A 288358-nucleotide genomic window follows, 5' to 3' on the forward strand; every position below is an offset into this window, starting at 1 on the left:
ATGCTGAAAGCCCAAATGAAGACAGCAGGTTGCTAGGATAACATCACTTCCTTCGCCCCAGGAGCTAATAAAATAAGTAAAAACCACAGCTCTCAAGACAAAGACTGATACACGCTGAGCTTTTGAGAGCCTACAAAAATGAAATCCTTCCCAATTCCAGGTAGCAGAATATCTGTACTTCCAGGGACCTCACAAATTATTTATCTTAAAATAGCACTGTAAAACTAACTTCTGCACACCAACTAGGGAAGTCCAGGCAAGAGATGGAAGATTGCATAATTAACCCTGTTTTATTACTGGGACACGCAGGCACTCCGAGTCTAAGCAATCTGTTCAAAGTTACTTGAGAAGTCTGGAAGGGAAGAATTAGCTGAATCAGACAACCGCAGCCTGGAGTTCAGTGACCCAAAGCCAAGCCTCCTGCCCTCTAACTGAACACTTAACTCTTGCCAGAGAGAGCCCGAAGATGTAGACAAAAGTCTCCCGCAGGTCGATGAGCCAGCTGTTACCTCGCCTGCTGCTGCAGGAAGGAGTTACCATGCAGCTGGATTTGCATTCTCTGAACAAGATCTTGTTGTGGCACGAGGCCTTGCAGCATTTTAAAAAAATAAAATATTTTAGAAAGGACTTTAAATATTTTAGAAACCTGAAATAGGTTTCAGACTGCAAATATTTACACAGATTCTTAATTTTGTGCAAGGACTTTGACTAAGTTTAAAAGACCATTTTTATGTCTAACCTAACTATCTATATAAATATTTACAGGATTGTGACTTCGATTTTCCTCCTTTGTGCTCAGTATATCACCTAGTTCTTGAGTGGCTGGGGTCAAGGAAACGAGCTGCTTTCTCAGTTTCATGCATTATCCCCATCCTGCGATGCCTGGCTTGCTAACAGAGGAAGAGCAACAAAGAAATCCAAAACCTAAAACCAAAGCTGCTTTTAAGTGGTTTGTGTTCTGCAAAAACACTGTCAAAGAACTAGACTGAAACTTGAATATTCAACTATACATATTTTGAACCCTCATGCAGATGAATTTGAGCAGGGTACTAAATGGATGCTGTAAACCCATTTTGCTCTCTCCCTACAAAAAATTATACAGGAGTTACTTACATGGGAGTTAGCAACGAGGCAGCTCATGCCTCAGCAGTGTGCACACAGATCTCTACAGGTAGGGGTTTTTAAATAAAGTTCTAGGATTAAAAACAAAAAAACAAACAAACTTTCTACTAGTCTAATCCAGGTTTTATTAACAATTATTAACATTTGGAAAGATACAAAAAGCTTTGTTAGTGTGAACACCACCAGTTCCTTCTTGAACCCCCAGTATAGAGTACACCACTTGGCTCCTGGGAAGCAGGGCTTAGCCTCCCTTCAGCTTCCCCATCAACTCGAAGGATACAGACAAGAAGAGGCAAAACAACTCCATCCAACCAACCAACCAAAAACCCATGAAACGCCTCAGCTTCCAATAAACAGCATAGTCACCTCTTTCTTCTTTGGCATCAGCCACAAGAAACATTTAAAAAACATACGTTGATGATGTAACAATGAGGTTGTTTATGTGTTTGATAGCACTTGTGCTTCACTGCTTTTAACTATTTCCTCCCATAGACCAACTCATCTGCCTGTTTCCTCTGTTCGTGTAGAGCCTTTGATAGTGAAATGGGCCAGATAAAAATTTAAATGCTTTAAAGTGTGTGCATTCTCGCTTTAAAACCACAAAGCCCAGTAGAGTGATTCACTAACAGTCAAAATCCCTCAAACAATTTCCTCCTAAAACGAAAATCCAGTATTTATTTTGTACTTCAATATAAATAACATCTTCAATAACTTTTTATTAATTTGTAATACACTCAAGTCTCACCAATAATTTCTGAAATCTGTACAGTTCTTGCAGCTACCAGAATACAGCATTCCAACAAATTTGAGTCCAAATTTCCCTAAAGTGACATTAATGGATGCAAAAAGTCTCTTGATTCGGATAAGGTTAGAGAAGTAAAATCAAATGTCTGTATACAAACTGATTTCAATATTATGCTATGAGAGTTTAATATATTAATGAAAAGGATTTTAAACAATACAATTTCTCTAAATTCAATCAGTGCTGCTCAACAGATACCATTATGAAATATCACAATGAATATTAATGGCAGAGGCTTATGCTGTGTTACTCTTAATATCTTGACACACAGAAAGATTTCAGTATGGTAATTTGTTTGGAATATAATTAAAAGAACCTATCACAAAATGAAAACGCAAAACCCCTGTAAAAATGAATCTGTGCCCTTGATTTTTAGAAATACTCTATAAACTTGAAAAACTTCAAAGAATTTGGAGATGTTTGGAAATCTCATTTCATATTATTTGAAAACATAAAATTTTCAGAAATAGCATGCAGTGGAATAGGGGCCTGATTCAGGCATTTTCAAGAATCAGTTGCTTTATGAAAAAACATCATTTTTCATGAACTCAATTTTTAATAAAAACAAAATTTGGAGAGAAAATTAAGGTAAGGCACGAGGGTATTGACAGTTTCTGTTTTCAACAAAAAATTGTATTATTTTTTGCTGAGGTCTGAGAATAATTTTGATTTTTAAAAAATTAATCAAAAATGAATTGGAGCTATTAAAAGCCAATTTACAATAAAGGTTGGCAGTACAGAATATCTGTGTATGAAGCTATCAGTTGTACTCCAATTTGAACATGATTTTCGTCATCAAAATCTTTATGTTGTATGGCACCCTAAACAGCAAGACCTGTTCACAACATCAGGACAGTCTAGACCCAGTTCACCTGTATATGCATGTACTTGTTACCTTGAGGTATTACAAATGTTTCAGTACAATACTTCACTGAGATAGCTTAGACTGTCCACACTTAAGTGCACACAAATACTGTCCAGTTTAAGGTTCTCAATTGGTTTCATTCAGGGAAATTTTCTCCAAAACCTGAAGATGGTTTATGCATTTCTGTTCAACAGGGCTGTGGCACCTCATTCACATAAGGCACAAAGAGAGATGACATCCTTTAATAACTTACATGAGTAAAACAAACAGGGAGAACATTTAATTCCATAGGACCACAAGGCACCCCACAGATGTAACTCATCTACACCCACGAGCCAGCCAGAGAGACTTATTCTACCCTCCCAAGGGGATACGGCCACTCGCAGGCTGTTCTGTTCGTTCCAGCCCCTGCGCTCAGAGTAACGTAACACCACTAAAAATACAGAGCCAAGAAAAACAGCACACCACAGTCCTTAAGAAATATAACAGAAAACACTTCAAAATCACAACTAGCAGTTAGACAACATGCTTAGTTTGATGATAAGGGTTATATTTGTTATCATGGTGCCCAGGAGCCCCAGCCACCAACCAGGGCTACCATCGCACCAGGACTGCACAACACGCAAAAGGCACCCTTTTGGCACCACTTCTTCTGCGGTGCTTCAGACCCCAAACAAGGCTCCAAAGCTGCAAAAATTGAGCAGGGAGCAGGAGAGGCACAGAGCCAGGGGTTGCTGCCAGCTGGCCAAGGTGGAGGCCATGGCTCCCGGAAAGAATCCGCCTGTGCTGGACCGCCTGCCCTGTGCAGGCACCAACGAGAGGTCTCCCACCAGCCACTGGCTCCATACAGGAAGGGTGGGAAGAACAGATGCTAGCAGGAATACTTTAGTTCTGCAAACAGGAGCCTGGCTCCCCTTTCCAGGTTTTAGTTTTGGATCTTACTGCACACTTTGTGACAATACACTGCGGCTTCTTCCTCCAGCAATAGGTGTGCTAGAGGTATCCCCTAGCCATAGCAGCCACAGGGGAGGATGGGCTTCCAGCCCAGTGCTACCTCTTGCTTGACTGTTTAGCGTAAAGTTCCCATGACCTGGTTTGACAGAAAAGGAAGTAATCCATTTCAGTCGAAACAGTGTGTCCAAAAGAAAAAAAAGTGTCTTCTAAGATCCACAGTAGGGCTTCCAGTCTGTGGAAACCAGAGTCACCTCCTGCAAACACTTCTAAGAGCCTCAAACAGGGGGAGAGAAACTTTGTCCAAAATGGAAGAACTAACCAGCAGGATTTAGCACAGCTGGTTCCAGTGCCAGTTCATGCACTACCTCCCACCTTGCAGGACGTACCAGGGAGCTTTTAAAGGCTCAGGTTCTCCAGCAATCCCAAACTACCCATCCCAAACCTACAATACCACCAGGCGGCATAGGGAGGAACAAGGTTGCTGGGGGGCTACTTTCTGTGGTGCATAGCCCTGGCCCTGCCATGCTTCCCCAGTGCCCTCAACCACAGACCAGCAATACAGCTGGAGACTGAGCCCTTCCAGCATCACTTCACTTCTTCAGGTCATATCGTTGGAGATGGCAGAGGCCTCCAGCCTCCTAAGATAATACAGTTGATGAAGGGCTTTAGGCAGGAGCCAGCTGGAGTAATGCATGAGCACAGCCCTTCAGAGCTAAGCTCCCTTTGTTTGGTTCTTGTTTTCAGGACTCCTGACCAGTTCCAGAGGCTGTACTAACAGACAATGTAGGGAATTTAGGTTTTAATTTACTGAGAACCTACCTGCCCCCAGCAATAGATGCCCCGGTACTAACAGGAAAACAAGTTTATGCAAATCAAAATATTGTGGTTTTAATCACTTGATCCAATCTATTTACGAGCTGGGTTTATTATTTTCTGCTAATTGTGAGGCTGTGGATCCATCTGACTTTCCTAGACACAAGTGCCAGTTAAAGCACTCTTTCCTGCCTCCACCTGCCTGCCACACAGCTCTGAGTCCTCTGCTGCTGCCCATGTGGTGCTCACATGGTGACTGGTGCAGCCACACAGGGAAGCAGACTAGGGAACTGATCCAAGAGTCAGGGGGGAGAAGGAAGAATCTATACAGAAAAGGGGTTTTTGTTTTCATCTTCATCAGTTCACCGTCTGATTCATTGTGCACCTGCACAAATATTTATGCTACCACAGCATAAGGGTGGCAGTAAAATGAAGCAGGGAACAGAGAAGCTTAAGTAGTCCTGACAGCATAAAACCACAGGATGGAAACAGGGATTGTCCATCTTTCTCACACACCAGAATGTGCAGACTGGGCATTATGGTACAGCTCACTCAGTATTAATGGGATTGTGTATTCCTGACCTGGAGAAGTGAATGAGGAAAAACAAAAAAGATCCTGTCCCATACTAGAGACAGCCACCACAGTGCAGTGAAGGTCCCTTGCTTCCATGTCACCCTACCTTTCCTGATGCCCATCAACCCTGGGTTAGTGGCATGGTCAGCACCACCTCCAGGACACAAGTTCTCTCTTCCTTTGGAAGACAGTGAGAAGTGGCACAGCTGGGATGCAGCGTACCTACACACCTTCCCCTCTGTGGTTCCTGATGGCACTGGGGATGGGGCAGGGCATCACAGTCAAAGCCTTGTATTTGTGGCACCAAAGCTTCCACAGTTCCACATACTCCAACTTATTTTCTAAAAATCATGCCACCAGCCAATGGCACAACGGCCGATGCCACACGTCAGCAAGTTCAGTATTAAATCAAGTGAAGTTGGTAAGGGGTATTCAGTTCAACTGGACTTAGACAAAAAAATGCACAGGAACATGTGTCTGAACACATTATCTATGTTACATAAATATAAAAACTCAGAAAAATAATTTCTCTTATACACTTGTCAACATCAGAAGAATATTCTATAGAAGAAAAAAAGTGTTCCCAGAAAACCAGGCTGGTGCACTGTTCTGAGGTGTATGAAAATGCTCTTTGTCCTTTGGGGAAACTGCAAGGTGCCTGGAGACCCTGAGTAAAGTGTCACAGTGATGCCTGTTGAGCTGAGCCCAAAGGCAGGTGCTGGCCCTCCCACACAGCCTCCCAATGTTCCTTTCATTGATGTAGAGACCAGGCAGTCATGGACAGTGGTATCAATCGTAGCTAAAATCAGCTGAAAATGAACCTTAACAAGAAAACAAACAAACAAACAAAATCAGCCACACAATAGAAAACTAAAAACATCCCCAAAAAACCAAAAGCTTTTTCTCATTGCAGTGATCAAATCCTGCTGCCCAGTGGGTAAAGAGGGGGTAGGGTGTAAATTAGGATACAATTATCTCATATTTAAATTATTCTATTTAAAGCACCATTTTTTTTGAATGCTTTATTTGTATGATTTATGTAAACAGTTTAATGCACCAGAAGAAGAAGATAACTGCAATCTAACCATAAGCATAGCATAGCAAAACTGTAAGCATCATCTCAACTCCTTGCAGATACTCAAGTACAGCTTTCACAGTGGGGACAGGACACCACTGCTAGGCAGACTTCACTGCAATGACACCTGCAGCAGTACAAGTGGCAGTGCTTGTTGGCTCCTGGTAGATCCAAGCCTGCTGCATTCTGAAGCTGGGTGCTCCCCAAGGCAGGTGCAGTCTCACACCTCAGCCAGACACCACAGCTTGAGCTGGAGCTGCCCTGCCCACTCTGCAGCCCCAACCACCTCACACGTGCTGGCAACTTTTCTCCCATCACTGACAACAAACTGAGAGCTTATGAATTCAAACAGGTAGTCTTCCAAGACTGCATATTAAAGCTATGAATGTCTGCCAACTGCAGTGCCTTTCTGGAGTGGGGCATTGGTGTCACATTCACTTGTCTAAGAAAAGTGGCAGTAACTTCTAGTCGTCAAAACTTCTAAGCCCTTAATTTATCAAGATTAAAGTCTATTACCAAAAACCCAAGAGATTAAGGTTGAATTATATATAAAAAGAGACTTCAACATTTTAAAACATATTCTGACATGTTATGCTTTTAGCAATAATTACATTATAAGACGTGATTGACACTTATTTTTTAGTGTTCAAAAATATTTCAGTTGCTAGCTCTTTGCCATCTGTTTTCCATCATTATTTCATTAAAATAGTTTTCATGTCTCTTTGAGTAGAAGTGCAAGATTGCTTTCTGGGTGACTAGATTATCATCTCCCTTACTTAAACAGCATCATTCCAGCCTTTTTTTTTTTTTTCTCATTTATCTTTTAAAGAGGCATATGCACCTCCTCCCAACTCCACCCAGCAAGGGCTAACAAAGCAAGCTAGTTAAAACCAGCCAAACACATCCCCTTCTCTCCACCTGTCAAGAACACTTCTCCGAAGTCTCTGAGGAAACTAAATGAAGTAACTCATAAGCTGCAAAAAGCATGGAGAATTTTCCTCCCTGAAAGAGAAAATTCACACTTGAAACACCTTGGATGAAAACCAAGGTCCGGTGTACAATATGTAGCTTACACCACACAAAACACCATTCCCAGGCAAAATACCAGAGCTTGACAGCTTACACTGCTGTGAGCACCCGTGCAGGGGTGAAGTCGCCCACATACAAGGAAGAGGTGGTTTCTGAGCAGTTATCAGGAGCGAGTGCAATAATTCTTACCTGGAAAATGCTGTTTGCAGCTGCTCACCGATTTGTCAGCGCACACGCTGCTCTCGCCTCATGATTTATGATGCTCTCTCCAGCACTGAGACTTCTATTACTGTCCTCATTTATTGCCTGCAGCTGTCATTCTCACCAACAATTCTACAGTTGTTTGTAGGTGAGGTATCAAAGGTATTTAGTGTGCACCTAGAGACGTAATTTTAATCAAACCTACTCACAGGCAGTATTTAAATGTTAGAACAACTGCACAGAGTGCAGCAATTAATGTGAACTTGACCAACCAAAATTATGACAGCCAGAAACGTTTACTCATAAATGCCTCAAAAGGATGGATGTCCAACAGGCCTGTGAACACCTGCTGATTTGTAAATGAAGATAAAAATAGTACCCATAGATCACAAAGCCTTTAAACAGGTATTTGAATGCATAATAAATATTAAAACAAATTCAGTGATTTCATTTTCTATGGCCAAAATGTTGATAATGCAGTAAATGCAGCTACATCTTTCTCACCACATATTTTTCACAGCCAGCTATTTTCCCCTTAGACTAGTCAGGTTTTCCAGCATCTCCTCAAAAGCTGCTCAGTCTGCCCAATTTAGAATAACCACAGTGGAAGGGGAAGCAGACTTTACACCCAAAACTTCCATTCTTAAACATCTCAGTGTGTTTTCTGACATTAAAATTTTGCACATCAGAAGTTCTGACCCACTGCAGTCCTTACTTAATATTTTTGGGGAGCCACAAGTTGCTCAAAGATCTGAAAAGCAGGCAAGCAGTGTTAGTAAGCGTGACTACCAATTGCACCACTCTGCTTTGAGAAAGGGTGGCAAACAGCCTCCACAGGTGACTTGGACCAACCACCACCTAACATGGTGTGAAAGTATAACAGAAAGTAAAAAATTAGTCCTGGAGCTAAGCCTAATAGTACTTTCATGTACTTTCTAAAGCTCCAGCTCCATAAGTGAACCAATTATAACAGTATCTCTTTTCATTTAGTGAGTTCCTGGCACTCGAGATCCAGGATGAACCCTAAACAAGGTCCAAAAGACAGATTTTGCAGAGTGCCAGTTTATTATTATTTAAAATTATTCTGTAGGCCTGGATTCTGGTGGTTGAATATTTTAAGGCTGGCAATCTTAAATTAGTATCATCAGTACTCTAAGCACCAAAATACACGTTCTGTATTGGAAGCTCTTTTATTCAAGACTATCCACACTGCACAGCTTGAAAATGGCACTCAAGGCAAAAACAACAATTGTGAATTTACAACCACAAGGTAGCCTGAAGGCCATCACTGTCACAGTCAAGTCTGATTTATAGCTGAACAGATAGTGTCAAAATATAAACTACAAATTAAACACAAAACTCTTCAAGTGGAAAAAATGATGATTTTACTCTGTTGTGATAAAATACCAAAGAACCTCTAGTGTCTGTAAGTTGTTAATACTTGCAATATATACAGATATTGATTGATCCTTTTAGCTCTCCATGTTCCAGTCCCTTCAGCAGAGATGATGGAGTCACATTGAGAGGAGTGTGCAGTCACTAACTGTGAGTGCACATCAAACCATTAGTTGGTGTGCAACAGCCTGCTTTCAGGCTAAGAAACAAGATCTCCTTTTAAATAAAACACTAACTGAAGCACATTTCAGAGTTTAGGAATAAATGACCTTGAAACTATTCTGAAAATTCGTTTTAGTTATTTAAATCCACAATATACCATTTGTCTTCCCATAACATTTATTAGGAAAATAGGTCTGAGTTGTCATATATACTTGCATCCACCATGGAAAAGCTGACCTCATCTATATTTTTAAACTTTTCACTTTATTTCAGCTTTTACTCTACTCCTTGACCCCCTTCCTATATTTAATTGCAGAATGTGTGTATTTGGGTGGACATAACATATGTATAGAGTACATGCAGTATATGCATTACATATGTTAACACCGATCACTGAGAAAACATTTTAAATTTAACTAAGTCACTCCATCCTCTGCTGTCAAAGGTCCACCCAAATGGAAAAATTGCATCCAACTACCTGCCACTCACCTGATGTAACTGCAATGAATAGCTGTCTCTGAAAGTCAGAGGATCCTTACTGTTAAAAGCATCCCTGGGATTCCTCATTCCAGTCACTCAGAAATTGGGCAAACAAAAACAAACAGAAGACCCCAAACAAAACCAAACAAATCAACCCTCACAATCACCACACACAAAACCCCCCATACAACCAAAAACTAAATTTAAACTTCCTCCATGAATCATTATCCCCATTTTCTTAATACTGGACAAGAAAATGTTTTACTGGCAACGGGGAAGGGAGGAAGTGGAAGTTGGGGGGTTTTTCCCCAAACTTAACACAGCTGACAAATCTTTTAAACTGTAATTGTTCTTAGATTCAAACACAGATACACATCCTATCCTCAGATGATGTCTTTAGGATCTGATCACTGAAGCATCTATGTATGGCTCTTCTCCGACAAACCACCTGACTCCTCTACTTGTGCAACTTGCATTACTCACAAGAAATCCTTGGCAGAGGCAGACCAACATATGTTAATTACTGGGTTGCATTATAATAGGTCTGACATCTTGTTTCTCATCCAGGGTTTTAAACTAAATGGAAACAACAGTCTCTTTGGATATAAAAGTACGTATTTTTGCATCTCTGGCTAAAAATACTCTATGTTAAAAACACAAACAGATCAACTGCCAGAGAATTCCTGCCTCTTCAATGTTCCTTTTGGGGGTTTTGGCCTTATTAAACAATGACGACAGGCAAAGAGAGGTTGGTGTATGTGCATTCACCTTTCACTTCCTACCAACTACACTGGGTGGAACAGTGAAAATGGAAGCTTGACTCTCCAGTCTTTTGTTTCTTCTATAAACAGTTTTTCAGGTAAAGTTGGCTGCCAGATTCACAACAATATAAAGTATAAATTCATGAACACTGAGGGGCATGACTAGAACATATATATACTTGAAAATATATTTTTATTTTTCATGTGATGGGAGATATGTACCGTTTCTTCATTATATGATTTAATATGCTGAGATATTGCTAGGACAAGAAGCTGGTGGCATTACAAGTATTTTTTATTTACATTTCTCTTTACTGAGAAAGAGGCACTGGGGGTCATAGCTCCAATTTCAGAAAAAGGACCAAGACTCCACACTGATATGCTGTTTCCTTTTGGATGACCAAATTCAAAGTTTTGAATCTGAATTTCAAATCACATGACACCATAAAACTGCTAGAAACATTTGAAGTTCTGCTGAAATTTTCAAAATGCTAATATTCTAAAATTAGGCACTGGTACAAGACTTTCTTTCACCAAAGGTTTTCCAAAAAGTTCATGCATTGAATAAATAATTTGTACATGCATTTAGGATGCAAAACCTTTCAGAATACACCGAAAATGCTGTCTCAGAGGTTTTGGTGGGTTTTTTTAAGTGATTAAACAAATCTATCATGCACCTGTGACCAGAAACCTACTGGGCATCAATCCTTTGCTCTTTCCTTACCCAAGTCTCACTGCACTGGGTGCTGCATGGAGGCGGCACTGGTCCCTGCTCCAAAGGCAGAGTGCCAGCCAAGAAGCTCCAGCCAGGAGCAGACAGATGGTGACCAATAAGGAAACTATCACACTGTCTTAGTCACCATGGCAGAGCCTGGGTGCTGCACAATAGCAGCCCAACTATCATCTACTTTATTCCTCGTTTCAGCTTGTTAATATGTTTACCTGCATATGCCCAGTGCTCTCAACTATGGGCAAACAGACTAGAGCTGTATTTGGTGTACCAGTCCAGTGTCTCATAGGCCTTGCAAGGGCCCATCACAACTAAGAGCAGAGCTGAAGGCAGGTATCCAAAGGTTACTAAATACTGCCTTAAACGCAGCGTATCAACCACCATGCTGTGGGAGCAGCTAGGCTCTAGGTTGGCTAAGAGGAAACACGCCAAACTCTTAAAAATAGACGTTCAAAGTACCACTTAGTTAGCAAAAGAAACTTCAACAGATGAATCCTAAATGTAACTTATTTTTTGTATTTATTTGGACATAAAACAACCTTGTGCAAGGATAAGACAAGTAGCTCAGTCCTGAATTTAAGGTGCCTATCTGTTTCCCCTCAACCAGTTCTTCAGAGATGGGCTTTCGAACCCTCCAGCAGCAGCTGCCACCTCCTCCTCCTCCTCTTCCCTGCAGACCCTACACCTCTCAGGTGCTTCTCAATGGACTACTTTACACAGAACAATCTGCCACGAATAGAGGTAGAATAAAAATGATTGCAAGTATTTTCAGAACCCATCTTAATCAAAAAGGCCCTGAACCACTAACCATCCACAGCACTGCCCTCTGCAAAGCCTCTGCAGAAAGAACCACTGCTTTGGCCAAGTTTGTGCAGCACAAAGCATTATCTGTGCCTCAAGGGGCCTTTCCACTCTCCTAACCTGCACAGCTCCAGCCAGTGCCACTGGCAGTGGAGTCCAGCAGCTCTGCACTCCCTGATGCACAGACTTCGAGGACAGGGCAATTTCATGTGAGTGTTTTAAAATGTTTATCTTACGTCCTGTTACTCATTCCTTCTGAAGTACAAACAATCTCTGAATGGCCATCCCTTTATGTGCAATTTGTACCCAAGGATCACTAGGAATGCAACGACTGGTCTCCAAAGCAAGCGTTTACAATGCTTTGACAAGCCTAAGTATCGCATCTTTCATGTCTAAACTGTATCTTTGCTAAAAACCAGGATTAAGTATTTGTTCTTAACTAACATTTCAAAGGTTCCCCTGGATTCATTCTGCATTCTGTCTCTTGCTGGTCACCAACAGCTGCTGTTTCACTTGTCCTTTGGTAAAGAATAACAAGGCCAACTGAAACAGCGACTCCCGAGTTACACATAAACAAGCAGGTGCCCACTGCAAAGGTGGGACTTTGTTTTGTGGAGTTTGAAGTCCTTCTGGGTGTCCACCTTCCCACACAACTCCTGTCCCCCTGTTGCTTCAGAGCCCAGAGCAGCAGGATCACAGAGCCTCCTCAGTTTCTCCTTCCTTCCAGTCCCCCTCAAAGCAGCTAGGACTGGAGAGTGAAAGCCAGTGCTGAGCAAGCCCTTCCTCTCCGAGGGCTCCCCACAGCCACATGAATTGCTGTGGCAGAAGTAGGTTCGGAGCCAGTGACACAGCCTGAGTAAAGCTGAGGGCAGATGACTGGGAAAGGACACACCACCCACACACTTATATGCCCAGAAATCTGCAGGAAGAGGATGTGAGCCCAAGTGTTTCAGCTTGCAAGGCTAATTTAATGAAGTCTGAGACGGCTCTGCTAGTGACCCAAAATAACTTCTCCTTACATAATACTGTTATGATTTTAATGTGCGAGATGTCAGAGTTTTACAGTGCCAAAAGCCAAAGCTATGCATCCATTTGGAAAGCTATTGGGCTTCCATCTCTAATGGTATCAAACTCCAGCTGGACTGCAACAGAATACTTTTTAAAACACTGATGTAAATTTTTGGATTAATCTCACACTTGTGAGGACAACAAAGACTCAAGTACAGTTCCTGAAACAAACTTCTTTTAGAAGGACTGATAGTTGCTCGAAGCCTCACCAGGTGAGACATATCAGAGTGGGTATCTCTGAAGCAAGAAAGAAGAGACTTGTGAACAGGGTGAAGTTGAACACTAGTTTGTAGAAAAACAGCCTTGATAATGCAACACACGTTGAGTTCACCTTTTCAGTCACAGAACTGCTATCTACATTCACCCATATGGGCCCACTACAACTCAGCATTTTGATCTTCTGTGGAACAGAAAAGTAAGGTTTCATGGTTTTGTAAAACACCTAAAGGACAGCAAAGTGAGCAAGCAGATGGTCAGGATCCCAAGAGCATGTACGGGGCGACAGTTCACTGGCCTAGAGTCCTTTCCGAACAAGCATTCCAGTTTTAAAACTGTTTAATCAAATGTAAAGTGCATCAACCTGTGCTAAGTGGCAAAGAGAAGAAAAGCTTTATTTGAGAAGGCTTAGGGAAAGCCTTGGGTTCCTGTTAGGGAGACCAACATAAGCTGTATACCAGCTGTAAACAAGTTAACTTCTGTGACCCTACTGCTGGGAAAAGGGTTATAAGCATTAAACAAACAAAGAATTTACAAGGACACCAAGAGAATGGGAGACTGCCTGACAACCATATCGTTCTTCTTTCTCCCTGCAAACCCGCAGCATAATAAACCCTTCTCTCTTTCGTGTATGGATAGATATATAAACAAACTGGTCTTCTGAGAATACAATGTCAACAAACTCTCTAACATTGGATTTTAGAACTTTTTTCCTGTCTTTTTTTTTTTTTGAAGGGGGTGGGATAGCAGGACAGGGGGAAATAATCAAATAGGTTTTCCATTCACCTATGAATATATTACAGTTTAAAATTAAAAAGTGACAGAGCTTGTTGTCAAAATACTCTAGCTGCAGGAACATGCATTTTGAGCAAAAGCATTTTATAAGAAATTTTCATGATTGCAAGGGGTTTTTTTGTCATGTACAATAGCCAAAATCTTAGAGAGATGTGCAATACTAAGGAAAACCACAGTTTATGTGAAAGTAATAACATGTAAGGTATTTCTGATTTTCACACCATCTATGGCATCCCACCAGCTAGCTGCATGAACAGAAGCGCTGCTCAAAGTGGGCACAGAGGCAGCAGGACAGTGAGTCTCTCTCATTTCCTCAAGAAAGTGGCTGTAGCTGCAGAGGCAGGGGTCCTGCAACTGAAAGCTCAAGCCTTTCCTCCCTATCTCTCAAGCCTCTTGTGGTGAGATTTTTCCCCCATGTGTCACTTGTACACCTCTGAAATCACCAAAAGCAGATTGTAACCTTAAAGCTAGAAGATGCCATCTACCAGGTGGCTGTTGGAGAATCATGCCAACAGGGGAAGGGTCCGAATTTCAGTGATACACAAAAGCAAAGTTATAAAAGAACCATACAAGCTTATGATGATTTGTGTCTTTGGTGAGGAGGAAATCCCCCTTGTCAGCGTCAGACCAATTTCCAGTGAAGTCCAATTTCAGTTTTTCAAGTACCAGCTACCCAGCAGTGTCGGCACTGCCCTGCACTTCCCCCCCCCCCAACCCACAGTGCCCTTATTTACACAATAAGCCTGTATTCGATTAGTTCAACTGTTTTTGGAATGGGTGTTCAAGAACAAGAGGGGAAGAGAAACCTGCACTGCAGAATTTACTGATGGAGATACAGAGGTGTATATTTCACAGCAGCCTAAAGGACTCCACTGTTCTCAGAGGAATGTAGCCAAGGAACAAGCAGATACTCATCAAGGGAACTGTTTTTGCTACTAAATGGCCAACTGAAGCCCCTACTATTCTGTCATATATCTATGTCACTGCAGTCCCAATAAATAACGCTTTCTGATTAGTTATGAGACTATCTAGAAATCTCAGAGACAGATACCATTCACTTTCCCAGCCAGTCAGTCATTGGAGCCCTGAAGTCTCAAAGGAACAGAAAACTAGATAAATCCAAAAGATAACACAAACTTGTTGTCAAGGTATTGCTTTTTCTCTTACTCCTCAAACATATGTTTTTACCTAATCAGCAAAGATGGCAAATGGTATTTCACAGCGCAAAGAGCTGCAATATGAACAAGGCAGAGTTTCCCCACATTTGTGCATTAGATCAACCAGTCAGTATTCTCTAATTAATGCTATCCAGACCAAGTTGACTACTAAACTAAGTCACCAGAAGAGTTTGTCAGTTACCAGGCAAAGAGTTGGGAACATGAGACCAAGTAAGATTTGAAGAAAACCAAATAAAGACAACAAACAATTTCCATACTGGTTTCGTATGATGTTATCAGATGCACCAATTCTGTGGCTTTCATTCTCATGCTATCTTTGACAACACATATGTATTATCTATATGTTAGAGTTGTTCCCCTTTCCGAAGTCAGACCCACAGCACTGCTGCTTTTGCCTAGAAAAAAAAAAAAAAAGGCTTCAGCAAACACAGCCCCTCTGTGTTTGCAGCCAATACTGACTACCAAGAAACCAGAATATGACTCTGTAGGGAGAGGATAACACAACTGGCTATGGATCGGGCAGCTGGAGGATCTCCTAGGTAAGTTTCACAGGACTGAAGAAGGATATGTTAGCATGAAGACATGAGTTTTATAAATCAGGTCTCCAGCATCCACTGACATATAAATATTAAGCCAAGAAAAACAAACAATGAATAAGAAACTTCATATAGCCAAACAATGAGCAGTAGAGGTAATACAAATCCACACTTTTATGAAATTTCCACAGGTCTGTAGCACTGTGCATATTAATGGATTTTAATTAATTTCCATTTTCTCCCTCCCCCTGTCCAGGGTTGAGCCAAGAGCCTTCCCGCTTCACTTAGGGAATCAAGTCAAAGCTGGTCTGTAGAGTCAAAACAAACTGGATTACCAACTAAGGGATCTGCTTCCCACATTCATCTTAATGGAATGTTGATGTGATAGCTTGTATGTGACTACCTCAGTGTTAATACACTAGACAAAATACAAACCAGTTTGATCTACTGAATTATCTGTGCAAAGGACAACAGACACTTTTCAAGCTTAGATATTTCACTAGATCCTAAACTTTATTTAAAAAAGCATCAACCATCACCTGCTGGAAAGGACTGTTTGGCTGTTCTAGGATTCAATACAGGAGTACGAATTACTTCCTCTGTCTTCTGCTACAGATCTAAAAAGTATAAGCAACTGAAGGAAATTACAGATAACCCAGAACAAGTGATCACCTATGTGAGCCTTCAGAAGGGCAAGTTCTTTTAAGAATGAGTCATCCCCTGTGGAGTAACTTAATTTCTATTGACACTTACAGGCAAAATTAGATTCAAAGTGATTTTGTCTGTCTAACAATTTTGTTTTTTCTACTAGATACCCAGTACCCATAGAAATCTGTCCTGCTCCACTAAAGGGAAGGACAGAGGCACTGTACTGAAGCCAGCAAATATCATCTTTGCAGGCAATGTAGACCTCAGTGCATCTTAAACTATTAGAACCAAAAATAACACGTAACAAGTGTAAGACCATCTACTACTCTCATAATACACTACTGCCTCCAACAGTCTAACTGTGAAGATCCTTTACAACCATTACCTGGACATTTCACTTGCAGTCTATATTCCCTTTAAAATAGTTTAACATTAGCCAAGCTGAATGCTAATGATCATATGAAACCCAATGGAAATAAGGAAATTGAAAATTGCTACATTAGAATTTTCTGTTTCTACAATAAGAAGGAGGAAAGGGAAAAAACAATATGGCAAAACAACCTTTTGTTTTGAAGTCAAAGACACCATTTTAAAGCAGAAATTACTTCTAATACCGCTGACAGCCTCAACTTGGCTGACAGCAGGAAAACTTACACACATTTTGAGTGAAGACATGAACTGAGTGAAAGAAAGTGTACAGTATCTGAGCAGGAGGTATATCTGTCGTGGTCTGTATTGATGTGTTGTTTACTGTGCTTTTCCATAAAACAGACCTAACTGGATAAAGAGGGCTTGTGCTTCTTGTCCCACAACAAGCAGTTGACGAGAACAAGCACAACCCAACTCTACACTCTTCAGCAATATTCTCACCGCTTTGCTGTAATACAGGATAGGATTTCACAAAAATTGGTCTAACTAGGAGCGAACAAATCAGCCAATTGCATAGTGGTCAAATTTGTTACCACAGGCATTAACTGCAGTCCTACTTATTTATGAGAAACAGGCTTCCCAGGTAAAGCCCTAACAATCCAAGCTCACTCCTCCTGCAGCATTCGATCACCCACGTTGTTAGAGCAGCAAGGCAGACACGAGTTGCTGGTCAGCCACCACCTCCATTTCTCATAGCCATATTATCTTCTGTGTGACTGCAAAAAAGGCTGGATTCTGAAACCTATCAACAACATCATGGAAGGCAAAAGGAATGCCAGCTCCTTTTCCTTTCTCAGATCTACTTTTCTTCCTTTTCAGGAGAGAAACCAGGCTTTCCAAGCTGCTAGTACACACATCAAGTTGCTAAAAACCAGCCAACACTGTCACCAACTATAGTGATCGGTGATGTAACTGCCATCCATGATGGTTTGGGGTGTTGTTTTTGGTTTGTTGGTTTGTTTTTTTTCTCCAACAGAAAACCTTTGGAGCCCATAAAAGTAGAAGAGATGTAGGGCAAAGGCCAAGCAACTTCCAAGAAAAGTTATGAATGGAACTGTGCTACAAAGCCTCCTTTCCTTTCCACTCCTTGTACCTGCTAGTGATCAGGAAAAAATCTTTCAAATGTTGCAGAAACTGATCCATTATCTTTTGTGGGTTTCTTAAAATATTCTAAAAACAGAACTGAATGCCATACTAAGATTGTAGTTTTATTTCATCTCAGAGAGCACAAAACACTCTCTGTACATATACACAGCAACTCACTTCTTTCCTGAAACAAAGTTTTCATTGATCCATTGCCACAGACTCAATTATTGTTTCTAATCATGATCAACGTTTATTTAAGGTATTGTGGACTGTAAACAATGTAAACAATAAAAGCATCTGTCCATGTTGACATGAATGTCATTGGCAGGTTAGATACCTATACCAGCTGCTCCCAAGAGGTTCTTTTCAAATTCGGAAAGCCTAAAGTAAATTTAAATTACAATTTACAGAATAATCTTTAAATCATCCACCTTTTGAGGTAGTGTTGAGTAGATAAAAAACAAAATCTCTCAATTCAATCCCAGGAAATTCTTCATTGTTTTAAAACATAATCCTAAAGACACTTTTTTTTTTTTTTAAAGTTTCTTTCTTTTTTTAATGCAGTGGATTTGGTAAAATTCCTGGTTCTGCTTGCACCCATGGGAAAAAATAATCTTCCTCTTGTAGTGTGGCAGTTATAGATACACACGTAAAAAGAGCAGAAATCAAGACATTTTAAGACAACATTTAAAAAGATAAAAAGAAGAAAAGTCATATCCCTTGACTATGGGATACTTAGAGGATTTCAAGTCATGTTTTCCATAGCCTCACTTTAAAAATAAGCGACCTTTTCTTTCTCCTCCTCCCCACCCCAAACTATGAGGAAAACAGTCACCAAATGCACTCAGCTAGCCTCAAAGTCACACGTGCTCCATTGCAGATCTTGCTTTCAATGTCTCTTTTGTTTGATGGCTGGTGTTTCAACATCCTCAACTTGGAACAGAAAAAGGTCAGAGCAAGTCTTCTGGCATTCACAGACCTGCACCAGGCCCCGCCAAGAGAAGATTGATGCCATAGTACATTTCCCCCAGTCAAGAGAAGCGGAGCTCTGAATCTGAGACCAACTATGTTTGTCAGAGGGATCCTTCTCCCAAAGGTGTTTAGCTTTGCTGTATTCCTCTGTGAAACTTTTCTGCTAGTGCTGGTAACACTTGAGTTACCCCTGTGCCACATTACTGCTTCAGTATCACAACCTGAACAGGTTACCACCAGTAAGATGTTTTATCTCTATTCCAGCACAGAGCTTTTGTTTCTATTTCCCCTCCTGTTCTTGATTCACCTCTTGGCTACCTCCGGTGCCCTCAATGCCTGACTGCTGCCCTCGCTCCCCTGCCTGGGGAGGAGAGGTTGCACCATTAACCTTCCAGTGTGCAAGGCCAAGGTCCGTTCCACAGATAGAGAGAAGCTGTTGCTAAAGATTCCTTAAAAGCTCTGGCACTTCAAGGCAATTGGAACTACTCAACCAGACCTGGGAGCCAAAGCCTCACCACAGCATTAATGGGCTTTTGCCCTTTTAAATTTTATAAGCCTGTCTCCTTTCTGATGCGCACAGTTTTATTCAGAGCCCTAAATGGCCATTTCATATTTAAAAGAAAGCTTGCATAGGTAGCACCCTAAAACTACCCCAGGTCATTCATCTCCCCAGCACTCCTACTGTCTCTTAGGAAACCTTTGATAGAGCATTTGTTCAGGCTGCCAAGTTAAATCCTCTTCTCTCGTGTCAATGCATTGAAAAAAGCAGCCAGAACACCAGCTTCACTCAGGCCTGCTGAAGTAAATGGAGAAAACCAATTCCTCTGGCACTACAGAGCCATTAAGCCGTTTGCAGATTATTAACTGAAGCACGAAAATACACACGGCGCACGATCGGACGACAGCGCGTAGCTGTGCCTTAAGTTCGCTTCGGTCTCGATAAACTGACGATACGGCCGCGATTTGCACCAGCCCGTGCAGCTGCCGGGGCTGGTGAGCGGGACCCCGGCGATCCCAGACAAAAGCGGCTTGGCCGCGGTGCGGGGTCACGCTGCCACCGCCGGGCAGGTTCCACCTTTAGCACACACAGACAGGGGCTGCACTTGGAGGGGCACCCCCGAGGCGCCGCCCCGTGTCCCTCATCGCAGCCTCCGAGGCGGCACCGAAATTAAACTTTACACGTGCAAAACAAAGTTTACAGTCTAAAACCCCGATTATAGTAACAACTTCCCCCCCCCCGTCTCAGGCTGCCGTACTCCTTCCCCGCTACCGCGCCAGCCCAGAGTGCTATCCTGAGCGGCGGGGCGGGGGGGTGGGGGGGGGCAAGAGCGTGGCTGGATGGCTCCTATTTTTATGTTTACATTCCTGAAGTGTCTTTTAACTGGCTGCCATTCCCCCTCTCCCCGCGAGCAGCTCCGCCGGCCGGCCCTGGAAGCGGCTCCCCCGCTCCCCTCGCACAAAGGCGGGCGAGAAGCGGCCGGGTCGGGTCGGGCCGGGCACCCCCGGCCCTCTGCCCCCGCGCCCCCTCCCCTCCGCCCGGCGGCTTCCTGGACAGATGCACCGGGGGGAGGGAGGGACGGAGAGAGCGGGAGGGAGGGGGGCTGCTCCTTCCTCCTGCCTGGCGAGAGAGGCCCCGGTCCCAACTGGCTCTCAAAACCCAGACACAAGGAATTTACACCCAGGCAAGCTTCCCGGAGCCCGGAGAACAGACGAAAGCTTCCCCACGCGTCTCCCCGGCCCCGCACGGGCGGCCGGGCACGCACACACAGCCGGCCGGGCGCGCACGCCCCGAGCCGCAGCCCCGGCCCCGCCGCGGGGCTCCAGCCCGCCCCGACGGCGCTCGCCCCGGCCGGGGGCAGCCGCCGCCCCGGCCCCCGCAGCCCCCTTTGTGCTTGCGGCGGCTCCGACGCCCGCCCGCCTCACGCCGCGGCTGCTCCAAGTTCGCTCCAGGCCGGGTCCCCCCGCGACCGGCCCGGGAAGGGCACTGCCCGGGTAGTGCCGCTTCCCCGCCGCCGGGCCCGGCTCCGCGGCTCCCCGCCCGCCCTCGCCCCGCGCCCTCGGTGGGGACAGCCTGCCCCTTTAAGAAGTCTCCGCACATTTTCTCCCCTTGCAGAATAAATATGTATTATTTTTTTTTTTCCTCCCTGTACACCTATTTCCCCAGCGTGGCCGCTCCATTGTTTCTGCTCCACCGAGACGCAACCCCTGCCCGGCCGCGAACGGGGAGGTGCGAGCAGGGAGCGCAAATAGACGCGAAACTTACCTACGGATTGCAAAGCAGCCTTGCAGCAGCAAAATAATAAGGAAGAAGGCAGGCAAAATCCTCTCTCCCCAACTGATTTGCAGCTCTACTTGGGTATTTTCAAATATATAATTTTGTTTATTCCCTTCCTTTCTTTCTTCTCCCCCCGCTTTCTTTTTTCTTCCTTCCCCCCCCCCTTTTTTTTTCCCCTTGCCCACAGACAGTGAAAAGGAGCTCAATGTTAGTGGGTGAGTAAGTGAATCAACTAGCAGAGAGCACAGCAAGTTGAAGTGTCAAATTACATTGGCTATTCTATTACCAAAGGGCCATGCTTTGTGGCTGCTGGCAAAATCTGTCCCAGATTCCTATCTGAAAGGGAGCTGCCTCCTACAGGGATGTTCTTCCCTTCGCCCTCTCCCTTTCCCTCTCCCCCCGCATCACACACACACACTCCCCAAATCACACAAAGTTAAAAATCTTAGATGCGAGTTAAAATACAAATATTGTCTTACAGTGTATTTTAAGGCGGGGATTCTCGTTTTAGTCTTCCTGAATACCAGGCACTTGGAAACCCTTCCACTCTGGAAACTGAAAGCTGGAGAGTATCTACACTCCCTTCGGTGTTTTTGTATTATTAAATAGGGGAAAACCACCCTGGACCCAACACACTCTCTCAAGCATGAGGTGCCTCTGTCGTCTTCACGAGAGAATTTTTACGGGCATGGAAGGAACTACCGGGCGGGCAGGGGGATTACACGGGAACGCCGAAAGATCCCGCTGCTCCGTCTACTGAGCTGAGACATCCCACCACCACCCCCTCCATTTATTGCCACCACCACCGCCACCCTCGGGGCCGCTGTTATTTTCAGAGCCCGGAGCTCCCGCCACCCAGGTAGGAGCGGGGTTCTCCCGGGGGTCCCCGCTCCGCCGGGGAAGCCGGGTGGGCGGCGGTGCCTGGCGGGGCGGGCCGGGGAGGCGGCCCCGCCGGAGGGGGGGCGGTCAGGGGCCGGGGCCCCCCCGCCGCCCGGAGCGCGGCCCCCGGCGCTAACAATAGGGCGTGTTTTTCTGCTGTTTTTTCTTCTTCTCCTGTGCTCCTCAGGAAATCCAGCCCGATTTCCAGGGAGAAAATAAGAAGGAACCGTCCCTGTCTGACAAGCACCAATCTGCTAAAAAACATCTCCCTCGACTTCTCTTCCCCTTGATAAAACACTTCCAGGACAATCAATATTTTATGATGAGTTGTTAATAAGCCTAATATATTCATCCGTGCTCCAACGGGGCTTGTTAGATTATGCAATTAAGATAAGCAATTTAAACAGCACTGTGTAGCTCCTCGCTGGTCACATTCGTCTTGTTGTTGGAGGAGGAGAACGATCGGGACTGTAAAGGGATGTCGGATCGCCTGGGGAGGGGGGAGGATTGTCTTTTTTTTTTTTTCCTCCTCCCTTTTTTTTTTTTTTTGGCGTGCAGCCGGAACCGAGCGCTACCGGGGCTCTCCCCGCCCGTAACCCCGCGGGGCTGCCCCGCTCCGCCGCCCATGGACGCGCTGCTTTGCGCGGGGCCGGCGGCTGCGGGGCTGCACCGCCCGCCCACCGCCCGAGGGCAGTGCCCCCGGGGTGGCCCCCGCCCCGCTCATTTACGCCTCCGTGGCTTCCCCAGAAGAAAAAGAAACCCTCTTCCTGCCGCTCTCCCTGTGCCTCCAGCCGCCCCCCGCTCGCCTCGGGGCGCCGGGGGGGCTGTGCGGACGCTGCGCGGAGGCAGAGTGGCGGCTGCCCCTCCCCGGCACCGCCGCGGCTGCGGGGGGGGAGCTCCGGGCGGGCGGCGCGGCCCCCTCCCGGCCCCGGGCAGCCGGCGGCGCGGCACGTCCCGCCGCTCCGGCGCGGCTCCGGCTCCGCGTTTTGCGAGCGGCCGCGGTGTCAGCCGGGGAGCGCCGAATAACAAAGGCAAGTTTGAGAGCAGCCGCCGCCGCACAGGCTGCGGTGACGTCAGGGAACAATGCCGCTGCCAACCCGCCCGCCCGCCTCCCCTTAAAGGCGCACCGGGCGCTGCCGGGGGCCCCGCCGCCGGACAAGGGGATAGAGACAGGGGAGGGGGCGGCTGTGCTGGGCCCGCACCCGCCCGCGGGTCCCTCTGGCACTGCCCGCCTGCACGGGGAGCGGAGTCGATGCTCCGCGTCACGGCTCCTTCCCTCCCGCGGCCTCCGCCGCCCCGATCGCTGCCCTCAGCTGCCCGGAAGACGCGGCGGCCGCTGGGGCGGGAGCGCTCGGGCCGGGCCGGGCCCCCCGTCCCCGCCGCTGCGGGGCAGGGTGGGCCGGCGGCGCGGCCTAAGGGCCCGCTCCCCTGTCCGCACGGCGAGCCCTGTTATCCGTCAAAGGAGTGTTTTGCCAAAGGTCCGGGCCCTAAGAGGCCCAGGGGGCCAGGACCTGAGCGCTTCCAACGCGTTCGGCCCCTGCTCCAGCGGTGACCCCTCGCCTCTCCCTTACGCCCTCCTGCCAAGAGCCACAGCAACCCCCGTGATTCAAACCTGCAGTCCACTGACTTTAACAACACGTCCTGTCTAGTCAGTGAAACCCATTTCACTCCTGCACAGCATTTGATGTCCATTATTAAAAGAGGCGCAGACTAAAACCAGCCTTTTAGGTAACCAACAATGGCACTGTAGCAATATACTCATCTCATGATAATCATACAGGTGTCAGGCTATCATACCTTAATAGTAAATTAATTTGCAATTAATATATTTTTAAGGCATCAGCTTGGTAAGGCGTCCAAACTTTTGTCTTGGACACAGGCAAAGTCAAACAGTAGGTTTGATTGCTAGAACCTTCTTGCCGAAATAGAGAAATAAAAAATTAAACCTATCTTTGTGCAGAACAGCAGTTACAAGGTCATAGCCTGTCCACTGTATTTAAGCATAATTTCCACTGATACCATCCAGGCAGAAAGCAGACTGGTAAAAACACATTTACTTTTTCAGGATTTTTGTAGGTTTTTTGCAGACTACGTTCCACATCTGCACATCATGCAGGATTTACCAGCTGCATCACCCTGCCTTCTTTCAGAAACCAAGTCACCTGATCCGTACAGTACATGGCTAGGAAAATAAAGGTCTTGCAGGAAATAAGTGTAGTGATTTAGCAGATGCCATTGTGCCCTCTGAACCTGCCTCTTCTAAATCGGGGTTTGCCACACACTGTTCAGAGGCACCCAAGGGATTGGAGGTGATACCAGTTCACAGGGGATGCACAAACGCAGCCTTTGGCACTTGCAGCCGTTCAAGCTCAGACAGCATTGCAGTGACAGCATGTGTTAACTGGTGTCATGGCCAGATCCCAACTGCTACACCTGCCCACACAGAGCACTTCACCTTCTCAGTCCCTGGAGACATTCCCCATTTCCTGCATTAGTCACCCACAAGGTTTTGGCCCAAAAGTGGTTGCAGCAGTCAGTTTGTCTAGTGTATTTACCAGTTTGTTTGTAAATTAAATTCCGTGAAGATTGGGAGGGCCTTAGTTTTCTCTGACCTGTGCTGATATGATTCACCAATTTAGAAAGGTGCCACTAATGCGTGTTGATGTACTTTTTTTTTCAGCCAGAGGCTGGACTAATTCACTACAAAGAACTTTTATAGTTGCTCTAATTCACTGCCAATTGCCTGCTGTGGCATAAAGGGTGGACTGGCCACTTGGACTGAAAAAAAGAGCTGGGAGTTTACATGTATGGGTAGGACTGGCTTAGGGTATTCAATTTTGTCCCAAGAACAACCTTCCAAACAAAGCCCTCAATTAGGCCAATCAGCCTAATTTTCCAACACCGTTGCAATGTCAGAGCAAAGTAAAAACAGTATTTACAAAACGACCAAGGATTGGACCCTTTTTGTTTGTTCTAAGAGACCAGGCTGCTCTTTGTGCTCTTGACAATTCTGAGATGGAGAGTTCTTGGAACTGCTTTACAACAGAGGCTGCACAAGCCTCAGTGCCTGATCTCGAATCCTGGCTTAACAGTGTTCTGCTGCTGCAGTAGCAAAGCTGTCAGCAAGCAGGCAGACAGACAGTTATCCACATTATTCCACGCTCTGTGGTGGGCCTGTCCACAAGGGATTAGACCAAATCTGCTAACCTCATTTCTGTTATATAACCTAAGACAGATCTGAACTCTTTTCTCCAGAGGATTGTATGTTAAACCAGAATATCACCTCCCCCTAACCCTCTTCAGCTGTAGCTCAAATTAGGTTTTGCTGCTATCATAACTCATACTGTACCATAATGAAAATGGAATTGATTGAGATGGCATGTAGACATTGTGTCTAGACATACCCAGGTTACTTCTGTACTAGCTTTATCAGGTAACTGCTATCAGTGCAGCTTTTGCAGCGTAGGATTTAGTGCAGACCATGGAGGCCAAAGGGAGGGAGCAAGTGCTTAGACCACAAGTCCACACCTGGGTTCTACAGCCATTAGCAACTAAGCTGCCTAGTTTAAGGGCTAATTCAAGTAAACCCAATATGGTCTGCAGATGTACAATATGCACAGAAAATTGCCTGTGATCACTGCTGACTTCATAGCGGGGTCTGACATCAGTATTGCTTTCTGGTAGCTGTTTGCTACAGTCACACCCATGGCACCACACCACCTGATGCTCCCCAGGTACACACATTTAAGAATCTTTTGAGCCCTCGTGGAACTATTCATCCATCACCACAAATCTCTGATGTGCCCTTCTGTCATAACTCACAGGCTTAGCTCAAGCAAATGCTTACTCAGATCAATAGCTGTGCTGAAGTTTAGCTAATACTACCTCAAAATGGGGGAGAACAAGTCTTTTTCTGACATAACAGCAAAGGATGCCAGGAATAATACTAATGGATACAGTTAAATTACACCTGTGTGAAAATGAGATTAAGTTTCAGTGAGGCAGCAGCCAGGCTATATATATGTCACATTGCACACAGTGACAAACTGATACAGTTTATTCAGGACTGTGTCCATTTTTATCCTTTCCTTAATAGTATGGGAAAGAAAACAGGGTTTATTTGGATTCTTAAATTGGGGATGAAATTGCTATGCAAAGACATTAAGGAAATTTGCAGTCATGCAACTGGAGTCTTAGAGAAAAAAGTAAACAATTTTACTGAGAAAAACAAATGGAAAACAATTACAAGACATGAAGAGGGAAGTTGCTGGAGGTTTGGGCTTTTTCTTTTCCCTCTTCCCTTTTCCTTTTGAGGTCTGAAAACATCTGCATATTGTCTTAAATTTCATGCCTCTTTGGTCCTCCTCAACTTGTACTGCCTAAATCACAGTCATTTGTGACTAAAACGAGGGACTGGATTCCTCCAAAGGAGCTTCCATGTGACAGACAAGACGAGGAGCATCATTGAGACATTTTTTAGTCACTAAGGATACACATCTTGTCTTTTCTGGGAATTTACAGTGACACATCCTTTTTACAGTGATTCTTTCTGAACCAAGCTGCTACTTCTGCAAGTTGTTCTCTGTACTCAAAAGTCCAGAACTCTTCTTTGGGGTGCCACAGTAAGGCAACATAGACACTCAGCAAGCCTCTAGTGTTGCAAACACAAGACCTGAGTAACTCTGAATGTTGAGTAACTTTGCACCCGTGCCTCAGTTGTGCATGAGGTATCTGCTGAGAAGGATCAGAGCTATAGTTTACAACACTGTCCTCAGCCTTCATGTGCACACTATCCTGGATTAAACAAGGTGATTTGAGTACTTTGACAAAGAGAATAAAACCTTTTAAAATTATGTAAGAAGATAGCACTGAAATCCAGGATGTATGCCTTCAAAAGTCAAGGATACAGTTTAAGAACCAAAAAAGAGCTGAAAGGATAGGAAGAGAAAGCATAAGATACTGAAAAGGAATGTAACTATGCAAGCTGAGGAAATGCAACATTGTAAACATGCTATTTATATAGCTCCAAAAGGGTACTTTGATGGGGGCATAAACATTAGGTACTGCAGAGCACAGAATCTTGTCTTTTAATATAAAGACTGCCCTGTTAGAGACAAATTCAAGTCCAAATTCAAAAACCGAGCACATCTCAACTTTGAGAAATCTCAGATCCAAATTTGGTCTGGGATGACATCATTTGACTCATGTAAACCCTGCCCATAAAGCAAATAATTTCTAGGCATTGAAACTGAGATTGGTAAATAGGGACTGCAGTCACTTCTGTTGTTATTAAATGCTATTCAAGCTACAACATTACAATTTCAGGAGGAAAAGTGAAAAAGAAAACAAAACTTTATCCAAGTTTAAACTCAGGGAAACTATTGAGGCAGACTATAATTAGCAAAGCTGGAAGATGACCAGAGTGAAAGGTGCAACACCATCCTCTTACGAAAAAAATACCCAAGGATTTTGAGTGACCACAAACATCAGGACCTCATTTTTAATCCAGTCCAAATAATACAATTGAATAACCTTATGTAAAGTAAGCCCCTCCCCACCACAGACATGTCTATAGCTACCTTGAGAGCGCTTCACTTGGTATGTCAATGGGTGTTCGTGGCGTAGATTCCCATTTCATACATGGCAGAGAAAATACTACTCTGTTTTTCTGTCATTTGACTACCCGCTGCCAGATTTTGTCAGTAAGCAGATCTGCTTTTAGCCTCACTGAATTTGAATGGCAAAAGGTAGTGAGATTTAAAGAACAACAACTGTAACCATGTGTAGAGCATGAATGCTGCAGTCTAAGTCCTACTTCAGTTTCTTCCCTTGTCTTCAGTTTTTATCTGATGCAGCCAGGAGATGGAAATGACAAATGACACTAGAACCAAGTGGAAAACTCTTGGGTTGAACTCTGGTCTGAGTTTATGTGAGAGATTTTAGTCTAAACTAGCCAGCCTGGCAATGTGAAAGGAGAGCAAAAAAAACCACTAAAATGTTATTCTCAGGGCAGTGAGGACTGCTTCATATCAGACAGAGCTTGCCAGGACACTACAACACTAACACAGCTAATCACAGCAAATAAAATGTAGCCTTAAACACACTTAGGACTAGATTCTCAATGGGTCTTCCCATTTAGCATGCAGTATAATTTATTTTTTTCCTAACCAACTGTATTTAGTACCACAAGGGATGGTTAATACAATTTTGGAAAAAGGAAAAATAAATTCATAAAATATGAATAAATAGCCATAAGTTGCTTACACAAATAAGCATTCTGGGGCATGGGATTTTATTCAGTAATTGCCATATTGGTCATAAAACATGCCTGAGAGCTCAAAGTATTACTTTATTGCATTTAGCAGTAACAATTAGCCTCTCCATTTTTCACTGCTCTAACGAACAGTATGGTTTTCTACTCTCTGTGAAGAGGTAAAAAAAAAAAAAAAAAAAACCAAACAAAACCAAACCGAAACCCAGTCTCTTCTGTGTGGCTGTACTCTCCAGAGGCATATGTGCAAGTGGCACAAAAGACCATCAAGGCTTGATCTGTGAGCCATGAAGTGTAGGAAACAAAACAAACAAAAAAAAGAAAATAAAAAGGCAGCAGATTATTTTCCTTGCTATTCCAGGGGACTGCATAGGGCAGGAGGAGTAGTGAAGAATTTCATAATAAGGCTCTCTTGCAAAAGTACCACAGGCAACAAATTCCTTACAGCTGAATCGGAGAATAAGGGCAAAACAGAAGACAACGGGAAGAGGTGTGGTCCCTAATGCATCATTTGCTGTATTTTATTGTACGTGAGCCAAGAGAAGTAGAAGGCCACTGAAATTCCTAGAGTACAGAAAAGCCCAGAGAACTATGAAATTAACAGGCTTCCTAATGCTTGGGATATTTATGTGAAATACTTTCCAAAATAAAGGAAGCATATGTTTTGCAAGAAAAAGCTGAAAATCCCCTCATCTTAATTCAAAGATTAATTAGGATAAATAATATAATTAAGTAATTTGGAAATACTTTCTTCCCCAGTAGTAGACATTCAACTTGACATGGCAGCCAAGGGGTATGTCATGAGGGCTCCAATCATGCTGACACTTGTAACTGGAGGAAGAGTGCAGATGTGATAAAAATTTGGAAATTCTATTCAGGTGAACTACAGATGTGGTAGAGCATATATGAGATTGAGAATGTAGATACTGATGCAGCACAGCTACCTCACAATTTGGATAATTAACCCATAGGTAATCAAAAATTGTCAGCATTGTGCTAACTACAGAAGCTATGGCATCCTGGGAACATTGCTGGAAGTATGTCTTGTATTTTCATTTCGCTAGAACTCTAATTTGGACAGCTTATTGACCTACTTTCTGTATGTCACTGCTTTCAGCATGTTAACCCCCCCCTTACCCAAACACTCACGGCTATTTCAAATAAGTGCAAGAAAAAGAAAGATGATAGTGCAGATGTTGTTTGTGCATACAATCAATGCATCCTCCCCCACTAAAGTTTAATAAAGATTGTTAGTACATCATTGTAGCTGGTAATTGTGTAGGTACACATGGTAATTGCATGTATTTGCACTAATTATGTAAATGCACAATAATTAAAGCTCCAGGGTTTTCATGGTAAATTTTTAAGACACTCATGGATTTGTCATGGCAAAAGTGTCAGTCATGTAACCTATTGGGAAAGGAAAAGAGGAGGAAGCTCAGGAGAACATGCTTCTTAGGTAAAATACAGATATTTGTATATAAATAAGTGGATAGAGGGGACTACTTTGTCATCAAACACAGTTGTTATACCCAGGCACAGTTTCTTTCAGAGTCTTTTATAGACTTAAAAAAAAAAAATCCAGAAAAAAAACAGAACACGTGGAGATTTTCATAGTAGGTTAAAACTAAAGATCAAGTACTACCCCACTTTCTCCACATAACGTCCTAGCTTTTCCCATTTAGCCAGTGAAAGGCAGGAGAAGTGAATTTGTGCTCTCTTTTTACTATTGTGATCACTTGCTGATATTGCCAGTTTGCTCCATCTCCCAGAGGCCTTATCACACTCCACTGAACACGTCAGTGAAAATATCCTGACACTGCTTGGATTTGGATCGATCTCCCAGCACGGTGTGCTGCCTTAGTGCAGGACTCATACACTGGACATTCAAGTTGCTTTTGTTTTGGGGTTTTCCCACTTTTCTACCCTCTCCTAAGACTTCAGCCGTTCCTCTAACCCTCAAGTCTTCAGATGCAAACTTGCAGGTTTCCTCTGAGAAACACTGCAAGCACTTTGCTGGTGCACCAGGAAGGAGCTGCCCATCCCTAGTCACCACCCTATCCTGCAGCTCCTGGCTGAGCACAGTGCAGCTGCTCACCAGAGCCTTTGCTGCCGTGTCCCATGGACCTTTAGGGTCTGAGAAAATTAACTACACCATTAACAACTTCAGGCATATGAAGGAAATGCAGCTTTGGAAACACATGATATACATCTCCTCCCAAACCAACAAACAGGGACATGCATTGTCCAGCTGTTTAGGTGTTTTTAATCACCTCTAACAGCAAACCTGTGCAGCTCCCTAGAACAATCCCATTATCCTTATGCCAGGACCACAAGGGGCTGTTCAAGAAGCACAGCAAGGTAACCTAAGGTGCTATGAATTCAGAGCACTACTAAGCATTCTACACTAAAAAATCTTTCCTTTTAAACCACAGTGTTTGAGATCTTAATCACTTAAGCCAAGTGACTAATTTTTTTTAGCCATTGAAAGGTGTCTGCATTCACAAGACTTAGACCACTTAGAAAGCATCAACCTGATTCCACTTAATGCAGAAACACTCTGTACATCATTCCCCCCTTTGATTTTGAGTGTACCTGTTGGTCCCCACAGCACAGCAGCAGTCTTACTGGGTCATACACAGCTGCCCATTGTCACTCATGGACATCTCAGCAGAGAATCAACACAAGAGTCTTAAGCTACCAAGACCTAATAGCTTAAGCCAAGACACAAAAGAGAGCTTCCTCAGGATTTACAACAAAACTTTCAGATTTATAGGACTCACTTATTGCTACTTATTTAAATCTAACACATACACTTGGGTCAAAAAGTTCTATGTTCATAGCTCCTTACCTCTGCTGTACCCTAGCACAACACAAACTACACTCCTTACCTGTAGGACTGAGGACAGGCCACCGGGGTAACAGAAGATTCAGATCCATCTCCTACAACCTTGAGATTCCTGTAGAGCTGCACTACAAACCTGCAAACCTTCCCCTAAGGCTCCCTGGGGTGTACCCAGCTGCTAATTTCAGGCGGGTTTTTAGTACAGCTGTTTCAAATTGGCTCCTAGGCCACAGCTGAGGGCAATAATGAGTTCTCTCTTTAATACTTCCTGGTCTGGAGGAGTTGTCAGGAACTCAGTTGTTTTTTTAAAATCTTATTTCTCAATGTGCAATCTGCCAATTGTTCTCTGTCTTAGAAACAAAACAAACGACAACCTAAGGCAAACAACTCCTTCTCCCTGCAAATGTCCTAATCCCTATTTCTAAGAATAGGACTAATAAATATTTCAGCACTTACTCAAAACACAACAGAAACATAACAGAAAGAAATTACTAGAACTACACTTGAACCAAAAAGCATATTTTTCCCAATAACAAGTTCCATGTGATTCAGGTGCTTTTTTTTTTTTAATGTGGTTTTGAAGATACTCTTTTAAAGCTAAAATTAAAGCATAAATTTAGCTGTGTGATAAAAAATTGATCAAATCCAGGAAAAATTATTTTAAACACAGATTTTACTTGGTGGGGTTTAATTCCAAAAAGGAAGATGTTGGGGACAAAGTATTTTCAACTTTGATTCTAACAATAGACATTTTAAGAGTTTTTATTTCCTATGTTAATAAAAATTCCTATACTTATGCTTGTTAGGGATTAAAGAAGGTAAGGTGTCATTTTAAAATTTTCGATTTGCATTATTTTTTTTATTAATTGAGAATTTTGTAGGAGTACAGAGATTTAACACAAATGCAATCTTTCTGAGAAAAGAGAAGCATTGCTAAAACAGTGATCTGTTGTATTAATTTCCTTTAATTTTTCAGTAAATTCAGCTCTTCTTCAGATAATGGATGGTAGATGTCTAAAACCATGGAATATGGGGTTTGAGGGCATGAATGGAAAGCAGATGAGGTGGGTTACAGCTGGAGCACATTTTCTGTTTGTCTGTAGGGAATTTATTTCAGCTTGTCTTTGTTGTACAGCAGCACTGGGAGGCTAAGTTAGAGCTTTAACTTGTGCTAATGCAGGACCAAAGGTCTTTCGGATGTTTATGTCTAGCGGCAACTTGTATGATAAACACTTGCTTCCAGCAAAAGGACTACCCAAGCTGAGTGAGGCTGCAATCCAGTAAGGTCCCCCCTGGACCTGATGCTGCCCAAATACATTTGCATAGACAGGAAAAACTTAATACCTCTGTTTGAGGAAGATTTATGTGTCACAAGGAGACAAATTAATTTTCCTGGGCCCTAGGGATTTTTTAAAGACCTAGTGAAATGAAGGCATTTATGATATCTGCTAATATTATCCATAATATCCTTTTGTATATCTCATACTTCAGTTGTGAGCTGCAGCACTAGTGATGCCAGGCCTGGTGCAAACCCAGAGCTCTTCTCTTCACATTGCCTACATCTTTCCCAGTATGTTTCAAAAATCTTTTTACCAGTGAGATCAGTACCAGTGTCAGAATTTCACAGGTGGGAAAACCATATAATCAAAAAGTGAAACGACTCAAAAGGTGAAATAGCCACAGTCACTTAGAAGACTAACAGAAGAAGGCAACATAGATGTTTTAGTGCTAGTCCTGCTCAGCCTTTACTGCTCCAGTGCAAGTACCTTCTTTTGTGAAGTATCTCTTTGGTCTGTACCAGATTTATGAAAACAGTTTTCGTTAATCAGAATAGAAAAAGCAGTTTGATGGTACAGCTGGCATTCACATTCCTTAGCAAGAAGACTTGGACTCAACTTGTCTGAAAATCATGTCCACAGTTTCTTGAACTGATGGCTTGGACACAAAAGTATATATGGTTAGCAAAAATATATATTTTGAAACTATACATCTGTGCAATTCTTTTAGCCTGCATGAAAAATATGAATAAACGTTGTTAAATACAAGTAGATCTACTAAATACAAATACATGCATATCAACATACATCACAGGTGGTGGTTGTGAAATGAACTTGTTGCTCTGAGATCCTCACACAACAAATGCTGACACAGCAGTATTCAGCAGGGACTGTTGGAATATACAATAGAAACCATGGCTATTTCAAACCTGTCCACTGTGAAAGTGTTCTTTCCTGGACATTTGCAACCCAAACATCCCACAACAGAGGATATTCTTGCAAATCTGGGCATGATGATTTACTAAAAAATCAGTGGTAGATGCTTGACCAGAACCTCTACCTCAACCTGTTTCTGACAGGGAAACTGCATTGTCAAGTGCCTTGTTCCAACAAGTTGGCAACAGCATCTGCATATTTTAAATCCCTGTGTTGAGTCATCATCATTTAAATGGAACTTAAAGCACCTGAGCGTGTCATCCTTACTAACCTCCTAAGAACTCTCTGTGGAGTTTTCTCTTTGCAGGGCAGGTACAGCCCCATAAATTCATCCCCGGCGTGAGCCAAAGCTGGGCAGTTATTTCCTAGTTGCTGTACCACAATATATGGCTACAAAGGGAAGTGAAATACCAGTAGTTTGTTTGCTGTTCTTGTTCTTTTAAAGAAGAGTAATAACGCTATCGTTCCAAGCGAAATTACACTTGTTCCACTTTCCCTTGCCCTTGAAAATTTGAAAGCAGAAAAGTAATCATTTAAGCCATTTCTTTAGCTGTGGGGTTTTATTTTATTTAATCTCTCCATATACACATTTTTCCAGTATACACGCTGAAACAGCAGCCATTTGATTTCCTGTTATTGCTAATGATTCTACATTTTTTGTGTGTGTTTTGTTTTAAACGATGGCTCATGCAGCAAGTTTGACTTGAATTAATGGCTTTCTGACTTTTGATGAAATTCTTTTTGTGAATGCTACTTTTCTATATTTCTTTTCTGGATTTTTTTTTTCTTCTCTTTTGGGAACCGGCATGCAGCCCTTAGAGCCTATCTGCTGAGTAAGGGCCAAAATAGTCCCAAGATGTGGAAGTGACTTGAAGACCACTTCTTACTACATAGACTTCACCTTAAAAAAACCTGAAAAGTTCCCAAACCCACCTGGAAGCACACATAGTATAGGTTGTATGGCTGCTCTTATTGTGGCTGCTCTCTATATGGTTTTGTTTAACTACTGAATAAAACTTGTGGATGGAAGCTAGGAACAAAAATTACTTTGATTCAGACTCCATAACCTCATGTGATGGGTATTGCAGAGGTTACCAGTGACACCTTCAACATTATGTTCTACAATGGCTTAGTAGGACTTGAAGATTAGATCAGTGGAGTACAAGGTACCCTTATCAAAGTCCTGAAATCAAAAGGCATCTTTGCTAAAAGAAATCTTAGTGAGAAGAAAATATGAATTCTTATGCTACCTGTACTCCATCATTTCCACAGATGGGAGGAATCCCAGGTATGGGCAATCCTTGCTAATGCAGCCCATCTTATCTTCAGTGTTGCCTTCTTGTATGATATTTTAGAATCAGTCCTTGGGGACTGAAAGGAGACTTTGGCCCTACAGAGTGGGTAAGAGACAAGCAGAACAACCATCCACCTCTGTCAAAAATGATGGAGATGAAAAAATGCAAAAAAAAGGGATAAACCAATCCCTTATCCTGATATGGAACATCCATCCTCTCTTGTTTTAAATTGATCTGGAGGAAAGGGTAAAGAGAATTGACTGATCTTTTCAAATATATGAACAATCTTTTTGCTATTTTATTGGTATGTGGAAGACACATCTTGCCAGAGCTGAATTCATGTAATTCATGTAATATTTAGACACCTGTAGTGAGATTATTTTTCCTGTTTTAATTTGAAGAGCCTGTACTTCTCAATCTTTTTGCTGTTGAGACTACCAAAGAATGTAGCTATTTCTCTGGGGAAAATGTATGCCAGAAAACATTGGGCAGTCTGGCCCAACAGTACTTAAATTTGAAGTATTATAAAACATACATAACAAGAAGGCTGTTGCTTTCTTTTCAGGGGAGCTGAACAATGAATCCCACAGGGCATCAATGGGAGCAGAGTCAAACTTCTCTCCATTTCAGTGTTTTCATTCTGCTTTTGTGACACGAAGTTAAGGCCCAAGTTATACAAAATGCTCAACAGGGAAACTCATGCAGCCCAATGCCTTCTCTGAGGCACCATTTGCATACAATTTGTTGCAAGATTAGGATCAGAGGCTCTTTTCTCTCTGTCTTTCTCCCTCCTTCTGTCTTATTTTTCTGTTGTTATGTTTTTCTTGGTAGATTTTAAATCAGTGTCTACTCTGTTAGTTGTTGGGCTGCCGAAGATCAGCCATGGAGAATTTAACTTCAAAGCAAGATTCAGGCTTATAGAAAAAGTGGCAATATTTTACTAGATATGTAAGAACCCATTTCTGCAAGACTGAATTAATCCCTGAATGAGCTAAGAATACAGCAAAGCCATGAGACATTCCCAGTGAAAATGGGGTATCCAACTTCATCTGTCCTCCTTCTGCAGAAGTCAGAGCATTTATTAATATCAGTCAAGCAGGGTAAGATCTGCCCCTTTTAAATGGTCCATCCACACAGAGGATAACACAGAGGACATATTTCTGCTTGATAACACAGAGGACATATTTCTGCTCTCCTGGAACAATGCTGCAAGCAAAAGCTGCCTCTCTGAAGTCAGTGGAGCTGCTTGGAGTCTGGCTGCCAAATGGTATATGTCTAATCTAGCTATACATTTTAGTTTGATGGTAAGACTTCTAGTTCAGAATTTGTTTTCATTCAGAGCAAAAAGAAAAAACAGTTGGCACACTGAAGATTTCTTATGAATATTTGAAAAATCATGCTTGTCATAAAAATATTCAACAGTAATATCAATATTGAAATACTTAGTATATCATAACATTGGAATCAAAAGATTTTGAAATGAGTCAGCATAAAAATGTTTTCCTTTTAGCAAAATAAAGTATTGAAATAATGCATTTCTGCTCTCTGCCTTTGAAAATGTCATTGAAATCAACACATTCTCACAAAATATTTGGATTTCCCCTTCCAACTGAGAAGTGTATGGTATATGCTGTCCATCAGGTGAGATGGCTGACAGAGGTAGAAGGAAAGGAAAAATCGTGCCCTCTGGATTTACACGGGATTAAAAGAGAGCAGCAAGTGCTACATGGTATGTGCTAATAGGTGTTAATTCACATGTATCTGCTTAGAAAGATCCATGGGCAGCTCTGAACATTGTGATATGTCTGATTTCTTTCTGTATGAGTAAAGAAGAATATGAATACTTGAAAAACCAAAGCCTGCTCTGGAGTAGAAAAGCCAGCTCTACTACAAAGAAATTCTTGTACCTCTTTAATTACCCTTCTTCACCTATAGGTGGAATTTCCACTCCAACTGCTTTCGTAAGGAGCCTGTCAGCCTGGGAGGAGATTTCTGTTTGTCTTTGTACAGCAAACACTGGCTCTGTTGTGCAGCGCCAGTTTCTGATTCTAATGATTTCCTGAATTCATTCTCGTTTGTACCTCAGGGAAGGAAGAAGTGATCCTCTTGAAAATTCAGATAATTGCTTTTATTTGATTTTTATTAAACCTCATTCAAGAATAATATGATGGCTTTTTTTTTTTATTACGTTGTTCATCACTGTGGCATTTTTAAATTTGCTTTGCTAAAAGAAAAGTTTACCAAGTCAAAGATTTAATTCTAGGACTTTTGCTGAGAGAAAACTGGGAGTGCTTTTTGAGGTTTGTTTTGATTTCAAAGGGTTTCTTAATATTGATATCTATCTACTACTATCTTTACTTTCTCTCTTTAAAAACCTAGGCTCCTTCCCCAGCCCCAGCAGCCAGCCCGTGCTGTGGTTTGTTGTGTGTGTGTTTGGAGCTGGCAGGGCAGGCATCGCCCTGGCTGTGCCGGGCTGCTGCTGAGGGGAGGAGGAGCAAGGGATACTCTTTTCACCCCAGCTCTGGCTATCGCATCTCCCGGGCAAAGCTGATACTGGCAGTGGGGAAACAGCAGGCTTATCTCCATCGGGAGATAAGTGCAGGGTCAGGCACAGAGCTGCCATGGGGGTTATCCCTCCACGAAGCAGGGGGAAAGCCTCCCCCTCTGGTTTTGGCTGAGTCACGGGCTCTGGGGTCACCACTTGGTGTTTCTGCTGGAGATCAGGAATGTGTGGCAAGGCTCTGATCCATCCATCCATCCTCATAAGTCTCTTCTGTAGCTGATATTAGATGTATTATTCCCATTGTACACATGGTGTAACTGATGCGGAGAAGTAAAAGGTTTTGCACTTATGAGACGTAAAAGTAGCCAAGCAATTAAAATTCAGAACTGACAACTTTATGTTGCTAACAAACACTAAAGAATATGAGTTTGAGAAATTTAATCTATTTACCTCTTTGCTGCTAGTGTGACATCATCCACCATCCATTAATAAGTCACACACAGAGCTACTTGATGTGGGGTTTTACGAGAGCTATTATTTTAAGAGTTGGTCATTTAAAGATAAGTGTTTAGGAACATGAGATTTTCATATACTTTTAGAGCTAGTTTTCCCCCATTTTCCATTTTATCATAGGAAATAACATCTCAAAACACTGCAAAGATTTTGTAAAAGGCTCTTTTTAATCTCAAAGTTTTTAACAAGAATCCAGTCATTTTAGTTAATCCCTTTAAACCATGTCAATATTTACTTTTAAGTGGAGTTTCAAATACTCGATCAGCTACACTCTCAGTTTAATCAGGACAATTCCCATTGACTGGGAATTACAGCTGAATACTGCTGGGGTTTACCTTGAGTCCTCATAGTTACAACTTCTGAGGGCAGTAAGGATGATGGGATGTCTGTTGTTAGCATATACATCTGTCCATGAATGAATGGGTTCCCCCAGGACTACTTTTAGTCAGCTGCTGAGCTCCTGTCGCATCTGTGATGTTCTGTACCCCCCACAAGGTTTCCAGAAGGGCCCATGGTCATTAAAATAATCAGTGTGGGATTTAAAAAACAGCACGTTCACCCTTGTCTGTTCATCCATATCTTTTGGAAGAAATGTGGCAATTTGGCAACAGCTTGACCCCTGCTCAGAAGGGTGAGAGAGACGACCAGTAACAAACCTCATCACCCTGCAGAGGGTTACGTGTCCTGAATGAGAAGCTGGTCCCCATCCAGGGCACAGTTTTGTTACAGAAAGCCTGTAAATACAGACAGGACTTGAACAGCTCTTAGATGATAATGGGCAGCTACAGCTGGTTGAGCATAGGTGTCTTTGACAGATCTAAAGATTCTTACTAAGCACTACAGCCACTTCCTATGGTTATCTGCAACCTATAATTTGTGACAGAAACATATTTTTAATGCTACTGGTACCTAGACCTTTGTTTTCTAATTTTGATGGAGTAATGGCAATAGAGTTTGCACTGCAGGACAGAAGACAGGCACCATTTCATTATATAGTTACCCTATTGCACCTTCCCTTCCTTGAGGCAAGGGATAGGTTATTTCATACCATGTGAAATAGGTTGCTTTTGCTCTTCTCTCGTAGCAGACATATTTGGATCAGAGGAGATGTCGCTTGGTCCAAGACATGGCTGACATTACATTCCTTAAGTTTTCTGGTCAACATGTCCTAATTACATCCTCAGAATTAAACTGATCACTGGTTTTCTGGGCAATAAGATATTTTTCTTCCATTTAAAGCTGGCTTTTCCTTTGCTCTTTCTGTAACATGGAACACAGTTGCTCTCACAATTGCTGAGAAGTTTAATTCAGTAAGTCCTCTGTTACTGCAGTGACATATGGTATTCATGGTACCTCTGATTCTCTTCTTGTCTGTCTGTGATACATAATTTTTTTTTAACTATAGCTCTTATTTCTCCTGGGAAACACGAGGTTGAGGATGGGGAGTCATTATTCTGAGGAACCTTCTGCCACTGGATATCTCTGACACCATTGGAGGGATCACTTTGGATGACTTGGGTGTCTCTTTCCAGTCCCACATCCCCAGGTAAGGGAGATGTTTCCTGTCTGGTAATATGGTAATAAAGAAAGGCCTTGCCTCACTCTCATGATCCTTAGTGTGGGGCACCAGAGGGATATAGAGAAGGTGACTGAAATAATTCAAATCTTCCTGGGCTCCCTAGGATAACTCCTGGCCTAGGACACCATGTTCCTTGTCGTTTTCCTGACTCTGTCTTACTTGATCTCACACTGTTTGCACTTAATGTCAGCGAGGCAAACTGAAAATTATAAAGCTATGGCAAAGATCAGAAGGCAGAAAAAAGTGAGTAAATATAAACAGTGAAGTGAAAGAATGTGACTGGAGAGCAGCGAGTGTTAAATGCCGTATTTCACAAGAATTTGAGCATGTGCTTCCCTAGGAACCACACATGTCTCTGAAACACAGCTCTAACGTCTCCAGCTAGTCACCTTTTTCCTTCCAGACTAATGCTCATTTTAGAACACTAAGCTTTTGGCTACTACTGGCACTAAGCTATTTATTTTCTGGGACACTTTCACATCATGTAATAAATTGTTGGGATATATGGTGCATGCAGAGAATTGCTGGGTACATTTCAACTGAAAAACCAGAGTGGATCAATCTCCCTGCATAGATATATTTCTTTTTCAGGGGGGAGGGGGGAAGGGAAAAAAGCTATAGATGATTTTGTTGGGGGTTTTTCCCCATAGAAAGGAAAAACAAAGGGCTAAAACTCTCCTTTGCTTTTTGTTTCCTTTCTGGTAGATTTTTGCTTAAATGAAATCTTTTCAGCATTATTTTATGCTGAAATAATTTTAAAGTAGATCTGGAATTTAACTAAATCAGAAAAGAAAGAAACCTTTTCTCATTGCTTCCTCATGATGCTCAAGATTTTTCATATTATGGTGATGCAGTATTTTGAGTAGTTGAGTCACCCCGTAGAGTGACTCTGGAACCCCCATCCACTGTCACAGTTGCAGCAGTTTCTGCCATATTGAGAACTCTTCTATGTTCTAACTGCTTTGCAGTATAAATGGGCAATGGCACTGCTTCTTTGCAGTGATTCTCTCTGGAATCACTCAAAAATAAACCAGCACATATCAGATAAACCCTACATGTTTTGTCTCTCAGACTCTTTGCCATCTGGAACAGTTTCCTTAGAGCTCCAGAGTTTTTTCCTGAAGATTGCCACCCCCCATGCTGCTAAAGCATGCTTGTCTCTTCCTCTCCCCTCCCCAAAAACTTCCTTTTGAACATTATGAGTCAGTTACTCATTTCCTTATTATTGTCTGGTCTCATTGTCGGTCAGAAAACAGTCCCATGTTAAGGTCTGTTGCCCTTTAATAGTCCTTGAACAGATGACAATCCATTTCAGTGTACAGTGGATCCCCAGCCATGTTAACATGCAGTAGAGCAGAGCAGCTTTGCTGCAAATCTCTCCATCATTCTCCATCTTCTGCTGGTTTGATTTGCTCTTTTGGTGCACGTGAATTGTACTCCTTGTGAAGGAAAGTAAACCAGAACTTCTACTTCAGATGGACATCGGTGGTGCTTCAATCCTTTCAGGGACAAAAGAGATCTGTAGCATACATTTTAACCCCATGGATTTGGGATGTCCAGTCCAGTATATCAAACTAAATATAACCAGAAATAAAATGCCAAATCACATGCACTCTAAATGTAGAGCCCTCACCGGCAGCTGCACTGTCCTGCTGATCTGCTCTTACTGTGCCTAATGGCTCACTAATGTAGACAAAGTCAGAGGCACACAAAAGGTACAGCAGTTTTATATCATCAGCTTCCTAAAATCAATGAGTTCATAAGTTTCTGAGATCGTTTAAGCTCCTGACTTATGTCTTTAGGCAGCCAGCGATATACAGATAGTATAGTCTAAAATACCTGCAGAGCTAAATTTGTTAGATGGTGTTACGATAATTAATGGATTTGTATGTGATAGAAAGATGGGGTGAGCAGAGAGATCATCTATCAATATTTCACCTATTGGTAGCTATGATTAAGTCCTTGAAGCTTTGAGATGTGGTCAGGCTGTAGAGCAGCTTAGGATAACAAGTGAAGACTGCTATCAGGTCCAATTACTCTCAAAAGGAAATTAAGAGAGGCAGAATATAATTACTTGAACTGGAATGTAGCCAGGGTGTTGGGGTGATCATTTGCTATATGATCATTAATGACTGTGGTAGAAAACTGTGGATTTAATGCCATGAGGTAAATATTCACTCTCACCAAGGAGTCTGCTTGTTAAGTCATAAAAGAATGTTAATTGAATCCTGTGTGTGGGTGAGCATTCGTCTTCTAAAACCAAATATCAACACTAACCACTCAAAATACATAGAAATGTTGTTTAACATCTGTTGGGGATCGGGAATCGAAAGGACTCTCTATCTTTTTTTTTTGGTTCTGGTGATAAGGGATAAGATGAAATTTCCATAGTTAGCACAGACTGGCCTCTTTAGGATATATTTGCAAACGTATAGAGATGCAAGCAAAACTGCTAAACAGAATGGATTTAAGGAATGGCTTACCAGAAACTCTAGATATAAAAAGAAGATTTTGAGGTTGCATGGAAGCCAGTGTTTAACAAATGATATACTGCTGTGCCTTTTGTCCTTCTTCTGTTCTGAAAGTAATAGCAAGATTTTGTATGTCAGTAGTGTTTCATGCATTTAGATTACCCTTCAATTGAGCTTCATAGTACTCCAAAACAGAAGGATAAACACTATATGATAATTGCTTTACCTTTTACTGCAATGCAGCAGATATATAACCACATTATCAATAGAGGTGTGGAAAAAAATCATGCCTCAGGAATTTCAGAAGGTAAGAACCCAGTTTATACTTTTAACATTTGAGAATAAAGGCTTTAGTCCTATGACTATTTCTGTGCAATACTTAAGTCATCAGCTACCAAGATGGTTATACACATCTTTTGTACCCAACCTAGCAGTTCATACTCAGTTTCCATTAGGATGCTGAGCACTACAGCAGTTAACATATTTTGAGGACTTTTAAAATACTTTACTAGTGAGAGATAGTTTGCTTAATTAGTGCCCACAGTGGCCAGTGGCTCTGCTTCACAGCTCACTTGAAGGGCATATTTAGCTGCTCTGTGTCTCCACATAACGCACAGGATCAGTCAGAAAGATCCCTCTGCTGAAATAGGAGAGCTGAATCCACAGATGCTCCTACAATAAATAGCTTAGCTTACAAGGGGCATCTCTGAGTCTTTACCAGCTAGAGGAGCTACTATTGAGGAAGATCCTAAAATTATGTAATTCAGGTTGAAACTAAAACCTAACCTCCATTAATGTAGCTTATCGCAAATTTCTTTTCTTTAGTAGAACTGAAGTTCCTGAAGAGGCTCCTATGCTTGCCAATGTTTTGCAAGGAAGCCTTTATGACTATGAAAAACATTAAATACAGCTTGTGAAGCTCGTTGGTAAAGAACTAGCCACTTAAAAATGCATAAGACTTGATCCAAAACTTGCTGAATTCCATGGGATAGTCTTTTTCATATAGCAGGCGAGGCTTTTATTGAAACCTATGAGCTTGCAGGAAGGTTCATGCAAACCCACAGAAAATGGTAAAGACATTTGTGAATGAGACCAGGGGAGAGAGAGAAATAGCAGTCTCTCCTCTTATTGCTTTCCTGAAAGTCCCACAAGCCTTTTTGTGCTTGTGGAAGAGCCAGAGGTAAGAGACCTGTTTGATTTCAATCAAAAGAATCTTGTTAAAAATATTCAAGCCTCTGAGAGAGCTGCTTATGTTAGCATGATTATTTAGTCTGGAAAAAGGACTTCGTTGCAGTCGTCTCTGGGAGGCCAGGAGTGCCAGCTGCAACTCCTGAAAAAGGAAATTCCAGCCAGCACAGAGAGTGCTCCTGTTCCCATTGCCCAGAGTGGCCTGCGAATGGCCAAGGCTTCTAGAGGCTTCAAGATCTCCTCACTTACTGCTTTTCTACAGAGTCAAAAGGCAACTGTCAAAGAGACCTCAAGTTCAGCCCTATTTCAGCACATTGCATTTTGTAATGGAACATGAAAAATAAATCCCATCATGTCTTTAATAATTAAATAGTTTACATGCTGGGAGAGAAGAAAGCCTGTCGTGTACTGCATCAAGTTTTATGCCATTCTCTTACTTCTGAGCCTGTAAAGGCAGCTCGCAGCACTTAACCTAACACTGCTGCTATTGATAAACAGGAAAACATTCATTAAACTGCATAACTCTGAGAAGAAAACCCTTAATTCATCAAACCACGTACATCAAAGGGGGATCCTTTATAACATCATTACACAAAGGGTATGTTTTTTTCCTTTTTAACTGAAACTACGACAGGCACCTTGTAGTGGTGGTGGCCATCCCACAAGTTGTGAAGGATTTTATTGACCACTAGTATTTCATACCACTGCCTGGAATGAAGAGGAACTTTATTCTAGCAGAAATATACAGGATATGGTGAGCAAACATGGGAGCTGGAACATACTGCCTTGTGCAGAAAAAAACCCTCCTATGTATCCACTACAGTAAGGTAACTGCTCCATGGACCACATTTTGTGGTATTGGATGCTGTGCATGGGCAGCTGACACGCAGGCATGTGCCCTAGTATTTGTAGAATATTGAGTTTATGAGAAGTAGATGATGAAGTAAGACTTGGGCAGGTGGGTTGGCTAGAGGGGAAAATTTCAAATGTCACTGTAGTTACCAAATTTCCTGGGCAGAGCAGCTGAGATGATTAAGCAGAAAGAGGGAGGCATCTGACTTCATTTACAGCATAAGCTTATAGAAAATTGCTTCTTCCACATTATTCTCTGAGCTTCCAAAGGTGCTCTGTTTTATTCCTACTCTATTGCAGCCGAGTAGCCATCCTGAGCAAAGCCACGGTCTAGTCTTTATTTCTAGAATCATAGTATAGATCCACAGGTAAGGTAAACCCCCTTATGGCAGATTAATCTTAAAAATGCCTCAGCATGAATAAACTTTTATAGCAAAACTACAGCCCTTTCCTTGCAACTCAAATGAAGCTCATCTGATTTACCAGTGTCATTATGGACCGCAGTGAGAGTGACCAGGTTTCCCCATTTCCTAGCACATAAAACAACCAATGCACAAGAGAGAGTAAGAAGCAGTTCAGTGGCAGTGGCCCTGGCAGTGCACTGGCCAAAGCCCTCCCTGCACAGGCAAACTCTGCAGCTGCCTGGGCAAGGCACAGTCACGGCCGCTTGGGGTTTCTCTGCCACCTGTGAAAGCCTGTGGCAAAACAAAGGAAAAATCAAATAGGAAGTAACATTTAAGTTTGGTTTAAAATTAAGATGCAAATCTGCTACACAAATATCCTACAGCAGGCAAGTCCAAAGGGAGCATGTTTCATTTGGATCAGCTTAAATTTCTTAAACTAACTTCACTGACATTTGTCTTGTGCCGGTTAATTTACTTACGTCTGCTTTACATGCTCGCGCTAAGCATAGATAAAGTTCTCCACACAAAGGTTTTCGCTGGCATGACAAATCTTACGCCGTAACAGAAATGTTTTTGTATTACACTTGCCCTTGTGCCTCAGAACAGCCACCAGAACAGCGCACGGTTATTTGTTCTTGGCGGAACATTTGCTGTGTCACAGGCAGGCTGGGAGGAAAACGGGAATAAGCCTTTTGCCAAGGAAGACGCAGAGCGGACTTGGACAGCTGAAAAGAGGAATGGAGGCAGTTAGTGCCTTACAGGTAATTTTTAGCTGACCTTGGCTATCTGCTTTTTACCATAAGATACTAATTTAAAATATTTCATTAATATGGGTATTAAAAATATAGAGGGATTTCAATCACCTGTGAAACTCTTAGCGATTTTAGGAGTAAAAGGATAAAATTACTGTAGAAAATTAATCTAAGAAGTTGTGGGGTTTTTTTCCCAAGATTATCCTATTCTAATCAGTTTTAATTCTCTCTTTCTTTATAAAGCTGGAGGATGAATGGGTTTTGTAGAGTATTTTGAAAAAGGTGTCAGTTATCAGTCTTTCTTTCCCAATCCTCCACACCCCAAACAATGCCTTTACTTTGAGAGTTATACAGCTCACTTATTAAAAAAAAGAAGTTAGAGAGTGTCCATTTCTGATGCACCCTTTCATCCATAGTATCACAGTTCCTATCACTTTTTATGACTGTTTCTGCCTTCCACAACAGATAATGGATAAAAATCAACATGCTCTTCTAGCTCTGCTTTCTAAGCCAAAAGAAGTACACATAAACAGAACAATACCATCAATAGCTCAGCAATTTTTTCATTGCACTGTCATGATCCAGAGCCTGAGGGAAGCAGCAGTCACCAGCTCCCCATGTCAGTGACTGAGTGTGGTCTGTAAGGGAGGACAAGGGTCAGTCTCCCATCTTTGGAGGCAGAGGAGTAGAAATGCAGAAGAAAGCTCCTGCTGGCTTATGGGCAGGAAGGAGGGCAATTTGTTCTGTTCCAAAGCTGACTGCAATATCAGGTTTTCTCTCAATACCTTCCAAGTGCTGTAAAGCCTTTGGAGCTGTTGCTATTTACAAAGCAGAAAGTGCAACAAATGCAGACTATAAGAGCTCTTTTCTAGGAAGAAAGCAAGAGGTATGCACTCTTCTAGCATGTTAAATGCTAGGGTTAAAATTATGGTGATTGCACTTGTAGGCAGGCAAATAGTCATTTAGCATGCTATTTCACCTGTACAGTCACGGTGCCTGCAATGATTAATGGGTAGGTTAATTTTCTATATTTCATTTTGAAGCTTTGGGACTGTAGGGTTCTTTTGAATGTCTCGAAGTTTAAACATTTTCAGCTACCCAGTTGGCAGTGGAACCTCTTTTATATAAATAAATAAATAAATAGCCTTTCTGGTTAGTCCTCTGCATATTGCACTATATGTAAAGCCATCCTCATATATACTGTCCCTAGGCACTACAACATGTGAGTTTTCCAACTTTACTCCAATCTTGACCAAATGCATAATTTTTTCCTCTCTGGTTGTGTCCCCAATGTTTTCATTACCATTACTTTGCCTTTCAGCTGCTGAGCAAATAAGTTGCTGGCACTGTTCAGAATTACTTCTTCCTCTCTCAGTTTTCTTCCTGCAGGTACAATATTAATTTTTCTGAAAATATTTACTATCAGAATCCTTAATTTTTAGTATTTCAATGCATTTGGGCCAAATTCAGAAAGGAAACAAATAGGTATGGATCTAACTTAATGATTATAATTTAACCTCAAATAATATCTGAATAAGCTGCATATATATATATATATATATATATATATATGAACTATGAAACTAGAGAATTAATCTACTGTGCTCTCTAAGTCCACTATATCCATGATTTATTTTAATTGACTTTGGGTAGGGTCACCTTCTTTTAGCATGGCACTATACATGACCATTTGTGCATGCAGAAGTTGATGATATCTGAAAGAGCTGTGGGTGCAGTCATGAACCTGTTGAATTCTCCTAAGGTGCACCTTTAGATTGTCTTCACACCAAGGTTAGTACCTACATGAAATGGAGGCTGCATAAGAAAAACCTCCAGAATAAAGCAGCAAAACTGGCAAAAACTTCATGTTCACTGCGATCTGGTACTTTTCCAATACAAGAAAGAAATCTGGTTGTCCCTGTCCGTATTGCTCAGGATGTTCTGCCATGCAAGTTCGTGTATTTCACCTGTAACATTTTTACGATGGTTTACTCAGCTCTGTTCTGTCATTGCAGAAGGATTAGAGGATTGCTAACTTCTGACATGTCCCTTCCTCTAGAGTGCAGACTACTTTAAATGACTAATCAACTCACTCGGAGTTAGACACCAAAAGCATTTACTTCTTTAAACACTACCAGGCATTAAAGTCTCTCCAGTTACCTTTGTAATTTTGACCTAACTCTGCACTTATCACTCAGAAGATCTACAGTTGTGGAAACTGTCAGCAGTACAGTGGTATAAAACTCAGGCTCTGTGTGGTGGTGTCTGATAAGTTATTTTGTGATTTCAAGATAGTTTGTCTCCTCTGACAGCTTCCATGTCAGTGTTAAGGAGTTCTTGCACAGAATTTGTCTGCACTTTTAGGAAACAAAAGTAATTTAGGAAACAGTTTGCCCGATATTTTTAATATAATAAAACTAACAATACTGATTTTTAAATGAAATTAGGATTCCCAAGTAAAATATACTTAATATTCAAATATGTGCATTTTACTACTGCATTTCATCAGGTTTCACTCTATTTCATTGAAAAATATTTAATCAGAGAAGGAAAAAATTAGATGATACAGCTTTCACAGAAGGACTGTTATTTCTTTGGTTAGTTGAAATATTGAGAAATGGTAGTGAGGAAGAATATTTTAAAAATTTTAGGTTGCCTTCTTGGAGATCTAGTGTCTTTGGCATGATGCAGAAGAAAGTAAAATCCCCAAAATAAGACTTTCATTCTGCAGTTTCTTTCTGTCTGGGGCTCATGTAAGGACATAATTTCCCACTTGGGAAAAGGTTGTACCTTCTCTTTAACGGAGATGGTCCTGATCTCATTTTCTTTATTTTCTGTTTATTTTGGACTAGCATATCTAAGACTCCCATAGAGTGTTACAATCATGAGACTTCAGTACACGCATTACCTGCCGCAGGCAGTGCCCCTCGGTTTTACCGGTGTCTATTCTGGGATCAGAAGTCTTCCTCTAAGCAAGGTGAGTGCAGCATGACCTTGTAATTCCCTGTAAGACACTGTTGCAGAAGAAATCTCAGTTCATACTGTGGTAGTTTGCATTCTTCAATGTATTCTTCAGCATTCAGTCATGCATGAGGTCTCCTGGGTGTCTGTGTCATGAAGTGGAACCTCCCCGAGCTTTACTAAACGTGTTCTGGAGCACTCACCGTGTGTGCTGCCCTCTCTGTTCAGACAGCAGTGGTGGTCTCTGCTCTGCAGGGTTCTGCTCTTAAAAAATAAATCTCACTAGGAGTACGGGTGCAATGCGCAAGTAAGGATGTGAGGAGATGTTTGGCCTTGTTCTGATGAAATATTAATAACATCAATTGGAAATCGATGTCAGTTTTACTACTTGTGTCAGTGCTAGATTTAAGCTAATCTAGAACACTTGTGAAATACTCAAAAAGTAAAAGCTTTACCTGGTTGCAAGGGAAAACTCCACAGAAATTAATTGCCCCACACAAACCTACTGCTGAGGTCTATACGCTCTCTGACAACAGCATCCACTACCACAGTCTAATACTTATCCTGCTTTATGACCACTCCTAGCAGTTCCTTTCCTTCTACTGCAGCATAGAATTTTCCCCCACATCCCTGCTAGCTTTCCACCATTCCAGAAACCACGCAAATAAGCGTGTTAAAAGGCCTGTATTTCAGCATTATCCCATGGGACACAGATAGAACCACCCAGAGCTAATGCTGGCCCTAAGGTAGCTGCACTGCTCGGACCATGCTGCATGTAAGAGCTGGGATAGGTCTTTCCTTACTGCTGAAGTCCTGGCTGTCAGGCAGAGATGGAGGTATGGTATAGCTTTGAAGTCCTCCTGAAAATTATGGTTAAAAAGATTAAGAAATTTTCTGTAAGTCATGTCCCTTTCCAATTTTTGTCTGTTAAAGAGAAGACTTCTCTGGGTGTTTTTTTTCTGAACAGGACACAGCATTCTCTGTCCAGTGGTATATTTTGGAAAGTAGGTTTACAAACTTCTGCTGGCAGCTTAGAAAAATATAACAGTACATTTACATTTCCTCAGTATGGATCCTAACTTGGCTTTTGGGCAGGCAAGTTTTGGAAATTTCGGACAAAAGTATGGAGGGCTGTTGGAATCCATTTTAACAGCTACTGTGCTGAACTTCTAAGTAAGTGAGATTGTGTCAGTATATCTTTTCAAAAGATTGAACTATTTTTTATTATATTGAAGATTTGTTCTTTATCAGAATGAAGAACTGAAGAGGTTTAATAAATGCTCTTCTCCCCAGAGTCCTTTTCCTTTGAAATTTTTACCTGCACTGACATCTAAGGGTCCAATTCAGAGACCATGGACTTGGTGACAATGTTCTTGTTTAATATAAGGAGAGGTCTGACCCAGGCCCCTGGGAGAAGACCCAAAGCCATCATTACATGCAATGCTCATCAGCCTTAAGTACCACACAGCAGACCATTTGAACAGGTTTTGTGCGTGAGGTTTTTGTCTTCAGTGTTTCTGTGGTGTGTGACCGAATTGAACTTTCTAAATATCAAACAGGCCTGTGGTCAGACCGCTGTGGCTGCAGCATGTACAAGGGAAAAAGAGAAAGGAGTTCTTTGAAACTTATAATTTTCCTCACTTTGTTTTCTATGTATTGTACTTTTAACATTTAAATATCCGTGTCTATATTTAGAGACACCTGCCAGTCTCTGGTTGCAGCACTTCATAGATCACAGCCATAGTGTGCTACCTCCACTGCAGCTGGTTTTGTCCTCTGGTTTCTTTTGCCTCAGGTAACTTTTGCATGTAAATGTATTTTGCTTTCTTTTCTGTAGAACCGAAGAATGATGGACTAGTCAAAATAGGGGAAATAACCTGCCAATAATAAGTAGATCTTCCAGAAACATGATTTAAGAAGTCTTGACTGGAAATCAATTAAAGTCCATCACGGAGTATTTGAACTTCAAGACATTTTAGTATGAAGCTGAGGCAGGGGAAAACATCATGAGGGTCCTTTATAATGGAAAGATCCAGTGTTTTTATAAAGAGATAAAAGCAGACTTTCCAAGGACGGAATGCACTCCCTCAGACTTTTGCACAGGATTTAGACTAAACAACCTGAATTTAATCGAGATTTTTTTTTTTTCTCTTTTCACTAAAACCAGCAGTCATGCTGTGCAGATCTTTTGCTGCAAACAGCAAAGTCAAGGTGTTTTCTTACATTTCTAATAATAGTTTTAACCTCTATTCTGTGTATGTCCTGAGACTGGGGACATCAGTAGTACTGTAATCTGCTTGTTCCATCTATGTTATCTTTCCATATGCAATTGTGCTTTTGTTTTTTGATCAAAAATTCAGTCTGTTCATTACTCAAAAAGGTTTATGTTAAAGAACTAGTCATGTCAAGCACATTTGTGGCCTCCTGGCTCATCCTTATCCCACCCTTCACAGTATAAGGCTGTTCTGGCAGTCCAGCCCACTGGACATTCTAGTACAGTCATCAAGTGCAGTTTGTGACCATAATTAAAAGAAAGAGGATTTGCATATGACTGTACAATGGTTATTTTAAGTCATTTATTGTGTAATTACTTGAAACTCTTGGAGATTATTAAAGCATTTCAGAGTTTTTTTAAGCGAATTCCTTTAAAAATTAGTGGTTAGAAATTAATAAATGCAATGATTTAGGGACCTTTTCCCCATTTTATTAACAAAAACATAGAGCAATTAATTTTAGCATTTAATCACTGCCTTTTTTCTTTTTTAAAGAAAGGCCATAATATATTTTATATGGATGCTGAAACACAGTGCCTATGTCAGTCTTTCTGCTGTTACCTGCACATGGACAGATATAGTGAAAAATAAATCTTCCATTCTACGGCTCTCTCTTCCATCCTTTATGGACAAATATCTTTTCCCCGTGGCTTAATATCCTAATTGACTTAATGTTTACTCATGCTCAAGGTCCAAATCCTGGACCTTGTGGTTTGTAGCTTTGGTTTGTGGACCAAACTGGTTTGTAGGATATTGTTCAGTGATAATATAGAATACAGGGGACAATGTATCACATCCACTGAGAATGAGTACAAAACATACACAGGAATACTAGAGTTTGCAAAAGTGATATCAGGCTGCAATACAAAGCAAGAAGCAACATATACAGTTTTATAATGAAACTCTAAATTATCAATACTTATAGTACAGATTAAAAAAAAAATAAAAATAAGACCAGTTGGGAAACCAAACGTCTGGTAGAGGAAAAGTGCAGGAATGGGAAAGACAGTTCTCTAGGAGGTATCAGATTTCATCTGGAAAATAGAGTAGCTAAATTTAACCAGAAAAGAGAAGTTTGCAACAATACAGTTTGACGGTGTGGTTAAGCAATGTAAAAATACTGAAATCAGCCAGAGATTCTGATATTTAACGTCTCATATCCCAGGAGCTGACTCAACAATAGCACAGTAATATTTCAACATACATTTTACAACATATTTCCCTTGCCAATGTGCTTAGGCCAATCTATAATTAGATATAATAATTGGGAGGCAGGTAATATATTATTTAAGTTGAGTGAGTGTCTTGCAGTAAAGACATGCTTTTCTTGCTTGTTGAATTTTCCTTAAGCAATCTGTGTATTTCTTAGAGATTCCCAGTTCACCTACTTTGATTACTGCTTTTTCAGTTTTCTTGAATTGCCATGGTTCCTGTTTGTCTAGACTAATCTGAGCTACCTACACTTCTGCTGGAGCTATAGATAAAATAGAAGTTGAGAGTTTGAAATTTTGGTTTTGGTAGTCCCACTTTGTTATAGTTATTACACATGGGGTGTTTTTGAGATTACAGCTGTAAGAAAGTGAGGTCAGATCTTCCTGCCAGGGCTATCAGGAAGAAACTGTTCTCTTGGCATGTTTAATAGAGGCTACATCACCTTCAGATTTGTTATCTTCTGCTGGCCTCACCATGATCACAAACAGAGGAACTGCACTTGGATAGATGCAGGCCCATGCTGCCTTTGAGCTCCTTTTAAAATGCATCTGTGAAGCCCTTGGGAGGGATGATGGCAGGGATCTACCTGTGTTTAGCAAAAGGTACAATCAGCCATTTTAATCTAGAGTTTTGGCCACCATGCTTAGGACTTCCAGGTTTTCCAAGCTGCCATGGAAACACATAATAATATTTACCAGGAAAAAAAAAAGAACAGAAATCTAGGAAAGGCAGTAGTGTTCAGGGGACAAAGTTTAATCCTCATTGTGGTGTAATGCTGAACATGATTTGCTGTACTGCAGCTTTGTTAGTCAGCTAACAGCTTGATTTTACAACTGTGCTCACATATAGTTAACATTTTTATTTAAGAAATCCCAATAAAGGTAATATGCCTTGTGCTGTAGCTATGGCTTGAAAAATAACTGAGTTAAAGCTGAGTTTCTTTATATGGCATTTAAACTTTAATAGTGTTTTTTTTCTTTTATTGATCTTCTGAACACTTCATTTGATATAAAAAATAGAAGCAAGTTGAATCACCCATTCCAAAGCCTTAGGGCAGGACTGGGCAGTCCAAAATCTGAACTGAAATCTGAATGTTGAAAGATCACCTTTCACCTACGATGCACTAAAACAAAACCTCCATTTCCTCCTCATCTTTCTGAACTTTGGAGTGGTTCGATCTTGTCAGCCTGTGTCGAGCCTGTGGAAGAGAATACCTGAACTACAATGCCAACCTTGGCTACAAATTGCTGCCTCTTCTAGACAAGAGCATTTTCTTCTATATACTACATGCTCTCTGCTTTTACTGTGAAATAATTAAAATGATGCAGTAGAATTCAAATAGCAAAAATACCCTGTTATTGCCTCAATGCCTGCACCAGCCGTAGCTCTGATGGCAGTGGCACTGTCCTGTTGGGGGAACATTTGCTGTACGTGCAGCTGTTCTGCCAGGATGGGCTTCTGATTTCTCACCCTGGCTACACTATGCAATGCTATTAAATTAGATCTCTTACATTGTTCACTGACTTCTGGTAAATTGCACCTTTGATTTCTGGTCCAATGAAAAGGTGCTAATTATCTTTTTAAGTGCTCATTTAGTGTTCTGCAGTGACATAAAGCATGAGTGCAGCCGCCTGCATGCCCAAACCTTCCAGAGGTTTCTCCCTGGCTGCTCACTCTCATCAGCATTTTTCATTTTTTCTCTGCTCCTTCCCTCTGTCCCTCCAAGGTCTGCTGTGTGCTAGTTCTTCTGCAGCTGAATAAATCTACAGTGTTGTTTGCTGCAACTGGCTCCATTTTAACCCATTAAAAAAAAGAAAATCGACATCCTGTCTGGGTCTTATTGCCCAGCTTGCATTGTGATTTTTCTCTTAGATGGAGCTTAGCAGACCTCACTTGGCAAGTGACTGCCCCTACTCTTCCCTTGAGAAAAAGGTTTATCTGGGGAAGCATTTCACCCAGGCCTAAAGCAGCTTGGGCCTATTCATTCTGTGAATAGTTTATAAACTCACTCAGCTGTTGACTGTGCTTGTGTGACTAGCAGCACCTGGAGGCCAAGGTGCCCAAACCCACCCATCAGGACCTGTACACACACCTATCACTGGAGAGCAGCTGATGCCAGGGGCTGTTATCCCCTTGCAAGCAGCACACAGCCTGGGCTCCACATCTCCAAAGTGATGAGATGCTGGTGCAGCCCATGGATGTCCCTAGCTCTTGGATGGCTGGACTAGAGTCCTACCCTCAAGCTTCTCATTTGAATCCATGTCCCTAGACCTTGGCACTGGTAACTCTGACCTCAGCATCTCAGCTGAGTTGTGTCAAAGTTGTGGCTGCTCCCCGGCCTTGCACCGGTTCAGATGGGGACACTGGAGCAGCCCTGACGAGGGATTTTCACAGCTGCTCTGTGGCAGTTCCACCTCCCCTCCCCAGGGAGCAGCTCATCTCCACTGGTGGGTCAAGTCACCTTCTGTGCTGGTGCAAAGCTCAAGTTTTTGATGGTGTCCTATTGCAACGAAAGCAGAGGCTTAAAATCCAGTTGTCACTTTAGTGTGTGTAACTACATTCTGTAAAAAACCTGCCAGATTCTAACTGCTTGTATTTAGCTAGGGGGCAAACCCCAAACTGCTTTTTCCTTTGCTAACTGCCATCCCTACTGGTTCTCCCTGGGCATTCTCCCATAGCTGTGCAGGGTCTGCCCCAGGCTCAAGATTACCCTATCCCTGGTTGGTCCCAGGCTTGTGCCAAGCTGACAGCCAAAAATGTTTCAGTTTTCTTGAGTTCTATAAATGGTGACAATCTGGTGTGGAAAGAGGGCGGCACGAATGGCATCCAGTGCCCTGCCTGTGTGGGACACACCTCATGATGAACCCACACTTCTATTACTGAGGCTATTTTACGGAAGATTTTTCCGTTCCCAGTTTGAGTACTGTTAAGCCTTTTCCATGTCAGCTCTGCTACAACCTGTCGGCTGCGGCTCGGCAGGGGCTCTGCTCACAACTAACAGGCACAGCCGTGCTCCCAGCCACTCTCCCAGGACAAAATGCATTCACAGAGCACAGCAGTGGCCAGGATCAGCAGGGCTGGCCAGTGTGTGCTCATCTACTTCTATTAGATTTCTCTTTAAAAGCACACTGGCTTATTTTTCCTTGTTAGTTCCAAAGAAGATTAAATACGCCCTAGTTTGAACTTGAAGAATTATTTTGCTTTCACTCAAACACTCAGCTATGCTTTATGAAACCCAGGCTTGTGAGGATACTGCATGAGAACTGGGTTGGCCCCACCTCCCTCCTGCAGAATCCTGCTGCCAGAGGTTTTATTCCCTAATCATTACCAAGACAAATATTCCCAGGTACTGTAGTGAAGCTCAGCTATTAAAAGAATAAAAAAAAAGAAAAAAGCCACAAATCAGACTTCAAACAGCAGTTAACCTGCTTTACCTTCACTTGCTTGCTAGGTGCCAGAGGTTCTGTAGATATTTCTGGGAGGCAGCCCACCACAGTGAAGTTGCTCCCTCTGACTGTGTGTGGATCTGGGCCATGCACCTGCTTGACTCTGTTTTGTTTCTAGATCTGGTTTCTCCAGTCACCCCTGCCATGACACACCATTTACTACTGCACTCCTTCGTGGAGATGAAGCCCATACAGAGTGGACAGCTTCACTTCCAGGCACCACACCAGAAACAAAAGAACTTGGACTATATCAAAGTTTGTTCTCTACCCTGAGGCGGGACAAACAGTACCTCAGCGGACCTTGTGCCCTCAAGTGCCTCCAGAGCTCCTCATTCTGCACAACACTCCTCCACAGAAGCAGGCTGCATTTGTGCCATGCTGGGGGCTGCCAGTGCATCTTTCCATCACTGTGAGAACTTTGAACCCAAACACCTCTTTTACGTGCATGTGGTGAAGGCACTGGTGGTGTCAATGGACAGACCAGTGAGGCTGGTTATGTATTTTGACATGGCCAGTCCATTCCAAAGGACTGAAGTCCAGAGCACTTGTGGATATGATTCAGCACAATCCAGTTGACCTGTGGTCCTGGCTTCCCCTCTGTTGTGACCCCTTGGGATGGGGCAGCATGACAGCATTTTTCTGTTCATTGTGATCAATGTTTCCAACTTATAACTCCATAAGCCCTTTCCTGCACTCAGCCCTTGCACACTGAAATAGTGTTTCCAGACATATTCTAATGAGGCCAGGAGGATGTAAGGACATCCAAGGACCAAAGTAAGAAGATTTTTTCTAGAGAAGCACGTCTCCTTTCCAATCTCTTTTAATATGAGTCTGCATTGAATACTAACCAATGTTGACCTAACCACAGTAGTCTTCAGAATTTAGTCTCTACCAAAACTTTATGCAGTCCTTTATAGCTTGTGTCTCTTCACAGCTCTCAGATGTGCAAAACTGAGAATAAATAAGATTATGTCAAGTGGAGGGATCTACCCAGACAGTAAGAAATGTTATTCTATACAGAGAATTACAGAAGAGACTGATTTCTTTATTTAAATACAAACTGGAGAGAGCTGGCAGGTAGCAGTGATGTTTATGAGCTATTTATGGCCAATTTATTGGGTAAATTGTTGTTTGTTGTTTCATTTTAAAGAAGGTATACCTCAATGCATAAAAATATAGGAGTGTAGTTGAAATTGTTGGGGGCATAATTGTTCTTGCTTAAAATAAATTCTTACATTTCAATTAATGCAATTTGGTTGAAAGGAATACTGAGAAAGTAAGTCATTCTTTCAGAGTAGTAATTATTTTTGTCCTGAGAAGCTGTGAGGTTAAATTGTTAACACAATATTTTTGACGTATGTGTGTGATATATGAATGACCCAATCTGTGCCCCCAAGGAGCCATTTAGTTTTTAGCTTTTTAACTACTTTTTTTTTATTTATATTGAGGAAACAATCAAACTCTCATCTGGGACTTTTTTCATTGGCATCAGTACGATTGCTTTGGGCTTTTATAAAGGAGAATTAATTAAGGGCCCTGATTCATGATTGAATTGGGTTCAACTTTGGTGGCTTAAGAGGTTACTGCTGAGGTGATAACCTTAGCTCTTCTAAACCCGACAGGAGTCATGAACCAGAAATCCCTCCTGCTGCAGCTCACAGCGCAGCATGTTAACATAAATTGAAATCAATGGCTATTGGAATTAATACACCGTGCTGTGAACTGGGATGGCCCAAGAGCAGGGAAACTATCCCTTCTACCACCCCTGCTCCAGTAACTTCTGCCAGAAGGGTGGGATGGCCATCAGGAAGTGATAGATTTTTCCATGATGCAGAGCCTGCAAATCCCTTTCTGTGTCTTACCATCTAGCTACAGCATGAGAAGCTGAATATTAAATACCATATCGAGCTGGATTTTTGTTAGGCTCCTGCATCCACTTGGCTTGGCTAGCACAACTAGTCTGGTTGATTTCAGAAGGAGTTTTGTGAAGGTTTATGGCTCTGCAAAACAATAAGCTAAATTCTGTATAATTTTACTTTGAAATAAGCCAGACAAAAGATATTCTTCCCAGTTCACATCACCATTGCCTGCACAGTAAGTATTTTACACATGACTTTAACTCAAAGGTGGGTACAGAGCCAAGAATGAGTTCTCAAGGTATACAAAACCTTACTAAATTGGAGTGTAATACTATGAAAAAAGTCCACATGCAGATGTGAATTGAACTGATCTTCAAGGGGACCACGTTTGCCTTTGCAATCCTATTCCCATTTCTACAGCTGCTGGTGATTAAAGCCTAGACCATTGTAGCTACTGCCAGTAAAAGAAAAACTTAAATGTAAGTGGTGTCTCCAAGTGAGGAAAAATTGAAAACAAGGTGCTAGTGTCTGGCTGTTAACACCTTAGACAAAGAACAGAAATACATCTGGAGAATTTTTTCAGCTGAAGAAGACACTTTCATCACAGAGGAACATTAAAAAGCGCAGTTCAATGTCAGCCAAAGTTAATTGTCATTTTGTGCAAAGTTCAGTGAAGTAGGTTCTGCAGATTTTCTTGGAAGAAAACAACATGTGATTACATTCTTCAAATGCTTCTATTTTTGTCTAAAACTTGAGTTAAACATCTTAATAAGGAATAAGATATCACAAGTAAACTGGATGATTTAGGTACTTTTGGAGGACAGCAGACAGAGATAGGGACCTTTTTTTCAACTGCTTTTGTTTTTAGACCCGTGACTTATATGCATATAAAGTACCAAATTTCTGCAAGCTGTGCCCCTCTGACGTTCATCTCAATTTCTGACAGCTTTATATGTTAATACATAGCTATTTATCTTAACTGAATTTGGCCCAGAAACTTCTATAGATTTCACCTGATATCTGCAGACTGCATTTGAGCTCATGCCTGCCAAGTAGTCATTTCAGTAAGAATACGTGTGATGGCAAAAATGTACAACATTCTTACAATTAGACATCATAAAACATTTGTAACCATTACTGAGTTGTAACTTAGGAACTATATTGAAAAGAAGTGAAAGACTCACCCAGAAGAGCATCCTCTGTTGCTCTTCTTAGCTCAGGCCAGTTTCTGTCAGGGATTTGGGTCAGGTGTGGGACTGGCTTGTCATTATTTTATTACTACATGCAGCCCTCCCTCTGCTCACTTTCACTGGGAAGGGTGAGGTGCATGAAACACAATCTAGTCCTAACTGATGAATGACCAAACCACAAGTCTGTCTGGTTTTGCCAGCCTTCTCAAGACTGCAGTTAAGAACCATTCCCTAGGTAGTCTGGTATGAATCACCAAACTCAGTACCACTAAAGCCATGGGATTAACTTAATTTAAGAAATCCTTAAAGTTCTACTGTTTACAGAGGACTACCACACATAGTGATCATGTTTACCTCTGCAATGAGCGATGATGCAATTCTTACTGCTTTCCTGGCAGATGGGGAGCAGTATAAGGAGTGGCACTTCATTTCTCATTTTGGTTATGAGTCACCAGCTCTCACCTTAAATACTAAGGCGAGGTCTCCCCATCGAAATAAAAACTTCTCTGATCATGAAAGAAAAGTGGCCAAGCCATGAGAAACGGTTTAAACTCATAGTTGTGAGCAGTTTAAGTAACCCCCATGTTAATGAAGCCAAAACTCCTATAGCAGATGACACTTTGCTAAAAAAAGCAGAGATTCTACTGTCTTAGAAAAGCCATTGGAACCTGTGAGTGTGTGGCATCTCACAGGATCAGAAAACTACTAGTTTTAAGCTGTATTCTTTCTGAAAAATTAAGCCTTCTGTTTATCTGCCCCATCACCTAACTTACAGACAATTATAGCAGTACTGGAGTTGCTAATTCTCAGGCTTCTGGAAATAAACTACCACTATTCTGAAGCAGAGATCTGGTGCTTGTGCAGAGTTGCAGACCAGAGCCCCTGACCTAGCTCCTACATGGTGCAAACCCATGCTGAGCTGTGAAGAAGGCAGGAAGGAATGCTGATTTATACCATCTGAAGAGCTGACCCAGAAGCTGGAGTAAATGGGCTTGATCTAGCAATTCCCAACATCCTCACACTCCAGCAGTATTAACGATCAATTAGGAGGCACTTTGTTTCCATACCGCAGCAGCAATAGCTTTAGCCTTCCCTTGAAAGGGCACGAAAGGGCAGAGGGCAATAGTAGAGCAGAGAGATGACAAAATAAAGTGGGGAGAAACCAGGGACTCTTAGGAACCTAACTGCAAATCTTGTAACAAAATGCAATTGGACAGGAGGGACTTGGTTTCAGATGTAAAGTAAGCTAAATAGGTGAAAGAGTTCTCTTTAAACTGTCATCATTAATTTAAGCCAAACTTAATTAAAAAAATAAACTGAAACAGCTGGGTGTAGGAAGTGGCTGGCTGACCTCAGTGCTGGGGCTGTTTTCCTTTCTCCTTTTAAACCATTGTTTGTCAGCTTCCACTTAAGGCAAACCAGAAAAGTCAGACTAACCACAATCAAAACCATAGGGCTTGCTTGCATCTAATATTTCTCTCTGTGTCATGAGATCCAATAGAAGAAAGTAAGAAGTATCTTTGGAAAATCCCTTTTGCACATTTGTATGGTGCCATGCTATGTTACCTGAATGGGGGGGACCAGTGAAATATTTAAAGCTTCAAAAGAATAGAAGACCTTTGAATCTGCTTACGTGTTTATAACATTTGAAAAACCTGATTTCTACTTCTCATTTTATGTAAACTTCTGAATAAAAGCAAAACCACTGCTTTATCCCTGCCTCTTACCCTAGCCATTCTTTGTCAGGTTGAGATAAATAGTCAGCTCTTTGGGGTAGGTACCATCTTATAGTGTGTTTTTCCATAGCGTTTCCTACTACATTTCTATCTGGCTTATCCATGCAGAAATGCAGTACAAGTACATGCTAATGGCTGAAAGGCAGGCTACTTCAGCTCCAGGTGGAAAACAGTATATTGCTCCTCTGGAGAGTAATTAAAGAGCATCATACAAAGCATCTAATTTACCTGATTCCCAAATGGTGGGAATATGATAAGCCTACCAAGAAAACATTCTAGTCTTGATGTCACTGTGCTAGTCCAGCCCAATGGAGAGTTCATTCCTGTACAACTACCACAGTGGAGTCCACTCAGAGGGAAGGTCTACTTATAGCTCACCTACTATTGATTTCCTGTTGTGGGATGTCCAACAGAACATGTATTTGAAAATACTACAGTGTTATTGAAAATCATCAATTCTGCAGTAGGAGGAGATTACTACCATACAGCGTGCTCCTATACACTTCAAATACAGATCAAGTTATAGTTTCTCAGAGAAGTTATTCCACAAGTAATCAATTACCCTTGTGAAGGAAACAAGGTCTCTCAGCTTTTTTCTTAGCTGATAGTCATCAGTGCCCTAAAGCACATCCTTTTTACTCCAACAGGACTTACTAATGTGTCTGAAGTTAATAATATGCTTAAGACCCATATTTCAAGAGTCTGAAAGACTTACATAACGTAAATAATCATCCTACCTTTGCAGGGCTTGTTTTAGCTCAGTTGGAACTTAGGTATCAGAAAGTCATTTAGGAGCAGTTATGTTTTACCACACAGAGAATAGAACTTAAAAAAATGTATAACACTGCACACAAAATGCCAGGATAGAGTAATGTAAATTTCTGTAATAGTAAGAAACCTTAAACTCATTCATCGTGTTAACAAAATGGTGGTTACATCACAGCTCCTGCTGCAGAGGGTAACATTGGTGCATACACAGGTGCCATGTACAGACAACAGATTACAATATTTTTCAGTATTTCAGCACCATATTGCCACACTTTGGAATTTCTAAAGGCAATTCAAGCCAAATATCCCAATTTGCAAAACTTTGATTTTTAAGGCTTTTTTTTTTTTTGGTTAGTTATCATGTCCCAGTACCACCATAGCAAAGCAGGAGTTTCTGGTGGTTTTGTGTGAGTTCTCAATCCCTTTTAAATTAGTCTAGTTAATGCATTTTTATCTCAGTGACACTTGTCCTCCCAGCCCACAGTCTTGAGCTACCAGAGTTGTCTAATGGCTCTGATAAACCTACTGTCATCTTTGGATCATTTCACACATTTAAAAGGACCTCCTATCAATCCACTGCTGAAAAAAAACACATCGAACTCAAACCCATGATGGTTCTGTCTGTGGAAAGGAAATAGTGATCTGCCCATCCACAGGATTAAAGTTGCCTCATTTCTTTCTGTTCTGGTTGACTCCTAAAAACAAGCTATGATCATTGTGAATGCACTCAGAAATGTGCAAAACATAGCAGGAGCTCATACTGTAAAGGGCAAATTGTTCCTCGCTTTTGTGTTTGGGCACATCCCACTGTGGGTTGGGGGAGCTCTTACCTGGGGCATCTGCTGGGCTGGGTCACTGCTGAGCAAATCCCAGAGCTTCTTTCCCCCCAGTGATGGGGGCAGAAGCTGGGATTGAGGCACCTGAAAATGTTGGTTTTGCCTGGCTCTTGCTGCAAGAACCACGAGATGAGTGACATGAGCTGCCTTCCCAGGGCCTGCAGCACCTAGCGGTGTTGGAGCAGTGGCACAAAAAAACAACCAAGGGATTTTTCCCTGAGAAGCTTTGAAATTAATATTCCTCTAAATCATCAGATTCTGAAGAATAAACAGGTTGTCTCAGGAAGAAGCAATTAATTTGTTTTACTCTTTGACCTGCTAAAATGCAAAAATTGCTGTGGAATTTACTCTGGGGTGACATGTTCTAGCAACAGAGCAGTCTCCATTAGTGCTAGTGTTTTTCTAATTACAGCTATAAATAAAAGCTAACCTCCATCCTGATTCAAAATGGATTCCATGGACTGCCAGGTGCATAGGTGATGCAATGCAGAGAGATGAATGCAGGAGCATTTGCATCATCATATTGACTTACAGCTCGGGGGTTAATTATTGCATTCTTTTGCAATGTACCGGAGCAGCCATTTTTAGTCATTTCCGAAATGCTAAAAAGAAACCTGACAGCTTTTCATTAGATTAGAATAGACAAGATGCTTGAATCAACAGTGAAATTTTATTAGAGATGCTCAAGTATAAAAACAAGAGCTTTTCATTTTGATATTGTATACTTTATGCTGTATTGATTTGTTTTTATTGATTTTTAATAAAAAAGTGTAAGTGTTTCTCCAAATGGTGTAAATTAATTGTTATGATGCCACAGAAAACAGAAGACCGCACCATAGTAATTAACATTTCCTGGCAAGGAACCTAAGTAAGCTTGCTGCTGAAATGGGCTTTAAAGCGTATTTTGACAGTATCACAAATGCTAGCATATGCCTGTGAGGTGATGATGTGGCAGGCATGGCAATCACTTCAACGACTCAGATGGGAGCAGATGCCCTTGCAGATACACAAGGCCCCGTGTCCCTGAGCTCAGCTGGGAGATGAGCAGGCTACCAGCCCTCCTCTGATGTTCGTCACACAACAGTCTGAGGGCAGCTGTGTGGGTAAAAGATAGAGTGTACCACTCACATATCAGATATTTTGGAGACTTCTCATCAAACTACAGAGGTACAGCCATGATACCTTTCTGATACCTTCAGTTTTTGGCATCCACACATTATCTTTTGTCATATCTAAGATGATCTCTAGCCACAGGGGGCTTCCAGGATGTTTGGAACACAGAGAGGCCCTCAGGCCCAGCCAGAGCTGCCAGGCACTGTAATGGACTGAGGAGCTTGGACCTGCCAAACAACTGGAGATGAGATACCACGTACTGCAGGTATCTCCAGCACCAGCGGAAACATGGAAACTGAAGATAAATGCCTCTTCTCCTCCTTGAGGCATCTTTAGAGGACTTGAACAAACTTCAGTAGAATGAAGTCAATACACCCAATTCCTAAAAGATTACAGTTTAACTAAGAAGGAAAAAAAAGCACCTTCTTTCCACGTAATCAGTAAAACAGGTAGCTGAACAGATTAATTAGCAGCTGGGAGATGAATACTATTGTGTTAGCTACTGTAACTTAAACCGACTCAATCCTTTCTTTTGAGACCATCTACATTACAGAGTAATTATAACCTATGTGCTACAAGAGAGGAAGCTCTTCTTAAATAAGTTAAAGCACATCAAGTGACACTGATAAATCAATTAATAAAAAGGAAAGCTCTATATACCTTTTTCAAACAACCAACTTTTCTTCCTTTATACTAAGTTAAAAGAAAATCTTGATCATGGAAATAACATTTTATCTCAGCAAAATGGCTCCAAATCAACACATCAGCAAAAACCAGGAGCTGGCCTGCATGTACCCTCAGACAGAATGTAAAAACTGATGGTGAAGGTTAACCCTAAAGCTGGGAGTAGGAGGGCACATCTTTATTTAAAGGAAACTCAATATGAATAAAGAACTTTTGCAGGAAGGGAGAGCCCAGAACCACCCAGCACAAGTGTGGTCCAACTATCTGGAGCAGAATTTAGTTCTAGAGTGTGCTAGAGGCTTCTTTGTGAAGTTTCTATGAAATATGTTTCAATAATTTTGGACACTTGAACTAGATACTGCATCAAAATAAAATGCCCTGACAAGGTAGCATCTTGCTATATACTCTTCCTGTTGTCAAATGTTGATTTCTGCATATAAAAGGCAGTTACTGGTGTATACATATTCCCAAGTAGTTCCGACATCCATGCTTCTTGATTGTTTACAGATGGTCCTAAATCAAAGCCCGAGATTCCCAGACCTTGATATTTCAGACAGATTTAGAAATAAAAGAAAACTTTATTCCATCAAAGTTGTCATTTTACTCGTGAATTAGTATAATATAAAATTTATTCTTCAGGAGTACCCTTTTCTGTTGTCAGTCAATTTTCAAAAAGCTCTGATACTGGATGAATAACTCAGAAATCTTTAGACCTGACAAACATGGTGTATATGTGCAGCTGGTACAAGTTAAGGAGGTTGTGCTATATTACATCAGCTGAGAATCTGATGGTCAATTTTTTGACTCTGTTTTCATATAGCTATATTTGATATTAAGTATTAGCAAGCATATGAGCAAGATGAGACCTGTAAGGTAAGGGCACTGACCACAAGAGATGAGTGGTGCTAATTCCTTTTGGTACAGCACTGCATGATCAGAACTTGCTTTAAATTTTAGGAAATTTTATCCCAATGGGCTGGTACAAAGTGTATCTATACTGTTAGGTGGATTGAGACATTATGTTGTTAGTAATGCTGATAAGGTTTTGTTACCCTTATGGTGATCTGTAGGAGAAAGAATGTTTTCCTGCAGAGGAGATAAGATGGTAAAAGTGCTCTGCTCTTGAACTCCTGTGATTTGGCGGTCGGGAGCTATTTCCACTACTGAAAAGTTCAGGTCCAACAAATATCGTCTGGCAGTCTCAGCTAGTGACTTCACGATGGCTTCAGATAAAGCTTTTTGCTTGAGATAGGATATGAATTGAAACAATCTGTTGAAGAAGAACACTGAGTCTGTATTCAATAGAACTGCAAATTTAAAAGTCTCCCCCCATCAGCCATATTTTAATGAATGCATAGTAACAAAGTAACTATGTTATCTCACTTTTCTTGTGTCGTTAACTGAGAAGAGAGTTTAAAAAAAGTGTCCCCACAGAAATCTTATTCATATGTTTTATTATATGCTCCAGCACGGGCACCACTTTAGTTTAATGGTATGTTGGATGATGGTACAAATTTATAGCCAAAGGTTTACATCACAGACAGCTGGAATGAATAACAATAAATTAATTTAAAGTGCTACAAAAGTGCTCCCCATAGTATGCGGTGCTTATGTGCTCAAGACTAATAATTTATAAACGCATGTCTTTTATAATACTGATCTAAAGTCCTGAAAGCAGCTAGTTAAAAAGCAGTCACATGACATAAATTATTTTTATTAATATTTCAAATGCATGATTAGGGTGGGCACCATGGTCATTAGCATTAGATAGCTTTCATTTATGACCAAGTGCAATGAAGCAATAGCCAGACACAGAAACTAGCTAAGCAATGGCAAACAACTATTGGGAGACTGGGAGTAGGCATATGCTGCTGCATCTTCCATGGGCTTTTTATGTGCTAGTAGTCATCACAACTATGGTAGTTTCCTTTCCTTTTGCTGCTCTATTGTGTTTATCACATTAGCTACTCACAAGGCCTGAAGAATAAAAATATGTGTTACTGAGTGCAGTCAGAAGTAGCTGTGAAAGAGTATATTCAGTATTACTACTGTGGGTAAAGGAGCAACCATCTCAAATAAGTTGTGTAATGTTGCATCTTTTTCCCCAGTGCAGCTCTCTGGAATACCTCACTGCAGGGATGTCACTTGCATTAATACCACCCTTACTTTCTCCAGGCAAATTGGCTGCCTCTCCTTTTTTCTTGGTGAAAATCATGTACTGATTTTCAGAGTATGCAGAGTCATTAATCTGAGGTTATAGAAGGAGTCTTTCATGCTGAAAGAAGGATCGTAAATAATTTCTGTGTCTCTTGTTCTGGACCATTGCCATATATTAGACTACATATTTGAGTCTTGACAGGTTGAAAAAATATACACCACAACCAACACCATTCACTTTGGTGGTTCTTCTGGCAAAGGAAATAGAGTGAGACACAAAGTAGGCAGACCTATCATCATCTGGTCTCTCCACTCCCTCTTTAAAGAAAAAAAGCTGTTTGCGCTACACAGAATTCAAGCTTCTAAGTAACAATTCCTCATTAATTTCTTTTTAGTATCAAAAACCTCTGCAAACTCATACTCTCCTGTTCCTTTCTGGCTTTCTTTGAAAGTACTTTGTAATGTATCACATTTTTCCAGAAGTCAATGGGGACATACTTGCATTTTGATACACTTCAAATTTTTGCCTCCAGCATGCCACTCAAATGCTCTGTGCTAATCAGAAGCCAGTAATGATTTCCTACATACTTCAAGCGGGTGACTGGGCATATAAAAGCACCTCAAAATGCAAAATTTGTGAGAGAGCAATACACAGCAAAGATAAATAAACACAAAAAAGGGACGATGCTGGCAAAAGCAGTTTGGATTTGTGAGCTGAGGGTTCTGCCTGAAATAAGCAGCTAATATGTTTATGTGCACCACTGAAGTGACACGGGGATTCTGGGGACTCCTGCATCATCTGGCTGCACTGATGGACTGCAGGTCTCTCTGAGCAGATCGCTTGTACTTCAATACACCCAGAGGACGTATAGGCATTTCTGAGGGCTTTTTATATCGTCAGTGATGCCCTGTGTTCTGAACAACCCAAATCCAAGATTAGGCAGGATTGAGAAAAATGGGGCAGCCCCAAAGCATGGCTTTAATCTGTGTGGAGGTCTTTTATTTTTAGCACTAATGATAGGTTTACGCTGAAATTTGCCTGCCCCAAATAAGTGTGTGTGTGTGTGTGTGTGTGAAGCTGTATGGGAGAGAAAAAACCCCTATAACTCAAGTGACTATTTCATTTTAATTTTTTTTTTAAACATGAATATCTTTGACAGACAGAGTTGCAAGAAAACATGAGCTCTCCTTCAGTAACTAGTGCATGAGGAGAAAAACTCCTGATAAGCAGATGTTGCTTAGGCAGCAATCAGCCAGGCAGTGTGTGAGCATAGGGAGAGAGGGATGGAGATAGAGCCAGGCAGGCAGGTATTAAGGCACTGTGGTGAGTGTGTGTGTGGCTGCAAGGGATGGCAAATGTCAGTGTGAGAAAATGACACATGAGCAAAACCGAGCTGCTCCACCGAGTATTTTGCATGTATTTTTAAGAGAAGACAACCAGAAGAAGCCAGAGAAGAGAGACTGAAAAGTCAAGGCAGGAATGACCAGGCAATTGCGTGTCTGGGCTGACAGCAGTGCAAGACAAGAAATCCAGGAATTAAGGAAATAATTTAAAGCCATATTGATTCACTTTGGAGGTGAGAAAAAGCAGATGCACTCAGCTACTATGAAATGGCTCTGGCAGCAGCTACAGCTGCTTGATTTTACTTATTTTTTTAATGAGTTTCATTCACAGAAAGCTGGCATTGTAAACCCAATCCAGCCTGTAGCCCTTACTGCATCGCCTCTTCACCCAGCAACCAGAGCTGCCATCAAAGCCTGACCCAGCCAGGCATTGCCTTCAGCCATCCCAGTGAGCCCTCAGGCAATACCAGAGTGGAAGAGGGAGAACTAGAGCGACAGAGGAAAGGCAGGGGATCAGTGGCTGAAATGCAGCAGCTCTGCGCATTTCCAGTGAGCCGGGAGCATTTGGAGGCAGAGCAGGTTCAGAGTCCATCCATCGCAGTGATAGACAGCAGCCCTTCCTCGGGAACGCTGCCCAGCCTCTGTCCTCGGCGGCACACAAAGCAAGGCTGCAGAGGAGAGAAGGAGCCAGTGTTGTGTGGTGTTGGTCCTTGCATCTAGAAAATGAGAGGTAAATTGCACATGACGTGCATGAAAAAGAGTAGAATTTTTTTATTGCAAATGAAAAATGTTTTAGTGAAAAAAAAATCAAACATTGTCCTATCTGGCACTAATTCATATTTTATATTTGTTACACTGATGAGTGTAAATACAGAGTAATTCCCTTGTCCTAAGTTACTTTGACTTTTCCTGTTACAAATAGGATTGAAATCTTAGTCTGTTTGGTCGGCTCTTGTGATGAATATCTTTGCCTTCTAGGTACATACATACAGAAAGAAACAAACAAAAACCCTGAAACAAACCAAGAGACTTACTGGATTCTGGGTCAGGACTGTTGTGAATAGTTCCAATATGCTGTGGATTTGGTTTCAGTACTGCTGGTTGGAACATGTCAAAATGTGTGAATTTATAATTAAAAGTAAGATCATACAGCCAAGTATTTAAAGTACTTTACAACTATATTTTTATCAGCTATAATTTGAAAATGATCAGAGCTCAATTTTAAAGGGTAGGTACATCTTCCAGTAAATTAAACATATCGTAAAATACCTATAGATCTGATGACAGAGGAGTTTAACAGCATTTTACAGTACTGAATCATCTTTATAAGTCTTTAGGTTTGTTTGTAGACCAATACATTTTCTCTTTCACTTGCTAAAAAAAGTAGTCCTTTGCTTTAGATAAAGAAACAAAAGTTACAATGAGATAGGGTGAGCATCTTGCCTTCTGAAAGCCACAAACCATTCCCACAGAAGCCAAAGGCAGAGTGCAAAGTCTTCATATTACCAGAAGTGCTTCAGGAACTGGATTATGAGTCTGTGGTAGTTCCATGGATTCAAGTGGAGAAATTAGTTATTAATATGCAAATGCTACTTTTTATTTTTAATTCAGCTGGTTTGCAGCAGGCCAGATCATTTCATCCATAAGTATCCGTTGAAGTGATCATGAGTGTTGCATTGCTTTGGAGTGACAGGTATCAACTTGAGCAAGAACTCTTGTAATTGGCTTTTAATGCTTTTCCAAAGGAGTGCCAATTTTTTAGATCCGATAAATAACTAATTTGGGGTAATTCTGTTTTCCAAGTCAAATAAATAAAGTGAAGAAAATAGGATGAGGGCAAATTCATCCTTGGTGTAAACTCACTGACTTCAGTGGTATTGCACTAGAAATACTTGCAGAGTAGGGTTTCTTATGCAAAAACTGATGTGAATTGTGTTAAATAAGAAGGTACCTTAAATCATGCCTTGGGCAAAATAGCTCAGTTAATCCTGAAATGTTGTTGCAAGAAAATTCCTTCCCTTCCACAGTGTTCTAAGGGAGCTGTAAGGCATGTTATATAGTCAGGCTTTTCCAAGGAATTTAAATAATTTCTTTTCTTGATTCAGATCAGCACACTATTTTTGTGAAGCATTTTATTGGTTAATTTTTGTCTCTTCCCCCCTCCTAACCACAAAACCAAATAGATTTATAGGGTTACTTACTGCAAAACTTCATAGGTTTTTTCAATAAACTCTTGCATATGTTACAGAAAATGCCAATTCTGTTTCCTTGTATATAAGCCCCTAAAACAATCTGGGCCCCATTTTAAATCTGCTTGTATGAAGTCAGGGGACATTTTCCTAGAGTTACCTGAGCATTAGATAACACAATTCCCCAGAAATATTTTTTTTTAAAATTTCAACATATAATAAAACCAAACAAAAATGAAGTGAAAATGCCCAGTGCAATGAAATGTTGGCTCTCAGTAAGAGATCAGGTGCTGAGTTTTACTTTCACTTTTCTGCTCTACACTTTCTGAAGTACTATGAGAGAAGATAAACACTGAGGTGATAATATTGAAATAAACCCCAAAACATTTCAGAAAAATCTCTGCTGTGATTTTTTTCCCTACAAGTGACATACACATCGGTAAATTTTTTTGGACAAAATAGTGTCTACAGCTAAAAAAGATTCTGTCAAATAATTTTCAACCAACTTCCAAAAGCAATACTGATGTGAAAAAAAGTATTATTTTATGCTACCCAATGTGTCTGTGTGGTGTGACTGTGCCGATTCATGACTAATCCTGGAGTCCAATAGTTTTGGGTTTGCCCCAGTGTGTATTGCTCACTCTCTTTCCTAATGACTGATTTCACTTCTGAAAATGGCAGCTTTCACATAAGCAGAGCAACCTGCACCCTATTCCCTTCACAACACTTCCATGTACAAAACAGCAACCACAAAAATCCACTCTGCTTTGCTGATGAGGTACCACACACCGGACCCACTTGCAATGCTGGCAGTCTGAAATATTGCTGAGTAGGGGCAGCAGGAGCTGGATCTTAATGATTTGCCCCCTCCCAATCATTTGGGTTCATTGATTTCTCTAATTAAATATGCATTCCACTTCACCATTATTCCCAATGATAGTATTTAATCTCAATGACAGGACCAGAGATATGAGGGCCTTTGTTTACGAACTGCTTTTGCAAGCCCTGATATATATTCTGTAGGGGCTGCTGGATACCTCCAAGTATTAGTCCAGTGCTATTTGGCTACACTCTCCTTTCCTCATTGACCTGTGTCCCCCTATCTATTCAGGTCTCTCTTCCTTCTTCCTTTCAATTGAGCCTTCTAGTTTACCTCGGGAGGGCTGGAGCTACAGTTCTATCTGACAGTTGTGTATGTAAAGCTGATTTATTTGGCTGGTGTGGCACTGTGCCAGGTAAGAGGCCATTTGAATGGTGAAGCTGTTAAGAAACTAATTGCATGACGAACTGCAGCTACAGGAGAGTCTTTGCTGTTTGCTTCATCTAATCTCATTTGCTACCAAGGATTTTTCTTGTTTGCCCCTTTCCCATTGTTTGAATTGGAAGAATACCAGGTTTACACTGGGGATGGGCTTGACTGATTGGTTCCCAAGCCTTTATCACTAGCTTGTAGGTCTCTTCATTTGTGTTAAAAGACTCAAATACTGTCACTGCTGTGAGTGTTCCCTTGCTTTCTCATCTCAGATTGGAAGGCTTTGAACTTGCCAAGCTCTAAGTTCAGCACCCTATGTTTGTTCTTGTGCTCATGAAGTCACTAATCCCTAAATGAAGGGCAGGGAGCTGTTTGGGTTAGCAATTTCATCACCTTCAACAGAGAAAACAGAAACTCTTGCTATACAGGTGAGTTAACAAGAAAAGGATTTCCCTCTGCCTTGCTTTCAAATGTCTTACTGAACAATGGGTCTGAACTGAAACCTTCCCAGCCTGTGGGAAGAGCAAAATCATGGAAGACCTTCATGCCACCAGATCACTTTTACCTGGGCCACGGTCCATTCCTTTGCAAGCAAACGCACCTTGTTAGACACTTACCTAACAGAAAAACAGCCATACTGCTGCTTGTCTTTGCTTTTTCTGCCCACGGAAGGAGTGTTGGTAAAGTGTGGACCTAATGACAATTGAAATAACTCCCATCCTAAAACCACAACTCCCTTGGGGCCAGTGTCAACCACTCATCCCCAACCGGCGCCCAGTAGCATAAGGATCAACTCAGATAGTTTGTCTCTGCTTGTATCGCAGCACTGATGTTGTTTGCATATGGTTGGTGATCACATTTTTCACTTGAGAGGTATATCTTCAGCTTCCTTATAGATATCAGGTTGAAGTCAACATTGACTCATTCCAAACCAGAGAAACTCGAGGTGAAGTTTCCCCTGATTCCAGTGCAAAGCTTTCTCCACAGTCACTGCCTGCCTCCAAGGAGATGTGTGCTGAAGCCTGAGGCCAGGCCACATGCTGGCATGGGGGAATGCCTGCAAATGGCATTGTGGATATTTTCCAGACCCCTTATAAGAAATAGTTCAAGAACCTAGTCTTATTTAGGTCACTTTCAGGTAAACTTTACCTGTTACAAGTACATTTCAAATCGGACATGTAACATTCAGCTTTCGACTCTTAGCTGGTTTTACTCTACCTTTTCCCTCACATAAAACAGAATTACGCTGTTCATGTTGGTCCTTATGCCCTGTTCCTTACCTTTTGAGGCCAATAGAAAGTCTCCCAACGACTTCACCGAGCAGTGAACCAGAGGTGCTAAATTTCAACTGTCAGGGCAATTCCCTCCCCTCCTTCCTGGTCTCACTCAACAAAAGCATATGGCAAGGTGTGTACTTGCAGCAGTCTACCTGAACATGATGAGGTGCTCTGTCTCAAAAGCCAAGAGTTTCAAATGGGAGCAGCCTGCATCCAGCAGTACCATACAGCAGGCAAAGGAAAATGACAGCTGGAGCTTAATATAAAAAGTCAGTCTGAGAGCTTTGCTACACCCTCCCAAAGAACTCAGAGCAAAACTTTTGTCAGCTAAAATGTTATTTACAACCTCTGGTGTTTTTTCTGCAGAGATAGAGTAATTCTTAAAACAAGATAGACTGCTGTTTTCTCCATCTCCTAAGGTAGCCACTAGTAAGAGCCCTGCAAACTAAGCAATCTCAGGTTGTTGCAAATTTCTATTTAGTTTCCTCTGTCGTGGATTTCAGCCCAAGCTTGAGGAAGTTCAGCAAATACATCCTCTTAAATGTTCCCCATACAATTTCTCACACAGGAAGCTGGCAAACTTTGCCAAACCCCAGGCAGCTACCCTTCCTCTGCAGGGCTGCACTCTTCTCAGCAATGAGGTGCAGGATGACTCGGCCAACAGAAATACTTCAAAAACGAGATATAATTCCAGATAGTTTTTAGAACTTGGACTTCTGGGTAGGAAAGGTTTGGGGAGCTAGGATTTCTGGGGAAAGTGGAAGAACCAAAATAATTAAACTAGGATGATGAGTAGAGGTTTAACTTGACATACCAAATCATGAATTATAGTGGAGAAGCAGAGTTTGTTTGTCCTTGTGACACTGCACATCAATGAGCCAGAACTGCTCTGTGATGTTCTGCACAAACTAGACCTTGTGTGTCTCTCCTTGCCCTAACCATGAATTTTTCAACTCAAAGAGAGACTTCAGATGTGGTAGGTAGGAAAATTGTAAGAAAAAACTAGACCAGGAAGGAAACACACATGCTGCCTGGTGGAATCATGGTAATAGTACATGTAGGCTTTGTGGAGCCTGAGGACATTTAGAGTGTTGTAGAAACACTACAGAAAAGAGCCAGTGGCCATGCCCCTGCACTGGTGGCAGCTTTGAAGAAATCAGATCAGTGTAGTAAATTTCTTCTACACAGTGAGTACCAGCAGTACAGAATGTGTGGACATACAGAACCCCTTTTCTGTCACTGGTTGTTTGTATCTCCCCCTCCAAGCCCTCGCATAGTTTGAACTGCACGTCCTCCTCACATACCACACTCCCCCAAAAGATTAGCAGCTCTTATCTTGTGCGTGCTGGGCGGGCATGCGCCCGGCGCGCCTGGGCAGGGAGTTACTGTGCAACCCCCAGTCATTTTTCTGGGTCCTCCTTAAAAGCAATTAGCAGCTTCCCCCTTTAACTTCAGAGAACAAACTCAATTGTAGAATAACTTTCCTGCAATCAGTACAATTAGCAGGAATGCGTTTGACCCCGGGTTCACCTTTTCTGAAATGCAGTTCCTGGTACAAAGTGTTGCAGTGCTCTTGAGAGTGACATGTTATGAGTAACTGGATGTCAGGATCATTGTGTGAAAACAAACAAATCCCCAAATAGCTGGAAAGTCTTGAACCAGCAACTGGCATAAAAAAGGTAGCAATAATTCTTATCTTCACATTTTACTTCTCCTTTCTCATGATACAAAAACAGTGCAGTGCACCACAGACTTCACCTCAAACATGTTCCATTGCCTATAATGTCTTACAAAAGCACAGCCAAAGTCGAGGTTTGGTGGCTGCTGCAATGTGGAAATGTGAATTTCTATCTTCACAGAGAATGTCTGAAACACTTCTCATGGGTATCACAAGGAAAGTGAAAACCTTTTGTTTCATATATATTTTTCCTATGAAACAGGATATTTTTAATTTTTTTTTTCCTAAGGAAACAGCAACAACAAAAATCTGCCTAGGCTTACTCTGCTTCTCTATGTATATGTAGATAAGAACCATCTATCTTAGAGCTAGGATGCTGGGATTCCTAACCAAGAAGGAAAGTACTGCACGCCCAGCAGACCAGCAGTGCTTGCACGTGGCACCCAGTCTCATCTGTGGTTTACTTTGTGAACAATATCCTTATTTCTTGAGAAGGATATGGTGATTTTTGAGGCACTTTTCTTTAAAGGGATAAGTTAAAAAAAAAATCTAAGAGGGATCCAGCTTCTTGTCTGAAGGGGAGTTGAGTTCAAGATCACAAAGTATTTCTCTGAGATATCGTCATTCAATTATTGCTCAAAGTATGTGTATTCCTTTAAACTAATGAGTGGCACTGCACTCTGTTTTGTCTGAAAAATGTAGGTGCTTGGTTGTAGAATGGGCAAGTACTTCTTGACTTAGGAGTACAACCATTTCTTCGTTTACTTATTTTTGCTCATAAGAAACCTTGTCTTCCAGCCATATTCACAAAATTATAGTCCTCCTCTCTTTTTAATTTTCATTCTGACTTTTAAAGAATCCTTCCCAGCCTGTGCCACAGCACCCTGCTCCTTCTGTGGTGTCTGTACAAAGACTTCGCTTCTCTGTGTCATACACGGTTTAATCCTTTTCCTTGAGCATCGTTTGCACAGTAATCCTCTTCCTTCTGTGACACAAGCACAAAACTCCCTTTCCTCCACTGTCACTTGCAGAACAATCCCTTACTTCTAGTGGCACACAGGAAGAAACCCTTTATCTTCTGTACCAAACACAAAATGATCACCTCTAGCTTTTCTCCAGCATAAGCTTGACAATGCAATTCTTATATTAATTCTATGAACACACTACCATCCTTCTATTCCCAATTTATCCAAACACTAACATTCATCTGACCAGTGAGCAGTATGAAATATCACAGAGAAAAATGCGAAGTATACAGCCTAAATCTTTTTCTCTGCTTTAAAAAATCAACTTTTTCAAATGTTTAAAGAAAGAGACAAAACCAAAAATATGGCTATTCTAACATTTTTGCCATTATTTTTTCCCCTTTTGCTCCCCTCTTTTTCAATGACATGAGGAAATAATATCATGGGGTGAGGAATAGGAGGAAGGAATAGAAATCTGGAGGTGTCTCAGAACTTGAACCCAAACTTAATCTTTTAAATAGCTCTGGCTTGGGTACTTTATAGATGAAAGATCTCTTTTTTTTTAAAGTTGAAAAATGTTTTGGCTTAACACACACACTCCCACCACACCTGCATCAGACCAGTTAGCACAGCAAGTCAGAGTGAGAAGGCAAGAGACTGGTGACCAGGACTGCCAAGTGTCATCAACTGAACAAGTCATTTAGCCTGCTTTGCTTTAAGCCCTATCCAAACTCAAACAGATACCTGTTTAACCAGGGCTTTACAGGAGAGTCCTGTCTGTAGTTCATCCCCTGGGAAGCTACAGCAAGACAGGAAGCTGATGGGGGTTGGCAATGATCACCTTAATTTGATATCCCCTGTACACAGCAGCATTGCATTTAGTGATGATTTGGGCTTAAAGTGATCCTGTTTGATGCTTTGGGATGTCTATTTCCTCTCTGTTGCACAGCATGCTTTCAAAACAGGGCTAAATTAAATAAATACTAAGTTTGACCCTTTGCAAAAACCCCACATTTAGACCCATTGACTCTAAAAGGGTTTTGCCTGCTATTGGAGCGACATATGCCTGCCAGGATTGGTTTGGCACTGTATCTGTGCTTAACTGCACACAAATTCCTTGTACCAGGACTGGCTGATACCTGCTCCTGTATTTGCAATATGCTTTGACATCCTGTGTGGCCGGTGCATTTGAAGCATGAGATTTACTGTGTTTACTCCTGGAGTAGCTGCAGTCTGTGTCATTACCTCCTGACTGGTACCAGCCACAATGGCTGCTTGAATGAAATTCAGGGTGGAAAACCACCGCTGCATTTTTTGAACAAAATAGTAATTATGGTAATCATATCACTTTAGCATACTTCTTGCCTGTGTTTATGAACAAATTATGTGAGCCAACGAGAACAGCAGCTTCTTCCTTTCAAATTAATTCGTGCTTTGGAATAGCGGGATAGATATGATAAGACTTCCAGTTTGGTATGTTTTCTTCTGCATCTTTTCAGTGGTGCATTACACATTCACCACAATTCTTCACCTCGACTGTCACTTTTATGGCAGTGTTTTCCTTTTCCTCCTCTTCAGTCATGAGCATGCTAATCTTTTGTGTCAGAAGCAGCACAACCCCTCCTTTATATGGGTCCCCTCCTGCCTGTGCACAGTCCTGGATTATACAGTTAAAAGAAAAAATCATTTCACCTACAGAAGGTAAAACAATGTAATTTTTCCTGTTGCTGTTTTTATTCAGATTAGCCACTAAAACCGTCTTCAAGTGAATAATTAAGCAGCTATTTGTGTCATGGGTTTCAATGCTGAATGTAACCCATTAACCCCATAGGAGCAAGGTCCTTGAATTCTGAGTAATTCTGGGAGTAAACTGTGATGAATCAAGGCTGAGATAAGAGCCAGGCATCTTTAAAAAAATCTGGAGCATGTTCTTGGCACTCAAGGTTTGTTCTGTGTTGCATGCAGTTTCTACTCTTTCATTTTTTTTGTTTTCTCTCATTCAACTGACTCCCATGGGAAATGCAAAACGACTTTACTTAGAAAGAGTATTTGCTATAATTCATTCTATTATTTTCTGATTTTATTCCTTCTTCACTCCCCTCCCCCCAAAAAATATTTGTGCGTAAAGAGGACCTTACCATTCTTTGAGGCTCATCTGTTCATACTGCTTATTCTGTGCTTGAAATTGTCATAAATCTCACTCTGGTCTCATTTTTTCCCTCACATAGAGGCTTATTAGCTGTAACTGGTCTTGCACATGCTCCTCTGACATGGATGCAGCTGACATAACATGGTTTGGTAAGCACAATCAGCAGCAATATTCCTGGCACCAATCTGAGTGTGCTGGCCTGTCTTTACCTAGCAAGCTGTGTGGCCAAACTGGTCTGTAAACTAAGAGTGAGCAGCTCTCTCCTACTACATCAGCTGCAGCTGGGAGCAAAGCAATGAATGCTTTTTCACATGAAACAATACATTTTAAGATCTCTTCCAGAAGAGGTACTTGGGAGGCAGAATGACAGTTCCACTTGTAGATGCATAGCTCTGCAAAATAATAATTAGAAAAAGAGTTAGTATCCATTTACAGTCTCCCATCCATGCCTCTGGGCATGCATACCACCCCCTCAGGTAAAAATTCATAAAATCATAGAATACTTGGAAGAGACCCTCAGGGGTCATCAAAGTCCAACACCTGGCCCTGCACAGGACACCCCAAGAGTCACACCATGTGCCTGAGAGTGTCACCCAGATGCTTCTTGAACTCTGTCAGGTTTGGTGCTGTGACCACCTCCCTGGGGAGCCTGTTCCAGTACCAAATCACCCTCTGGGTGAAGAACCTTTTCCTAATACCCAAGCTAACACTTCCCTGACACAACTTCAGAGCTTCTTACATGAGTAATGGTGGTGAGAGCAAACCCTGCATTGGGCCTGTTGATTCAGGAAATGCAGACTGTCAGGTTCAGAGGAAGGGCTCTGCCTGGGATTGCTGCTGGTCAGGGCTAACACCACCACTTCATCCAGTGCTCTGCAATGCTGGAAACTTTCGTTCTTGCTGATACACCTTCCCTTTCTCTGTTTGAGACCACAAACTACTTCTCAAATTTAAAACTGCTTACCTACTCTGGTTGGAGAGAAGATGAAAAAATAAGTTGCTTATAACTCTTAACATGAAATTGATGAGCATGCCAGGGAAATCTGGAAGTGAAGTTTAGACATCTTTGAAATATCCAGAAGTATCCTTTTCCCTTTGTCTTTCTCTCTCTTCTCCAATATCTCATTTTCCCTCCCTGAGGAAGAAACAATAATTTAATTCTGATTAATATACAGAAAGTCTCCTATGACCAAGATGGGACATAGGGACAATGAGACATTTTATGAGCCACAGCTTTGCCTTGACTAAATACCTTCTGTGCAGTTCTGGCTTTGCTTTATGGACCTCTAAGAACATACTTAGGGTCTTACCATTTAAGCAGGAGCTGTAGCTGATGCTGGAGAGTGAAGGGGAGTCCTGAAGTAAGTGGAAGAGTATTGGTTTGGGAAAACTGCCCTGGTGTGAAACCTAGAAGAAAACATATCCACATCAGAAACCAGCTTGCACATCTGTGAGGTGCCTTCTGCTTCTCATAAACAAGAGCTGTAACCCCATTGCCAAAGACTGAAAGAGCCCACGAATAATTGTCTAAAAAAAGGCTGCTGTAAGCACCTAAGAGAGACTTGTTGTTTTGCTTGTTCAGGAAACCTTGTTTCCATCTTCTCCACAGAAACAGCAAGATGTCAACAGGCTCTTTCCCTGCCATCCCAGCCCACCCATTTGGTAGGGAGGCTTTCAGTGGACTTCAGCCACCCACGGTGTGGAAACACAGATTAACAGAATCAAAATTCTACTGAAATAAACCACTGGTGTACCCAACACAAGTTGCTAAGGGTCAGTGGCTGAGATGGCCAAATTTCAGGTACAGATGTACCTGTACACGACTTGCAGGTTGGGTCACTCTCAGTGACCTGTGTGCTTGCACTGAGCCCCTGCTGTCTTTTGCCCTGTTAAGAGCCAGCTCGTTCCCTGAAGTCTTGGAGGCACGTGCTGCTGGCCAAGAAGGACCTTGCCTCAACCTTGGGCCATGATGGCAGGTGTCACGCTTCCACCTCTGGTGCTGCCACAGACATTGTGCCCACTGGTGACAGTGAGTGTTTTTACCAAGCTGGGATGCTGTGGATGTTACTTGGAATGGAGGGGCAATAAGCTGTGCCTTCACATATGGAAACAAAATATATGTTTTTGAAGGGCTGGAGACTACTAATGAGACCTCCTGTATTTGTACATTACACAGATGTGTGCTTCTCAAGGAGTAAGTAACAGTCTGGGGAGGCACTCTGTGGGCTCGGCATGTATGGGAAACAGCACACAGAAGAAGGCTGTGGTGTTGGAGAGCAATGATGGCACAGTTGCACAAGTCAGCCTAGTGTCAGAATATTAGAGAATAAACTGCACTACCCCCAACTTTCAGAACTGCAGATAATACGCAGCAATGAAGTTTTATCTGTGCTCAAGTACATATTTTTTATTCAGCTAAAGCTATGTCACAGATGTTCTTCACCAGAATAGATTTTGACTTTGCTAATCCTGTATTAATCTGCTGGTAAAGCTATAGCTGTGTGATTACCAGTGGGCTCCTTGCAGAGAGGAGCTCCTGATTACTGAGGGCACAGTTCCTCCACATCTCCCTTGGCTGAGCTGCAGCTGGGGTTCAGGCTTCTTGTGCCGGGGGAGCACCCCGTGCAGCCCCCGTTTCTGTTCCCGGTACGGTGCTCTGCCAGGAGAGGGAGCTAGGACTCTGGGATTCAGGGGCCTTTCATGTTTGTTCACAAATCATGAAGGTGTTACAGCTGTCCAACACTAACCTAGGCTTTGCTGTGTGGCTGGGTGGATATTCAGGGGGCTCATGATTTTCTATGGAGGCCACCTACTGCAGAGGGGTTCAGCTCCTACCGGAACATGGAGGACTCTCATGCTCTGAACTGTGTTTTGAAGCTCTCAGTCACTTTTTCTGACTGCTTTCCCAGGTGAATTCCAATGGAATATCAGACTTGGTGAAAATGAAACAAAGCCTACAGATTCTGGAATCATGCTGTAGGTTCAAAGTCACTACTGGAGTGGAGAAGGCAACCAATGAGTGCATAGCAAGGCAACAGCTGGGAGGAGGGAAAATTTTTGGTTAAGGCTACCATGTGGCAAACAGATGTCAGACAACATTACTTTTAACCTAGAAACACATCACTCTTCTTCCTCCTACAGTATATGTGTTTCATTTTGAACAAGTAACTGGCAGCTGGAGAAGGTTATTAGAAAATTCTCCGTCTATGTTCCAGCACTTGCAATAGCAGCAGAATTACCTGTTTCCTATTCTGCCCAAGCTTTATGTCTCCTTTCATAGATATTGTTGGCCTCAAGCCAAGTTTTGCTTAAGTTATGTATCAGAAGGGGAATAAGTGGAGCTTCAAGCTTGTTTTAAGTGTAGAAAAGGGAGTTTAAACAAAGCTGGCAGAGATACTGACACAAGTATTATCTAGGTTCTGGATGTGGTTGGGCCTGCTGGGTAAGAAAACAGGAAATAAGTGGGAAAACAACTCTTAAAAAATCGAAAACCAGTCACTTCTACAGGGCTTCACTCTGTGTTCATGAGTCTGTAAGTGCTGATAAAAGAGCATGCATGATATGAAAGTGCCGTGTCATTATCACAGGCCCTTTCACTCTTATTGCTGTTTCAGTTTTCTTTGAGTGACAGAGTCTGGCAGGGGAAGGAGAATAATCCTGTTTCTTCTTTGACTGATGAAATGTGGTCACTGACCAATCTGCCCTCTTTTCCCTGAAGGCAGTGAATAGGGAGTTGTGCTTCCCTCATGTTTCCTACCTGATTTGAAAGTAAGAACAGATTGATTTGTTTGTGACAATTTTGGAGGTTAGAAGAAGAGCTTCTCCAACAGAGCTGGGCTCTGTGAGCCAGGAAGGGGCCAAGCTAGAGAAAATATTGTTGAATAATAACACAGTGTGAGCAGCCACTGGAAATAGTAAATAGTGAGGGAGGCTCCTTCCTAAGAAATGCATTTTATTGGCTCCGTATGAGTCAAAAAAATCCCGTGATCTGTTGCCCTCATCATACGTTACCCTGTGGTCCAAGGGGTTGGCTTTGCTTGCTGGCTACTGGGAGGCACCAGCAGGCACTGCAGAGCACAGGGAAAGAAGCTGCTCCCAGAAGCATGGCAAGTGGCCATCGGGAGCCAGGAGGTGTTTGGTAGCCAGGTCCTCAAGTTTGTAGTTCTTATCACTCCTATCTTTGCAAAGGCTCTACCTGATAAGGATGAATGGTGTGGAGTTTCAAATGCAGGAGCTGTGGTTGTGACTTCCTACCCCTGCACTGGCCAACAAGTTATTATAAAAATAAATACCTCAGTGGCAGCAGCAGCATTCCCAAGGGCCTATTTACTTCCACTGGCACGAACTAATTCCTGCAGAGGAGCTCAAGCCAAATCCTGCAGAGACCAGTGGGAATCTCTCCAGGCTCTTGCAAAGGCAGTTTGCACACTGGAGAAAATGTTGGAGCTTGGACATATTTATTGCCATGTCTGTTAAAACATGTTGTCAGTTAACACCTTTTCTAACACAACGTATATTTCCTAAAGCTGAAGCAAAGTGAGCTTTTTTACCTCCTTTTATTTTTCAAGTAGTTATTCTGATTTATTTCTGAAGTTGCACAACACACTAAATGCTGGTTCATGAAGTGGCCAGGGATCAATTATTACCTTTTCATGCGCAAACCGATCTTAAAGCATCTATCAATCTCTTATAGTCCTATCTACAGAAGATATGCCCAATTTCAGAAAACTGAAAACATATAAAGGAAGCTAAGGCAGGGCAACGTTCACTTCCTTTGGCTTGCTCTCTAGATGTTTGACGAGTGAGTTTATTATCCAGAGGAAGAATGAACAAGCCAATACACCTTTTTCAAGGTTTGTAGGTGCCTTAATGTAACTTGCTCATTTAATTTGGATCTATGTACCTCATGAGAAGGACAGAAGATTTTCATTTTCAAGGCCTTATTTAGCCATAAAACATGTATCACATTAGCTAAGAGCAGGTCTATGAATTTCATTTTATTTGGTGACAGGAGAAATAGCGATGTATATATCACCCTTTCAGTAGCTGGTATTAAAAGGTGCATGTTTCATGGAGAAACAATGTATTACATGTCATAACATCTTTCATGAAATAAAATTCAGGGCATTTGTAGCATACGTATATGAAAAGTACCAGTTCACACTTATTTTAAGAGTATGAGGGCAATATAAACCCCTCTTGTGACTGGAGCTGGTCACACCTGAAAAATTAGGATGGATTTTGCTGGCTCCAATGAAGTCAGTAGGAGATTTTCTATGGCCTCAATGGGGCCAAAAATTCTCCTAGATTTCATACTATTATAGGTATTGTACAATTTAGCCACCAAGGTCATTAAAATGCTATAATCCCTTGTGTGATACATGACGGGGTAAAAGCACTTACAAAGGTATTGCTTTCTAAACTGGTGTAATTATGGTAGTAATTCCCAAAGAAGAAGTATTGCAAATGCATTTCCAGTTCCAATTTCTCATTTTTTTTTGTCAGTGTTCATTACAGTAGTGATATGCTTGTGTCTAAATCTTGTTGATGTCCTTCCAGAGGGCACTAAAAACCCTAAAGTAAGTAAAGAAAAATTTAGTTGGTGATTCTGACTGGCTGCTGAATTGCTGCCTTTTGAGCCATGTCCCTCCGCTCATAATCTATAATGTTTGCTCTTATATTACACAGACTACTTGCTCTTTGTTTATATTAATCCACTTACAGTTTGTCTCCCTTAAAGAGAATTAGGTAAGAAAAGGAAACTGCACCAAATGTGGATTCTTTGAGGCTAACAAGCCTGGGACAGCTGTCGACACTGAGTTGACAGCTCAGTGTCATTTTCAGTCCTTGGGAAATTTGCATCTGAGGCAAACCTGCCCTGTGGGGCAGTGGGGCACTGCTTTTGGTGGGGCTCTGGTGACAGTGCCAGGGGCTCAGGCACCAAAACTCAGGGCAGAGGGTCTACCCCTCCTGGCAGTGCAGAGGGCAGGGTCCTGGCAGCTTCTTAAGGTACCAAAGAAACATACTGAGTCATGAGCCCCCCTTTTCCAGTTTTAAGAAGGGGTTGAGATACAGGTCTCTGAATTATGGCAACAGAGAATTCAAGCTGACATAAACACCACAGTTCTTGCAAGGATTGAGAAGAAGGCTTGACTGTTTCCTGATGGTGATCCTGTCAACAGTGATGAGGTAAATAAAATAATGTTCTTTTTAGGACAAATGAGAAACCTCATCTTATGATCAACATATTTTTAACCTTGAAGTTGCGCCATATTCCTGGACAGCCAGGGATGGGGCACAGAAATGCTAGAGGCTCTGGTATTTTGTTTTTCCCAGGACTTGAAATTAGCCTCCTGTGCTCTATACACGGGTATACATGCATTTCCATCTTGTCTGAAGATGTCTAGCACCTGCATTTCTCTTTGATACATAAAGCCACCTTCATTCCACTGCTTAACTAAGATCTCAGATGTTATTTGAACAAAGAAGTGCTGTTATTTAGGCAAGAAAACCAGGAAAAAGCCCAGGGTATTTATTCTTTTCCTTTGAGTGTGTCAGTTCTTTGACTGATGATGACAGGATTTCTGTCCCTGTTGAGTTGCTAGCTCCTTCACAGGTGCTACCGAATAAATACATCAGTTTGGGAGACAATTTCTTACAACTGCCTGGCAAATTGCAGTGACACAGTCAAATAATTTCTCATATGTTTTTATCAAATAGATACCAGAGTAAAGACTAAATGAAAAATAGCTACTTTGATCAGATAAAAGATCAAAGATCAAAAGAACAGTACTTACTTGGGTTAGATTCGAAATGGTCACTTGGGTTCACTGTGATTTTATATCTCCTCATAAGCCCCCAGAACTACCCAGTCACCAATATAGCACATTACAACAAGGGTGGTGTCTTCTAAGCTAGAAGGAAACCTGCAAATAATAACATTTTGATTAAATACATCCCCTGAAAGCTGGTGGTGTCTCAAATAGATTACCAGTTTGGATTTTCAGAAACCACGCAAATCAGTGTTTCTTAAATATGAAAAATACACAACATTGACATCTCATGATTTCATACACTCTTTTCTAGTAAATAGACCCAGAAATTTGTATTTTTTAACAGAATTTTTTTGATGTTTTCTATATGTGTATAGTACACAAACAGTGTAGTATAACCATGTTTACAACTGTGTTGAAAGTCAACAGTTAACTGTTGGAGAGTGGATATAATATTGAGCTGAGATCCAAAGAGCTGTCATCATGCTCTAGAAGAGATAACAATAATCTGTCTATGACAGATCCAGTTTCTCCACAGTTTTTGGATTTATTTATGGATTTATTTTATTTTTCTTTTTGACTTGTGGTCTTTTGGCTAGTACTGCCAAGAAGCCACCACATTCTAGAGACCAAGATCTCCAATATTTACGCAGAAGACATTGCAGCTCCTTGGTAAATGTGGCAGTTTGTACCAAGGTATAGGAGGCAACTCAGGGCCTGGCCACACAACAAAAATTTAGCAGCTAATGATAGCCATGTGGGTGAAGAGTGCATAAGTCAAGCCCTTTAACTAAGACTTTATGGAACAGAGGACTGCAGTGTGTTTTACTGGTATAAAAGGGCTCAAATCTTACAACTGGCTTTGGTTGCTATATTAACAATTATACTAAAATTACTGCCTAATACATTAAATCATTTTTTCATGATAAATAACCTGACCAGGTCTATGAGAAGGACATAAAACCTGATAGAACAATATAATCTACTGGGACAGCAAAAAGTCTCTGTGATTACTCATGTTTCTACATGAGAAACAAGAAAGTAAGAAAATGTAGTACTTCAAGCATATTCTAAAAGAATCATTGTGCAAAAAAATTCTCTCAATACAGAAATCAAAAGGTTTATAACAGGAGAGGCAGTGCCTGCTCTGCAGTGACAGCTTCATGTTTATTTATTCTGGAAAAAAAAATAAAAAGGAGATACTGAAGTAAAGACAAGATATTTTTATTCCCAGATCAAATAAAGGAACAGAGAGTGTTTTCTCAACAAAGTGATTACTTTAGGGGGAACTAATACAATGAATGTTATTAAATTAAACAACTTTTTAATAGGATTTTAGTGTAAGTAATATTTCTATCAGAAAAAGTGATGCAAGAAAAAACATTTTTTATACAGGTATTCCTCAATAAACATATTCTTGTAAAAACGTCTTCTGTCTAGTATACTTCCTCTGCAGCAAATTATCACTTTGCTTAACAGCTCTGAGAAACATGAATGTCAGGAGCAAAGACGACTATTGTCCTTTCACTAACTGACTGAAATGTTTCCGTTTAAATTAGATTTTAGCTGCTAGTATACATAGAGCTAAGGTAAATGGCTGCTCAGTGCAGACAGCTGGGACAAATCTGCAGCTGGATAGGAGCTGTCTTCAGTGCAGATCTCAACAACTTGCATGTCTCCCTACCATCGTGTGGGAAGCCTTAGGATTAAACCCTTGCAGTGCTGGGCACAAGCTGCAGCTAAGTTAAATTTTTAAAGAAACCATACTTTCTCAGTACATTCACACATATTAGCACTGGCAATCAGAGCTAAGAAATGTTGACATATGGCATCTTTTCCTATTCTGAAATGGACATCCGTATATCAGCACAGTTGAAGACCTACAGCTACATTTTATTATCTGAGCATCTGAGAGGTCTCAAGGGGTAATTACGTATAAAATGACTAAAATATCTTGCCTCAGGTGCAGGGTTCTGGAAAGCCATGCCTTCTCTAAGGGTCATGAGAGTGAGATGAAAAAGCCCGACTGCATCATCTTGTATTGTTCCCTCCAGTGCCTTTGCTAGTAATTTATCAAATCTGTATTTATCTTAGCATTTATATATGGCTCCCATTGCACCACTTTGCAATATTCAATGCCTTTATTCTCACAAGGGCCCTATCTGGTATATTCTGCATCGCATGTGATGCAGTCTTGAAGAGAAGGATCACAGCAACAGAAAATGACAGGAATGTAGTCCCTTTTACTTATTTGCTACCTCAGTCTCTAAATTGTGGTTTAATACTCACTTGTAGAGTTTCCATCTCTCATGTGGGAAATATGAAATGAGTAGGAGAGAAGGAGGAAACAGTTGGTTTGGAGACATGAGGGGTTCAGAGTTGTCCTCTATTTTCTGCGACTTTCTTTCAAAACATTCAGGATTTTCCAGGAACTAGAGAATTTCCAGAACATATCACTGCAATTATTTGGTCAAGATCTATACCTTTTATTGTTTGGGAGGTTTGACTGCGAAATGAACATGTGTTTTTTGTGCTGAATTATAATTTTCTTTTCTTAAGGTACTTGTTGAAGTAAGACCTGCATGTTCTAACCCTAATTTTTAAAAAAATTATTTTAATTTCTCAATAAAAATCCAAAAAAACCCCCAACAAAATCCCACCAGAAAGCAAACAAACAAAAAACCACAACAGAAAACCCTAAACAAACAAACAGAAAATCCATCCCCTAACCCCTTTATTTCTCTTTGTATTGGGTAGTTTTTAAATCTTTTAATCCTTGCTATGACCAAACATTACCAGTCCCAAGTGCTAAAATGCCATCTTCAGTGACCACATGTAAAGGTACTAGGCATCTCTTTTCCAACCCAGCTATTCTCTGGGACAGGTGATTTTGAATCTCTGTGTTTTCCGAAATACAGGATAACCCCAGAGAGAGGCTATTTGGGTTGGGTGCAGAACCAAGGGCAAATTGCTGGGCAAGCCAGTGTCTGCCTGTTTTCTTTATAACTCTTCCCAGGAGGGAAGCACAACACCTTCTGTTGGCTACTGATGCTCAATCTGAATTTGAAGAATCACGGATGGACAGACCTGAGTGTCACATTGAAAAAGAGGGCTCTAGAACTCTGCTGCTCTAGGAGACTCTAAATGGTAAAAGCATCATCCAAGAATAATGGAGGATATATTTGGTACAGAAAATATATTTCTGGTGGGCCTAGGCTCACTTAATCATTAACCTTAGAATTGCCCAAGTTTTTGTTACCAAAGCACTCTGTCTTCAGTTGCAGCAAGTACAGGAAATGGCAGAACCTACTGTCAGAAACCACCCGCTCTGACTTGAGTGGCTTATCAGTCACTTGAACAAGCTATCAGCCAAGTACAGTGGGATAATAAAACAGATTATGAGAAAGTCTGCTAGGACTCTTTCAAAAACTTAGAAAGCTACCTACAAATATGGAAAAGGAGGTGCAGGCACTGGCACTTTAACTCTCAAACAGCCATTCTTTCCCTGTTGATTTGATGGTAATACAAGTTTTGAATAATACATTGAAAAGACAGTGATCTTGAGGACTTGTTACAGACATTTTCTCAACAGTCCTAATGCAGGCTGGAGGCTGGAGGCTTTGGCTACAGGCTAATTGTTGATTCTTGTTTACCCTCTGGGCACTTTTCACAGTTCTGGCAGTAGAAAATAGCCTTGAAGTGTTCGTAAAATATGGAATATATTTGCATTGTAGCAAATGAGAAACGAGCCCCAAAGTCTTTAATACTGACGTTGGTATGAATGTAAATTTAATAGACCTGCAGTTTTTCCTTAACAGCCTCCATACTTTCTCTTTGTGAGTCACAAGAGAAAACAATCATTGGATAGAAAACATTTTTACCTTAGAACCATGCAAAGAGGTATTATCATTCTATGGGAAGAAAAAGCATAAATTCAGTGTTATTTTCCATTTATTTTTTATTTTACTTTTTACACATAACAATATAAGCCTTCCCATTACTCCTGTTATTAACATACGGAAATGTTCAACAATGAAATTGGCTCCAGTGATGAGTCTCTCTGACTTGTTTTAAACCAAGAATGTTAATGCCAAGACTGCCAAGCTCTATTGTTCTTTCACTTATGAATGCATAATGAAAATTTCTAGGGATACTGAACTGCCTCTGACTACATATTTTGAGATGAGATGAGATGAGATGAGATGAGGAGGACAAGTGCTGATCTGACTTAAACGGTCCCCTTTGCAGACTTTGTATTAAGGGGTTTGCAATGCACATAAATACTTTTATTATAAATAAACGCACCAAAATGTATTGAAAAAATCTCTAATACTACATATCCATTTCACATCTTGCATCTTATTTGAACTCGAATTTAATCATGGCAAGTGAAACTGGATAAAACACTTCTCACTAGCTTTGTAGTTTCAGATAGATTATATAATTTACTTTGCTGGAATTTTCTCACAGACAAACTTGAAGGAAATAAACCTGCTAAAAAATATAGATTGCCAAATAGTCAGTGTAAGTTTCTTCATGCTAGGTAAAGAATGAACCCTTATTGGTCTTAAGGGCAGGTCTTTTCCAGTCTCATTTTCGAAGTCCATTCCTCAATCTAGACAAATAATCATAAAAATAAATAAAAAATTGTATTTAAAGTTTGTGAATTTCCTGTTTTTAAAACATGCAAGTAGTTTAGCCTTGTCACTACTTCAAGATGCTTGAAAGCTGAGCTATAAAGGAAACTAGGCACCCAATCTACAATGGAAATATATAAGATGATGAAATAGATTTAATTGGTTACAGTAAATCATAACATTAATGCTTGTGCATGATACTTCACCTTAGCACCAGATTAAATAAAACCCATCTGAAGTTGAAAAACATATGCTCTAAACCCTCCAAGTTTGAAAATAGAGCTGTTCAAGCCATTTACTGTGAGATCTGTAAGCATACTAAGCACATTTGACATTTGGTTTCAGTACAGATGAAATATGGATGAAATATTCTTAAAAATTTTAGTCTAGAATTTAATATAGTATTTGCAGGACTAATGGACCTTTATAGATTAGCATGTTTGCTGCAGTTTTGAAAAGGCATTGAAGAGAACATCTATTTTCTGGGATGAAGAAACATAACCAATTTCACAAAACCCTTTTATCACAACATCAATCCAGCAGAAAACACAAATATCACACAGAGAAATAATTAAAAAGCATATGAGCTGTGAATACTACCAACTTAAAAAAATTGCAAAGACTCAGTAACTTTATTAGATACATCTATTTTGTCTGAATTTTCTACCTGGAACTCCTATTTTTCCTTTGAAATCACCTATCACGAAAACAAACTAAAATGATAAAACAGGTCCTCATTTGTTTAAAACCCTTTGCAGGTTCCTCAGGAAGTTTTTTATTCTGTTCTGCTTTTTTTTTTTTTTTCTGACCATGAATACAAGTTAATTAGCCAAAATTTTGGATGCAATAGAAGCTTCTGTCACATGGAATGGAAAGGAAAAAAAAACCTCTAACCTGGAGTGTCTCTGTTACTTAATGTTTGGTCAGGATATTGTTCCTAAAGTTCACCAACATGAAAATGAAACCATCTTTTTGGGAACTTCAAAGTGTGAGCAATAAAGGAGTTTCATACAATTTTCCAATTGCCTTTTGAAGGACAAGAAAAGAGTGTTCACTTATTTCTGATATTAACTGTCTCTTCAAAAGCACAGAAGACATTTTTTCAAGCAAGCGTTGCATATATAACTCTGAAAAAGACAATTAATTTGTCAACCTAAGAATGTAGCAAAGAAAGAGATACTAAAATATATGTATAACTACAACAAGCCATAGAAAGGTTGTAGAAGTGCAGGCACTATTACATAACATGCAAGGTCAGGAGAAAGATAATCCAGAATTCCCAGTTGTACTAAATCTACAGACTCAAATGAGAGAACAAAGTAAGAAGCAAAGTCTCCAGAACCAGACTGGAGTGAAACAGAAAATTTCATCACTCCTAAGCTTGTGTTTGGAAGGGCCAGGAACGTGTACTGGTGCCTCCGAGCTCCTCTGGAGCACGCTCCAAGAGCAGTTATATTTGGGCACAGAGAAGGTAAGTCCAGCCTCTAACCATGTAGGCTCTGGCAGTGTTTCTGGTCTCTGGACTCTCCTGGGAGCCACACATCCATTCCTCTCCTTGCTGCAAATCTGAGTGAGTTATTAAATCATGCAAAGATTTATTCTCTTCCCCCTTATTATCAGTGTGTGACTACACACTACCAAACACACAGAGAGAGAAACAAAGACCACACAAACCTCGTGGAGGAGGTTTTCAGCTACAGTGAAAGAACCAAAGCCCGTGGAGAGTCTTAGAACATAAGTCTGCACGTGCACATATTGATTATGAGGAAACACTCAACTGACAGCCATGTTCTTCGACGAAGCAGGCATCTTTTGGGTTTGCACTTCCTCCAAGGGACACTGAATACCTGGGTCCCTTGTAGTGGGACTGACTTCCTGGAACAGCCTCTTTCCAAAGTTTTGAATGATTGGATGTGGCCAAGACAGCATTGCTATTTAGTAAACTTTGCTAAAGGAGGTTGTTAAATAGCCACAGAAAAAAGAGTTAAAGAATTGTTTCTAATTTTCACTAGAAATAGAGAAGTTTCTTTACAATATTTCAGAAAAGGGGAATCTTCTCCAGCAGAAAGGGAGTGGGAAATGGGCAGCAAGGACAGAATCACAACAGCTGACTGTCTGTGCAATTTATGGCATGATTTTTCAGAGAGAAGTGCCCCATCTGTGCAGACTAAAGAAGCTGCCAGAAGCAGAAACAGGCAAGGGTTTTTTATATACTTGGAGGTGCTGGTGACATTTCCCACTTGAAGCTAAAGGTGTGGTAGAAGGTGCAAAAGGAGTGGTAGAAGTATTGCCTGACCTGATAGTTTCAACAAAACTAGGACCAGGGTCACCTAGGTCATCTACATTTTTACTGCAACTGGGCATTTGTTTTTAGCATGTTCTGCTAGTCCATACTGCAAATTTCCATACGTGCTTCCCCCTATGCAAATGCCAGCCTATTTCCCCACATATGAGTGGGGAATTTGCACTCTGACTTGTGTGTAGGAGACATACCATAAAGTGGATGAGTTTTGTCTTTGGCAATGCAGCAGAGCTTTTAACATGTGGTTCACTTACTAGCCTGACACCAGCTGTTGTTATCCTTTATCCTAAAAATATGATATATTTTCCTACTGTCTTGCTGGGTATGACAGAAAAGGAAATTACTGAGATTTTGCCTTCAAAATCTCAATAGTTTAAAGGAGTAAATGGAAAATAATTACATGAAACAAAAGGAAAATCCAAAGCAAACCCTATAATTGTTTACTCCCACCCAAATAGCATTATTGGCATTTGGAATTTTCTCCTATCATCAGGAGAGCACCTGGATTTTCCTTTCCATTGTAAAATTTAATCATCTATAGATTTTACACACTCAGAGCAGAAATAACTGCCTCTATTCCCTTGCAAATACTCTATAGTAATTAGAAATGATCTGACAACACAGTAACATGATGGCAGTTTCCCAGTGAAATCAAAGATGGGAAGTGCTGGGAGAGTTTGGGGTGGGGACCCAGCTTGTGAATGCTGTGACCACACTGGGTTGACAGGACCCACAGAGCATCAATTGTGGGATGAGGCAGAGCGAGAGGGAAAGGTGGCTCTGAGCTGGGTCAGAGGTGGGAGCTGGGGTCCTTCTGTACATGTGTGACAGATACTGCACTCAGCCAAAGTCATGATGCTGGAAATGAAGGCGATGTTGGCCATATAACTTCTTTTTTGGGTACCACCAGCCACAGAGTCAAACCAAGAAAATCCATGTGGCTGGATAAGCTTTGGGCGAGTCAGAATGGTTATCATGCCAAGAGATCATATTGTGGTAGTGCCCTTGTTTTAGGAAGACAGTGGTTTCCGTCTGAGTCGCTCAAACATTGAAATATGTGTTTGACTTTAAGCGTGGGACTAAAACCCTCTAAAAGAGTTTGGGACACAGAACAGTTATCATGAGCAGTCCTACTTAAAACCAGAGTAAACTTAGAGCAAAAATATTCATAGCTTTTAATAAATGCAAGTTATGAGACCCCACAGAACTACAGGAATTGTGTCTGGCCAGATGTGTTTGTGCAGTCATGTTATAAGGAAGGTCTAAATTTAGACAAGAGTAAACATAAACATAAACAATATGTAGCAAATTTTTATAGCAAGCTTATTTATATATGCCATGCTTTTGTCTCAGCATCCTGATCCCATAAAATCATAGAACTGTTTAGTTTGTATCCCAAATTGTCAATCTGGGTACTACTGGTTTTTTTGTTCTCTACTGGAAGCATTTCATTTTCAGGAGGTGCTGAAAGAGATCTATTCAAATTTATCTTCTGCTGGGCATCCATAAAATAGGAGACTTCAGCTATGGAAAGGGTGAGTCTATTCTTATTACTTCATTGCACAGACCAGTTCAAATACACATCAGAAATGAGGAGTTCTGCAATCAGGAGGTATATGTGCATGCCAGCATCATGCATGTCATCATGCATGTAGAAATCCAGATTTAGTCTTCCAGAATTATAAACCTGACTTTAAGAAAACCTGGCTTTAAGAAACACATATTATCTTCTTTGAGAAACAGATATTTGCCTTGACTATAACAACCCATACAGAAACTGAGATCTTAGAGAGGGAATGCTGCATAGGTGGAAAGAAAGAAAAAACCAAGGCCCAGTTAAAATTATCTTGATACCCAAAAAATGAAAGGAAGAACTGGAAAAAACAGCACTATCTATACTGTAAATATTCTGGATTTTTACTGGAAGGAAAAAAAAAGAAGAGGGTTAAAAGGCTCTTCTGTAGATATATGTAGGAAGTTGAAGCTTTTGATTTGATCAGTTACTGGCATGATGCCACAAGTGACAAGATTCTTCAATAAGTTAGATTATCCACCACTAAAATCCTGATATATAGGGTTATTTAGATCCAGAGTCTTGCTGAAACCAAAGGAATTTAGGAACCAATCCTTAATTCAGTTTAGATTTACAACGTAGGACTCTCTGTAGAGCTGAGAATAAATCCTGCAGACAGGTAGTTCTGGCACTGTTCCAGCTCTTATAAAAGCTGTGATATCTTTTCTGAGAGGTCCAGAAACCTGGGCAGTTTCTGAAAGTTCATCGTTTTGAAGATACCTACTGCAGCCACAAATGCCCCTGCTTCTCAAACCCCATTGAAAGAACAGCGCCTCTTAAAAACAGTCTGCTGATAATAAAACCTCATCTTAAATGGGGATTTAGCTATAAAGTACAGAAATGGTTTGAACATTCACAGCTTTTACTATCTCCTTCTACATGCCCAGTACATACGGTTCCATGATGTACCTCTTCCTACATGTACAACAAATGATGTACTCTGTTGCTTAAAACTCACTGTCTGTGTGCTTGCCTTTGTTATGAAATTTTATTGTGTTTGGACTTGGCATAATGATGACCATAACTGACCTGTCAGTGTAGATCAGAACAAATCATATTCAGCATGGCAGGTAATTGTGATTAAACCTTGGCCCTATTTCATAATAAGAACAAGCATCTCAAGACCTGGCTTGGAAGGGTCCTAATGATCAGACCTCCATTTTCAGAGGCACAGAAATTTTGTCAATATAAGACAATGAAAGGGAGACAAGAATTTTAAAAATCAAAGGGATTAACATGATGTATATACTGCAGACTGCAGTTTCATATTTGAGAAATACAGCAATCTGCAGCGTTTTTACAGAGGCATACAGGAGATTTTTAAGGTAATCAATGGGAAAGGCTGATATAACTTTCTTTCAGAACATCATCCCGTACCTTTAAAATCACTGTTGGAACAAGCCACTGTTTTCATGCTGTTCTCTGCCAAAATGCCAAGTGTGTCCTATTATCTGAAAGAGTGTGTGGTGCTATTTCACAAATCAAAGCAGGTATTCAAAACCAGACACATAACAAGTGAAAATTAGAATGGAGCAGGATCTAAATATGGCTCAGAATCATTTTAAGATCAGAGTATTTTATTCTTTTGGAAGGTGTTTGTTGGTGCTTGTTTTCTGTGCAACATGATATTCTCAGGTATGGCTCAGGAGAGAACATTGTCACATATAGGGACGAATGGATCCACGGGTCAGTTCACTAGGTATTGATCATGTCTCCTGGGAATATGCAAGGAAAGAAAAGAAGGATTTTTCCCTTTTAAATCTGTGTTAGGAATTATGCAGCCTTCTGGTAGAGTCCCTAGCTGGCTGTATGTGCTGCTTTGTTTCCTAGAGGGAGAGGGATATAAAAAGTGGAGATAACGAAACCTAACTAGAAGGGTAGGCCTCTTGAAAGTATTCATTGTCTGGGGAAAGAAGGAGGAAGGAACTCACCTGACCTTGACCACCCAAGCTTTTAACACTCAAAAAGACTTTCAAAGCTTTCTGAGGGAGATTTATAGCTGTGAAAGAATGCTGGAATTACATTGCGACAGGAGGAATATAATTCGCCTTGACTTACTCCCCTCCCCCTGAAATCACCCAAGTCACTTCTGCATTTTTAGGAATTTGAATACATCATTTTAGAAACTGATTGGCAGAATCAAAGGAATTCCTGGCTTAACACCCTCACACAGTCTCTTCCTCTAAATTTATAGCACTTCTCCTGCTTTGGCTTCCTTTGCTGTGAGAATCAGCCTCCACCTCCCATCTATTTGTGCCCTCTGTGACAAAATGAACCTATCACTCAGGATCTGGGGCTGCTGCAAGTAACGCATTACAGCCATAGTGAGTTCCTAAAAGCACTTTTCTTGCTGATAAAGGTAGCTCTTGTGGGCAGGCCACAGTTCTCAGCCTTCTGGGCTCTTGTTACCAGTAGCAGTCCAGTGTGGATGGCTCCTTACCAAACTATTGCAATATTATTGCTGACTGTGTCTCCAGAAAGTCCACATAGGGTTGGAGACCCACTGTGCTGCACACTCAAAATTCATAATGTCTAAATTTTGTATGATACTATTATTGTGCTAATATGTCCATACAGCAATAACCAACAATATCTGCTTCCAGAAGCGGTGAGAGAATGACTCCAGTTTAACCCCCTGTTCAGACATCCAAGAGAAACTGTTTTTGTCAAAGACTTTTTGAATAGTGGGGAACATAAAAACAAAGCTCCTTGAATTCTCAGGATCTAAGGATGCTGTTTCTGTTTTAACTTACGCAAACACAGGATTGTCCTGGTGGCAAAAAGTGGGTGTTTTTTTATTCATATTGTATTTGAACACTTCCAGGGTCTTTGGACTTTTAGTGCCTAAGGGTACTAAAGTGATTCAGCGCCTCAGAGAATGTATCTCTAATAGTTTCTTCCAGTTAGAAAAGTGGAAAAACCAGAAGAAAGTCTTTTTTTTTTACACTTCTTTTCATGCATCAAGAAAATGATTAGAGGTTGGGGCAGCTTCTGGCAGGTGCAACTCCCAAAGGGGTCCTGTGCTACTTATCTCCGTGGCAGACGATGTGTCAGATACCACATGTAACTCCTCCACAGAGTCCCAGCCTGTCTTACTGTGCTCCTGCCCAAAGAGATGTTTTGGAGTGCTGGGATCTCTGAATCTGCTTTCAAGTTCTAAACTGAAAGTACAAATAATCATGACAAGCTACAGGGATGTGATCTCTTCCCTTCTCTCTTTTCTCTCTGCTACAATGTATTTTAATGAATGTTCTGGAGCAGATGAGTGGAAAAACCCTGAATATAAGCCTGTATGAAATGCAGGAACTGGGATCTGAACTTTGCTACTGACCTCTACATTTAAAATATCAAAATCACAGGTATGACTGTGTTCCCTGATTTTTGGAAAAAATTGAACCAATTTGTTTGCAAACTTTACCTCTAGGATCTGCCTGAATTATTTTATTCATTACGTTTCTTCTTTACAGTCAGTATTAATTTCATAAGTCAATAACATATGGGATGTACCAATACACTCAAGTAAAGATGACACATTCATAACTCATGCAGCTGTTTTTTCACACCTGAGAAGGAACACAATGCTCCGTATCATGCTCATCCACAGCTGTACCACATAAATAAAAAAGGTAGATTGCACAGAAAAAGCAAACAATGCCTTAAAAGAAAATTCAGCTGTCTAACTGCACATTGCTGCACTCTTAGGAAAGCTGAGAGTCTAAGCACAGTTGTGAGAAGTTGTTCTTTTCAGATTAACTCTTTCTCAGGGAACGCTGCGCTGCTGGCTGTAAGCTGTGTGATTCGAAATGAAATGTGAAAGCACCAGGAGCAGAAAATGGTGTGCCCTGGGCAGGGAGTGTGCTGTGTCCTCTGGCCTCAGAGATTTTTAGACCAGGAGAAAAGGGCTGCAGATTTTGCTGCACAGATTTTGTACTTTACTAAGGCTCATTTGTGTCTTCAAGACCCAGCTGCAGCTCTCTAGGGGAACTCAAAGAGCTGAGACCCATCCTCCCACAGCCTCTGTTTCCAGACCAAAGCAAAATTGCCCTTTTACCATCAGCCACTTCTGAATGACACCAAAGCCTTGCCATGTCTCCCCTCCTTCTGGCATCCCTTTCTCATCAGGCAATGCTCAGACGCAGGAGCCTTTGCTCACCTGACAGCATCCATCCTTGCTGTATCCATGGCTGGCACAGCCAGGTGCCCGAGCATCCCTGGGGTGGCAGCAGTTCTGCTGCGAGCAGGTGGGCACAGAGGGGACAGTGGCCCTGGACCTCAGCCCCCTCCCAGCTCCAGATTTTCAACAAGGCTCAGACAGTCTCCCCTTAATATCATCATCTGGTTCATATTTTACTCCATCTTCCTCATGCTGTTTATTTGCAAGGGCAGTAGCCACAGAGCAAATTTTAAGTATTTTGTTCAAAATGCTTGAACATGTCAAGATTTTTTAAAATGGTTTCCGCTTGTTTCATTTTTTTGCCAGCACTATTCAACTTAAAAAAAGATCAACTGTAGAAAGAAAGAAAGAAAAAAAGAAAAAAAAAAATCTGTCTTTTAAAATGTCTGCCAATTCTGGGACTTTGGAAGAGAAAGAAATAGCCACTGTTTCTATTAAATCTAGCCAGGGCCAAAGCTGTATGTTCCTGCAGCAATTATGGTAATAAATGCCCCAATCCCAGAGAAGCACTGGCCTTTGTTGACCATGTTTGTAAGCAAATAAAGTAGCAAACAAAGCACAGTAATGATCACAGTCCCATAGGAACACCCAGAAGGGAATAGGTATTTGACAAATAGATTGGGAGGCAGCTGAAATTCGCTTTTTTCCAAACTTTTTTTGGGTCTAACACAATAACGGAGGCAAAAATCACTGCTAGTAAAATTCATCTACTTGAGGGAAAAGAAAATGTTTATGAAACTCCTTCCTGTTTCTTGTTCCCTGCTGTCTGTTACAATCTATTGCAGGACTGTGACAGCATTTAGGAGTTTAATGCCCATGGAATAGAAAGTTGTCACAGGTTGATGGGCTCCTGCTGCTAGATAGTGTCCACATCATTAATCATGGACACTTATCTCCTTCGCCTCACAGGAGAGCCAAAGTGACACTTGCTCACTGTACAGAGGAGGACACCAAAAACTATAATCTACGAGCGGTAAATTTACCATGAGATTGTGACAAGGATCTCAGACAAACACAGGCTGCCTTGCAGCTCAGGAGCACATTTATCACCCAGTGAGGATGACTCCAGCTGACCTCTGGCCTTTCCTACACATCCCTGCTCATAGGGTTCAGCGTGGTCCCCTGATTGCCCATGTACCAGCATCTCAGTTTGCAGTTTGATCTAATGCACCAGTAAAAACAGGAACCAAGTTTACTTCTGAACAGAAGGGAACTTTTTTCTTTGCATTAAAAAACAAAATCTCCTTTGCTTTCATTTGACACAAAAGAATTTTGTGGGAAATAAATGATTTGCCTTATTTTCTTAAAGACATTCCTAACGTAATTAATTCAAACAAAAATTAAAGACTAAGTTTCCACTGCAATCCTAAGAGAGAAGTGGAATGAAGGGTTCTGATTCTTCTTAGAGTCGGTTCCTCAAGACGTAAAGTAAAAAATGAGCCAAAAGATGCTGGAAACCCAGATTAGCTGAAGTTCTAAAGAGGACTTGAGTTTACAAGTCCATTTTAAGAAGACTATTGTAACTAATGGACTATAACATATTCTAACTGCTGTTAGCATTTTCTCTTCAAGCTGTCCAACACTATAGGGAGATGGGGAACACTACAGGGTCCAACACTAGATAGACTCTTGATGAAGAGCCAAGTCACTTTGAGATTTGAGAGATGTGCATAAAAACCAGAGTAAATATCTGAATCACATTCTACCAAGCTACCAAGAAAAGATGTCAGCACACACACACACACAATAAAATATTCTGGTTATTTAACACTAGTTGGAACAGAGACTGGAACCCAAGGGAGAAACTGACACAGTTATCATCCCTCCCCTCTCTGTTTTTTGGTGCTAACACACAGAATTTTTTTAAAGGGCAAATTTTTCTGGCAAGTACAGATCTCCAAATGGGATGAGTTATCCTGAAATGATAGTTTCAGCAAAAATAATATAGTTAAGAAGAAAAAAAAACCCCACTTCTATGACTTATTGAAGAGAAGGTAGATGGCACTGTATGCTGTTACTTGAGATATCTAAATCTAACTACTTTTACGCAAAACAAACCCATATATTTAAAAAAAGTAGAATTGAGTTTGTGGGGAGAATTTTCCCACTCTTTTTTTTTTTTTTTTTCATCTAAATAAGAGGGTTTTTTGCAGGTTATACTTTTCTGCAGGTAGCTGATAATTTACCTTTGGCACTTCCCATTACATGAACCAGGATTTCCTTAAGAGCTGGAAAAGTGCTAATGAAAGATGACACTATTATAAGCAAATAGTTCTCTTGATATTTGCAGCTCATATAAACTGCTGGTCAGTGTTTCCTTTAGTGTCTTTGGAGCAGATTTTTCATTCAATAGTAAGAAACTGGACATCTTGAGTATGAAAGCACATCACAACTGATTATGTAATCTCAAAAGGAGTGATAGTTTTATTCTTCATTATTTTCCTTTCTATTACTTTTACCTGTTTGTATGATCTGTACTGTGTCCCGTAAATAGAAAAAACAAGCCAATTCTTATTGCTTTTTAAAACTAAAAAGAGACTTTTCTGTTAAAATAAATAAAAAAATTGTTATCAATAACAATAAATAAATAACACATAATTAATTAATTAAATAAAACATGTTAGATGTCAATTTTGATGTTAGATGACTGTTCAAACAAATGAAAAGAAGAATACATTGATGAGGATGAAGTACTTTGAAATGATTTTGCTTAGAAGTCAGTGTTATAAATACCATAGGTGGGATTTTCATCCCACTGTGGCTTAAAATTGATGTAATTTTGCTGAGTTAATTTGGTTATATTGAGACATAACTGAGGTCAGAATTACATCTTGAAGCTGCTGTGAGTGAATAAAGGATGAATCAATATTAAGTTTGTTCTCTTCACGTTTGTGGTTTTTTGATGGTCTGTAACAATGAGACACCAGTGTGCCAGTATTATCCTTCATAATAAGAACTTGGCTTGGACTTCACATTTCAGGACTTCCTTTTGATATTTTCAGATAGTTTCTCTGCAAAGGTACACATACCAATGATATGCTGAAGGGGAACAACAAGATGCTGTTCTAGTTGAGATGCTGACAGAGCTAGCTCATACAATTTATTTTTTTCTCAGTTTTACCTTCGTGAAATTCACAATGTCCGATATTATTTTGAAAATGAAGTAAACTCAGTGATACCAGACCACAGAAATAAAAGATCCTTTTTCATTCTTTCCATAAACCACTTAACTATTTGATGTATGACATAAAAGAAAAACATGCAACCCACACACAGAAGAAAAAAGATGAAAAGGAGGTGTATATTCTTGGGTGATTCTGACCTAATTGGTTATGATCACTTAGGTACAACATGTATCTCAATATTTTGTGCCATTGGATATCCATACTACTGTATTACATAACTAGAAACAAAATGAGTAACAAAAGAGAAGTCATTACAGCAAAAATGCAAATATTTAAGCAGAAGATAATCATCAACCTTTTTAAAAATTTTGAACGTGTGATTATGAACACATTTTGAGGTCACTAGGAGAATTCCAGGCATTTCCATATTTTCATGATTTTTTCACTAATTGTAAGCTTTTGGATATATTGGTCTGCTGCAGGTATGCTTCTAAAGAATAGACCTGATGCTTTCTTTCTAATATTTTACTTGAGATATTTTATTTACTTTTAGTTGGTTTTAGTGCCTTTAAATTGTGGGATATCAATAAATTGGTACCATAATTTAGGACAATTTTTTTTAACTTTCTTCTCTGACACTCCTTTACTCTGGTTTAAGGCAGCTGGTGAAAGGCAGAAAATCTACATCCCTGGAGAAGGAAGAAATGCAAATCTCTATTCCTCCTGCTCCCCTTCAGCATTTGAAGCTGTGTATATCACTAGGAATATCCTCCCTGCACCGAGTGCTTTCGCTTGGGACCATGGGGGTAGGAAGTTAGTTCAGTTACTGTCTATTTGATTGTTATACATATAATTGTGTCTGTTTAATCATGGCTTCTGCTGAGATGTGATCTTATGATCCTATAATTTTTTCATAGCCTGATACTAACTGATATTATGTGAAGCACAACATTCAGTGCAGAGAGATAAAAATTTCATTCAATAGGGTACAATCAGATATTTTTATTTTGAAAGTTCGGCTGCAGCGTCCCAGGCAGCAGCATTTCTTGTACTTAGCACCAGACTTTCAGGTAATCAGAATCCTGGAGAATTTAGTGTATCTCACAATACTCACTTGATTTCAAAGTTTAAAAATTTACTGTTCAAGAAATCACTACCCTGTATCTGGGCTGTGATAACAAATCACATGAATGTTCCAGGTTTATCTCAGCACAAGATTACTTAAATTACCTTTTCACAATGGGTGAAAATAGAATCACTTTTTAAACAGTTACAGCTATTTTGGGTAAACATATGAATAAAGCCATAGCATTTTAGTTTGGAGAAGACACCTGGGACAATTTAGCATCTCAGTTTTATGTCAGTTCTATAGGCCTTGAAAAATGCAGTCATGTATGCTGAAAACTCATCCTGTATCCTTCTAGATACTCACAGGAACAGGAAGAGTTTGTATTTTATACAACTCTTTGATGATCCCACTAGTGATACGTCTGAGGAAGTGTCTTACAGAGAAACCATATCATGTTGGATGCATGCAGCCCTCCTTAACATCAGTGTTACATGTTCACAAAATGGAAATTTTATGACATCTGTTGTCTTCCAGGGAGACCACGCTCATTTAAAGTACTTTAATAAGTGTTTAGTTTATCTCAAGGAATATTTTTCCTTAAGGAATAAAAATTAATATGAAGCACCAATAATCTGAAGGTTATTTGTGAAACCCAGTCACGTTTGCATTTTTTCCTCTGTCATTTGATACAGGGATGTTATGTAGCATTTTAAGTTTGCAGATAATTGAAGGGAAATAACCACAATAATGAAATCACTGCTGGATTACATTCAGATAGATGACAAATCAACTAATTTATGATGCTTCCTTTGTCATACTGAGCCATTTTACTGTGCAGAGGAAACCTCTCCAATTAATAAAACTGTTAAATCCATAAAGTCCTATGTACCAAATAGCACATCATAGAAAAAGTATCAATCATTAAAAGAATAAAACTGATAAATTCTAGTGGAAGATCATTTGGGAAAAAAATCTTGCTTTTGAAAGGATAATGCTATAACAGTAATGAAACACACCACAGTATATATATATGCTTATAACATCAGCATGTATACATCTCTAGATAAATACACATGTAGCTATATAGGCAAACTGATGCTGTGGGCCTCTATTATCTCTTTTGTATTTGATTAGTCCTGCTAGCAGGTACCAATGGCACCTGCTACAGAGAAAAAGCACAGTCAATTCCTAGGAGTTGCGTCACAATGTTATTTAATAATGTTTTTGTGGTGCTTTTGATTTTTAAATGAAATACGATTTAATACCAAGAAACAAAGCTGTTATTAGGCTCTTTCTAACATGATTTAGCTCAAATGAGATTTTGTAAAATTGCTAAACTTGCGTAAAAAGGAAAGAGATTAGAGAGACTTAAAATTATATAATAATATATTAATTCACCCCCCTCCCACCACAGCCTATGTACATTTGCAAAAGACTCATTCCCGTGGCATGATATACTTTAAGAGGTCATAATGCAACTGTGACACCAACCACCTTCAAAGACACTGCACAGATGTCCCTGGGAAATGTGGAATACAAAAAGCTCTAGAACACTGACCTTCATGTTTGTGGTCGCTCTTTAGCAGTCCCACCACTAACAGTCAGTTATTTGGTAACAGGGGAAGAACTATTTGATTTCTTTCTTTTTAAAGACAGTGTAAAGCAACATTATACAGTGCAGACTAGGATGAAAAGCTTAGAGAATTGACATATCCTGAGGAAGCAGAACTATGAACTACCAGAAAACTGAAACTGCCTAGCCAATGGGTCCAGACTAACTTTTAATTAACTATTTAATGCATGTTAACATTTTCGTAGCTTGAAGGCTTTCAAAGTGCTCGAGGTAATAATGCTAGTTAATATGTTTCAAAGAACAACAACAAACAACAAAAAAAAAAAAAAAGAAAAAAAGCTTTTAGTTCTTTAATTCCAGATTCCTGATTTTCAAATTTTCCGACACTGTATGGAGGGATTTCAGTTTTCCGCTTCTTTTTTAAGAAAGTAGTGAATCAGTGGACATACAAAATGGGGCTAGGAATCCCAAAACTCACTCTCAATCCTGACTACACTTCACAGTTCAACAAATGATTAAAGTTGTTAAAACTTGCTCAACTTCTGAAAATTGAGAAAGTAATATCTTGGGAAATCTTCATAGCTAACTTCTCTGTTTTTCAGGTGTCCCTGCTTAGATTATTTGCTTAATAAATCACCTGAGCACCAGACTCACCAGCAGTATGAATCCTGCTCACCCAGCTCGCACATCGACTCAACGGAAGAAGCACGGTGTGAGGAAAGGCCCAGCCACAGCCAGCTCTCCGGCCTGCCTTCCCTCTGAAACCTCAGTAAAGGGTGCCTAGTGCAGTCAAAAAAGGAGGAGAGCCTGTGATTGCAGCACCTGAATCTCCTCTGAGGTTGAAGAAGTTCCTCACTAAAGCAATACAGGGTCTATTTGACCCTCACCTATGAGATTTTCAACAGAGGTAGGATTTATCCTGTTAGTTGCTTTCCAGCTTATCTGCAAACCCCTGTCATGCAGAGACAGAAATCTGGATGTCAGGGATTCGTACACTTGTTAAAGGCTTTTCATGATCCCTCTTGGATCAGGCATTCTTATGTTACTTGTCATGTCACAGGTTTACCTTTTAAGTACTCTTTGAAACTCATGTCCTATTTGACACTGATATATCCCCAAGTCGATGTGCATAAGATGAGATAGCAAAAGCAGTATTTTTTATCATATGCATAAAAATTCCCAGCACTGGCAAAAAGAGAAAAGACAATACATGTATTAATACCCTGAATAGGACACTTATTTCCCCCCCCTATACCCCAACTGGAAACACTTGCCAGAGAATCAGTAGCTTGAGAGTAAGTAAGATCACTGTAGTTTCACAGTGATCAAATACACTGAACAGTAGCTGTTCAGCAGCCCCCAAAAGAGTCTTTTAGTACGTTCTGGGCCAGCAAGACCAAATCTTAATCAGACTACATGTTCACTAAATAATGGAACATGAATAATGAGACATTTCTACAATAATTTTTTTTATTAAATTGATACTGTATGAATATGTTCAATGAGTTGCCAAAAGAATCTCAGCCTATCTTAAAAACAGAAAGAGGAAAATGTAAACTGTCCTGTGGCACATCTGTTGGTGCTGCTGGTACAGGAGGCTTGGCTCACTGGGATTCCAGGTACCAATGCCAGCTTCCATTTGCACAAACATAACCTTGTCTGTTCAGTTTTAAAACAGCAGAAACATATATAATTCACAGTGAAATATATTTCTGTTTCCAAGTGGCACCAAAACAATGGAAGTGTCTTTATTTAGGTCTTTTTTAAAAATTATTTTTATTTTAAATGGAAGGATATTTTTTTTTCCCATGTGTTTACTCCTAATGAGGCAGTAATGGAAAATGATCTGAATTACTGGCATCTATAGGCACATCTTTTATAAATTCTTCTTGCAAAACCAGTGAATTGAAAGAATTAAGAGCAGGGAGGTTTTACCTGCATCGCTTGTGGCAGCAATCTGATGGGAGGTGACAAATAGGCATATAATGAGACACATGGCTTTATACCTGACAATCTCAAACATAAAAAGAGTGTCAAGTGTATTTGACAGAATGAAATGAAACGAAAATGTTAGCATTAATTGCTACTCAGTGCTGTATTTACCAGCCGCACAATCCAAATCAATTATGAACATGTGTATCAGTTGTGAGACCAAAAAGGTTTTGGAAGCCTGTCAACTCTAGGGTGTCATTACCTAATGTTGATATGACTGCTCTGGGTTCTGCTCACAACAGGGAGAGTCACAACCACCCACTTCCGGGACTGCAACCAAAATGGTACAATTGGGGTGTTTTAAAGGAAAGTTGACAGGTGTATGGTTAAACATCACAGGTTTGAACAAAAAGATGTACTTCCCACACAGAAACCTCAGATTGCTTAGGGGAGTACCCCCCATCCTGCTCCACTTAAGTTAAATGAGAATTACTTCTGTGTGCAGGTTCAACAGCCATCGTATTTCTCTGCTTATCAAAACTGAAACACTGATACACTGAAAAATTATATATCTATTCTTTCTTAATAGTAGATATATTTTGGTACATTAAAGAAACAGTTGTGCGAGAACTTATTTAAGTTTGCTGCCTTGGTGAATTAGTCAAGGGAGTAACTCCTCAGTGGTGACAGCAGAGATGATAAAACCTTACAGCACAGTCCTGTTACAAGAACTTCGAGCTCATTTTGTCACTGAGAAAAAAAATTCCATCTTAAGAGCCACAGTATGGAACTTTTGTTACTTCATTCTCTCAGTGAGATCAAATAGATGATGATTTTGGTAACAAGAAGAATGTTTATGCTAAGGAACAGTAGATGTGGCCCTTTCCATGGGCTGTTCCACTGTGCACGCAGAAATATGAAGAGGATTACACTCAAAGGACTCCTATTCAAAACAAAAAGCTTCTTCCATTTTCAAGGGAATAAATTGCTTTCCCTTTACAAGTGCAAAGTGCACAAGGCTATCTAGGAAGTGTTGGCTCTGCCATCGTGGTGGGTAGCATTTAATCTCTGTGCACAGTTTGTTGAACTGCTCTGCATCCCTGGTGTTGTGTTTCATTTGAGAGAAGTCTCTCGTATATATTGAGGAGAAAATATTAAGTAGAGCAAAATATTTCTGCAAAACAAATCTGCAAAATGGAAGAATGATAAAAGTAGAGTTACTCCAAGGCCCAGCTGCTTCTCACTCTCAGGGTTTTTTTTTCTGACTGAGCTGACCTGTGATGGAACAGCAGCAAGGACAGTTGTCATTTTTCACTGATTATTGGCCTAATGCATCAAATATCATCTAGTTTGAAACTGCAGCTTACTGCACAGTGTTAAATGCAAATAACTAGTTAAACCACACAACCTCGGCATCCTACTAAGAATAACACACCTGCATCCACAGGAGAGGGGAAGGGAGAAGAACCTGTCAATGAAGCATGACTTCCTGAGTTCCAATGGGTTTTGCTTCTTGTTTTTATTTTTTTCTTTTTTTTTCTTTATTGCAGATTGAAGTGTCTGAGGCTAAATATGTCCCATCTTGTGAACACATTTAAACTATCCCTATCTGTCCCTCTCTACATAAAAAAGAAAAAAGAAGTGCCAAAGGAGTAAAGTCTACCACAGAGTGAAAATATCCATTAGAGAAGGATTATAATTATAGAAATAAGTAGCTTAAGGAAAAGAATGTTTATCTTTTCTTCGAAGTCATCAAAGCGTATATTATTCTTCAATAAAAAAGTGACAACTACTTTGTTATCCTGTACTTAGAGTTTACCCAGAGTTTACCAAATAAGAATGCTGTTCGGATGGTGCTGGAAATGAAAGCATTAATGTCAAAGCTGAATGAAGCACTGTTTTACCATATTTGATTCTTGCTACAGGAAACAGGCCCTTGATTTGCAGCTTGGGACTGGCTCCTCACGACTTGTCCCACCCATCAATTATCAGCTTGGAATATTTTACAGATGTTGACACTGTATGCTGGAAGACATCAACAGTTCAGGAAAGATCATTGAGAGAAGGAACAGTATCTTTCATGTTCCTTAGCACAGAAGTCCACTGTTTGCTTCATCGCCCTTCACCAGTGTATATAACTGAGGTCAAGAAGATTTAGTACTTTAGGGTATTTTAGTCAGCCAAAAAGACATTAGAAAAGTGAGAGAGAAAATGAAATCAAGAGCCATATAACTTATACTTGGACCATGTTCAGTGGAAAAAAGGACATGAGTCCATGACATGGAAAAGCTAGGTTAATGTTTATGCATTTTCAGTGGTTTTCCCTCCATATGTAGGCAGTATAAAGACTAGTCACATAACACTTGATTTTTGCCTCTCAAATCCTCTAAACAGACTAGTAGTACAGAATATTGGTGGTGGAGCCTCTGTGACATCTGGGCTCTGGGTCTCCTACAAACCTTGAGCCTTACTGAAAATTATGTTTTATTGAGCTACATCAAACTTGGTTTCAGCAAAGTTTTCTAGTTCTCCTGACTCCTTGTCTTCTGAACTGCAAAATCACCATTAGGAAAACAGAGACAGTTTAAACAGGATAAATATGGTAAAACTAATAATAAAAAATGATAGAGAAAAGGAGTAATTGCCTTTTCAATAGAATGAAAATGAGATAGAAATGTGTAAAAGTGGAAGACTTAAAGTTAGGTCTTCCAAACTGTATGCTACAAAGTGTATTAGAGACCAAGTGTGAAACCCTGACCTTATTAATGCTAATAGTCAGGGACATAAAATTATGTACTAACTAAAAAGACTTCTGAATTTACAAAATATTCATAACACCTGTTTTCACTTATATTTCAGAATACTATTAGTAAGATGATCAATGCTAGTTGGTACTGGTTACCTTTCAAATTTGCTTAATGATCAAGACATCAACATGTTTTACATGTGCTAAACTGCACAACACAACTGGTTTTCCAGTACAATTACCTACCTACTCCCTGCTCCTCCATTCCCCTATCTCCAAATTATAATCACCTTTCTGACATAAACATAAAAAGTTAGTAGTGTTCCTGAGAAAGAGTTTTAATTGTTATAATGTAATTTTTTTGATTTTGCATGCTTTCAGAGAATATTACCAGATTCTTAAAAAGAGAATCTAACAGGAAGGCTAAACCCATGTGTCCCACTAACTTTCCTGTGATTATGGGGTATTTTGCTAATCAAGAACACATTCATTCAGAAGTAGTATCTTGTTATAGATTTCCTTTAAAAAGCTCATTATACACAGTTAATTCTTCAGCTAATAAGAGACTGTTCTGGTTTCTTCTGTAATTCCTGAAGTTCTTGGTGTTCTCTTTGATTGCATCTTCGAGTTAAAACTAAAACAAACAAAGCAAGTACACAGAAGTAGAGTTACTTGGATTTGGTTACTTCTGCCTGTACTACAAGAGCAGACTCTGAGGCAGGTAGAACTACCTCAAAGTTTATGAATTTATGGCTTCTTAAGGATAAATTGTGCATCTTAAGGAGTGAAATTCAGAAATGCACTCAGTTCTGAGGAAATGAGCATCACAACACTGTAAAACAATAGATTATCAGAAGGATGAATAAGAATCTTTGTTCTGAATTTTAGTAAGTCACAAAGGCCTAGTAAACTGTTGCCAGCAGAGCAACTACAGTTACCTTTTCCATTAAAGCATTTGAGACCTGTGCATCCAAGAATTCCTATTCTTGCTTGACATCTGCTTGAAAACAGCTCTAGTTGCTGGTGTTAATATCAATACCATTGATAGACAGCATACATATACGTAAAGAAATAAGATTTTTACCTTCATTCACACACAGCACTACCAAATCCTTTACTGCAATTTTTGGGTTTGTAATTTGAGATTGTGACTCGTGGTTGATTCACAGGTTCACAGTCCTCTACATAAGTGTTTTCCATTGCACTCTTGGGCATCATTGACACCCAGCAGGTGACAAAACTCAGTGCAAGCTTATTGCAGGGAGATGAAGTGCACTGAGGAAATCTCTGTGCTGGGATCCCAGTCCAAACCTGGGCAGTGCTGGGACTTGTCCTAGAGAGGCACGTGCCAAGGCGTACCTGCAGCAGTGCCTGCTGCTCTCTCCTGGAACACTGCTCTGCCCTGTCACTGCCTCAGATCACCAGCAGGCATTTCATTCCTTCAAGCACCTGGCTTCTTAAGATATATTACCTCTAAATTTCATGTCTTGTTTGAAAAGATTACTCAAAATCAACGAGGAAGACAGGCTAGGAAAACAAGTGTAGCCAAGTAATTTCTTAAGCATGGTTATCTTTAAGCTGAAGGGAGCACTAGGGAGTTACTAATCTTTACAAAACAAAAAGGATCCCTGAGACGTGCTGCTGCTCTCCACAACCCTTCAGCTGATATATGAGCCCAAAGCCTGGTCAACACTTAAATCCAGACAGACTCCCTCTTGAATTCTCTGCTCTGGCTTGCTGTTTTTCTGGCAAGTTGCAGTGGGTCTGTATTCAACCCAGACAGCTCTTGCCTTAAATGCATTTTTAATCCTGTTTTGCCACATATTCAGCCTGCATAATTTGAATCCTGAGCCTGGGAAGGCAACTCAATAGAGTAATTACTGAGTCTTTCCTAAGCAATGTGTCGGGCCAGGCTGTTACAGTAAAATCAATGTCTAGCATCAGCTCCCAGTCTCCGCCCTTCCTTCCCCCAGCCTCCAAATCTAGCTAGTTTTTCAATACAAAGAGGCCCAAATAGCTTTTCACAGACAACAGAATTCAGGATTAGACAACAGAATTTACAAACCAAACCTGGGATCCAGTTTGGTACAACAGACAATGACTAGAACATACAAGCTTTGCTCAGCGTACTCACAGACTGCTCCAAGTCATTAAAAGCACCAGTTCCCAGAAGTAATGCCTTTCCTAATCTGCCATATTTCAGTGCAGCTCGTGAAATTTTCCCTTCCAAATCTGTCTGTTCTTATTTCAGTGGGATACAGTTTTTATTTACTTTAGGAAGGAAAATTCCTACACAAACTGTCTGTTGCATTGTATATCAACAGCGTTTCCATTTGATTCCAGGGGGAAAAAATAGTTACAAAGAAATTCTCTTTGTTCCAGAGTCTTTATACTCTTTAGAAAGAGAAATACTGAACTAAATAATTTCCCTTAAAATGGCAGTTGAAAAGAGTTTAAGCATAATACAGGCAGATTCAAGCTAAGTTTACCTTTAGATCAACTAGGTAACAAAATGTACTGAAAAGGCTTTAGTGATGACACCAAAAATGGACTGAAGAATGGAACATGTTGATGTACAATTTATTCAGCAATCTTATCCTATTAATTTTGAGATAATGTGTTTGTGAATAAATGGGATTTTACCACTTTAGACAATATTTCTTTGTGGATTAAAGTACCTACTGTGTGGGCTATAATTTGAGGTACTGTTCAAATGCATGCAACAACACAATCGCCATCACAAAGGGTCTACAAATAAACTTTTTCCTTCTTTTTTTTTTCTCCCAAATGAACCTACTGATTTTTCATCATTTCTATTCTCAGTATTTAACCAGTTCTTGGTTAAATTCTTTGGCAATTCCTGTATAAAAGAAGAAAAAGGTGAAATTCAAGATTGCTTCCTTGTCTCTACTGCTGCTTTTAACATCTTTCTATGTGGTGGTTAGAATAAGCACAGAACAGTGGTGGTTAGAATAAGCACAGAACACAGTATTATTTTAACTCAACTCACTAATTATATGCTTTAAAGAAATTAGATATTTCACTTTCTTGTACCAACGGCACGTCTAGCATAAATGATGTAGTAACAAAAAATAGCTTCTAGATTATCATCATAAAATGAAGTTTAAAATCCATTGGAAAACATAAATAATTTAAAGACCCTTTCGAAAAACAAGAGCTACTCTGGGCAGATCAGCATTGTATTTATTATTGTAACCATGGAAACAATATAAATTCCCATCTGTTAAGGTATTTGTTTGCTGCCTGCAAATGATGAGTAGACTGTCCTCAATAGGTGAATGAAATAGTTATAATTTCAATAAGTAGCCAGATATGTGATTTTTCTTCTCTGTAAAACACAGAAGACAGCTCCTGGGTATGGTTTAAAGCTCTATGAAATGTTCAGAATGAAAGTGCAAACCCTGGTTCCAAAGGGTTTTATGACAAACTAGAAACTTGGATTGTGGGAGGTGAAAAAAGCGCAAAAGAACAAAAAAAGAAAGGGGAGGGAAGCAATAACTTTTGTGACATCACAAGGTGTGTTCAGTCAATCTGGTCTGCTTGATTGAGTCCTGCTTCAAGGTTTGGGCTCATGCAGTGTGTGACTACAGCAGAAGTGTCTGCTCCAAACTCTTTGAACTTTCCACGTGCTGAGAACCAGCCAGAGTTTGGGATTTGAACTCCACGGCTCGATCTCTCTCTAAAGGGCTGAAATGAAACAGTTAAACATAGCACTACAGAAGCACATTTGATTGTGGAATTCAGGCCTATTTCTGGCTCAAAATTGCAGTCAGAAATTCAGCTATGCACTTTTCATTGCTCCTTTGTGGGAGCACTTTGAAATACGAGGCACCTTCTAGACATTCAAAAAGGTATAGACTTTGTCTATCTGACAAAGATAGACTGTGTTCATCTGACTCTTTTGTTCTAAGGGAGCCAAAAACTAAAAGATGAGGAAGCTGACAGAACTAAAGAAAAGGAAAGAAAAAAAGTTTATGAAAGTTACTAAATCCTATGTAAGTCTAAATGTTTCTTTGAAAGAGATTCCTGGCAACCTTTGGGATTTTGCAAATAAATTTCATATTATAATACAGGTGCAATATGGGAAAAAAGGAGAAATTAATAAAAGAAGTCCAGAATTTTTGCATAATAATCCTTCTGACTCTGTGTACATATTTTTTGTAGTATGAAATAGTGATATAGGACAGAGGTTTTTACTGGGTAGGATTTTTTTCTTGAATGTTTGAAAAGGTTGCTATCGAAGTGATCAACAGCATGAGCTTTGACATGAAGTGCTTGTTACTTCAGGGGGAAATCAATGCTGCCAGCAATGACTCTGCAATAGTCAGAAGATGAAAATGTTGAGAACGTCTGAAGAACATACTGACCAACAACTTTTTTCTTTTCATAATATCAGCAATTAGATTTAGTATTAAAAAACTACATTAAATATACTGTGAGATGTTATGCACTGTCATCTTACAGATTAGGAAAATATGCTGAATGCCAAAGAAGGTGAAATTGAAAAATTGTTGAAAAGTAACAATGCAAACATTATAAAAAATTAAAAATTATGTGAAGTCTCTTTCTTGGTGTTTTTTCAATCAAATACTCTGAGAGTGATGTCTTAGGATGATAACAGGTAGTTCCAATCACAAGTATAGACTTGCAAACTGGAATCAGCTCTGCTTTTTACATCAAGGGAGTTATCAGTGGAGGTTGGAAGTGATAAATATTTTTGGTAAAAATTTCCAATACAGAAAGAAAATGGAATGGTGTTCAGATACTTTGTGGAGCCTGCACAGTCAGAATCTACGGAAAGAAACATAATAATTGGAGTTTGGGATAGTGTGCGGGTTCTGACAAACCAACGGAATATAAGCATACATTGAAAATGTAAGGGTTATTAATTTAATTTACTAATTTAAGGGTTGTTTGAAAAATCTTTCTGCTTGTTCTTACTGTGGTTTTAGTCCCTGTATATATACAGATCTTGAGAACCTAAAAATAATAGGAGGAGAAGTGATTAAAAAAACCAAAACCACACCCATATTTAGAGTGAGATTTAAATTTAGAGGGTCTTCTCTGAGCAGGTAACTTTGAGAATCATCTGCATCATAACAAACCAGAAAGTGCACTCAGATCCCCTTGGATTTGGTCACACACATATGCTATTAGGTTAGAAAACATTTGCCTTAAATAACTGTCAAACTTTTCACAGAATATCTTTTCAAAATTTGTTGAGCATCTATTTGTACATTCTCTGTGAATGCAAATGAGTATTCAGATGCGTTAATGCACAATTTAATGTAGAAAGATGCATTTGGGGACCAGCAGCAGATTTTGTGAGCATATTTAAGAATGTTAATTTGAAAATGTGTGCTATAAACTTTGATAATTTCAGAACAGACCCTAGAGAACTCTCAAGTGGCAAACATACAACATTTATTAAAAAGGAAAGAAAAACAAAGAGCACATCCACTCCATTATAGGCAAGGAGGCTGAGCAGAATGGGAAAATTACGGGGAACTATTTTGCTGAATACCAGAATGCCTTGAAAGCCAACACCAATCTACCAGACATGACTGATTTATTGTCTGTGGAAGGACATGCTTAGGTAGTATAGACAGAGGATTTCTTTCCATTCCTAACTGCTACAGTAAACATGGACCAGATACACTGTACATTTTGACTTTCAAGAAACATTTGCTATTCAGTTCCAGATCAGAGATGGCTGGCTTTGGTATGGAGGTATTAGGTAAGGTACAAAACTGCCTGTTGGGTATTTAGCAGCATCTTTCTTGGCAGAAATTCAAAGAGTAACAAAGGACTTAAGAATGGCTCCCTTCTCTTTGGAATAAATACTAATGATTCAGTCAAAGAATGACTCTATGAGCTACGAACTGTGAGCTAATGACAATTTTAATGTTACAAACAAAACAATATGTATCCCAGAACAATATCCCCATGGTGCTACTTATACTAGGAGGGGTAACATAGGGAACTCAATATTTTATGTACTCCCTTCATTGGAAAGTACTTATGTATTTTAAAACATGGACCAGCACAAAACTTATTCAACTGTAGAGATTGAAACAAATAGACCAAGTAAATAACAAAGGTAGAATTAAAATACATAGAGGCTTTCTGAGTAGTCCTAACTATATTCTTCTTAGAAACAATATACCATTACCATTTCTGTCCGACTGCAAACTGGACACAAGATCCAGGTTCATTTATCACATCAGCCATGTAGACTTGGTAGAACTTTGAAACTGAATCCAAGACCTCTGTGGTGGTTTGAAAAACCTTTTTTGAGGTAGTAATGGTTTACCCCACTGATAATACTCTTACTGGACCAGTCAATAGTCCATGTGCTCCCTACGGAAATTACATGTCCATAGAAATGGAAGAGAAGGTGGGGAAGATAGTGTAGAAGGTGGGTAGCCATGATCTAAGCCATGAGGAGGCAGGGGACCAGTGAGCCCCCCTGGGGGCCAAGGGCCCCCAGCCCCAGTCGAGGCTACAAGAGACCCGGTATGGTGTCAAAGCTGGACCGGATCCTGTAATCAAGAGCTGGAAAAGTTTCCTTACTGTCAGCAGCAGTAGAAGACACTGAAAGTGGCAGTGGAGCAGTCCTGAACAGAGACAGCGATGGCTAAAAGCCAAAAAGATAGCCAGTAGCAACGAGATAATGTGAAGCCGGCTGGAAGATGCAGAGATGTTCCTGCAGGAGGGAGAGACAGCAACAAAACAGAGGAAAACTCAACAGAGGTGGTTTGGGGTAAGACTCTATTATTTTACCAAAACCAGAGGCTCTCTGAAGAGGAGGGGTGGACTTCCAAACCCTTAGGGAGTCCTGAAATGCAGCAGCAGCTAGAGAGAGAGAGGGAGAAAGGAGCTGAAAACCCGGAGTTTGTCCTCAGAGCTGAGCCAGAACGGAATGTGGAGGAGGTGGCCGTGCCCTCTGCTGCTGCTGTTGCTGTTTCTATCAAGCTGTCAAGCTGGGACAGAGAAAAAGAGCATTGCTAAGACTGAACTGAAAGCTGCCTTCAATGTTCTAACCCTTGAGGAGTGAAGATCTACAAGGAAATGCTCCGAAGGCTCAGGCTCGGGGTTTGGAATTTCCACAAAGTAAGAACAAAAATCCTGACTGCCATACTCATACTTAAATCCGCCGCCTCAGGAAAATGAAGGACACTAACCAGTGCCACAAAAATACTGAAATGAAAGAACTGTGGCCTGAGAAGTGATAGAAAGACTTTTCTCTTTTCTTCTTGGACTTTTATTGAAGAAGAAGAGAAATTTAATTAAATGTAAATATATATGTGGGTGTAAATAAACCTTTGTAAATATTTTCCCCTTCCCCCAATAATGAATGGTTGTGTTTTGTCTGAAAACTCTCCACATGGGGAGAGTTTTTACCATCACTAAACCCTCTCACAGAGGCAAACTGTGGAAGGGGGGGGCTTGAACTTAAAAATTAGATTCTTGGGAGTTTCAAACCACCACAACCTCCAAACCCATTCTTCCACCATCTATTTAGAAATCTTGAAGTATATGACTGCTAGGTATAGTGACATCTTTTTTCAAAGTAACCAGAGAGAGAAAATAACTTCTCAGACTGTGGAAGAAGGGATTATAGTAAGTTAAAGGTTTTTGTCTTGGCTGCTTTGATCACATGTTCTATAAATTTTTTAAATTTTATTCAATACAGCAATTTTGTCTTAAATATTTTTTACCAGAATAAATTACTTAATTTTATAGTAGAAGATGTGGCTAAAAATAAGGCCTGTCTTAAACCCCAATATCTCAAATATCTATAAAATATCTCTCTCAGCTGCTTCATAACTTGTAGGACTTCTCCCAGGGATTCTTACTCTCAGAGTAATTTTTCTGTGCGTAGCTAGACCACTGTCTTAGTAAGCTGTTACCTCCTTTTTTACTCCATCAGGTATTACAAGCTATTCTCTGTCTTTCAGGGTATTCTGAATAAATATAGTGCATGAAATCAGAGATTTTTTTTTCTGTTTCATTAACATTACAATAATTTAATTTATCTTTTTTTTTTTCTTTCAGAAAATCTGATTTGATTTTTTCTCTTCCAAAACCCAGAGATGAAGGGAAAGGACAAGATCTGACACTGCAATACAGAAGTTTCTTAGTGTGCCCTCATGCCTCTAGAAGCCTCTCATTTTTGCATTCTAATTTAAAAATCAAGTCCTCTCTCAAATCTAAATCTCAGACACACAGACTCTAAGCCGACTACAAGGAAAGTAAAACAAAAATTTACTGGGGTTCTCCACAACCTGAGGTCAGGAGCACTGGCAGAGCCTCTGCTGACTGATGGTATTTTTCTGCTGAGCTTGTCTCTGTGATAAAGGTGATGGGTAGATAGTCTCCTTTCAGCCTTCCTAAGGGTCTACTGCACGTTCTCTTTACCTCATCAATTGGCAGAGAAATTAGAAGTTTTTGGTGACCCTGAGTTAGAGTATGTGTGCAACCTCTTGGACAAAATAAAGATATGTGCAGGCTAACATACCTTCACAGCACAATACAGTTCTGCAAAAGCCCCAAAATATTACCCAAATGTCCTGACAGCCAATGTGTTCCTTTGAATTGCTAAAGAAGAAATAGGACAAGTCTGGATAAAGCTGAGACCAAGCCAGACTTATTAATGTTTTTAAAAGCCCAGTAAGAATAACTTGCTTTGTTGAGGTCACTTAAATGGATTTGTGTGGCATGGTGCTCAGAAGCAAAATATAGGAAAAATAGAAGGAACTGATGTGATAGCCCCACACTAAGAGGAAGGGGTGTGTCAGGGGTGCTCTGTAGCGACTCCTGAACTATATGAAGTTCCCAGTTGAGGAGCAAGAGTCAGTAAAAATGGGGATCCACTGCTGGGTTTACTTATCCTATTGGGTATATGACAGTTAGTCATTACCAGAATAAAGCCAGAATTCAAGATTTACTTTAGGTCACACAGGTAGGAGAGAGTGCCAGATTTACCATGGTAAAGAGAAAGTTAAAGGGCTTAAAAATCCAACTAGGTCTTTGCAGACACACAATTAACTATGAAGGCCAGAAAATAGGAGAAATATAGCTTCTGGAAGGAGGGAAACTCCACAGTCTGGTAGGCTCAAATCAAGAGATTTACCCGCCACGATCTCGTGCTTAAATACTCATGTCCCCAGTGGATAACCACTCACAACTTCATTAGTCTGACATGCCAATTCACCTTGAAAATTCTTATGTGTGAAAAAGAATCACCACAGGAAGAAAACTGGAGAGATCTAATACTAGGCAGCAAACCAGACTTGGGTTGTGATCACAAACCCAGAAAACGGTTTCAGATATCTTCTAACCTGTGAATTACACTACTCTTCTTCTATTCCAGTTGTGAGATATTGATGATGTTAGACAGAGGTGCCACTGAGACTGATGTCTGTACTGTATATTTGTTTATCAGTGTAGAGTCAAAGAAAAAATTCTTGTCAACTTCTTCATTTTTCATCAAAAAAACACCCCAATTCCCAGAAACATAGTAGTTTTTACTCATACCAAGGTTCTGATATAATTAATCCAGCAACTTAACCAAGTGCCCCAACACCAGCTATGACATCATTTAAAAAAATAGTGTGCAATGCTAACTTGCTGCCCTGGAGCCCTAGTCTGGACAGTAGTGGGAAGCAGGAGACCAACAAACAGAGACAAGCAACAAATACTGTATTGTCCTTCATGACTACTGGCAGAAAAGACTACCAGACCTTTCAGAAAAGACTAGGACAGTATCAAGTTGTGACAGAGAAGCCTGGGGGCTTATACACCACCTCCTGCAACAGGTGCATCTAGCCATGCAAGGGCAGTACACTGACTTATTATTCTGCTTATGTTCCTGAGAGAATCATACCCAGAATTTTGAAGGTATTACAAAGCAGTAAGGCAGAAGGTAAAGATGTTCAGCTAAAGGACCTAAATGTTCATACAGTGGGGATTCTTTTCCTTTAAAGAAGGCCTGAGTACGTGCACATTATTTGTGCAAAATCTCATAGTTCATTATAACTGCCCAGCCAGACATGTATGTAGTTCCTTCTTTTTGGGAGCCACACTTATGGGATCATTGCTTGTCACTAACAGGGATAATTCCTACCCCTATAGGGGTAGATCCTGACACAGCACTCTAAAATGATGTCGCCTTTCTGACACAAGAGAGAAGGAATGAACTAATAATTACTTGGTGCTAGAAATTACTAAAAGTAGTTTCTAGCAAGAGCTTCCTCTTGGTACATTTCAAAGCACTGTACTTGTCTGTTGCTCAGCAATATCATCAATAATTATAATGTGCCTTCCTTTGAGAGAAAACAAAACAACATGACTTCATGTTATTTCTAAAGCAAGATTTTTTTTTCAGTGTGTATATTTCATGGTGAAAATCCGTGGTATTACTCCCACGCTGTAAACAATACTTGTACTCTTGTATCATGCAATGGTTTTGTATTGTGAACAGCAATAATTTTATATAACTAAAAGAGGGAGTAATATTGCTCATGTTCTTACGTTCCTAGAAAACACATTCTTTTTAGTAGCTCAAATTTTTAAATGGAGGTAGGGTAAACACAGGTGATTAACATATAATACATAGAAAAATATGGGATCAAATTCCTGGTAGTTGCAAACTGATACAGCTCCCTCTATACTTCTGCAGTTAGATACTGAAGAAGGATCTACTGCAGTTTGCTTATGCTGTTTTGTTTTGTTAATACAGACAAGATTTACCAATACTATGAGAAATAAGGTCCATTCTCTGCTTCAGGCCAGAGATATTCAGAGGACAGTGTAATTGCTTCGTATACACTATTTAACTGTAATATTAAATATCATATACAGTATTTAAAAAGTCTATTCTAATAAATCACAAAGTGTTGGAAATACTGTGGAGTTTAAAGGCTGCACATCTATTTCATTTAGGTGCTCCTCAAGTCTTACTTGTTTTGCTGTGAAATGTTCCATATGAAGAACAGATTAATTCCTTGATTGTACATGAAATTTTTAGCATAAAAGATGATTATACAGATTATTTAGCTACTCTGTCTGCATGGTGGTGTAATTTCATAACTAAAAAAGAGAGCTATGACTTTCTTCTAAAAAGAATATTATATTCATTATGAAAAAAGTGTTAAGATTGCAATAGTGATGCTTATTTGAACCAAGAAATTGAAAATTCTGTGGCCTATCAAAGTTAGACAGAAAGACACTATTGTATTGCAAGAAGCCTCCTGATATGATGAAAGCTGGTGATGATTTTCAGTAAGAACAAAAATGCAGACAGGGTAGTTCATATAACTTTAGAGTCTCTCAGGGAAAGCTTTGTACATAGCAGAAGTTACAGAAAGATTTTTTCCGCCAATTTACACAGTATCCTGGAATCCAAACACAAAAATTTTTTATTAGAAAATTAATATTAATTTTTAAAATATTGTGGGTTTTTTTTTTAATTGGACACATCTAAGCATCATAACTTATATTGTTAACTTTTCTAGATGTGTTTGTGACTTTTTAAGACCCTTCTTGTTAAATAAGACTATGGAGACATGAGAAAAAAAATCACTTAAAAAAAAACCACCTCACTTTCAATTGATATCCTTTGAGCATTCCCTATTTCTGTATGTTTTATGGTATGTAGGTGCTACGAGGTGTGTTGAACAAATCGTGAGGTACAACTAATTTCTGTTTCAGTCTTTTAAATTTCCTCAAATTAAATTTATCATCAATAGCTTCAAGCTATTGCCCTATTAATGCCTTATTCATCCAACATTAGTCTAATTTTAAGTATGTGTCTACTTCTTATTGGCCCACGGAAGGCATTCAGCAAGGTTTGGTAGCATGAAGAAAATGTGCATTAGCAATATAATTTATTACCAACTTTTCTCAAGAACAATTTCTTAGATCACTTATCTTGGTCCCCAAGTTATTTTTGAAGGTAACTCTATCTGTGGAATTTAAAATATATTTCTTAGACTGAAACAACAAGACTGCTGATTCTCTCAAATGGAACTTCTGATTCTGTTCAGTTATCCAAACCAGCCCATTACAAAAACCCTCACATGCTAAGTATCATTGTACAATATTACTTATTTCATTGGTCTAATCCAGTTTGAAGGATGTTTAAGAGGTTCATGGACTACATTTTGTTAACAAAAGAGGTTTAATTCAATAACATTTCAGGAAGATCTCCTGGATGCTTTTTTCTTTCTTTACATCAAATGCCCTAGGGTTACATCAGAATGTTCTAAAATCAATGAGAAAGTAGACTGAGCTCTGTATTTCTAGCACAGCAAGTAGAACATTTAAAGTGATGATTATTTATTTTTCCAAATCTGAATTCAATGCATAAACTGGGAATTGCATAAACCAGGAATTCCAGTGTAATTCCAAAATTAACCAAGATTGAGAATTAAGAATTTAAACACAGTAAATCTGTTCCTCTTCAGCAGAGATCTTAATGGATGCCTTGTATCCTGCTTACTAGACCTTCTCCAGGAGTTTGAGCACTATTACACTCGTCCAGGGTAGGTTTTTCTGTATCTGTTTTTCCCCCTCCACTTCTCCTTGGAATTCCTGAGCATGAAAGCAAAGAGATGTTTTGCTCCCCCCAGTGCTTTTGACTTTGGGTTTGATGACTAGGTTAACTAGAGAAGAATTTATATTTGAAACAGATGTACAATATCTACAACTTTGTGATCCAAATTCCTTAGGAATAAGGTCCACAGCAGCGGCTTACATCACTGGTGAAGTTCCTGGATTCTTTTAACCACCTCTGCTCAGTCCTTACTTTTGATTTTGTCAGGGGCTAACAGAAGACTCCTAAAGCACTTGCTAAAGCCTCTTTTCATACAATTACCCAGTTCCTTCCCCCTGCCCCCACAGGACCACCTCCATCTCAGTTGCTATATCCCCATTCTCCACTGCTATACCCTTTCTGATCTCATGACCAGGAAACAATAACAAAATGGATACAGCTGACGGAGTATATCTCTTTCTCTTCCCCCATCTCATGATGACTTTTCCTGAATAACACTGACTGGCAAAGATACAACCACACTAACCCTTGTACTGGGAAATGAACAGCAAGTGCTGCTACAGATGGCCTTGGAGTGGTTAGCTCCTTAGCAATCGTTGGTGCACGTGCTGACAAGTGTTATGATTAATTTCTGAGTGCCTGGTTAAGGCAGGTCACTTATTGACAGGGAACAGAAAAGGCAATCTCTTGACATCCTATCACATGGAAACAGTAAAGAATTAAACAAGAAAGGCAACCATATTTCTCTACCAAAAATTCTGAACAAACACGTGCAGATGATCCTTTGCAAAGGGTCAAGGAAGGCTACTGAAGTGATATATTTCCTAAGCCGATGGTTCATTTAAAACAGTCTAATTTCTGTTAGCAAATCCACTTACATAAGCAATATATTCTTAAAAAGTGCTTGAGGATTTGGGTATTCCTCAGTTTCAGGGTTCCCATTTTAGCAAGGTTTTGAAGAAACTGATTTTTCAGAAGAACCATTTTTTTCAGCACTTTCGGTTATAAAAGAGGTCACTGGCTTTCTGTCAGTCTGGGAGTAGCAAAACAGAGCTTAAAACTCCCTAAATGGAACAGTTGTGCAACTGATGTCATTTGAGGCAATGGTTTCCAATGAACAGGCTGTGATCCCATTACAGATCTTTGGGTATGTTACGGGAGGGGTGTGGAACTCCCAGACCTCCCATCCAGAGCTAGGAGATGACAAACTTGGGGCTGACAAGGATTAGAACTATGGGGTCAAAGCCATGGTGTATGGGTTGGGGGGAGGACTGAACCTGACTGGTAACTATGTAGAACTACTTGTCTTATCTAGAAAGTTAGGAATGACTGGCAGAGACTCACACCTTCTCTCCTTGAAGCTGTTGAAAGTTTTACTGTTCATAAGAGGAGCTAGATCTGTAGTCCAGTAATTTAACTTCTAATGTGTAGTATCATTTCTTTCCCCCTGCAGCAAAAAGAATTAGCTCCACTATTACATTTTACCATTTGACAGCACTCTGGTAAACAGTGCTCAAAAGTGAAAATAGGAACACTTTTAACTAAAATGATGATTTACAACTCCAGAGTGATAAGTAGCCTAATGCAACTAAAAATCAAATCCTACACATTGCCTTTTTTTCCCCCTCAAAATTAACAATCTCCATAGCTGTAAGCAAGAGAAATTAATTACGCCTGGCCTTACATCATGCTCAATGTGTACTGATGCAAATGCACCCTATTTTAATTCCTCTGAATGTTAATAATAGAGTAAATGAGCACTAGATTATGTTATACAAAAGCAATGGAAGTAATTAAACTTCATTTAATGAAATCATCAGGGATACAGAAGCATTAATGACTTACACTCCTCCTCTGCAGGGAGTGGAAGACATGTTGGTGCACAGGAGCCTGAGAACCATTGAGATGAGAGCAATGTAAATACATAAACAGCAATGCTAAGGTAAGTAGTGTATCATATGTGAAAAGTCTTAGAGTGAAAGCCCCAGGCTACAATAAATTATTTACTTTAAAGTACCAGGAAATAGTACCATCTCAGGCAAATGACAGCAAAAAAAAATATCTTCCATCCTCCGAGAGGCAAAGCATCAGCACTGAATTACTTTATAAGTGGAAGGCTGGTTAAATGTTGTACTAACAGCATTAGAGAAAAAAAATACTTGAAGTGTGAATGGTTGTTCACTTTGTACAGCCTTCTGTCCATCTCTAAATTTATATTCACAAAGAGCATTGTATTTGTACAACTCGTCTGGAATGGCTGTTAGCTCTGTGAATGCTCTCACTTGGCCACAAAACCATATATTCATTCTTAATGACCATGGACACTGGCTGGTCACCGTTTCTTCCTCACTTTCATCTATATTCAGCCACCATTTTCCTGTTAGAAAAAATGCAACAACCGTTTCCTCGTCAGGAAGGGGGAAAAGTACCACATAACTTAGTTGATCAATGGTGTGCCACAATTGATAAGCTATAAAAACTGCTTATCAGCAAGATAATTTAAAATCAAAAGGAGCCAAATTTGAAAGAAAATAAAAGAAAAAAGTCCACATTAACAAGAAGTACTATTTTTCTTCATTGCAAATGGAATGGAATCCACTTCTTTGCCTCAACAGCGTTCCCACAAAGCTTCCTATGAATATTAAACTTCCAATGACTGTAAGAATCTGCAGAAAGCAGATTTAAGTAATAATAAATATTTATTTTTCTCTGGATTGTATGGTTTTATTATAAGTGTCTTGACTGCCTACAAAGGATTAATGACAACTGATGGTAGTAATGGTCCTATTTCTGTAGCTTTTGCATAGAGAAAAATCCTTGTATAAATATGAATCATTCATGGGAGAAAAAAGCCTAATTGGACAGCAGACATTAACAAAATGCTTCAGATTTTTAAAGGTTCTACATAAGTCTGGTAGAAAATTTTGCAATTCCTTTCAAGCCTTTTTTCAGAAAGCATACTCACAGTCTAATTAACACAGTGGCACTTAGTTGTGGTGGCATTTCACCAAGAGCTGCACCTCCTAATTTTTTGTAAATAAGACAGCCACTAGTGACTTGTATGAGAACTCACTTTTTTTTATTCGAATTCTAGAGAAAATAGCTTCTAGTATTTTGTACAACATCATCTGTCTTTAGATCATTATATTAATTGATAAGATTTTCTTTAGTCTCTCCTCTATCTCCCCAGTCTCTTCTATTTTTAAATGCATAAACTTTTTGATGCTTATCTCAGCTCAAGTTTAATCCACCTTTTCACCTTGGGTATATTATGTAACACAAACAAGGACTTATCAGCAGGGCTGAAGGAATTTGCCCTGAGTTTAGCTATGTCCATATCTGGCACTTTCTAAAAAGAGTTGAAGTGACACAAAATGAGCATAAAATATCTGTTGCACAGTAAGTGATAGCTGTGTTATGTGATGAGGCTTTATGGGATTTTCCTTAAAAAAAAAAAGCTTTTATGAAAATTAAATGTTAGTATTAGTGCTCATAAAGTGTTGCAGAAATATAAATACATTTGTCATAGGTATGAACATTAAGAAAATATATTGAGATACATTTGACATACATCAATGTTTTGCGTTATAAGCATCAATAATAAACAATAATAAATTTTTACTCCTGCCAAATGACTCAGGACTCTGCAGCACTGGTGTATTAGAAATACTACTTCTCATTAGGCAAGAAATAAAAGCTTGGAGGCCAGCAGCTGGAGTCTGACTCCAGCTTCACAGACCGATGTTTGGGGCAATGCCTTCAGCTCCCAAGGAGTTACTTTTGGTTTGCATCACTGTGTCTGAAATCAATATCTGCTCCCACAAGTTCAGCAAAGGTGATTTTCCATCACTTGACGTGCAAAGAAAAAGGGGTCATGCTAGGAACACTGTTCTCTTGAGGAAAGACAACAGCAGAAAAAAGTAACAGCAGGGAAATGTTCAATCAATCCCGTAGCATTAAGGTGGCACATCAATTTGTGCAGCACTAGTTGTCACTGGGTGGAAGCTGGCATTGGTGCCATTGCTTATCCAAACAGATTTGACTTATTTTGTGAGCAACAAAAACTCTCACATCACCTAGGACCCCCTTCTCCACTATAAGAAAGCTGTATTATTATTTCTATGACAAGAAAAATCTATTTCAAGCTTAAGGCAGGCTGGATAAAAGCAAGTAGCTCAATCAATAACAGGAACCCTTTCCCACTTATATTAAAGGATGATTGAGGAGGAGTTAAAAACAGGTTGGTAGACAATTTCATCAGTATCGCTGAACTGCTGGGACACAAAGCCTGGCTCTTTTACCTTCCTCTGACCAGGAATTAAATGTCTTCTATTTTGTCAAATATGCAGTGCAGGAAACAAGACTGTGGAAATGTCCTCAGATTTACATCAGTGTGATTGTGATCTGTACTATTATCAGGATAGTGTTTTTATATCCCTGGGCTTCTGCAAACCCAACAGGACATCTGTTTGACTAGGTACAGTAAACAGTAACTGTTTTGAGAAGATCTTTACATTTTCTACTTGAAATATTGATGACTGTTTTAAACTGTTGTAATAGCATATTATATTTCATGAAAGTATTGCAAAACTATTCATGCAGAAAACTACCTAAAGTGATATTCAAGGTAAAGACTGCAGAGGCTTTTAAGCATAACAAGAAATCAGAAGAGTTGGTGCCATTGGTATGACTCATTTCAGAGCCTCCTTGCTGAAGTTTTCCTCCAACACACACAGTGTCCTTGACTCTGCCCTGGTGGTGCAACACATCTGGAGCATGAAGCACCCATTGCCTGGAGAACTCTTCCAGTTCAGCCCAACAGAGAGACAAAGGGTGCAATGCTGGAACAAAGGAACACATATTTACTCTGAACACATAATTCTGTGTTTTTGTAGGTTTAACACTAACATCCATTCTTCTACCTACTTTCTAACTTGTGATGCTACATGTACTACTGTATATTTCACATATTGAAATGATGGGTGGTTTTGCAAACCATATGTGCTGTAATCTCTAGACACATCGCAGCATGTTAAAGATGGAGAATCAGATGCAGTCCTCAGATTGAGGTTTTGGTTCCATTGTTTTGTGGGTTTTTAACAGATTCCCTATAAAGTTAATTGAATTCTACTTTCATATGGCTTAGTGCCGACATGTAAGCAAGAATTTTTCATGGAATCCATTGTGATTTGAAGAAAAAGGTGAGATAGGCAGCAAAGAATTGTTCATAATTCAACCAGAATCAGTATTAATCAAGTGAGTAGTTCTAAATTCACTTTGGAAGTGTCAAAGTCACCATCCTCTTTTATGTTGTGTAACATCAGAGTACAGGATACTTAGCAGATACTATTAATTTCTAGTTTTGTGCACTCTGGCATGCATGATTGACTCATGAAGTAATGACTGTTTTAGACTATGATGTAGAAAGAAATGAGTATTATACTGTGAAGCCTTAGCCAATTTTAGAAGTAATCTGTAGCCAAATCTTCCTTGAAATTTTTGTGAGAATCTCAGCTTGATTTTAAAGCATTAGCAATGTTAAGAGCTTCACATATGTTTTAGAGAACTAGCTGAAGTGTACAGAATTCTTTGCATGAATCCCAGCTCATTTATTTTAATATTTGTCTGCATGTAATCATAGAGGATGGTCTTTTTCATATTTTGCTTTTTTTTACAGTGGTTATTAATAAAAAAAGAGATATTTGACAATAAGTCAAATAATTTTAGATACCTTTTAATTATCTCCACAGATTTCAAGATAATATCTCTGTAGATTTAAAAAGACCCATGCAGAAACTCTCCTATGGAAACAGAAGCTCATCTAAAACAATTTCACAAGATTGTTCCCCATCACCATTTTATTGTATTTGTTATGTTTATTACATTTTATTATATTAAACGTGTCAGTGCCATACAGATATAGCTTGACTCTCTGTCCCAGACTGTTGTTAGTGGTCTATTTTTGTTTTATCAGTCCATTTTGATAGTCTTTACTCAATCTAAGTGGTTCTTTTCTTCCTTTCCAAAGAACTGTTTCCAGAAGAACACCTCCAGTGTGGTTAAACAGGTCTCAGAAGAACATATTTAATATTTAATTTGACTAAGGACTATACATATTGAAAGAAAGTCAATTTCAGATGAAGGTACAGAAAGCTTCAAAGATATTATCATAAAATTACAACCTGGGCAGATTACAGAAAACAGATGGTTCTCATCTAAATGAGTGTTTAGATGTGTGGTCACTACCTGTTTGTACCAGACCATAACCACCAATGGTCTGACACAAAAGCCAAACAATTTCGATTAAGACAAACTAAGCCAGAAAAAATGCAAGCACAGCTTTAAAAGCTGCATGTTGAATATTGTTCATTTAATGTTTTATGTCCAACAGTAGTGTTGAAAGTTCAATGACTTGGCTGGGTTGGAGTGTCCCCCCCTCCCTAAACCTTCTCTTATACTTGTCTCTTGATGAAATTATAAACAGCACATCTTCGTTAGGTTAGCAGCCAGTCAAATTATTGAGACTATTTATAGTGTCTTTAAATGATTACCAATGCAGTGGTTTGAATGGGGAAATTACACCATGAGGATGTAACAAATCTGGGGTTCCTGACTTATGGAAGATGACTGAAATGTATGTTTGAATAAGACTGACAGCAAGCATGCAATTCTCTGTAGAAGATTAGGCTTTAGTTTCAAGAGCTTTCATACCCCACATCCCAAAATATCTATGCTGTAAAGCAGAAGGTATTATTGGTATACTGGTGAGACATGACATGCTATCATGTATCACATATACATCAAATGTAGTTTATTAAACATGACCTCTGCTAAGAATTCATGTGCAGTGTTTGTGTAGTTACTAAAAAACCAAACCCAACTAACCAAAACCCCAAACCACCCACATCTTCATGATCATTACCATTCAATTCATTAATTGCCCTGGACATACATAAACACAGTAAAAAAATTAAACAGTGTGTAGCAGACCTACTCAATGTTACACAGCCACCCCTGTAACACCATCAATGGTATATTGATAGGTGTGCTGGGAGTAGGAGCTTAACTTGGATCCTTTAATTAAGATATTAGAGTGCTGTCAGCTGAACTACAGTTGTATACCAACTAGATCACCTATTTCCTGCCAGATGACAACCACATGCAGGTATTCATAGACAGAGATTTGATGCTGCTGTACCAGTCTCCAAAAAATGCTACTAAACAAAGACCTTAAGCAGTTTTTACCAGTAAAGACTCTGTGTTCTGATGCTCCAACCCACCAAAACATACATACTTAAAGACAGCACCCACCTAGTTGTTACTGAGCACTGTGGAAAGGGGTACGAAAATGGTTATCAAATCTGATATGTGAGGCAGTGATGCAGCCAGTGCCATTTCTATCTAGCTGAAGTATTTATAAGGCACCTATCAACTTAGTGCACAAGCAGTGCTTAGGCATTTGTGAGCCAGTCAGATGTTTGTGGACCAGAGATATTTACAGAAGCTACAGGAGCATTTTTGCTGAATGCATACATTTGGTCAAGACACTTCATAGATATTCTGTATATGAGATAATTTTCCTGACCATGCAAGAGCACTTACAGGAAAATGCACATTTATATATCCAGCCAAATGAACAGCTCCCTCCTCCACACCACACCCCAAGAGATGTGGGAAGCTTTATAACCAGAGAGGAACATCCCTGCCCTCAAACTCCATGACCATTCATGTTTGGAAGTTACAGGGTGTCTGCCAGCTTTAAATGGGCCTAAATTAGCTAAACTTAATTTGATATATTGCTATTGTCCCCTGTCCTGCCCCACAGCTTACCTTCCCCAAACACATCTCCCTCATAGTTATAATATTGTAACAATACAAACTAGAAAGTATAGCCCGATAAGGTGATGGTCTCAGCTTTTAATGTAATTTCATTTTAATATATGACAACCTCAGGGTAAAACTAGTTCATCTTACTTTTTTCCCACCTTTATTAGACAGGGTCTTAAACTAGATGCTAGATCTTTAATTAGTACAACTTGTTTCTCTAGAGATGTAAGTAAAACTACATTTTGAAACCAGGGGAGTTAAATCAGAAAACCGTATATGGACACTTTTATTTTAAGCCAAACACCTTAGGAATTGGTTTTGGCTAAGGTAAAATATGCTACTCTTACAGTACAATCTAGGGGATTTACATCTGCTGAAACAATTCCACAGAAAAACATAAAATACAGCCGATGAAGCAGTAGACGAATCCTTAGTGCAATTATTTTCATGATTCCCAATGTTGTTCAGGTGGTTTCTCACAGTGTAACTCTTGTCCCAGAGTACAAAAGGATATAGAAGCTTTTATTCTGGTGATGGGAAAACAAAGGAAATAAGCCAGCTAAAGACGATTCATAAAGAAAGAAAAGAATTTCAGGAAAAAAACCTAGGCTAAAGATTAAGTTGTGTGGCTGCCCCCAGTACACTTAAACATATGTCTGTCATCTGGGAACTTGGGAACAAGGAAGTTTTAGTTAGAGTATGAAAAGAAATAAAAATCGTAATTGTAAACTGCGCCCATTGTAAAGGAGGCCCACTCATTACACTTGTAATCATTAATTAACTTCATAAGTGCTCCAGCAGCACATTCACAAAATTAGTAGGAAAAAAGATCATTCCCTACAGACTTGTGTCTCATGGCTCAGCTGTGTGCTTCTGAGCCCCACAGATCCGATACTTTGACAGAAACAGCTGTGGGTGGGTTTGAGGACTCGCCCTTGCCAACTGGTGCTGGAACTCAGAAATCACACGTCAAAGATCTGGTTTGAAAAACTGGGGAAAAAGGAGAAAGAACAAGGAAAATGCTACCAATACCCTGTACTTCTTGCTTGCACATACAGCACAGTAATTATATTAAATGCTGTAAATTAAGAAAAGCACATATAAATACATAATTTATGGAAAGTTTATGGAAAGCAATATATTTAGTCTAAGTTGAAGATACAATATTTTAGAAGAGCTTGAAGCCCACAGTCAGGAAAGCACTATAGCTTTTAAGTTTAAATATGTGTTTATAATAATCAATATTTAGCAAAGTTGCTGTAACACACAGGAAGTCCCACTGGTGTTAACACAGACTTAGTAAGTTGCTTCTGATCTAAGCATGTGTTTAGCTGACCTGGATGTAGCTTGCAAACAGGCTCAGGGAACATATCTATTAATGGTTTAGCATGAAAGAACACGGAGATAGAATTAAATTTTTGTTCAGTTTAATATTCTTCACCATAAACCTAAATGCAAGTTATGTCCATATTAACCAAAAGCAAAACCCAAAAAGCAACATGAATTTGAATTAGAACATTTCCTCCAGACTTCCCTCCTTAGGGGTAGGTTCTTTGCTGGTGCAAATTTCCATAATTTAAACGAGTTACAACTGCTTACACCAGCTAGACTCAGTCCCATCTATCACCTCTATTATCTAGATAATGTGGAAAATAATCTGTTCAGAGCTTTCATTTTGAAAACAATGTCATGTTATAATTCTCAGCAGAGTCAAAAGGCTCCCCAAAGCCATGCATGAAGAATAAACTGTAACCTTTTAAGATTTCCAAGCCGTATGATAAATAATACTGAACTAATAATAACTCAGAGAGAAAGAGAAGCACTGTTTATCTTATTTTTCTGCTTTAGGGGAAAGAATCTAGGTAGCAGATTTTGTCATGATTTTATTGCTCATTTTCAGTTCTGCAGGTTTCTTTCTTTGTGCTCATAGATTGTAATGACTTTTGCAAGAGAAATAAATTGTATTTCCATGGGAGCCAGGGCGTTAGGCAAATTGCAAAAGATGATGATGAAATTTGGACTAAGCTCACAAAACGCTCTAGGTCTCGATGATTTAAAAACATTCCTTTAGCAATAAAAATCAAGTCCTTAAGTGCAATCCTAGCAGCCTGCATGAAAACAAAAACACACACAGGATTACTCTGGTTTGATTTATAGTTCTTTTGCCTATTGGAAAACTTAGTGCAAGAAGCTTGCCAAGGTCAGTGCTTCTGCTTTCAGATTTCTTTATGAAAAAGGAGAAAGCAAGCTGCATTTTCAATTTTTTTACAGACTCTGGCACAGCGCCAGCCACTAGGCATTCAAGAGGTGTTCTGTAATCCATTCAACTGTAACATAAAGTTTTGTAAAAGGTATGCTAGCATACTCTGCACTGGTTGTGCTAATCAGTAATGTTCCATTAAATTGGCCACTGTCATATTAAAGAAAGATCTACACAGTTTGTGCCCTCTTGTAACAATAATATTTGACAATAATTATAGCGATACCAAGGTGTAGGTGGTCCAGTTGGCAAGAACAGCATAATATTTCTCTTTAATAGTGACTTGATCAAACATGTATGGGTGCTTTGTTGAGGCTTGAAGAGGATTATAATAGCTGAAATAAGCTGAGATAATTTGCTGACAAAGTTTTTTCTTCTTCAGGAGAACACATCCTTCTGTGTGAGTGTGTGTGTGTACACGTACATACCCACACACAACCACCTCCCAGAGAAAATAACCCTTACGCAGCTGTGTGCTGAGAATGCTGCTGGGGTGGAGCACTGTGCCAGAGGGAAAAGGGAAAGCGTGCCAGGCTTTGTCTGTTTGGGAAGAGGCTTTAACAAAAAAGGGCATGGCGCTGATGTTGCTGCCCTCAGCTGAAGAAATGATGGCTGTGACATGGCAGATATTGTTCAAGGACACATTTTGTTTAATAGAACAGGGCCACCTCTCCCACCTCTGGACAGTCACGTTTGCCATGCGCCACAATTTGTAATGCATTGCTTACACCAGCACAATAAATAATACAAACCAGAACACTGAAATGATCACCATTTAAGAAGACAACAAACCACTATTTCCTCACTGCCCACAGAAAACAGGAGCTATCCACCAGGAGCGAGAGTTCCCAAGCTGGGGTGTCCTCCCAAGCACCCAGATTGACCCCTCTCATGCTCAGCTCACAGGCACAGGGCCACATCTGTAACTGGGCCAGACAGCTCTGCAGAGTAGCCACACTACGAGCTTGAGGACAATTCTTACTAACAGCTTAGCTCAGAGTTCCTAATGGTGCTCTTGACAGACCACTGTGTGACAAGACCCTTCTGCATCCTTAGCCTGCCTTGGCACAGATGATGTGGCCAGTGAAAAATGGCAAAATGAAAGACTGCTGCTGAAATAAGCAGCATTGAGGAAATGCCAAGTGATGGGAGCTGGAGTTGTGACTTAGTTGTCATACGAAGGGGTGTGTGTGTGCAAAATGAAAGAAACCTCAGCTTTGGAAATAGATCTTCAAGATGACACAGGAGCACAGAACGGTTGGGGTTGGCAGGAACCTCAGAAGATCATCTAGGCCAGTCCCCTTGCTCAAGCAGGCCATCTAGAATTGCCAGTACACTGTTGTCAGGTTTTGAATATCTCCACAGCTTCACAAATTTTCTGTTCAACTTATTCCAGTGTTTTTCCACCTTCACAATAAATAAACGTTCTTTTATGTTCAGGTGGAGTATCATGTATCAATTTGTCCCCATTGCCTCTGTCCTGGATCATGCAATCCAAGCCATATGAATGCTCTGTAGATCCACACTGTGAGTTCTGGTTTCGCAGAAGTGTGCACAGACACAGCAATCAGCCTAATGAAGAAACCTGTGCAGTTACAATGTGTCTGAGGGGAAATGTGTTTTCTCCTTCATTGCTCTCTATTCCTTTCCAGTATGTCCCCTGTCCAGTTTATCAGGAAAGTCTAGCATGGACATCTGCAAAGATGACATCTTGGATATATTGAAGTGCATGGAAGAATTGAACTGGGGGTATGGGATGGGGAATGTGGGTGTGGGATGGGGTAGCTATTCACTGGTGCAGCATGGTAGGGATGCTGCCTGGGGTATCTGTGGATGTCAGCGTTTCTTCAGCTGCACGTGAAAGGTGATTGTAACCAGTACTTCAGACTTTAACTTGCTTAGCCAATTCACAATCTAGAATTGAATTTATACCAGGATGATTTAAATAATTTGGTAGTTTCTTTTTGCATTGGAAGAAAAAAATTTAGCATTCTGGCCATTTCCAGATGTTCTATCCTCTTCTTAAAACAGTACCATAACTAAAACTGACTGCCCTATTTCAACGAAGCCCTGTATTCAATTGCTGGTAGTGTGTACCCACTGCCTCCAGCCTTTTGCTATGCAAAACAGTTGTTAGCAATCAGAAAAGAAGCCATAGCCTGGACTAGTATTTCCCATTGCACTTATTGGCACTCGCAGCACCTTATGAGGTAATTAAGAGATAGCACACAAGTTCCCTGCCACTTCCCCTCCTTTTCCTCAGTGTGTCACATGTGTACCCTTTGTGGTATTCAGAGGCCTGAGTGCACACAAATTCACAGATGTTCACGTAACATGAAAGCTGCACCACACACACAGAGTAATACATTGTGACATTAATTCAACACAGATACAGAGAAAGACAACTGCTGTGTGCTCCAGCGTGCCCACCAGCTCCCGGGCGATTGCTGGAGCTCCGCAGTCCAGCTACTGATCTCCCCGTATGCGAGACCTCACAAGATCACAGCCTGAGGTAATATGGCCACAGGCATGTTTTCTGTGATTGTTCTGTTTCTTACCTCCACCTTCATTTCATGTTGTGAATACTTTCCTTTGGGACAGCGACACAAACCGACAGACCCCAGGAATCACCTGTTGTAGTTTCTGCTCTGACTTTTCCCAGGGAGGACAAGACATCCCTTACGGGGTATAGTTCATTGCTCTGCCCTCCTATCCCCACAGACCTGGAAGACTTCCTTGGATAACTTCCAACAACCCTCCCATATGTCAGAAGGGGTTTTTCTCTCTTCGTCCTAAAATATGTTAAAATGAGGTGATAATAGCAAACAAACTAATAAAGGAAGGAGAAACTAAAGATAGACAGCAGTTGCTACTGAAGGATACTGCAGGCTGGTCACTGGTTAAAACAAACAGACCAAGTTTTAGTTAGCCATCAGAGATTTAAAAAAGCAAATTACAATACTAATATTACATAGTCAGTAAAATGACTTCTGGAAATTTCTAGATAAATTGGAGATAAAAATAATTACCCCTTCCTTGATTTGTTAATTGTTAATAACTAGGAGGTGTGAACAGGACTGTTATTAAAGCCATCTGAAAACACGTAGCTGAATTTTAATAAGAGTATTTTACAATTGTGTGCTAATTCTAACAAATGGTTTGGTGACCTGTTTTGAAACAACCATAGAAAAAGAAATACTTTGGTTCTCTCAAGTTTAGTGTTTTGATAAAGTTTGTCAGCTCAGTAACTCCAACCCATGTTTCTGCTCTGTATATCATCTAGAGAAGACCATTAAAAAAATAAATGAACAATCATTTCCGTAGTTATAACTATAAAAATGCATGAGAGATGTTTTAGTCACATTAAATAATTTGCCCTTTTCAAGATAAAACACATCAACAAAACAGTCCAATACTTGTAATTTGGAAGAAATTTTTGGAGAGGAACCTGATTAAGAACAAAAAGCAGTTCTAAATTATTTCTTCACTAAAGGTCATACCTACTTTAGTAGACTAATTTTAAACATATCTGAGACGCTATTCAAAGTAATGAGATCAGAGTTAAAGGATTTATCACCTATCATGAAAATCTCGTTTTTTTCTATTCTTAATGGGTGCATGAAAATAAAAAAAAGTCTGGATTTTTGTCATCCAAAGAGGAACTAACAGTGAACATAAAAGAATAACCAGTTTTCACAGAGCAGAAGGTAGTCTGATTTGGCCTATCTGCTCAAGACATGAGACATCAGCTAAAGGATGCTCTAGCCTCCAGTCTTCACAACACTGGATATCTTCTTTGCATAGGTGGTTGAGTTTCATGTGAGGGCTTAACAGTCAGCAGCCAAGGCACCCAGCAGGTGCAAAGCCTCAGCACAAGCAGGGGAGCACCCTTCATGTGCCAGCAGAACCCGCCTTTTGCTGGACAGTGAGAGCAGCTCAGCAAGTGTAAGGCAAAGCTGCTTGGGAAGTTTACACTGGTTATCTCAAAAACAGCCAGCTGGCCACCATCACTGGAAGCTGAAGCCAACACGTGATTTAAATCAGACCACAGGCAGAGATTTATCTGTGCTCCATCTGTAATATGGGGATGACACAGAACTGTACAGCTTTGTGTTTGAGAGGTACCTTGAGAGTGGGTGGAAGGCCAAAAGGGAGTGCCAAAGATTCTGTTATTATGAAAAGCCATTCAAAGATAAGCAAATGTTGATGCTAGCAAAAGCATCAACTTCCAAAGCCTTTTTAAATTCTTCTGTGAAGTAAATTAATTTACATATGAAATACACCAAATGTATTTTCTTTGGTAACGGCAAATTATCTTACTACCAAGTAAGTACAGATTGCAGAACCCTAATTGGAATTTAACAACTTGTGAAAAATTATGGATGTTATATTTTATACATGTAAATGTTTGATTTTGTTTAAAAAACAGTTCCCTACCAAAGAAAAAAATCAATACATTTTATGTAAAAGAAGCTAAACATAAATGGCCCTATTGTACCCTCAATTTGTTGTGTAACTTCCATCGGCAGAAATGGATGCTGTGTACATATCCAACTGAGAGACATATTGTGTTAGCAAGAATCTCACAATTACAGACAATTACCTTGGTTTTTTTTGCACCTGGTGCTTACAAGCATTCTTTGTTAGTTGGATTTCTTGAGGAAGGAAAGATTTTCTGTATGTAAATCTCTAATCTCTCCTGAAGTAAAAAACAACAAACAAAAAACCAACAATAACAACAATAAAACCCAAACTAGCAGAAGAACTATGAGAAACCATGAAACTCTTAAAACACCACCATGACAAAAAACGGTGGTGTTTCAAATTTCAAAAAAGTAAACAAGTTCTAGGTATACACACCTTCTCTGCTCAGAAAGAAAAAAAAAAGGAATACCAAAATAAATATCAGTGTTCTGAGTCTTTGGGTTTATACAAACATATACTGCAGGGACCTTGGTTCAAGAAATCTTCCTCCACTCACTTTTCTGCACATGTGCCCCCTGCAGCAGTTTATAACAAGTCAACTTTGAGTGCTCAGGTAACAAAGGAATTACCCTGGTTCTTCAGGGCATGAAAGAGAAAGATCTGTCAAGAGCCAGTGACCCTTATTCCCTACATACTGTTATACTGGAAATGGCAGCAGTCTCAACATCCGGGTTGAATAATAATTTCTGTTGTCAAAGAAACTCATGGTATTTTTTGAAAGGCTGCAACACTTCCTCCACGTAAAGCGAAATGCTAAAAGTTGACAGTGACAAAATATTTATGATTAGAGACATGCTCTTTGCTCACCCTATATATTCCTCGTCCAGTTTGTATAAGTTATAGACTTCTGAACTTTTCCACTTGCTTTAAAGCATCTGCAGTATTCTAGCAATTTTGGGTATTCAGCCAAACACCTAACAAACATTGTAATGTTATGCTCACGCCTCTGCCAAAATAGCAGCAGTGCCACATGCTAAACTGGGAACACACGGACACTGATGCAACAGGGAGAGATAGAGTGAAAAATATAAAATGTCCTCCCACTCTCAAAGCTTCTGCTAACCTCAGTCCACTTTGACACTGCTCTTCCTGTGGGCTGTACTCCTGCTATGACGTAGTTCTCTCTCTCTATTTCTCTCTCTCTCTCTCTGTCTCCCCTCACGAAATGAGAAGTTTCTTTTGGATTTCTCAGTGAGCATCCCACATTAGACACCCAAGCCCAGAAACTAGTGGGCCTCTTCACAATCAGTTTCTTCTACCACTAACCAGTTTGAGTTTAATTGAACTAATTGCAAGTCAACAGAAATCTTTCTTTTTAGAAGAATATAAAACTACATACACAAAATTATATTTAAAATAACCTTTCTAAAGTAAGTTTAGGTACTTGAAATGTACAAAGTGGTAGATCAGTCTGGCACTTGACCTCAACTCAGCCCTCTTGCATGTACAGGTTATGATGCAGTCTTTAATTATATGGTTACATAATTATATTTCCACAGAAACCCAGATTTCTTCAGTGGAGTGGGATATAGAATGAAAGCATATGGCTTTAAAAATGTATTTATGGTAATTTAAAGAGATTAAAAAACAACCAGTACTGAAAAGATCATTTATCTCAGCAGTAGCAGATGGGGCTCCTGCTGAGATCAGGACTTCATTGTGCTCTGCTCTGTACATGCACATTAGATCAGACAGCAGTTGTTCCAAAGACTTTGCAGTCTAAGTAGGGCAGTCAGGCAAAACTACAGGAAAAGGAATTATTTCCTTCATGTTACTAACGAGGAACTGGACATACTGAAACACAAATAAGTTAAAGCAAGGTCAAGAAACTAAATTTATTTTTGCTAAGGTGAAACCCATTTTAACCTGTTACCACTGGCCTCCTGATCTTAAACTAGTTAGAGCTGCTGGTCTATAAGAGGACGTGTTATTACCCTGAGCTAGGCCAGTCTTAGTAGTTTCCCATTGTCACAGATGTATACAAGTATCTGAAGGAAGGGTGCCAAGAGGATGGAGCCAATCTCTTCTTGGTGTTGCCAAGAGATAGGACAAGAGGTAATGGGCAGGAATTTCCACCTGAATTTGAGGAAGAGCTTCTTTACTGTGCATGTGACCGCACACTGGAACAGATCACCCAGCGATGGTGTGGAGACTCCCTCACTGGACATTCAATAACTGTCTGGACACAATCCTCTGCAATGTTTTTCTAGGATGACCCTGCCTGAGAAGGGAGGTTGAACCAGATGACCCTGTTGTGATCTTTTCCAACCTGACCCATTCTGTGATAGGTTGCTGAACTTGTGTATCAGTGTTACAACTGTAATAGTTTTGTTTTTCTCTCCGTAGCCAAGTCAAGCCAAGTTGCTCATTAACATTGTCCTAGTAGATATTTTTGTTATATAAAATTAAAAATTTCCTCTTAGGAGACAAAAATTCAGAAATGGCTTCACAAACCAGAATAAGTTTAGCAGTCTTCAAATTAGTAACTTGCCTGCTAAGCATGTTACACAAGTATGACATGTTTTAATTGAATTAACACATTCTTTGTGCAGGAGAAGCAAAGCACTGCTAACAAACAGTTATCTATCCCTGCAGGTCAGGGATAATTTGCTTCCGTTAGAATCAATCATGCCTAATAAAAGCCATGAAGTGGTCTAGATCTAGTACATCAGATTCAAGAATTTAAAGATGTGAAAGAAATTTGATGAGAAATGACTACTGAAGTTTTGCTTATCCAGGAAAAGATTTGTCAAAGAACAGGCATTTCTACTAAAACCCTTCAGTTAACAACTTCTAGACAGTCTGCCAAAAGATTTCTTAGTTATCCTTTGTCTGCTTTCTCTCTCCTGAATAGGCTGAGGAACAGTTAGCTAAAGGGAGTTTTCTGGAAAGGTGTGTGCAGGTTAGAGAAGATTCTGAACAGAAAATCAATTACTAATGTAACGTTACTGTAAAAGAGTTAGTCATTATGCTTGGTTGCTTAGGTGGTTGGTCATCTGACCTGCAAAATCCAGTGTATTTCTCCTGCTTTGGGAAAGCTGAAGCAAGTGTATTTTTATTAAAAGTGTGTGTGTATATGTTCCAGGTAGAATAATAAGATAAAACACATTATTCAATGTAATTAGTATAGTAAAAAAAATAAATTGTAGTACATACCTTGCATTTCCCTTACAGATATGAATTTCAAAAAAAAATTTTCATCTATAAACCAGTATAATCAACTACATTGTTTTCCAGTGATATAGGCAACATAGAGAATACAGTTACACTCATTTGTTCAAGCAGAAAAATCAGTCTCTTACATTCTGCATGCTTTTAACCATCTGTGTGACATACCTGAAGAAATCTTACCATTGTAATATTTTTAAATTTTTAAACAATACTACATATTTCAAAAGAGAAAATCTGATTCAGTTCATAAGGAAAGCCTTTAGTCAAAATGGACTTATTCAGACATTTTCTAATCATCTCTATCAGACCTTGACTCAGAAAGAGCATTCCTAATGTGAATATCTTAATGAAATTGTTAGAAGATCTAGGGTCAGTCCTTTGAATCTACAAGGGAATCTTGAAGCTCACCTCTGCTTCTTTCTCATAGCTCTTTGTTATAATTGATAGAAGTGGCAATTTTCTTTTACACTTACCCTGCACAACTCTGAAAATGAGACTAGTTAGTTTAAATAGAGTAGGAAAGGGTTTGGGGAATGGAGAAATTCATGATGTTGGCAAGATCCCAGCATTTATAGGATGGACATATAAAATTGTTACTTCTGGTGTAAAGTGTTTCAATCAAAAGCAGATTTGAAGAGATATGAAAGCGACAAAACAATGTCTGATGTCTTGTGGTTGATACACAAAGTAAGATTGATATAGAAGAACCAGAAAAGGCAGAGACATTTATGATGCCCAGTATTTCAAAGGACTTCCAACACTGAGTCAGCTTCAAGTAGCATTAAAACAAACACCCCCCCCCCCCCCCCCCCCCCAAATTAAGTCCCTTATCTGTCTTTCTGTATGTTTAAAAAAAAAAAGAGCCTGGAACTCTTGTAACAACAGGCCTTCTGTTGCTACAACAAAAGTTGTAAGTTTTGTTTCTCTGTAGAATTTCTGGACTGGAAATGTCTATAAAATATCAGAAAAGACTGTTCAATTGCTAAAAGTTGCAGAGCATTACAGTGTAGTATTTTTATGCACAATGAAATTATGTTCTACAAGATATTCCTGAACAAGAGTATTTGAGTCTGTCCCTCAAAACTAAGCTAATCTTGAGTCCTCAATGTAAGCTTGAACAATTTAGCAAGAAAAACACAAACAAAGGGAAAACAGTCTCCAAAAGTTAATCACAGACATTTAAGCTCCCATCATATAAACAGAAAAGACAAGACATTCTACTTGGAGATCAGCACAGTCACTCTCTTCAAGTAATTTGGAACTAAATTCAGTTACATGTAGAGTATTTACTTATCACAGTGAAACCAATATCATCATGGTAGTAGTTTGTTTTTACTCTGAAACTTCTGCTGATTAAAAAAATTGAAAGACTGTATTTGTTTTCTCAGAAGCTTCTGTCTTTCAGATTAAAAAAACAAAATAAAATCTGCTTATTGTTCGTATGTGTTTGGTTTGCAACTGTGTGGCTCCTTAGCAGGTAATTAGATGTAAAACAATAAAGACTGCTCATCTGGCTGAAGTCAGGAAAATATTACCCTGAAAAAAAAAAAGAATTATGAGCTCCTTGAATAGCAATACAGGACATGAGCAGAGAAATTTAGTTTTGCCAAATGAAGCAGAGACACGATATCATCATAATGTATAGTTAAATCTTTAGTGTAAAGAAATAAACTGGTATCTAATACAGAATCTATTAGACTGAATACGGTTTTAAAAAAAAATGTTCTCTTTTATCCTCAGTATAACTTCTGCACTAGATAACCCCCAGTACAGAGATTCTCCTTTACAGTATATTTACTCCATATCTGTACTGTAAAGCCACGCTGCTTTGATCAGACCCTCTACTAGCCAAATGTTTCAGATGATTTTAAAAGGAACACATCTGCTCACAGGAGACCAAGTCACATCTTGTGCTCTCACAAGGACAGTGGTGTTGTCAGAGCCTGATAAGCAAGTGGCAACCCACAAGTGCTGCCAGAAACTCTCCTTTGGGGTGGTCACACCAACTCTCTGAACCTGAGAAGATCAACGGATTTGTTTTTTGTTTGTTTTGAGGACAGAGGGAATTTGTGGGCTGACACAGTAAACTGGAGAGAAGATGATGGGTGTTCATTTCTGATACCTCAATCCACATTAACTATGCCAACAGCATAAAGCTAGATGGAGTGAGTCTTACTTTTAGGGTATCTTCTTTGGTTGGTTTTACATCCTGATCCATTTGTACTATGAGATTTTATTCAGTCAGTATTGTTTTGATAGTTATTCTAGTTTATATAATTGCTGCCCTTGGCTGCTCGTTTCTGCTCCTGTGTCACCCCTCTCTCATGCCAGCACAATAATTTCTGCAGCTGATTTTCTCAGTTCACTTTACTGTGCAATCTGGCTTGAAGTTAGCAAGAGAAAGTGTGGGGTTTTTGATGAACCAGTTTCCTGAACTTGTTCACTCTGCATATGTGAAGAAGGAAAATGCTGCTGAATACCTAAATTCTTTCTGACTGCAAATAGGAAGAAAAGCCTTTCTAGTACTAACCCACATGAAATATTCCATATTCAAAGTAATAGCCAGCTTGCAGTCACTGACTCCTGAAGCACTATTGCCTTCAAAGGGCACCCAAAACTTTCCCTCGAGCAGGCCCATCTAAAGGGGTAATGGTTATCACACCAGCTACAAGCTGATCAAAAACAGTCCCCACACTGTGGAGAAGACCAGAGCCTCAGCAGAGTTAGTGGTGCCATGTCACACAGAACATAATGGGATAACTCATTTTGTACCAGTTCTGAATCTGAGTCCTTATAAGGGAAGGGAAAGATTTATCCCAGATTGGCTCCAACTTTTTCTGTCTACATGAGATTTCTCAAGTCTGAGAAGAGCCTGCTAAGAAGTGAAACATGACAAAATGCCTAATTCCAATTGCTAACCCACTAGGAGAGCACCAGCTAAAGCAATCTGCTGCAGTTAGCTATGTAGTCATCATCATATTTGGAAGAGAGCGGTGCAGGGGGACTTCAACAGTGGAATAAGCCCTTTCTGCTCTTTGCCTGTGTTTCATCCCCTCCCTCAACTCTAAAGATCTAATTTCGCCTCCTAATATAGCTTAAAAACATTACTGTAACAGGGCAGTGTTTTCCTTCAACTAACATTCACTTTAAAAACAATTCTCTGTATGTAAAGTCTAGCTAGATTTATTTTTCTATTGAAAATTAAAGTTTACTCTTGGCAGATGATGAGGGAGAAATGGGTTAGTGGAAAACAAAGACGTGCTCTTCCCTTGACTTCTTTTGTCTGGTCATCTTTCCCCCATTTGCCAGAAATTACAAAGCAATTGAGTTCAAAGGCACCCACATTGTGAGTCAGAGACTGGATTTCTAGTGTGTTTAGGTTGGATGTATTTGCATACTGGTTGCAGCATGTGCTGTGGTCCCACACCAGAGACAGACATGCCTGCACTTCCCTAGCAACCTTCCAGCACCTGATGAAACAGAAATTCCTTGCTGGGTGGGACTCCCTTAAACCATGAGTATTTGGAAGAAAACACTTTCACAACAGATTCCTCATAAGTATTATTTGTTGTTAAAACACAAGGCTTGGGGCCAGACTCTGGGCTGTCCGAATCATGAGCCATCTCAGACCGCGATGCAGCACAGTTGGTGCAAGTGGGTAATGAGCCACAGTGCTCCTGCCTGTCATTCCTGCCCTATCCATGCTGGGAGAGACTGACACTGCACAGCTTCAGCACTACTGCTGCCATGGCCTGGGGTAGTGGTGTGGCAACATAGTGTGCCAGCATGCAATTAAGCCAGACTGACAGTGAGCCTCACCCTACTCCACACCCCTGGACGTATTTCTGTCATTGTGGCTTGAGCCAAACCTTGCACTTCCCTAACCCCACAGTGAACCTGCTCAGAGCACTACAGGGGCAAAAAACTCACCCTACCAAATGAACAAAAAAACTTGACCAGATTTCTGCCAGATTTTGTCCCTCCACTCCTTCAACCCAGTGCTGGTGCTGCACTACAATGTACTAATGATTAGCTCAGTCCCATTTTGATAGCAGTCATCACTGAATCATCTTGGTTAAAGTGTCAAACTGCATCCTGACAAGACATGGACAGGCTTCATAGCCTGCTGTAGCCTTAACAAGCGGATGGACAAACACAGCCTTGATCAACACTGAGTGGTGCTTTGACCAAGGCTTCCAACAGAAAAAGCTGTCCTGACAAGATTTGAACATACAGAAGATGTTAAAGCTGGTGGATGAGCTCTGTACACCCTTTCTAAGAAAGAGGGAAAACCAAGATCTTTTAATAACTAAGAGAGTTAGAAACAGGAGAGATGCTCATACAAGATAACATGCTATATCAGGGCCATTTTGAAAAGCTTTCAAATTTTGAATTTTTATAATTATATTTGTACCCCCACAGATACTTGAGAGAAACAAGAAAAAACACAGATGTAAAGAAAGCAGTAGTCAGAAGTGTGACCCCAGGGAAGGACACTGAGGGAGAGCTCTGCAGCATGAAAGTGGCTGAGAAAGTGAACATGGAAGCTGAGAGCACAGGAGTAGCCATTTGGGACACATGACGCTGTCTTTAGTTTTGGTCAATAAACAGAGCCACACGAGAGAGACACACACGGTGTGCACACAGACCGCTTCCCTTCTCCATTTAACAGACATACTTAGGTCAGGAGCTCTCTCTGGGCTAATTGCTTGAGCCTGGAATGGTACTGCTGGTGTCTGGGAAACTGTTCCTACTTATTCCCCAGGCTGCAACCAGCACAGGCTCCATAAGCAGAATCCGACCTTTAAGGAAGGGGATGTTACACTGCAACAGAGGACAACCAAAGTAGCTGCTTCCTTTCCTTACTATCCAAGGAAAATTAAGGCTCTTGTTTCAGTTTTTCTTATGCAAGCTGCTTGTGCTATCCAGCTGCCACTATTTCAAATGGAAAATGTGATTGGTAGGGCTGGTTAGTAACGGTTTGTTCTGACTGGTATCATGTTATCAGTGCTAATGCCTGCAGATGATGTGGACATAAATACAACTTATGCCAAAACACTGTATTAATCTTTGAATTTTTGCATGGTAGCAGTACTAAAAATGAAAGCTTCTATTTCTCTCCATAAAAGAAAGAAGGAAAAAGAAAATTGGTGTGTGGCAAAATCCCCCATCTGTAAGGTCTTTCTTTTCTACCTCGACAATTTTTGTGTGTGTGAACTACAGGAGCTTTTTGTATTCTTGAAAACTGGCCACTGCTAACTGATGAGCTCACTGCTGTTTGCATCCTAAAGAGACATTAGGGCAGAAATTTAGCAACAGCAAATCAGTGTTGCTTCACCGAAGAAAAGTGAGTGGTGGTGATTTATGCCACCTAAGAGTCTAGATTCATCCTGTTTAAAGACACTTCTTATTCCAGTAAGGAACCTCACTCAGCTTGCAGGGAAGGAATGAAGCAGCACTTAAACAGGTCACAGGGTGAGTGAAGAACCACAGACATTTCCAAACATACAGGGGAAAAAAACCCCAACCACTGGACTCGAAAGATATGTTGTAAAGAAGTCACTGGTTACACCAATACATTAGTCCTATGAATTTTTCAGGAGGAGAGTCACACAGGCCAGGACAGCATTTGATTGCTTCGTGGTGGGAGTGTGAAAATGCACGTCCAGGTGCAGCAGCAAAAGCATAGCTCCTCAGACAGCAAAATGCCTTTTGGAGCTCACTGGTACTGGTAGAGTGAGCAGTTCAGGGTGGAGTGACTGCAGATTTCTACATCTACTGAAGAGAAGCAGTGCATTTTCCCCTGTGACAGAAAAGGATTATGTGGAAGTAGACCCTACTCTCATCAGCTGTCTGCTGCCCCTTCCCTTTGGAATTCATACCTTGTTATCAACTCCATCTCCCCCCTTCCCAAAATGCATATGCTGCAGTTTGTACAGACACCATGTGGCACATGACATAACATCTTGTGGAAACAATATACTCACTTCTGTTGTTAACTATATTAACTGATATTAACTATGTGTGCTCACTGCACTCTAAGAATCCTTTCCTGGATCAATGATGCCATTACTACAAACATCAGTAGAACTGTAACAATCTCTATCATTCTTGCCTGCATTAAATTTCATCTTGTATTTGTTGGTGCAACTTTTTCCAGAAGGCCACAGTTAGTTCCCATTATTTTATTCAGTGCAGTTATACTGGTATTTTTGTTTCAGGACAGAAAAAACTTGTTTGTCTTTATTTCCCTCCCTCTTGCTTATAGATGCAGTCATTGGTTTAAACGTGCTACAGCTCGCAGTTGACAGCTGTGTAGGTTTCTTTTCCAGTAGTCTAGAAATTACAGTTTGCCTTTCACAACTCCTACTACATGCCACTCCTACTGCTCAGTTGTTAGGCAGCAAAGCACATTAAAAAAATGAAAGAAACAGAAAGTCTTAACTCAGTTAAAAAAGAAAAAAAGCCACTGAAAAGCCACATCACTGGTTCAGAAAAGGTCATATTCATACCTGGTCAACCGAGCGTTTAGTATTTCAAGGACTTTGTGAACCTACACCACAAGGTAACGTTCCCCTGCCATGTTGTTGTGGGGAAATGCAGTGACACACTGTCAGGCAGTCACAGCAAATGCAACTCTTTGTAAAGTTAGCTTGCCACCGAGTAGCATTCTATTTACCTGGACTATAAAAATCTGTTTTGGTTAGTTTGTTTAGTTAGTAGGGCTGGTTGAAATATTCTGTAGCAGAAAAGAGTTAACTATGTGGTACTGCTCTTTAACTGAAATGTAAAGTTTTTTTCCTCAGGGACAGTAAACATTTAATGAAAATGGGGAGTGGCAATGAAAAAAAATAAAATCAAAGAATTTTTCATTTTCCTGCACATCCTAGAAAGGTTTTGCCTTGATTCATTTTATTTGACAGTCACTTAGTCTTTGAAATACACAGCTTATTTCAAATTAGAACAAAACCACAACAATTAAAAAAAGGAGAGAGTTCTCAGAGTAACAGTTTTGCCTCCTGACTGATAATTTGCTTTTAAGACCTCTGCATTTTTTGACTTCACGAATGATCTGCTGAATGGCCTTGTACAAGTTACTTATCTTCTTTATGCCTCAGAGCAGATACAGCTGAGAGAGATACACACGAGCTATAACCATGTGTCATTATGCCTGTGCAATGCAGTGTGTCAGCCTGAGCATCATCTTGTTTTACCTACACGGGGTGCATCCATGCACATTTTGCTTACCTAGACAAGTCACCCATTTGTGATTTCTAATAAAAAGGGTAAGGAACATATATTGTAACCGGTCAAAGTTTAGAGGAATAACCCCTCACTCTCTGCACCAAACAACAATCGCCGTCTTTCCCTCCATGTCCTGTGATTCAGATTCTTGGAAGCAGAGCTGCAGACCTGCTGATAAGGCAATGGGTAGTTGTTTTCAAATATCTGAGGTACTGCTTTCAGCTGCATAAGATCTGCTGTTCCATGACAGCAAGAAAATTCAATACCTGTTTTGATGCAATAGCAGACAGATGTGATTGAAATGGCAAATACGCTCTAAAAAGAACGGCCACATCCTAGGAGGGCAGGGGGCACAAGTATGTGGGCAGCTGCCCTGGGGATGTGGGTCTAAGTGGCAAGACCTTGTACATAACACTTTCAGATGCTTTATTTCCAGCTGTCTCTGAGATTGTGAAGTTGCTACAGCTCTAGTTGTAGCAGCCAAAAGGTACCTTCTAGTTATGATGCATCCCTTCTGAGGAAGCTGGAGGTTTAGGTGAGCTTTCCTGCTTGAGCGAAGACCTTTCCTGCTAACTACAGATCTATATACATGTTATCCATCGTGCCACCCTGGAAGCACTTAATCTATTAACTGCAGAATGCTAGAGGATATTACTGTACACAAATGCAAAGTCAGAAAGATTATATTAAGCGCACGTTAGGATACCTGACATTAACTGCAGCATGTTTACACAGTGTATCTTCCCACAGCTTGTCTGTTGCAAATGCCTTTGCTGAAGTGGCAGGTTTCCTTTCCACAGTTACCTGATAGAGATGTGAGCAGGAAAAGACTCTCGAAGCTGCAACTCTGTGCAAGCCATATGTTACTTGCAGATGCAGAAGACTTACCTATTAAAATTCAGAGCAGCTGTGTTCAATGATAAAATGATAACTAGTATCAGCTCTTTCTCCAGGGGGCTGAGCCACCATCATCTGTATAAGGGAAAAACAGTGAACTGAATGGAAAGTCATAGACAGCCAGAGGAAGGACACAGAATCCCAGGAACTGATTTTGTTTGCAACATTTATTCAATCTGCTCACTAGGTGAGGAATCCTTAAAGGACCTGCACACTCCACAAAATCTGGCTGATTCTAGTACACCCTCAGCACTTCACTCTGTGTACGTGGAAATCTCCCTTTTGAAGTTGCCATTCCTATTAGAAGCGCTTTTATAATCTTATCCCTTCCAGTTTCAGATTCTGTTTGTCACCCACTATTTAACCAGCAGCTGATCCTCTGTAGTTGTAAGAGCAGCCAACAAAGGTCTTTCTGCTTTTCTTCTGCTACTCTTTATTACAACTGGAGCTGAAAACTGAGATGACATATCAAAAAGTTCTGGTCTGGATTTCAAATCTCACAGTATTCAGGCGGTTGTAGATTGCCTGGTTTTGGATTCAGACCTTTTAAAGTCAGTCACCAATAGCTCATTCGACCTCTGGATATCAAGTTCCCTCACAATATCTTTGGCTACACAATGCTTAGCCATTTTCCTCCAAATCAGCTCTTACATGCTGCCCCTCACCCTGGTGACGGGTCTCTGGTAGCATCTGGCAAGGACTTCCAGTACTTGCCCTTGTTTTTCTCTCACAGTTGCAGTCACCCTTTCCACCACGGCAACAAGAGGGTGCTACATGGGCCAGCTGACCGCTCTACGCTGGGCTGCATACGCTCCACTTCTGATCCATCTTCTCTTGAGTGGTATGGTTTTCATTAAGGAATCAAATCCATTAGTGGAAGGAGGCTAAGTACATAATGTATCTTCAATGTTTCTTTTTGTGAACACTTATTTTCCTCCTCTCTTGTAATTCTTCAATTTACTTTAATTGAGCTCTGAAACAAAAAACACTCAGGCTTACTTGGCAAGTGTGACTGGTGTTCTTAAGATGAATCCTCTCACCAGTAAAGCTACAAGCATCCACCCTAGTGGGTACATGTGTCAGTCTTCTGCCACTGAGGGACGCAGCCTGGCATGGGCTGTCAGGGTTGGATGAGTAAGCAACAAACTTTTTTTTCATGTCACTGTGCACAGATGTACTCTTCTCTCTGAGAATTCTGGTGATTTTTTTATTTCTGCTCCTCTTGGGCAGCAGGTACAAAGTGTGGTGGCAAGAAGGCAGAATGAGTCCTCATACTTTCTCCCTGCTTTGGGCACAGCAGTCTACACAATCCCAACACGTAGAGCATCTCCATCTAGTTTTCTCCAAGATCTCCTCTCTCCTGCTGTGGGAGGTCTCTGCTGCTTGCATCTCACTGTGAGCTCCAGATCCAAAGACGCCCTCGATCAATGCCTGGAGAACATTAAGTCACGATCAACATGATTTTGATCAATGCTTAATCAACTGCAAATCTAAAGTCTCAGAAATGATTTTCCCCACATGCTGTGTTTTTGCAGTTCCTAACATAAATGTGAAAGGCTTCAAGAAACACAGCTAGGGATGAATGGCTGCAGTATTCACAAGTCTGTTGTTTTTTATAATTCTCATGTCAGGACAGGAGACTCACAATCCTTTCTTCATTTTAATATATGTTGTTGCCACCATATTTCTAAATGACAATCTCGGCCTTTCCCTATTGATATTACCACTCTGATCAAAATGTGAAGGTGACACGCCATCCTCTGCATCTCTCTGTATAATGATATTTTCATTCTTCAGTTTTAGATGAAAGCTGGTGTGGTCAGGAACCGTGCTTCACTTGTCAGTCAGTGCCGACCAGTAACTGAGTAGTAATTTGTGACTGGGAGTAATGACAGTTTTTCTCAGGAATGCAGGCATCAACTCACTCATTGGAATTGCATCATGACAGTGGCCAGCAGAGATGTATCAGAGCAAATCACAGCCATTAGAAGTAGGCATATGGCAGAAACCCTACCAGAGCACCCAACACTATTGCAACCACAAACTCTTAACGATTCTTATATTTGAAGATAGTTCAAGCATTCTATGCCAGTTTTGTGCTTAGAGTTTACTAATATGTTGTAGCTATAATTATGAAGGTCAACAACCTTCCCTTCATATAAGTATATACCTTTAAGCTATTCTCCTCTCTTACTATCCTTACTTTCCTCAAGATCTATTTGTCAGTTATACTTGCTTTTATTTACCTTAGTTTTCATTCCTGTAACTGCTCTCTGCATTTGTTCAGTCCCCCCCAGATACTTCCAACTGACGTATTGTTTCACTTAACTCCCTCTCCTCTCTCATAAATCAGACATTTTTGGAAACTTGTCTTTCTTGTATGGTCGTGTGCCAATACACAACCTGACAATGAAAATCCATGGCTTTTTGGTTTTCACAGCAAGCTTTATCACTTGACTCTGCCCTTACCAAACAAATAAAAAATGCAAGAAAACTTTCATTTGTGCCTTCTGAGCCAAGGTTCAGCACTATCTGTTCAGAGAAGCCATAAAAAAAAAAGAGCAAGACAGAAGTAACCATAATGTGCATTTAAAACCAGGGGAACAATGAAAAGCCCAGCAGAGTGAATAGTTAGGACTAGTCAGTACAGAGCCTGACCAACTTTTCTATTCAACATGCATTTCATGTATTCTCAAAAAAAAAAGTATAAATTTCTAACGGTCTGAGAAAACTCCACTAGCTGTTAAATACTGTGTTCACAAGGTCTTTTGCCTTGTAGCCTTCTAAAACCCGAGAAGTATTAGATTTTTGCATACTACTGAATCACTTCAGAGACACAAGCACAATGCATTTTGCTTCTGAGCAGAGTTGTAACAAGTAGAACAAACTGAACAGAATTTAAATCTAACGTGCAAGAGTAGGGCATTTTTATTACACTAAATGTATGAGAACTGTTGGTTGATGTGTGTGGGGATTGGTTTTGTTTGTTTGTTTATGAGTTTTTCTGGTTTTGTTGTTTTTAAAGCAGATTCCATGTAGGAGAATTCCTGTTTTCTTTTGGGACACAGCTAATTCAAAAGTTAAACTTAAAGACCACAGCATGGCAGTGAATAGGAGACACCAACCTTGTTCACAGACCACAGCTACACAGAAGGAAGAAGAGAAGATAGAGAAAAAAAATAGAAATAATCAGTGAGTTTCCCTTTTATCTTTCTCATAGACAACCATGGCAGACAATACTGGAGATGGATACATTTTAAAAATTATAAGTGTAAGGTGCAATGAAGCAGCAATCTCATAGCTGCAGAACATAATCACACAAAATAAGGAAATTACAAACACAACATAAATTGCTATGCAACCAGTGAAGATGGAAAAGATTAAAACTGTAAATGCTACAAAGAGTGAAAGAACATGGATTACTAAAGCATTAAAGTACAGAAAACCTGTAGTTTTTCACATCAGTTAAAACAGAAGTTGAATTTCTCCAGCTGTCATTCTGGGGTTTTTTTTGTGTAAATTGATTAGCAGTAACAATGGCTCCTTTAAAAAAACAACAACCCAATCCCCCTCAAAAGATAAAAACAACCCAAAAAACCCATACCAAAGCAAATCTCAACAACCAAAAAAATCTCAAAAAAACTGTTTTAGCATGATCCTGTAAAACAGAGTCAAGTTTTATAATTAGAAATACAGACCTTACGTTTGATTACAGCTTCTTTTCTCTTTTATAAAGTGCATAGAAGACACTTAAAGTCATAGGGGAAGAGAGGAAAAGAAAAAATCAATTGTTTTGTTGATCAGATTGCTCTGAACATAGTCAAAAGATCTTGTAGTTCAAACAGAGAAGAGTTTGGATGCTAATGTTTTATTTGCTCCCGGAGATAGTCTGGATTGCTCAGGAGAAGAAATTTATTACTGGCAGAGCCAGGATGCAGCTGATTTTCCATTATCTGCTATTACTGGGCAGTGGAAGAGCCATGAGCAAATAAAAGCATCCAGGTCTGCCTGATCTCAGGCGAGTTAACCCCAACCTGAGCATGCAGAACCGCAAGTTCCTGAAAAAGATCAACAGCCCCGTGGCCTCCCCCAGCCCTGCACCTCCACCTCCTTGCTTTTGTGACAAGGGCAGTAACAAAGCAACGCTTCATTATCACCTAGGGTGAGGAGTGGAAGCTGAGGTTCGGCTACAGAGCAGGAAGGGAGACCCGTATTATGAAACTGGGAAGCCACACACAGTGTGTACAGGATGCAGCATGACTGACTTTGTTTTTCTTTTAAGATGGAACCAAATTACTTCGTAAAGAACATTTGCATCAGCCAACAGTAATAAACTCACAGGCTTTGATGCATCACTGACACTGCCCTTACTCCCTTAAACAGCAAGGCACACTGCAGACCCTCAGACGAAAGCAGAATGGATTTGGAGAAAGGCACAGCAGCCAATAACAGGTTTCAATGTAGTAGTCAGACTCCCAAATCTCAGCCAAATCATGTACACCTGGTTTTTCGGACCTCGCTGAGCCAGAAGATTCCCTTCTTCTAGACGTCTAGTAAAATAAAACCCCTGAGGACTTGACTAAAAGGATTTTATGCCACCAAACTTCGGCACAGAAAGGAAAAAAGGAAGAAGAAAAATAAAGGGGGAAGGAAACCCCTGACAAAGAGGTGATCCTTGGCAAACTGCGTTAAGAGGCTCACTAGGTCCCAGACCTGGCCAGCCATCCCGTGAAGAGGGCAGAGAAGTTTCCAACCTGTAAGAACACAAATTGCTAAAGACACTACCTTTACGAGTCTAGAAAGGAGAATCTTAGCTATAAGGAAGTAAACAGACACTAATATAATTGAAATCTGAAGGCATACAACATTAATATTAGTCTTGTATGTAACACTCAAGTCTCTGTAAATTACAGTTTGCACAAGTGAAATCCACCTCATATCACAGCAGAGCTATTTGAACTGATGGTCATTGATGCCAGACTAACAGAAGCACTGATGTGCACAGATGCAGCAGAGCTGTTCCATGAGCACTGCAGGCTCATATCTGAAAACAGTGAGAACAATAGGGAGTTTTCCAGCTCTGGGAAAGAGCTTTATATCTGAATGATAGCAATTGTAAGGCTAAAGATCAGCAGAAGATGCAGTAGCAGTAATGCACTCCTTGTTTTGTGTGTTCTGGACTCTCCTATGCACCATCACCCCTCATGGCTCAAGGCCTGGACAGCTGTTCCCTCCTGGTGCCCACTCTTGCAGACACACCCCGAAGAAGTGACCCAAGATTAGCTACCCATCAGAATTTGTACCATATGACTCAGTCATATACCAGTACTTTTATTGATATCTAAATTTCACCTTATTATTATTAAAGGCATGAGATCACCAATAAAATAGAAGTTTAATTTATTTTTCATTAGTGGTTTAGCCAGTTTCAGCTAAAACTACAGTCAACATGTTTTTCTTCACCCCCTGGCATTATCACTCACTTTACATGTCCTATACTGCTAGAGCACATCAGCCTTTGCTGATGTCAGTAACAATCAAAACAAAAATGTATGCAACAAAAATCTACACATCAGGCCCTCACCTCTAGCAGAAAAAGCCTGCATCTATTCCCACTGAAATGCATCCACCTCTCAGGGGCCAAACAGCAACAGCTCAACAAGCAAGGGTTCACAGCTAAACAATAGTTTAAGATGAGATTTGTAGAGACTTTGACTTTCTACCACCTTCCAGTTTACTCAGCTTCATTTCTCTCATGTTTCAAATAAAAAAAGACATATGACAGCTCAAAGTATTCCACAATAAGTTTCACAGCCAAATATATGACTGATCCTATTGAAAGGACACCAAATAAAACAACAACTGATACAAACAGTTTGATACAATAGATACAAATTGGATTACTTACAGCCCTAGCAGTCTTCCATCATCTTCTACAGCAGAGTGGTTTCCAATTAAAGTTACATATTTTAGTAAAGCTTGTTGTTTGTGTTAAGAAAGAGCAGAGAAAAAAAAAGAGGACAGTGCAGAAATCTGTTTAGGATTAACCCCTACCTTTGCAGTAACAAAACTATTCCAACTCCCTGCCTCACACTACAGGGCTCTGAAGAGCAAATGAGCTGTGTCATCTCTCGCATGCAGGGCAAACTCACAACATCTGGCTAAGCAATAAGATACTCTCCCACCAGAAACTCATCATGCAAAGCTCTTGCAATTAAGCCAATCTGTTTTACCTCACTACTGCTGTAGCTCAGCCCCACTGTTATAACCCTTTCTTGTTTGTATTCTTTGTGGGGCTCTTATTTATACAATGTAAATATACATTGTATAGTCAACCAGTACAGCTATTTTTGAAAACGGACTGAATCAGTTTCATAGAGTAACAGAAATGTAAAATGACAGCAGAGGCTGAAAAATTGAAATTACATATCAAGGCATACCTTAGAAGAGCATCCTTAAAGTTCTAAAGCCAAGTACAGTAGCACTAAATCTGCATTATATGGGAAAACTGTTGTTTAAACATGTCTTAAAATGGCTTTTGGTGGTCTCTTTGCAAACACATGCTTCTTCTTCCCAGCACCCCCCACAACAAGTGTTATCCATGCAGGAATGTCCTGGGAAGGTGTCCTGAGGTGTTTCCCATTGGCCTTTGTTAACTCCTTCCTGTGATTGCGTGTTCCTGTAAGCCCCTTGAGACTTCTAATTGGTTACTCTGTGAATCCTCCTACACCCTATAAATGTAACATCCCCAACAATAAACACTCTCTTGCCTCCTCTCCACGCCCGGTGTCCTGTCTCCGTGCGGACCACCACGGGGCCACGTGCCAGGGGGGAGGGGGAGCACCTCTCCCCTCCAGCCTCAGGGCCAGAAGAAAACCCTGAAGAAACCCCTGGAGTTCCCTTTCCCCTTCCTTCAAGATGTCAGAATGGTTCATCAGATGGAAATGGAACTAGAACTGGGCCGCCCCACGTCGTGGGTGGGGAAAGGGATCCAGAAAGTACTTTAAAAAGTTACAAAATACTAAAATTAGATTTGTTTATGAAACTTCTTTGAGGGTCTTCTTGTGGATATATGGTATGATAAAGTCCTTAATTACATGATCACATACAATTGATTCTTCTGAACCCTGTTCCTTTCACTGCATGAAATAGACAATGTTCACTTAAACAAGAAGTTATTCAATCTTTTGGCTTTTTTTTTCTATATTACTCAATATCTGGCCCATACCTTAGACACAGTATAATAGTGTATTTCTGCTATAAGGACAGATTTATTAATTTTTTTCCTCAGTTATTTTATCCTGCATATTACACTGACATTCAGCTCTCCAACTGGCAAAGATAATTTTAACATGCCCCCGGTATGAGAATGGAATGAGCCAGAATGCAGATGCAAAAGTGGGACAAGAATTGATAAAGGACAAAATAACCTATACTTTCTGATTTCTGGTACAAGATGTGTATATTCTGATTTTTTTTTTCATTCCCTTCTCTCAATGACTGTTTACAAAGGTTAAAACAGAAGGTGATAAGCACAGAAGTCTATTTAACCATCTGAACACTGAGTGAAGTTTCAAACGAGCTAAATTTTACTGTTGCATCACTCTTATTTTGCCCACAGAGAAAGCAAGTTTAAATGCCAATTTAGGTAAACTAGTGCAAAGTCCTATGTGGACATCACCACAATGGTAGAGTACCCTTCGGTATTTTTAATACTTCTGTAACATTCTTTGGCATTCACACTTCAGCTTTTACTTCAGACCTCTGTGAGGAAAGTTCGAATTTCTGTAAGGATTTCCATAACCAAAACACACTTTGAAAAATATTGCATAATTGATGTGAATTTGTGTACACCCTGCAAGATGGTTTACTTTCAGAAGTCTCCACTTAGATCAGTTCCTAGATTCTCACAAAATACTCAAAGTTTTGGTCATTCTACTTTTGGTCATTCCTGCCTTACTCAAATCTATGGGAACCTGTAATTTCTTCATTCTTTTCTTAAAGCCAGTTTTGATATGAGACCGTAACTAATATATTGATCACAGGCTTCCTGTTTGAGTTCTTTTGGAATAGATGTCACTGGAAGCTCCAGTCTCATGTGATCAGAAGCTCAGGTCAGCACTGCATTATACACCTTCAGACTAATCCACTGCAGTTCAGCCAAACTATTAAAAACTTGCGTTTGACAGAGCCCTTGATAAATGCGCCGCTGCCAGAAACTGCACAGTAAAAATGAGAACACCAGCTGAACACAAAAATTGTTGGTAAGATAGAAGATTGTAGAGGTTTCTGGGGATATTTTCCAAATGAAATATTTTCATGCCCTCTATGAACCTGGCTCACCTCCCTATCTGAACACGATGACTGGCTGTAGTCATCAGTGACTTATGTGATTTTTATATTGATCCAAAGTCGGTGGCCTGGAGCTCTTCCTTAAAGATCATTTAACTACCACAACTGAGTTTTCATCTCTACCTTCAGTTTTGGCTCATCTCAGACACACAGTAACAGCTTTTAGGAAAATGTCTTTCGGGTAAGGGGGAAATGACGAAATAACCTCTGTTATCAAGGATAGAACTACAGAACCACAGAAACATTTATGTTGGAAAAGACCTTTAAGATCACTGAGTCCAACCATTAGCACTACCAAGCCCACCACTAAACCATGTCTCTAAGTGCCACATCTACAGATTTTTTAAATGCCTCCAGGGATGGTGCCTCAACCATTTCCCTAGGCAGCCTATCCCAATACTTGATAACCTTTTCCATGTATAAACTTTTCCTAATATTCAATCCAAACCTCCCCTAGTGCAACTCAAGGCCATTACCTCTTGTCCTGTCACTTGTTACTTGGAAGAGGAGGCCAACCCCCATCTCACTACAGTCTACATTCAGGTAGTTGTAGAGAGCAATAAGGTCCTCCCTGAACCTCCTTTTCTCCAGGCTAAACATTCCCAGCTCCCTCAGACACTCCTCATTAGACTTGTGCTCTAGTTCCTTCCCTACCTCCATTGCCCTTCTCTGGACTCAGTCCAGCACCTCAATGTGTTTCTTGCAGTGAGGGGCCCAGAAATGGACACAGCACTCAAGCTGTGGCCTCACCTGTGCTGAACGCAAGGGGAAAATCACTGCCCTGGCCTTCTGGTCACACTGTTTCTGACTGATAGAGGCCATTATGTCCTCGGCCTTCTTGACCACCTGGGCATGCTGCTGGATCATGTTCAGCTGCCTGTCAGTGCCCAGGGTCCTTTTCCCCTGACCAACTTTCCAGCCACTCTGCCCCCAGCTGCATGGAGTTGCTGTGACTCCTGTCCCACAAGAGACCCGTCACTTTGCCTTGTTGAACCTCATACAATTGGTATAGTTTTAAATTTAATAATAAAGTAGCTTATCCAATACTTTGGAACCAAGAGGTGCTTTGTCTTTTGACCTGGCATGCTTATCTAGGCACCATATTGATTATGAAACAGTTTATTTAATTATTTATTTTAAAATGAAACAATTGAGCCATGAGAAGAAGATAACGCACAAGCATATCACTAAAGCAGAATGAATGGTGGGTAGATGAAACACAGGACAAAGGAATCAAAACTGTATGGCCACTCACTTCCCAGCTATGGACATATCACCTCCCCTTCCCTGCTGCTTCCTTTCACATCTCTTGTTTGTCCAGGTCCTTGATTCTAAATGTTCATTTCAAAGTTGACTGATGCTGGACTTTGATACGGTTGAAAATTTTTTGTATCCAGCACTTGGAGAGTAAACTGCGTTTAGGCAATGTATACTCAGGGATCCCTCTATGTAATTACAGTAATTACAGGTGATCTTAATTTGTTTATCTTAAAATCAATGAGCTATGTGCATAAAACGCAAAGTTGAACAATTTCCAGTGCATTGGTTTATGAACAAAGGCAAGCAAGTCAAAGTCCAATAAATGTCATAACAGCTTATTGTTTTAAATATCAAGTGACAACATCTGCATCCATCATGAATTCCATGTCTGTGTTCAAGCACTCATATGGTAGTAAGATAAAGGTTTTGCACAGGATTTTAAGAAAAACATCTTAAGCTTCCAGACTATGGGAGGTAAAGCAGCAAAGAAAATTCACAGCCTCTCAGCACAACTTGCTATGCAATTAATTTGATCTAGGAAGAGAGTATTTACAGGGTAATTTGCAATATGTAAACTGTTAAGCACAAAATGGCACTCTTTAAGTCATTAAACACAATTCACCTTCATTACAGGCACAGTTGGGATCCAGGGATTTCTTTTTTGGTGAGTATGAGCAGAAAAAAAGGTTGTTGTCAGGAAGATGAATTCTGTAGAATTTAATCAGGTTGAATACCAAGAATAAGTGATCAAAATTATGTTTGATCAACACAACTCACTAAATATTTCTTCTCAACAAGACTCTGATATTAAGCTTATTAATGCACTCAGGAATTCACCTTTAAAGTGTAACTCTAGGAGCACAAACCAGTTAATGTGATCACAGTCAAATAGCAATTAGGTTTCATCAAGACTGATATAATGGTATTTTCCTTCATGCTAGATAAACTGTTAGTTAAGGGACTATATCATCATTTCACATGCTCTCTGGTTTTAATAAGCATACAGACTAGAAAAAGCCCAATAGTGGCTGCTTTTTGGCATGTTTTAATCATCCCGAGTAGTAATTTCTAAACTGAAGTCTAGGACAACGTACAGATTTAACTATTTCACTGCTTGGTTTTAAAGATTCAAATTCAGTTTTTCTTGCTCTGATTTATACATCTCTAAGAGCAAACAACATTTGCCTAAGGATCCTGGACCTAATTAAGTAGAAATTGTCTTTCCTCATGTGAAATCCACACTGATTTCTACGAGCAGAAAGTCTAGATGCAAGTACCAAACACTACAGTCTTATCTATAATTTTGAAAAGATAGATGGGCCAATGGGCAGGTTCATTCGTACGTGCAGTCTCCAGGACAGCTCTCCCAAACTACATTATTGAAGCCTATGCATGTGATTTCCCATCTGTGCTCACAATCTAAAGACTAAATTCAATGTCCTTATGACACTGTTGTTTTGTACAAACAGAAATAACTCCACTGTCAGTACTTATCTAGAAGGCAGTGGGGCTGAGTCTTATTCATATGGATGTCAGGCACAAACAAGAAAAGTGTTTCTGACCACAGAAAACCCTCAAAAAACAGGTCAAGTCAGCCTCCTTTAAGGACTCAGGAGACTTTCACTCCAAAGTGTAAAAGGTGCAATGAGAAAATAGAATTTTCTTTTCCTGATAGATGTGAAGATGGAATCATGATTGTCTTACCTTCTTATTTGGAGCAGATATGGTCTAGTGAACCTACAGCACACAACTCAGACTCAAAAAGCATTATTACACAAAACATTACTTGTAAGAAGAGAACTGACAACTGCCAGTGATTTTGATTAAGTAAAGAGAAAGAAATAGCTTATCATTTCCCAGCATCCAACTGAAATATAATTCCTAGCACCTGGACTTTAAGAAATAATGGTAGGTATTCTGAATCTTTCACTGATTATTTTTTAATTTTAATTGAGCTATATGGTGTATCTTGAAAATGCTATTTCTTGGACTACATGGTTATGGCAAGACAGTTTTTAAAAAGTTTCTGTATCTTAGCTCATGGAGTTATTGACATCTCTAACAGTTTCAGTTGATGTAAAAAAATTAATAGAATGACCCAAATTTTTTTAGAATTCCAGATAAATTAAAATCACGGAAACATAGGACAGAAGGGATCTCAAGAGAGTACTTAGTTAAACTCCCTGCAAGAAGGAAGAATCAAGAATATTTAAATCATCCTTACCATATTTAAACTGTTCTTAAAACTGCTGGTTAAGGAGTTTATCGGAATGTTGCTGTGTAAACCACTGCAATTTCTGAACACACAGAATTCAGAAGTTAAGTAGATTTATTTTTTACATCATTGCAGGCCGCTGATCATAATTATTCACAACTTAAAAATATCTAGATAATATATGAAAGACCTGTATTTCTTGCAAGTCTTCTACTTTATGGGATAATTAAGCAGTGTTTTTTCAAACTTTCCTTGGATGCTACATTTCATGGACCTCTTATCATTGTTGTAGCTTCCCTTACAAATTTTTCTATATGTGTACATCTTCCGTAGAGTGTGGTGTTCAGAATTATTTACCAGTTAAAGCTTCAGCCATGCTTATCAGAGCAATACAGATACCTCTTATTTCTAATGTGACATTTCTGTTAGTACTCCCCAAAACAGGACCTGTTTTTTTTTTTTTGCAACAGTATCACACTCCTTACTTACAACTTAAGACTGTAATCCATTATAACTCCTAGCATGTATTCTGAACTTTCTAACTGCTCTGTTTCTGGCTGCACCTACTGATTTTAGTCTTGTTGACACCAAGCCATTTCTTCAATTTATCAACATGCCTTTGAATTACAGTTTTGCTTTTCAATGTGCTTGTAGCCAAACCCTTGTATTTTAGTGTCACCCACGAGTGATGTAACTGTATTCTATATTTCATTGTACAAGATACTAGTGCAAATAATAAAAGAGCTGAGTGTAGAACTGGTCCCTATAGATATTGACTTGAAATTCCCTAGTGCTTGAATCTTTTAGCAAGATGTGCATTCCCATTACAGTCATCATATGAGGACTACCCTTTCCAAATCCTTTTAGGAAAGTAATGCTAGATAATACCAGATTCTTTATGAAAGATATATCCCATCTACAATTTTGTGCTGAATCACTTATTATTATCTTCCATGAAGAAAATAGTTCCTTTTAAATAGATAACTTTAGAATGTTTGTGGAGATTGAACAGTCTATAATTACTCATATCCTCATTTTCCTTTTTTTTTTTTTTAATTTTTGAAAGGAAGATTTCATGTTCACTCTTTACCAGTCTTCAAAAGTTCGCAAAATTACTCAGAGATTATTTTGATAGGTTTCCTTGAGTACTCTAAAATGAACATCCTCTGCTGACTTAAACCTTGCCTAAATATTCTTTAAAGTCCTTGCTCTCTTTTCTGTTTCTCGTGTTAAAATGATTTTGTGAAAAATCTGGTCAGAGAAGATGAAAAAGGTGACATTCATGGTTTTTATTTGCCTATTCTATTAGCTATTTGCTTTCCTGTTCTGTTAAAGATCTTTCTTTTTTATTCTTTCTTTCTCTTTATTACCTAATACTTTTTATGCCTCTTTCTTTTTACCTTTTAGATCTTTCAAAATTTACATCCATGATAAGAAGTTGATTAAAAACAAAGGCAGTTCTTCATAAATAACTTCTGCTATCTTCTGACTGCATTGGTAAACTTCTTTTAATGTTAATCTCACTTTGCCCTTGTCTGATTTAGAACAATATAAAATGATGCAGATTCCATCAAGGCATTTTATAAGACCTCAGTTTCTGGTGACATGGTTTCACTAACTAAACTGAGGAAGGCTGGCTGACGTTCCCACTGTTCCACAGCTCAGTGACTCCCTGCTCTCAGCATCCTGCACTTGCAGTACTATAAACACTGGCAGTTTTACACACACACTGGCACAAAGCATTTGGCTTGAAGCCATATCCTGTGCAAGCTAGTGAGTGTGAGAACTTCTTTTTGTTTTCAATTTTAACACAGATCTTGTCCTCTCTGGTCCTGTAGAGAATCACAGTGCAAATAAATACAAAACGGCAAATTGTTCAATACATATATAATTATATATATTTACACTAATGACTTGTGTGACATGATGTAGGAATTCATGGAAGAAAATTACTCTTCAATCCCTTCTGTAGCAATAGAACACCACTTATCTGGGGGTGAGAGGTGGTTAAAAGAAAGGCAAACTAGAAGTTAGGATGACAGACAATGTAGAACAAAAAATTGTAGATTGTTCCTGCTTTAGCACTGCAGCAAGACCATAATAGAAATTTTAAAACATTACTAGTCTTAAGTCCAGCTAATTATCTACAAGTAATAAAAATAGTTTCAGCTGATGCATCTGCCCTAGAATCCCTTGATATGTTTTTGTACTGCAACCATATTTTTCTTCTTTATTTAAAACTAATTTTGTCCTTGATGCTCCCCTTCTCCCCACCTTGAACCACAGGGAGTATACTCACTCACTTAACATGGAGAAAAAAAAAGGGAAAATTTGTCATGAACCGATTGTAAGGAATCTCTTTTTCAACAGCAAACTAGAAAATTCATTAGAGACTGGAAGAGTAGGATTTCTTGTTCCAGTCCCACTTGTAAAAATTCCTATGGAAATTTCTGGACTTTTAGATAAATGGAAATGATTTCAATTCCTTACCCTTTTTCTCCTGGAAATATACCCTTGATGACTGAAAGTTTGGTCTGAATGTTAAAGTATTTCTAACTGTTACTATGTCCCTTTATTAAAAGACAATCAAATTCCCAGAATTTCTTTGCCAGATGAGTAGAGTACAAGTGCACATAGGTAAGGAGTGAACTGTTTTGTCCAAAAAAATTTCTAGATAGTAGAGGGGAAGTGAGAGGAAAAGCAGGGATGATAAGATAGACTGACTCTGCATTATGCAGAATGAAAAGAAAGAAAACTGCCCCATCCTTCTTCTCAAAACCAACCCAAACTAAACACAAAATCAGAGACAAGAAACACTGCCAGAAGTGTTTACTAGCAGTTTTTCAGTACTTTTTCCAAAAATTATCTGTTCACTTTTTACATATCTGATTCAACAGTCTATCCCTATACAGTAAACAACATATGTTTAAATTTAGGCCCATATGTAAAGCCTAGCAATAGCAATAAGCTTATACTTCATGCAGAATTGCAGTCATATTACATAGACAATAAATTAGGGATGCTTTTTCAAAGCAACCAGAAATTGTTAGCATTTGGCATTTGTTGTTAGCATTTTCCACAGCCATAAATACAGAAAGTTTAAAAGTCTAATTCCTCATCTGCTCATATCATAATTCCAGTCATGTAATATCTTGTTGTCCTAGCCCAAATCAACTCTGTGTAAGTACAAAGTGTGTCTGGTCACATATTCCCTGAAGTTATGAATAGCATGTCACTGGTTCCAGTCTTGAACTCCTGTGTGATTTGACATAAAATGGCAAGTTCAACAAACTAGAAGTGGTTATATTTCAGAGACAAAAACATTATACAAATATAATTCTGCAAGGAAAGTTGGAATCTTGGGAGTACAGAAAGAGGTATCAATGTTAGGAATTATTTCAAGGGTCAAATTCACAGCATCACAGATATTGTTGACACTGCAGACTTCATAAATTATTATAACTTCAAAAACCTCTAAATATTTCATGAACTAAATTGTATAATCTGGCCAACATTTACTGTAAACCAAATAAGTAACTAAGCTGCCCATTAATTCAGAGAGCAGAGTGTGATAATAAAACTGCTCTTAAAAATGGGAGTTGTTGTGAATGGCTGTTTTTAACATTTTAATAAGCATCATTAACTTCATATGAAAGGTTTATAAACATTTACTTTGCAAACCTTCTCTATTAGCAATAGGATAGATTTCATTGCTTGTTCTTACAGAGGTTCCCTTCTTAAATTGTGAACTGAAAGTAGGTAGTGTGTAGCCCAAACTTCACTGCAAACCTTCAGACTGTAATAAATACAAACCTTGTCCCTTTCCGAGATCTACTTCCAACATACACCATAAGATGGTCGCTTATATTACTCAGAGTTCACTTTGGATATTTTCCTTCTTTGTCTGTTGCTCATCAGGCAAAACCTTCCTTCTCCCTCTATTTAATGGAATAAACCTATTAGCAGTCAATCGTTAACTCCTAGGGGCTCAATTCAGTAAAGAAAAAATTACCTCCACATTTGTCTGCTGTGAGATTTCCTGATGGCTCTGCAGCTGAAGAGTCTGGTCAAAATAGCTTGTGTGGAAATAATAAAAGGGATACATTGCAGTTACACGGTATTTTCTTTAGGATCTTCAAGTATTAATTAATGAAACTTCACCCCACCCGTGTGAAACATGTAAAAACTATGAACACTGCACGAAAGGACAACTGAGGTGTACTGAGTTGAAAGGTGCTTCCAAGAGAAAACTGTAAATTGTTGCCAGACCGGGGATTAAAGTTGCTCAGGAAGTCATTTGGTCTGTCTACCCAGTTTATCACACAGCACTGCGATTCTGTAGTTAAAAGTTTTAACCGTGCACAATTCTCCTTTATTTTTCCTGTGTGAGGAATTCCAGTTCTTCACTATGCTTTCCTATGCTCCTTTCTTACCCACGTCCACCTCAGGGTGGGGTGCATTGCCCCCGATGAGCAGAGGAATGGCACTGAGTATGCTTGACACAGAAGTCTATATATCATATACCCAGCATTTCCTGACAAGTGTTATGGAAACGGGAAATTTCAAGGAACACTGAGTGCTTTGTGTGCTGGACTGGACTGGAAATAACACAACTGAGTTTACTGTCACAGAATTTCTAATGAAGTCGTTGCTCTCATTTGTTCTTACAGCATGATCTGTTGCTGCTGGGGAGGCATTTTATCTGTTAATCAGAATTAGGCCAGGAGTGCATTTTTACCGGTAGTGAGGACATGATCCTTTAAGAGATTTAAGAAATACTGGCAAAAGTCTTACTGCAGACAAAAAAGTATCAAATTAAAGGTACTTTTTGTTGGTATTGCTTATTTTGCTCACAAATCCCTGTATCAATTATACTGTCAAACCTACTTTTTTTTAGCCTGGTTTCTAAGGAAAGGAATAATGTAATCATGCTACCAGCCTGTCTGTCAGTCCTGACCCTAATGATCTTGAACCTGCCAGCCAATTTCAACCACATCTGACAATGCCTTCGGGATACAGGTCTCAAAAATCTTCCTCTCTTAGGAGGAAATCAGGAGTTGGTAGATGAGAGAAAATGACCGTATTAATCCTTTCTCTGAGGAAAAGACATGGAGAAAAGAGGCTTTCTTTATTCAGTTGGCAGCGGCTAGTTGGGCAGTCGCATGTGTGTGTGGACTGCCTGATCAGCACAGCTTGCCAGTCAGCACAAATACATGTTTGCAGAGCAGAAAGCCAAAATGTGTATAGAGGGAGGGCAGGGAGAGGGTGGGAGGGGGCACAGAACTGTGAGGAGCACAGGAAAAGTGTGTGACATTGCAATACTGGGTGATTTGAGGAACAGGAGATGGGGGTGGGATATGGACAGGGATTCAGGAAATGGCAGGGGGGCAGATTGTAAGCATCTTTGGGAGAGGAGGAGGAAATGGGGCACTGGGTTTGTGGAGGAGACCTGCAGATATTGTAGGCAGTGCTGTCATGGGCTGGCTTACTGAGTGGAGGAGATGTAGGTTAATTAAACCTGCTGCTTCTGGAATCATTTATTATATTACCTGCAGCTTCTCCACTATAAAGGTTGGCTGCTATATGCCTGGATAGCAATAGAGTGTAGGACAGGCTTTACACAGGAGTGGCTTTGAAATACAAGAGGGGCATTAAAAGGACCATGCTTTTTGCTTTTTTCATGGTGGGCAAATAGGTAATGAGTCAGTTCAGCTAAGGAGAATGATTTAGTGATTGATCTAAGTGTCAGGTTTGAAATCACTGCTGTAGACTCCTTGAAGTTACAAGGTCACCTCAGTCCTTCATTGTTCCAAGGAAGAAAAATTAAGTATCATGCAGTTACCACATCTGGTCCTGGCCTTTAAAAATGAAGGCCTATTTGTTCTACATGGATTAGAAAAAACCTGAGGAACCTGCTCACGTTTTCACACCCCCTAGCACTATGTAGCAACCTGTACAACATAGATTTGTGTGTTTGGCTGCGTCCAGCTGATAAAAAAATATTACAAATAGATAAAATATATATAGACATGTATTACAGATCGATCTGTAATATAGGTTACAATATGAATGAGCATAAGATTTATACTGAAAAATGAGAGAACACTGTTAATGTCAGTGCTAAACATTAGTTTTCTACACTGTGTGTGAACAGATTTTTAGACTGCTGATAATTCATCCCTACCCTGACACACACATGAAATCCTCTCTTCATTTACTTTACTAGTACTCAGAGTAACAGTGTAATGTTCAAGTCAAATATCAATATAAATTAATTTATGTCAATCTCTGCGTCACAATGGCCACCACAAAGATTCAGCTGAAGCTAATGTGATCACATGGAGTTTTACCTGAATTTCATTCAAATCCGCATATTTGGGTTTTCATGAACTGCCAGGTTCACAAGAGAATAACTTTACTGAAAACACCCAAACAGTATTATTCATCAGCTCTGCTCTGACTCTGTGTGTCAGCGTGAGCTGCACACTGGCCAAACATGGAGTCTAAACAAATCTCTTATTACCGAAGGTTACCTTGCCACTGTCTATTGCTTCTTGCTGGTACAGTACCCAGGGAACAATGGGGCACTTGTCCCTGACTGGGACTACAATGTACTGCAGAAACTGTACCTGTACCACAGTACTAATAATAAACATTGGACTCTGGAACTGTCAGTGCCTACCATGCTAGCACTACATTCACTCTTGTCAGATTCTTGTTTTTAGAGAAAGAAGTCAGATTCAACCATTTCACACTGAACACTAATGAAAAAGAAATAAACCAAAGTGGAAAAATTAATTTCATGCCACTTTTAAAATAAACTTAACAGAAGAGAGAGTAAACCAAGTAATAGCTACTAGTGTTTCCTGTAAGCTACTTTGACAAGAAATCAAAGCAAATCAGGGAAGCATGTTTCTCCAATATTGGGAATGTAGCTATAATAACTGTTACATTAGCCAATGCAAATTGAGAAAGCCTCCAAATCTGTGACTTGTCTCCACACGTCAAAAGGAGCATCTGGTCCTGTGATTTGCTGAGAATGAGATACTCAGCTTAATGTAGGGGAGGGCTGTAAGTGAATTGTGAACAAAGCACACAGCTATCTGAGTGCTGAAGGTGTCTGTTTTCAGTTTAATCTTTGCTCTTTGTTTGAATGTATACCTGCAGATAGGGGACGCAGAAAAAGGTCTAAAAGAAAGGAACATCAGGTACTGTTGAAACTCATTTAAATTGCAATCTGCAATGGGTATGAACTCAGGTTGCTGACATGGTTATAGCATCCAAGGGGTCCATTGAGAGGGGCCTTAGCAAAAATGTGTGTGCTTCCAATCACAGATAAGGTTTGACTTTTTTTCTTGCGTGGTCTATATTCTGTATGAAGGCATTGCTCCTGAAAGAGATAAACTAGTAACAGGGAGTTACTAGTTTAGGAGCAAGGCACAGAGCAGACGAGGAATGTGCAAATTCCACATGCACAGCCCTACAGGAAAACCTGCACTGCTCCTGCTCTCTTCTAATCCAAAGGCTTACTGAGCGAGCCTGAGCTTCCCAGCTGTCCCTCTAAGGGGATGGGTAAGAAATACCCTATGAGAACTTTCACACGGAGTTTTGCTCTTGAATAGCTAATGTACTTCAAGGTACTGCCAGTTTATCCACAGTTTACATTTTGTCTCTGGATTTCCAAAACTCATCTTGAACTATCTCTACATATCCTTCCCAGTTTTCTATTACTTCAAAACCACATGTTAATATTGACCTGTAATTTCTTTGCCTTTATAGGACTCCCATGGATAATGGTTATTGTTTGCTTTCATCCTGTTTTTTACGCTTATCTGCAAAACACCTTCTCACCTTCCTATTCCAGACCATTGAGCTAGTTCTCATGTAAAACTTTCCTCTTTGCTTTAGCCAAGGACTGACCATATTTATCTTTCCTTTCCCTTTCCTTTAGCTTGCAAAAATCCTGCTTGCTTGCATTTTTTGCCTTTTGAAAACTTAGTTTCCTTTCCTTGCCCTTGACTCAAGTATTCTTTTAAGATGTTTCTCTACTTGTGCAAAGTTGAGCTAGGACATGACCAGGTCTGCAGAATTGGTTTTATTCACTCATTTATTTTATGATGAAATAAGAAATTTCTGTCCCTTACAAAGTGGGTGGGATAAAATGCAAAAAGCAAGAGAAATGAAGAAACACCCTGCATGGAATACAAAGGAGGAATACACCTTGCAGGGAATAGGAATCTGCAGAATCTCTGCCAAGAAGTCAGAACATGTGCAAAGGGCTAAAAAGATTGATGCAGTTGATTTCTTCAATAAAGAACACCTTAGTTTTTACAACCATGGACCCTAAAAATGAAGTAATGCACATATTTTCAGTATCCTCTTAACACACAGCTATCTTAAACCACAGAGCTCCCTATCCCCACATTTTCCAACATATCCAGTCTCTTCTACTTTCATGTGTTTTTGACCCAAAACTAAACTCCAAATAAAATAAAGGTACGTATTCTGTCCTCATCTGGCTATCTCTGTTTTCATAGGCTCTTAGAGGTCAAACACCAAGACTTCAAAATTTAGCTGTAGCAGCTTGTGATAAGTACTTATTCCCTGCAGCAGATGCAAGGGCTAACACTGAAATGCTTTTAGAGTGAGAGACTTGGAAGAGGCTAGAAACCCTTCAGTGATCTGTATGTATTGTTTCATTCAACTTTGCTCCCAGTATTCACAATCTTAAACATGCAACTCTTTTTATTAAAAGTGCTTCTCTACTGTTTATCCCTATTGTAATTCATACTGATTTCAAGCAAGAGACTATCCAAAAGAGGGGAGAGAAAGGAATACACATCAAATCTTTAGCTGGTGTAAATAATTATTGGTTTATCGAAGCTTTACTGAAGCTGACAAAGCCAGGCTAGATCTAGACCAAAGCCATACTGAGTGTTCTCAGCCTGAATGGCACTGAAATCCAGGTGTTTCTGAATGTGCCTTGCTATGGACAGGAGAATATTTTATGTGCAGTGAAGACACCATGACTTGAGCAAAAAGCACACATAATACTTTTGGAGTTTAGATGTGAAAACACTTTGTGGTCTCATTCAGTTAGATTTATTTCACTTCTGTCTCCCTAATATTCAGTCTAGTACTATAAAAATTATCCATCCTGTCTTATCAAAAGAGCTGATGTCCTCCAGAAATACCTAAAAGAAATGCAATTAAAGAGGTCTCCCCTCCTCCTAGAGTAAAATAGAGTCTGTTTTTTAAAAATTATTCTTCAGGTGGTTTTACTGATTTTTTTTACAGCATCCTGTGTGAATAGCCAATTTTATAACAACAGAGGGTCATTAGCCTGTGTCTGTTTAAGGACAAAATACAGTGCAATCTAATCTTCAGTAAGTTAGTAAACAATTCTGTGCAGAGAAATAAGACAATTGATGATAGAAAAATTCAATGGAGTGATACTTGGTGCGTTTTAGATGTGTATTACTTCGTCTATACACTGATTGCCTTGAAACAGGGCATGAACAAGGCACGTATAAAGCACTATGAATAGCTGATATTCTTACATGAGCATTTTGTTAAGATGACGTAATTTACAAAAAGGCTATTTTTTTGGGGTAGTCACTTCTTTTTGATACTACCTGAACAAGGAGCCTCTCACCCAAAGAAGTGACCCTTGAAAAAGCAGTGTCACTCTCTGACAAAATGCGCAATAAGCCAGGTTCTTCCACGATGCCATAGGATCGTGCACTATAGGTGTTCTGCAAAGTGCTCTTCTGACTGGGGGCAACTGGTCAGAGAATGGGAGTGCAGATATCCAAAAGCCTGAAATAAAGCATTAGGCCTCACCTCAGCTACTTCAGCCCTGTGTTCATCGCCATAATTAAGCACAGAAGTAAGGTGAAGGTAAAATGAAGGTGAAATGTCTCTCGTCTTGAAGCCAATGTCAGTTTTGCCAATTCCTTGAGTAAGGACAATGTTTCATCTCAAAGTATACTTAAAGTGTAGTAGATACTGCAATATTTTGCTGATCCCTTGTCTTTTTAGGTACTTTTATTTTTTTTCTTCCCAATAGGAAATCTATTTCTGCAGCCTCAGAGTCATGATACTGCTTTTCTCATTTTCTGGAGAGTTCACATTTATCTGGAAAGTAGCTAGGACTAAGACTAATGAAAAACATCTGAGAAATGATTTTTCTTATCACAGTGGAGCCAAAAAACTGTTAAACAAAACAAACTAGCTCCTTTTTTGGGTATGAAGTGTCCTCTCGTATAGCAACTGTTTTGCATTTTATGTGTTGAATGGAGCCAATCAAAAAATCCAAACAGATAATTTTCCACTTTTCTATATATCTATTATTTGCCATTTGTGAAACATTCAGTTAACTGTTGCCTTACTTGAGATGATCTTTGGAAATCTACCAAAATTCATTCTAAGCAAGTAATTGTTCAAAAAGTGGTCCTAAAAATGGCTTAAGAGCTACTTCATCTTTCCTTATGCAGTAACACCATGTTTAAAATGTTTGAGTGATCAAATCAGGAGCTATTAACACAAACCTGTTTGATTTATAAGACCAAAAAAAAGAAAAAATTATAAATACCTCACATCTAGAAATAAGTTTATGACCTGCTTAATAAATATGGAGAGAGCTAGTTTAATATAAAAATTTATTTGTAATACATGGTTCAAACAAAATGCAAAGAATGCCTACAGCAAATATTTTTCTTCCTTAAACTATTTGATAATTTGACAGAGAACTAGTAACAACTCTTTAAATATGCAAGTAAAGAGCAAATAGATTTTATACAAATACTCACTGTCGCTATCACATTGCCAGAGCAAGAGGATCAATTAAATGTCTAAAATTATGGTGGATGAACAACATAGGAAAAACATTATTTCAAATATTTCCACTTTACTACTTCCAGGCCACATGTTCCTGTTACCTCAGATCAATTCCTTTATCCTTTAATTTGAACAAAGAATATCAGGTGTTCCCATACTACTAAGCTGCTTAAATTATTCTTTTAAAACTGAAGTTCCTCTAAAGCACATATTAAAATAACCTCCGTAACTAAGAGTGACCCCACGTGGTCATGCATGCTTAGGTAGATTCCAGAGGATGGCCAGATCTGCACAGCTTTGCCATACAATTTGAAATGCCTTAGATGGGGCTGGGACACCCCCGTGCAGCAGCAGAACCCTCTTTCCCTGCACACTGTGTCTTTTCCAGCCTACAAAACTTGTCTGAGGTTTGCCAGTTGTCTTTACAATATGACTAAGAAGAAAGACTGCCCTTTGAAAAAGCCTTAGCTTTAAAAATGTCCAGTGTTTTGAAATAATTTATAGTTTTCTTACACTTATTATTAAATCTTCATATTTATAGAACCCAGCCTTTTCACACCACCCCAGGTTCAAACTGCTCTATCCTACACTGTACCTATATACGAGCCTAAAAACTTCCTCCTGAGCATAGTCTGAGGCCATTGTTGTCCATACAGTTGAATGAATTCAATCACAGGTTGTGTGATTCCCATTTTTTTCAGCAACTGTATTTAATTTATGTGAAAAACAACAAAGATTTTAATTTTATATCTTCTAGTCTCTGCTGCCATAGATTTGTCAGTAGAATGGAATGAAAAACACTATCGAGCTCTGGCAGCTGAACTGCAGTGGTGATGAAAGGTTGCCCTGCTTTTACTCTTTATTGCACCACTTACTACCTTTTCAATGATGATTTGTTTGCATTATTGTTTTTAATATCTTTGGTGCAAAGTACAAGAATACTGTTCTCAGGTCATAGCTAGAACAGAGAAAAAAAGTATTCCTTTTTTTTCCATCAAGGAGTTTCCATATTAAAAATAGCTGAGCAGGAAAATCCTTCCAATTTAATTTCTATGGAATCTCCTGTCTGGTTATACAGTACTTAAACTATAAATGATAGCTAAGGTTACGGATAAATTAAGCAAGCTGAAAGCAGGAGACAGAAGGGGGAAAAAAGGCAACTCTTCACTGTGTTTTTATCAAGATGTTGTATGCATAAATATTGTGACTATCCCTTAAAACTTAATCAATTTTCAATTAAAAAAGCTCATATATCCTGAAATGCTCAGTCTATGGTGTTTTTCATACAACAGTAGCAAGAGAAAGAGTTGGGAATCATTCATAGTTGTTGCAAGTAGTCCACGTCCATAGGGATCTGTAATAGTCTCACTGCCTGGAGCTTGAGCCAAAGTTGTTCTTTATTTCAGTCTGTATCTCCTTCAAATCAGTCTCTCTTACCAAGCAATTGAGGAATGTAACAAAGACATAGGTTTTGGATTGATTTGTAGTCTAAAATTGCTTCCAACCCTGAAAAGGTCTTTATTTCTTATTATATCTATGGAATTTTGAGGAGTGGGTAGGAACATTGTGCTCAGTATGAGGAGGAAAGTTGGAAAAAGTACACCACATGGAGGTATTAACAAAGCTCTCTGACTATGGGTCTGTTGCCTGGGTATTTACTGATGCTGTGACAAAGATATAGACATATGGGTTTAAGGTCCACTAGGCTAACACAGATAAAGCACTCAATCTTGTCAGGATGAACTCACTGAAATTTTACTCAGCAGTGCAATCCCAGTGAATGCAATGGACCTGCTCAGAGGAGTAAAGCTACCACAACACTGTTGTTTGGATCAAACCCACGCGTGCAACAGGATTCCCATGTAAAATAGCTGATAGGATGGGGGGACATGTGCTGAGCAACAACTGATAGTGTTTAATGAAGACCATGTGTATTAGTGGGCCTGAGCACAGGAAATGAGAGATTTCCCCCTGGTCTTCTAATGATGTCTAAGAGCAAGTTCTGTGCAAAGAAATATTTCTTTAGGAAATAGCTGACTGACTGGAATCCTTAAGAAAAAGGAGAGAGATTTCCACTATTTTTTTTTCTTGGAGTAGAGTTAGTCTTGGTTTCTGCTGCCTTTACAGATTTCTTAAAATTGTTTTGCAGACATTCCCACGGTTCTAATGTCAGGCCAATATCTAATAACTTTTTCCTGAATGGGTGATATTCTAACACAATATATTTCAGTTCAAAGAGAATAAACCAATTATGTAATCCTCCTAGCCAACATTCAGGACACACAGAAAAGCTTTCCTACTTCTGATTAGTAGCAGATACATGTCTTATAATGGACTGAGGCAAAAGTTTCCAAGTGCTAACAAGTTTTTGTGATACACTACTGGTGTATGTGTTTAAGCTACAGAGTCTAATCCATGCAATTATGTTACAATGTAAATTCTTGAGCAGTCCAGGTTTAGTAGTACAGAAAATTACATTTGTTGCTATTCATAGTTAATTATTGAACAGAAGCTGGAATGTTTATTCTTGTACAACTGCCTATTGTCACAAGTAAAACTTCAAGTGTAGTCATAATTTTTTTACTGTTATTATTTTATTGCTCTATTGACATAACTTGATTTTCTTGAGATGTGTCATTGCACTACCAGGAATTAGATATAATTATATAAGGAAAACCCCACAAGTTATTCCCAATAGCTTGTTTATTAGACAACACATCAAATTTCACTAGCAAATAAGACAACTTATTTTGGTTAAGCAAGGCTGTGCACAATATTTATAACCCCACTACACATGCAATTTTAGCATACCTACTAATAAAGAGATCTTGAGGGAATCCAAAAGCCTGTGTAGCACACTCTCACATATAAAGTGTCATCTATCTTGGAATGCTATTATCTGCATTAAGATAAAGTTGGATATTTGTTGTCTGCCTTTCATACCAGATTAACCAAGCTTTGCCTCAGAATATTTCTAAGAGGTCCAAGCATTTCATATACGATCCTAGCCTAAATGAGGAGTAATGTGGCTTTGCTTTTCAGACTGTTTGTATGGCTCTTTATACTTTAAATGTTTAATATATTGTTAATTGCAACATATTATGCTATTGCATGAGAATTGCTGTGAAAAATACTATATTATCATTTGACTCTTCATAGAATTTATGTTGTAAACCCAACCACTCCTTAAAGAAGATGATTTATGTTATCTTCAGAAGATAGAATAGATATAAAATGTATTTAAAAAAAATGATGGAATGCAGTTTATTTTAAAATCTGTTAAAAAGCTAACAACTGTCAAAAGGGACGCTACATCAAACATGGTATACTCAATTTTCTGTTTCCAGCCTTTAGAAAAGCACTTTTGATGCTACTCCATTCAAGTATTTGGCCCTGCCAGCTTCAGTCTATATTGCTATGCAAAATTCCTAATAGTACTTGGCTTATATGATCTCGATGTTAGCCCAAATAAATGGCTGCTCGAACACATTACAGTTATTAATCTGATTTTCTTCCCTGCATTAAAAAGAGCTTCTGGCCCTTTCTTGATACCTTATTTACTACATTAGCTCCAGATCAAGACAGGGAAGATATCCAGTTTTCTTTGTAAAAGTGAACCTTTAGGAGCAGGCAGATTTGTTCTTTTCTGGACAACTCACAACTAAATTATTTGTTTCAAAAGAAAACATTTAATATGGAACAATTTGTTGAAATACTTTTTCAAAAACAATGTTTTCTTCAGAAAAGGGATAATTTTGTCCAAACTTCTGAACAGTGGTAGTTCATGCCACTAACGGGAGGATCTCTGCATTTTTAAAATGTTGCAGCCAGATATGACCAGTGCTGGTTGAACTGTTAGCCAACATGATTCCCAGGTGGATCATGGATGAATTTCTTCAGAAAGATTTGTCAAATATGCTCTAAGACTTTGGGACTTGTTCCTGGAAGTGGACAAGGCTGGAATAAACAAAGCTCCAGTTTTCATGGAATGATCTTGCAGCCTGTCCTCATATTTCTACGAGACTTTCAAAGCATAAAAATGACATAACAGGTAATGTGATCAAAAAAAGATAATAGTTCAAAATGTAGACACTTTTAAATGTAGGTTAAAAAAATAAAGCCTTTTAAATTTTTTTTTAGTATTTTTGCAATTATAGCAAATATTTTATTATTTTGAAGATAGTATGGAAATGACAATACTTCCCTGCGACCAAAAATCTGCATTTTTAGTACAATAAAGACTTCTATGTTGATTTTGCTAGCATTTGCTTATGATTTAAACTAAGATGGTAAAATAACATTTATAGAATTTTTTTTGTTGATGCTTTTTAGCACAGATATTCAATTCTGAATGTCAAAATATTTTTAATGTAAAATGTTTCATTAAAAGTACTACAATTAATTTTTGTGGACAGCTGTTTATATACACATGAATAAACCTAAATCTAACATAAAGTAAAATATTTTTTCCATAATTTCAGTAGAAAATGGTTTGGGTCTTTCATACCTCTCAGAAAACTCTCCAAATTTATGAGTAAAATCTCTCTAAATAATTCAGGCAGATGGGCAGCATTATTGTACCCCTACTATGGGGGAAAACTTGTGCATTTTGACATATATTTCTGAAATATTGGAGGGGGTAGGATTTACCCTCATGTCCTGCCTGGTGCTGTGCTGCTTACCAAGTAGGGTGCTGGCCTCAGCAGTAATGTAGCAGGACCCATCATTAGATACTTTTTCCAGGGTCACACGGGGCCAGGGAAATTGAAATAATTTTTATTTCAGGAGGTTGGCAGTTTTGAATTTTGGAATGCCCACATTAGGCTTCAAACAAATACTTGGACATGTTCTTAAAGCAGAGGTAGTGTTCAGTCAAGCAGCAGGCACGAGCTTGTAGTCTGGATTTCAGGAGTAGTTTTGAGAAGCTAAATCAATTTATGTATTCACAGGAAGGAGAAAAGAACACTGCAAGGATTGTGATTACTGTTATGTATTTGGAGGTATTGACATCATCATAAATTATCTACCCAAACTGGGAATGTTAATGTTTAAATAAAAAAAATAAATCCTTATGCTGCAATTAAAAAAAAAAAAAAAAAGGAATTACTTCTTTTTGCTTATGAGAGCTAGAATGAAAGATCCACTGCAGTTTTTCATATGCTTTTGCCAAATATGATCCTATGGCATAGAATAGGTAAGATGGTCTGAACACAAAGACTCAAAGCACGTGGAGAAATGCGAAAAATACATGAGTTATGTGTCTGAATTTCTACCAGTGGTCACAGTGCATCCTCATTTCGTATAAATTATTTAATCTCTGTTTGAAAAGGGCACTGAAGGTCTTAAATGGAGATTGCAAGAGAGAAGAAAAGCTGATTTCCTAATGGGTATTTCCCTATAGTATTTTGCTCTACCCACACCTTCTTAAACTGTAATTTCCTTTCATACTGAATGTTGCTAGCTGCAACATTAAAGTGTCTAAGTTTTTAAAGTATCTAAGTTTAAGTCTTCTGAACAGTCTCTCAGATTCAATTTTCTAACAAGTTATTTATAACCATTGCATTTGCATTCTGATCCCTTAGAAAGGTTTTATGAGGTTCAGATAGTTGTGACCTTTATTTCTTATTGCTCCTGCTTCTGGGTTTATCTTTTGCAGCACCCTGGTCTATAACTGAGCAAGCAACTGCAGATCCAAGTCTGATCACACAACCCTGTCACTGGTCCAGACTGCAGTGGCTGGTGCCCACAGTGTGTGGTCCAGCTGGCCTAAGGTCGTGCAGAAAGAACGACTAAAGTTACCTTAGTTTAGATGTGACACATTTTCTTAAAATTTTTGAGGTGCCAGTGATGTGTGTGTGATAGAGATAATGAGATAGCAGCAGCCTAGAAGTTGAGTCTATGTTGTTTCATTTGCTCTTACTCCAGCTCTGGTGACCTGGGCTGTTGTTCAAATCCATCAGTGACTGGAAGGTCAGCCTGGAGAGACAGATTTCCCCCTTGGATTCAATACATGGAAGCAGCAGCAGAGAGAGGTGCGCCTCCTTCCACGTGTTGATCCCACTCCCCTCTGTGAGAGGGAGCCCTCAGAGAGAGCTCCTCAGAGTCTGAGGCTGTCCCCCTCCAAACCCCTTCATCTCTTAGTCATTTTACTGCAAGAAAACCCAAATAATCTGGAAAATTATGGCAGGTAATTCTTAACTCACAGCCTCATCTAAAGTACTGATTTGCAGTCAGCAAAGGAAACTTATAGGCACTTATTGGTTTCTAAATGAAAAAAATACAGAGCATGCCAAAATATTCAGCAAAGTTGAAATAAATTTGTACTTTTGCAGTGTAAGTGGAAAAAAGTAATCCTCAGATCACCTTCTACACAGGCAATAGAGCTCACGCAAAGCCTGGGACAGACAAATCCAGCAGTAGCATGGAAGCAGCGAGGAAGGGCCTCAGGACACTAGGTGCCAGGGAGAATGATTTTCACGTTTAGATTTCAAGAAATCATCCCCTCTTTTTCAGATGGATGACACTGTCCAGCCTGACCAATTAAGAAATATGTCATTCACTGGAATAAAGGTAATGGCATATAAAACCAGAGAAACTAATGTGAAATAATGAATATAAACTATACTACATGTTTGACACGGAACCACTGGGATAATCCCTTAAAATTGTAGGCAACAGCTCTTTCCTACCACCAAGCATTTTGCCGTAGTGAAAAGGAGGAGTAAAAGGCTGACAGGTTAGACAGGAATCTAGCCCCTATGAATACCCTGGCATAGGGCAATTTTGGTGCTGGCCTTTGGGATCTGCCTCCCATAGTCTACACCCACTTCCAATAGACTGGCTAGCTGAAGGAGAGACGTGCTGCTTTACACTTCTGAAAAAAACCTGAAGGGACAGAATTGAGTGGACAACATTTTGATGCTTCACCCTGTGCAGAAGTTTCTCCTGAATTGCCAACCAACTGGGCTGGCTTCAGATGCCAGCAGGGGGAGTGGCAGAGGAATCCCTGCACCTGGCTCCAGTTGTTTGAAATGGTTCAAAATGCTCAGTGCATTTTCATGGCATTTTCCAGGCATGGCTGCAACAGGAGAAAAGAAAGCAGAACATGTGCCTGCACATATGTCACTGTAAAGCTCAGCAGCTCAGCATTAGCCTACCTCAAGCCAGCATTTTCAGCTGAGGCCCTGAACTTCCTACTAAGGAGATAAAATACAAGCATTAAATTCCTTCTGCTGAAAGTAAAGGGAAGTATAAGATAGAGAGGTAGACTATAAAACTGGGGTCAATACACCTTAAAGCTCATTGGCAAGATCTCTGAAAGCGTATTGCTAGAAGTAAGGCTGGTCAGACAACAAGTCATGCAGCTACATAAAACTCACCTCTAGCATGTTATTTGTACAGACTCCATCAATTAAAAAGATAACATGCAATGCTTGGAATTAAACCAGGAATGTATGATGGTATTTTTCCTTCCACTTTGTTATGGTTATAAACTAATTAATTAGGCCTCTTACCCCCCAAAATTGTATTTTCCATGATATTGCAAACTAAGATGGCCTGTTGTTTGCAAGTGAGCCCAAAAAACAACTTGACTTTATTTCTTCTGACAGTAGCTATTAAATGTAATAAGCAGCATCCTAGAAACTTGCCTCTAAGTGACTCTGCCTGTACAGCTGAATGGAAAGTATTATTTGTTCTAACTGCTGCTTGCAGATGCTTTCTTTGTGGTTTCACAGCTTGGTCTTAAGGCAAACCTTTTTAATTTTTATTTTTACAGCTGTTTAACTGGGACAGTCCCACTCTGGTATTTATTTGTGATGTTTGTTTGCACAGAGGGCTTTTAGGTTTGCAAAGGCTGAGTTTAGCTGGTTGGAAGGGCCAGGTGGAGTGTTTGTGCAGCTGGACACCAGGTAACCCTCCAAAACACTGCTGGAGACCACTGGACTAAAGCATGAGGATCAGAAATGGTGATCTCCGCAGGACTGTTTGCGTTGCAGCACAAGCTCCAATGTTTGCTCAATTTTGTTTGATGTCAGGCAGAACCATAATTCTACTTTGAAAAGAAAAAAACCTGTGAAGCAGCAATTAACTCTCTTTAATAAGAACATTTTAAGCAGATGAAAATTAACAGTTTTACTGCTGAGTGTGGTTGGGGAAATCCATTATGGTTTTTTAATAAAATTTCAACATATGGTTGGTGCCATACAGTCAAAAAACCCAACTCAGACACGAAGCATCAAGAGGCTTAGAAAAGAAAAATAAAAAATTCACATTGTTTCTCAAATAATGAATTTGAAACTTTTTCTTTCTTGTGATTCTAGGGAATTTAAGCTTAAATTACAGCATGTTTTTGAGTTTTTCTCTCTCTACTCAAGGCTGTTAAGAACATAGGCTTGATTTTCAGCACTAAATTTGTCTCCTGTCCCCAGGATTAGACACAGGGTGTGTGTAATTAGCAGCCAGCCCTGTCTGAAAAGTGAGGTCCTACTGTAAGTAAGGCCTGTGGGTGCTGGTAGAGCCAAGAGCTGGAGAAGCCCATGTGGAAGGCATGGTTCTAGTCCAAGCACCACTGACTGTTGATAAAAATCTCTAAAATTGGCAGTTAACCTACATAAAGCACTAACAAGAAAACCTTTGACATTTACACCTGAGTGTTACAAAGTATTCAGTAAAAAACAAAACCAATTACCGAAGACATCTGAACACCTTGAGCACAGTTTAATCTGGTTATGACTTTACAGCTCTGGACATTCGTGGCTCTGGACCGTAGTAAAATTCATTTTACAGAAACCAGTTCTGTAAAATTCTGCTCTCCCTTTCCCACTACCTTCATTATGCACTTTCTGTGAGAATTTGCTTTAATTCCAGTCGGTATTTAACCTACTTCAGAAGCTCAAAGAGCAGCTTTTTTGGAAAGGACAAATTCCACCAGTCCTGCTTTTAAAACTTACCAAATATACGTTAACACGGAATTTCAGAAGCAAATCAGCTGAGGCTGCCTCTAGAAGTTAATCAATCAAAAAGTTAGCAATTCTTCTGAGAATTTGAGATGAAACAATGTTTAATGAAAGACAAAGATCAACTAGATGCGAGTACTTGGAGACAGAGAGATACATAATGCAAGCAAGTAAATGTTTCACACTGGTGATACAGGAAAACAACTACTGTTTAAAATGTACCCATGAGCATCAGAGTACTTACACTACAGGTAGTGTATCTGTAACGGGGTTCTGCAGTTTAATTTAAATTGCATGCTAAGATGAATATTATGTCTTAAAAGCAGGGTTATTACAAGAGCTGTGTTGTCAGTGATTCCCCAACACCTGATTTTCTCCTAATGCTTGTCCTAGGTATTTTTCATGGTGTGTTTTAGATCACTGATTGAGGAAGAAAATCACCAAGTTAGTGCAGGACCAGGAGCGGTGTTAGGGTGATGCTGTGGGAGAACAGTCATTGAGTATTTCCATACTAGTTGCTTAATTCTGTGAAGATTTTGGGATGTTTGCTTGTTTTAAAGGCAAAAAAATCCATAATAAGAGGCACTTAATCAGAAATTTAAAAAGAAAAAACATATACATTCATGAGTGCCTTAAAAATAATCTACAATGTAAATATAAAATTCTATTTCTTTGCTCCCTCCTTTGAATCTGTTAGAAGACATTTGCTCCCAGAACTACTTGGGTGGAGTGTGCTCTTACGGAAAAATTGTTGAGATTTTCAGGTAGTCACATGCTTTCAAAAACTGCAAATTTAAAAGAGCATCTCTCACCCTGGTCACCTTTAAGTATTGGTTAAGCAGCAGGTTTATTCGGAACCATAGAAAAGAAAAATAAATGTAAATATTTTCTTTTGTAATTTATAACAATGAAGAAATACCAAGACAGTACAATGCATATTAGCAGGCCTCTTGTTTTTAATTTTAGTATGATTCTGCATTTCATTGTGCTTGACATGTTTACATTTTGTACTTCATCCACAGTATTTCTAGTCATCCCTCCCTGAAAACTTAATTGTCATAATTACACTGCAATTCTGCACTGAGTGCAAGATAGCCATTATGCATATGGACTTAGAATAGAACTTATTTATTGAACATGTCTATGAGCATATTTGAGACAACAAGACAGCAGAAAGACCCTGTCCTTAAGGAATACACCAGTCATACTCCTCACCCTGAATAACCTAGTTGGTGAATGTTATTTGGCCAAAATTTCTATTTTCTTTTACCTGGATCAATCACTGTGAGCCTTTTTAACTTTTATCTTACAGTCACCTTCTGTGTTTTCATCACACAGCTTCAAACAATGGTTTCCACCAGGGATTTTTTCCTTTCTCCTTTTCAACATAGAGAAAGAAGTTAATCGAGGAAAAAAGGCTCTGAGCAAATCAATGGAGCTGAGGTTAGTGGATTCTAAAAACAAAGCCCCCTATAGTACTTATACTAGTGGGTAATGGTAACTTACCAATTTGTTTCCATTCCCATGGTAACTAGTCTAAGTACCATGGTAACAAACCTAAACAAACATAAATATTATCTTTCCTTCTGGTCTCTAAATTTTCACTTCTAATACCCTCTTAATAAATAATAGCAGTTCCTCATCTATTGCTCACAAAGACAACACTACAACAAATAGATTCTCAGTGTACCTACCAGAATATGCAAGCAGCTGCTGCAGTGATTAATAAATAATATGTGATTATACACACAGAATTGGTTTTATTTAGCCATATAGGTACATGTAACAGTAAGTAGGCATATGTCAATGAAACAGCATTTTAAGTAAGACAGGTTTCATGAACTTACTGCCATGAATTATCAGTTTGTTTGACAGTCTGAAAAACTAAAGCTATTTTCCACATTAGTAAAACCTGTCATAAATATATTATGTGATTAACTTATGATCATAAGGAAAAATAGATGTATTTTAAAATTATTTTCCTAGTGGAAATCCATCTCAGACCTCATGTAGGCACTTGGCTCTCTTCTCGATCTGTTTCACAATGTTATATACTTTATTATTTACTCACAGTTCAATTTTTGTTTGGTAGCTTGATCATGTAAAACCTTAACTTTCCAATACAAATATACCCCCCTGCTCCCTGCTAAGTGAACTTTCCAGTACATACAACACCTCACCTGGGTGTGCTGCACTACCCTTCTCTAAGGACTTGGACCAGCACTGCCCATTTCACATGGTTATCAGCTCCCTGTAGACACAGCTCATCTCACATGTATGTTTTGCACAGGATTCTGATCAGACAACTTGTGGTTTAAGTAAAGAGGAAGACACTCTAAAATAGCAACTCTTTAGAATAGCAGCTGAAATGCAATAGTTATCTCACTTGTCTTTCCCTTAGAAATTCAGAGAGTCTGACTGTGTTCAAGAAGACAGGGATACACCCTGTTTTATGAGGGTCCTGGAATACCTCCATCATAAAGTAGTGAAATTGTGTCCAGAGCCAGGGGGCTTTTACCCCTCACTCTGCCATCACACATGGTTGCTCAGCACCTCAAAGCAAGCACAGACCAGACCTTAATGCACAACCTTGTTGATAAGTGATGTCTTCCCATATAGATCTGTTTTCCAATGTAAGAGCTTGTTTATTCTTTAAATTGATTTGATTTCAGAGATAGCCATCAACTCAATGGTATGAGTTTTCTGTCTCTGGCTGTTAGTACGTCATCTCAAAGGTAAAAACAGAGAATGAAGAGCTGATCTGATTAAAACAGGGATCTGATTAAAACAGAGACCTCATAGGCTCAGACAGATTTGCATTCCCTGAGGAAAATAGTTCCTAATCTGCACAAAGGTAAAGGGCAGAAAACACTAGCTAAAGTACATAAGTGCAGGCTCACTTCTGCAATATTTCCAACAGGATAGCTGAAACTACACAAAGCACATCAGTCCTTGACCCTAGGCTTGTTTGGGTTGGAGGTCTAATGCAAAGTCTGTTCTCAGCTCTAGTCAGCTGTTCCTTGGCTTTGGGCATGACCACAGCTTTGCATGACTTCATTTTATCTGGAAAGCACTTTGAGTTCTACACAAATACAGTTAGTCTTGAAATGACAGATTTTCTGCTTTAGATTTATATATTTTTTGCAATGTCTGGTTCACCAAATGTCAGCAAGGAAAACTGATCAGCATGAAAACTGATCTTGTTGCCTGTTTTTCTTGAGCCAGTTCATAGCTATTGGAGTTGCAAATGGAAATAAATTTCCAGTGAGGCAAACTATTATTTTTGTATAATATTAGCTTGGAGTCAATGACTGATAGGCAATAGTTGGTGGTGCTCACAGACATGAGAAGAGGTAATGGGCACAAAGTGAAATACATGAACTTCCATCCCAATAAAAAACCCAAAACCACAAGTATAGAGTGAGTATAGAGCAGGTTGTCTAGAGAGGTTACAGAGTCTTCATTCTTGGAGATACTCAAAACCTGACTGGTCACAGTCACAGGGCAGTCTGCTGTAACCAGGTGACTCTGCATGTACAGGGGGGTTGGACCAAGGATCTCAGAAGGTCCTTGCCAGTCTCAACCATTTTCTCTGTTTCTATGCCAGTCACTGTGCAGAGGTAAAAACAGGAAAGGAGTCATGAACTCTCAGAGAGACCTTATCTCCAGCTTTCTGTAGTCAAAAGTGATGTGAGTCACAGTATAGCACTTCTGAATCCTATTCTTAATTTGCTGATAGAGAAATCAAAACCCACTGGGATTTCCAAAACAGATGTTTGCACTGAAAAGCATATTAGCATTCCAAGACAATTTATTTTCTTTCAGAATTTCCTAAATTCTCTGCCTGGTAAGACAGGTATACTCACCTGAAGACATTCTTTCTTTGCAGATGTTTTCAGACTTAGAACCAGAAGTATGTATGGAATGTAAAAATTTCTCAACAGTGGATTCCATCCCAGAGGGATACAACTGGAAGCTCTATTTGCTTTTCTTTGAAGGCTGAAGCTGAGTTACTTCATCAATACAACTTAGATTAAATTTGTGAAACTTTCCCTTAGTTTGCCAGCTTTTGGTTTTATTACCATTTGTCTTTGTTGCTCTTTGTCAGCTAACACCTCAAGAAAGTTTCAATATCTCAACACAAAATTATAGCCTTTTCTCAAATCCCAGTTAATAGGTACAAAGATAAAATCCTAGGCAGACAAAAAGATAGTTGATGATTAATCCATATGAGGCATTTGAATAATTTTAACCCTTTTCCCCCCCTTTAATTTGGAAATGTAAACCCACATTTTTAAGTTTCCTAGCTAACGTGTCCAGATATTAGAAAAATGCATATGTTTGATTTGTCTCTAATGCAAGCAGTCCTGTTTTTCTGGATTCTAGACTGTACAGGCACAAGAGTGTGCTCTGAGGAGCACAAAGACAGGAAGTGAAGTATTTACTTAATAAAAATCTTTAAAATAAACCAGGAAATCTGGCATACATGTGCATAAGTTTGTTCTCCAAGTATATTGTTCAGTCTCCTAAAGAATAAAATTATCACTACAAAGGTGTGTGTCACTATCTGCAGTTTGAAGAATGTTTTTGTGGAGTGGGACACTGCAAAGTATTAAGAGTATTTGATTTATTTTTTATATTAGAAGTAGTCCATATTTTACGCAACTTAGCCATAAAGAATTAATTTTTATTCAATTCTAATGTACTGTCACATTAGTTAAGTGCAGTTTATTAAGACAATTTCACTGTGACTAACTTGCTACTAAAATTATGACACCAAAAACCTAATATGAAAAACTTCCTGTCTGCTGATGAGAGTAGACAGTACAAATTACAACAGCTACTGTTTAATTTTACAAAGCCCTGACCAAATTCACATTCTTTTGAGGTAGCAAGTGGTAGAAGGTGCAGTTCAACTGAGGTTGTGTGTGATGAATAGAAAGCAGCCACACTGTTCTAAAGCCCTGCAGTGTGATAACAGTGTTAACATCAACCCTGTAACTCCCAGACAATGGCTCAAATTCTCTTATTTTTCTTAATAGCCTGGTGAGCATATTAGAGACAGCTCTTAGCAATGTACACCACCATTTGCTACCTTTGTACTACCTTTTGCTCTTTGTAGGTCTATTAGCCATTAATATTTTTACCTGAACACTGTGATATTTAAAAAATCAATAACCATCCTCGAAAATAATAATAAATGTGAAACGGAGAAAAAATTAGCAAACTGTACTTTGTACAAAGTCTGGGCATTAAAGAATTAAGGTATTTTGAACAAAGAGAACTTGAGAGTAAGTAAACTGAGAAATGGTAGAAACAGAAAATTTGAGACCAGTGTTGTAGTTGTCTGACAGACTTACAGGGAAATTAAGGCACTTCTCACAACCAGAATTCCTAGGACAGAAATTTACTCGAAACAGGAAATTTTTATGACTGTGTTTCAAGATGTACTCTTTCATTGTTGAAATCCCTAGCTCTGATATTTTTATTTTCAGTCTCCTGGTTACTAAAGTTCAACTGAAGAGGGTAGCTTTTCCTGTGCACCATTATTGCCATAAGTGTGGATTTCTAATTTACCAAGAAATCTGAACCCTGGAAGAACCAAACCTGGACCCTGGAGGAAGAGAGGAAACCTGTGCTCTGGCAGCAAGATCCTGCCCCATGGCACTGGGTGTTCTGTTCTTTCATTCCTCTATTGTGGAATCTCTTATTGCATAGTTTCTTTCTGTTGCTAGAGTGGAAATGAATAACACTGATAATAAACACTTATTTATTATTAATTTATCCGTCTGTCCCTTTTGATATCTACATAATATGATTTTTGTTTAAAAGGTTTTATTGAGGGTTCAGTGACACAAAGATGCAATGCATTTTTTTGAATGGTGGTTTGTATTTTGTGTACAAATATTACCAGAAGAGACTTTCTCTTTGTGCCCACCATACCACTGAGAACAAAAAGAACTGTACTCTCTTAAGAACCCGATATATAAAAAGAACCCTGTTAGTGGGAGAAGGTTGCAATGAAGCATGTTTCTGCTGACAAGGTACAAAGTATTACAGCCTGACCCCTCATAGGAACACATTTCCACAGCAAATACACAAACTGCTTACAATGGCAGTGATAAAGCATTTCACGCTCTTCCCCTGCCTTCCTCCTTAGACCAGAAGCCAAGAGAAAAGCTGAGGTTCCTGGATATTGTGACAATCTGGAAAAAAAACGACAAGAGGTCCACTTTACTAAACTGAGTCAAAGGCTGTGTTGGACACTTGTACTTGTCAAGCTTGTACTTCTTTATAGTTCAGGGATTTGGGTTATTCCAGTAAGTATTTATTCCTGGTGATTACTGCAGTCACTCTAATTGGTGCTGCTGGAGGGGGTCGGAAAGTGTCACCTACTTGAGCATTGGTTTCATTGCAGGAGGCACAATGACAGGCACAGAGCAAGAGCAAGCTCTGCCTTGGACATCCAGCCAGACACGTCTGGGGATGAGAAAGCTGAAGCACAGAGAGAGACAGTGATTTGCCTAAGATGAGCCAAACACAGAGCCTTGCAAATAGTAAATAAGAAAATGGATAATTTAAGCCCTGGTAGCAACTCTCTCTGTTGCTCAGCCAGCAGCCACAGGTCTACATTTACCTGTTCATTACTTGAATAAAGACAAAGGAAAAAGCAGTTTTCAGAATTATGAGGCAAACTCTCCCAACTCAGCTAGCTGCCTCCGCTTATCCTGACATGGTCCCCCTACTTATCACATCCATAAATACAAAAAAAATTGAACAGCAGATGTAGCTGAACATATTCATGTATATTGGTATATTGGAAAATTTCAACTTTTTTTTCCTTTTATTATTTTACACTGCTGCAACAACCCACATCCCTGCTGGGCTTTGATTACAGCTTTAGTTAATTATATAAAATTGAGATATTTTGTCATACAGCAAATCACATCCTCAGCTGATCTAATCGAATGTAGCTGCACTGGTGTTAGTGCAGATTTGCCTGTTCTTACCAATTATTCATTTTCTCCCCAAAAATGAAAATGCAAACTGCCACACTCTAAAATACAGTTTTTAAACCAAAGGGATATGTCTTTAGTATCTCTTTTGAATTTATTTCCTAGAACATGTTGAGAACTCTGTACTCTAGAAAGCATCAAAAGACTACATTGGCTGACAAAGAGGAAAATAACTATGCCTTCGGTATATTCTCCAGATGTATCTTCCCATAGAAATAAAACTTTAAGATTAGTGTCATATCCAAATCTATTACATATATCCAAGCACCCAACAAGCTTGGAAGTCTACTAGATGACTATTTTTATTTAGAGGATAAGAGAAACCAGAATAGGGAAGATTGCCTCACAGTTATCCTCCTGACATGGATTGTCACATAGGAACAACCACAAAATTATTATTTTATACCAGTTCTATTTGGTCTGAAAACGGTTGTACATTCTGGCATGTCAAAAGCCTTACAAACCTAACGAATAAATCCAGCTAGAAGTACACTAGCTTTGAAAGGCTCCAGTGTTCTGCAGCTATTGGTGTTTAGGGCACTGGATTTGCTTTTTCAAATGGTGTGGCATGAGATAAAAGCAGATGACTTTCCTCAACCAGCTACATATTTTTTCAGTCTTTTTGCACAGATGACTGTACACATTCTTTAGCTATCAGGACCTAAACATTCAAATTCTTTCTGGCAATGTGAACTCAGGTTAAATTTCAGCTGCCATTCTTCTTTGTTCCTGATACCTAGAGATACATCTTTACAGACTCACTCATTTTCCATAGCCTTAACCCTTCTGAAAAAAAAAAAAAACAAAAAACAAACCAAAAACCAACCAAACAAAAAAGACAGTCTAACAGAGGTTTATTTCTGCTTTGGCATCTAGCTTAAACTTCATATATCAGATATTTAATGACTTGTTTTCCACAGCATTTCTGGCAGCAGCTGTGCTGCTGCCGCCTGTGTGTTTGTGCAGAGCTTCATGGCTGCTTTGTAGCTGGCAAAGTTGCAGGAGGTGGCACATGAATCTTGCAGAGGGAACGCAACTCCCGCCCCGCACGGAGCCCAAGCTGGGCCCGCCCTTGGCATGAACACAAGCTCAGCGTGTGTGTTCTCCCGCTGGGAACACAGAAAGAGCTTGGAGAGATGCTGCGGCTTTTCCAGCTGTGGCACTGACACTACAGTCTGCTCCTCTGTGCTGCTGCAACTTCTTAAGGAAGTTCTTGGCGCTCGAGGCACAGCCCCCTCAGCAGCCCAGGCTCCTCACCCAGCGTGGGCTGCAGGAGCCCTGGGAGTAGAGGCCTTCTCTCCATCACAGGAGCCTTAGAAATTAGAGGGAGAGGAAGCTGCACCTGCTGATCAGCTGCTGCTTCATTAGCACAGAATATTATCAAATGGTTGGGAATTAATCCTGCCTGTTGTGGATCTGGCACTTGCTAGATACAAATAAAAAACTTGCTCATTATTCAGGTGAATAGTGCAATTTTTTCCCCCTTTCCTTTCAATTTTGTCAATCCTACTGTTCAAAGCTTTTCTCAGGCATAACAAAAAAATTATTGACAATCTATAATAATCATCTATACCTTTTCTATTTCTCAAGGGAAACCATTAAAACTAATCCTTTCTGCTATATGTAAACTGAGAAAATGTTTTCCTCTATTCTTTCCTCTGACATTCTTACACTCTTAACCCCTGCTGAGAAAGACTATATTTATGAGACCTCTATTTTTTTAATGGCAATTTTCCTGACTTTTTCCATCATAACTGCAGATGATTTTAAACAGTGCAGTGTTCAATTGCCTGATTGTGAAACTCTAATGTTAATAAGATTATTCATGCAAGCACTCTTCATATTATGCAACAATTGCATAATCGCTGCCTGAATATTGCCTTAGGTTCCAGCTCCAGATTCTCCAAAATCTCATCCTCCCACCCTGTTACCAGTTTTTATGCATCATGCAGCTATGAGAAAGATTCCCTTGAACAAGTACTGAAGATAAAGCACTTACATTTGGATTCTTTTAGCTTTCTAATGCACTTCTTAGCCCTACAGCTCTAGAGAGGGCTTGATGGGATTTGGGGTGTTTTCTCATTTGATTGTGTGGCTGGGTTTTTTTTGTTTGTTTAGGTTTTTTGTTGGTTTTTTTTGTCTTTCATTGTTGTTGTTTGCTGAAAGGAACAGAAATGGCAAAGACAAAACAAAGTTTCTTCCTACAAGTGAAACAGTTTTGTTTCATAGCAAACACAAATGGAAGTGCAGCTGTTTAAAATGGATTTCTAGACTCTGCCTTTCGGAAATGGAAAGAGAAAAGCGAGGTGATCATTGCTGCCTTTTCTTTGCTGCTCCCACTCAGACTTCCCTTTTAGCCACAGCTCTAATCATTTTACTACTCTTCTAATAATTACATTGTTTCTATGTGGTCAAAAGGTGGATAAAAACGTTCAGTGTTTAGAAGGGGCATTGCTCTGTAGGGACCAAGGCTCATCATCTATACTAGAAACAGTAGTAAAATTAGAGACCATCTGGCCTATTTACCTGCTGATGGAGAAGCCACAGTCCCCAGGCCAGCTGGAGCTGTGTTTGCCAACGTTTTGGAACTCCCCAAAGCTGAAATTAATGACCAGATGTTAGCAGAAGCTCGGCAACACCACCTCCACTTTACACATCCTACACCTTTCAGTCACAGAGTCAGTTGCCTTTGGGTGCAGAGAGCATGGAAAAGCTGACCTTAGGTACTCTTTGAGCACTGTTTTGAGGTTTTGAGTAAGCTGATTCTGCACAAGGGTCAGGAAGGGATGGAGTGTGTCCATTTGTCCTGGTTTTGGCTGGGATAGAATTTTCTTCCTAGTAGCTGGTACAGTGCTGTGTTTTGGATTCAGTATGAGAATAATGTTGATAACACACTGATTTTTTTTTTTAATTGTCACTAACTGGTGCTGACCTTAAGGACTTTTCAGTTTCCCCTGCTTTGCCACTGAGGAGATACCCAAGAAGCTGGGAGGGAGCACAGCCAGGACAGCTGACCTGAACAGGCTGAAGGGATATTCCATACTACAAAACATCATACCCAGTATATAAACTGGGGCAGTTGGCTGAGAGGTGCCAACTGCTGCTTGGAATGGGTCAAGCACTGGTCAGCAGTTGTGAGCAACTGCATTGTGCATCTCTTGGCTTTCTTGGGTTTTATTTCTCTCTCTCCTTTTGCTGCCCCCCTCTTTCATTGCAATTGTTTTATTTCTATTATTAATATTTTTTTATCTCAACCCATGGGTTTTACCTTTTTTCTTATTCTCCTCCCCATCCCACTGGGGGGTGTGTGTGTGAGCAAGTGGCTAAGTGGTCCTTCGTTGCCAGCTGGGGTTAAACCATAACACTATGAAACTATGTCTGTGACAGTAAATCCAGTTTGAACCTCATAAACCTCAAAGCAAGGTTTGAACCTTGCTACTTTGAGAGCTGCATGTATGAAAAGCTGATCAAAATTCAAATACTGTATATTCTCAGGCTCTATCTGTACTAATATATTTTCAGTTTTTCTGTACAGTATCATTAGCAAGTGCCCTGAGTCTGGGCTCTCTGGTTTCTTGATACTTCTATGATTGGCTTATTACTTTTTTTCCTTCTGTTATTATATCACAGAGCTACGAAAATACAGAGCATTGCAGTGTGTGCACTTACTATGTGATGGCTCAGTGACACAGATTCAAAGGACAATATTATCAAATTTATTACAGCACTCCATGAATGCACTTGTCATTCACACAAGCTGTTGAGATATGGAACTTGAAAGATGCTGGAGCCAAACCCCTCAAATCTGCTGGTCTTTGGGGAATAGGATGGAAATTGTTGCCTGATGTATCAGAAGGCTGCAACTACCACACGTACAATTATGGATAATGTCCATGGCACAGGAAGAACTGGAAGCTGCATGAAATTGCCTTCATCCAGTCAAACTCTTCTGCCACCTGACATCCAGGTAAATGTTGAGGAAAATGTGACTATTAATGAGCACTGCAGACAATAACAGGGACTACAGTTTGAGATTACAGAAGTTTTTCATATTATTTTCTGAACTAATGGTAGATTTCAAATATCCAGTAATGTTAATTTGACCTCTTTGCAGACTTTTTTTCCCCCTTGTCCTTATTAGAGTTAGGATAAAAGACATCCACTTCTCTCCTAGTCCACAGAAGTATTTATTTCATCGTATTATGTAGGCTATCAGATTGTTCAGTCACAGTTTCCTCTGGTCAATCTATTCTAGCTGTTCTCAACCATCATCTTGTGCTAGATGGAACTGAAAATGGAAAGTACAAAATGGTGTACTGGTGACTAGTTACAGCCCACACAGATTCCTGAAGACTATACATAATTATTACAATGACAAGGGTAAAGACAACAAACGCAAGACATGAAATCGCAAGTATGACAATTAATGTCCATTATCTTCCCCCAACACACTTAAATCCCAGGAAACTGTCAGTATGAATGTCTTTTTTGTATATGTAGAATAATACAGATGCTCATATATTTCCTATAGCAACCACTGTTTGTTAGAGTAATACATACCCAATCTCAGAAATTCCATCCTAATATAAACCAGACCATATCAGTCAATGCCAATAGAAACCCTGCCTTCTTTCCAGTTCGATTACTACCAAATGTGCATGGTTTATCCATGGTTTATCTGAAGGGACATGGGGCATCTCTGCATCTCCCCATTTGTGTAGTGTTTATCCAAGAAAAACGTGAAATGCTGGCAGCTGCATCATTTTAATAGGAAAAACACATTAGTAACTCCAAAGCAGTTTGTCTGTGTTTAGGCCTTGACTTCACTCCTTTCTTGATGTTTACAGCTTCCTTTGCTCAGGTACACTCCCTGTTACATTAAGCATGAGAGATTTCAGAGGCTGCCAGCAACTCAACAAATTGGAAAGTATTCTATGCATGAAGTCACATTGCCCCTTTTTCTTCATAACCAACCTGGGACACCCTTAAAAATATTAAAGCTAGTAGTTGTGTTTACCTAAGGACTGATCTAAACTTCTTGGGAATCAATAGTAAAGATTCCATCAACAGGCATTGGACTAAACCCCTCCTGTGCAAGTGGTGACTTCTGTGCATCACAGGATTTAGAAATACCTCAACTGTGTATTAAAAAAATACATGCAAACCCCTCAGCTGGCTGAAACAGAGATGTCTCGTGGGAATCAAATCTATAACAGGGTAGGTAAGTGACTTTTTTGCCATCTTCTGATCCCTAACTCCAGAAAAAAAGAAAATTCTCAAAAAGGAAATGTGAGGTTTATTCTCTGTATTTTAAGAAGCTCTTAAAGGTATTTTCCTCTCTTACTGGTTTTGCATCTCCTGGAACTACTCCCCTCTATACTTGGTCAAAGATGACTCTGTTCTAAACAGACTTCAGTTCTGGGGAAAAAAAATAACCTGCTGAGCTGGAAAAGTGAAGGAGGACAGTAAAAATTATACAGGAAAAAAAGAGTCATGATTATAGCTCTAAGGGAAACCAGTTAAAAAGAAGTTTCCTATTCCCAGGAAATACGCCTGTTCTAGAGGTTGGGTTTGGGTAAATTTGAGTTGACAGCAAGATATTGTCAAACCCACATTTTTTTCCACAGAAAATAAGTTCTCAGGACCCTGCAGCTGCACTGACTGACTCACTTTCTTTAAGCCTAACAATTCTCAAAACTGAATGGATTCTAGACAGACCTGTGGGGAGTTCAGCCCTGAAATCACAGGCACTGGACAGTTATTTCCGTGTTTTCACCCAAGTCTTTACCCTCGGTTTGCAGCAGGAAGCTGCAGAGTGGCAGAGCTGGGCTCCAGTTCCGTGTACCAGCCACCAGACACTGTGCTACAGGGCAGAACCTGCTGGGGCTGCGTGGGGGTTCCTTATTCAGGGTAGAGCTTGGAGTTTCTGCCACAACAACCGCAGAGATGAATGTTACAAGCCTGTGCTCAGCTTTGGGGTAACTTGCCTAGACTCCAGAGACTTTTGGGACAAAATCTCAGGATGACCAGGTTTCCCAAGGTGAGTATCAAGTCTCTTCAAGGTAACACGGATAGGATACCTCAGCTTTTGTGGTCCCTAGTTTGGAAAGATTTCATTAGACTTAAAATCAAAAAGGCAACCTTTGTGAACATGAGTATTTTAGTTTCCACAAACTGTCTTTCAGCATATACATGTCTAAGAAAACTCCTTTGCTTGAAAGATCTCTAGCTTTATTTCTTCCCTTCCTTCATGAACCAAGTATTAACAAGCTAAAGCTTTACCTATCATCCTTGTCTGCTGATGGATCACAACCAAAAACTATCTGCAACTAATTTAAGATCTATTCCATCAGTTCTAGTACAACTGTTTAGTCTTTTACATATGTATTGTACTGAATTTATATTAAATTTATTTAATATCATGAAATTAATGAGACATCTACCGCTCCCAAGATTTAATTAAGACCTGATCAGATAGCAGGTTATACCTTCTGCACAAATATAACTACTGACCAGCAACCTAATTTATGAATATAAATGCACCTTTCTACCAAAATGTGTTCTAAAAATTCTTGGAAATCTAGTTACTAAATATCCCACTAGATGCTACCTCCACTTTACACATACGAGCATGTGACAGTACTCTTGTGTATTAGTAGCAAAGCCATAAAAGCAGAACATCAGAAAATTTATACATGTATGAAAACAGGAAGAGATGAGCAAATGGAGTGAGAAGGAAAGTTTACAGCAATAAGAAAACACTTGAGGAAAAAATTATCATGTGGAATGTTTAATTATTTCTTCTGGAAACTGTGCAAAATGTGGTATGTATTGTAAATAATAATTTGAAAGTGTAGAAATTTGTTCAGTTTCTAAAAATTTCATCTCTGCTTGTTCCTTATTTTTAGTTCACACTAAAAACTGTTATGAATTTTACAATGGGTGGAACCTTAAGTTCTATCTCATTTTGATATTCCATTCTGAAAATAAATCGAAGCATAAAACCTCTATATGCTATAACAACTTTAATGAAGCTATTGTAGCATTAGTATGCTTGTTTCACTGACATACACAGAGATTATTCTTTAACTAAACAAAGCTGAAAATATGGATAAAAAGTACTACAAGCCTGGAAAGCAGCACTGGTTTACTGAAGTGACCAGAGCACCACACTACTGCAGAACTATTTTCTGAAGTACACTGCAAACAACTTCAATGACACTATTGTGGCTACAAGCTCCCCTTGTCACTCAAAAAACTCAAGTTTGTCTCAAGATTCTTAGTTTATTTTAAAAATAAATGGGTTTAGTTCTTTTAAATGTTAAAATACCACAGAAGTAACCTATTCCTCCCAATTTATTTGCAAACAAATAATTTCTGTTCATTACTGGGGTTTTTTTTCAGAATTGCATTAACCAAAACCCATGTAGTCACAGCTACTTCTCTTAGTCTCTGCAAGTGAGTGGAGAGCACAGAGAAGAAACATGACATACCCCAGCACTGAGGTTGATTGCACATCCCACCTATAAGCAGTTTACAAACTGCTTTAACAGCACTGATTGAAGATACTGCCTGCCTCTTAACAGTATACAGCTGAGAAATAGTTTACAACAATGGATATCACAGATAAGATTCAGTCTATTTTTTTATTTATTTTTTTTTTTTATTATGAAGGAGCTAGGGAATCTGATCCATTGTCTTTCCATTGCAAAAATAAATTTAATTGATAGCTACTCTGCCATACCTAAACACTCATACTTTTACACTTTAATTTGTAATTTCAACTAGATATTTTTAGTATTCCTTTGTTATTACCGATTTGAAACCTCTAGGAGGTGTATATAGTAGTTCCAGTTCTGCTTTTTTTCAACTATCAAACTAGCTGAACCACCAACTGCCAGTGCAAGTTAGTAGTCTGACAGATTTCCAGAGCGTACAGAAAAATTGATTAAAATTCAGCTCTGTCATATAGGACTATCTCGCACTCATCAGTTTCTATATAATTGCAGAAAAAAAAAGTCAGAGAAGAGCTTAAACACGAAAAGTTCTGATGTACTTTGGTTTGACAATGTACACTTGTATCCGATAGGTAACATTGGTCCTAGCACCTGAAAGTGTTGGCTTATTCTTATATATACATACTAACTTAGAAGATGGCCAGCCTGGACAAAAAAGGTCTGTTCATTTCTTTAAGTAAATAAATAGAAAACCAGTGGATTGACTTCGGAGCAACAGAGCCATAATACACTGTCAGCTACAGAAAGTTAGTGAACCTGGTAAATGTTTGGTCACTTAGAGGATGGACATTAAAAATTGAACCATATGGACAAAATGAAATAAAAAAGCTTTTACTTTTAATGGAATACCCTTTTATCAATTATATAAGCAAGGTCAGCATGTAATGGGATAAAATCCTAGATACACAGGAAAGAATAAAATTTTTTACCATCATGATAACAGTTACATACTTCAATTTAACAAAATTGGATGAATGTTTAAAGTCTAATTCTGACCTTCTTAGGGTGTAGCCACTATTGACTTCAGCCCACAGTATTTGGCTTGTAAAAGGCTTTTTCCTTTATACACACCTGGTTTTGCTCTGTGAGATTGCAGTGACATACTGCAGGTGCTACTACAGCATTAGGCATGGATTATGGAACTGCACTGGGATCCCCATCCAGAATTTTTTCTCACACATATGCCAGGCGTTTTCTTCTAGTCATGCAGTGATTGATATTCAGCTCAATTACTTGAATCAACGGTAAAACTTAGTAAGTCTCATTAAAAAAAAAAATCTGGATATCCTCCAGAAAATACATTATCCTCACTTTTGTTCATCAAGATCTTATTCCCCACCAGCACTATTACAATTCATTGTACTGTTTAGCATCTCTGAAAGCAGTGTCTAAACCTTTCTGTTTATATAATCACAGGAAAAAATCCGTATTTTTTTCCAGTTTGTGAAGTTGGAATGAATTGGTTTGAAGTTGAAATGTTTTATATCCATTGTCACTCAGATTTTCTTGACCTTAAACAAAAAAAAAAAAGCCCCGTTTCATCTAGATCACTTCAAAGAGTGAAAGATAAACCTCATCAAGTTTACAAAGCTTAACCTCCTTGCTTTAAAAAATTGTGGAATAGTTTCTTGGGATTTGTTACAAGCACTTTGCACAAAGGCGTGTTAATTATCTGATCTAAGTTTACATTTATCTTCCTTTTGTACAGACTGTAGCATATTCATTTCATTCTTAAAAATGGTTATTAGAGCAGCAACTGATGTTCAAACCAATTCAACTTTACACTGGACGTGTGCCTCAATAGCACAGCACTGTCCACTACACTCATATGAAAGAAAGAGGAACCCAGTGACAACGAAGGAGAAAGAAAACAACTCATCTGATGTTGGAGATTTCTTTTAGTACAATTGCTAATACATTTCTGCAGTAATTGTCCAAGGAGAGAATTTTCTACTGAGTACAAATCCCATTGATTTGCAGTAAGACCTATGTGTGTAGCTCCCTGGGGTGCTTTGGAAATTATTCATTTCAGTGCCAGTAAAAAATCTTTGTACGTTTTCTGTTAGCCTAAATAACAAGCTAGGAGTTTGTTTGAAGGGGTACTGGGCTTAGTGGAAATTTTCAGAGATCATACTTATACTCCCAGTGTCCAGACATTACAGTACCACAGAAGGCAAGTGGCCTTGTCAGCAGGTTTTCGGGTATTAGCCTACCTCTGAGAAAAATTATTGCATTGCAGGACACTAGAGACAGCTGTGAATGTTTTCCTTCATATGAGGTAAGGACAACTGAGGAAAATGGATGAGATTTTTCTTCATTTCTGTCAAATTCCATACACAAAGAAAACATTTCATTTCTGAACAGGGTATGAAGCAACCTGTCTAAAATAAACAAGTCTGGTTTAAAAAAAAAAAAAAATCAGGTATGAGATGGCAAGGACTGCTGCCAGCATCTATAAGAAATGATTCCATAGAGTGGGGTAAGGTACATTTGAAATGACAGGACAAGATAAATATAGCTGTGTGTTACCAACTTCCACTGACTCACAGAATATCAAATCTAAGTGTAATGTTTTTTTCTGCTGCAGTTGGTCTAAAACAAGCCCTTCTATGACCAAATATTTAGAGGAAAGGGTTGGGAAAAGGTATAATTCTACTTGTGAATAACTCGCTTGTTGTTCAGCCTTGGTGATCTCAATTAAAATTCCTGCCTCATGAATGAGTTAATTGTTTTAACTTACATGACCAAAAAATCCCAAACCTGTGCCTTCAGATTTCTATGGCAAGAAACCCTTATTTCAGTATTAATGGAAAATACACACAAAAATAAGTTCCCCTTGCACATCAGGAGGACAGCAGATTCCTTCTAGGAATACTTGGTGTGCTGTTGCATATATGTGCTTCCTCATGAAAGCAGTGTTTTTGTTGTAGCTGGTCTTCCTGTTCTGACAATGGCAAACATTTTGTACATTTTCAACAGTGGTGCACATCCAAATGCCAACAGCTATGAACTGGAACTTTGCATCTCAAAAGTAGTCCTCAAGCACAAAATCTACCTCTAGGGTAGTGAAGCACTCAGGCTAAAAGCTCACTGGTGAAGTTCATGTCCTAACTGCCTATACCACATCCACGTGTAAAGAGCTTATGAAGAGGAACAAGCCTGATAATTAGTTACAGAAGCATTTAATTAGTTAAAGAAGCATTATTAATTGTCTTTTAACAATTGTATTGTCTATTTTATGGACCATACCAGAAATCACTGTGAAAATGACCTGAAGTTTCAGCTCTGAAGGAGTTTTTAAGCAGATGTTCCACAGCTCTTGGACTTCCAGGTTTAGGCAGAGAGCTCAGAAAACTGAAAACGTGGCTTAAACTGATGTAAGTACCTACACAAATGAAAGTCTCTCTGAGGCAACAAACAAAACCACAATAAAATCCACGGCAAAATGCCATGGAGAAAGAGCCTCATTTGTGGTGAAACAGCACATATTACCCACAAAGGTGGCAAAAATGCAGGGTACTGAAAGAGATTACAGAATGGGTAAGGTTGGAAGGGACCAACCAATCTGCTCAAGCAGAGTCATCCTACAGCACACTGGATAGGCTTTCCTCCAGATAGTTCTGGAACATCTCCACTGAAGGAGACTCCACTACCTCTCTGGGCAACCTGTTCCAGTGCTTGGTCACCTGCACAGTAAAGAAGTTCTTCCTCATATTCAGGTGAATCTTCCTGTGCATCAGTTTCTGCCTGTCATGAGAAGACTCTTCTAGCAAACAGCACCACACTAGCTTCAGATTAACAACAACTAAATGGAAAGGAATGCTACAATTTAAGGCCATTTTCTAACTTGCAATTTAAGAAATAGTTAAATCCATATTTATTCCAAACTAGAGGATGACTGGCTTTGTACAAGAGTTGCTTTGAAGTCTGTGGAGTGTGTGAACAACTTGTTTGAAATAGCACAATGATCAGAAGGGACAGTTCACATCTGGGGACGACGTTACAAAGAATCTGCAGAGAAGTTGTTCTGTGAGCTAACTATGTGTCATTTCCACTGGACTAGTATCTTCTAGTTAATTGACTTTTAACTGAGATCACCCTAATTAAATATCCAGTAGGTATTAGATGGAAAAAAAAGAACTTTTTCTATTGCTCCTTGTTTGAAATTCAGTAATTCACACAGGAAAGAAGCTTTAGTTGAGGAGGGGATTCTCTAACACCTGAAACAGCAACAATTCCAAAAGCTCCCTTTTTTTTTCCCAAGCAGCTAAGCATTCATAATGTACTACTATGTGTGGGTTTTTATGCTTTAGTAAGAATTTAAATTATGCTTATTTTTCACTCCCTCCAGTGGACATTCTGATAAGATATTTGCTTTTCAGGAGGTTTTTTTTATTACTTATTAGGATTTTAATATGATTAAGAACTCCATTCACAAACATGTCTGGTTCAAAAAGGGAAGACAGGTAAAGATGCTTTCATAAACCTTATTTCCTTAGGAAATGAGGTTTCAAATAAGTCAGATACACAGAGAGGTAGAAACAACCTGAGGGAATGGGTAAACTTGGAATTCACAGTAGTTTCCCTATTGGTTTGTGAATCATATTTCAACATTCCTCCTGGTAGAAGAACAAATTTCCTGGGAAAATACAAGTACTTCTGTGATTAGCAGACCGCCATCTACTCCTTAAGGAGCCTGTGATCCATGTGAATGAAGAAAGGAGGAAATATTATTGCTATTTTACAAACAGACAAATCTGACACTGTTGCCATTCATGATATTGATTTCTCTGCATGTCTGGGGACATGTGGCCTAAACTCCAAGTTCAGATTTCTGGGCTGCCATGCTAATGCCTTAAGCACAGAACTGCTTATGCTCCTGGACAAACTCAGGGATATTTGAACTCTTCCATGTGAGTAATCTCAGCAGGGAAAGGCAATACATCTGTGAAGGGAACACAGTACCTGGCAGACTGCCAGCAAACCCAGCACTGGGGACCCTGGATGTGATTTATAAAAGAGAATTTAGGCTGCTTCATTAGGTTCCAGATTTTTCTCATTGCGGACTGTAACAAAATAGAGAGACTAAGCAAAGACACTGCTATGGTGAAATCAGGAACTTCAGGTGACAGATAAAGGCAAAGACAATCTTTACATGCTTGAAACAGTGCTCCACTACATTGATAATGTCAGTGAAAAACAACTGGGAGGAAAAATTTGCTATATTCACTTTTTAATTTAAGGAACTGTCAACAGAATAAACTTAAGGTTTTATTATGGGCTTATTCAGAAGAGTACCAACCTGCCTTTTTTTTTTTTTTTGATATGTGTGACAACTACTGGGATTTATTTTAGATAATTACTTGGTTTAGAGATAAATTGAGAGTGTGACTTCTAACTGCTGCCACTTTCTTCAAGCAAAAGCCCTTCTTAGCATATATTCCTGGCCAAATATAATTTCCATGATACTTGGGTTTGGTTTTTTTGCCCAGCTCACAAGTGGTTTTGTTTCTTTTAAAGTGAGTACAAGTGATTAATCTACTACGAAACTACAAAGCATACTGAAAGACTTGCATTGATTTCACAGGGATCCAAATCAGACCCTGTTTGGCTACCAGGCAAAGCATACTTTACTATTTACACCAGAGAATGCAAATTAAAAATGACTAACTAGCAGAAAAAATGAAAAGTTTCCTGTCCTGTCTTTAATACAGTCACAGAATTTGCAAACAGAAGAGAAAAATGAAGGTGTTACCTCATTCGGAAATGAATTAAATCAGGATGTCTCTGCTAATTATCTGCTTCAAAAGGAGTGGGAATTGTGTAGCCCTAGGAACTTTCCAAGGTATGAGCTCTAGAAAAAGCAGCAGTTCATTAGCCAGCCCCACAAGCTGAAACCAACAATCAGTTAGTAGAGGCTCTAAACTGAAGGTTAATGACTGATTTTGTTGCTTCTGTTTTTTTTTATTACTTAACTGCATTAACATTAATCTGTTTGTAAGTAAACATCTCCTAAAAAAAATCTCATCTTGTGGCTTAAATGGTTTCTAAAAGCTCTATTGAAACACAAACCATCCCGACATCAACAGGCAGCTGGAGACAAAGTAGCTCCACCCTTACATTATTGTGCATCCTGCCTTGAGGCACAGGGAAGCAGAAAAGTAACTCAGTAATTCTCTTCAATGCCTCACAGGCACCTTTGGAGATTAGACACAGCACTGGACCCTAGCTTGGAACTACTTATTGGGTGATGGTGAAGACACTTCCCAGTAATCACAAGTACAATCCAAATGGCATGAAAACACTGCAGTATCCTCATCTTCACCCAGGGGGGGAATAAGCTACCTCCCAAGGTACTGAGCAAGAGCAAAAGCAGTCCTCTGTTTCCCAGCTGTGCTGTTGTGATTAAAAATAGGAAACTTCTTATTACAAAGTAATATCAGTTATATAGAGCACATGCAGAGATTCAAGAATGACAGCTCTAAATGGCATCAGGAACAAGGAGCACACAAGGAAGTCACACTTACTGCTAGCCCTGATTATCGTGTAATTTCTATTCACTTTTTCCTCATGTGAGAAATAGTTTCCTTAGTTCCAGCTCTAAGCAGAAAGAGCCAATTTTTGTAAAAAAAACATTAAGAATTATATGAAGACAACACATATTCAAATGCTACCTCCTGGTCCTCAAATCTATTACTTTGCAATGGGGAAAAGTGAAATCAGACAACTGGCCATATTAGGACCACCAGTGAAGACTGCAGACCAAAAATAAAGGAAATCCTTTATCTGCTTTTTCCATTTCTGAAGCTGCAATCTTCTGGCCATCTTCCATCACATTAAATAACAGCAAAAAGTGATGTCATTTTGCACTGCCTCCACCCTTCTATATCCCAGTCATCAGGGAGGATGCCCTGCTACTTGGAATTCAGATGAGTTTTAAAAACCTGCCATCCCCAAGAACTAAACCCCACGATCTTCTATTTTTATCTCTTTTGTGTCTAGAAGAAGAGAAAGATCCAGATGCCCTCAGTATTTAAAGATGTTTTTTCCATGCGGTCTGTCAAAACTGCTCTCAGGATCCACTTCTCCCTGACACAAATAGCTTCCATAGGTCCAGAAGGAAGCTGATGCACATTTTCTGTCTGTTCCACACAATCATTGCAGCAGCTGCTGCTTTTCAGTGGAAACAAAAAAGTATTAGGTATCTCTAAGCAAAATTGACAGGGAAATCCCAGAGCCCATCTTTAACAAGATACATTATACACAGCTAATCAAGCTCTCTGAAAGCTATATAAACAAGTAAATATATGTAAAACAACAGGCTGAGCATTTAATCCTCATTCCATACATCTGCTTTTACACGTTTTAGGGAAAACTCCAGAAAATATCTATGTGAGTCACAGTCTTGAATCCTTTCTAAATTTGTATGACAGAATATTTGTTTTCAATCTGGTTTTACTCAGTTTTAGGGGATCCTAAAAGAAATCACATTTGTGTGGTGCCACTGTGCAATTTGGAGACAATGCAGTAGCACTTCGTCCAGGCATGAGCCTATCAAGTGACTTGGCAAACTCATTTACATTCTCTCATGCAAGTTCTTTCTTCACACACCTAGGACATGTTATTTCTATCAGTGATGTATTCTGGGACAGAGTTTTACATGAAGACATTCATTTCTAGGTCCATCTGAAACAGCTGGCTGCCCTTTTAAAATAAGATTATGTCATTCCTGCCTCAGGATGTCTACTGACAGCAAGAACTACTTCTATTTACTTAATTAAATTCATCAAGAATTCTAACTTGAGTTCCTGTTTTTTCAGGCATCTTTGCTTCAAATCCAAATGGTGAACATAGGCCTCAAAGATAAAGAAGCATTTCAAAAATCTGGAATGGCACATGCCAGATTTCCTTTAAAACCCATCTGTCTGTGATGCTGATGACTGATGAATTCCCTAACAGCACTATCAACAGTCACTCAACAAACCTTTTCTGAGAAAAAACAAGCAAGTTCAACAAAAATATTCGCTTTTTATAGATAATCAAGTACTTAATTCAAAAGGTGAATCAGAAAGAAAAGAAATCAAATGAGCCAAAAATCTGCTATGTCTAAACCTGGACAAAGACAATAAATCTCTACAAAAAGAAGGTTGAGTATTACAGGAATAATAAAAATACCACTGCATTGTAAAAAGTCAGCTGCATGGCTTCATCCAAAAATCTTCTGGAAAAGATTTACTATCAATTACACCTCTGCTCTACATACAAGCTTCATAAATGAAGTATAGGATTTTAAGAGATATTTTCTCTTTCTTTTGTCATGTCTGGAGTCATTAAACAGAGATTAGCTGGATAAATAGAGGAAGTGATTTTTAAACTGTTTGCAAACTTAATGTGAAGAGCCCAGCCTTGCAAATTATCACATCTAATCAGAGATGCACGCTTCACTGCTCCAGTAATTGTACTAGTATTAGTCAAATTCTTGTTGTCTCCTCATTAGCCGTGAAAAGGAGACTCAAGATGTACTTCATTAGAGTATCCTGAATATAAATTGTTAGTGTAAGGAGGAAGAGATGTATTACATATTGTACTGCATATAGAAAGAAAAAATATTAAGAATATAAAACATATTGAATTATTCTGGTGTTACTCTGAATATATGACTTCAACAACCAAACCCCTCTTTTCTCTTTTAATTTTTACTATCTTGATCTCTTCTTTTATTTGCAATGAGGTCACAGTATTTGAAAATGTAATTTACAATCAGTGTCACAAAAGAAAAATTAAGAAAGGAATGTGCTGTAATGTGCAGCCCCCTTCCTGTTTCCACAGCCAGAAGAACATAGCTTAATCAAGAACTGTGCCTTTAATAGAGACATCTGGTAAATTCTTGACTACTGGGTAGGTGATCTAACTTACATTAAATGTAGATCAAATCAAAAGGTTTGTTCCTTTGATCAGCAAAGTATTTAAGTACATGCTCGTGCCCTTCTTTATTCAGCAATGCCCTTAAGTACATAACTAAATCAGGAGAATTTAAACACATGTCTAACATATGAAGCATGTGCTTAAGGGAATTGGGGTTTAAAAAATCCAGCTTGAATAGGATTTCCAAACAGGTCTATTAGAAGGCTAAAAGTAAAAACATTTCCAAGAATTTCAGTAGAAGGAGAGGCAAAGTAAATTTTCACATTTGTTTTTTCACAGCTATTTTTGTTGGTGTGAATCCGAGTCTGAAATATTTGTATTACTCAACAACAGTTAAGGGAAGCTGGAAATGAACTAGGCAGGTCACCAAAATGCTACCAAAGATGTCTTCTACCTCTCTACTTTAAGACAGATTAAAAAAGAACCAAAAAAGCAAATAACAGATAAAACCATACCCTTTCACACTTTCAACTACAACACTAGATCATCAGGAAATCAGATGTGTGGAAATTAAAATCTGAGCCAAGGCTGGTCCAGCATTCATTTGTGTGGAAGACTAGGAACGAGGACAGTAAGCAATTGAAAAGGGGAGTTAAGTCCATAATGTATTGTCCAGCAACTCTGTGTACTGCAAGCAAGTGAACTGGATTTCTAGGCCTGAGATTTGCTCCCTATTCAGTTGTGTCTTCTCAGAACACAGTAACGCCCTCACCCAACTTCAGCTCTATCCCTCAATAAAATACCAGAATCTTCAGTTTATTATTATTTACTATAATTATATAGCATGCAGGAGCTTATCATGGAAAGCACTACATCTTGCTTGGTCAAGGTACCCTGGACAAAAAAATAATATTTTCAAAATATTTCCTTGTGCCTCTTCAAAAAAAATATGAAAACACTTCAGCAACCTTTCATACAGAATTAATTAACATAAAAAACAACCTCCACAATGCAGCAGAGCCCTAAAGTGGTTTGTGGAATTTAATTAGGCTAACCTTCTTTTCTCTACATTGGTACCACTTATAAGAAGGGCAAATCATTATTAATTACTTTGGTGTTCACTGTAATAACATTAATCATGATGAACTCTTTTGGTAGCAAAGTGTATGCAATATGTATTTCCATTATAATTTAGCATTAACTTGAAATTAATTTATAAAATATACTATTTGTCACCACACACCGAACACTAATAAAATTCCTCCTCACCATTAGTATTAAGGTGAGATAGTTTTGAAGGTCCCCTCCAACCCAAAATATTGTATGATTCTATGAATAATTTGGTAATACATAATTTTGGGAAGAGTCGTGAAGAGCATGTCAGTGCAGCAAACTGAAAATGAAAGCAAGGTCAAGTCCAGTCACAGTGATTTTGGGTATTGGACCCCCAAAAGAACTACAATACAGAAGTTTCTTTGATCTAACAGTAATTGTAAAACCTGAAGTAAAAAAAAAAATTACCGATTTATTTGGTTTCTCTGGAATTTGAAATAAATCCAAACCTTCTGTATTGTTTGTAAAGAAACAATTTGCTGCCAGAAAACATCACCTGCTCATCATACAGCACGGAACTTGGGGAAAAAACAAGAAAGGAAGAGGAAGATACAAAATACAAGTGCTTGTCAAGTGACATATCTTGTTGCTACAAATGGTAAAGCGATTAACTTTAAGATGCTATCAGACACTGAACACACACAAACATCCTCAGCGAATGATATGAATGGAAAAACAGTTTTGTCTTTCTACAGATGATTTGTTTTCATCACTGGACAATGCAAAATCTTTGTATTAAAAATTCACAAAGGATGCATTTGGAATCCTTTTTATCTGTCTGTCTAAAGTATTTCTAAGGTGTCAATCACTATATTATCTAAATGCATTAACAGAGTATCTGGGTTTTACTAAACATGAAAAGAGATTCCAAAAGAATTTGAGATGAAAACACCTCATCCAGCTACAGAAAGCCCTTCTTGGTACTAGGAAAGACTTCTCAAATCAGCTCCAAGGAGCTCTCTAGGGCAGAGTCCAGACACGAGTGACACTCACACTTCGTTTGAATGGCCCAGGAGCCGACGAGGACACATTTACTCACACGCCTACAGCTCTGCCTACGTACTGAAGTTACGTACATTATAGTTTTTGGGCTATGTTACAGCTGACAAACTGCGTGCCATGATGAAGCAATAGCACATGTAAGCATATGCTGCGAGTGGGAATGAATTTAAGCATGTGTTTATATACTTGGCTGAATAAGGCCCTCACCACTTGGGCAGATCTTCAGTGTGTTTTATATCACCATTACCTCAGCAGAGTTACCTCTCCCTTAAATTGTTACAAGTGACACACAAGAATTATGTCCCATAAATTTAAGGTGTATTGACAGGTATTTCCTACCTTAAGTGAAAAACACCAAGCATGTCTTTTATTCTATATAATTACTTTCCCACAATACTAGGTATTTGTGAAAAATGGTTCTTTAAAGAATTTCTTTCAGCCTTATTTTGCTTTTAAAAAAATCTATTTTGCTTTTAAAAAATTATTAACTTACATCACACAAAAGAAGACAATGCTCTGGAAAAAGTTAAGGATCCTTTGCCTCATCTATTTCCTGCAATGATTTAATGATGGATAAAATTGACAAGAAGGATCAGACTTCCTGGTATACATAGTTAGCTGCAGACCTCGCATCATAAATACCATCCTCTTTTATGTTATTGATAATGTTAATTACAGGAGACTCTGTAAAGGAGAATCAGCCATAATCCTGTGGTTCAGCCTTCACTAAGCTCTGTATTTAAAATGTACATTCAACTATTTAGTTACTTACAAGGAATTCAGTTTATTTCTCCTCAAATCATAAGATTTATTTTTTAAATGCAAAAAAAAATAAATCAATAATATATATTCATACCCAGTGAAATGACTCACATTTAAGAAGTCTCCTCAGACCCGCTGTTTAAAGTTGGAACTTGATTGAATTCCATTCATGTTCAGTGTCAGTGATAATTCAGTGATAATTCACTGTGTGCTGGAAACAAAGAAAAAACAGTTTGGAAAAATTACATTCTTCTCCTTGTGTATTTGCTATTTAAATGTGTTCCTAGTCATGCTGGAGAGCTCTTTCTCATTCTGCATTTCTCTGTGTGTTTCCCTCATCAGTATGGGAGTTTAACCATCAGAATTGGAGAGGGACAAATTTCAATTAGTCTGACCCTCACTACAAGAGCTATCAGGCTTCTTTTGTGAATTGCCACAGCTCAGCTCTGGCACAATTCCAGCACTCTTTCTAATGCTTTTTCTCTTGCTCGTTCTACTCTTTTTCTTAACCTCACTCTCCATTTTTTGATGTGCTGTTTTCTGCATCATTTTCCCTTTTGCAGTTTCCATCATTTTTGTATCCTCCCTCTATCCTCTTTCCATCTTGATGCAGTATTTAGCCTTCAAAATTCAAACAGCTCCCCTTTTATTTTTCTTTTCTCTTCAAGTTTTCCCCTTTGATGAAGACTCTTCTGCATTTAAAAAAAAAGAAACCCCAGCAAATTTCCTCTCCGTACAAGCTGAGACTTTCTTTAAAGAAACCATTTTTATTGCAGTTCAAAATATGGCCCCACTAATACTGCAACTTCTCCCAACTCAAGGTCATAAAATGTAGCTTATATATTTTACCAGCCTAGTGATTTTTAGTGTTTATTCTCAACAGATGTGAGCCCAAATTAAAATTTCCAGCACATGCCAGAAATCACAGGTATTGCTCCCAACAAATTACTACTCAAATGACTTCATGACACTGTCATTCCAGGAAAAGGGTATTTCTAGATATTCTATCAAAGTCTCAGTCAAGCAACATTTGAAAACCTTGTCATAATGCTTATGCACTCTATAAAGTACCTTTCATCCCCAAGTGTTCTTTCTTTTTTTTTTTTTTTATGAACTATCCCTATGTAGATGCCTTTGGGCTGGATTTGTTGAACAAAAGTATCCCAAGAAGAAATTTTAGTCAAATAAACAGAAAGCTTGCATCTTGAAGGCTCAGTAGAAAAATACCATATTACTTGCTTAAAATTTTACAATTGTATAATGTGGAAATAAAACAGAAGTATTTAGGATTTTTTCTTTTCATAAAACATGGACGTGTTCTCGACAACTGTGATTTAAAGCATCCTTTTGTGTGTGGAATTGCATGTAGAGAAAAAAGCTAAGTCAATTAATTACACACAAAAATTGGGCCAGGTAACATTTATACCACAGTCTCTTTACATAATACAGAACTCTTGTGAACATGAAAGAAACAGGAAGCTTCCCAAAATTATTATATCACATTCTTGGTTGGAGTAAATGAGCACAGCTCCTTTGTGTATTGAAAGTGCAAGGAATTTGTATGGCTAAACTGTTATTTAATCCCTGATTAACAAAAAGAATCAAATCTCAATATAAGATATTATACTCCTGTCTAATTTGCCCTTGCAGTTTATAGCTCTGCCTCCAAAGCAGAGGCTGACCAGCCATTTTCTACAGTTTCCACTTCTCATCCATGCTCAGAAGCTGCACCTAAGTTATTGTAGCTGAGGCCATTTATTTCTGGAAAAAAATACTTAAATGTCTCCTACATCAACGAAACATTCACACAAGATCCTTTCCTCCATTTCCCTATTGCACAGCAGAGGGGTAACTAGGCTCTGTATTTCCTGTATTTGGGCACCAGTTCCTCTTCTCTGAGATCAAGGGGGCACTTGCAAGACTAAGCACATATGTAACACAGTGGCTTAGATCTACACAGCATAGCCCTTCAGAAAACTATGACTTACTGCTATTTGTGCCCAGAAGATACTTCCCACAGGAGGAGTGGGCCCCACACCTGCACTGCTACGTGAGCTTGCCTGGGAAACTGCAGTTTTACTCCTGGCAAGGTAAATACTCCTGCCAGTAAGCCTGCATAGTGTGACTTCATAAACACAGATTGCTCCTTGCTCTTAACCAACCTGTGGATTTTCTTTTGCAGAACTGATTGTCTGCCTAAGCTTTTTTGAGCATTACATATACTAATTTATTAGCAGCATTTTCAGGTAATCCCTATCTACTTATACATTCCCAGCTACACCAAAAAGAAACTTGTCAGATTGTTAGCTAAAAATCCCCTAAAAAAGGTAAATGGGTTGCTCTCAGTGGCAGGAAGATGAAGGAGGAGAGATTAGTAGGGGTTCGTCCCGGTCTTGGCTCATCTTTTAATAATAAGCTAATTCACATAGTGAACATACCTAGATTAGCAATGAAGCTGGAGTACCATGTGCATAACAAAGATTAATGTAAGTCAGTTTGACGCTGTCAATTCACATCTCTTATAGACCCATGATGGAACTAAGGGCTTAGAGTCACTTGTAGTTCACTCATCCAAAACAAAGAGAAAACCTTGTGGTTTCCTCTTGGTGGCTCCTGTAGGAGAGAATCACAAACTGAAAGACAAGTTTCACCTCCATTCTAGTGAAGCATCACCCACATTTCCTGCAAAGTTCCTGCAAAGTGTACTCTGCCACTATAACACAATGAAAAGAATATTAGTCTCTACCATCAAAAAAACCTTGTTATAAAGCCCAGGGTTGATTCACTGAATCTAGTATTGTCTTGCTGGAGAGAAGGCTGGTTATGCCCCTCCGTTATTTTGTCTGTTTCATCAAAGGACATTAAATCATCATCTTATCTGACTTTCTCAGCCTGCTTTTGAGGGGGAAGCTAACAGTTTATTGCATTTTTCAAGATCATTTGGTGAAGTGAATATTGAAGTGAATTTGGTGAAGTGAGTAGATTCAAGGAAATTGTCTTGATAGGAGGACATTTTACTCAGCAATTTGGGCTCAAAGGAGTTTACAGGATCTCAATATACTTGTGCAAACTAAGCCAAAGTTCAGATACACTTTCCAGATCCTCACCTGCCCAGCAAATCCCAGCTCCCCTTCTCGTTTCTGCTACAGAGAAGCTGCACACTTCTCACACAGACATGCAACCAGTTTGCCATCAGTACTGAATCTGATAGGGAAAAAATGCTGGGTGCAAACTGACATTTCTTGGACATATAGAAACAGGTCAGACAGAAATTGCCAGAGCAGTTTCTACCAACACACCACCTCACCCAGCCTTTAATGAAAAATCACCATTTTTGCTCCCATCAAAGTTTTTCTTCTCCAAAACATTAGAGTTTAGCTTCTATCCAAAATTTCCTGTTTATTGATATTTGTTGACACACTACCTACATCCATGGCTATTGACTCTTGGAACACCTTAAACTACAGCAACCATGTGTGACTCCTATCATGAAAGGAGGGAGCTATGCAAACCGAAAAAGTACAAGGGCTTACTAAGGAAAGCAAGTAACAATTTGAAGTCAGTGCAAGCCAATGGTTTGGAAAAAAAATACAAAAAACGTTTAGAATTTTATCCCATATTTAAAAAAAAACCACAAAAACAAACCAAAGATTTAGAGAGAACTTTTCAAGAGCCCCTACTTACCTGAATTCTGAAGAAAACTCTGAAGAGCTTGTTTACCCTTTTCATTGCTTTTATAACCTCTTGTATCTGCTCAGTACAGGTGTTGTGTGTTCCCTTTTCAGCACAGGTGTGCTGAATACTTACATGCTGAATACTTACAGGTGTGAATATTTACATGAGGCTCAAAGAAGGAGCTTGTGTGAGGGAAGATTTCTTAACTCCGAGAGTCCTAGATTTCTTTCTGGAGACAGTCTTTCTTTGCATTTCAGCAGTCTAAATGTGTCTCAGAAAACCTGATTCAGCAGACAAGTTGTTCAGACTAGAACTCTAGCTCTGAATGCCTGACACAAATGATTTAGAAGAAATTAAAAGAAACTTCATTGGGTCACAGAAGACCCCAAAATACTGATGGATTCCTTCTCATTTTTTCAGACAGGGAATACAAAACTATTTCCTTCTACAGGAACAGTTCTTGCTTTGCAGCCACTATTATGCATTTTCAGGGTAACAGCATTACTAATCCAAAGGTTGAGCTGGATGCCAGAGAAAGGACTAAAGCAAACACCTTAGTGAAACTCATTTCAGTCCCTCTTTGTTTCTTTCAAGTTTTACCTTCCTAATCCCTTCTCACTGCTGCTGAGGATTTCCCAGCCCCTTGGTCTGCTGATTATTTTTCCCTCTGCTATTCCCTGTGCTACCTGTCTTGGTGGCAGCTGTCACACAGCCCCACCTGCCATGCTGCTCTTCCTTTCTAAAGCTGCATGTTTTTCTCTCCACTCTGCAGCGAACCTGAGCAGCACTGTAGAAACAAACTGCAGTATATAACAAATAATTTAATGTAGTGGGTGAAAAATTTAATCTTAAAATCATTAAACCCTCATCTTAGTTTTTTTTATATTAGATATTTTTGAACAGGGAAGAGGGGAGAAAGGAAAATGTTTCCTTAATTTTGTTGCAGGTTTTTTTCTTTCAGTACAATGCTTTTGACAAATTATTTCCCACAGTGAGACACCACCACCCCCTCAAACAGCATAGCCACCCCACAGTAAAATTACAGGGAGTGCCTTTCTTTTTAATCAGATAAATTATCACCAGCTGACTGATGAATCCACTCTGGGCAACATGACACAGTTTACAACCTTAAGGATTACAGTAGTCCAGATGCTATCATCTTAATTGGAAAAACACAGAATTGCCAACTGTCCATGTCAGAAAATAGGAGGTTGCATTATTATTATTTTTTCTTTTGCCTTCCCCCCCTTTCTTTTCCTCGAAATAGCCAAGAACTACTAGATCCTTTCTATGGTTTTCCTTGTTGAAATCTTTTTTTCAGCTCATAAAGACAACCCTTTTGAGACAGCATAAGTCCCACTGCACAAGAGATCAGCATTTCCATTCCCAACACTCATTTTCCTATCAAAGAGGAGAAGATAGAGGAAAGCCTTTTCAAACATCAAGTTCACCCTCAGAAAGTGCCTGAGCTTAAGCCCCTATGTTAATAAAACAGTAATTCCATCATATGTGATCATATGGTAATCATCCATGACTCAGGAACTTCCTACTCTGACTTCTCTTGTTCTCCTCTTATCTATGTGCCCAGAACAACAGTCTAGAGCACTTCAAAACTTTTTATGCAATTACTTCATACTAATTTAAAAAAATATAATTATCTATTTAAAGCACACAGGGCATGTGACAAGACACTGAGTTAAACTAGCAAGGCTCAAGCTAGTGCTCTAGCCGTTGTTCCTTTTTTCGATCCTTCGGTGAACTACTTAAATCACACTGTGTCTCAATTTCCCATCTGCCAAAAACCCTCTTAGATTGTAGACTGTGTCTCCCCAGGTTTGATCCTTTTGTGGGGAAGGTACAGTCACAATGCTTCATTACATAATGTAAAATAATTCCAGTTGCTTTTATGCACATGAAGCAGCTGGTGAAAACTTTCCTTAGTTCTGTCCTTCTTCAAAGTATCCAGCAATATTCTCTCGTGACTTGGGCAGTTTGGGGAGGAATGGGGAGGAGGAAGATGGAGTCTTGAGCCAGTCTTTAGATGCAGACAGTGATTTAAGGGAGTCTGTTCACATGCAGTTCAAATGCAGTTCTCTCCTGTACAATTGCTGAACAGAGCAACACGTTCCTGCTGCTGGGAGGGGCTTATACTCCTGCTACAGAGGGCCAGCAGCTAGGACAAGGCTTGAGGATGGGAGTTCCAGAAGCATCCAAGGGAATTAAGGACAAACTTCTTTGATATCTTGCTGGGATTTCTGTTCCCAAATTCCCTAGATACTGTGAAAAAAACTTTTGCTTTACATTTTTGACTGCTTTTAGAATACGTGGAAGAAAGGTTGCTTCTAGTACATCTTCTGTGAGATCAGAATTACCTCACAGTATTTCCTAAAGGCAGATCTGTCAGTTGTAACTGCCTAATACCAGCCAATTGAATTGTACAGGTTTCTTTGTAGAGAAGCCAGTTAGACTAGAGACAAGACTAGATGCTTTGGGGGTCAGGGACCTTTATGGGATAGTGGGATATTTGCTACTTCTGATAGGAAAAAAAAGGAGACAAAGCTCCCAGTGCTGGAGGAACTTTGGAGCTCTGCCTGTGGGGTAACATGAGCTCAAAATATACATGGAAATAATAAAAAAATGTACTAGAGCAATTAAAATGAGATATGAGCTATTAGAGGTTAGAAAAAGGCTTAGTTTAAACAGCATAAAATTACACAAATAACACAGCATGAAAAAACAAATTAACAAGTCCAAGACGTAACAGTCTGTGGGTTAATTCTAGAAGTTATAACACCAGATTACTCATGCCTACTGCAACCTTCATGCCTGATTTTGTATTATGGTTGTTATAGTTTGTATGTCTTATGACTCTGGATGTAAAAAAAAAAATCACAAAGTCACTCTTCCTAACCTTTCAGATTCTCAGGTCCTTATCTCAAAATCAGACACAGAGTAGAACTAAAAAAGAGTGAGAGATCGTTTAAGGGATGCAAGGGTTTTCATAAATGTAATGACCACAGCTCTTCACCTGGAAGAAAGACAGCTGACTGGGTGTATGATAGACATATTTAGAACACAACTGGAATGAAGACAGTAGACAGAGAATCAATATTCATTGTTTTTCTAGAACAGTGCATCAAGTGAAACTATCAGGTAGAAGGTTTAGAAGAAAAGATACTACTTTGCCATGCAACACAGTTGTGGAAGCCATAACAGGGCACTATAGGTGCTAAAATTTACGTTTGTTCAGCAAATGATAAACTCATAGAAGAAGAATCCATAAAGAGCTATTGAACAGGAAATTTCAAATTGTAAATTACAGAAGGCTGTGAGAGTATGTGGACAGTATGCTTGTTCTGTTCTTATGAACTTCTATGGGTGCTAGCGGTGTCATGGGTGACAACTGTAGCTTCTACCTAGTTCTGGTTAGTATTCTTTCTCAGTATGGCTTTTCTGAGGTCTCAGTTTCTGAGATTTCAGCCTGTGAAGTTATTTGACCACCCTAGAGTCAGGGTTGATGGGTCATATTTGTTGCTGACTTGAGGAAGCCTTTGGCACCAGCGCAGAGTCCTGCCCTCAGTGGCAGTTCAATGCTGCGGCCCATCGTTCCTGTGGTCTCTGTCCCACTTGTCAGGTGGGACACTTGGTGTCAGGTTGCTGAGTTACATCTAGCTCATGAATCCTTGAGAGGAGATATGCTACAAATGGGCTGGCAAATGCCCTGAGACAGCCGTGTAGCACCAGAGAAACACAAGACCAGGGAAATATGAAACTGAAACAGAGGCTGTGAGATTTGACAGAAATGCTGTCCCTGTGCAGAGTGGGGTTTGGATCAGAATGGTGAGCAGTGAAACTGCAGACTCAGGTGTCTATATAGAAAACATTTTTTAAAATTAATAAAAAAGATGAACATAATAGATGATTATGCTCTATTCATCTTCATAATGAGGGACTTACAAGTAAGTAAACTCTATTACTCCCTAATATTTCCGTATATGTGGAAATGCAGCTAATGTTATTTAAGCTTTCATGGTTCTTTTTCCTTTAATTCTCCACACACAAGATGTGGTCAAAAGAAATATTGTATGTTTTCTAATTAACATTTTGCTTAATCACTAAAGATATGTTATAAAATTTCACTACTTTTGGCACCACAGCCTTGGACAGAAAGATCACTGGGTGACAATGCTAAAACCAAGGAATTAGTGTGAAATGGAATGAGGGGCAAAGGGAGAAAAATGAACTAGTGATAACACAATCAGTTCAGTTTGACTGTTTGGCTAGAAGGTACAGTCAAATCAACTGTCTATCCTACAGCCAAACAATTTTCCCTTTTTTTGATGCACTGTGTTGCCAAGTATATCATACTACAGCATGTTGATTCTCTTCACAAGATGTCTGACATCTGTGGATGCATTTAAGATGCCAGCTTGGTTTTCTGTGAATATGAAAAGCCACAATAAATCCAACACTTCACACCTTTGCTCGATGAATCCTGTATAACTACATGGATTTCCTTGACTTTATTATAAAATACCATAACTGAAACTAGAAAAGAAAAAGAGCAGAGCCTCCTTGTACAGATCTAAAATAAACCCCACAACTTTAATTTGAGATAGGTAAATGATTATGAAGACCAATCAGAGGTCACACATTCGTTTTGTCATGAGCTGGAATGGGAAATATTCTAATTAAAACTTGTAGAAGAAAGCTTTTTGCAAGTTTTCAAAGTTCAGCAGGCTTGGGATCTTATGAAGTGCTCAATAATGAAAAAATTCTATGGAGAATTTTAAGTCAAGGAAGAAGAAACATACCATTTCTTAATTAGTCTGTAGCCTGTTTCCCCATTGGGCAACCCCGCCCCTCAAAGCACTTTAAGTAAAGCAATCTGCAAGCAGCTGCTTCTTCTACAGAGATGTCTTTGCATATTCACTGGATGTGTCTTTGATTTGGCATTTCAAAACCAGCCAGATTCAAAAGACAAGGAGGAAGAAATCACTCATCACCATTAAACTGTAAGAATATCCAGCAGACATTTTCATTTTATTACAGCCAGCAAACTCAACCAGTAGGCTTGTACTCATCTTCAGTGTTTGATTAAGACCTTCTCCACTTACTGAGAGATGAATATAAGCTCTTACTATTGATTTCAAAGTGGAGCTGTACAAACCTCTTGACCTGGAGAAACATACCTCAGAGAAAATATAGATCTTATCTATTTACCTTCAAAGAAAAAGTAAGATATGCAAACCACAAAAAAAAAGTGGCAAAATGGAAACTGAAAAAATCAGGACAGAAAAAAGATACATTTAGGGAATAGGAAAGACATAATTCTAGAAAGACAAATGATAAGGAAAAGTCTTCAATGTTATTTTTCTGAAGCATCTGTTTTTCCCAGCTTTTCAACCACCTAAATAAGTTGCCATATTCGTATTTTCTGTTTTCTTGTGTGATCTGTTCCACCCATCATCCTTGGATCAGAATGGACTGCAAAAGGCAATCAAAACAGACCTGGTTTTGCTAAGGCTAACTAAGACCAATTCAAATGAAATCTCCACCACTTTTCATAACCAAAGTGAGGTCTCTAAATCTTCATGATCTCAGTATCATTTATCTTTCAGCCTTTTATTTCACCATTTTTTTTCTCATTGTCTAACTTCTTTTCTCCTTATACATTCTTGTTTTCCCTTGCTTTTCTTCCTTCATGTTCACACTGCAAATATAAAGTAAAAATGGCAAAAACATGATCTGGAGAAATCATTATTAAAAGGGACTATAAAGCTATTAACTAATTTACTGGCAATGGGACCAACAGCACACAACCATGGCAGACATTAAGAAACAACAGGAGACCTGAGCCACTGTGATGTTTCTCTGTTACTGATGACAGTCCAGTCAGGATTTTTCAATTTGATGGCTGTGTCCAGAGGATCATGGAGTCATAGAATCAGAGAATAGTTTGAGTTGGAACAGACTTTACAGACCATCTACTTCCAAATCCCCACCAGGGGCAGGAACACCTTTCACTAGACCAGATTGCTCAAAGCTCCATCCAGGCCGGCCTTGAACACTTCCAGGAACAGGGCAGCCAAAACTTCTCAGGGCAACCTGTTCCAGTGTCTCACCACCCTCACAGTAAAGAATTTCTTCCTAATGCCTAATCTAAACATACACTCTTTTCGTTTGAAGTCTTTAACCTTTGTCCTGCCGCTTTGTCAAAGTCCCTGTCCAGCTTTTCTATAGGCTCCCTTTAGGTACTGGAAGGTGTTAGGAGGTCTCCCAGAGCCTTCTCTTCTCCAGGCTGAACAACCTTAACACTCTCAGCCTGTCTCCATAGGAAAGGATAAATAAAAACTTTAATATATAAAGAGCTAAGAGCTTAGAGCCTTTTAACTTTTCTCACACCTAAGACCAGGGTCTCCAGCTGCTGTAAATTGGCTGCTTTAGTGAACTCCATAGAGTGTTCAGGAGGTGCATGGGGTAAGCAATCTGTGGTACATGGACACATGGAACTTTATTCCTTCTACAAGAAACAGGAATGATGACATATATTCTTCAATGCCATCTGCTGGCACTTTATTTAATAGTGAATTGTTCACAAATATCTACATTTACCATTCCTATACAAACAAATGTTTGATGTTTCATATTGTTTAGCTTTCAATGGCTGGACACAGAGAAACATGAGTCTGGATTGCTCGTGACCACTGCTCCAGTTCCCTCCGTTATCTTATAAGCTATCTGAGGGATGACATGGATGTTTTTCAGTAGCAGGGATGACTGAGCTATTTAAAGGGACTATTGCATCTCAGATAATCTAACAGTTTTCCTTTTATTTACAAACCTTTAAGTCTATTAACTATTTCATACTCTAATCGTACAGTAATAATATTTTTTTAACTGGTGAGGAAGGTGTCTGAGATACTCAAATTTACAGAGGATTTCCTATATCTGTAGATATATATATAATCTATAATTATGTGTAAAAATAATGAGAGTACTAATAGTTACAATTAATGTGCTTTCAGTCACCGTTTCACACATAGCCATTAACTAATGCTTTTCCTTGCTCTTTTCTGAGTTTGTAAGCACAGTGCACCCAGCAAACACTGTGATGTTACAAAGCAGAGGTATATTTGTAACAAGACCAGCTGAAAAATCAGAAGACTTATAAGAAGCTTAATGTGCAAAAGAGCTTGATGCTAGGGGTGAAAGTGAGGGCACTGGGACAACTAGTTCTTCTGATCTCTCCCTAGTCTCCTTTTAACATAATGACAAATGATCCTCAATGATTTCTATATTATGGATTCCTGAATACACTTGAATTATTTTGAAAGTTTAGATTTATGTAAAATTTACACTTTCTCATAATTTCTAGAATAAGGCTGTCTGGTACTGTCATGGAGCACTGCAAATGAGCTTTCATGGTACTCAGGGTTAGTCTTGAATGGTCCATATCCTTTAAGAAATTTGTCAAGAAGTTATGCAGCTAAGATTGTTTTTATACTTCTTCCATTTGAGAGGAGCAGCAAGAAGATTCCATAATTTTATTGGCCCTTATTGTATTAACCCTTTTGCGTATTATTTTAATTAATCCAGGACAGACATAATTCAGAAGAACTTCAAAGTAATTTGACTATAAATCAATGCAAATTATTAACCTATTAATATTTTAAATTTTACTGAAACACTTCAAACACAATATATCAAATTGTACATTCACTTACTGTCCTAACAGAGCTAATCCAGGAGGAAGATGTGGCCTCATGTCACAAGGGACACAGCCAGACTGAAATTGCTTAAATAGCACAAGAAGATTGGAACAGTTTGTGACATGTGGCATGTCATTCCCCATTGTCTTCCACCTTTTGTAGTCATTTATATCAATACATTTATACCAATGTCTGCAAATGGCAGCCACATACATGATTGTATTCCCATGAAACCCTATGATACCAGACGCTGTTTTTACAGATATTGCACAAAGAAATGGACTACACTTTATACCCTGTTATTCATCTATGAAAGACTAATCTGAGATTCAGATTTACACAATATTCATATCCTTTTAAATTATGTGAAAGCTGGTCCTTTTTAATAATAGTGCCTCTTGCCCATATTAATACAGAAAAAAATTACTTGCATTTTGAAAATTCTATTTTGTCTTTCTCTACAATAGCTTCCTTAATTTTGTGAAGATGGATTGACTCTTTAATTTCAGGTCAAAATTCAGTATGAAACTAATGCATAAATCTTTTCAGGAAATAGGCAGGTTGAGAAGCCATAAATGTTCTGTAAGCCAAATTGTAGAGGCAATAATTTAGCTCTGGAAGAAAAAAAAAAAGAGTAAATGTGAAGATAAAGTCAAACGCTTTTTTGTCAGCCTACCAATGAGCCCATCCTTACTATATTTTACAAACTCAATTCCTCCAACTAAAATAAAACCCCCAACAAACCCCCTATATTTTATGAACACATTGAATATATTTTCTATGCTCTCACCAGTGAGACCTGCAGAAGCTCGGTTACTGAGTTTCAGAGGAAAGAGCACAGGCACTTGTTGTTTGCAAATACTGAAATTTGTACACACAGATTTGTATCATGGAGAAAACTGTCAGGTTTTTACAGTGTTCATTGGTACTAGTCAGATTTTTTTCAAGCTGGACCTGACTCAAGCTGTGGTATAGCTATTAATTAAAAAATGAGGACTGAACAACCCTTGATCTGGCTATCTAATAAGCTCAAAACAAAAATCAATCAAAGTTCAAGCTATTGGAAAATTAACTTCTATTTAGTAGCCTCTAATTTAAAACCTTTTTGCAACTATTATCAGGCATGAAGCCTTCAAGAGGGAGTTGGAAAGGATGTATCCTGCCCTAAAGATAATAATAGAAAATGAACCAGAGCCGACGAGTCTCCCAACAGAACCACCAAAGGAAAGTACCAGATGTGGCCACTGATAGAAACAGTGTATGATCTGGCACAGTACTGTATCATCAAAAATTTGGCACAGTTTTGTTTTGTTCTGTCAAACACTCCTTGTGATGGCAAGTGAATTGTTTCACTAGAATTTAGAGCATGTAAAATAAAGAGGGAAGAGAGGAAACACGTAGAACTCCTCATGACTAAAGCAATAAACTGATCAGCTCTAAAAACATAGAGTCTGAAATCTGCCTTTAGTATAAATCCACAGGATTTAATTCAAAGATGAATTCAGGCTACCTAGCCTCAAATTAGAATGCACAACAACCTCATTTCCTTTCATGAAGCTACAGAGATTTACATGCACCTATCATTTGCTCCCTTCTCTTGATTAGAAACTATTTAACTTTTTTGTGTCATTCCAAACTCATTTAGGCTTTGCAGTTCAGGAGATCAGCTAAAATGTGTGCATTGGTTTTTATGCAAAGATGAAGAAATAAAAAATAGGAGTGAAAAAACAGAGAAAGCATCAGGAAAGGTAAACCAATTTAGTAAAATGTAGAAAGTAGGCTAAGGCATTAGGATAGGAGAAAGAGTATGCCTTCCTTCTGAGTCAGGCTTCACCTTCCCAAGAGCCTGAGTCCCTCATAAATGTGTACTTCCTTTTTTTCTTTTTCTTTTTTTTTTTTTTCCCCTGCCAGTACAGTTGTACTGAAAATCTAAAGTTCATGAAATGAACAGCTGGAATTAATGGCAGCTGGAGTCACTAACTTAAATATGCCTCTGTAAAATGCTTCTTTCATAAAAAGCTTGTTAATCCTTTGGTTTTGATCCAAATTTTTATCAGGCTAATAAAGTATTTTAACCTTTCCCATTCCCTCTGTTGACAAATAAAAGAAATATGAAATATTAAGCAGATGAGGAAAAAACGAAGGCTTTTCCCTGAGAAAAACCTCAGAGAATTCCTTGAACTAAATGACAAGGAATACCTGCCCAGAGGGATTATTCTGTTGTAGGACAACGGCACCATGTTCCATAGGGAAAAGCACTTCTGCTCAGCAATAAGGAAAGTGATAGGGACTATTTCCAAAAGTACCTGTGTGAATGAAGTCCTTTCTCACTAACATCAGTCAAAATGTCCAGTAGGATTAAGTTTTTGAGCCTTCTAAAATGGAAACTGTAATACTGGACTTAAAAAAAAAAAAAAAAAAAAGAAAAAAGAAATCAACCCTGAGGGAGGACACTTGGAGAACCTCAGTACGAACCCTAAAATTACTAACTGGATTTTCAAAATCTCCATTAATTTGTTCTAACAACACAAAAATTGACAAAACTTAGCACAGATGGATTAGAAACAATACCTTATTATTGTGATATTGCAAAAAAAAAAAAAACTATCCTAGAATGAATCACTGCATCTTTACAGCATCACAGAATTGCAATAGGAAAATAATTTTCAATGTTTTCAAATTACTGAAGCTATTGTTTGGGCTCATGAATATTAGGAAAAACACCCCTCCCAAAAACAGGATTTACTAACCTACACAACAATCCCTAAATAGAAATGAAGGAATCCACTATGATTTATTAATTTAGGAAGGATAGGACAAAGTGCTGGAAAATGTCCTGTAGTGAGCAATATTGCATTGCCAGTGAATTGCACAAGATGACCTTATATGTCTTTTGCATAAGCCTGTGATTTAGCCAGATGCTCATAATGAAAAATATTCATCTGAGGGTGACTGATTACTAAGTAGAGCTGCAAGTCTTTGGGAAAATCTGTCTCGTGAACAGTCCCACTTTTAAAAAGAGAAGTAGAGCCCAGTGAGTGGACCACAACAAAAAGTCAAATGAAAGTCACTGGAGACATTATCAGCCAGGGAAAAAAAGGAAAAAAAAAATCAGAAAAATCAGTTGTTAGGAGATGCATTTTTTCCTTTTCTTGAAAATGCTTCAAGTTTATTTCCAATGTCCCACTTAAGGGAAGGCTTTGGGATCCCTTCTTGCTCCTGTGTTGTCTTCTTGATGTTACACTTGAAAACTAGTTGGAAATTATTGTCCAGAGCAGATAAAAACTCTTCTTCATGAATTTTAGAGGGGGTTTAGTACAATTAAACAGAACTATATATAAGTTGAAACATAGTGGCTACCTCAGTGCCCATATATATCACAAAGTCCTGTTGCTGATGCATGAATCTCTCTTATAGATTATATATAGGATCCTTTAGTAATAGTAGGAACTGCTCTTTGTGTCACAGGTACCCTGTGACACAAACTTTTATGTGGTGTACTACTGCATTGACACAAATTTTTTAGCAGAAATGTATACGGTTGCTCAAAGTAATACAGCTTGGAGGTGACATGCAACCTTTTCTCAGTGTACTGTTTCACAACCTGAAATAATTTTTGATGCTGTTGTTAAATCTGAAATGCAAAAGTTGGCTTGCTCAAAGCAGATGTTTTCAGTCATTTCACATTACTGTGAGAAGACAGCAGAGGGTTTGGGTGAAGTCGTGTATTTCAAGCAAAGGCCAGAAGTGCCTTTAAATTGATTTTTCTTTATAATTTTCTATTCTTTAATTACATGGGGCTACTTCCAGAGACTACCTGCAGGTACATTTTCCACATAGCAAACAGTGTATATAGAGAGAAATTGCAACAGACACAGTGTTGTGGTTTGACCCCAGCCGGAAACTCAGCTCCAGGCAACTGCTTGCTCACTCCTCCCCAGTGGGAGGGAGAGAATCAGAAAGGCAAAAGTGAGAAAATTTGTGCATTGAAATAAAGACAGTTTAATAGGGAAAGCAGAAGCTGTGCATGCAAGCAAAACAGAACAAGGAATTCATTTGCCGCTTCCCATGAGCAGGCAGGTGTTCAGCCAACCCCAGGAGAGCAGGGCTCCCTCACGCATAACAGTGACTCAGGAAGAAAAATGCTATCACTCTGAACCTTCCCCCTTCCTCCTTCTCCCCACAGCTTTATATGTTGAGCATGATGCCATATGGTACAGTGTATCTCTTGGGTCAGTTGGGGTCAGCTATCCTGGCTGTGTCCCCCCCAAATCCTTGTGCACCCCAACCTTTCCACTGACGGGGTGGGGTGAAAAGAAGAAAAGGCCTTGACTGTTTAATGCTGCTCAGCAGCAAGGAAAACATCCTTGAATTATCAGCACAGTTTCAAGCACAAAATCCAAAACGAAGCCCATACTTGCTACTGTGAAGAACATTACCCCTACCCCAGCCCAAACCAGCACACACAACCATATGACACCACGCTGCAGGGGCATGGCTGACACCTGGTGTGTGCAGGTGCAGTGTGCTGTCCTGGCACCTCATGGGCACAGACAAGGGTGATGGGTGCTTCTCAACCAGTCAAGCCTGCTAACTGGGCCCAACTGAGAGGGAAAGGCTGTGGTTTTCGGAGCATGATTTTCAGCAAGACAAGTGTAGAATTCTTCGAGCAGCTGAGAGGGATATCACTAGAAATAATTTGATGGAATTGATAAAGGGGACTTTTCAGTCTAATATTGTGACTCTCTCATCAGTGTCACCAGGACTTGTTCAACTGTGTAATAATCATCTAGGAAAACAGATGAAGTTTTGTCACAAGAAAAATGGAAGTATGATTTGACATATCATTCAGATGTATACTTTCTGAAAGTGTTCTGTACCAGCAGGTGGATAGGACAAACCAGTTCTTTTCTAGGTCTGGGGCCAGCTTCTTATCAGCATCTCTTCTCCGAAATTAGGAGAGCAATCCTAACTTACATCTGACAACTTGACATTGAATTTCTGTGAGGCTTAATGTCTACCTGCAAAGCACCTCCACTGAAGTCTCATAGTGATTTTTACTCTGCAATAGCGTGACATGAAAATTTCCAAACTGGTAATAGAAAACTCAAACACGCTGTGGTAATAATTGATTATTTCTTACTAAAATATCTCTATGACAGTGCAAGAGACCTGATGCCTGTGACAACTCCATGTCGGTAGTGGAAGGCAGAATACAATCTAGTCCTTTACGGAGAAGGGATGTTTAAAATAATGTTGAAACATTGCTTTTCTTAAATGCAAAGCATATTAAAAAAAAAAAAGTTTTTTCTCATTTCAAACTATTTTACCTGTGAGCTGAACTATTTTCCCTTTAAGAGAATAGACAGCTCTGTGCAAGAGGAGTTGATATTAGGATACTCGTTACAGGGCAATTACAGTCTACAGCAAAGGCAGTTCTGGAACTTCCATAAAAATCTTCTGCCACTTTTCCACTGGTCATAGATCACATTTTCCAGGCTCAGACATCAGAAACCTGATAAGTGAGTAATCCTTAAAGAGTTTGCCTTCATCTTTTGCAACCTGCAGGGAAAGGGCTTCTCTGAGATCCGAAAGCTCACTGATGGTAAATGGTTCAGGTGAGACCATTTTCTCCAGCAGTTTTATCCTCACTGAAGTTAAACCCACTGAACTGAGTACTCAGTTGCTATTTGAAGAGGAAGGGAAGAAAGAATAAAGAATAAAACCCAATCTTTCTCCAGCTCAACCAAATCCCTTTTCTGTAGACCTTGGAAACTGATTGCAATTTCAGTCAAAAGGGCTTATCTAGTGGGGGCTACCTTTTGCTCAGAAAGCATCCTGGCCAAGGAATTGAATACGAAACACACCCCAGGAAGATTAAATCCAAGTGGGAGGGTCACTTCTCTCTGTCACTTGGTTTGCTCCAGCATGGGAGGGAGTAATATCTTATCAGCAAGGGCAGGATCCACCATCTTAAACTCTTGCTTCATCTGGACCATGAGAAGTGAGAAATGAGGCTGGAACACTCACTGTTTCCCTGCTTAGACAGATGCTTAACAGCTCAACCAAGTGTTTCACCCATGGAATTTCATCAAAGCTTCCACGTTCCCCACAACTCCAAACACACGCACACAAACACCCAGAGAGTTTAGGAAATAACAGCAGTGTGCTGACAAACGTTCATTGTGAAGAGTACTGTCAGAGCAGCAAAGGCCTGCCCAAATCCACACAAATTTTTTTTTGTTAGTGAGATCTAACTATGAAGTTTATTTATAGGAGGCAAAATTGACACTTAAGAAAGCCAAAGTAAAAAGAGGAGGTCATGATTAAACTATGGGATATAGTGGAAGGAGAATGGGATCACCTTCTATTTAGGAATAACAATACATTTATGTATTTGGATGAATTGTTTTTGCATCACTATGTTTCCACTTGACTATGGAAGAAAGGAGACAGGCGTCTGTCAGTCTTTGCATTATACTTTTCTAACAGCAGGACTTGTGGAATAAGATGCGTTTATTTTACTTGCCACTCATTTATCACCTCAACTAGAAATATTCCTAAAAATAGCCCTTGTATTGTAGCAGTTGATTAAAGATTTTCCTCAGAAGATCTGCATGAATCTTGACTTTCCCCCAGCACCGAGCTCTGTAGAGCAGCTATCAGTCAGGAGCTGTGCGTGGCACACCTGCATAGAAGTGAGGAGCACCTTAATCAGAGCCACAGGAGGCCTTTTCATCCTGCTGAATATCGGGGAGTCAGGATGGGGGGCTGGGGCACTTGTCCTGACTGAATTGTAAGTGATAATGTAAGAATTTCAAATGCTTCTTCTCCAAGAGCCCTTCAGACAGATCTTAAGGGACAGCTTGGGATAGAATTAAACAGCTCTTCCATAAATTCAGACAAAATAGGAAGAAAAAAAGGCAAGGCTGGTTCTTTCAGGATACAGGACACTCCTCTGGCTAGACAGTGGGTCTGAGACTGTATGGTTATTCCTTTTCAATGTATGTCCTGACAGCTATTAAAATGTCTGCCCTCTAACAGCTAGGGAAGACAATCTCTTGATTTTTGTTTCATTGTAGACAAACAAAACAACATTTTTTGTCATGCATTAACTCTCTAATATTTTCCTAATTTAGTCTCTTCTCCTTTCAGTTATGAAAGCCTTTGAGATTTGAGTTGTTAGTCAGGCATGGGGGTGCTTCGTTTAAGGGCTTTTTGCAATGGTTTAATTAGCAATCAGAGGCTTAGCTGCTTTTCTCAGAGACACTGTCAGAAGAAAAAGTGATCCTTTGATATTAAGTTTGGAGAAACAGATTTCTACTGATGTTTGATGAACTGAGATAGTTCTGATTTTTTACTCTTTATTCTCAACACCACTAGCATAAATATCTCAATTTTCTAGTTGTCCTCCAGACAGGTATTCCTTCTCCCTAACCTTGGACAACCAGAACTTGAAATTTTCCTCACTTAAACAACAAAATTCACAAATTCTTGAGGTCAGAGATCATGTAATTTGATCATGTAACACAATGCTGTAGGAGACATTCACAGTCCAGTCTGTATATAAAAAATATGTTGCAAACTTACATTGCACTAACCAGAGACATATTTTATAGCCTCATCACACCAGGACATGCAGTTGGCTGCTTACGATCAACTGCACATGCCAATTAACTGCACATGTATTTTTCTGCCTAGATTTCCAAACAGATTTTGAAAGACTTATGTACCTGATACACTTTAAAGCACTTTTTCCTTGGTTGTATAAAACAATTTTCATTATGTAAAAATCTTTATATTTCGAACCCTTAATTTTAACACATAAAGCCCTTCCCCTGTGGGAGGATAGGCATCAAAGCTCACAGTATATCCACAGACTGGATGAATTTGATTTGTTTCAATGCATATAGTGCTATTGTGGAAGAGATGGCAGTATAGCTATCAGCTCAATACTGTAGTTTTTAATAGAGGACACAGGTATATTTTGAATTTTAAACAAGGCCGTGTACACTGTGAAAATGTAAGTCATCAAGCTAGTTAATGAATGCTTAGAGATAGCTGAAAAATAAATGCTAACTTACTTCCTGCAGTAATGTTGGCATTCAGAATAATTTTCTTTAGTGGGCTTTTTAGTGCAAAGGAATAAGAATTAAGAAATATTTTTTAAAAATTCCAGAAACCTCTTAATGAGAAGTTTTGAATTACCTCATTGCAATATTTAGTTTCTGTAATTTCATCAGAAATATAATTGACTTTTTCTTAAGAGAACTTTCTTTTAGGGAATCCTTATTTGCTGCTGGGAAAACTGCTTAAAATATTTTAAACTGGGATACTTCTGATTTTTTAAAGTTTAGATGTGCTACAAATGCTAAGAAATATCATATATGGAGCAGATAAAAATGTATAATCCACATTACATAGCTTTAAGACCTTTTTTCTATGTACTACTAAAGCTGTTAAAAACTGCTTTATTTCACTGAAAGCGAAGCCTCTGGGATAGCATAGTATTCTGTGCCTAAGTGGCCCAGAGGGAATTGTCACTAGGATTTCAGATGGAGGTAAGATAGCTTAAGGCCATTACAGGTCACTTTTCTAGACAGGCCAGGATGCTTTCAGTGTTACAAGCACCATGTGGTACCAGGTACTGAACTAACCCTTCCCTTGGCTGTTTTGGGCAGGTGGCTGAAGAAGGGATGCCAGGGGAAAATGAGGTGCTGCATTGGAGCTCTTCCTTACACCTTGTAGCCAGGGAAGAGACACTAGCTGGTATGTCAGTTATTTTCCTAAGGACAGCTTGCTGAAGAGGCAAGTACAAGATGGACAGATATTTGGCTGCAGGACATCAGTATGATCTCACCAAAATCTGAATCACTCTGCATGATAGAAGCTAAGCATCTGCGTTCTTTTGGTCTGGTCAGCTTAAGGAAGCTAAATTGATGGATTTAAAGCACATTATCAGAGCAAGAGTAGAAGACAGTGGCAGTGATTAAAACCACAATGACCCATATTGTGCCTTTTATATTTTAAACAAGGTGAGCTAGGCCATAAAATTTAAGAACACTTGGTCTATAAAACAGTAAAAGGTTTTAAGGCAACACCACAGAATTCCACAGGAGAGACCCTCTCATACCTAGGAAAAAAAAAAAAACCTAAAAGGCATGATTATATACATTACTGCAATTGAGTCTTTGGGCTCCCTGCTAGGACTGCTTGAAAGAGTGGCAGTGATGGTCAGTTGCTGATTTATATACTAGAAGCATGCTGTCAGGGACAAAAAAAAAGGTGTATTCTGTCCATTGTGTAAGGCCTCAGCACTAAATTAAAGTATTTTTAACACAAACTATGCTGACAGGATTGCGGAAGAGGTTAATATGAAGAGTTCCTCTAATGGAGGTAAAGTAAATATCTGGGAATCTGATCTAGATTATGGATGGCTACTGCGTGTGCATGTGTGAATGTGCATGTGTGTGACTAAAATGACCAGTTTCCCCTGCAGAATGCACCACTGAGGATAGAATCATACAGGGAATGGCTTATGGTCTGTGTGTCTGATGGTAAAAATCAATGACTTGCCTTATTGAAAGGTGCCCTCGGGGGCAAAAAGCAGTGAATAGCTTATTAGTTTGTGTGTGCATGCTGGCAGATGATAAAGCAGCATTGAAATCAGTCATAGACCATAATAAAATACCCATCCCAATCTTAAAGCCAGTGTGTACTTTTGTCTCAGGAGAGTATGCCTCCATTAACCCAAACTGTGCAGTAACTCATCTTTAACCACAGAACAAATACGCAGTAGAAGAGGAACCAATAATGATTTGTTATGGTTACTGATGCAAAAAGTTTAGCGGATAAGTTACTGATGTGTAGGGCAAAATTCTTTTTGGTGTGATATTCCAGAATTATATTTTATTGCTGTTTGGAATGGTGTGGATAGAGCTCCACTGAGTATCTGCCCTGATACCAGAAATATTTTACTCATTTCCAAAATAAAAGAGGAAAACATAGAGTGATGCAACAAAGAAAAGATTCAAAAGGCAGAATGTTCTGATCTTTTTATCCAGTCAGTGAACTCTGTTTCGGAGTATATTCAAGTCATCCATTCAGATACATAAAACCCACATACAACTGTGTTGTCACTGAAGTATTTATTGACCTTAAGCTGTTGTCATGCAGGCATTACGTGCATTTGTTGGCATACATCTGATTAATGTCAATAATGCCTTCAGCAAACATAAGAGTCATTTAATTTGAAGCTTGCCTTTAAGAATACTAGGGTAGATCTGGCCTAAGAAGTAGAGGTGACGAATTCCCTTGGTTGTAAAGTGAAAGTACCAACTTCAGTAAGTATTTTCATATTTGAATTATTTCCTAAGAGATGCTGATGGCATCTGGGCTTACACCCATGGATAACCAAAACTAGTACAAAGTGTGCCTTTTTTAAGGACTTGACACTTCAAATATGCAGTATTTTGCCTTGAAGTATGTCATAGTGCTGTCCACGTGGGACAGAATAATTCCCTTAGCTGGAGTAACTTGTGTGTAGCATTTATTAAATAGATGGATGGATGTGTACACTCACACACAGATCTGCTAACATTATGTTAGTTGTGGTACTCCCTGAAGGACATGCCTCTGGAAACCACAGGCAGAAATCCTGTCATCATATCTTCATGTAGAAAGGTGCTAATGATTTCCACAACGGAGCTTCTATTAAAATGTGATAGAAAAAGACTTAAGCATAAAGTACAGCAGTTGCATCCAGAAAGTCAGTAGGACTCTCTCACCACTTAAACACGTGTTCTTGTCTTAGAAATTTCTGAACTTCCCACAGCAGTGGTTGCTGAAGGAAGAGCAATGGGGCTATCTTTGCAACCCTGCTTGTCCCAGAGGAGCTTGGCAGCAGAGAGTTTCCCACGTGTAAAGTCAGGGGAAGCAAGAAGGAATGTCTGACTAAGCAGCTGGATTCGACTGAGGTTTCTGCCCTGGAAAGAAGTGGTGGAAGTATTGGTGCGTAGGACAGAGATACCCAAGTTGAGAAATCTATAGCTAGAAGTTGTCCTCTCTTCTTGAGGAAGCAGTCCTTATCAGGTACAAAATGTATGCCTCACACCTCATCACAGTATAAAAGACTATTCCTTTTCTACTCTCACAGATGTGCAGGGCTTTACTAACTCTACAGAGAAAATCAAAAGGAAGACAAGAAACAGAAACAAAAATCTCCATCAAAGTCATAATTGAAAAACTTGTGAAAAATAAATGGTGATCTCTCCCTATTAGCTACTCACAAATTTGAATTTAAGAGAAGACAACACATCATGAAGTAACCTGAAAAACTTTTGCATAATAAAGCAGCAGCTGTGAAATTAAAGGGATACATCAGTTGGAAGTGAGTGGCTGAAAATTTTTGTTCTGTTCCGTAGAATAGCGATTGTACAACCTGACATAAATTTTATCTTTTGATTTGTTCCACAGGTACACATGCACCATGCTGCAAAGCACTGCTAAAGAAATAGAGCACTTCTGCTTTTCTCTCACTTTGCCTTCTTCAGAAGAAGTTATATGTGATATTAAGGTGTAAACATTTTCAGTTATTCATTACTTCATTCCACCATATAGCACACTATTTTGAGGGTGGTCTACACGTGTGAACTTGGACAAGCCAGTCCTGACATTTTCCTACCAACTATGTAGGAACAACTAGTGTTGTGAGAACTGACTGTGAAGAAAGATTGTGAGACGGCAATATCTTTGGTAATATGGAGCACATATGTATCTAAGGCAGATTAGTAACGGCAGGCTTTATGTGATATACTACATAAAACATGTTTGAAATTTGTCAACATTGGACTGCTCCATTATGGATCAATCTTTTCCTTATCACTGCATTTTGACCTTTCAACACAGTCATGAAAGGATTTCAAATAACATTAAGAGAATACACATGTCAACAGAAATGAAGGAATGGGAATTGCACTTGGAAAAGGAAGTGGTCTTTCTGTAAAGAAGACTGCCTTTTATCTCCTCACAGCCCATATGCTGAGGAGAGCAGGCTATTCCCCAGCTAAAAGTGCAGCAGGGAGAAGCAGATAGAAAAGCAAAAATGAATCCACTATTGCTGCTATTTCCTTTTAGAAAGGAAACCCATCCTTCCTCATACAGGATTCCTCTAGTTCTTCAGTAGATACAGAGGGATTTTCCATTTGTTGCATCACACATAGAGAGAGAGACAGAGAATCAAAATGACTGTGTTGCCAGTGTGGACAATTTCCAAGAAGGTTTCTCCCAAACAAGAGTAACTTGCCATAAAGATTGGTCACTTACACTTGATTACAATTCTTCCTCCACAAAAAGTTCACGCCAGTAACCACATCTGCTTGGAGCCTCAGTCTCTCCTATCTCTGACAGCCTCATCTGAGGACTGATCCAAAGTCAATGTCTACATTTATGTTAGCATTTCGGATGAGCTAAGGTTAGTCCTTCTAGAACAAATCTTCCAGTTTTGCCTATTTGCTTTGGTTTGCTCTTGGAGAGCACTGGATTCCTTTTAAATGAAACTAAATGGGAAATGCATTCCAGGAGCATACATCTATGCATGCCAGTTCATGATAGGGGGTTAAGAAGTCAGTCTATGAAACTAGACTAGAACTAACCCAAACCTCTCCTTTCCCAAACATTGTAGGTACCGGGTCCTTAGTGGCTGCAGATAAGCGTCTGTTATGCTGTCCCCCTTGTGAATAAAGATGTAGCCAAAGAGATTCCCCTCTGGGCAGCTGACCTAGGCACAGTGACAAAATTGAAGAGAACCCTACACAAAAGGGGAAAATTGGGTAGCATTTTGAGTCACAACACAGGTTACCAGCTAAAATGGGAAAAAATATTTTGTTTTTCTCTAATTGGACCTTTCTTCAGGAGCTGTAATTTTAAACACAGAAAAGAAAATAAATGCAAAAATTACTGACTTACTGTGGGCAGTACCATTTTTTTTTCCTAGAAACCTTATAATAAGACTATCCTCATTCCCTAAGGAGGTAAATTTGATATTTCTCCAGTGTAAATCCAGACCCCTTCTGGATATTAATCCACTTCACAAAGTCATTACGAATAATTTAGCATAAAGCAGCCTTTTTTCCTCACAAGACAAAGCGTTGAGACTGAAGCATTTGTAGAGCAGTGTGAAAAACATACTGTAACTGCCTTGGCTCCATTTGGATGGAGTATAAATAAGGAATTTTGGCTGCAAATCCTGTCAGTCTCATAGTCTTATTTAGGACAAATATTCAGGAAAAACAATGATAATATCATTTGGCTTTTTTTTCCCCCATAGTGCTAAGTCAATGCATAATTACTGGAAAGCATTTCTGACTGAATTTTAGATGAGCATTATGACAAAATATAATATTGGAAACAATCTTTATCAAACATTCATGTGTAGTGTGAGAGATAAAAACAGGAATCCATAATTCATACAGCAGAGTGTATTACCAAGTGTGAATAAGAGGCTGAATTTAAATGAGGGGTTCTGAACAATATTTTCTGTGAGGCATCTGCTTTAATCATTTACATTATTCACTGGGTTTTCCAGAACTGTAAATCTTAAATATATATTTGTGTTAGTAAGAATGTGTATGTAAATACACACATATATGCACCCATACACAAAGCATTATACACATCCACACATTAGCACATATTCACACAGATACAGAAATGTGTTTGTATACAGAGACACAACAGTTTAGGGCTTGATTCTGAAATCATTCTACATGAATGGGTAGACTCCTATTGACAATGATGGATTTGGGGATCAAGACCTTGGTTTTTCACCTCTTACCCTGAGTTTGCAGCAGTATGAATCAGCTTACGGTAAAAGGAAAGACAAGTCTTTATTTACGCTAAAAAAATTGAAACATTTACTTAGTTGACATGCATTATAGGAAAGAGAAAAACTGCCCCTACACTGAGATGAAATCCTTAAAATGTTTCTGTCACATGTTGTATCCAACTGACATTCTCACCCAAGTTTTCAAGACTGGCTCCCTGTGCTTCAGGGTGCAATGACAAGAAAGAGTTAGAGCGAGCAGCTGTGCAGGGCTTGGTTGCAGCCTGCATGAGGCCCCATCCAGATCGGATGCTTCCCTTACCCCACCAACCTGCCTTAACTCAGATGGAAGGAATTTTAATCCTCCTCCCAGTGGTTGTCCCTGCCTTGTTTGACTCTGGCAATGCACTTAGATGTTAACTCTTGCCAGTGTAGCAGAACGAGTCACCAATTGATTGCTAGGTGTTTCACTAACTCTAGAGAGGTTTGATTAAGTGCCTGATTAAGCAGGCACTCTTCTCATTGTGCTTTCCAATCTCCAAATTTCTTTGTTTGTTTATTTGTTCAGGTTTTTTATAACATAATAATCCCTAGATTTTCCATAAACTTATCTACTTGCTAATAATACTTAGTACTTCCATACAGGTAAAATTTATGCATATAGCAGCAACTGGATTATTTTTTTAATGGTATGAAGGCAAGTGAAGCTGATAATGATTTTTAGGGCTTGCTGTTCCCCACCCCTATTTTGGAAGGACATCAAGATAACCTTTCTTTTCCCAGTTGTGGTTACTGTGTACAGTTGAGCTCTCTTACTGAGAATCTCTTTTCAGTGACTTCCTTAGGACTGTAGTACCGAAGGAAGATTCATGATGGCAAATAAAAAAAGACAAAGGGCAGCAGAAACCCAGGCTCAGAGTCTGATGCTCACATATTGATTCTGACATTATATTCCACATACGGAGCATCCGCTGTGCCAGCTTCTGTGTAACTATGTCATCTGCATAACTAATCCTTTTATTTCCATGTCCCAGTTTAGTGCCTGGTAAAGCAATGTCACAAAGCAGTAGCTGTCATTTGTTTCAGAAAGGCAGAGGTCTAGAAATAGCTGAGTTCTACTGCAGGGACAAGATCCACCTCTTCTGATGGGGCTCAGGGATTGCTTGTTTAAAGAAATCTGTCTGCTCCTTCCACTACTGTTCATTTGTTAAAAACAACACAAACAACACTTTTTTTTTTTTTTGGAGGGGAGTTAGTGTGTGTTTCTGTAGAACTCTGTGTGTTGCTTTTTTATGCTTTCCACTTCTCACTCCCTTTCTGTTTCATAATAATGTGTTCCTTGATTCTAGAAGATCTGTTTGCCAGGTCAGAACAGCTTGTATTGCTGCACGGTAGGTTGTCTTACTCTGTCATCTATGTGTTTATTTCAATAATTGTTACTTTCTTGGAGAGTAACAGTGAACAAATGATAGAAGAAAAATACTCAAACAGTGCAAATCTTTTTCAATACAGCATTCACTGAGCTATATAGGGCATATAAAAAAAAAATCACAGTTTTTAATTATGTACAGCAGACAAGTCGATGAGGAATCATGCATGAAATCCATGCACTCTGAAGACCAATGAAAAGGAATTTCACCTCTTTTTATGAAGCTGAGACCAAGTGATTAAAATGATTTTACCCTATCATTTTAATTCTCTCTCCTTTAAGCATTCTTTAATGGTGCCCTCTTCCATGCTTAAGTGAAATGATGAATTAATCCAGTTTCTCCCCTGTGGGGCAGAAGAAAAGCAAGATTCAACACATCCCATTCTGCCTATATTTCATTCACAAGGCACATTACATTTACCCACTTTTTCCCTCCTCGATTGTTTTGTATCATTATCCTGAGGAATAGACACAGATCATAGAATTAGTGTCTGTGAGACATTCTGATAAGACAAGAAATCAGATGCAGTGCAAAGTAATTTGGAACAAAGCACTACTGAGAGGATGGGGAAGAGGGACAGGCACACATTTGCTAGAAGACAAAAAGTGGCTGACCTGTCCAGGTTGTATGCTCTTGAAGGAGTTATGTAGCCCTGACAGTTTTGTGACCTTTAGCTAGTCACTTGGGAGTACTGACACTGCCCTTCTCCTAAGCTGGGAACCCAGGCTTTGGCTCCAGCTGCTCCCTTGGAACACTTGTGATGGTGACCTCCAGGCCAAATGCCCAAACCTCACCTAGTCTCTGGAATGCTCTTCAGGAGTACTGCATGCTTCCTAGCTGGAGATCCAGGAAATGTAACTCAAGGCCTTTAAAGAATGCTCCAGGTTTTGGAGGAACCGTATCCCACAGTGTTCCTGGTGGGGGTTTCCTAAATCCACCAGTTTTTGTATCACAGGGTACTATGACATAACCCTCACCACTAGGCCTTCCCAAAATATCCTGCCACTCTAAAGCACACAGTGTCTTCTCGATGGCTCTGTGGCACAGGCAGAACATGCGTCCTTTTCACACACCTGATCAACATATCTAGATCCACTGTCAGCTTCTTGTCCAAGGGATGGGGATGGGAGCCAGTTTTGAGGTGAGAGGTGGTGTAAGTACTTCTCTTCAACAAGGTATATTATTCCTGAGAACAAAAATTTGGAAAACTTTTCTGAAAGAGCACTTTCATTCACAGACTAACTTGGGTGAAAATCAGTTTTGTATCAGAGTTATAAACAGAGAAAAATTGAAAATAAGGTTGTGAATAGTCACTCCTACTTAGACTTGGATATAGGATTGAGTAACCAATCTAGATGCTTATCGGGGAAGTTGCTGAGATACATGATCCCAAAAGAGGAGGACAGGTATCCTGTATTTTGACTCTAATATTTCCAGAGAAGAGAATACTGAAACATCTGGTTTACTGATGTGGTTATGGGCCTTCTCCAGCCAAAGAAAGTTTTGGATAGCCTGGCCCATGCCCAGTTTATGCAGTCTCTGTGGTACCTCTGTTATTCCAGGGCTGACCACAGACCTCTGTCCATTAAGAATTGCTATATAGTGCTATGTATTTGGCCAATATCAGTCAATTTCTGCTCCATTTAATGACCACGACTCCTTTGGGTAGAAATAGGTCATGTTCTATAGAAAGCATGCCAACTCCTTCTTGAGTGACAGTTGTAACTTGGAAGTCTTGATTAAGATTCTTTTAGTATATCTTCTCTGAATAATATTTTCCTAGTGGAAAACTCCTTCCATCTTCTTGGAAAAAGCTTAGTAACAAATAAGAAGTGATGCAGGATACCAGTGAAATTTCTGGGTTATTCTGCTCTCAGAAAGGGAAAGATTAGAAATGGTATTTGGCATTGAACCAAATCTTTGTTACAGGAATGTGGGTAGGGCAAGAGACCTCTGTGTTTGGGTCCAAACTGCAGGATCATCCATTATCCAGATTTTTGGCACGGGGTAAAATATTTCCACTTGATGCAGCTTTTGTCATGGTAATTGATTACCATTATTGTCACATCTTTTCAGTTAATCACATCTTTTCAGAAACTGCCAAGGTCTGGGTTGACTGCAGCAGGGTCATGGAAGTTATCACACAGGGAGAGAATAGACTGTGACTGTAGCACAGGGCACCCATATGTTCCAGAAAAATATCTGTTTGAGTGCCCTTTTTGGGATGCTAAAACAGTGTAGAAAAAAGAAAGGTGGGAATGGGCAGGGACTTTTATATGTCAAAAAGCATGTACTAGGCAGATCAGTGAAGTAAAGGTGAATACCAGAAGGACCTTGCTGAGGGAGCTTAAAGATCTTAGCCTCTGAAAGGTTTCCTGGTTTGTCTACTCATGTGATATGTAGATGGGATTCACTTTGGGTAAGTAGCTGCCTTAAAAATTTGAAGGATGAATCTGCAAGGGTGCTGCAGCTCAGGGAACAATCACTGGTAGAGAGTCCCAGTCGGTGTCAGCAAAACCATTAGGACTAAATGATGACCCAAAAACTCGAGATAGCCAGTGGACCTCTTTCACTGACCTGCCACTTTTACCTTGGAGATGAGAGGTTGTTTGATGGCAGTAAGGAAATCCTCCTTTTGTGCTGCAAGACTCAGCTAGGCAACATGGGAAGAAAGTGAACAATGCCTCCATATGTCAACCAACAAAACAAAGAAGACACCCTTAAATGTATTTCCTAGCCTTAACAGTAGCACCTTAAAAGGAAGCAATTTTAATGTTTAGAGCAATTGAAAAATGACCCAGCACAACTAAATCTATAACAGTAAAGATTAAAGAAAGTGCTACCTTTTTTGTATGGCCAACTTCTCCTTAAGGAAGATAATTTAAGCCTATATATACATTCATGAAAGAATGGATTTAGATGAAATATTCTGCTTCAACTTGAACAGAAGCAATGTTAAAAGGTAGTTTTCTAATAAAGATTCCATGCACATAAATAATGGCTTACTGCAGCCTAATAAACCTACCCCTCCTACATAATTATGTAGGAAGTGTAATGCTGTGTTGCCTGCCCTGGTCCAACATTCTCCTCCCCATCACACACACACAGATTCCATTTGTAATTAACAGGAAAATTCTCTGTATTAGTTTTCTTTGCACTTTACAGAATAACAGAGAGATTAATTAAGAGGTCTGTATTTCTATTTCAAGGTTCAAGTACTTTCATTGAGCACATTGTGCTTTCAAAATCTGTAGTGTCAGCAGAATTCCTTACTTCAAAACACAGACATTTCTCTTCCTTAAGTTTTACTTTTATATATGCAATTACTAAATGATTGTGAGTAGTTAGGAGGCCCAGACCACATTGTGACCCATTATAAATCTAAGGCGAGAGTCTGCTGTGCTATGGATGTGTGCAAGTGAGGTTGCATAAACATTATCAAAGCAGGTGATGCTGACTGAAGAAACCCGTAGATTTTAGCTGTCACCCTCTAAGCTGTCCTGGAAAATCTGAGCTTGGCAAAACCAACTGTATCTTCACTGAAAGTGGAACATCCCTACACCAGCTCTGTGTTCCCATAGACAGTACAGCCTTCAGGGGCACTACTACAATTCAGTCATGTGCTGTGTCAGAGACATAACCCTCTCTGTAGCCCTTGATGTTAATCATCTTCACATCCTGCACTTTTAGACACAGACTTGAACAAGGTAATGAAACCTCCTGCTCTAACCTAAAACCTGACACCTTTCAATTTATTTTTTTTAAAATTTAAAATAATTGTTCTAGATAATATTGAGGGTCATCTACACATCTAAAGTATTATCAGATTTTGCTCTAATGACTCGAATAAATTATTTCATTAATTTTAGAAAACACTCGTATACACGCAGTTAAAACTTGCTTGGTGCACATACACACACACACAGAAATCTTTGAGTTTTGCTGACTAAGTTTACATCTTTCCTTAAAGACAAAGAGAGATTTAAATGACCACCCTGAAGAGGAGCCTTGGTGTCTGCAAATGAATATACAAAAACCAGGAAACAGCAAAATTATCCTCTCTTCCACTTGTGCCCAGAAAAATATTTCTCTGCTGCTGTGCCATAACTCTAGCTCTGTGAACTGGGAAATGATCCCTCTGGAATGAGAGAAATGTTATCTCGTGACAGAACTGGATGGAGACCATGGGCCTGACTTCAGCTTGTTTAGTTCCTAAGCAGCTGAGTATTTTCACTAACTTCCATGGAGATCTGTAGACATCAAGTACACTCACTCACTAATATAAGCCCTGGCTGTTGGGCATTAAGAGGCAATACTTTTCTGTGGACTCCTGTAACCAAGAATTTAAGGTCAGAGTTAAAAAGAAAAAAGGAAGGGAACAATTTTCCAGCAAGGCAGGGTGAAGGAGTTGCACTCTGAAACTGAAGCAATTCTTTCATGAAGACTTCATTGCTGACACCATCAACACACGGAGTTCTCGTGGCTGAGAAAAACACTATCATTAAAACAAGAGGAGTGCCAGAGGCAATGGATCATTCTAGGATGTGCTTGCAAGGGCACTGTTTTTGTCCATCAAGGTTATCTAAGGCTTACTTTATATGACCTTGCATAATGTTTAATATACAGTTATTACAAAGAAAAGACTAAGCAGCATATAACAATTGAGAAACCTAGACCCAACCATTTACTTTCTAATGTGTCACCAAAAAGTTACTGGGAAATAAGGTATGTCTGTATTTTTAAAATACATTGCAGCGAAGTATAATAAAGTCAGTATATACTGTGAAGAGAGTTGTAGCTAATATGCAGAATATCAAAACACCTGGGACTGGACTCTGAGATGAGTACAATACCTACCCACCTTTGTTTCATGGCCATATACGGCATTGCTTAACAACTAAGAAAAGGAATGTGGTTAAGATGTATTAGCAAATATGTTCTAAAAATGTTTTAAAGGCCTAAGGCAACTGAGTGTATGATAAAATATTCACTGACTGCTCCACATTAGGTAGTGTGAATATATTGGAATACACTGATTAACATATCATAATACCACAGCTTTAGACAAAGCCTGGATGGTAAAGATAACCCAACAGCCTAGATCTTATTCAGAAAATGCAGCGGATGTTATTTCCCAATAATTTGGGAAGCAGCTAAAAAAATTTTGGGCATTTTTTTAAAGTTTTGTACACCAGCAAATTGAAAGACAAGCACTAAATAAAAGCAAATTTCCGACTCATAGAAATGAGGCATTGCAGAAGAAAATTCTTGCTTCTGTGACAGAAGCAGTCACAATGCTGACAGGTTCCCTCCTTGCTCAGCCCCTGTGGTGCACTACCATTGCTGGTCTCCAGCAGACTTGAGCATTCATAGGTGATACACTTCAGTCAGAGAATCCAACCCAGAGAGGAGAATAGCAAAAGATAGAAATATCAAACAAAGATAGAAATATCAAAATAGATTTAATGGAAGGATGGATAGATTTTTGTGTGAAATAAGACTTTTTTTTTCTCCTGGAACATTTACTTAAACATTTTGCAATGCAAAATAGTGTTCGAAAAAAAAATAATTTTCTGATATGCATTGGAAAAGTGTGGTTATTGTGCCAGGAAGTATTCTGCTTGAAGTTTACTCGCACTGCCTGAGAGAGATCCCAATGAGATAATGTTCTACAGGCCTTTTTCCAATTTCCAGTTTTCTTCTCAAAAATCAGGGAGCCATTTGGCAGTGCTTGCCCTTATTATTGAGAGAAGGAGTGGAAAAGCATTACTATAAAAACTTTCTTTTTAAATTAGTAATAAACATTCCCATTGTTCATGTCAATATAGTTTAGATAAACATATATTCAGATAAGATTGTATGCCTACATCAAAGAACTGTTATAACATATATAATTGACAGACAATTATTCATGATAATTTAATTAGCTCTTTGTTTCCCCTTGATTCACCATTGAACTGTGAGACATTTTGTCACGAATCTGCAGAGAATGAAAAAAGTCAGAGATGTAGTGAAGCATGTATTTTGGAAAGTAATGAAAATTTTACACTTTCTAAGTAGTCTTTAACAGCCTGTCATCCAAGGGAAAATCCCCACGGGTCTTCTAATCCCAAACAATATTTTTGGAAAATCCTGTCATCTCTTCTCACTACAGCCTTCTGTAATTGAGACTGAGAACCGGATTCAGTTAATCTTCGGGTCCACCTAAGTGTTTATCACCCTTCAAGTCTGCCTCTCAAGGTGCCTATGTAAAGCTCACTCTTTTTTGAAGAGTAGACTGTTAAATCATGCTGTGCTGAAGATTTTTTTATGCAAACAAAGTCTGTCTTTAAAAGGGAAAATAAATCAGGAACCAGAACTATTTATTCTAAGCAAGGGAAACTCCAGCTGCCTTTAATCAGTACATGGACAACAAAGAGGCAGTGTAGGTTTTCAGACATACTTTTGCACAGATGTGTAAACCAGAGATTGGGAGTGTGTAAGGCACAGGTACACACCTACCCCGTGCATAAATTTATTCTCATGCACTTCATAAATGACACACACATGTAGAATTCTCTTTCCTCACCACTTTATGTTCACAGGTTTGCATAGTCCTTAGAATTTTTTTTGTTTAAGCCAGACTTGTTCTGGGATTTCTCGTTAAAAAAATCATTGTTTCCTGTTATTTTTTAGGATGACTGAGAGAAAAAAATTATCTTTTAAAAAGCCATTGACAGTGACAATAGTTACGAGGTTAACCTATTATTAACGTGACCTCAAACTGAGAAAGCTTTTCATCACCAGCTCAGATGGTAGGAAACCAAAATCATTATATATTGGATGGTTGCTCAGAAATCTAAGAGAACATGAGTGAAATACCTCAATCTGTTTCTTAGTGGATAAATATGGATTCACAGTATGCAAATGCTTCTCATGCTGTCAAAAATCACTAAATTAGCTGTGATCAAGGGTTGATTAGAAATCATAAAGGATATTCATCTTTTTTCCCCATCTAAAAAGCCACTCTCTACAGAGTAGGGCATCAGTTAAAGGATGATGCTAGTTTTTATATCTTCACAGAGTTCAACAAAATATGGGCCTGAACCTGAGGCTGTTGTATCTTACTGGTTAGAGCTTATATTTAACCAAAACTTATTCCTGAATCACATTTAATATAAAAGAAAACTTTTTGTTTCCTGTAGCTGTATCATCACTCAGACTTACCAGGCCCATAATTACCTGGCACGGTAATGAAACATGTACCAGTCAAGCAACCTCCTGCAGTGATTTCTCCACTCCTTCTCCCTCTATCCCCTTTCTCTTGGCCCTCTTGCACTCTCAGTTCCTTCAGGAACACACCTGATTTGCTCTTTGTCACTAGAATCATTTAATTACAGGACTAATCTATAACAACATGAACCTTACCCCATTCCACAGAATTTCCCACATGTCAGCACAGGTTTATTTTCAAATTGTGTGCACTAGATATTATATTCAGATGTTATAACAATAGATGTTATATTCAGCACATTTTTTCGATGGGGAGTGAGGAATAGGAGAGCAGTGGTGTTAAAATGTTTTTCTTTACATTTATTTTAAAACTTTTTTGTTCCAGGAGGCAGAAGAATAGGGTTATTTGTTGGTTTGGGGTTTTTTTGTAGGAGTAATGGGAAGGGGGACAGATCACTCCTCAGATATCTTGGGGACTGTGCCTAGTGTTGCTATACATTGCTTAGTATAAAGTTGCACCTCATGAGATGCATGACCCTAATAAGCCCAGTGGGATGTGGCCAAACCTGTCACATTTTTGGGTTTTCAGAAAACAGTGCTAAATTCATTGCTTTTTTTTCCTGTAAACCTGATTTAAACTCAAGTCTCAAACTGAGAGGCTGGTGAATTAACCTAATGTACCCACTTGACTCTCTCCTAAGTATCATGACAGATTTCTTTTAATCTGCTGCAGAAAATAAATTGCTGAAGAAAAAAAAATAAAGATTTGTACTCTTTAAAGACTAATCACTTTCAGGCACTGTATGGCAAACAGCAAGATTCAGAATGAATCCTTTTACTGCATTACTCATGACAGCTTACAACTCAAACTATTAAACATTCATCAATAAAAATTTAACATCCCATCTTCCCTTTGATATCCTCAACTGCTCCCTACATAAGACAACAAGAAGGCTTTCCACAGCTCAGTGTGATGGCAGGACATCAAAGCAGCCTCCACAGCTAGCCTGCTTCGAACAGTGTCTTGTATTTAGAAAGTAGAGTTGTCACAGGGGAGGGGAAAAAGTAATGCAGGAGATTCTCTCTGGTTTGAATATATATAATCCCTCCCAAGGGGTGCACTATGGCCATGTTGTGGCTGAACAGCAAGTTGCAATTCACTTTTCTTTGGATAAGCATATGACAGGCCACACAGAAGCAAGAAAGAAGAGCTGCATAATTTCCTTTGTTAAACAATGAGCACTGCGTGCCAGGACTTTAACTGCTGGGAAAAAAGGAAAGGCTTTTGCTTCATAATAATAAGATTTTATTATATCCTGGATCAACAAATTTGTTGTAGCTACTGTTTGCTGGGGAAGTGAAGTTTGTAAACAAATAAATCTATTTGCTTTCCTACCCACTAAAGAAGGTTCATGCTTGACACTGAAAAGCCAAGCAGGAAATTCTCAGTGGGCAAGTTCAGTTCAGATCAGCAACTTCCATTTTCAGCTGTATAACAGAAAAGACCTGGAAAATCAGATCCTGAAAGTATCCTCTCCCAGCAACTGCTGGGCCTCATTTGTACTTATTGTCCTGAACCTGACTCAAATCCCTTTGTAATTGGAAGAGTTCTGTGGTGGATTTTGGATTTTGGATCAAATACTAAACTAAAAGGGCCTTAGTGTCAAGGAGTTCTCAGTCTTGTTCTATCTGCCTTTCTCCAGATCATACATCCTGACACTGGCCATTTTGACTGCTGCCCACCTGTGATGGCCTGGAGTTTCAGGAATTCTCCTGTCCAACTCCTGACTGTTCCAGAAGAAGAAAGCTAGAGAAAAGATCCCACAATGTGTGTCTTATCAAACATCTATCGTGTTCTCAGTCACAGATGTACTTGGAGGAGGTGGGCAACAGGGTAAATAGAAAGAAAGTAAAAGAAAGCAAGTATTTACTTTTTTTGTTTTAATTCTCATTTTCAATACTCTTTTTTAAAAAAAAAACAGGTGATTGATCACTTCCCAAAGTTCAGCACAGATTTTGATATGTTTTGTTACAGTATCAGCTGGCTAAATATACTGAATTTAAGTTAATAAAGGGCATGGAAAGAAGAGGAAATATTGTCCACAATTATGGTGATTAACCTGGTTTTGCTTAGTCTTTAGTGCTTGGTTAGGGGGCAGAGTGCTGTTAGGAAGCTCAGAAAGGACATGTTCCCTGCTGGCCTCTCTGTCCTCTCATGTTACTGTCAGAGAACCAAAGTTGTTCAGATTCCACACAAACTGCAATCACACCTCCTACAAGTGTTTTCTGTGGCCTTTTACTTTGTCTATGGTTTTAGTTTGTCTCACACCAAACCCTTGGTGCACTGCTCAATTATAGTACTAAAATATTTGCAAGACATCAACTAAGTTTAAAAAAATTCAATAGAGGCAATACATGCATTTTTTTCTGTGCTTAGGCTTAAAATCAATTCCCAGTATTTTAAAATTTTCTCTAGCAATAGCAGTAGCAACCAATATCTTTTACTGAGGTGAAAAAGTGTCTGTCATAAAGTCACAAGTATGTTATAAAACAGTTAGTGGTCTAAAAAAATAATGGAAGTTGATACATTTTCCTGTTTTGTTCCCTCCCTTTAAGAAGCAGATTTTGTTGTTGTTTAGTTTGGGTTTTCTTTTCAGTTTGGAAATAATTCTATATTCAGCTACCCCGGATCAGTCTGTAATCCACTTAAGGGCTTTCTATTGACTTTCAGGCACTAGCAGTGAAATAAAACAGGGTGAGGGAATGAAATGATCTGGGTGGGACAAGAGATTTCATTTGATTTTGAGAGTCAAGAAGGACTAGTGCAGGAAGATCACACCTCTTTAAGTTGCTTCAGAGATGTAAAACATGTTAATGCTATTACAGCAGGCAGAGTGCTGAAATCTTATAACTGGTAGTGCAATCAGTAGTGCAACCAGTGTCAGAGTTGCAGCTTTGAAAATAGCACAATGCCTTGTATGTCTCATACTACATTGTAATTTTTGTTTCAATGCCAGTTCATCCTATGCTAGGCTTGCCTATGCAATGAACAAATATCATAGAATCAATCATGGAATCTTAGAATGACTTGGGTTGGAAGGGACCTTAAACACCCTTTCTTCCAACACCACTTGCCATGGGCAGAGACACCTTTTACTAGACCAAGCTGCCCAAAGCCCCATCCAATCTGGCCTTGAACACTTTCAGGGATGGGGCATTCACAACTTCTCTGGGCCCTGTTCCACTGCTCATCACCCTCATGGTGATGAATTTTTTCGTAATGTATAATCTAAATGTACCTTCTGTCAGTCTGAAGCCATTCCCCATTGTCCTGTCACTACATGCTCTTGTAAATAGTCTCTCTCCATCTTTCATGTAGGCTTCCTTCGGGTACTGGAAGGCCACAATTAGGTGACCTGGAAGCTTTCTCTTTTCCAGGAAGAACAATCCCAACCCTCTGAGCTTTTACTCACAGAAGAGGTGTTCCACCCCTCTAATTAACTTGGTGCCCTCCTTTGGACTCACTCCAACAGACCCATTTGCTTCCTGTGCTGGGGACCCCAGAGCTGGATGCAGCACTTCAGTGGGGTCTCACCAGAACAGAGCAGAGGAGAGGGGCAGAATCCTCTCCCTTGACCTGGTGGTCACACTGCTTTGGATACAGCTCAGGATACGATTGGCTTTGTAGGCTGCAAGTGAACATTGCCAGGTCATGTCCAATTTCTCATCCACCAGCACCCCCAAGCCCTTCTCGTCAGGGCTGCTCCTGCTCTCCATCTGTTCATCCCCCAGCCTGGATTGATACCTGGGAGTTGCTTCGACCTTGGTGCAGCACCTTGCACTCAGTCTTGTTAAACCTCATGAGATTCCTGTGGGTCCATTTCTCAAGCCTGTCCAGGACCCTCTGGATGGCATCCCGTCAGGGTGTCAACTGCACCACTCAGCTTGGTGTCATCCACAAATTTGCTGAGGGTGCACTCAATCCCTTTGTCTATGTCATTAATGAAGATATTAAATAACACTGGTCCCAATACAGACCTCTGAAGGACACCACTCATATCTGACCAAAGATTATTCAGAATGAAAGTTACTTATTTTCTGGAAATTTGGGATATTTCCTAGTGTCTGTCTTGTTTTCATAGAAGTGATATCACTAAGTGATATCATACATTCCCTTCTGAGACCTGTTTCAAGAGAAATTTAAACAGTAAGACACAATCACCCAACTTGCAGTTATGTCAGGATAGTGAGAATAGCACCTTTCCTTTCTCTGAAATTCCATGGGAATTTTAAACAACATCCTTTGGAGCAGTCTCTCTCTCTTGCTCTTTCACCCAGTTTCCATTACATTCCTGAGCAAACAAAGCAAATACTCATCAGGATTTCTGGTTCTTTGAATATGCTAATACTTGCTGCTTAAGGGGGTGTGGTATGTGGATTCAGGTCATGTGGATTTGATTAGTGAAACTTAATCGACTGAAAATTGTATGATAAACATTCCTGTTAATAATGACTTTTATTTCTTCACTACTAAAACTGGTGCAGCAGGCATTTCTAATTTTAAACGGGATATATTCCCAATACAAAAATCACATGATATGCAGAATAAGGCTGTGCTGCAGGGCAGAGCTGCATCTGTTATCTGAAATATGTAAGCTGTGACTATCATCTTAAAAGTAAAATTATCTCAATTTACAATTCTCCTTCTCTTGAAGCAGATTCCAGACAACTGTCTGTCCTAATTGCAAAGCAATTTGAGCAAATTCTCAGCATTTTGGTCAAAATTCACACCTGTGCAGAAAGACTGCACAGACCATCTTGTCATTCAAGTCTCACTCACTTTCAGTGAGTCTTGTTTCTACTCAATATCTAAAAGATAGTGAAAGGAGAAGGTGCTCAGCATACCAGAAAAGCAGGCACTTTTTTTTAATGGTGAGTGTTCATCGTTTTCAAGTGGCTAAGGTAGGTGTTTTGCACAGCAGTGAAAGAGTTCTCTCATTTAAAATCATGCCTAGTTAGTTAGTTATTATTCTACCTAGAAGCAATTTTAGCCCTAAATTTGTTGGATGTTCTCAAATTCATGTTATCTTTTCAAATTTGCAGCTAGACACAAATATCAGTGGAAGTATATTTTACTATTACCATTAGTAATTTTAAGCTTAAGTGGAGTGGGTGAGGGTTTAGCAATATAATAACAGTGAAATTGTAAGCTGCTAGTATAAATGTACAAGTTGGTCAAAACTGACTTTGACATTTATGTAGTAGAAGTAGAATATAAAAATAACTCATGACAGTAGTATAAAAACCTCAATGACATTAACACAGCTGGTAGATATCCTCACATTGCAACAGTTCTGTAGGCAATGGGGGGAGAAAAGCGTGTCAGTACGTAGGAGTTCATTTCCCTGCTGGTAAACGAAATTCAGTATTGTGCAGTCTCTCAAACATCAGCCATCTATCTACACCTGGTCACAATGCTTTGGTGAAAAACTCCTGTGCATAGAACAAATATTCTTGTAAACTTCTGCACTCTTGCATATTAAAAATCTGAACTAAAAAGAAAATGCAAAGAGTTAAGTATAACATTTTCCCACTCAACCACTTTGTTCCAACAGCTGACAATCAAAAGCATATTAGCTGCTGTCACTCATCATCACTATTTTTATAATGTTGAATGTGTATAGCAGGAATTTAATCAACATATCAAACTCATTTCACATATGTAAACACACAGAAGCTGTTCCAGTCATTATAACTCTAACTATACTAGAGATTTTCAAATAACTCAGTTTTTACTCCTCCAGATTCCACTGAAATATGTTATGAATGAGAGAATTAAAAATAACTGAAATAGTATCCTCAGTCTACAGGTAATGAAGTAAAAACAATGTATGGGATTAAACAAGTACCACACTGAGAAAACCACTAATGTCTAGTTTACAGTGCCTGCCCCAGTGGGAAAGGAGACCAGATAGTACAGAGCTGACACCCAAACCAATGCATCTCAGACAAGTCAGCTGATCAGCAGCACTGATGAAATGCAGTTCACGCAAAGAATGCCTCCCTCAGATAACTCTGGAGTTAAAACCACTGACACACACTGCTCACAAGATAACAGAGGTTTTGTTTAATTACTGCAGTGGCCCCATAGGGCCATGTTTGAAGGCATAGTTGGCTTGAAACTAGTCTGCCTGGGAGTGATCACTGGAGTGGTAAAACAACCCGTAACTCATCCTGAATTACTATTAACCAGCACTGTATTACCAACAGCAACAGTGCAAAGTCCTGAGCCAACCCTGCATTCCTTAAAGTCTGAATATTTCTGTGTGTTCATTTCAGTCTGAGACAAACCAGGAGATATTCAAATGTCTCTGTTAAGAAGCTGCAACACAGTTGCTTAGCCCCATATTTGATCTCATCATTCATTCACAAGCTCCTCCTCCCAGGATGAATTTGGCACACAACCTGCTGGTCTGGGGGTTTCTCACCGCTCCCGCTGCTCACATGCACACATTTCACTCTAAAGCACTTGGCCAGTGTTGAGCTCTAGACTGCTATGAGTACCACTGCACTTGCTGGGCAATAAGGGAGAAATTCTAAAAGCAGAAATGGAGTGAGAGCAGGCATTTAACACAGAATATCTGACCATCTCTGCTTATATATAGTGAGCTGGCAGCAACAAAAGTAAAAGTGGGCAATAGTTGAACAGTTCATTTTAGTGAACTTCAGTTGTTTTGAAGAAACTGGTCATTAACCACTGTTCTAACATTTTACAGATATAACCAAGGGCTTGTAACAAAACCATGAAGCCTCCTGCTGTGAATATTGTCCATTATTTGTTGAAGCATCATCCCCATATAGTTAGAACAGGGGAAGACAGAAAGCACACAAATAATTACATTAAGGTACAAAATCACAAAGAAAGAGTCACACCTCTATATCTAGGGTGGCATATTGGTCTTAAAGACACACTGTCAACATAAGACACTCAACAGGCTAGAGCTTAAATTCAGAACCTGGAGTTTAAGTTAGTCACACTTCATGTTAAAAATCCATTTGAATGGTTTAAGAAAGGGTTAATATGTGGTTAATAGATTCTTTTAACGCATATTGTAAGCTCTTGTAGTTTTTGTGGTGATTATGGATGGTTGCAGATGGTTTCATGCACATCAGTAGAAAGTGATAAAGATGGTTAGGAGTCACATTTGACCCTCCTATAAACAACCCATAATTATTTATTAGAACATCCAGTAATCATTTATTAACTTTTCACACACTATAAATGGTTTGTGATTCCAGTGCAGACTTTCTGTCATTTCTCAGAACATTCAACTTCTATAATTATGAAAAAAATAAAATAAAATTGTAAGTTATGGACTTATGAAAATACCAGCTAAAGCTGAGGTTCTGTGGCATTGGGTTACACGAGTTAGCTTGAGCTACATGGTCCAGTCACTGACATGATTCCTTATACCCTTATAAAAATTCTACATATGTATTTGTCACAGAAGAATTCCATGATACTTAGTTTTTGTGAAATAAATTCACAATCCTGATTAAAGGTTCACTGTCATATGTGGCATAAAGTATCCACACAACACTCGGTACCAATCCAGAAATATGAGCGATTATCTCTCCTATATGTATATGGAACTGAGACGTGCAAAGATAAAGGACCATGTTTTCCTGAGAGATCATTGTCTTCACCTGCAGAGCATCCTGTGCATACCGTGTGGAAAAAGCCTGGTTTGATTTTTAAAATATGGAAAGCAGAATAAAATCCAGTGCTCCAGTTTCCCAGTGCTATGGGACATAGTTGTGCTTTTAAAACAGAATCATCCTGTCACTCCTTGTGAATATCAGAGATATATTTAGATAAAGTCATCAACCATTCAGGGCTGAGGACATCTGGGACGTATGTAATTCCATCTTTGTAGATTTCTCTTCCCAGTTCTGCCAATTCCAGCTAATAATTAAATAACAAAAATATGAGCCAGACCTCAAAACTGTGAGGGTTTTTTTTAGTTGCTATTTCTGAACTATCTTAAAAACCTAATGGTTTTTATCAGTGGGTAATCTCATTTTTCAAGCTTTCCAAACACATCTTCCAAGTGTAGGAGTTAGAACTTTGCTTTGCAAGTTTTTAAATTAAAGCTAAATTACTTCTGAAAAAAAGAGAAACTTCCTCAAGGTTTGCTTGAAAATCAAAGAAGGTGAAAACACCTCTCTGAACATACAATTTTCCTCCCAATCAAGCCAGACATGCTGTCTACAGATAAGTCTGAATCATACCCAACTCCAAGGGAATCCAGGGACCACACGTTCCAGATTTTCTTGAGTCAAAGAAAATTAATGCAATTTCTAGAGATTCCTGTATGCCAGCAGGAATCAAGATCCATCCTAGCACTTTCATCACTTTATTTCTTGTTCTAAGATCCAAGAAGAATATACAAAAAAGGAAGAGAAAAGAAAATATGCTAAAGTACCTTTAACTCAAAGAGGTTTGACTGAATTTGAGTGAAGGACTGGGCGAAGTCACAGTGGTAAAGTGTGTGCTTTATACAATCCAGACTGCTTTGCCCTTTCCTTCACATAATGCTAATAAGTAACAGAGCAACTTGAAAATCTGAGCACTGAGGTGTGCTTGCATTTGTGTTAGTCTATTCCAGTCTTAAAAAGGATTATGGATTCGGAACGACAGCTCTACTGAGGTGTGGAGCTGCATTAATGGTTTTATATGTAATACTAAATCACTAGACCTGTTCCTGTGACTCTTAAGTATTAGACTACATTTTATTCCCCTCTCAAACAATTAGACCAAGCATCTACAATTCAGCAGAACAGAAAAGAGCAAAGTGGAGTTATCAAGTGTTAAGCAAGAAAATGCTTGTTTGCTCTATCTACACTGTGCAAACAACTTGAATTTTTCAAACTGTCTGAGAAGGAAATCAATGCTGAGTACATTCTCAGTACTCCTTATGAGCCAAACTATAATTTTATCTCTTGGTTTCTGAGGAAAGTGGCTAACACATTTTTTTCTGGATAATTTTCGTGGAGATGCTATATTAAAAATTTATAGTATTCTGGAGTAACTCTTCAAAGACAACAGTGATTTCAACTTTGGGATAGGAAGCTTGCATAGTTAACTCTTCCAGAGCAGTTATTCTGAAGTAGCTAAGCTGGTATGTTTCCTCATGTAAACATGGACACTAATGGATCCTTCTCAGATGATTAAATCTTACTTATACTTCCTTTATCCAAGGAAATAGTTTCATTCTTAACTAAAACTGGTCCAAGTCCATGCTTCTGTCAGAAGGAATGGTCCCTTCTTGTCCTTCAGTTGCATATGCCTGCTGCTTTTCTCCTGTAAACAACTGTGGTTTTATGATTGACCAGGGTTCAAAAAGAAAAAATGAAAATTAATCCAAGACCGAAAAGAGATAGTTTTCATCAGGATCAATACCTGATCCTTCTGTCCACAGGGCTTTGTAAGATTTGTGCTGACAGAAGAAAAGATATTACACATGCAATAAAAGTGGAGCTACCCCATTTGGTATCCTTGCGAATTTATATTAGTTGAAAGTAATAATGAAAGTGCACCCTGGCATAATTTCCCTTTCCTTCTTTCCTTGAGACACATCTTTCTTTTAAAATTATAACATAAAGCCTGGGGCACTCATGATTATAAAACAAGAAAGTTACATAGAAGCAAAGAATTTAGACAACATTTTCTTTTTTCTTTCCACCATGGTTAGAAATATTTTGCTACTGAGATGAATTCTTATAAAACACAAAAAGTTTGATTTATGCATTAGTTCCAAAATACTGGTTATTTAATGTTGTTGGCAAGATGAAAGATGACAGCTGGGTTACATAGGGCTAACACTTTCCTTTACTGGTGGGCACCCAGTGAGTGACTCGATATTGTCAGGGCTTCTTAGTCTGTTAGCTAAATACAGCTTGAGGTGGCATTTGTGTAAAATTGTGATAGACAGAGAGCATTCACAGCACTTTACTTTAGGCTTCTAACTCAGGTGATTAAGTGAGAAATTACTTTTGTAATATATGTAATCTCATACATACAGTAGAGGGAGAGAAGCTTTTTTGGAATTCAAGTCAAAGCAGGTTCTTGATGAAGGTACTGGAAATGACCAAAGAAATCTCTCATTTTTGCTTGCGACTCTACAGAGAAAGACTTGACTTCAAGGAAAAAAAAAAAAATCTTGACTTTATCGTGTTAATAAAACGAATGACTGATGTAGCTTAGACCTTATTGGAATGAGTTGTATGGTTTCAGGTTTCACACTTGATTTGTTTGAAGGGACTGGGTGGAAATGCAATAAGAGAGAGAGAGTGATACTCCTAAACCACAGGAATTAAGGATAAGGAGGAGAAGCTTTGCTTTTTAATCCAACAAGCTCTATGACAGAAAATTGAATTACCAGAAATCCAAGCCCAAATCATCTTTGAATAAAGTAATCATTTTATCGAGAAAGATTCTTCCCTAGTCTTCGACCTGTGTCTCTCTATTGAAAGGAAACCACTAGCTAAGTGCTTTGAAACAGCATTTTCTGATTTCTTGAATATTGGTCTAAATCATCAAGAATCTTGAGGTTAGAATCTTGGAAGTTGTCCAATACTTGTTTAGGCTTTGCACCTTTCAGTCTCTTAAATTTTTTTTTTGTCTTGTGGTTTTTATTAACTGAGAGATGGACAAAACTTTTATCCTTTGATTATAGACTGTGAAAGTGTGTTGTATGTACATATGTCTCAATGATTCTACAACATCTATACCCGGAAGACGTCAGACAAAGGTTTAAATATTCTTGACACAATCTCATAAATATACTCCAATATCGAATTCTAAACTACTATTAAGACCAGCTCATTGGTTTCCTCACAGTCTGATTTGCACTGTTTTAGAAAATGTTAATTTTGCTGTTATGAACAGTAGCCTAGCACTTGTGATGGCATTTTCTTAGTACTAATTTTTAAAATACTTTTAATAGGAAGTTGGTTGTTTTTTTTTTCAACAGTGTGTTTCAAGGATCTTGGGATCTTTCAGACTCTAGCTAGATATAAACAGGTTGACCTGAAAGCCATGAGCAAGTATGGACTCACCCAGAATAAACATCCATTCTGATATTCTGGCTGTATCTTCACAAAAGCCCTTGTAGCTAATGTTTAAGCACAACAAACAGGAATTTAAATTCAGACTTGTTTTCCTGCTCTGCAGAAAAGGTGCATAAACTTTCTTTTCTCTTTCATTACACTGGCCTCAGACTAAGTGCTACCACAAATACAGCAGACATAAATATACATTTAATTTCCATGTAGCTAAAGAGGGAAAGTCATGGGTGCTAGCAGCATTTGTATTTTGCGTACAACCAGTTGCCTCAGGCCACTAGAGGCTACTGCAGGCTAGTAGTAATACTCATTTTCCAGACTATTCTGCCATTTATTGTTTAAAAAGAGAGTCTGTGGATACAGAAGTTAACACACTTGATATGTTGAGGTAACTTAAAAAAAATAAAATTAAGGACATGTCTATAAAGAGCATCTTTGTCCACTCCAAAAGATTTCTGCCAAGAATCTGAACAGTGACATTAATTAAAAACATAAACTGCTTTTTCCTAAGTAGATTAATCAGACTTTGAATCACTTCACACTCAAGGTCTTAGAGAAAAATTTAGAGTTTCTCTTTCCTAACTCTCAAAACCTCACAAACCATCCTGTTTTATTTTCAAACAATTTCCTAAACAAACACAGTAGAAGCAACTCACTGTTGCCATGGGCTTTGATGAATCCTTTAAACCAAGGTAAATGATATTAGACTCAGATTGAAACCCCTCACATCTGTTTTATATTGTCTCTCATTTTCATAAACATCATGGAGATTCAGACCTATATTTTTATATGGTTTATAATTTTCTAGCTTTGTTTTATCTCAGATGTTTCTGTCATAACATACCTTTTTACTCACAAAGAACAAGAGCAACTACATGAAGCAAATGCATCCAGACCTAAGGAAGTTATGTATATTTCTATACATCCTTTGGCACCAACACTCATTTCTGAGAACTAAGCAGCTGTTTATAACAAAAAAGAAACAAGAAAATATATCCCACACTTTGTACAGTTGATAGTCTTATCCAGGCTATGATTTCAGGCTTTTTACAAGTTAATAGTAGGAATGATATAGAAGTATTCATTAGCAGCAATATGTAGAATTTTTTATGAATCTATTTAACATTAGCTCCTAAAGAAAACTTTTGAGATGAGAGATGAGCGGCTGCAAAGGGAATTTAAAGGGCACATGGCAAAAAAAAGATTAGGAAATCTAAAGATAAAGAATTGACATGAAATTGTTGCTAAAAATGTACTAGTTATGTGATTCTTAAAGAACTTGTACAGATTCACTTACTACAAGAGTTCTAGGAAGTTAAGTATATTGTATATATTTTAAATGCTGATGTTGGTGGTCACTCCAAAACAAAATCTCTACATTGTGTTTGTACAGTAGCAAACAGAATAGAGACACACACATGGTCTGGGGTTTTGAACACTAACACCAAGCAAGTGAATAATTCAGGAGAGATGATCATGCAAGTGCACTAGTACATGGAAAACTGAGTCAGGTTTTGCAAACTTTTAGGTCATTGGTCCAAGAGACAGCAATTATTTACAATGGATTTTATTCACAATATTTTTAAAAGCTACCTTCTCTCAGTGAGATAGTTAGCTGCTGTTTCAGAGGTTTCCAATTACACTCTCTGAAGCAAGTGTTTTCTCTCCAAGGTGGCTTTATCTCATCTTGTTTAAACACTTGTTTTCCAAATGGGTTGTGTAGACACCACTGGCAAAATAATCGTGATAGTATACTTTAATGTATGGAGGTTATCAACATCATAACATGGATCAGAAGAGAAACTGGACCACAACTTGCGCAGGGATTTGTCACCAGATGGGTCTGTTAGTAATGATGACTTCAGGGGAGCCACAACTCCCTCCTGGCAAATTCCTGCTAGTGCAGGGCACTGCAAACCTCAGCCTGGCCTGCGGCCCAAGCCCTGCTCTACTCTAGCAGGCGCTGCCTTGGTCCTGTGCCCGCGTTGAGCTGCGGTAGCAGACAGGTGCGGGGAGGTGGACACTGTGTGCTACTGGCAGCCTTAGTCTGGAGAAGGTCCAGAGACAGCTGATGGCTGAGCTGTTCAGAATCCAAATGGAAAAATCCTACCGAACAGAACAGATGTTAGTGTTGTGGGAGGTTCTAAACAAAGGCCATGTCTGAATCTAAGTCAAGTTTTGAGTTACACATGCTCTGATTAGGACAATAATGAGTCGTCAGTCCCCAGGGCAGAAAAGTAATCCTGGATTTTTGGATAAAGAAACAGTTTTTGAGTTATCCATGAACTGTCATTTTAACAAGCTTCAAGAACATCATGGACCATAATCTCTGTTGCTATGAATAAAAAAATCACCAAAAGAAAAGGAGCTGCATGACATTTAACTAATAATCAGTTTGGCTTTAAAACATCAGTAATTAACATAAATTACTGACACAAGTTTCATAAAGGCTTTCTAAGTCTTGACACTACCTCAGAGCAAAGAAATGAACATAATGTTGATGTGCCTCATTCTCAGAGTATAATATGTTTGTGACCCTTTTGGGCTCCCACTCCTGAATCTTTTGGTGAGCTGGGCTGGGCTGGCCAGACAGTGCCTTACTGCCAGTGCAATGTACCCTTAGAAGTGTATTGCAGAGTAGGTTGTCATTACACTATACTTGTGTCTTCTGGAGTAGGTAGAAAAGGGGACTAGTACAATTGGTAGCTTGTTTTCTTTTGAACTAAGCTCATTAAAAAAAAAAAGTCAATGAAACAATTGGACAGAATGACATGAGCAGCAAATCTGTAAACAGAGCCAGGGACAGAACCTGAACTATTGATATATCTGTCCTGTGCCCCAAACAAGGAATGCTGATGGAGGAAACATTTTGAAATTTTCATTTTCCTTGTTTTGAGTTAGCAAAATTATCCATGAAAGCTACTGTTATGCAGTAACATTCAGCCATAGACTAGAGAAGAATGGATTTTTTTGGCTGCATTTGTGATTGAGATTGAAGTTCGCATTTTTTGCATCTCAAGTTATACTGAATTCCTTTCTGCTCTGTGAAGATTTTAGTAGGCCAGTCATTACAATTAACATGAAAAAAGGGCATATACAACGGTCTGCATTTTCTTATGTGTTTCAAATAAAGAAACTCATCAGCAAAAATTGTATTTTTAATGCAAATGTATTCGTGTACCACTATTGCAGCGGAGATGAGACATTCCTCCTCAAGGAGAAGAGGAGCTTGCTCAGTAGGTAAAAAGAAAAAGACATTATCTTAAAATAAGGAAAGTAAGTAAAGTATCTGGAAGGATTAAATCATTCAGAGAAACTCTCCAGTCAAAACAAAGTTGTCCTTTTGTAAGTTATTTTGTTAAATTTAAAAACTGAGCTTCTGTTGTCTCAATTATTCTTATTGCTATTGTTTTAAATATCATCTTCAAAGAGCATTAAATATAAAGTACATCTTTTGATTTCAGTTACTGAACATAAACTGTACATGGAAATTAGCAAGAAGATTGGGCTGAAATGAAATGTAATATATAGTGTAGTCTGTTTTGTTCATATGGGTTACAGAGAATAGGATTCTATTCTGTGGCTGCCTTTTCCTTTATGCAAAACTCAAGCAGTTTTCAACCCAAGAGAATGACAGAGGAATTTCATTCTACTCATTTACCTCAGACCACCTCAGACCAAGGTACACCAGCACAAACATCACTTTCAAATGTAGCCATTAGCACACAACTAATACCTCATTGTCCTCACCAGCCCTAGGTATGTGCTGAAACACTTTGCTGAAGATGGACAAACTTAAGCATGTACCTAAGCAATTATTCAAGCTGGGATAGATCCAAATATAATCTGTTACAGCTCCCTGAAGGCTAATTTGTGGTAAATTTCAGAGATAACATTCATATTACAAATAGAAAACAGATCTAACTTAAAATTTCAGTGACAGTTTAATCTTTGGGATATTGTGTCAAAATAGGGTAATTATAACAGAAAGAACTAGAAAACAGCTGATGAAATTAATTTTTATTTCTCCTTGAACTTTAATCTCAGAGTATGATACCCTAGTTCTTGTTAGAATATATGCCTGTGGTAAGAAAATTTCCAGTGTTGGCATTGGAGGCTTCATTAAAAGATCGCATAAAGGATGATAGTAATAATTCTGATTTCAAACATCTTAATAACTGAATCTCATAGTCTGTTATAATGATTCATTCTAGGGTCTCAATAGGGAAGAAAAAAAATTGAAATAAAACACCTTAATCATAGGTCATTCAAATGACAAATGTGTAACACATTCAAAACCTTATATCCATTTCTTTTTGGTGTTATGTGAACAGTCCTCTAATCTGGAGAGGTTCCTGATAGAGCAGCTATAATTGTGTAAGTCATGGACATATTAATAACTGTAACTGCATAGTCAACCATTAAAAGCAGCTCATATTTTAAGAGGTGTCAAATGGTTCTGAGTGTCTTAATATTCACAAAGAGAATGTTTCTCAAAACCACTAATAAGTTTTTAAAATACAGATGGATAATTATAATGCATTTATAGTTATACTACATATTTATATTTATACAACAAGATAATAAAAAAGGTATGTGAACTCATTTTTAGAGAGAGTTAGTTAAAGGCTAGATATTTCCATTCTGAAATTATTTCATTTTCATCGATATAGACCTATATGTGTAACTTTAAACAGCTATTTCAAGACCGCTTATCAACCATTTACAAAGCTTACCACACCCTTTGATGACTCTTTAATCAGTGAGAGGGGCAGGGAGTAAAGCTTTTAACTACATAATACAACAAAAGGAAAATAAAAGTTTGTAAAATTCTTCCATATTCAAAAGATATGGGAGAAACGTTCCTGATGAGATGGTGGCTGCCAATTCACTCTGTCATTCCCCTCTACCCTCTTTCAACTGGCTTTCAGACGTCACTATTGCTAATATTGATATTACTGCTGCCAGTGACTTTTACCTTGCTGCTACACTGGTGGTGGAAACAGCAGCAAAATCCAACTTTAGGAAAGGTCTTCACGTGCCATGAAGGTCTATCAATTTTCTAAGTCAGTGCTTCTCACCATGCAAATGCTAACTACGAATAACCCCACATTGAATTTTTAGGATCTGAAAGGAAAAAAAAAATCAGTACTAAGAAGCAACCTATCTGTTATAACTTTCCCATGCTTTTATTAATCCTAAAGTAAAAATATGAATACAATGTGATGTGCCAGAACAGCATTAGAGAGCAGAAGTGCAACGGCGTGTATTAGTCCTTTTGGCTTTCATTAAAATCAAAGGAATGAGGAAACGGAAACTGCATCTTCAATATAATCCCCTGCTGAAGTCACAACTCACTGAGAGGCAAAGAATTTAAGATAGTGTACTGTTGTAGTGGAAAAACCCCCATACAGTAATGAATTTAACCAACCTCTTGTTAACAATGATCCTTATTTGCATATTTGGATCAACAGAAAGGCATCACTAGTAATTTGTATGAACCTGTTACTCCATATCATTAAGATTCAGAGACAATTTCCAACCTAACGGAAAGAGCAAAGCTTTAATTGCAGTCAGATGAATTCAGCCCAATGCAGGAGGAACATTTCACAATTCTCTTGGCCCAGGCATAGGTGCCTGGAAAACAGATTAAATAGGTCCACTAAAACATCATTTGCCTTTACTAAAGCTGAAGTCCCATACTGCATTATTCTCTAATCACCAATATTTTCCACAGATTACATTAGATGACTGTAGTTCCTATGTACCTTTAAAAATCTCATCTTAGTTCTTCATCCTACATTTTTTTTCCTCAGAGCATACCTCTCCCTCTCATTGCTGAGAGATTTACCCTACCCGGTTTCTCATACTCTAAAAACTTTGTTTACTTAACCAGTTGTCAAGAATGTATTCTAGTACTTCCTGATTTCCTTCAAATAACATCATGAATAGTGAGTGTCCATATTCCATTCTGAAATGTCATTATTGTTCATATAAAATTAAAAAATCTATTTTTGGGGACTATTGCTTTTTCCAGTCAATTTGTACTGTTCATTTTCCATCATTTGTCCCCAGTAGTCGCATTGCTTGGACTTGATTCACTTGATTCATAGTTTTTAGTATATTTTAATTGTTTAGAATTGATTTTCATGTCTTATTTATCATTAAAGTTATGTCCTATATATTGATTTCAAACCTCTCTTGCTCACCAGTTTTCTACCCTCCTTCAAGGATTGGAATTCTTTACAAAACACGGCAGTGTCTTTTCTGGGACTGATGGCCCTGTTACTTGGAAATGCTTTAGCTTTTCTTTGCCTCTTTTTTTTCCTTTAGAATGCAAATTCCGTGATCATTTTCAAGTTGTTTTGTGTTTTGTTGATGGGTGGATTTGGTCTTTACACAGTCTTTCAGAATGTGGGAAGTCTGTGGTTTGCATAGGTGGCCCAGAAAAAGTAACGTGTCAGAAAAATTACAAAGACCCCTGGGGGCTAAAAAGAAGTCTCAGGGCAAGACATGAGCTAGAGCAGTTCTGATGCTCATTTAAAGTAATTTGGGGTTCAAAATGGCCCTGCAACATCCCGAATAGCAGAAATTACACGTATGATTGACAGGTGTATTTTCTACCCTCTCTCCAACTGTGCCAAGTGCAGCTGATGCTCTTTTCCAAGAAATCTGAAGAGATTTCTCTAAACTGAAGAAGGTATCTCTGTTTTTATCTATTGTTTCTGGGTAAAGCATAATTTTCAGAGATTATTATTTAAGATCATTCAATGAATGCTTAATCTAAACATCGTTTTTTGCAAAATCTCCATAGATTCTGTGTGAGATTCAGAACTGGGACATAGTCTCTTTTTCTTAATTGAAAAGCCTCCACTTTCTGCTTTCACTCAGAACTTTTTCTATTTGTCACAAATAAAATTTATTTTCTTACTAAAGGTGATTTTGGATGCTGGCCTCATACAGCTGTTTATGAAACCTGTCTTTTAGAAAGTCCATGGATGACACAGGCTCAAAGGATTCCATATCTGAATTCATGGAGGAAAAATGTACAAATTTCTGTTTCTCTACTGCTTGATAACAAGCCCTCTTCCTGAATAATCACACTGAGGAGCTAATACTACCCCACTTTAATTCCTCTTATTCTTTGATTTCTTTTTCAAAATTTTTATTAAAAGAAAAAATCTGTGGCAAGCAGGCAGCAAGCTTCAAACACACTGTGGCTTTAATGTCCACTTGATTTATACACCTTTCCTCGAGGACTCTACCTCTTGCACAGTAAATACGCGAGGTTTATAATGCTTTCATTTCACTTGTAATGATAATCATGAGACAGAGGGCAAGGACTAACCAATCATAAGCAATATGATTTCTGTATAATTACTGCGTTTCTAATAAACAGACTTTAGATTTGCTCTTTTGAAATAAAATAGCATGATTTAAATAAGCAGACACGATGAAATGTTAGTAATTGATATAAAAGGAACACATTCTCAGCCTCAGACCAGACTGATGAATTCCACAGTGAAATCAACGTAGCAAGTCTTTTGTTTTCTTTGTGTCTGTCATTTTAGAGTTTTGACAAGTAAACATTGTTTAAGGAAATAAATGCAAATATTAAGAGGTCTGGTTTATCTATTGATGCTGGAAAATCAGAATGACCAAAACAGGATACAATCACAGACACTGCCTTGCATGTTGCCTGCACTATAGGCCTTGGAAATGGCAATGACTGTTATGATTAAATGTGTCATTTGCTCACAGAGAAAAATCATGCCTGCAAACACAAGGGCTGCCCAAAGAGAGTACAGACAGTTAACTGAGAGCCAGCAGGGCCCACACAAAGAGATGAACCAGGAGAATGAGTGAGAGAGCAGTTACACGGCCTGGATTTGCATACTGGCCCCAAAAGGAAGTGGGAGAGACTGGAAAATAGCTCACAGACACAGAAGCAAACCCAGTGTAGCTAGAAGCTAAAATAAACTTCTGTTGCACAGTATTCTAATGCAAAGACAGTAAAAAAATCTCAAAGTTGCATAGGGACAACCTTATGGTCATTTAATAGTACTAAAGAGAAAAAAGAGGGGGTAGCAATGCAGTAGGAGAACTCAGCAGTAGCTGTGGGGGTTCAAGTAAGATCTCCTGAGCTACAAGAACAGTGTGTCCAGAACCAGCTCACTACAGTCTTGGAGAATATACTTGTAATGTGTCACTATTTGACACTACAGGTTGTCAGATGTAAGGACATGGTGTATGGAGTTCCTTCTCTCTCCAGGCTTTTTTGGCACTCTGACATGGCTGGCCTGGATCAGCTCGTTGGGAGATTAACTCTGACTGCTGTATGGCTACAAGGAGATTTCAGTCCTGTTCCTCACTATCCTCTTTGGACATACGTATGCAGAGGCAGGTACAGTTACACGTGTCAGGCTCAAGTGATGACTATCTATCTATCTATCGATCTATCTTTAAAGCAATACCATAGAGTATTTCTATTTTGTGTAGAAAAGTTATGCCCTTTGTTAAATATTTTTAATCAAACTCCCCCCCTGCTCCCCCAGTCACAAACCAGTCAGATCTACCAACACTGAAGAGATTCCAGGGAGCCACCAAAGTATTCAGTAGCCTCATTAGCACTGCACTCAAATGTCTACCATTAACCATTTTTAGCTGCTAACTGCACCTCTACAATTTTCTTTGAACCCTACTTTCATAAAAAATATGGTGAGATGATGTTCATTTTTAATTCCTGTGGACAAAGCATAACAGGTCAGGCATTTTTACCTTCTGTGTACTTGTTTTTATTTTTATGTCATTTCACAATCTAGTAATGTCACAAAATGCTTTATTACTGTTGTTATAATGAAAGAAGTTTTGGAAAATTGCTACTTCATACTAAGTGAAATAGTTATATTTTTCCAAGAATCAATGGGTCTATTGTTTTGTTTGTTTGTTTGTTTTAATTAGTTTGGCATTTCCTTAATAATCGGTTCAATTTGTATTATAAAGTAAAAATTAACATTAAAATATTAAATGTCAAGTTATATTTTTCTGATAATTTGTATTTCCCTGAAAAATCTGTATTTCTTGATCCAAACTGAAACTTTAAAATGGTGATATTTCTTGTAGAATTAAAAATGGATATTTTGGTTAGATTTACACTGGTATTTATTGAAGAATGTCACAGTAACTGAATGGTACAATCACTAACTGTCCATACGAATGTGAGTTTTATGCAACTCCCTGCAAAGCATGCTGGCTTTTTCAGCTCAGCTCATGTATATGTTCATAGTTTTAACTTTGCAGGTCCCTGGTTTGAATTCATGTCAAATGCCAGGGGTTTGACCTGGACTTGTCACAGGAGAGGAGGAAAGTGACACCTGCTTCAGGCTTCTAACCTGGATTTTGGAATGAGAGTGAACAGCTGTTAAATCTACTAGCTTTTCTTAGTGTGGCAGCATCAAGGCTTTCTAGAAATGCAGTATGATGTGTAGGTCAGGCTTTTTTTCTTTGCTATTTCTAGCACTGAATTGCTTTTGTACAGATTTCTATATTCTAGACTGTGTTAATTATTCATTACATAGTTTCTGTGAACAATTCCTGGTATCTCATTCACTGTTCATTTTGACTTGACATATGGGTCACAAGCATCCTTGATTAAGTCGAAGTTTCTAATATTCAAACAAACAAGCAGCCAAGAAAAAGAATGAACTATTCCTACTGCACTGTGTTCAGGCTGCTTTTGTCTTAAGTTCATAATTCTAACCATTAACTTTTTTTGCATATAGGTAATATCAGATTCTGAATGAATTTTCCTATATAAAATAAGAATTAGGAAAAAATGAGTATCAGTTAGACCGATGAAAATATCTGAAATGTGACTAAATGGCGCATCTCAAACATTTATATGACAAATTTTGAAAAATTTTAATTGATTACTTAGTGGTAGTGGTTAAGGTTTCTGACCTTTTTTTTTTTTTTTTACTTATAAAGAGTTCCTAATGGCTCATTCACTTTGGATATCTTATCCATACTTTATTTGATTTGAATTTCAAATAGTGAGGTCACAGAGCTACACAATAGAAGAATGATGTTAAATAAATACGTGTGTCCCACAAGACAAAAAAATACAAAAAAAATTCAAGAAGAGAATGATGGCATCACATACATGAATGATACCAGGCTTGGCGATGCACAAAGGTAACAGCAACCCTCCTCTCACTGCATGGAACGATGACTGGAATTGACCCTGATCCAAGATTAGCAGTCAGGCCTGACATCGGAAACTTTTACATAACCATATGACAGATGTCAAAGAGCATACACGGGATGAATGCATCCTAAGAGTCAGGATAAGCTGCAGTTAAAACTGATGTGCAGTCCTTATGCTTCCCAGGATTAAATGAAATGAGTTGCAGGGTGTGCTCAGTCGTTGCAACACACATTTGAACAGACTCTCTGATCTCTGTTCTCCTTTTAAGCAACTTAGCACTAGTGCTCTTACTGTGTGTAATTTCAACTGGGGGAAAACTGTTATTCGTTCCAGATTTTAAGACCTTTTTTTTGATTGATTCACTTTGATTGTTTTTACAACAGAACACCAATGTATCAGGGAATCAGTAACCTACAATAAAATATTGCCATCTCCAGGAAGCAGTTATTCTGCACCTGGAAAGCTTCCTATCTGCATTCTAAAAAAACACCCAAAAAACCTGATTAATTTGGGACCATAAAAAAGTAATTACATTGATAAGATTCTAGGAATTATGTTCTATATCATGAGAAATGCTTGAAAATCTTATACGAATTAGGATTATTTTATAATTTATGCAAAGTTGTGGTACTTTCTAAACCAACCCCAAATATGTGGATGAGATTAGAATTAATATTGACTTAAAATCAAGACAGAATTTGAAGCTCTATCTTGCCTTTACCCCCTGTCAATATCAAATTGATGTAGAACTTCAAAATCAAACAGCCAGTATTTTGCATTGGCCTGTGATTTAACCTGCACTACCAATCAGATTTCTTTGTGGAGCAAACTTTCGTCATATAGGAACACATAAGAAGATACAGTGTGACAGTTCAGCAGCAGAGGACTAGCTCTTTGCAGAAGGAGTACTTAAAAAACCACAGAGGGTCAATATAAAGTTTAAGACTTGGCTTGCTCTAATACTTTCAAACTGTCTTTTTTACTTTAATGTTGCATTTCTCAAATGACTTGTGGACTTTTTAGTTTTGCAAGAAAAGCTAGACTTGGTTTACTTATGCCATTTAAGCAGCTCACAAAATAGAGTAGTAACTAAAATTTCCATTTTTAAATTCCATGTAGACTCTTTTCCACATCTGGTAAAGACATACAAAAGCAAGAACAAATGGATAACTATGAGGAAATCCAATCCTAGTAAAGAGATATCAATGGTTACAATAAAAGCCATAGAGTACAAGGACAGGTAGGGTTGTAGGAAACAAACAGGCCTTTCTTAGGCTAAAAGTTAGTTACAAGTTTAGCATGGACTGAAATACTAGGTTTTCAAATTCCAACCAAGTGTCCTGCTTGCAGTTCTCTAGGTTGCTGCAGAGAGACTGTACTTCTCCACTTACTCTCCTGTTATGGTCAATGGTTATGGTCCACAATAAAGCAATATCTACTGCAGAAAACAGATATAAAATAATCATCAAGAACACCTGAATTTACATCACCCTTCCATCAACTGTAACAAGCTGAGCTGGTCCTAAGTTTGTTCAGGACTCAAAGTAAACTTCCAGTCAGTATTTGCACTCTTTTCCTCCCCATGTGCTACATCAGGAAGCCTCAAATTAGCCTTTTAGCCTTCCCATCCCATTCATACATAACCTGAGCAGGCTGTAGGTATCTCATTACCACTGCCCCATGCTTACATGTTCTTTGTCACTCAGCAGGAGACAGACTGAATCGTTGCATAGACTCCCAACAGCATTGTTATTTTGGGCAATCCTGTATATGGCAAATGATGTTTATTAGGTTTGTGGGTTGTAACAGTGTCTAAGGCCTTAAATGCTCTTAAGAAACATGGAAGAGAAAGTATCTTCTTGGGAAATTGATATTACATCAAAATAAGCAAGAGTGGCCAATTTGAAATCTGAAGAAGCTGGGTTTCAAATATCTGCTCCAGCAGGACTGGAATTTCAAGAATGGCCTATGGATGTAAATCTCATAAACTGTTATATTCCCAGGCTGATATGCTCTCCCTCTGTGCAGATACTCATGGTGGAGATGAAACAGCACTAAATCATTTATGGTTCTTCCTTCTTTAACAGACATATCCACATCCCTCTCTGTGAGCCTTCCCCAGCAAGGGAGGGAAAAAATCAATATTGTGGATTTGGCCTCATAATTCCTCGGTGCTTTGATAACCAAAGATATATCAAGGTCTGATCTTCCTGGCCTGTCACACTCACCTTGACTTGATGTCATTATTGTTACAGTAGCTGCATAACATCCTTTGTACCTCCACAGACATTTGTCTTGTACTTCATGAATCCATGCAAAGCTGCATAAACAGCTGAAAGGAGCTTCTTTTAGAGAAGCCCATTCAGTGAGAATGTGAGGCTATCAAGATCTCCTCACTTCACTATAACTTAGCTTTGTCTCCAAGAGGAGAGTGCAACAAGTGCCTTGCAAGAAAGGTCTCTATGATCTTGAGGGAGAAAGAAGTATTGTAATGTACTGATTGTAATGTCAAAAAACAGAGGGGTAGATTTTCTTCCTTATCTGTGAAGATAAAGATGAGATGAGATGAACTTGCCTATGCATCTTTTATGTATTTTAAAGTACTTACCCCTCCGCACTTCAGTTGGATCAGTATTCCCAACAGAGTGCTGTGAAACTATTTAGATAAAATATTTAAAATTATATTTTGAATTATGAAACCTTTATTTAGGTACTATCTTTTATTAACCTCCAGGGCTCTCCTACTGTCCCTAGTGACATAATATTGCATCAAAACAAAGCCAAAGCTTTTTAGTGGGAGCTGTGGTATTTCTCATGACTTGGTAATACAAATGTTTAAATTCTGAGTCCTCTTATTGCTGATTAAACCTCCAAAGACTACAGGAGAATTTCTGCTTCACTGCTAAAAAGAAGAAAACCAGCACAGTTTGTACCAAAGTATCACTTGAAGAATGTACGTAAGGTTACTGCATTTATGAATAAAGCAAAGCATTATAATTTTTAATAGGAATTAAACAGCTAGAGGGAGAAGTAGGGCAATGCTGTGATCAGTGCAAAGAAAAACAATCTAACCATTTTAATTAACTGTATTTTAATAGCTTTAGTTATAATTGAATAATTTAAATATCAAGGGAAATAGTTAAATCTCCTAAAAGCCTTCTTTTTATTTACATTTTAAATACAGTTCATGAAGAAGACATGGCACTGTGAAGGCTTAAAATAAATGGGTGGGGAAAACCTTACTAATTTCTGCAGCTGATGGACCAACAGGAAATATTTATGGGATCTTAGTCATTGCTCTCTGCAGGAGCTCCAGTCCAAATCCTAACACATTTTCTTCTTTTCTCCTCACTTCCTCAAAATATTACACAATCCCTGGTGCTTTTGCCTCTGACTGAATGCACAGAAATATAAATGTGAAGCAAGGAACATCTAATCCAATTTTTTTACACAGACATGAGTGAAGAGGATCACTGCAGAAAATAGAACTATTGGTCAATGAGGAGTTTCACTTAGATTTAGAAAGCATAAAGATATTTAGAAAGAATAAACTAACACACATTTTTCTTACATATAAACTCAATACCACTCATAAGAAGATCCCTTCCCTACTGTACTTTCCATGTTGCCTGTAATGATGACCTTTACCTTATGTACTGTTACTCAGAATTAACCTGTTATGAGGCACGTGCTTTCTCTCACGCAGACTTTACCTCTTCGTGATTTCACTTACTTGGCTACATTACACTAGTTTAAATGAGAGGGGCAGGAGCCCACCCTTCTCTGTCAATCCACCAGTCTCTGAGATGTACCCTCCCACCTACTGAGCCCACTACCCTGCCTGCCACAGTGGCCAAAGGCAAAATGCCTTTGCAGGGTGAACACGCAGTGATATATCTCTACCATACGCTCTTTTGGCAATCATCAGTTTTTGCAGTTTAGAGACTTTCTCAGCTAGAGGAAATATTTCTGTGTTTGAATAATACAAACCAGAACTTTCCTTCCAGTAATAAGTCTACATGACTTTTTAAAATTATGTAAACTTTTAATGTCCAAAGTATCCTGTGGTGAAGCCTCTCTGCCATGTGTCGCCTTTCACTGTTTTGACCCTGTCATTACTTGAGGCCAGTTAGTAGTTCTTATATTAGAGGTGACAGTAAAGGATAATTTTTGAGTCACTTCTGCATGCTGGTTGGGATTTAATAGACCTCTGTCATATTCCCCCTCATTGATTTATTTTCCAAACTGAAGGATCCTAGTCTATTTAATCCTTTTTTCTGAAAGCTCTTCCAAACTTTTGATCATCCTTTCACACACTTTTGCTTCTCTAAGTCTCCTAAAACCTTTTCAAGAACAGAGAAACTGTAACTGCAGACAGTATTTTGTTCACACATTTTTACCTCAGCAAAAGGTTTCTGTTTTTCTTTCTCTGCTTCTCTTTTTAAAATTGCATGTAAAATATGGAATGTATCATGGATGCACAGCATTTTGTAAGGACAGAGGTAAAAGTTGTCAGTAACACTAATATTCATAAACAATTAAAATACATGCAGAAATTAAAATATCTGTATATTCTTCATCAAAACAGGTAAACCCAAATACAGTTAACTCAGGAACAGATCTTACTACTTTTTTTACCAGGTGTTAATAATGACAATAGTGACTGAGATTTCAGTCAGAATAGAGTGGTTATAAACGGAATTATTTAGTAGATTGTTCAAAAATCCGTATACAAAAGTCAGCCTATAAATTTTGATAGTCTCAGATTTTAATTCTTGCTCGAATCTTTCTTGAAACATAAAGAGAATGATTTTGAGTCTCAGTGTTATTGTTTTTACTGGGTGCCTGAAGTGCACTAGGTACCTCCCGGGCAACTAAAGAGATAGGAGTCTGTATCAAAATGGTTCCAACTTAAACACATAAATTTGATTAAGAGGTTGGAGGGCAGACCAAATGTAAAAATATGATCAGTCTGGTGTGGTTGACATTTTTCATTGGAGGACATTTGGCAATACTGTAATTTTTAAAATTCGGTTCTCTAGAAATTCTCATATCTTTGCCTCCTGAAGACATTAATACCTCATAATCAAGGTTAACATTATTCTCCATTTTAGTTTTCTTTTTCTCATTGTTGCAAAAGTCATGACACACCACCTCTCTGTAGTGTGCTGTATGTTTGAGCAAATCCAGGGAATAGAATTCTGTTGTCGACACTGATGACAAGCTGAAGAATCCCACAACTGGGACCTCTGACAGGAATCCAGAGGATGTTTGACTGCCCCAGTGCACAGAATGATGTGAACATCTAACCTAATTTGCATCTTATGCCCTCCTATTACTGAAATACATAATAAGAAAAACTGCAACACGCTTCCAAACTTTGAGTCCTCAGTCTCAGTGATTTCACTGGAAGATTTACTGATTTTTATGAAATGCATGAAAATTTAAAATACAACTGAGCCTTTGGGCAACCAGTTCCAACACTGCCTATTGACTCAAACTCATGTAGAGTTAGGTTTGCATATTTTTCAACATGGGATACAATGAGCTTGTTATCATTAGTTACCTGAAATTCACAATTCACAGTAAACCCCAAAATTTTTATTAAACTCTAGAGAATTTTCATTCTTATATTTTATTATGGTCCAAGTGAAGTTTTATTGTTATTTCTGTTTCATGTTTAACAAAAATTATTTTATGTAACGATTCTGGATTTCTCCTGGCAACACTATACTCACATTATTTATTTTTGAATGCTAAATTTATTCAGAATATATTTCTCTTGGGATTTTATTTCCAGGTCAGGTCTGGTTTCTGAGAGATAGGGAGAGAAGGCTAAAAGAAGAGAATTATGATAATACCATAAATGACAGAAAAAAACATGTAAGACCAAGTCATTTCCATAGCTGGAAAACACTAGGAAAAAAAAGCTTGGTCAGATGATCACTGGATGGGGAATTTTCAAACTTAAAAATGATGATCAGTAAGCCTCTGACAGAGGGGGGAAGCAATTGTAAAGGACCTCATCACTTTGACATTATTGCAGTGAGAAGAAGAGAACATGAAAAATGGCAGCAGAAATAAATTCCGTATTCTGGAAGTGAGAAAGTAGAGAGGAGGAAATCTCAAATTCCTCAAAAGTGTTTAAAATTTGTGATAATAATAATAATACCCCTAATGACTAAGTTGAGGCAAGAAAAAGGAAAACAACACCTTTTTTTTAGTGTTTGCCCCTGTATACTAAAATAACTTTGATAGAAAACCTGTGCAAATCCCAGACATACATATGAACTGAAGACAAAGCTGCCTCCACATTTGAAGCTTTAGGAAAATATATGTTTATACTGCTGAGGAATATGGAAATGACAAGTCAGCAGTAGTCCTGAGGGCCAAGGATTTCAAAACATGTGACAATACATAGCCTATATCTCTCAATTAGATCATGACATTCTACCAGTTGCATTATGCATAGAAAGGCACAGTCAGAAAGAGAAGTGGAGGATTCAGTCTAGCTAAATTGCTACTGTTGAGTTATATAACTCAGAGTGCAAAATAAGCCTGAGATTTTAATATGGGTGCCAGAGGTCTCTAACCCACTGTCTTCTGGATTAAAGCTGTGCAATCTCCCCCTTTTTTTCCTTCAAGTTTCTTTGGGTATCAACCAATACACTTATTAGGGATCTGAACTAATCCCCAATGACATATCTGGTAGGTGTGGGTGGCACTCATTAGAATATGCTCCCTGATAAATGATCTGCTGAGGTTCTGACAAAATAAATGCTTATTTTCATTATCAGTCACTTACTCCCTGCCACTTCAAATGCACATCCTCCCAAGGTATGGCTTCAATCCAAAGTGACATCTGAATTACAGTCAAGCGTGATGCCAGATTTTAGTTGCTGACATGAAAGTGCACATGTAAAAGTGGAAAACAAAAGCTATTTACAATATCGAAACAACCTCAAAGGCGAGGGCAACCAGAAGAAGAGAATAGTGAAATTAATTACTTAACTAGAGAGTTTCAACAGAAAGACCAGAAGAGAAAAATGTGTAAAAAATAATCTCAGCAGTTTGAAGAGCCTGGCTGGGAATAGTTTAAGAGAGTCCCATCTATCAGTGGGAATGAAGAATAGAGATAGAGTGATAAGAGTTAACTGGCTTCATTATCGGATTGTCCAGCAATCTGTTAGCAATATGTACAGCTGATTTCATGCAAAGTCCACATCTGTCTTTCTGAAGCTTGTCAGTAACCAGAAAACTGATGCAAAGAAAGGATAACCAAGGCATGTTTTTGTAGATCTGTGGTTAGCATTAGTAGGGAAAGTTGGACATGCTGAAAATAAGTATCTGATTCTTTTTGATATGAGACTTAATGAAAGAATGTCTACAGTACAACTCTTTCTCATAAGGCAGAAAGAGACACATGTGATCTAAACTGTATGACAGATGTCAAGAAGACTGATGTGTGGTTTAGGAAGATCTTTTTAATGACATGCTCTCAGCAGTTGGAAACAAACTGTCAGATTAGTAGCAATGCTTTTTTACTGAAGGCCAGTCCTAGGAAATGGAAGTTCTGCCTTGGAAAATACAGAGGGGAGAAAGATTTGCCTTATCACAACAAAACAAATCACTTTCTTAGCATAAGAGTAAAACTTGCAGGGGGAAAGTTTTAATCTTTATCATCTTCAGTGTTCTGGGTGCAGTAGTACATGTTAAATGGTGTCAGTCAAATGCTTTGGACTGGATATTTTGGATCATATTTGGACTGGTATTTTACTATTCAGTGACAGCCATGCACTGCAACTATGCTTCAAATTTCCCAGTGAGTAGATAGGTAATACAGTGAGTGGATAGGTAATACTAGATCCTACAGTTCAGAAATGAAGGCATAGAGAGACTGAAGGACTTGCCAAGGTCATACACCAATTTTGCCCAATCTCCAGAGCCTCATTCAATGCCCTAATTACAAGATCTCCATTTCCCTTTGTAGAGAAACCAAATTGTAGAGATTTACCTGATGCACTGTTGTGTTTGAGGTAAGAAGCCACACAGAGTTGCTTACAATGTACACTGAAAATGTGGCAAGAAGGAAAGCAGGGGAGAAGTGGGTCTGCAGTTTGCTCCTTCATGAGCCAGGGTGACGTGTTCAGAGGAACTTTTAAGGCACTTAAAGGACTAAAATTAAGCAAGACTATAGGAATCTCTAGGGCAGTAATTGGACCATATGGCTCTCAGATACAGTATGAGAGCTGAGATCTTTCTTCAGATTTTAACTGCTCTTTTTAAAATAAGAATTAAACTATATACTATGGTAAACAGCCTAGAATTCCCAGTCCTTAGTTAATTATGCTTACTTACATTTTTTTCTTGTTTCCAGCTGCAGCTGTTGTTGTACTTGATTTCCTTTCCTACTTGATAGTTTGATGTTGCAAGCAAGTCTTAGGCAGATGACTGCGCTTCAGAGACAGGTGACTTCTCCATAAAGGTCAGCAGTAATACACAGTCCTTGGAGGTGAAAAAAATTATTTAAATGTATTGTTTTCTTTAAAAGAAAACCAGTGCATGATTTCTGCAGACCCTTTTGCATCAGTTTTGTTCTGAAGTCTCTTCTTACCTAATATTTCAGGAGTTTTACTTTCCTTCAGAAAGTAAAGTTTTCTTTCCTTTCTCACAACATATTTTTTATTTCTTAGTAGATGCTGGACCATTCAGTACAGATCAATGTCCTTTTATGCTGGTCTTTGCACAGGCTCTTCTCTAAAGAAAGACAAGTAAAGGTAAATATATCATGAGAGTTAAAGAACTTGTTCAAGACAAACCACCAATGTAAATCAGCAGTGAAAGATGTAGGACTTGAAATATCTCAATTTAGGCAAAAAGTTATAAGTAGTACAGATATTAGTAATATGTAGTCAGTATACTGACTATATTGTATTGTAGACCCGAGATCAAATCATAGAATACAGTTTTCCCCTCATCTCATTTTCTCTCTGTTTTTTTTTTTTTTTGGAAGGGGACATATAATAATTTAATGCATTTTTTTGCAAAGAATGTCTTGTTTATTGTTTACTTGTTTGTTTTGAAGAAAAGAGACTACTTTAGCTCGGAGAAAATAAACAAAGCTCCGTGCTTAAATCTGTGTTATAATGGTATTCTCTGTATCACAAATGAGTCTCAGAATATAGCTATGATCTACTATTATGTACCACTGAAAGTTCATTACTTTAATGCGTAAAACGTGGATTAAAATGTGACAGGAAGTGACTACAAAGTACTTAATGAATCAAGTCAAACTGGACTAAATATTAATCTAAACAGAATAAAAATAAATCTTCTGAAAATTAAAACCTACTTTCTTATTTAGCTTTGGGGTTTATTTTAGTTTTTTGTCATTTCTGTGCAGTGAACATTTCTTTTGGGGCAAAATCCATTTCCTAATAAGTTTACATAATGTATATTTACAATCAAAAAACGATAATACAGAATGACTTTTACTATTTAAGAAATGGAGCACTTCTAGATGGCTATCATTTCAGATGTAACATTTTCTTGACCTCAGGCAAAATATCTCATATATAGATTGCAGTAAGTGGAAGAGGAGTCCTGTGGTCATAGTGCAAGATGCAAGTTATAGAGTTCAAGGTCTTATTCCAAGCTATGTCCTAATATTCACATGTGAAAATAAACAAGTCACAAACTCACATGTTTAAGGACTAATATTAATCACCATTATAAGCTGGAGTTTTCTCAGCTGGAACGTGAAAAGTAGATATTGTATATTTTAAATAGGTGTCACAGTAAGCAGGAACTAATTAATGCTACATTTTTATGAAAAAGGTAAATATGTCTCTGACATGTTAGTATTGGTGTTTCCAGCAGAAGTGGGAAAGTATAAATTGCATTGTGTAAAGTATCAAGCATAGGTAGAACTTACTCTGCTTTGCTGCATCATGCATGTTCAACAAAGAGTAACTCATGTGCAAAAAGTGTGCAGAAAGGTTTTGGCTAGGAAATTACATGGAAGACAGTCTTCCAAGGAAGTTGAAGGAAGCTAAGATTGTTTATTCATTTGCAAATTAACAGCCCTATGATTATAGTCTTTCAAAGGAGTCAGTGTGATCAACAGCAGAGCTTTCAGTGCTCTGATACAAAGCTGATAAGGACAAGCAGCAGTATAAGAACTGGACAGAAAAGTTTTGGTGGAAAGTTAGATGTTTCAATCACTAGAGAAATGAAGTTTTCTAATGCAGCCAAAGAGCTGGTTTGAAGATGGAATTTGATGGGGTTTTATGCTGCTGCCACTATAATAGCAGCAGAATGGACTTGATGACCCAGAGGTTCTGTTCCTGGCAATGCTGTAATTTCTCTGCAAATCATCTCAAGTCCTGAAATCAGGATAATGTCCTGCTGTTTCTTCTTTGAGTAAAACAGTCACCAACATCTAAGAAGTTTTCAGATCCTTCAGTGTTGACTACTATACTAGAGATTATATATAGTCACATCCTACCTCATTAAATCATAAATCAGATTTGCAACAACTCAGCAATACACAAACTGGTTAGGTTATTTATTAGGCACTTTATTTAATTCAGACAGATTTTCTAGTTCTGAATCATCTACCAATACACAGAAATTCACTAAATTCATTATGGCAGTATAAGTATTTTCCTAAATCACTTTTTAATAGGGTTAAGGGAAATTTGTGACGTAATATAAAGTCTGCTTTGTCAGTACTTCATAATGTTTATGGACAGATATACAATACCACTTCTAGGAGACTCATTATTCCACAAAAATTCTGACTTCGCTACCAATAGTTGAAATTTTATTCTACATAGCTTTGTAAGGATTTTGTCTAATATAAAAATTACTGTAGTCAACAGGAAGACTTCTGAGAGTTCATAAGATTTAGAATAATACATGGAAGACCTTTTAGTAATGTTATTTTTCATTATTTTTTTTTTTCTACCACAAGTAGAGGAAAATAACCTTAACATAAGCTCCATTATGCTAGTTGATACACTGGGGCAAGAAACAGTGATACGCAGTTTTGAGCACAATGATTATTTTATGAAATTGTTCTACGTTGTTTATGCTAAGCTTTCAGTTGAAGCTTACAGATTTAATTTATGGAAAATGCCTAGAGTGTTTGACAGATGCTATAAAATCAAAATGAAATCATTAACTTGAAATGAGAATAATAGGTCTAAGGACAAAGACATGAAAAGAACAACAAAGTGATTCAAGGTGGGGGAGCAGGGAAAGCAGTGGGCTCCATCTAATTGGAGTTTTCAAAAGATGACTGAAGAGTGGACTCATCACAAAGGCTTTCTAAAGGCAAAAAAAAAGCTTTACAGAGAGAGGTAGAACACAGAGATTCAAATATTTAGTTGGCTAAGTATCAAAAAACTTGACCAGTGGTGAAGACCATCTCTCATAGCCAAAAAAGAGTCCCTTGATATGTTCAAATTAAGACAGGAAAACTTTCCTGAACAGACATACTGCTCATGTACAAGTTAAACAAATTTCTCAACTGACTACACAACTGTGTAAAGCACAACGGTCTGTGAAATACAAAAGCTGAGATTATAAAGTAAAACTAGAAGGGAGCACTGTAATTGCTTCCTGTGTAAAACAGGTATTATGGGAATTAAAAAAGAGACAGCCCTTCAGATTAAGGTGCTAATGAATGTCTATGACCTGCTCAATTTATGTGCCTCTTGAAATGTAGGACTGCCCTTCTAACAGGATCTGGGCACTAGATTTCACAACTTTGTAAGGTCCTTCCCCCACTCCACCCCATACAGACAACAGTCCCAGGCTAGTTTGGTAGCAGCAGTAAGCTCAAATAAGAGGTAAAGTGCTGATGCAGTCAGTATGGCAGATTTTTTAGTTTCTTCACAATAACCGCAAGGCAGAGCTTGAAGACAATGTAGTGGAATTCGTTAAATAATATGAAATGACAGGGAGGCTGCCATTGCACAGCAATTGCACCCTACGGTTCTTAAGAGGCACGAGGCAGAACCAAATGCCTCCCTGATCCCTGTGGGCACGATTATTTTATAATAACCATGCCCATACCCTGCAGCTGCTGTTTGCCTTATAAAATATATTTCATTGTCCCATGGTGAAGAAAGAAATTGTCATTCTTTACTAATTAAAAATACAAAAGGTGGCAGTTTAAATTGGTAATTAACAGCTCTAGTAGACCTAACATTTAACATGACTAGTCCAGTAAATCCTGCTGGCCCTTCTGCCTCATATGCTTCTGAGACATCAGTGCCCGTTACAACTTACATCCTAGTAATATATGAGATTAGTCTTAGCTGGCCTTCTAAAAGCAGGCCCTGTTGCTTTCTGGGGTGTTCTAAGGTTCCTTTCAGTAAGAGGCCTTTTTACACCTTATAAAGAGACTTTAAAAAAAAAAAATAAAAGTTTTATTATTGTGTTTTATTGCATCCATCCTTAGAGCATGGAAGAATAAATCTCTATAGTGCAAGAGCAAAAAATAGTCATCATAAGCAAGAGAAACAAAATGCTGTCAAGTGCTTCCTGACTTTTATGAATAGATTCTGTCCTCTGGAAATATTACCACTCCCTTGCTGTTTTACAAAGTTCACTAGGGGGATGTTAATCTGAACAAGGACCAGCTAGCAAGTTGCAGGCAGTTGTGAGCATTCCTAGTCAACCAACAGCTTACCTGTGGGTTATGAAAGGAGGAGGACTTTCCATACATCAGTAGTTTACTAAGTTCTGTGGTTTGCATGGCTCCCCTTGACCCTTTTGCCTGCTTATTCAATATGTTTGTAAAAAGTGTTCTGTCAGATGCTGTTTTTCCTCCTGAGCCTGATGTAAATTCCAAGTGGGCTTCTGGTATCAAACATATACCCAGTGAAAGGAAGTGAGGCTAGAGCTGCAGGATTATGACATCTGCGCTGCACAGGATAAAGGAGAAACACACTGAATCCAAGAAAAACTTTTCATAATCATCTAGAAACACGTAATAGCAAAGTGAATACAGACATCAAGCAGTAAGAAGGGCAGAGGGTGAGATTCTTTTTTTGCTGCAAAGTGGAAGTCTTGTCTCAAAACCAGCATATGAGATGCAATTCTCACTGCAATGAAAAAAAAAACCTGACAGAACAACAGACTTGTGTAAACAGAGTTGCTTGAGGGTACCCTTACTATTCACAGCATATGGTGGCCCACTATTTCTTATAAAATAATTAAGCTCACAGATTTGATACAAATCTGTTGCCCTCAATAAATTCTTACTTTCATAACTACTGAATTATATGACTGCCTATTTGGGAAGATCCAGACTCAGCACAGCTGAAGCTATTTTTGCAGGTAGCATGTACAGACACTACTGCCAAATAATGCCAGAGCACAAAAGGAGCTAACGGGACTACTTTCTAATGCTGGTTTTCAAAATACCCTTGATCAAATCATGATAAAGCTTCTCTACTACTATAGTTTGTTACAGATTATACAACCTCTCTTTGGAGTCTGAGACCTGCTTTTAATTCATCAGATTTAATCTTTCAAATGACTATCAAGTTCCTCCCCTTCCAGCCTTTCTTGTAGTTTCTTACATAACCTACAGCCTCTAATGGAACATTGCATGATAGAGCAGCAGCTTTATCCCTAATCAAGGTTTCGAAAATTATCCCTGACACCATTTAGACCTAAAGAAGAAGAATAACTTCACTCGATAGAAGAGCGCTCAATTTTATAACACCTCAGCTTAATGTTTCATGACAAGTCACAGTCACCAAAGGTAGACTTGAGACCAACTTCCCCAGCTTTTAAGAGGACAATTGCCTGGGAATCCTTTACTTCCTAATAGAAGTAAAACCTAAGAAAAAAGCTCTTTGCTTAATACTGCTAACAGGCTAACTCAAAAACACACCCTATCTGCCCATGTATAACAAGTTAAAAGGAAAACATGAAAGAACTTTGTGCAAAGTATGAAGCTAATAAAGGGAGGAAAAAAGCAAGAAAAGGAGCATGTTTTTCGTTTTAACTAGTGTTTTCCCCTGCTGTCCCTCACAAAGCATCTAACCCCTAATAGGAGCCAAATCGACCCCTCTGAGCACCTCCCTTTTACGGAGTGCTGAGGAACTACTTAATTCTTGACAGCTGGGTCAGCCCAGAGACTGGAAATCCCTGCACTTGGGGGATGCAGCTGTGGACTTCCCCCCAGTCAGGAGGAAGTTAACTCTTTCCAAGACGGGCTCCAGCCACCATCCATGCACAATGTTTGCTTGGAAAGCAAGATTGCACTGAGCATATGATTAAATGCTACAGTTCTCTAAAAATACTCTGACAGGGTAATATTTCTTCAATTTATGTCATTGGAAATCTTCCTCACAGAAGATGTCTCACATTTTTTCCCTGAAAAGTAAACAGATTTTCTGAGAGTTTGGTTTATGCTATTTTGCACTCAGCTGATATTGAGCTAAAATCCAGCCATGATGATTAATAAATTAGTCAAATACGTAATACTAAAGTCTCTGTATTACTGACATTTGGAGAAGAAACTATCTAAATCCATACAACTCAACTAAAACACAGAGGTAATGACAAAGTGATATTGAATCAAATTATCAACCTAGGGGCTAAATTTGCCTAGATCCATTGCTCCATTAAACTTTCTAACTGTGTGGGGTTACATATCAATTAAGCAGTCCAGTCTGTTTAGTATTATGAAAAACAAAATTGGATTGCAAAGCCAGCAGCTGAGATGAGGTGTATGAAGCAGAGCTCTCTCATCTGCTCATTTGGTCACAGCACAAGTGCAGCAGAAGGAATGCCTCTCCCTCTTCCTGTCTTCATATGTACCTAAGCTGGCTCCAACCACCTCAACAACGTATTTCCACCATGCACTGTATACTGTATATACTTTCCACAGTGTTGGTCCAGAGGAAACTCTGTATATGTTCATAATAATGGGCTCTCCAGACCATTAGGAGGCTGGATAACTAACCAGAGGTGCACAGATATAGTGGTCATTACCCGTTACACACATCATTACCCTTGCTGCAGGAATTGTATTGGGCCACTTGGCCTCCTCCTCCCACTGGCACAGTTACAGAACCTGCTATCTGTTGTGAGCATGAAGCTGTGGATCTAGATATTGCCGTTTACTGCATCCAGACAAAACTTCTGTGCCTGTATGCAGTGATGCATCAGACTGGTACATAAAGGTATAGGCATGCAAGGGTATTTTTTAGATATATTTATTTCATGTATAATTCAAATGTAGTGAATGATAACTCAGCACCTATTAATCAAATAATAGATATTTTAACTGCTTCTATAGCCAACAACGATTGCAAGTTACACTGCCTATCACTTCAATACCATATATGCTGGACATAAAATTCATGAAAATGGCTTCCCAGGGTATCAAATCCTGTGTTACTGAAGTACTAACATCCATTTCATATGGTCCTTTTCATAAACGTATCAACTTCTGACAATGTTTATCAGACATCTATTCAGTTTCATTTCATCTACAGGGCTATTCCAAGACCTCTCCCTTAGGTAGTAAAAGGCTCAGCAACTTTCCAATCTATTTTAATTCACAGGAAGCTAATTTTTTTAGCTCTTTTGTCTCCATGATATTTACTCCTATGAAGTAATTATATAATGTAATCATGTCATCCCCAACGGGAAAGAATGGACTAAAACCAAGCTTTTCTAAAATTGTTCAAACTTATATTCTTATTCATTGCATTGACTTTTGGCCTTGAATAAAACACACACATACACAAAGAGTTCCCACAGTTTTTAAGGTTAATACAGCTCAGCCTCATGGGTTACCAGCCATAGCTTCTTGTCTGTGTGGAAATTGTATGAGATTTGAAGCTGCCAAGACCTTCATGGTAAAAATAATCACAGGTGTATAGGTCCTTTCTGGAAAAGTTCATCTTACGCTGGTAAAGGCAGCAGTGAGACACTGTTCAGGAAATGTCCAATTAATCTAATATTTCAGAAGGAAAAAAGTAAATCAACTCTCCGCCACAATGAAAATCTTTGCTATTTAGAAACAGGCAGGGGGGTATTTCACTAGCAGGCAGCAGAAACCCTGCTATGCGGTACTATGCTATGTGATTGAGCTAGGGAATTTGATACTAGTTCATTAATGGCTTTCTCAGTTGATTAATACTGGTAAATGGGTTCAGAGCAAATCAGAACAGTCAAACTGTCCTATAATGTTCTAAAAGATATCAAAGGTTAGCCCTTTCCCAAAGGTCCTCCAGTTAAGTTGGTGTGTAAGCTCATGAAAAGAAATGCTCTTATGATTGCCATACTCACCATGGGACAAAGCAAGAGTATGAAGGTTTTATTCAGATGTATATTACCCAATAGTCATCCATTTCCATGATGATGGAGAAGAGGAAACAGATCCACGGAAAGGAATTCAACAGCTTGCGCTGGAAAACTGATGTCTGATATTGTTCATCTAAGTTTAAGTTGCAGATTTATGCTTCAGGTGGATTGTGTTTTATCTCTGAATCTCCTCTTGGGAGGGGGGCAAGAATGGAATTGGATTTATATCCCCGTGTTTTCTGAACCAGACACTGCTGAATAATATAGGAGTCTAGGTACAGAATGACATTAAAGGCTGTGAGTATTTGATGTTAATCAATGGATGGCTGTCTCGGTGGGAGTTTGCTCATTTCTGCCTTAAGAGAGCTAAATTGCTACATCTAGCTATGCTGGGCAGTATTGAAACAAGCAGTCAATACTTTTTTTTCCAGAATCAATACAAAAAAAGTAACTCAATGGAAGTGACCGAGAAATGTGCTGGGAGGAGGAAAGGGAGAAGCAGTCCACCTCGTGCATTATACCTCATGCTGGTTAACCAGACAATGACACACATGCACCCGTGAGAGGATACAGCATTTCAGAGAAAGGTTGACTGACCCAGAATTTTCTATGTAAACTCCTGTACCATAAGACTGAAGATTAAAAGCAGAGAAAACACCCTTCCATTGACATCTGATGCAGAAAAGCACTTAATCATTTGCTTAAGTCTATCCCAGTTCAGACAAGCTGTTGAGTTTAAGTGCTAGAAAGTCAATAGGATATAAGCACATGTTTAACTGCATTGCTGAAAGGGGCAGTTTGCAGCTCAGGATGTGGAAGGTCTGCTGCTTTCTGCACTGGCCTTTGCCCAGCTTCCATGGGTGACAGCTCTATCCCTTTCCATCCTTAAAAGGATGGAATGTTAAAAATGTCAGAAGTCGTCCCCTCTGAGAGCTGTTGAGGACTACAATCTCTCCATAGGAAAGAGAGGGAAGAGGGGAAAGTCCCTATGAAACACCAATAGCCATGTTTTTGACACAAGGTTGAAGATTGCCTTGCTGAGTCTGCTTACTGCTGTTCATCTTCATTAGTCCAATATTTGGGAAGCACTGGAAGAGACTCACCACTGTTTTAATGGGAGAATAAATGAGAGCCTTTCTCTTATGCTGTGGTGGATTTCCATGAAGCAACTGAAGCACAAGCAAGAGCTGCAGAATTTGACAGACTGAGTACCAGAAGACAGGGATAATGTGCAGTGACATGGTAACACTGATAGCATGCAGTGAGGGGGTGTGTATGTATGCTTGTTCTTGTGTGTTTATGTGTAGGAGGAGAGCTGCACCTGTGTCTCAGTCCCAACATCTGTTTTATTAATGGATCATACGTGGCCTTTACAAAAAGAATTTTGTTACGTGATTTGCAAAACATCAGTCCCAGGAGTGTTCTAGTGGAAAAGTAGAGATACATCACTGATCTCCTGATCACAAAGTAAACACAAGAGACAAAAAAAATTAGGTATTATACTTCAGAAGTAATATTTTCTTCTTATGCAAGCCTAGCTGTAATTCCATTAATTTCTCACAGTCTCAACAGAAGCAATTAAAGTTGCTGTATCACAGGGTCCTACAAATAAGGAAGGAAATGGAGGGTTGTCACGATGTACTTTTAGCACATCAAATCCGCTAACTGTTGGCAAAGCTCTCTTCATATAAATGTAGAGGCAAGACCAAAGTTTAGTAGGCAGTATCCTGGAAATGAAGAACAACTCTGTCCTTCTGTCAGCCTGTATTGTTGTGATTTGTGTCAGAGATCTTTACTGACAGCTAGAATTTGGGATCAGATTTGCACTTAAACTTTTTTTGTTGTTGTTGGTTTTGGGTTCTTTTCTGTTTGTCTGTTTTGTTTTCCCCTGTAGATTTTTTCTAATATAGTAACCAAAATAATAGTTTGTTGGAATAAATATTTTTTTTTCCCTTAAGCTTATCTATTATGAAAAAGGTGAGTGCACGGAGGAAATGCATTTGAGTTATTGCTGTTTCTCTGGAAGTGATGAATCTATTGACCAGTATATGCAAGCAGCTCTTCACCTGAATCAGCAACCCAAAAATAAGCTTAGGACTATCAGGAATAGAAATATGTCTTCTCAAAACCTTCAAGGACTATTTTGGGTGCTAATACTCTTAGGCAGCATGTCCTAGGAGAAAAGCATTCTCTGGGCATAAACCATTACACTTCTGACAAGAAGCAGCAACAAAAAGAGCCTAAAAAGTTGCCCATGGCAGCTGAAAAGAAGGGAGTGTTATTGGATATGACAGAAAGTGATGGGGAGCTGGTTGCTAACCAGGTATATAGGCTGAAAATAGATGATTAAAAACACTGGGAGCCTTAAGTATTGGATCAAAGGAATAGCTAACTTTTTTTTCAGCGTCTTTTTAAATAGAGGGGACACAGTTTTTCCAATATGATGAAAATAAATCCAAACTTATTTTTATCTCTTCCTCCAGATCATTACTTGTATAGACAGTCCCACTTTGATGCTCTCCATTACAAAAAATTTAGCTCAGCTAATGTTCTTTATGCTTTTTCCTTAGAAGATGCTTGTCAGTCATCTGGGATACAGGTTGAAAGCAACCAGAATAAATCATGCTCTAGTTGAAATGAGAAATCTACCAGTTTAGAAGAACTTGCTTTAAAAGATCATCTTTATATGCATTGTTTTCCAATGGTCTTTGTTACATGAGTCTTAAGAAGCTTTTTCAATTCAGCAAAGTATTTAAAGAACTAGGTAACTTCAGGATCATACTTAAGTAACATCAGAGTAAGGTATATATTTGAGAGTTGGTTTTGAACCATCTATTGAATTGTTGTACTACATAAAAGAGTATAATAATAAAGTAATCAATTATCAAAACATCTTTAAGAATTTTGGTAACACTTTAGAAACAATTTAGAAAATTAAATTTAATACAAAATTATAGAAATGTGACAGGCATAATGAACATGGTTACAGTGAACATTTATCAAAATATACTTTTTTTATGCCTTGTATGTCTATACATAAGAAAACTCAAAATAAAAATATCTGGTGTTTTTTGAAGCGAAGTTAAAACTTTCTCAGATATTTATGTTAATTCTGCAGCTATATGTTCAAACTTTTATACAACACATAATATTTTGAAAATTACAAGCATTTACACTAAAAATACAGCTTGCAAATGAAAAATTTACTATAAAAATATCTCTAAGGTAACACTATAACGGTTTCCAGTTCATAGTAAGTAATCCCTTTCCCACTTCACAGTAGTTCCTGTCTGGCCCTTGTTCTCATAGAAGGTGGCAATGGGGACACAGACAGTGTCTACTTTTGATTGTTTAGGTGCTTTTAAGAATCTAAAATGTGGAGCCTAAATTATACATTCAATATATATGGACTTCCAAATAACAATTCACAGCTTCTGAATTAGATATTTGAAGAGGAAACAGTAAGTTGTCCCAAAAGTTTCAAATAGATTTTGAAAAATTAAGTGGCATTTTCCCTTCATTTTATATCCAGGCTTGCATATAACTATTTCATTTAGAGAAGTTTTCTTATCTTATAATAAAGTTCACTTTTCTTTACTTTGGGGAGAAAACCCCCATAAATAAATCCAGTCATAAATCAAAAGCTGTGGTAACATCAGGGTTATGATTTTCATTATGGGTTTTTCATTATGTGTGAAGATTTTGGGGAAAATTTGGGAAAGTGAGTGGTGTAAAAGGACTTTTAGCCTAGCTCTCTACCAGTGTGACACGTACCTCTCTAAACTGATAGTTGAGTTGATAAACAAAGCTACCTGGGTTCAGTTTCATTCCCAGAATATGAAAATGAGAACCCAGTTTTTGACACGAACTGACATTTCCACTGCTGAGATCTTGTAACATTTTAACTAGATCACATTTGGTCATTATTCCAATGTCTAGAAATGGGATTAGTAATACTTTCATACTTCTAGAGACCTCTACAAAGAATCAATTAAAAAAAAAAAAGTCCACATGTAACTGAGAAATAAGTCTTCTTCGTACGCCTCAAGGCATATAATTGATAATACTTATCCCAAATGGTACTTATTGCAGAAAAATGTAACCAGCTGCACAGCAATGAAAAATCATGATAGGACTTTCTTTTACATACCAGTGCAGCCAGAAACATAACCTGGAAGGTCCCACTGGCCATTAAAAACTGTTCTGACTGTAGTGAGGTCATGTTAGGTCAGCATAGATGCATAAATTACTGACATTTGTATTGTAAGTAGACATTAACTTGAAATCAGATTGCTATAACCCACTGGAGATTAAAAAATGTGTCTATGCTTTGTACAGCTGGAAAGGAGAAAGCAAGGAAGTGGTACACAGAACTATAATTCCCCATTCAAGAGGCACAGATAGCAACTGGGTCAGAAACCAAAAAATACTAAAAGCAACATCAACACAGAGACATAAAAAGTCTATCATCCTGCTTCTGGAAAGGCACTGGGAAAGTAAAGCCACACACTAAATTTAATGGCATTTTCCTTCTTTGACTGCACATCTCACAGTCACTATCAAAAATTCTCATCAATTCCCCCAATTTCAAAAAGATGTCCTGGTACCACTGGTAAGGATCCAACTAATTTGAGTGAAAATATACTCAGCTGGAAAAATTTTCATGTAAAATTTATTATTCAGTCACAATATCATTAAATGAGATTAAATAATGGTTAATAGAATTAAATTAATAATGATTAATTGATTAAAGTGTAGGCACAAGTTTTTGCAGAATGGTACTTTCACTTGAAAAGGAATTTGGTCCAGGTATGTATGAATGGGGAAATTAAAACATTGTAATGTATTGGAGGAAGCTAGCAAAACCTGACAAGTATGTCTCATTTTGGCTGCAGTGCACCTGTTATCAGACTGCTTGAAAGTAGTTACTCCTTGAGCATTTAATAGTAATAGAAACTTTCAAATAATCAAAAGCAATACGAATACAATAATATATTGATTTTAGTGTTTTATAGTGCCCCAGTTGTTTTCATTTTCTTGAAAAAGGAAACACAGACCTAAGATCCTAATTCAGCTAAAAATAAGAGCAACCATTTAATTAATTAAAGTTCATGTCACTCAAACTGTTAGTTTAGAAACCAGAAGACCATTTTTATAGTTTTATAAAGCTATCATAACTACTTGCTGTAGGCTGAAACTTTTGCAATTTTTAGCTTAACCTTTTTTTTGTAAATCTAAGAAATCCATTTTAATGTTAGGAATAAAAAAAAAAAAAAGTAAAAAAAAGTCAAAAAACTTTTAAAATGTCCACTTCTGAAAAGAGAAAGTTGTGAAACTGGCTTAGAAATATTAACAGAACACCAGTCCCGTATAATCCACAGAAGGATTATGAAGGTTTAATTTATTCATATCTGCAAGAGATATATCTCATTCATGGCACTCAGGCCACTGACCCTTCCCACATTTCAATTATAGTGTTTATCTATCCCACTTTTCCCTTTTTGGGTAGAAAACAGTAGTGGAAAGGACCTTGGGAAAAGAGCTATACTTACGTAATACCTGACAAATGCATCTCAGTTGTAAAGCATCAGTCTCATTCATTGGTTCAAAACCTTTAGCACTAGCAAGAAGTTTGTGTTGAGTATAAAACACGATGCAAGGCACGTATATTAATGGTTTGATTCAGAGCAGCAGTACAGTTTTTAAGTCAGTATCCTATGTTATTTCTGTTCTTAGAATATTTTTGTGCTCATAACTCAGAATCCATTTGGAGAAAGCTAATCTGAAAGATCTGTTACAGGTGCACATCAAATGTGCATCAACACCTATGGGGAAAATATGGATTTGAACTAATTCATTCTTCATGCAGTTTCAGACTTCATGGATAGTCAGGATGTTCACTCTCAGAGTCCAGTGCATTTAGTCTAGAGGAAAACACCACAGTTAGGGTAGACATAAAGGCTAAACAGTACCAACTGTTTAGATTTACTGCCAAGCTCTTATTGTGCCTAATTATCTGCCAAAATAGTTACAGCCTTAAAGTCTTTAATTTAGAACCATTACTTCTCATTCTACACAGTAAAACAAATTATTATCTGAGAAACAAATTCCCTTTCTCTTTTAAAATAACGTTTACATAACAGAATACTGTCTTCACTCAGTCTTCTACAGACATCACAACCTAATCCTTTTCTCTTTCAAGGCTTTTCTCCTTGCTTTCATCTGGAGCTGCTCTAAATACTCCACACCTTCCCAGAGGTGCAGTGCCAGACTTTATTGGCACAGTGTGAAAGGCAGGGCTTATTTCATACATTTTAAAGATACTTCTCTTATACTTTCCAATACAACACCTGCAATTTTCCAGTGAAGGAAATTAACGTCATGCTGATTCTTACTCACTTAAGCTCTATTAAAAGGCATAGATCCTTTTGTTCAAAGTTACCACACAGGAAGTTGTTCTCTGGTGAATGTCTGTGAAGCAGACTATTGCTGTCTAAGCACATAGCCTAGCACTGAGTTGCCTACAGAGTTCCTCAGTAGAACTCTGTGAAACCTGGATTTTCCATTTTATGAGAAATTTTGTTTAGAGTTCCTACAACAATTTATTGGTGCTTGATTTCATAGGAAACGTTGTGGACTTTAGAAACGGAAGAAAAATACTTGTGTTGATAAACTCAATACATTTATTTCTCATTTTCACTTAATAAAATTATGCATCTTACTCTGTACATAAATTATTGAAACACTCATTTCAAAGTGAAACATGCTTTTCAAAAACTCTAAATGAAATACTTTCAGTAGTTTGTTTATCAGCTTCTGAAGGAGCGGTATCAAAATTTATGTGCTTCAGCAAAATGTTTAAATGAGCTGACATTTTCTTATGCAAAAATATGTAATATCAGGAATTTTTGACCAGCTATTCTCTGTGTGATATCATGACTAAATTTGTTCTGAATATTGATTTGAGAAAATATTAAGCATTAAGAAGAACCTCAAAAGTTGGTAACCATGAGGGACTGGCTCTGTAAAATGTGGAGAGTAGTATTTCCAACTGAGATAAGTCTGCATTTCCCTTAGACAATTTAGGGAGGTTAGAGACAGTACAAGCTGGCCAGTTATTAAATAACATGATAATACACAAATTATCAGTTATGAAAAATGGAAAAATGTCACTGAAACAGTTCTTCACTGCAGACTGTTTTGAATAAACTTTCTTTTTTGACAAAGTTCAAAAATACCTCAGAATATAAGGTGTTATTAAATAATGTGAATAAAATGATAAAAATGCATGGAAGTGATGAAAAATTAGACTTTTTTTTTTCTCCTAAAGCCTTTGTTCTGCATTTATTTTTTCTTAAAAGACATTGAGGATAAATATTTTTATTCTGATTACTGATAGTTTAAGAATCTCAATAAATGCAGTAACGGCCTGAATATTTCTCTAAGACCTGCAAGTGCTGTCCATGTGAAGAGAAATGTGGTAACACTGAAATGGTCTCTGAATGTTATTCTGCTCCAACAGCAGTAAGAATAGGGTAGGGTAAGAATTTCTGAATCTTGATGTTAGGGAAATTCTGATCTGGGGTTTTAAGATGAACCCATCCATCTCTGTTAATCGTGCTTTAAGCTTCTATGCAGTAACAGTGTACTAAAACATTGTAAGCAGAATTCATTCATCTTGTGTCCTCAAAGCATGACACAAATATCAAATATCACAAATTAAAAACTGTAAACAACTACATAAGCAACCTTCTTAATGTCTTCATAAAAGTGACATAGAGAGTATTATCCATAGTTGCTGGACATCACACTTGAGGCAGATGACAAGTGTTCACACTGTTCTGAAGCTGAGGCAGTAACCCAGGACACACAGGATAGAACGAAACATAACTGAATTACTTTCCATGAGTTTCTCTTTCCACTCTCATTCATACTTAATGACTGAAAACAGAATGATCTTCTCTCCTTTTCAACTCTCTATCCTTTTCATTTTGTCTTAGTCTTTCTCAAAAACCAGAGCCCTGGATGTCACCCGAGATTTGCTTGCACTAACCTATGTGCCACTTGCTGGTTATGTTTCTTCCTTCTGTATATCTTTGTCTATTCTTTTACACAAGTGAGAGCTGTGTCTGTCTGCTTCTCCCTATACAGTGCCTAGCACCATCAGGTCCCACTCTTTATCAGCAATTGTGAAAAACTTTTAGTCAGTCAAACTGTAGCACCAGTACACTTTTTGGAAGGCAAAGCTGCTGCTGTGTGTTAAGAGATGAAATACAGCAAAGCACTACCACTTTGGTATTCACTTTTTTCTGTTCTTTAGCTACCTTACTGTGCAGTAAGATAGACTATGGATCTGCTTCTCAGCTATGATAATACTGCTTTGACAGCATGAATGCTCTAAAACTAGATGTAAACCATTCCCTGAAAACACACCTTCTGTGGGGAGCCCTTATCCTGCAGCCTCTGCATAGCATCAAAAAGGCTAAGGTGTTTTACAGAGGCATTGCTTCCACAGCCCAAATATGGGCAAAACTGCAGACTCAAGCAGTTTCAACCTGTGGACTATATATTATTTCAGGAAATCTACTGAAGGTATGTAAAGAAAATATGCGTTTTATCAAGCTTCAGTCCTCAGCACACAGGTCATACCTCCATTGGGAAACTCCTGCAAATTGGAAGTTAGTAGAACTTTGCAATATTAGTACTTGCTTCCATATTTGGTCAGGGACAACAGAAAGTAAATTCACATGCAGTAATCACAAGACTCCATCTATGCCAGGATATAGCTGTTTTAAAGTCCTGTCTATTCTCCTGCCACTCTGTTAGTTGTATTAATTGAGATTCAGGTAACAGAGTATGAATAAAAAATGTGGATTGTGCTAGTGTGTTCTAGTGAATGAAAAATGTCACTTGAAAAAATAGGTGATTAAAAACATCTGCTCAGAAATACCCATTTGAAAGGTGATAGACATTTGTATTTTTTCTCTGACACATGAATGTGGCAGTTTATAGAATATATATGATTTCCCTCTTCCAAATTTCTCCCAGTAAGTAGAGGAGGTCATCTGCCTTTATTGATAGCATTTGATCTACAGCAATTCGCTGTCCTTTAGCAGCATGAAAAGCCTCTAATCAACTGGTAGCATGAACCCCAGCTGGAAAAAGCTGTACACAGTAGTGAACATGGTACCTGTTCAGAATGAAAATCTACTACTCTATTTGCTTAAAGCTACAGGCAGCAAATCATCATTCCTTGCAGGTTAGTCAGGTTGGATTTGATCTTTAGAAAACCAGGGTTCTGAGAAAGTGCAGCTCTTCGAAGGTGCCAGTGTTTGCAAGAAGGCAACCAAAAAGACCAAAGATGTTAATGAACAGTCTTTCCTGCCCCCACTTCTATTCTTTTGAATAAATCATGAAAATAAAAAATATACACCTCTGAATGGCACCCCGTTTACCTGCCAATAAATGAGCAGAAGATGTAAAGCATGCACGCATTTTTTTGTGTATAATTTTGGTAGAACAGTTGTTGGCAGTCTCCCACAAACATCTCTTCTCAGGCAGAAATTAGTTACCAGGAGATACACAGGCATGATTGTTTACCAGTAAGGACAGGACCCAAGACATACCCTCTATAAATTTAGTGTATGACGATACTGTTGCCTTAAGATGTCTTCATAAATGCACTTAGCCAGATCTATCAGATGTGATACTTGACACACTAATTCCTCAAGGCATTTTACTGAAGAATTAATCAACTGTATGCAGAAAGAAAGATGCAACCACAAAAAGGTACATGCGTGCAGTTCTTACATTTTATGGCTTTTAGCAACTCCAATGAATGCAGCCAGATAACAGAAGTTGCCTCAATTAAAGCACCCAGGAAACCAGTGAAGGTAAGTGAAGCCGTGCAGGAGACACTACAGCAGCCAGCAGAGAACAGTCTGCAGTCAGAAAATGAGGATTTGCACTAATATAGCTGATAAAAGTTAAAAAAAGCTAAACACTAAACCAGTCCAAAACCCATCAGCTGGGATTAGACCATGCTGGTGACAAAGCAAGGGAGAAAGGGACAAAGACCAAATCAATGACTTTCATTCAGATAGGAGGTGGTACTTTGGGGAACTGGGGGCAGGCCCCAACCTTCTGGCCTCAGTCCTGTGAGGTCGATGAGGAACTGACAAAACACAAAGGAGAAAGCCAGCTGTCCATACCATGGACTAGGCCTACTCCACAGGAATACTGAAATGTGATTATTCTTGCCTGTGAAAGTAGAGTGCAAATTCCTCTGAGTTCTACTAAGATATCTGGACCAAGAAGAAACCAGAGTAATTTTCCATGTGGAGACCAAGTATCTATCTTTCCTTTTCTGCAAAGAAGGAGAGGAAGAAACAGTGTGACAGGGCAGCCCATGCTTTCAACAGCCTCTTTATCCATGTTAGCTGCACCTTGACCCTTCTCCTGAATGGTGATGCTCCCTTGACCAATCCCTCTGGGAGCAGACCTTTGGTCTGCATCTCTGGCTCGGAAGCTCATCTGTGTTCCTACCTGTAAAGTCTTTTCCTCTGGGAAACTGTCAATACACTAGTAAGATAATTTTTTTTTAAAATGCTGTCTTCTAAACAAAGCATTATTTATTCATTCATTCAAAGTATGTAGAGAAAAAGAGTAAAATGACATGCAGGACTATAAAAATATTTTCTTTCACCAAATGCTTGATCGTTCAAGCATTACTACCCTCTTTTCAGTACAGCTACTCCCATCTTAGCCAGGAGAAACATATGGTATATTGTGTGAGACCATGAAGCCCTGTCAGTGTTCACAGACATTTTCAGTGCAGTGCTGGGAAACTACTCAGCTCCCTTTCTCCCTTTTCATCACCAGGGCAGGGCTGTGAACTGTAACATTTTTCTAGAACATTAGAACTAGGATAGAGGTACTCCACCCCATTAATTGCTTTCCCATAATTTCTCTTGGAAAATCAGGTATTTTCTAGGTTATCTTTGCTATTACTGTATGTTAAGGAGATTTTCCCAATTGTCTTTGTTGTTTTTAACTCTTTATAGAGAGGAAAATGTTTAGTAAGGTAAACTGAGGTACATATGAGAGTGAGAGAATAGTTTTGGGGATTTTATTCTCTTCCTGTTCCCATTTTCCATGCCTTCTGTGAATCAGTCAGAGGAAACTGTCATGCAGTGTACAAGTAGGGATATTAATGAAAATTTATTTAATTTAAAAACAACATAGACAAATGCCTAGCAGGGAAGTTCTGGTTATCTTTTTCTTTTTTTTTTTTTTTCTTAAATGATCAATAAATTTATATTTGTCTTTACAATACAGCAAAACGTGAGAAAGAATGACATACCTCATATTTTAAATAACTACCATAATAATCAATTTCGTGGGTTCTCCAAGGTTGAGAGCAAATTAACCAATCAACCTCCTCTTTAATCAACTCTTAGGTGATTAGGGCAAGTCATTTGCAAGGCAGCATGAACAACACATATCAGCTTGCTGAGTTTCTGCTGACTCAAGAAGCCTTCTGTGTTTGCATAACAGATCTAATAAAGATAGAGAACTACAGAGGTGGAAGGCTGCCTGATATAAAATATTCTGTGAAGGATGTTATGATGATAATCTTTCTACTGCTGTCATACAAATAAGTCAAGTTGTATATATGTTTTGATTGCACATATGCCAAATAACCAGCTAGTACCTCACAAAGTGCAGCTTTTCAAAACAAGAATAAAAACCACAGGCTGCCTCTATATAACTTTAAATACCAAATACAACTAATTAGGCAATTTGGTTCAATGGCACTGTGCTTCTTCCTCAGATAAAGCTCTCCTGACCATCTTAAACGTCCTCCTGACAAAAACCCCCACTCCTGATATGTGAAGAGTTCCTCAGAATCCAGTCCTTACTTGGTTACACAGAAAGATGAAAGATACTTGGTGATGCTATAACCAGTAATTGGTTTAAATATGTGTAGCATATTTTCCTGGGAACTTAAGTGCCGGTATATCCCATATTCTCTCCAAATGCAAGATGGGACTTGGGGGAGAACTATGTCTTTGAATCCTGACAATATAAAAGGGTTAAGTCCAGGATGCAGTCTAAGTTATCCAGAAGCCTACTATGCTGAACACCTGCAGACTCAGGTGTTTTCCCAAGAAAGATGCAGTTGTTCAGTATTCCTGAGGATTTATCCAAATAATATTAATAGCAACAGCAATTGTTTGGCTACTATCCCTAGTGAGAACATGTGCAGCTAGATCAAATAATTATACAACTGAATCTAGGTTTTTAAAATAACTGAAATTATTTATATCAGTGCAGGGCTTCACATACTCAGTTCCTCATGATTGCAAGGACAGTTACGTGCTGCAATATAAGAAACATGACTGGGCCTTTTGCTAAAGCCATCTTTTCCCTCCTGCCTCACAGTTACACTTCCTGCCCCACTGAATCTCAGCAGGATTTACTGGTCTCTTTATGCCTCAGTCATAATCTCATATAAATCAACAATTAAGTTCTGGGCAGTCAGATCTCTGGTCCACTTGAGAATATGGGAATCTCATCTACTTTCACAGGCTCCTGTCACTCTGGGATTCAGTGAGAACAACAGCCTGACAGCATGGGCAGATCATCACAGGGCAGTATTTGTCTGAATCTTCAGACAGTCTCAGCAGAGGGAATTGCTGTAACTTCTGAAGCTAGACAAGAAATTTTCAGGCCCCAAATCTGACTAAATCCTTAAGAAGAAATTACTTTGGACGCACCTGAGGTATGTTAAACAGACACTCCTTCCCAGAGCCGTTTGATCCCATTACCCAGTCCGCAGAGGCTGGAAAAGCAGTGAGAATACCACCCATAAAGTATATGGAAATTACTTCACACCAGCTGGTCTTTTTCTGATTGATTCTGTCTAACCTCTTCAGAACGACCAAAGGAGGAATCCAGGTTTATAGACAGACAGTGAACTGTTTAGCAGGATTTTAAAAAGTAGAGTTCTCTGTACATAAAATGGACACATACATGCCTTTGCCAGAATAAAGTCTGAAACAGAAGGAGAAGAAATACAAGAGAAGCACAAACTCCAGAGAGAAAAACACTTGAGTGAATTCTGCTCAACAAAGGGCATTGAAATGGGTTGAATAAGTCAAAACTGAGAGGAACAAGTATTACAATATATGAAATAATAGCTATATTAAAAATATTGTAATTGTTCACTTCATATTGCAATCCTTCACCTCAGGGCTTATTTTTACTAGTTTGAAACTTATGACACAACCACTGTGCAAAACTTATGAGTGCTATAGCATGAAACATATATCAGCACAATATTACTGTAAACATACTATAGAGTGCTCCACTTAATCCCAGCTAAATGTGACATATAAAAGAATACATTCAAATGTTGATGTCTATAGCATTTTTCCCTTTCACTTCCCTTATACAAAGATTAAAAATTATATCTAGATATAATGATTTATTTAAAAAAGAACAAAGAACAGAAGGTATATAAGAAACCCATGTTTCATAACACTTTCCTCATAGGTTTCCATGTATTATTATTCCAGATACCATTAACATATCTTCATTTAATATAAAAAAAATAAATCTGTACATCTCCATGAAGATAGTAAATGTATTTGATTTTATAAAATTTTTCTTAATGTACATAGAATTCCCATGTATAGTTAAATACTTTTTTAATTGAACTGAGTTCTTAAAGAGAGTATAAAAATCCTACAAAATAAATATATCAGAAGTTTAAAGGATTTACTTCTGCATGGCCTTCAGCTGGCAAGCTAGAAACCCACTTATGGGAATTTAGAATAACCTTTATTTTGTAAAATAATAGCCATTTTATAAACAACCTTATGTAACAACCTTATTATGGCCTTCCCAGGTATGTTTATATGTGTGATATCAGAGTTTGCAAAATGCATTACAACTGTGCTATCTATGCACAATGTAGGAACAAAATACAAATAAAAACAACCGATCTTCAAATCTGGTGATGTAGAATCTTCTTGATTTAGTGGAACAGTAAGTAGTAGTAATCAATATTATTCCATAAAAAAATTAAAATCTAAGCAACTCTATAAAACTACCAACTGAAAAATGTTTGGCTTTTCACAAGGGAAACCAAAGGAAGACATTCCTTAAATAGTCACTCCTTTTTTTTTACTTTTTTTAACATGTATTTATTTACAGATTTACATGTATTTATGTTCAGAAGGACTGTTCTCGGCCTTAATCAGATCAACATGCTTGTAAAATGTGTATATTTTTCATAAACTTGGGTGGGCTACTAATCTCTATAGCCCTAATAAAAAGAACTATGTGGCAATTAGCTCTAACCCACTCCTATACATAAGCACTATTACATACTGGGAGCAAATTATCAGGACAAATAATTAGAGTTATGATAACAAGATCTAGAATATATTGAATATCTGGTTACATTAACACACAATCCAGCATACCTTAGGAAATTAAAGGAAATATTATCCAAAGAAAAATAATCACTCCTTATTTCTGTTATAATACCTTCTTTTTTTTTTTCAAATATTTTCTCATTTCGTTGCATAAGGCATTTTAAAGCAAGCTGTGAAATGAGAAATAGTGACAAATCTTTCAGTAAACTCTATTTCCAGAAACTTGAAAAACAAGTAACTTGTAATGTTTCTCTCTTTGAATTTTGCATGAAAGACCTAAATGTCAATTAGAGTTTCAAAAGA

At 38.9% G+C, this 288358-nt stretch overlaps 1 protein-coding gene and 1 long non-coding RNA gene across 7 annotated transcripts in view; both read right to left on the bottom strand.

The window, feature by feature from the left end:
• ZMIZ1 (zinc finger MIZ-type containing 1) overlaps window positions 1-21387 on the bottom strand; it is a 350003-nt gene extending 328616 nt beyond the window's left edge. For 4 of the 5 annotated variants that reach the window (XM_027649686.1, XM_027649679.1, XM_027649680.1 and 1 more), the window contains exon 1: window positions 20956-21386. The gene's annotated coding sequence lies outside the window, so the exon portion shown is untranslated. Of the gene's footprint in view, window positions 1-20955 lie in introns of all 5 variants that reach the window. The other variant, XM_027649681.1, reaches the window with a different exon arrangement.
• Window positions 21388-77994: 56607 nt separating this feature from the next.
• Window positions 77995-196168, bottom strand: LOC113950169. Of its 2 annotated transcripts, none has more exons than XR_003528683.1 (4): window positions 196102-196168; window positions 84884-85026; window positions 82619-82747; window positions 77995-78082 (listed from the first exon to the last, which is right to left on the bottom strand). It is a non-coding gene; the product is annotated as an uncharacterized LOC113950169 (long non-coding RNA). The 2 variants fall into 2 exon arrangements; XR_003528684.1 differs by lacking the exon at window positions 77995-78082 and adding an exon at window positions 80225-80290.
• Window positions 196169-288358: the final 92190 nt, after the last annotated feature.

This window comes from Corapipo altera, unplaced genomic scaffold, assembly GCF_003945725.1.
Source record: "Corapipo altera isolate COAL_440 unplaced genomic scaffold, ASM394572v1 53, whole genome shotgun sequence".
In the NCBI taxonomy this organism is placed as follows: domain Eukaryota; kingdom Metazoa; phylum Chordata; class Aves; order Passeriformes; family Pipridae; genus Corapipo; species Corapipo altera.